The 288,358-nt window shown below is 41.3% G+C and overlaps 1 protein-coding gene across 2 annotated transcripts; it reads right to left on the bottom strand.

The window, feature by feature from the left end:
- Positions 1-13,139: 13,139 nt before the first annotated feature.
- On the bottom strand, positions 13,140-133,608 carry COL3A1 (collagen type III alpha 1 chain). Of its 2 annotated transcripts, XM_073633215.1 has the most exons (51): positions 133,369-133,608; positions 109,088-109,287; positions 105,167-105,226; positions 98,824-98,940; positions 93,687-93,767; positions 84,791-84,844; positions 81,263-81,316; positions 76,991-77,044; positions 66,658-66,711; positions 66,487-66,540; positions 64,311-64,364; positions 62,439-62,483; positions 61,661-61,714; positions 59,914-59,958; positions 59,753-59,806; positions 52,136-52,234; positions 52,005-52,049; positions 50,284-50,382; positions 47,093-47,146; positions 46,906-47,013; positions 44,404-44,457; positions 44,216-44,314; positions 40,656-40,709; positions 40,068-40,166; positions 39,613-39,666; positions 39,479-39,532; positions 39,299-39,352; positions 38,755-38,808; positions 38,567-38,611; positions 37,214-37,312; positions 36,582-36,689; positions 36,431-36,484; positions 32,872-32,925; positions 31,293-31,346; positions 27,269-27,322; positions 27,068-27,175; positions 26,905-26,958; positions 25,302-25,355; positions 23,654-23,815; positions 23,268-23,375; positions 23,021-23,128; positions 21,438-21,491; positions 21,229-21,336; positions 20,303-20,356; positions 20,058-20,165; positions 17,229-17,282; positions 17,014-17,121; positions 16,242-16,533; positions 15,486-15,673; positions 15,009-15,251; positions 13,140-13,479 (listed from the first exon to the last, which is right to left on the bottom strand). In XM_073633215.1, exons 1-51 carry the CDS (start codon positions 133,451-133,453, stop codon positions 13,333-13,335), a joined length of 4,410 nt encoding a protein of 1,469 aa, XP_073489316.1. In that variant the 5' UTR covers positions 133,454-133,608; the 3' UTR covers positions 13,140-13,332. The 2 variants fall into 2 exon arrangements, with proteins under 2 accessions (XP_073489316.1, XP_073489317.1); XM_073633216.1 differs by lacking the exon at positions 93,687-93,767.
- Between the last annotated feature and the right edge of the window lie 154,750 nt (positions 133,609-288,358).

Below are 288,358 nucleotides of genomic sequence, written 5' to 3' on the forward strand. Positions count from 1 at the left end.
TCTGAGTTGTATTAATTTGTCTCTAGCAGAGATAACCGTAGGTAAATATGAGGTTAGGACTACCTCCCATTGTTCCTCTGTAATTTCTGGTATAAGCTCCAACCATTTTTCCTTAAGTTTCCTTTCCTTTGGGTTCATCCTTTCAGCTAGTGTATTGTAGTATGTAGATATCATTTTTGTGTGATCTGGATCAGCAAGTAATTTTTACAGTTTAGAGTTCTCAAGGGACACTTCCCCCCTTCCAAACTGAGCATGGGCAGCATGTCTCAGTCTAGTAAACTGGTATTTCCATGTCTCTGGAACATTTAGTTCTCTTTTCAACTGTACAAAGGACTTTAGTTTCCCCTTATCATATAATTGGTGCAGGTATGTGAGACCAAATTTGGCCCATTTAAATTTATCCTACAGCTGAAAAAATTCATTCAAGCATGGGTTAAACCATAATGGTGAAGGTGAAGAGGGGTGTCCATTATATGTTTTATGCAGATCCCCAAAATCTTTTTGGCAGATTTAAGTATCTTACTAAACGCTTCAGTGGGCACTTCTTCTACAAAATAAAAGTTTAGTAGGGTTTCATAAAAGGTTACTGCTGCTTCAACTGCAACTGCGGCATTGTTTAGCTGTGGAAACATTCGCCAGTGGATAAGTACCAGTTGAGATGCTAGGTAATATAGGCGTAGGTCAGGTATTGCTAATCCCCCTCTCTGTATTGGTAGTTGTAAGATGTCTAGAGAGACCCTACCTGCCTTATTGCCCCAGAGAAAAGACGTCAATAAATAATTTATATGTTTAAAACATTTTTTGGGATGTAAGTCGGGGCATTAGAGAGTACATATAAAAATTTCGGGAGGAAAATCATTTAAAATAAATTGGCTCTACCATAAAGTGTGAGTGGGAGGTCCTTCCATTGTTGTATTCTGGCACTAAATGCTCTAATTACAGGCCAAAAATTGACCTCAATGAACGAATCTACCGGTAATTCGATCATTATTCCCAAGTACTTAAATTTATTTACAATAGCTAGAGGGCACTGAGGTGGGAGGCTCAAGTCTGGCTGCGGATCCAGTGTGAAAAGAACTAACTTGGAAACCAGAGAAATCCCCAAATTCCCGGATCAAGGATACTGCCTCTGATAAAGACACATCAGAATCTTTCAGGTATAGGAGCATGTCATCTGCATATAACGATACACGTTCCTCTAGTTCCTCAACCAAAAATCCCTGTAGGGTGTCATGTGTCCTGAGTTTGTCAGCCAGTGGCTCAATGGCCAGAGCAAATAGGAGAGGAGACATAGGACACCCCTGTCTCATTCCCCTATGGATTTGGAAGGAGTCAGAAATAAGCCCATTTACTCTAATGCTCACTTGGGGTTCCTTGTATAAAATTTTGACCCAGGATTTAGATTTTGGTTGGAATGGATACCAAAGGTGTAGCGCTTATATGTGAAGCATAATGCAACAATAAATATGAAACAAATTAGTAATATTATAATTATTACTCATTTGTTTCACATTTATTGTTGCATTTTGCTTCACATATAAGCGCTACACCTTTTGTATCCATTTCTATTGCATTTATCCAATTTGCTGTGTTAGCTGCTATGTCTCTTAGGCAGTGCAGAATTATTCATCACATTATAAATTTTGGTCCAAATCCCAATTTGCCTAGTAGGGAGAATAGATAGTTTCATTCTACGGAATCGACCGCCTTTTGGTGTTTAAAGACACTATCACTCAAGTGCCCTTATTCATATGTTGGATCTGCAGATTGACATACAATCTGCGTAAGTTCATTTGGGTAGAGCGGCCGGGTATGAATCCCGTCTGATCAGAATATATTAGTTTAAGGATCACCGACTTCAATCTACCGGCCAGTACTTTGGCCAGTATCTTGACGTCAGAGTTGATCAGAGAGATCGGCCTGTATGACTCGCATTCTAGCGGATCCTTCCCAGGTTTGGGGATCACTACAATTAAAGCCTCCCTCATAGATTCTGGTAGTATGCCTTCTTTTTATGCTGATATAATACTTTTAGGAGAGAAGGTGCCAGTCTCTCTGTATGCAACTGGTACCAGTCAGCCGGGAACCCATCCAGGCCTGGGGATTTACCAGGTTTGAAGGATGAGCTGGCTCCACTAATCTCCTCCAATGTTATTGGTTGCTCCAGAATATTGCTATCTTCTGGTTCTAGAGAAGGAAGGGTTACGCTGTCTATATAGTTTTCTAATTCCTGAATATTATGTTGTGTCTGTGTCTGGTATAGGGTTTCATAAAAATCCAGAAAGGTGTTTAGAATCTCACAAGATTCCCTTACCACGTCGCCCGTTGGTTTTCTGAGTTGCATTACCGAAATCTGAGCATTAAGCGGTCTTGCCAGGAAGGAGAGGAGGCGGCCACTCTTGTCATCGAACTCAAAAAAAGATCTGGACTGACGTAGTTGCTTTTTTACAGTATATTCAGTTAGAAGCAATTTGTATTGACATGTTTGGTCCTGCCAAGATTGGTATTTACCAGAAGACGAGTTATGTGTATATTCTCTTTGATCATCAGTGGCCCTGGTCTCAGCATCTCTCATGTCCGAGTTAAGGGCCTGGAAAAATTTCTCATCTCTGTGGCAAATACCCCTCTCATAGTTGCCTTGAAGGCGTCCCATTGATTAGCTATTGGTGTTTCCATCCCATTCTCTCTCCAATATTGGTCTATGCTTGTTTTACATTATATAGTAATGAATTCTTCCTGGAGCCAGTTTACATTCATTCGCCATTGTCTCCTTCCCCGTGAAGCATTCAGATCTAATGTAACCTCAAGAGGAGAGTGATCGGAGATAGCTCTAGGGAGATATCTGACATCCGATATATATGAGAGGCCATCTACTGATGATATATATATATGAATAGTAAATCTATTTGGGAGAGCGTTTTGTGGGTCTCGGAGTGACAGTAATATTCTATGATTCCAGGATTTCTCCGTCTCCATACATCTGTGAGCAGATAACTCTCCAACCAGGGAGATAGGATATGGCGAGAATCAGATATATTACCATGTCTATTCAGAGCAGCATCCGACACTGCATTAAAATCCCCTAGGAGCAATAGTGGGTCCTGTGCAATTAATACCGCTTCCTTAAGAATGTTATCTAGGATTTGGAAGGAGAAGGGGGGTGGAACATAAACACAAACCAACGTTAAAGATACATTGAACATTTGGCAGACCAATATAGCATATCTACCATTTGGGTCTAGTTTAACCTGTAAAATATTCTCTGCAGCCTTCTTGGTTACCAAAATAGCAACTCCTCTTGAGTAAGTGGAGTATTCAGCATGCAGTACTCTCATAATGTTAGCTTTTTTCAATGCCATAACTTTAGACCCCTGCAGATGCCTTTCTTGCAATAGTATGATATGTGGTTTATACCGCTTTATAAAGTAAAATATGAGAGATCTCTTCACCTTTGAATTCATACCATGTACATTCCATGATAACAATTTTATCTTAAACTGTATTTACGAGTAGATGAAATGCATGTAGTATATCTGGGGGAATTTCCTGTAAGCAAGGTCCTGAGTCGATATACTTCCTGTGGAGATTAGAACAAAGCGAACCAACAGCACACAGCACAAACCGGCACATAACATTAACTTTAACCCCTCCCAACCCTCCTTGCACACAACCCCAACCTGTTGTAAGCCTGAATCCCATAACCAAAAAAATTTTTTAAAGCAACCTTGGGGGGGGGGGGGGTCACAGGTCTCTAGCACTATCTGAGACACCACCCAGCTATGAGTGGTGCATCACCGAAAAGCTGGATAGTGTCCAACACTAAAAAAGTAAAAAAAGGAGAAAAAAACATGAAGTAGAGGAGAAAAAAAATGTCCAGCTGCAAGCCCTTACAGGTATAGCGAGTCACTATGAAGTTCAGCTATAACTGTGTCAGGTCAAACGCCCATTTGAGGGAACTTGCTTTGTATGCTTCACATTAAAGTGCTGCATGGTTTCCATTTCTAATGGGTCTGCAAACCGCCTTACAGGGAAAATAAAACAGTCTGTAAGTTAGTAGCTGTTTTGACCAGTACTCCTGATTTAGTAACTACAATCTTTAGCAGAGGGGCAAGTTATTATTAGTTTGCACGTGGTTCTGCTCTCATAAGTGAATGTTCCTCTCTGTCTAGCCAGGCAGAGGCAGTGGCTGGGTTTCAAAACAATGAGTCTCGTCTCTAGTTGCAACACAAAGTTTAGCTGGATAAAGCATAGCGTAGGTAACTGCTTATTTTCTAAGGCGCTTCTTCACCTCAATAAATTTGGCACGTCAGCGCTGCACGTCCACAGAAAAGTCGGGATAGAAGAATATTCTTGCATTGTCGATTTTCATAAGATCACCCTTGATTCTTGCTTGTTGTAATATCGCATCCCTGTCTTTAAAATTAAGAAACTTAAACAGGAATGGACGTGGGGGTTCCCCAGGTCTGGGAGGCTTTGCAGGGACTCTGTGAGCCCTCTCAATTGCAAACATTTTAGAGAATGATTTAGCACCAAATGTGCTGGTAAGCCAGTTTTCTATAAAGACCACTGGGTTCTTCCCTTCTGCTCTTTCCGGTATCCCCACTGCTCTCACATTGTTTCGTCTGAGTCTATTTTCCATGTCCTCCAAATGAGCAGTGTAGCCAGAGGAGTGAGACTGCAGGTGGTTTATTTCTCTCTGCAATGGCGCCACTTCATCTTGAGCATTGCTCAGCCTCCCTTCTAATGCAGTGGTGCGGTCATGCAGCTTCTGCATGTCATGTCTGACAAAGTTGATTTTTTGTTTAACCCCCTTAAGTTTGGCGGTCAAAGCTGTAATAGCTGTGTTACAGGAGGTGACTGCTGCCAGGATGTCTCTTAGGGTAGGTTACGTGGTATGCTCTGCTGAGCTATCAGTGTGCATGTTTGCAGGGAGAGGGGCCTGTGCAGTGGTTGTATTCATGGTCTCAGGGAGGGGAGCCTGTGTACTCACTGTGTCCCATATGTCTGTGTCTGTGGGATCCTCCTGGCATGCAGCCGCTGGATTGTCCATGTCCTCCTGCAGGGACCGGTCCAGAGTGGGGAGTCCATACTTAGAAGGGGTGTCTTTTACTCCAGGTTTAGAGAAAAGTTTTATTGCTGCCTCTTTTGCTAAGCACATGGTGCGGGCGCCATCTTGCCTAGCATGGTCCGCCGCCGATGTATTATCTTTTCCCCGCCGGGACATCTCTGCTGCTGGAGCCTCCGGTACCGGAGTGTAGAGCGGAGTGTAGGGAGCTTGTAGAGTCCAAGGATAGGCTTTGGAGCGGTCTCAGGAGCCTTAATCAGGATTTTTAAGGTGGATATTCAGCAGAGCTAGAGTTCTGTGCGTCCTACTCCATCAGCAGCTAGCCACACCCCAATAGCCATATGTTTAAACCTAGTTTTTCAGCAACATGTTGGTCGATAGGCATTGTATGCATCATGCAATGTGAATGTGAAGTGTTCTACATTGGTAAAACCAAACGACCCTTCTTCTGCCTTAACCCGGGACCATGTCTCCCTAATACATAAAAAAAGAATGGAAACCCCGATAAGTCGGCATATTGGCCTATATCACAATTTCGACAGCAGCAAAATGCACTTTTTTGCCTTAGAGCACATTCCCCCTGGAGACAGAGGAGGCGACTATGACAGATTGCTTCTACAGCGGGAAGCACGCTGGATGCATGATTTATCAGCTTTAAAGTATCCCAGCCTCAATGATGCCTTCAGTTTCAAATCTTTTCTTTAAGATATATTCCTTTCCTTTTTTCTCACTTATGTACATTCGTTCTTAGTTTCATTCATTTTATTTACTGATTTTCTCTATTTTCGATCAGTTTATCTATGACCTTAGTATTTGTTTACAATTATACTGACATTATATATATGTACATGTTCCCCCTAATTCATATATCAGGTAACTCATGATCTAGTCCCAGGTTGCCTACAAACCCATTCTTGATTCATCATTATGTTATTATTTATGTGCATCAATCTAATATTCTTTTTTCTATCCATGTGTTGCTCTGTCCCTATTGGCTCACACGGACGCCAGGGGCACCCAGTGAATCGAGCGAATAATCAATCGCTCTTTACCTGGGAGCCCTAGAGGTTTTAGCCCCATGGCAGGCTTTGCATGGATGTTATACCCTGTCTCACCCTACCAATCCATTGGCGGAATCAACTGTGTTGCCAATAAATTATATATTCCTTAACTAATGCCATTAGTATTTGCTTGCACATAGATTGTTCCCTTTTTCAAGATGGCGCTGCCGGTTTCTGCCATGACGGTTAGTACATTCTCGTACATCTCGTCAACTGGCACATGCGCACTCCAGGCTGTGATGCTCTCAGCGTCACTCCGTGGTGTTCTGCCTCTAATACTATCCACACAACTTCCCTTGGGCTTCTTCGCCGCACGTCTGCATCCCGGTTGTGACGTCAGATACCACCGGGATGGGAGGACTATAAGAATACGGTTTTACACCGCGATCCTCTGTTGCAGGCTTTTTATCAAACAGAGAGGGTACTTCTCTCCCACCCTCCACCATATGGACTGAAAAACCACTTTAGGTAGGTGTCGTTTATGTGCTTCCGCTTGATGTACTAAGTGGTCACATATACGGACCTAAATTAATGCTATATTATCCATTCATTAAATCTAGATGTATCTCTATGCATTTGCACCCCTTGGTGTTCATGTTTGATACCACATTAGACATCATCGGTTGATCTGATTCTAACTTCCCCATATTTCATTTTCCTATTAAGGACATGCAAATTCTCTGTCCTCCTGTGGCCATACTAGATGGGAACACATGGTTGAACAAGCTTGCTTGATGTCCTTCATTTCTGGTGTTTTCCATCAGTGATGTTACTATATCAATCCAATCTCTGTCTGATTTTTGGCAACCTGGGTAAGATCTATTTTTGACCCTTTCAATTCATGTATAATCTCATTCGATATGTTCATGTATATATACATATTAACTATCAATATTTTTACTTGTGGCTATCTCTGTATTCAAATATAAATTATCCATGTCTTTTTATCATTTATAGCACACCATACACTGTACCAAAACTCCTGAGGAAGCTCAAATGAGCAAAACATGTTGAGTGGTATCTATTGAATGGTGTTTTTTGCTCCAATTATTTGTTGTGTCATGTACAGAACTTAATGTGGATATTGATATCTTTTATATTGTTATGTTGTTTGCATCAATTGTAATAAGAACATTTTATGGATACCTTTAGAGTGTCTATTTACCTTATATTTTAACACCTTAATAGTCCTGGGGTTTGTTTACCCCACCTTCCCCTTCTTGTCCTTTAATATATGGGATGTGGTGTTTAGTTTGATTTTTCTGCTCTCATCATTGTTCTTGTTAATTGTTTGGGTGTTACTCACCTGTCACTGCTCGAGGGCAGTTACAAGTATCAAACTGTCTCAATTACTACTTTTTTTATGTCCCTTGATCGTTAGGGAAACATTTTCAATTGTATTTTCATTTTGTTACTTTGTGTGATCTAAAGTTTCCCAACCTATTTCCCAATTTTTTCAAATTCATTTTTACAACAACTCTATATGCACTCCCTAAGATCCACAAAAACTGCAAAAAAAACCCTGGTCGCCCCATAGTTTCTGGGAATGGGTGCCTCACCGAAACAGCGAGTTCGATGACTTTCTAAGACCCCATGTTGAAGGTCTTGTGTCTTATTTACAAGACACCAGTGACCTCTTCAGAATCCTTGATGGGATCTTCATCCCTAAGGGAGCCTGGCTGGTGGCCCTTGATGTTGAGGCCCTCTACAACTCTACTCCCCATGATTTGGGGGTGGATGTTGTGTAGGGCTTTATCTTTGAAAACCGTGAGGTGCCCAAGCAGTACAATAAATTTATTTTGGATCTGCTCAGATTCATTTTATCCAACATTTTTCTGTTTGGCGGCTCCCACTACCTCCAGATACAGGAGGTGGCTATGGGGACCAAATGTGCCCCCTCCTATGCCAACCTGTATCTGGGGGGTGGGAGCGTGATCTCTTTTTTAGGGACCATATGCAATCTTACTTTGAGCAGATCCCTGTTTGGAGACTCTTTATCGACAACATTTTCTTTGTCTGGCTGGGAACTAAGGATACCCTTCTCCTGTTCCTTGAGAGTCTAAAAATCAATCATTATAATATAAAATTTACATTTGTGCTAAGCCAACAGAAATTGACCTTTTTGGATGTCCAAATTTTGGGTAATGAGGATGGCAGCATCGGAACAACCCTCTATTGGAAACCCTCCGCGTGCAACTCTTTGCTCCACGCTGCCAGCTCTCACCCTTCATCCCTCATAGCAAGTGTGCCCTACGGGCAATACTTGGGATTAAAGCGAAACTGTAGTTCAGACTCAGACTTTGAAGGTGAAGCCAAGTTGCTGCAAACACGTTTGCAGCAATGTGGCTATAGTAACAAATGTCTTAAAAAAGCTTACATCAAGGCCAAAAACCAGAACAGAACTTCCCTCATACATGATCCAAAATCTAGTAAGGCAAACTCTGGTGTTCGCTTAATTACTAGATTTTCAGGTCAGCACCGACAGGTGTGGGACATCATGAAAAAGTATTGGTACCTGCTGATGGGGGATGAAAAGGTCTCCAAACCACTGAAACCATACCCTGAAATGACCTTTAAACTATCTTGATCCCTCAGGGATAGCTTGGTATACAGCAACCATATTTCTCAAACCGAGATCTCCAGGGAATCCAGTAAAGGCACTAGGCCTTGCCATAAGTGCAATTTCTGCAGGTTCATTCACGCTGCACGATGTATTTCTCTCACTAATGGCTGCATGTTTAAACCTAGTTTTTCAGCAACATGTCAATCGATAGGCATTGTATATATCATGCAATGTGAATGTGAAGCATTCTACATTGGTAAAACCAACCGACCCTTCTTCTGCCGTATCCGGGACCATGTCTCCCTGATAAATAAAAAAAGAATGGAAACCCCGATAAGTCAGCATATTAGCCTATATCACAATTTCGACAGCAGCAAAATGGACTTTTATGCCTTAGAGCACATTCCCCCTGGAGACAGAGGAGGCGACTATGACAGGTTGCTTCTACAGCGGGAGGCATGCTGGATACATGATTTATCAGCTTTTAAGTATCCCGGCCTCAATGATGCCTTCAGTTTCAAATCTTTTCTTTAAGATATATTCCTTTCCTTTTTTCTCACTTATGTACATTTGTTCTTAGTTTCATTCATTTTATTTACTAATTTTCTCTATTTTCGATCAGTTTATCTATGACCTTAGTACTTGTTTACAATTATACTGACATTATATATATGTACATGTTCCCCCTAATGTCAGGTACCTCATGATCTATTCCCAGGTTGCCTACACCTTCTTTAATCATCATTATGTTCTTATTTATATGCATCAATCTAATATTCTTTTTTCTATCCATGTGTTGCTCTGTCCCTATTGGCTCACACGGACGCCAGGGGCACCCAGTGAATCGAGTGAATAATCAATCGCTCTTTACCTGGGAGCCCTAGAGGTTTTAGTCCCATGGCAGGCTCTGTGTGGATGTTATACCCTGTCTCACCCTACCAATCTATTGGCGGAATCAACTGTGTTGCCAATAAATTATATATTCCTTAACTAATGCCATTAGTATTTACTTGCACATAGATTGTTCCCTTTTTCAAGATGGCACCAACGGCTTCTGCTGTGAGGGTTAGTACGTTCTCATACATCTCATCACCTGGCACATGCGCACTTCAGGCTGTGATGCTCTCAGCGTCACTCCGTGGTGTTCCGCCTCTAATACAATCCACACAGCTTCCCTTGGGCTTCTTCGCCACATGTCCACATCCCAGTTGTGACGTCAGACGCCACCAGGATGGGAGGACTATAAGAATGCGGTTTTACACCGCGATCCTCTGTTGTAGGCTTTTTATCAAAGGGAGAGGGTACTTCTCTCCCACCCTTCGCCATATGGTACTGAAAAACCACTTCAGGTTGGTGTTGTTTATGTGCTTCCACTTGATGTACTAAGTGGTCACATATATGGACCTCAATTAATGCTATATTATCCATCCATTAAATCTAGATGTATCTCTATGCATTTGCACTCCTTGAAATATCAAGATCTTCTTATCAAATCACTTGCTGGGTGTGATTTTTCTACCACTCAGATTCATGAATTGCCTTCAAAACCTGCAGTGAGGAATTTTCCTCTAGCATAAGATTTTTTGATTCTATCTTGAACCTACTTGAAGGTTACCTCTCATTCACTAAATGATAGCTTGGTGTTCACGTTTGATGCCACATTAGACATCATTGGTTGACACCTGATCTGATTCTAACTTCCCCATTTTTCATTTTCCTATTAAGGACATGCAAATTCTCTGTCCTCCTGTGGCCATACTAGATGGGAACACATGGTTGAAAAAGCTTGCTTGATGTCCTTCATTTCTGGTGTTTTCCATCAGTGATGTTACTATATCAATCCAATCTCTGTCCGATTTTTGGAAACCTGAGTAAGATCTATTTTTGACCCATTCTATTCATGTATAATCTCATTCGATATGTTCATGTATATATACATATTAACTATCAATATTTTCACTTGTGGCTATCTCTGTATTCAATATGAAATCTTATCCATGTCTTTTTATCGTTTCTAGCACACCATACACTGTACCAAAACTCCTGAGGAAGCTCAAATGAGTGAAACATGTTGAGTGATATCTATTGAATGGTGTTTTTTGCTCCAATTATTTGCTGTGTGGTGTACAGAACTTGATGTGGATATTGATACCTTTTATCTTGTTATGTTGTTTGCATCAATTGTAATAAAAACTTTTTTTATGGATACCTTTAGAGTGTTTATTTACCTTATATTTTAACACCTTAAAAGTCCCAGGGTTTGTTTACCCCACCTTCCCCCTTCTTGTCCTGTATGTTAAAGAACATTATCAAAAAAATCTTTATTTACAGTTTCAAAACTATATACAGTGCATATACTATTTGTACGGTAAATGGTCAAATCAATATTGGTAAACTCAAGAAAATCTCTTTCTAATACCTTTTTGTGGTGTATGAAACCTAGAGGCGTCAGCTCTTTTACATAGAATGGTACAGGTCTCACCATCACAAATAAAAACAACTTTATTTCTCTATTTAGGATAGTAGGTATAATCATACAAATTCTTCCTTTATACCACTGAGCCAGATATGCATCCAACTATTTTAGAGCTATTTATTCCAAACTGATAGGTCTTCAATCACAAAATAAAAAAAAATATCCTATAAGTTTTTGATTGAATTGAAACATGTAGATGCAGGCAGAGGGCAAAGGAATACTGCCCGCGTTTTCCATGCAGCTGTTCTTTCCCCCATTACTAACCTACTCTTGGTCTGCACTGTGTCTGTGTGTGGAGGAGGCTAAAGAGGTAGGGCTTGTTAGAGGCAGGGCTTTGCTTCCTTATGCCAAAGCCTCCACCAAGGAGATCAGTGAGCTGCACAATAATGACATCATCCATTTTCGCTCCAAATCTCCTGAGAAAAGTAGTCAAGGACAACAATGCCTTAGGTCTCACACTTCAGATGTACAGCTATGAGACTGTAGGCAAAAGAGTGCATTGGCACGCTCACATACAAGAAATTACAGTGATTTTTTTTTTTTGGGGGGGGGGGGGGGATCTGAAAACAAAAGGTCTGAAGGTTCTGTGAGTTTTTAGTGGGTGGGATTTCTGTTTTTTAGCCCACCTAAGCTGCTTGGCGATCTTAGGAAACAAATCTCTTTAAGACATCATATTCAACTTGGCAAATGGGTGGGAAATCATCTACTGCATCTGTTTACATAGGTGTGCTATGGCAATGAATGCCAGATTCATCAGCTGTGAGGATGTTACTAATTCAGAACGTATCAATGTTACTAAAATAATACATAGCTTTGTTAGAATATCCACTACTTGGATAACTGTGCAAATGCAGGAATGTAAGTTTGCCATTTTGTGGAAAACAACAAACATATTATAGGGTCCCCAGCTGAACACATGACAGCTAATTAATTTGCAATAATCTTGATATTGTTTAAGCAGCCAGACTCTAGTGCAGCAGGGATGTAATAGACTGTCTGCAAGAATATGCTCATTGATGCCCTGGAAACCAGTATTTTTACCTCTTCACAATTGCCCAGAAATAGCTGAAAGGTGGGTCCAGTGAAATGTATGGGTACATGCACCAATATAAACAAAGCATTCTTCAGAGAAAAGAAAAACGCACACAACAAACATCCATTTCATAGCAAATACAACAAAGCAGGCCCAGATTAATTTTGTACATCATTTTTTATTATGTGTCTCTTTACTCAACAGCCATATAAAAAAGTTTACAGAGGTGGATAATGTCTGCCATCTGTATCTTAGTTATTGCGGCTAAAGCTGCTGAATAATATTGAAATATGCCACCTCAGGTAAGGTGAATGCCAACAATAATTCTGAACAGAAGACAAACATGTTTCTGTTGTTGTGAAACTTTTTTATTACCATTTATTCAAAAAACCTTTTTGGTATAGTTTTAGAGTGGAACATGTTAGCATTTAGCACCATGATGTTTGATCTTTAAATTTCCTTTCTACTTTAGTGGTCTTGGCCAGCAATAACAGGAAAGTATGGAAAGCACCTTGAAAGACTGAATATTTTTAATCAATCTGTTCTGGACAAAGCAGTAAATAAAAACAGTATCAGTGGACTACATTCAGGAATCATGCCTTAGTTGTAATTTGTTGATTCATGGCTACCTTGTATTTCATTAGTTTGTTTGCCTTATCAAACCCTACCCATCCTCTGTCCATGATGAGGTAGTTGAATTAGGAAGTTCTTTATGCACGATGTGAACTTCATCTTGGTTAGAAAGATGGGTGGAGTCTGATGTATAGATTGATCAGTGCTTTTTAAATTGGCCACAAATGTAAAAAAAAAAGTACATCACACAGTGTTTTCAATAATGATTTTAACCTTTTTATAGCACCATTTAGATGTTTTCAAAATATGAAATTTGTACAAAAAATAGAGCAAAAGCATTTAGTTTGTGTTATTGCAAAAAAAAAAAAACAAAACAAAAAAAAAAAACAAAAAAAAAAAAACATTAAAAATTTTTTTTAGCCCTCTCTACCAAACTATCCCTTTTCATTAATGGTTGGAAAATAAATTATTGCAGTTTTTCTTTCGAGTGACAAAATTTCAAAGGGATGCAAACGGAGTGAAGATCATTTGATGTGGTTTAAATTTCAGAAATATCCTAGATTACAAAAAGCATACAGGGCCGACTTCAATTCCAAATTCTTGATCTGGTCCACCGATATCCATTGGTGCAATATCTACAATAGGTAGCCTCATTGTTTTGCGTGTTCTGTATTCAAATACTGTTCGACCCCATTCTCCTGTGTGTTTCTGTTGCCAAAACAATAGGAAAAGGTCAGCAGATCAATGTATCGATATTTGTTATATGTATTATATTAGTATAAAGCAGGTCATTAAAAGCTAGTAAATAGTCACACACTTCTACATAAAAAAATCCACTGGTGTCTGCAAGGGTTACTAAATGCAGGTGGATGAATTAATTTACTATTTGTAAGAAATACAGAATAGTTCATTCAATATTAGTTAATTAAAATAGTTAATTTGTGGGGGGAGGTAGAGACACAAGCTAGAATTGGGGATATTTCATCATTAAAATCCCTGAGAGATGAGTTACAATGTAAGCTCCTCCATATAGCATTCATCCCTTTCTTATCAACCAGGGTTTCACAGCAACTTGTTTCCTGTCCACTGTGTAATATCCATCCATCCAGCCAGCCACTAATCCATCGATTTTGGTCTTGCCCTCACATCTAAACATCCTGGACTAAGTGATAGCCTACATCCATGAGGTAACCAATTGTCAGCTCCCAAAAGATCCACTCCCTCTTTTGTTTGGGAGCCTACACATAGCCTGCAAAGCCATTCTCAAAAAATGGATCACCACATCCTCACAGGCATTAAAAAAGGATCTGAGACTTTTGTTATATTGAGAAAATCTGGATATGGAGCTACAAAACTATGCCTTCTCTAAACATTTCCACACCAGGTGGAATGTATTCATTGAAGCAACTCTCATGACTTCGGAAAAATCAATCTGTTGTCATCTTTTACTTATGTTGAAGGGCATGCTAACGCTTTCCAAACCACTATGTAGGACTACATTTTACTTCTCTCCTTAGAGGCTCCACCCAGCCTCTTAAGAGTGTAAACCTGCTGTAAACACAATCAATAGCTCTTACCTTTTGGCCACTCCTTTATGATATAATGAAGTATTGCTTTATATGCCTGGATAACAGGTTTTTCTATTTGATTGCAGATTCAACCTTCTTTATTATGTTTGACACTTCTATACTCTTTTGATTATCTAGCTCACTTAAACATTTGATCATTTCTATACCAGATTTGATTCAAAATCTTGGGGGACACCTTGAGCTTCTGCTCCCTTTTTTAATGAGTCTTGAAACAGTACCCCATTATGGTATTAGCCTTAGATGTAGTTACTGTTAGCTGTGTTTGAAAGATCTTATTTTCTTTACAGTGCTATTTTGAATTGGGCCATTGATCTATGGAAAGTGGATACTTTATTTGGCAGTGTCTACCTGCAATATGGCATAAACTTCTTTACCTCCTGGTTTTCTACTCTGTATTGTCAAAGAAAAAGATAATAAAATATATTTTAAAAATAAATCCCTGAGAGATGTAAGAAGCAAGTTGATGGTCTTTGAGGTACCATGACAACTTAGATGATTAAGTTTGTGTCTTTTCTATCTTTTGCTTTCTGCTCTCAACAAATGCATTAGCTCCTTTCAAAGTTCCTCTTGTAAGATTTTGTTTTTTGTAAATAGCAAGACTCTATAAATATTTTAGAAATACAAAGTAACAAGTTTAGAAAAACTTACAGTGCAACCATCTTCCAAAACAGTGTATGTAAATTTGCTGTTTCCTTCGGCTTTAAGCTCACTTTCGGTAGAGCTCATAAATTTCACAGCTTTCTTAACATTTCCACTTTGTGCATCCATGTATGCAATGCTGTTCTTGCAATGGTAAGTGATATTCTGGTAGCCTCTGCTGGACAGAATTCTAAGGAATGCCATTTGGACATCAGATATATCTTCTGGAAGATCTGGGTCTCCATAGCTGAACTGTAAAAACAGATATACCAATTGGTAAACTACAATTCTTTTAAGAGAAGCATTTTTATTTCTTCCTGTATTGCTGTTGGAGAATCTCCCTCATTTCCTGTGTAATAAAATGTCAGCAGGACAGGAAGTGAGGGGAAATTTCTCTATCAGAGCCATGGTTAGCAGTAAAAACTCAACTAATTTAATGTGAAAATAAGGGCAAGTGTAACGAGGAAAACAATATTTTTGCCTTACCTGGAAACCACCATTCATAGACTCTCCAAAATAAACATGCTTTTTATCAGTTCCAGAGCTGGTGTACCATTTCTTTTGTGGGGCGCTACTTGGATTGGCATTTATACACGTTTCACCAGTTTCCATGTCACAGAAAACCTTAATAGCATCCATTTTACAGCCCTGGTTGGGGTCGATCCAGTATTCTCCTACAAAACGTAAAAGTATTAAAAAATATGTATATTTATAGTGTTCACTGTTTTAAAGCTGTTTGGTTGCAGTATTTGATGAATCTAAGGTATGAATATGTAGAATGTGTGGTAAAAAACAAGGTCATTGCACACCATTGCTTCGTTTGCATAATCTGTTAAGAATATTATGCACTTGGACACATTGTTTATGAAACAATGAATAATGAGAACACGGAAACTGAACACAGGAGATCAACTACTACAACGTAGATGACATTTATGGACATTATAAAGGTCTTTGGTTTGGGAGCTTTAAAGCAAGCTGGTGGTGTAGTGGTTCCTCTATGCCTTTATTCTTACGTTTAGTAGAAACTACAGGTGTTAATTCAAGTTTACATAGTGTGAGCCTGCTACTTATTCAAACTTAAATGTGTATATCCTACAGGAACCTAGTAAGCATTTCTTAGATGGCTTTTGCAAGCACACCACGCTGGCGTTTGCTAAGAGTGCATCTTAATTAAAACAAGAAGAAATAGGGCTGTGTATAAAAATAATAGCTCAATGTGCATCTTTGTGTTTTACTTACCACTCTTATATTCTGGGTGACACAATTTAAGATCACGACAGTTACGGGCAGGGTTCTTTCTTGTGCCATCTGGACTAATAATGTTTTCTATTTGGCTGTTGATTGATTTAAGGGAAGTCATAATTTCAGTGGTGGTAGTTGCATCAAATGGTTGATCGCCATAGTATGGGGACCCAGCTGGTCCTTTCTCCCCACCAAATGATCCAAGATTAGCTCCGCCACCATCACAACAAGGTCCAGGTGGGCCAGGAGCACCAGGCTGTCCTGGAGGTCCAGGATGACCAGCTGAACCCTGGGAAAAGTATATTAAATTTTAACCTAATGTGTTATACATTATTTTGCATGTTGCAAAATATTATATTACTAACTTTGCATAAACAAAAAATACATAGTTGTTTAGAAATGAAAAGATATATGGGTAACAAATACATAAATTGAAAATCTTAAGAATTTTGGAGATTATGACATTGATCTGCTGACCTTTTCCTTTCTTCCCACCAAATGATCCAATCCTCACTTTTTTTTTCAATTTTCCTTGTGTATGACTGGGTATTTTTTTTTTTTAACCTAATTGTCATTTAGCTTTACTTTACTAACTAAGCTAAGTGAAATTTCATTTTACAAAGCGGACATGCTCTACTTCTTTAATCATTGTGTAAACAAAGGGGACTGTCTTCTGTTTACATATTTGTTTCAACACTACAAGGCATGACATGTGCCTTATTTATGTTAAATGATCACAAGCTAAACTATGAATTAAAAATAAAATCACCTCTGGGCCAGATTCTCCTCTGCTACCTCGAGGACCAGGAGGGCCAATAGGTCCTGGATATCCAGAAATGCCATCTTTGCCTGGAGATCCATTTGCTCCGGAAGGACCCTAAAACATGAATGTATAGGTTAAAATATAATTCATCATTCTATAACTGAATTAATTTCTATAGCTTCTCGCTTGCATGCAACGGCTATTATAAATAGGATACATACCCTAGGACCCAACGGGCCGGGAGATCCAGCAGCACCTGGTTCTCCAGAAGGTCCCTGCAATGAAAGGTTCAATTTGTAAGATTATTAATTAACAATAAAACATGAAGCCAGAACAGTACTTGTCGACTTTACCAAACAATAAGGAACCCCCTTTTATTCTCCCACTGCAGTATAATATTATTCTTTTAAGAGAATTTTATTGTCAGCAATATGACTTATTGTAATTGTTTACTTGTTAGGCTTCATACTAACTTCTTTTACCAAAAGAAAAATAACATCCCACCTAAAAATGTTGGAATTTTCATTCATATGGGCAATTAAAGACTTCTCCCCAGTAATAACAAAGTCAGCAATAAAAACTGGACAGAAGCTATAGCCCATCTCCATTCTATCTAAATCAAATTTAATAGTTTGGGCTGGAGTTGGTGTTTAACAATCTACCGACTTCCCCGTGCAGACGTACTGCAGCAGGGCAGCCGCTCCGTGCTGGATTACGTATCTGATACACGCTCAGTGCTTCTGGGTAGGGTTCAGGCGTAAGCATACCCGCTGCCCCAGCTGTGCTGTCATTAGTTACAGCACAAGCCAATCAGTGGGTGCCTGCCAATGACTGATCACAGGCACCTACTGATCGGCTCCATCATTCAGGGAAGGGAGGTCTGTGTTGTAAAAGCAGGGGAAAAAACAGCAAGATTGCTTAGTAAAAGCAGAACAAAATACACACAGTAAACATTGTTAGGCATACATTTAACCCCTGGATCACCCCTTTCCAGCCAGTGTCATTAGTATAGTGACAGTGTATAGTATTAGAACTGATCACTGTATTAATGTCACAATTGATGTCAGTTAGAGTACCTCCAAATTGCCCGCCATACTATCACAGTCTTACTACTAGTCTCTGGTCACCACCATTACTAGTATAAAAAAATAAAGAAAAAAATTAAAAAAATTCCAGTATCTATACCAGATGCTATAACTTTAATTCAAACCAAATAATATACACTTATTGGGATTTTTTCTTACCAAAGATGTGTAGCAGAATACATTTTGGCTTAAATTCACAAAGAAATTTGATTTTTTACATTTTTTATTGGATATGCTTTAAAGCAGAAAATAAAAAATATTGTTTATTTTTTTCCAAATTTTCCTTCTTTTTTCGTTTATATCACAAAAACAAAAAAATACAGTGGTGATCAAATACCACCAAAAGAAAGCTTTATTTGTGTGAAAAATATATTTGCTTACAGTGTTGTATTACAGCACAATTGCCAGTTAAAGTAACACAGTGCTGAATAGCAAAAAATGCTCTGGTTATGAACGGAGTAAAAGCTTCAGGAGGCCAAGTGGTTAAAGGCAAATGTCACCCCTTTTAAAAAATTCAATATTTACACCCAAAAAAAGTGTGCATTTGTTAAACGCTTGCAATGGAGCCTGTAGAGCACTGCAATTGTGATCAGAGGTTTATGGGTGCAATGCACAGGCTCCTGCAGATTCTTCCTCCATCCTCATGTCTGTACTAAGGTATGAATCTACAGTTATGGAGCTGAGGCAGGTAAACAATGGACTACAAGTGCAGTGACACCACAGCACTGATGCTCTATTTTGATCTATATCCCGCTGCTGCAGTGGCAAATGGGATTTATTGTCTCTCCATTCACAGTGTTAATGGATACCATGGTTATGTGAACAGAACAATGCACAGCCATGCTAAATTCAAACCCAAACAGAAAGGGGGGGGATTTGGGGCAGTTTAAATGAGGACTGGGGAATGTTATCATGTTGCATTCTAAATATGAATGTTACATGAAACAAGGTTCCAAAACATAGGTTTTCTTAAAAGATAAGGCTGGCATGTAGTCCACATAAAGTATAGTCTCTAGTGGGGATGGGTGAATGGTTCGGCTCAAGCTTGATTTTGGGCTGAACATTTGGCTGTTCGGCCTTTCCTGACCTGCCAGGCTGCATGCTCAGATAAGGGTCTTGTATGGATTTGGGGGGGACCCCACGCTGTTTTTTTAAAAATCTTGGCATTTTGGCATTTTTTTTCTTTATTATTTCAATAGCCGGGTGCCAGCAATTGTAACTGTGAGTCATTTTAAATGGGATTTGATGTTTTTTTTCCTTTAGAAGTTTTATTTTTGCTGTAGCATGTTTTATGCATGATATAGATGCACCACTTTACAGGCACATTAATGTGACCCCCAGACACTATATTTAAAGGAATTTCTAATTGTTATTGTTGCACTTTAAGCATTATTAAAATCACTGCTTTTTTTATTAATACATGTCCCCCAGGGCAGTTCTCCGAACCCCATAACCCTTTTATGGCCAATTACTTGCATATAAGCCTATAAAATGGGCAATTTTGATTTCTCCTCTTTGGCTCCCATAGACTTCAATGGGGTTCAACGTTCGTGTTAGAACATTTCTCCTGGGAGTTTTGCTGCGAACGGGGTGGGGTGTTTGGCCCATACCTAGTCTCCAGTGTATTTTTTTAAATGAAAATACATTTTTTTAATAATATATTTTAAATTTGTCTATACCAATCTATTTTGGAATTGTTAACATTTGTAATAAATAATAATGCAAATAGGTGCTCATTTTATTATACTTTGTAACAATCTGCCATATGTGATCAAATAATGTAGAAGCAAATTTAGTACATTTGTCTGTGGTTACCTTGTATGTCTTACACTACACTTAAGCAGGTTTTTAAGGAGCCATAACTATCACAGTGAACCAGTATGGTGTTTGCTTTCATCTAGTACAACGTAATGAAAGTGAAATTAAAATTGTGGTTACAAAGCAAATCTTTCCATTGAAACTTACAGGGGAGCCAGGGGGACCAGGGTTGCCAGGCATACCACGATGACCTTTAATTCCATTGGTACCACGTTCACCAGCTTCACCTTTATCACCACGTGCACCTTGTGGTCCCTAAAAAAAGACATATGTATTATTAAGAAAGCAACTCAATATAATATAGGTTTGATTAATGATAATTGGAGTAGTGGAAAATATTACATGATCCACGTTTAAGAAAAAGAATGGCCAGAATTCCACTGTCAACTTACAGGAGCTCCACGTGCACCAGCAGGACCAGATGGGCCAGCAGGGCCAGCAGGACCCTAAATAGAAAAATAGAATAGAAATGAAAAATAAACATGCACTTGATAAATGTTGGATTTAAGAAAACCAACAAAAAACGGGAAAAACATAACAGGAAGCTATGTTTCACCAATGTTTTGTGACAAGCCACCATTTAACAGAGCCAACAAATGCCACAAATCACATGTAATCACCTAGGAGAAAGGGGGTGAGTCACATGGTGTGGGAGTGAAGGTAATTGAGTTTAAGCTGCTGTGGGATCCAACAATAAACTGATCCTTTTTCACTGCACTGCATTGGCAAGGCACAGTTTAATGCAGGCCTACTTGGTGGATGCATGAAACAAATACACACAAGAAATTAGCTGTAATGTGGTTTATTGTGAATTAAAATGTTACTAAGCAATGACAAATGTATTGTATGTTGTCACTTTGTTATATTTTGTTTGATCATCCCATCCCCATGACTTTAGGCATTGAGTGGCAGACATTTCTAGATACCCGTTCTACGAAATCAATCGTAACTAGAAAAATATACATCACACAGTGGTGTTGATTTACTAATAACAAATAGACTGTGCACTTTGCAAAGTGCAGTTGCACTCTACAAGTGCAGTTGCTCCAGAGCTTAGGACATGAGCAGAAGCTCTGTTGACTTCCATTATCCAATAATGTGCAAGCAAAAATTATATTTTTGTTATTTTCCTTGCATATGATTGGGTACTCTTTGCAAAGTAAAGCTTTACGTCATTTACGAAGCCCTGGAACAACTGCACTTTGTAAATGCACAGTATATTTGCCTTTAGTAAATCAACCTCAGTGTGTCTATTACAAATATAAAGCATTCAAATGTAAAACAGAGTTGACTCATTTTAAAATCAGCTTCAGCTTACATTTTCTCCTCTGTCACCATTCTTTCCAGCTGGGCCAACAGGGCCAGGGGCGCCTGGGTGACCAGGAGATCCAGGAGCACCAGGAGAGCCATTTTCACCACGGTCACCCTGTAAAAAAAGGAAGAAAAACATAATTACCACAAACACAACAAACACATTTATAAATAAAGTTTAAATTATGTAAGGAGAACTACAGAAATGATATTTACCTTAGGTCCAGGTGATCCATCACGTCCAGGGGCACCATCGGAGCCAGAGTTACCCTAAATTGAAGAGAAAAAAATCAATACATTTTAAAATCATACTGTTTTGCAGAAAAAAATGCTTTTAAAATGTTGTAGGTCTGCATATGAAATGAGAACAATGTTAAATGGTCAAAGTGTACCCATGAGACAGTCTAGTAAAATTGCAGCTAGTATACATGGTGGTATAGTGATTAGCAAAGCTGCCATGTACACCAACACACTATAGGTATATTCTACATCTGTCATGACTTTATCTTCATATAGTTTAAACTTTTTTCCCCTAATGGTCAAACTTGCCAACATTTTGCTTGCAAGGGAAACATTTGTCTGCAAGCTCCACTGAAACATGGATGATATGAATTGTGATATATGCTCTATGAACTGTTTTTCAAAGCACAAGTGTACTTTTATTGAAAGTACACTAGCCCACTCTGCCTAGACCTCCAGAGCTTAAAGGTACAAAAAAAAAATCATGCCCAACTGCTTACTTGCCTTAGTAGTACAGCTGCAACCTGTACCAAGCCACAGTTCCACAGTTTTGTTTTGATATGGTTGAATCGAAATGTTTTCACTTCTGGCCATGACTGCAGAGTGGACCCTTATAGACTTGTATAGGGACATTCCCTAAGACTGAAGACACTAGGAAGACAGCCCTAGGTATGTCTATGAAGGAAAACTTTGCAGGTGCTGCCAGCAGCGAAGATGACTGCAGCAGAATAGAATCAAAACAAAGATGTGGTTCAGTGCCATTCTATTCCCTGAAAGCTTGCTTATAATGAAATATGTTGTCATTTATAAATATCAAAAATAAATAAAACTAGAAAATGTAATAAAGTAACAATAAACTCAGATACAGTATATCATAAGATAAAATCACCTAAAAAAAGTATAATAAAGGGGCAGACTAGACTGACTGCCTTTATCTGCTGTCAGGATACTAACATATTATATGATCTGAAAATACTTTACAATAATATGACTGAGAAAGCTGGTCAATCACCATCTTAATTGAACTTATACTGGTGTTATTGACATTCCTAAAGTCACCTGGAGTTATAGTATAAAAAGTTACAAAACTGTATGCACTAAGTGTTTTAGGCTTAACACAGAATAACAAGGAAACTAAAATGCTTGAGTGACTTATGTCACTTTTTAAAATGACCACTTTTAAAACTTATCATGCCAAATGAAAGCTCCCAAAACTTGTCTGGATTGTCTTGGCTTTGCAATAATGCTGTATAATACTATAGAAGAGTTTACTTCTTAGCTCTGGTGATTCATCTGCTTCTATGATACCCTGAGGAACAGGAGCCCAGGCATACTGCCATGTACCGTATAGTGATCCATATTTATAATGGAATAATAAGGGCAACTGAAAGCCTTACTATGTACAATAAATATATACAGAGACCTCTAGATTTCCTTCAATGGCAGTCCATATGCCTAAACTAGCTATGCCTCCTATAACTGCTACTGGTTAAACCATAAAATGAGTTCCTATGTTGTTAACTTTGGCAAAGCAATAGAGCATGCTGTAATATGCTTACATCTCTTCCAGCTTCTCCAGGGGCCCCATTATTTCCAGCTGGTCCTGGTGAACCAGGGGAACCACGTTCACCTGGAAACCCATTGGTACCTGGTTTTCCATCTTCACCCTATAAAAGGAGAACAATAAAGAATATTTAAATATATAGAATAACATAAGTATTTTCTGTGGAATGATTGGCTGTAAGTTTTTACTATTTTAACATTTTTTTTCCACATAGAGCTAAAGAAAGGCTTAAAAAGCTATACCTTAGAACCTGGAAGACCAGGATTTCCTGGTCTACCCTGCAATCCAGGTAATCCTACAATACCACGAGAGCCAGCTGGACCACTAATACCTGAAGGACCTGGAGCACCCTGTAAAAATAAATATATGTAAATAATTTGATTGAAATTCAGAATAACGTTTTACATTACTATGCATACAGGTTTCTTCACTTTATATTTTCTCCATACAGAACAGAGTGATATTGTGATTTATTTGTCAGTAAAATAGTTCCTTACTAGAGCAAACAAACAACTAAATAACACTAATAAAGAAGAGAGACTACTGATCTCTTTTTTAATTTTTTTTAGGTTTTTACACTAATTACGTTTCTTATATTTTTAAAATAAAATAACTTAAGAATGCTTACGGCTTCTCCTCGATTTCCCGGTGGTCCCCTTTCTCCTTGTGTACCTGGTTCACCCTTTGGACCTGCACTACCTGGACTACCAGGAGGACCAGTACTGCCAGATGGACCAGCTGGACCATCCTTTCCAGGGCCTCCGGGAGGACCAGGAGAACCAGAATTGCCCTGGTTAATAGAAAAACAATTATTTAATAGCGAAAAGTAATTAATCATTGTGAAAGACACTCTATACATTAATGCTGGTTTACATTATAAAAATAAATAAACACATACATACATACATACTGTACATTACTGGGAAAAATAAAATATACATAATAGGATAACACTGAGGTGAGTGCAACATTGGCTAACCACTAATTAAAAAATGACAATACATGCCCTAGTAGTATGTATTCCCAGAAGATTACTAAACAATGCTAGGGACCCTGTGAGCAGTCTGAATATAATACTGCTTAATATTTCAGATTATGTATATTTTTTTTTAGAAAAAGTGTACCCATTCCAGAATGGGTAAGGGGGTTTTAGAAATAATGTTTAAGAATGGTTCTATTGGGTACGAAATTAAGGACAGAAATGTAGAGGGTATCATGACAGGCAATATGTGCATGAAAGAAAGGTTAACTGTGTATGACAGGGGGCAGCATGTGGTGACAGAATGAACTGTGGTGTGGCGGATGGGGGGGGAGTTCAGGGCTGTGAGTTAGTGAGGTTGGGAGTTTTAGTTGATTGTGGATGGATGTCAGCAAACAAGGCAAGCAAACAAGGCAAGCAAAGGGAAACATGGGATTGTAAGTTAGATGGGAAGGGAGGGTTCTGGATGGCACCCAGGCTCCAGTACATTAGCAGCCAGAGGAGGGTGCAGCACCATGCGCAGCAGCAGCAAAAGCTATTAAAAGCTGATTACAGGGCTCAGGTGCCAGTAATGTTTAGGGCTAGAAGCTAAGGCCAATGGTGGGGCAATCTGTACCGCTGGATGCAAAGCTCCTAGGCTGACTAAATCTCTCCTGCTGGCTGCAGAGAATGGGGAGGAACCAATATTTAGTGCCCTGGAAGCATGGAACCAGATCGTAGGGCCAGGGCGATTTCTGTTGCTGGCTGCAAAGTCTGGTGTTTGGTGCTGACTGGGGAGAACAGGGTCAGTCAATTTTCACCGATGCTGCTCCCTGTCATGTCTGGGAAACTTCACTATGCCGCTTCGGAAGTAGTGCTGGGGGGGGCTACCTTCTGGTTAAAAGCCTATCAGCAGCAGTGGAAGTTGGGGGGGGGGTTAGCCGTGGGGCTGGAGATTTCAGTCCTTGTGAAGGATGTGCTTCATTTATCAGTGGGAGTGGACTTTACACCCCTACAAGAACTTTACACAAGAACTGTTGGTGGATCAATCCACCACGCATTTCTTGTGAACATTTGTAGATGAAAGTTTACCCTGCCATTGATACACAGCCTTTTCACCTGTGCATGCCTGATCTGAACACTTGTGGCTCTTGACTGTTATAGGGTGGCAAAGAGTTACAAGGCCCCCTGTGCATCTTTGTACAGGAGGTTTGAGGGAGGGCAGTGCTAGCTGTTTCACTCACTTCCTGAGTTCTTTTTTTACAATAAGTATAGGATATATACTTTTTTGGAAAGGGTATAATATTCAAATACTTACGTTAGTACCTGGAGGTCCAGGCAAACCACGAGCACCAGGGAAACCAGCTGCGCCCTGTAAAGCAACCACATTTAATGTCACTTCTGCAAATATTAAGGTTGATATCTTTTTATCTAAATTTTCAAGCTAACTATACATTTGCAACAAGAATAAGTTCGCGTTTTATTATATACCAAGTACAGTATGCATTTTACATTCTGTGCACTTGTGGGCTTTGGAAATTTAATATTATACTAGTACAAAATCTTTATTATGTTAGCGTAATATCTAGAAAGTTACAATACATCTTTTAGGATGATGTCTGTTATTGATTCTAGTCGTGTAAATTATGAAATTACCCAAGAGTATCCTTTCTACTACTGGAGGTCATTTGCTTATGATGCCAAGGGAAGATTGCTTTATTGTCTCCCTACTATTAATATGTACTTTAGTAAAGTCAACCCTGTGGCATTTCACATACTGATCAGAACTACCAGCCCTTTCCAAATGAGGCATATTTGATCAAACTGTACTGTTCACATGTAGGGATTATGGTTCAACAAAGTTCATATGCTTCAGTAATAGGTGAGTAATAAGCAGTCCACCTACTAACTACCCAGGGTGAAGGTGTTAGAACATCTCATCTGTAAGCCACAGAGAAGAAAAGGATCTGGAATCTGCTGCACTTTAACCTTTTCTTTAAACTCATCGCAGACAGTGTGGAGAATTTTTTAAAGAAAATGCAATAAAGGTTGAAGAAGTGCAACGGATGCTGGATCCTTTTCTTCTGTAAAGTTCATGTGCTGTTTTAAATAGCCAGTGGGTAAAGCAGTGGTTTACCAGCTTATCATTCAAAACAAGGCATTATCCAGAAGTCCATTTCCTTTTGCTAGTATATTACTGTGGATCCTAGAAACATATCTGTAACACTGTCTATCATTTCACTCATTTTCATATATGTGGTAATACTGGGCTGCTTCTGAAACAATACATGGTCTATCAAAAAATCAGTGGTATGGCAGTGCTGCGGGCATGTTGCTGCTTTGGAAAAAAAAAAAAAAGATAAAAACAAACCCTGAACCTTTAAAAGTACAGCAATGTGCTGTGTTGTGTTTGGCAATTTGAAGCCAGAGGAGTAAAAAAAAAATGAATAGGAGCGTAAAGAGAGAAAAGTTCAAAGTCACATGACCGCATCTCTTCTAATTAGGGAGCTCTATTTGCTGCATTTACCAGGAGAACTCCATCAGGCACCACAGGATCGGCAATGCGGCATACATGTAATTAATGGGCTGCTTTCATATGGACTTTCATTGTGGAGTATAATGGAGAGCAGATAGTAATATCTGTTATTCATTTTAAGTTTCCCCTTTGGATACATATTGCCCTAGGAGGTCAATTTATAAAACATGTCCTGTAATGAAGCAATACATTAAATGGCAACTTTCACATTTCAAGCAAATGTTCTCCAGGTCTTGATGTATAAGCTTTATTTGGCTCTCAGGTTGTTTTAATATGCTTTAGGGTACCCTCACCAACCGGTGTTCAGTATTTGCATAAATCCCTGCTGCATTATGCCCAAATCAGATACATATATTAAAAGTCACACTTATAATTGACTACTTACAGGTGATCCTGGAGCACCACGGTCTCCTTTTGATCCCTGGGGACCAGAATTACCCTGTAAAAAATGTAAGGAAAAAAATATCAGTTTTACAGTTTTTGGGCTTATTTGCATACCATTCTAACAGAGGGACTAATTATAAATAGTATAGTGCATCGATACGTACAGCAGGACCAGGTCCACCTGGAGGACCACCAGCACCTTGAGGACCAGGTTCACCTCGTTCACCAGGACCACCTTTTTCTCCTTTACCACCAGGTTCTCCATTTTGACCCTGTGTAGAATTCAAAATGTTAGCACAGAATTAAACCAAGCCAGAATGACATTGATTACATGACATGAAACAAATAACTCTCTATGTACTTACAGGAGCTCCAGGAAAGCCAGCAGGACCAGGAGGACCAGTCTCACCACGTTCCCCCTATAATTAGGTAGATAGAAAAACATCTACTAAAACAGGCAAAACATACCAACTCTTAAAAAGATATTCATTTAAACATGAACTTTAAAATTCTCACAAAAATCTTAGCAAATAGACTTATGTCGGTCCTAGGCCATCTAATCTCTCCAGACCAAACATGGTTTATGCCTGGCAAAGCTGCAGATAATAATCTTAGGTGGGTTTATACCCATTTACAACTTGGTCCTGAGATCTCAATGGGGAGAATCCTAGTATTCTTGGATTTAGAAAAGGTCTTTGATTTGGTGGATTGGCAAAAAATGCAGGGGGTCTTGCCTGGGTTTGGTTTTGGCCCAATTTTCCACAAATGGATTTAATTAATATATATAGTAAGCCAGTGGCTGAAGTCAAAATCAGTGGGATGATATCTGAATTCTTCCAAGTAGCTAGGGGTACCTAGCAGGGATGCCCGTTATCCTCAGGCCTATTTGCATGAATGATAGAACCATTGGCTGTGGCTCTGAGACCGTCTTCTGAGGTAAAGGGGATCCAAGTGGTTGTGTTGGAGAAAAAAACTGTTATATGCCGACAACCTGGTCCCCTTTCTATAAGATTCTGACTCGTCCCTGACCATATTAGATACATTTGCCAGGTTCTCTGGCCGTAAAGTTAATTGGGGTAAATCTCAAATTTTACCATTGAAGGTTCCCTGCCCAACTATGAGGTCCCCTGCTGCCTGTGTGCTTCAGAGAATTGATCGGGTGAAATATATGGTGGTTGATTATATCAAATGCTGTCTCAGACTTTATTACCCTAAATGTCATTAAAGTGATACAAACCCTTAAGCACCGCATTCAAGCTTGGTGGACTCTACCTCTTTGGGAAGGGATTGGGAAAATAATTTTGTTGAAAATTACATTACTCCCTTTTTGTTTATACATGTTTAGTAACTCGCCCATCTGGATTCTTAAATGTGTATTTCAGACTATAGGCAGATTAGTGTCTGATTTCCTGTGGCATGGGGGTGCCCCTCATATCGAACTACAAGTACTGCAAGGACCTTGGAAGGAAGGGGGGTTGGCGGTACCCAATTTCTCATGCTATTTTCTAGCAGGGCAGTTGGTTTTTGTACATAGGTGGCTGATGCAGCCAGAGGATGATGCAGTTGTTTCACTGGAGGAAGCAATTGTGGGATCCTATCAAGCATGATCTCATCTGGTGTTTTGTGGATACAGGGCTCCTTACCCCCTCATGGTGTCCATGCGGTCTGTTGTTAGGGCATGGGAAGTGTCCAGAAGGGCAGAAATGAATAATGATGGGGTGGGTTCTCCACGTGTGCCATTATAGAAAAATCCCCAGCTATCTCATTTTTATTTTTACCCTGACCCCATCCTTGGACAAAGTTTGGAATCAAAACAGTGGGTTTAGTGGTGGGGAATGGAGTGCTCCTATCATTCAACGCACTAAAAAGTAAAAATCAGCTCCGAACTCTTAATTTCTTTAGATTTCTTCAGCTTAAACATGCATTTGCTGCTCAATTTGGCTCCACTGGCCTATGTGTACGGGTTATCCACCTGGAATACTTACTCAGAGATGTGACCTCACTAAAGATACCTATAAGGTTCTTTCATCTTTTCGCACTGCATGGTTGACAGGTTTCCCCCAGTTAGATGAAGACGACTGGAACATATGGGGCCCTACTTTTTCTAGGCTGGTGTCGGTACAAGATCACCCTACAGTTTAAATTCCTTCATCTATTTCACCCCTGCTAAACTAGCAAGAATGTTTCCTTCACAATCGTCAAACTGCTGGAGATGTGCTGCTCCTAGGGCGGACTTCATGCATATATGTTGGCACTGTATGGCCAGTCAACAGTTTTGGTTTAAGGTTGTAGGATGTGTACAGTCGGTTACGACTATCAATATTAATCCTTCGGTGGAGATTTGTTTATTTGGCCTGATTGAATTACTAGCACCTACAAAGGTGATCTGTGCAATACTTACCCTATTCTTTTATTATGCCCAGAAAATAATTATTCTGTCATGGAAAAAAACCTGTGGCCCCTACTGTATTGGGGTAGAAGGCATTTGTTAATAAAGCATTACCCTTGTATAGGGCCACATACACCAATAGAGGGGTACCGACTAAGTTTGAAAAAGTGTGAGGTGGCTGGATAAATGATAAATCCACTGTATCTGACTGATTGTTTGTATGTTGCCTTGATTTAATAGTGGTGGGAGATTGGATTTTGAGTCCATGGGGGCATATGGTACACTCGCTTGCTGTTCCTTGGAGAATAGATTTTGTGGAATTTGTTTTGAAGCCACATTGCTTATTGGTGCTGATGTATTGTAGTGATGAATGTTGTTGACTGTTTCATGTTTTGTACTCACATATGAAAACTTTAATAAAAAGAAGTTAAAAAAAAAAAAGAAAAAAGATATTAATTTGTTGCATAACAAGCATATTTGAGGATATGTTTGTTGTATAGAGCAGTGCTAAACTAGTTTGCTATTTGGTTTATGCTATATATGGGAAAACATTTAAAGTGTTAGCAGTGGTTCTTAGGTTATTAGAGGTTAGCCCACCTATTTGTATTCATTTGGGTAGGTCGCAGCTCAGGAGTTCCTTTAAATATAACATATCTGAGGATTAATATTTATAGAATATTAAGCCTAAGGTATGCAAATTTCACAACTAAATGCAAGGAAATCACTCTTTTTTGTGGATGTATGGAAAAGTAAGAATTAGATCTTTAATGTACTGTAGAAAAGGTAATTTTGCCATTTATTTGTCTATTGATCTGGTGCCTGAACTAACCGGCCTTGGGCCATGTCATCTGGAGCTTGTAAAGTTGCTAAAAGTGTATGTCCATATGAAGATGAGGGTAGAAACAGGAGGTGAACACCAGCTTATGAGTGGGACACAATGGTTTCTAGGAAAGTGGGGCATCTCAAGTAACAGACTAATTATCAAAATATCAGAATTACCTAGAGACTCTGAATATTTTTTGGAGATTCCCCTTTCCAGGCAACAAATTTATACATATTAATATACCCTGCCTTGTTTATCACATTGATTTAAAAAAAGGCACAACTACATCCGAGTGTTTGTGTAAGATACAAACATGTGTGGAATATAAGACGTAGGTATGATATACAGAACTAAGACTTTTAATACTTCACTAATCACATACTTATTCCAGATCAGTAATAGGTAGGCTACATTTTAGGTGTAATAACCTACATTTAGTTATTCAGTCAATTCATATTAGATATTAACATATTAAAAATGTTACGTCATTATGAGCAACTTGCATTAATACAATTGTTCTGGAGTGAACAAGCCCCAAAGACTTATTGGGGAAGAGGGTGGAATAGTAACTTATTGGAACTAACTGTTGAAAGTATATCCAGGTTTTGTCTGGTTAAACTGAGGTATACAATAATTAAAGGATATCCTTCAAAGGGGATTCAAGGGAAAAGATTTTTTTGGTTGTGCTTAGGGCATCAGTTGCCCTTAACCTGGCCTTGCTTGCAATAGGTACAGAGGAGCCACCCCATATGCGCTGCCTGTACTGCCTTGCCAACAGACACCATCTGCTTACAATTGCATTTTCGCTTATGACGTGACAGGCAGGTGAACAGCTTTGGTTTACTACAGGAGCATGAAGGTTATAGCTGGGATCTCTGGACACTATTATTATTAATATATAACATTTATATAGCACCAACAGTTTTCCACAGCTCTTTACAATGTAGAGGGAGGACAGTACAAATACATTACAGTTCAATACCGACAAGACGGGAGGGCCCTGCTCATGGAGCTTGGACATTGAATTGTTCCTAGGCTCCTGCCTTGTGAATGATCTGTCTCAAGTTCAAGTACCATACTGTATTTTGTCTAGATATCAGTCATCTGCAATAAGTCATTATACTTTTCTGTTTCAATCACTAAGCTGTAGAGAAAAAAAAGGGTTTCAAGTACTTACAGGACCACCACGTGCACCAACAGGCCCAGGAGGTCCAGCTGAACCACCTTCACCCTGTAAAACAACATACATAAAAGAAGAACTTTAGTCAAGAGAAATATATTCAAATGTAAATGTACATAGGATGACATAAAATGTATGCAAACCTCAACAGTGAACTTCTTGCATTTGCTCACTTTTGCTCTTTTAACAATACCATTGAATTTGTTTTGTTATATCTGTTTGGTAAGTGTAAAAAGCACACTGTTGATCCTGTCAGAAATATTGTGAACTGTTATATTCCTGTGCTGCAGTCTTATCAGTTAACATTATTCCCAGCTCTCACTGTGGACTACAACATTCCTCCCCTCTATGTTTTGGAGAACAGGAGAGGGGCCATGCCTCTTCAGCAGAGTTGACCAGCTCTGATGAAGGGGCATGGCCCCAGAACATGTTGGTAGAATGCTTCATTTGCTGGGATACAATATTGGTATTTGCTAACTAGCAAATAATTTCAGTTTTTCCATTGATATTTCCAGAAGCTTGTTATCTGCACTCCCGCCCTCTGCTTATGCTGATTGCTTAGTGAGAGTAGACATAGCAATGTTTGCTATCATCTGGTAACCTGCAGGAGGAGGTTTATGCCTTGATCCAAGTTAACGTTTGTAAGTGCAATGTTTATAATTTTTTTTTTATAAAGAAGTTTTATTTTCACTAACCAGCAGGGCCACAGATGAGGCAGAATAGCCAGCCAGCAGTTCAAAAGGGGAACCTGGGCACCTGCTGAGCAGGAGGGCCAAGTGTACTGCCTTACTGCAGACACGGATACTCTTCTGCCTCCTCCTGCAGCGTTTCTGGCTTCTCCTCCACTCCCTCCCTGCAGGGGAACAGTTCTAGCATCCATGCCCCCATCCTCCTGCTTTCTGGGCTCCCCTTTGCACCCCTCATCCCTGCAGTGTTACCGGCTTCCCTCCTCTCCCGCCAGCAGCTGCTGCAGGCAAACAAGAGGATGTTTCAGGACAGAGAGCGGGAGAAGGGGCAGATATATACATAAAAACATCATATAATAATGGTTATAGTGTATATTTTTAGTGAAAATATAATATTTTTTTGTGGTAGTAGTGGTGAGGGGGCTGTTAAGTAAGCAGTATGGAGCCCAGTGATTTCTAACAGCAGCCCTCCTAACCAGTGTGTTTTGTTTTTGCTTTTATCTTAGATACACTTTAAGTCTACTCACAATGTATTTGTATTAATTTGAGCTTCAAAAGCCCATTTGCCAAATGTTTACATTTAAGCACCTATGGCAGAAAAAGGGCTTCTAGAACAATTTTAAAATGCTCAGAGAATATCAAGGAGGCCTTCTAACAGCGGAAAACTGTTGTGGACCATTTGTACTCTTCAGGACAGTACATGCAAAAATAAAATAGACACAAAAGTAGTCAGACATTGTTTGATACGTATCTCTTACTAAAGGATGTATTATTCCAAACGTTCCCTTTAAATAAAACATTTGCGTGTAAATGTATGGTTTACTAGATAATAGCACCCTTAAAATAAAACATGGTTAAATTTACACATCAAATTTGAACAGGCGCATTACCTTGTCTCCAGATGGACCAGCAGGACCAGGGGGGCCAATGGGACCAGTAGAACCCTAAATAAAAAAAATTAAAAAAAAAACATTAATACAAATATATTATGATGGATCTCAATAAATTGAAACTGAAGATAGCTGGATGTGGCTGTATTTTTTTTTCAGGCTATTATAATAATAAAAAAAGTTTAATAATATATTACCATTAATTAGCTATCTGTGTTACACAATTTTGTAAACATTGTATAGCAAATATTTTATAGATTATAATAATAAAGTGTTAATAATGCTTCTACGCTCCCTATCACCCCTACATCTATCAGTACTAAACTGCTACAGTAATCATTCATTTGCAGCACATAAAAAAACTGAGGCATGCACTTTCATGCACTCCCATTGTCTTCAATTGGCCCCCAATGCACATGACAGATGAATAAATGCATCTGAAGTATTTTTTATGATGCACCACATCTACAGGTGCATCTCATAAATTTTAAATATCATCAAAAAGTTACTGAAATAAATTAATTCTATTCAAAAAGTGAAACTCATATATTGTATGAAGATGCATTAGACACAGAGTGATATATTTCAAGCCTTTCTTTCTTTTAATTCTGTATTTTTATCACAGAAATGTTGGCTTACTGACAAGTATGTCCATGTACAGTATAGTATGCACTTAACACTTGGTCAGGGCTCCTTTTGCATGAATTACTGCATCGATACAGCGTGGCATGAAGGCGATCACCCTGTGGCACTGCTGAGGTGTTATGAAAGCCCAGGTTTCTTTGATAGTGGCTTTCAGCTCATCTGCATTGTTGGGTCTGGTGTCTCTAATCTTCCTCTTGACAATACCCCATAGATTCTCTATGGGGTTTAGGTTGGGCAAGTTTGATAACATGATCATTAAACCAGGTATTGGTACTTTCGGCAGTGTGGGCAGGTGCCAAGTCATGCTGAAAAATGAAATGAGCACCTCAAAGCTGGTCAGCAGAGGGAAGCATGAAGTGCTCTAGAATTTCCTGGTAGAGGGCTGTGCTGACTTTGGACTTGATAAAACACAGTGGGCCAACACCGGCAGATGACATGGCTCCCCAAATCATCACTAACTGTGGAAACTTCACACTAGACCTCATGCAATTTGGATTCTGTGCCTCTCCACTCTTCCTCCAGACTCTGGGACCTAGAATTCCAAATAAAATGCAGCATTTTCCACAGTCTGTGATGATTTGGGTAGCCATGTCATCTGCTGGTGTTGGTCCACTGTGCTTTATCGAGTCCAAAGTCAGCACAGCCCTCTACCAGGAAATTCCAGAGAACTTCATGCTTCCCTCTGCTGACCAGCTTTATGGAGATGCTGATTTCATTTTCTAGCAGGACTTGGCATCTGCCCACACTGCCAAAAGTACCAATATCTGGTTTAATGATCATGGTATTACTGTGCTTGACTGGCCAGCAAACTCGCCTGACCTAAACTCCACAGAGAGTCTGTGGGGCATTGCCAAGAGGAAGATGAGAAACACCAGACCCAACAATGCGAATGAGCTGGAGACCTCTATCAAAGAAACCTGAGCTTCCATAACACCTCAGCAGTGCCACAGGCTGATCGCCTACATGCCACACCAAATTGATGCAGTAATTCATGCAATAGGAGCCCTGACCAAGTATTGAGTGCATACTATACTGTACATAGACATACTTTTCAGTAAGTACATTTCTGTATTAAAAAAACTTTTTTTTTTTTTTTATTTATTTTTTTATATTGGTCTTATGTAATATTCTAATTTTCTGAGAAACTTAATTTTGGGTTTTCACTATCTGTAAGCCATAATCATCAAAATTAAAAGAAATAAATGCTTCAAATATATCACTCTGTGTGTAATGCATCTATATAAAATATATGAGTTTCACTATTTAAATTGAATTACTGTAATAAAAATAACTTTTTGATGATATTCTAATTTTATCAGATGCACCTGTCTGTGACCAAGTCCCATTGAAAAGAGTGGGATGCCACATAACATGCATTTTGATGCATCGTAACGCACTTTACTGAGAATTGGTGTGAACTGGGTTTGAAGCAGTGTTTTTTAACCTTTCTTTTTCAGTCAAGGCACCCTTTAAAATTGCTCACAATCCTGGTGCACACCACTCTGAGGGCTCATTCACACAAGGAAGTGTGTCTGAGAACGAGCGCCTTTTGCGATTTCCCACGTATTGCATTTTTAATAGGCAGCTCTATGCTTTTGAGACATGCAAAAAAGGTGCTGCCATGATTTTTTATTTTATATTCCAGGCAAATACTGGCATGATATTTAAATTGCGTCCCACCAAAATGCATGGTAGTGTAGTTGCGCTGTTTGTGTGAGAGTAGTAATATGAGTTTTGTGAATGGCACAGAGGGAAGAAGGGTGTGGGAGAGCAGCACAACCCATTTCAGTAGCAGAGTCTGCTGATAAACTTAACAGCCCCAGAAGATAGCCACTCTACACTCTATAGACAGTATCTGGTGGCTCTGAAAGGGGTAATAAATAGTTGTCTTTTGCCAGAAGAAGCTGCCTGCAAGTAATAGGATATACACCATTAGACACAACAAATGTGTTTGGTGCTGTATCAACAAAAAAGTTAAACTTTGACAAAAAAAAGGTTGTGTAATTGCAAAGAGTGGTCACAAATATTTAGAAGTAACATTTTAGAATGTTTTGGAGTATGTGATTGCCATGGGGGATCCCAAAGTAAATCTTTCCCTGTTGAAAGAAATTAAGGGTTTTTGGCTTCCCCTGGTTTAGGGTTTGAAAGATTGCTAATGTTTTTTCTTTGTTTGAACTCAATGGGCATGTGTTTTTTTTTTTTTCAACCTGGCTTCCAATATATGTATGTAAATACAGTAAGTATTTTTTTGCAATTCCCTGACAATCAGAATAATCTTTTCATTTGCACAATTACATCTGCAAAATGATAGTTAGTATCTGACAATTAGAGTACTTTCTTTGAAGACATTTTTTTCTTTATCAGACCTTTCATCTTTTAGGAAAAATAAAAGGAAGTATTAACAATTCAAGGGAAGGAGAGAATATTGGCCTGGTGCAATCAAATAATGATAATTATTAAACAGATAAAATCAGCTCTATGGTCATTCATAGTTTTATCCATTGATTAAATATTATTTTATGCACAAGGTTTGTATTGTCTTCTTCTCTCATAAGTAGTGATGTCTATCTCTGTCTGCTAAGAGAAGCTGCAAGACTGACTGTGTTCCTTCATACTTTTTAAGGAGTTTATTGCTTTGGGACTACCACCATTATCAAGTGGTCTTGTTCATACTTTCTTAAAAACTAAACACTTTGAAAATTTGTGAAAACTGATTTGAAAAACAGACGTTAGCTTTTTTAAATCTCAGAGCAAAAAAAAAAAGTTACTTACTTGCCATAATGCTATATTACTTATGTGCATATGTACATAATCATGTACATTAAACAAAATGTCCTTTACTTGTGCAGGACCCAAAACACACATTTGAGCAGATATGTTTTCTAATACATTATACTTGGCTACACAAACTCACTCTCAAACCATCTTTTCCAGGTAATCCATCTCCACCTCTGCCTCCAGGTTCTCCCTAAAAAACATAATATTTTAATTATTTAATTAGGACTAAACACATCTGTATATATTGTGTGAAAAAATCAATACATAAATTAAAGCTTGATACTGACCTTTTCACCTTTTGGCCCAGGATTTCCAAAGCCTCCTCTTTCTCCAGGCATGCCTTGAAGACCAGGTGGTCCCATTGCACCACCGGGCCCAGGTGGTCCAGCAGGTCCCTGTGTGTGTTCCACATCAGTTGAGTTTAAAATGCATTTTAAATAGCATAAGCTTTATTGTCTCTAGATAAATCATGTATGTGTTATATTTTTACTTCCTTTTTCAAAAGAATAAATAAAATGGGCTAAATGGGTGCAGCATTAAGTTCTACTGCATATAAAGCATATTGATCCTACAGATAAATGCACACATATGTATGCATTCGTTGGGAAGTGGTCTTCTTACATTTTTAAATGAAAGCCCTCACAGCTGAATCTCCCTACTAATATCAACAGGACTGTCTAACAAGACATTTTTTTCCATACTCTGTATATACCCTATACAGAAGTGAACTTGAATTGTTTAGAGAGGACTTAAAGTACCCATCCCTGATATTATAGCTAAAATAGGACTGCTACTATCAAGAGAAAGCATCAGTAAATAAACAAATTCAAAATGCCCATACCTAACATGATTTTACCCCACCTACTATATTTCTGAATGCTCAGTAACTCATCTTACATTTTTTTATTTCTGTTATTACCTTCCCACCATCTGGACCTGGAGGACCAGAAGCACCTCTATTACCAGTAGCTCCAGGAGGACCTTGCAGACCTCTTTCTCCGGGAATGCCATTTTCACCCTGAGATGGAGAACATTAATTGTACAATATTTATATCATATTAGTGCTCTGTAACATGTTACTTCTATACTTAATGCGTACTTTCTAGAGTATATGGCAAAAGTACTTGAGTAATCTACGATATCCCCACGTACAGTAAGAATAATTTTTAATTAACCAGCTAAAATGACAACAACTTCTGTTGTTTCTTACTGCCCTTGTGTTCTTTACCATTCTCATACCCATTTAGGGTATTTTGTACAAACAAGTAGCATTATTTCCTGAAATCTAGCTTTTAAAGCCAAAAAGCTTATATCAGCACCACACACCTTGCACCTGGCAGGTTATTTAAAAGAAAGAGCATTAACTGCATAGTACTGTTTCCATGGACATCACCTTGTTTAAAATTAAACACAATGTCAAGCAGTCATCATCTCTTCTCATCTGCAGCACTCTGAGACTATTATAAAGGGTTGGACAACACTCTTTTTAACCATATCAATGCTCAAGATGGGTTTTAACCACCAATCTAATGTGTTACTCAGATAAAAAATAAACCAATAAGAAAGATTGCATAAGAGACAATCTACTTTGTTATAATGGCCATACACCCATAGGTTGGGTACAGTAGTGGTATGTAAGCCGTAGATATGGAAGCCTTAAAAAATCATAATTACTTTTTGCATTAACAAGTATTCACTGTGGGTTGACTAGTGAATCGTGTCATGAATTTATTCCTTGAAAAAAATGGCCAGTTTTATGTAGTTTCTAATTTGTAAAGATATTCAAAAACTTGTCCATTTAGTCTTTTAGGCTTTGTGACATGAACACTGATTAGAGCTTATCATCTTCTATATGAAATACACTAGCAGCACTTAGAAGCATGGTTTCTTGGTTTATTTGTAAGCAGACTTAGTAGGACCCCTAATGTTCTGAACATCCAGTCAATGCAAAAAAAGAGTTCACATAAGATATTATTGATCTCACCTTAAAACTACACAATACTCTTGTTTCCGGAGCATGTACTTATTTTTCAATTGGCATCCTTTTATATGGAAAATCCCAAGGCTCATATTCTAAATCTATTCCCCTAGATATCTTTTAAATGCAATGACCGCTTTCATTGTAAATGTATCCTAAATTGATGACTGAGACAAATAAGCAATAGCCAAGTTCAGATGAATAAAGTATATATTTCCATAGAAAATGGCACCCACTACCAACTAAAAGGCCACAATAAACAGGTTAATTAGGATTCATGAATCAAGAACTCACTTTGCTACCTGGGGTTCCAGGACCACCAACTTCACCTTTAGGTCCCTGCAAGTAACATGGATTGGATATATGTATTATGGAGCAGTATACTCAGTTTATTCAAAACACATAAATACTTACTTTTAAAGAAATATTTTTTTAGGGTACACATATATCAGACTTTATAAGGGAGTGAAAGTGTAACTTACTGCTTCACCAGGTTTTCCATTCTCTCCGGCGGGTCCAGGAGATCCTGGCAGACCCTGTCAAAACAATACATAATTAATATTTTTCCCAAGGAATAGATTCATACCATCTTTTAAACCTTTGCCTCATGCAGTTTTTAGTACCCAAGTTGGAAATCAACATATATGACATACACACATTTTTTTTTTTACTAAATTCTGATATAATAGGAAAAAAATAAGAGTAACTGAAATATCTAGCGTAGTGATTCCACAAATGAGCCTCATCCCGATATCCAGTGTCTGGTTCAAATATCAATAATTGTTGAATGTCCTGGCTAAAAAATTGTTTTACAAACTAGTGTAGCTAGATGCAAAAATGTGGCTATACCAACTATAGAAGGTAAAATTCAAATTATGCCAATAATATTTTTAGGAATTTGAATAATAATTACATGCTCAATATTGAACTATATCACTCATTTGTGTTTTTTACTAAATATAAATATTATTAGGCTGGAGAATTAATTGTTTTTATAAACAGGTTAAATAAAAGGTCTGGCTATACCTGGAAGCCAGCTTGTCCAGGTGCTCCTGGTTCTCCTCGTTCACCTGGAGGTCCCTACAAAAGATAAACTGTATATTAGTAAATGCAAATAGGAACTATTAGTGTTTGAATATTGACTGGACTTCTGAAATGTGAGTATATGTATTCCTGCTCATTCTATATAGCGAAAACAGTACTTACTGCTGTACCCGGAGGACCCTGGGCTCCCGAGTCACCACTCTTTCCAGGAAGGCCCTGATAAAGAAAAAAGTCATATTATATTATAAGAATAAAAACACTGGAAATAGAATTAATATAAAAAGCACAACACTTACCTGTGGTCCAGGGGATCCAGGACCACCCCTTTCTCCATTTTTACCAGGTTGACCCTAAAATAAGGTACACATAGTTAAAATTGAAGTGATATCATATATTAAGGTCCAATAATCAAAAACTAAGGGTCACTAATGGGTTCAATAACCTCCTAACATTTTAAATCTCAAAGAACCCAGTTGTAAATTGTGCTTTTCCTCCATAAGGCCAGAAAGACAGTTCTTTAGAAATGCGTTTTCCAGCTGTACTGTTTATCTCAACTAAGTAATCACTATAGAGGCTAGACAATACTAGGAATTTTAGTCGGGATATCCTGCCACTTGGGGTGCCAAGACAAATTGTTGGCTACTGATTTAACTTGCCAAAAGCAATGCAAACTTTAAATATCAGTTTTGTTTTAAATGTTTATACGATTTACAATAAGCATGCCGTTTTGTAAGCATTAGGAAGCACTAACCTCATTACCCTTTGGACCAGGAAAACCCATAACTCCAGGTGAACCCCTTGGCCCTGGTGGACCGGGGTTGCCAGATCGTCCAGATTCTCCAGCAGGACCCTTACATAGAAGGTTGGACATTTTAAATGGTGAATATTCATAACAATTTTATTTCTAAACAGGTAAGTAAATATATTATGTAAGCTTTATCTTAATCTTTATTCTATAAACCTAATATTAATTAACAATAGTTATCAATGTATGATTAATTGTATTTACTATGACTGGTAACATTTTGTAACATATTATTTTATCTAAAAATAATAATAATTATCAGTTAAAGCAGAAGTAAACCCATTGATTTAACAGTTTCAAAAAACTGTTACATTTCCGGCAGGTGTCGGGAATGTAACTGTCACATTGTCACACTGTCACATTGATTGTGCTCTTAACCAAACTGTCATAACTGATCGAATGTACAGCATCATGGCAGTTAAAAATTAAACAGTGGCCAAGACTGCAGTTTCCTTGGCTGAAAACAATAGGAGGGTTAGTACCACTTTAAATGTTTTTTGGTTCTAACTTATGTTATACTGTTTAAACGCTTACTTGGGGCCCTGGTTTGCCATCAGATCCAGGACCACCAGGACTTCCAGTAGAACCCTACAATATAGAAGAAGGCAATGGTTAGCATTCAAAACAGGTAATGAAACAAAATAGATAGTTCCGCCGCCAGTTTCACAGTAATGTCCACCACATTCTAAGCAAAATTATTATCAACAAATCTCCATACCAAACAAAACTATAATTTATAAATTGGTTGGCATTCAGGCATGAAAGTTATTCTTGCTAAATGACAATATTTCTATGGCTACAGTTGTTTCATATCACAAGAGTTCTTTATAGATTATGTGCCTGCTGTCAATATTTTTACACTTAAAATCCTGATATGTGATCAAAATCAAATTGTTAAATTTAAATAATAACATGCGTTAATCATACTTTTAAAACAACACTTAACCTTCACCAAAGCATAGTCACAGGAACCAAAATTTGAAATGGTTCACATTTTATTACAATTTTAGTTACACTAGGAGTGTTTTGAAGATCTAGGTTGGAGGTCGGCAACCCATTGATTATGATCTACCTGTCAATCGTGGCCAGGTGACTGGTAGATCGGCAATCCTGCTTTGCCAACCCCTGGACTGCTTCACCCACATTGCAGAGCAGCGCAGGGAAGGAACTACTTTGTGTGCTGCACTGATCACGTTCAGCCCTTCTCTTACGTCTATCCCAGGTGCTTGTGCGTGACATCACATGGGATGGATGAGAGAGGAGAGCCGACCACAATCAGAAAGCCAGGAGAACGAGTTGTAGTATGTAGCCAGCACTTCCCTTGAGGAAGTTTCTGCTCTCTGCTCTGTTACTGACTGACCTTATACTCTTCCCAACTAACTGAAACCATCCTAAGCCCTACTAACTGACACAATCCACAGCCCTACTAACTGGCACAACCCACTGCTCTACTGTCACCATCCACTGCCCTAGTAACTAACACCATCCACTGCCGTACTGACACCATCCACTGCCCTACTAAATGTCACCCTCCAATGCCCTACTAATTGACACCATCCACTGCTTTAGGGTTGTGAACAAGCAAGCTATAGCTTGTGAAACGTCTACCATTGCCTGTATCTGTCTGACCCTTTTGATAATAAAGATGACATTGAGATAATTTGGAGTTCCAGTGTGCGACCAATTCCTTGTTTTGCTCGTTTTCCACGGTGGTGAGCCGAGGTCTGCCTGTGATCCATGATGTCTATTGAGAAAGGGGCGCGCCTTGCAATACATCCAAGTGCGCATGCCCAGGAAACGCGTCCACTATCGATGACGTCATCCCCCTGCAGCCAGCTGTCTCCTGTGTTTCAAGCCTCATTCTGAGGCCGCCTTCCGAAGACGGCTTTTCATCACACCCAGAAGAGTACTGATTACATCTACAGCATAGACCGCATATGGCACAGGTCCGGGAACGTCATCCATGACTTCTGATACCATGCTTGTTTTGCTTGCTAAAATGTGAGTTTATTTGTATTTTTATTAAAGTGTTATTTTATATATAAAAACGACTGCACCCTGAGGCGCCTCTTAACTCGTTGTTTTGCAGCCCCAGGAATATGTTTTCGCTCCTATTATGACGGCAGCCCTGCTTGCTTCCTTTGGACGTTTTTATTTTCACACCAGCATCACCACATAGACTCATCTGCCTGTGTTTGCTATATGGACTATTGATTTTCCCAGTTTTCCATTTATTTATCTAGATATTCATGTATTAGCAAACGTAGATTTTGATCTCATGTGAATCCTGCGTTGTTGCGCCTATACTTGTTACTAAATGCACCTGTGATCCATCCTGCACCTGATTTTGCCTAGAGCAGTGTGCTTCTCTTTGTCCTTTGCAACTGACACCATCCACTGCCATACTAACTGACACCATCCACTGCCATACTAAATGTCACCCTCCAATGCCCTACTAATTGACACCATCCACTGCCTTACTAAGTGTCACCATGCCTTACTAAGTGACAGCATACGCCTACTAACTGTCACCATCCTCTGCCTTTACCAAGTGTACACTATCCTCTGCCCTACTAACTGACACCATCCTCTGCCCTACTAACTGGCACCATTCACTTCTCTACTGACTGACACTGCCCACTGCTCTACTGAAACTTCTGTACACTGTTCTACTGATACTGATCCTGTCTTTGGATATAATGATCCCTGAAATCTGCATACATCATACAAACTGCTGACTCCTGTGCCCTATCTATTACTGACCTCTATACACTGCCCTACTTATTACTGACCTCTATACACCGCCCTACACACCTCCCTACCTATTACTGACCTCCATACACCACCCTATCTATTACTGACCTCTACATACAGTCCAACACACCTTTCTACATATTACTGACCTCTATACACTGCCCTACCTATTACTTACCTCTATACACCACCCTACCTATTACTGACCTCTATACACTGCCCTACCTGTTGCTGACCTCTATACACCACCCTACCTATTACTGACCTCTATACACTGCCTTAGCTTTTACTGACCCCAATATACCACCCTACCTATTACTGAACTCTATACACTGCCCCACCTATTACTGACCTCTACATACTGTCCTACACATCTCCCTACCTATTACTGACCTCTATACACTGCCCTACCTATTACTGACCTCTATATACCACCCTACCTATTACTGAGCTCTATACACTGACCTGCATGCAGGCCTGAAACTAGTCGAGGCAAGTCACCCTGCAGTACCAGAGGATCTGCTTTCATGAAATACATTTGCATCAGACTTTAATTACTCTCCATATATAAAAAATTGTGAATGAGAGTGAATAAGTTGTTCATTGAAGTTACCTTTTAAGGTAGGGTAAGTTTATATTTTTTCAGTGACATTAGTTTTATTATAAATTTTTCTAAGTTACCCCCGTAACATCCTTACTATGTAGTTAGGCCTTGCTGGTTCATTTCTTTTTTTAAAAAAAGTGCGGCAAACCTCAGTGATCTTTGATCTCTTTCTTGTTCTTCAGGTAGATCTACACCTCTTAAAGGTTACCTAACCTTGATCTCGGTGTCAAGAGTGCAGTGATTTGCTTACTTTTTACTCAGCTTTTATATTTTTTGTACAAATAAAATTTGATTTTTTACATAAATCATTCCCTGCTGTTATCTTTTTGGCTGTAACAAAGTCCCAGGGGAGACAGTTCTTCTTTTTGTTCACCCCTGATCTAGGTGGTAGGCAGCAAACCACCAGGAAGTTGAATGAATTGACTTCCAACTAACATAACATTTTCAAGGTAAATTTTACAGACTTTACATTGACAATCAATGACAAAAGTAACAATTTACATTCTAGTTAGGTACGTCCCTAGGCTTTTCAACCTAAGCAGTAAAAGTAGTTCTGTCTGCATAAAAATAAACCATCATTAGTGGTTATATTATTTCCTTACATCTGGGCTTTGTACACCAAAATCACAAATATATATATATACTTACACATATATGTAATTATGCAAATAAAAATGCTATTCTAATATATAATAGATGCAAATTATGATTATAAATACATAGAATACATATTTACCCTCATTCCTGGTGGTCCAGGGATTCCATCTCTTCCAGGTTCACCAGAACTTCCCCTTGGTCCAGCGCTGCCTGGAGCTCCACGTTCTCCAGGAGGTCCCTATTAACACACACATGGTTATAATGGCTTAAAAGCTAAATAAAATTTCATAATTAAAATAATAGCCCAAGCAGGTTCTATTTAAATACCTTTTCACCTGGACTTCCATTGCTGCCCGGGGGACCTCTGAAACCTGGTGTACCCTAAAATGTCACAAAAAAAAATTTGTATATTGAACATCAATTTCAAAGGTTTGCATAGAAGTAAAATGCGTTTTTGTTAGCATTTTTAAGTTGATCAGTTTAGTTCCTCCTTCAAGATTTTGTTTTTACTTTCCTGTAGTATATGTGCATAGGTGTATTGTTATGTGTATGAACGTCTTCAACAACAATGTTACAATATGTGAATTTATAACATTTATTTCACATTTTCTAAATTATTTCATTTTGAGCTTTGAATCAGGAGGCAGATTTCCAAACCGTTCAAACTATTTCTGTTTTTCAGCAATGTACTATTGAGGTATTTTTCTGACTACTAAAATCCTAAAAATTACAATACAAACCCTAGGAACTCTACTGAGTAACCTAATAGTCCTTTAAACCTGTAGTGCAGATTCCAGATTTTCTGCATCCAGCATTGGCAGACCCACAACACACCCTACAGTGCAATGTAGATGATCTATTGATATATGATTGCTGGTATTGTTGTAATTGCAATTTTTACTAGGAAAAAATGTAGGTGTTGCTAGTATATATCACTGTGATAGTATACATTTGACCTGCCTTTAAAGGTTAATGTTGGGGTATAGACTTAAACAAAGTTTAGAGATCAGGTTCAAGTATTGGTCAGGCTGATAGATTAGACTAAAGTTGAAGGTTAGGTTTAGAGCTTACATTATAGTTAAAGTGATTGCAAAGCTTCATGTTTTTTTTTAAATAACAAACATGTTATACTTACCTCCACTGTGCAGTTCGTTTTGCACAGAGTGGCCCCGATCATCCTCTTCTGGGGTCCTCTGGCAGCGCTGGTAGCTCCTCCCCGCATCGTATAACCCCTTGGCAGAAGCGTTCTCCTGGGGGGGTTACCTTGCGGTCGTGCTCCCGAGTCCAGCATTTGCGCCAATAGATGTAGAATGCCGGAATCGGCTCCACCCTGGCACCGCATCATTGGATTTGATTGACAGCAGCGGGAGCCAATGGCTGTGCTGCTATCAATCTATCCAAGCAAGAGCCGAGAACCCCAGGCAGAGGAAGAGAGCATCTCCGCCGTGGGAAATTCCAGGGTTTAGGTGAGTAAAATGGGATGCATAGGATGCATTAAGGTAAAAGAACACAAGGGTTTACAACCCCTTTAAGGATCAAAAATGACTTTTATTGTTTTCAGGTGCGATGAATTATTTTTGGTGGGGAGTGAAAAAATCCAATAAATTTTATCTGGGCCAAAACCGAGTGTGCTAACATTTCTGGCAACAAAACCTCCCACGCCTAAAACAGCCAAGTCAAATTTTAAAACCTAGAAAAATGTATCCCGTTTGGGGATCCGTGGGTCAAACCTAAAGTGTTTCTAAAGCCAAAAAAAATTTTTAATATTGCAGTTTACCAGTCCTTATATGTCGTGGCTGAAATAATTTCCTTTTTTTCCTTCTTCACCTAGGGTGACAACTCTGACTCACTTTACTGTACATATAAAGTAGCAGCATAGTAGGAGGGGCCTTATAGTTCATATACCATAACTTTTAAACCTGATAACATTGTTTCAGAATTACAGTTAAAGCAGAGTTCCACCCAAAAGTGGAACTACCACTTTAAGCACTCCTCATCCCCTTACATGCTACATTTGGCAATTTTTTTGGAGGGGGAGTGGGTACCTTGTTTTAAGAGGGACTTCCTGTCCCACTTCCTGCTTCCGTCTTTTGGCCGCCTAGGCGACTCCTCCTCTCCCCCTAGGCGGCCCTCCCTCTCTGCAATATTCTGGGACACATCACAGGTCCCAGAAGATTGCCAGGCCACTAACAGAGCGCAGAGCGACTCATGCATGTGCAGTGTGCATCCAGCCATGGAGCCGCAAGCTGTCATGGCCAGGTGCCCACAGACAGTTGCTATGACGGCGCCGCAGAGAGGAGAGGGAGAGGAGAAAGGCTCCGTGCAGCCTAGACTGTGGAATAGGTGAGTGTCTGTCTATTAAAGGTCAGCAGCTACACTTTTTGTAGCTGCTAACTTTTAATACACTAAAAACCAAGTGGAACTCCACTTTAAGTACACAGGCAAATACATGAATACTGAATATGTATCAGGATCAATAGGTATTCTTCTATACTTGCAGAACATATATTTAGTCTGGAACAGAAAACAAATGGAGCCACCATATATAAGCTAAGGGAAAATTCCCTTGCAAAGTGAACACACAATTTGCCTTTAGTTTTGTTCTTGGGATTATATATATTTCAACCGTGCACAGACAGTGTGGTGCCTGAGATCATCCTAATGTGCTAGGCTTTTAAGTTTAGGACCTGCAAAGAGTACTTTCTTTCTGCTTATGTTAGAAATCTATATGTTGCATTTGTAAATATGGCAAGTTATAAAGCTGCATACATTGTATGGTCTAATTATATAGTGCACATTAAAATATGAAATTTGTGTGTTACAACTTACTCTTTCTCCTGGTGTTCCTGGTAGACCATTAGTACCTGGTTCACCATTAGTTCCCTTTTTGCCTTCTTCTCCAGCAGGTCCAGGTGCACCCGGAGATCCAGATTCCCCCTAAAAAAAATTAAAAGGTTTAATTAGGAACACAAAAGTTATGGTAGTGAGATAGCAAGTGACACAGACTTATACTTACACGTTCGCCTCTTGGACCAGTCTCTCCTTTTCCGCCGTCTTTGCCATTTTCTCCCTAAAACAATAACAAGAAACACAAATGTTGCTCTAGAGAATATACAGTATATATATTGCTAATATATATATATATATATATATATATATATATATATATATATATATATATACACACACACACAGTACATATTAATTCTCTTTGACAGTTGTCAGGCAAGCAGGTGTCCTCATTGGAGGTTCCAATCACCTTCTGCTTTGTTGACAACTGTAAAACTTTGAATTTCCCATTCTCTACTGTCGCAGTGACAATGGTCACCGAAGAAACAGACGGTTAATCTATCCATCAAGGACATAGGCAGCAATAAAAACATAACAGAATGAAAAATATATATTAAATCACTTGCGCAAAGAATAAATTAATAAATGCAAAATAGAAAAACTTATGATAAATACTGCTGCTCTAAAAATGGTCTATGGGCTCATGCACCATACAGTAAGTTGATTATTGTAAATACGAGCTGCACTTACCCTTTCACTAAAAAAAGGGCAAACCTACTTAAAGTTTTTGTAGCCCAAACTTTTTTTCAAGTTTTGTATAAACTAGAGAAATGCTAGAATCTGTTATGCTTTTTATTGTAAACAAGACCTGCGCTCACCCTTTCACTATAAAAGTGCAAATGTGTCAATAAAGTACAATCAATACAAATAAAGAGCATATATACATTAAAGTACAAATAAACCATGAACGTGCATAAAATCCATCAAAGATGTAAAGTCCCAAAAAGTGACTGTGCAGCTTCTTAAATCCTGGTAAAAATGCCTTCAAAAGTGCATTTGTGCATCCACGACTGCTCTACAAAAATTCACCATCTGTGCCTCCACCAGAGTATGCATTCACCTGTCAATATAGAATGAGTATATACTGAGGTAGTGATTTGAAGCCCGGTTGACCTACCTTAGGCGGGAGTGCATACCATGGTGGGGTGCACAGATGGTGAATTGGTGTGGATTTAAGAAGCTGCACAATCACTTTTTGGGACTTTACATCTTTGATGGACTTTATGCACTTGCATGGTTTATTTGTACTTTAATTTATATATGCTCTTTATTTGTATTGATTGCACGTTATTGACACATTTAAGCTTTTATAGTGAAAGGGGAGCGCAGCTCTTGTTCACAATAAAAAGCATAACAGGTTCTAGCATTTCTCTAGTTTATACAAAACGTGAAAAAAAGTTTTGGCTACAAAAACTTTAAGTAGGTTGTCACTGATCTGTTACATGAAAACAACTATACCATGTTTTTAGTAACAATTGCAAACCACAATAGATGTTTATGTACACATTTTGCCAGCCTAACATTCTCTGGTGTCTAACATTTGTCAGTCTAAAGTTCTCAAGAAAATATTTGTTTAAAGCGGTTGTATAGTCTTTTTTTAACTTTTACCTACAGGTAAGCCTATAATAAGGCTTACCTGTAGGTAAAAAAAATATCTCCTAAACCTGTACGGTTTAGGAGATATTCCCCTTGCTATGAGCCGCTGACTGCAGCGGTGCATGCGCACAGGGGATTCTTGGCTGAAGGCCCGGAAACTGCATGCGCGGGAGTGATGACATCGCGGCTCCAGCCACTCACAGCGCTGGAGCCGTGATACCCGGAAGACATAAAAAAAACAACAGTGAGTCTCCAGCCCTACAAGGGTTAAATTGCCATTACCTCTAGGGTATTAGATAAAAGGTGCAATACTTACCTTATTTCTTACTCCAACAGGCTCCAGCCCTCTACTCTGCCCAGTTTGTGAGTGTTCACTTGCCATCCTCACATACAGTGCAGGGTTATTGGCCCTGCATTGTACCTGATGACATCATTGTGGGACCATGGCACGGAGCATCTTATAGAAGATGCTTCAGGGGAATGGTTGCAGAGATGGAAGTAGTCTGCCAGAGTGAAAAGTAAGGTAAGTAGTAGGTATAGCAGCTTTCTTTTTCCTGATCGTTTAGACCCAAGGAGCATTTAACTCTTATGCCGCGTACACACGAACGGACTTGCCAACAGGCTAAACTCCGTCGGCATTTCCGACGGAAAGATTTAGAACATGTTCTATATCTGAGTCCGTCGGTAATGCTGACAGAAAAGTCCGTTGGGGCATACACACGGTCAGAATGCCCGACCAAAAGCTCCCATCGGACTTTTTTTGTCGGGAAGTCCGGCCGTGTGTACACGACATTACACCGTGGAAGGGAGCGCTGCTGCAAAGGTTTTTGTTTTTTTAATTTCCAGAGTCGAGCTTTAAGTGTTATGGGGCGTACACACGGTCGGACTTTTTGGCTACAAAAGTCCGACAGCCTGTCCAACAGACTTTTGGGGAAGCCCACACACGATCGGATTGTCCACCGGATTTGGTCCGTCGGCGTCCGTCGGACTTTTGTAGCCTGAAAAGTCCGACCATGTATACGCCCCATTAGTTTTAATTAGTAAGTTGGAGTGCTATCTTTGAGATTTTTCCAAAAATTTCCAACATGCCCAATCACTCAAATCCAATGGCGCTTTGAAAATCGTCCATTGCTGCAGCCCACTAATGGTGCGAAGTTCTAAAGAAAATTCTTAGTTACAATTTTCGTAAGAAAATTCTTTTGAAATTTGACCCATGTATCGCCTGCTTTAGGGTCATATTTTTAAAGAAAGAATATGACATTCAACAAACATTCACAGCAGGTGGCTTCTCCAGGAGTGGGTGCTGCAAATTACAGTGATTAATTTACCACCAATAAATGTTTGATGAAAGATGCATTCACTGCTTTATAAATGTGCCCGATAGAGCAATCAGCTTCATTTGCTGGGATACTCTAATAAGTCTCCTTCTTATTATGATACATTCACACAGCATTATATGAATGGATGGAATACATTTAACACCACTTGTCCCATTTTATTAATAGTTTCTACAGAATTTCTTATCAAAACTTTATCAGATTTGGTAGATGATTACAATTTAATTATTCACCTTTAGCAAGTAAATATCTTTAGTAAGTGTGTAACTTTGGTGCAAAATAAAAATTGTATCATAAACAAATACATATTAGCTTTCTGAAAAGAGAACCTAAGAAAACAATGCACAAAAATATATTCTTAAACTTCTGTATAAAACAACAATGTTACTGATAATTTATAGTATTCACTATTAGCAGTACTTACTGCAGGACCTCTTAAACCGGGTGCTCCATTAGTACCAGGGGGACCTGGTTGACCACGAGCACCACTCAAACCAGGAGCACCAGGAAGACCAGCAGGACCCTTTAAATATAAAGTCAATAAGTCAATCAATTACATCTTTACAGGTCTGTCAATTTATATTGTTGGGTCCCATAATAATAATTCACTATGCTTCTTAAGTGCCCATTCATACTACTACACTGTTATAATGCGTACGGTGGCACACTGTCCCTTCATTAGGGCACCCTGGTGCCATTCATTTTAAATGGCATTACAGCATACCTCCATAACAATGCAGTATGCTACAATATCAGCACTGCTTTGCCTGTGCAGCAAGACCTATATTCTTTACGTGTTGGAGTGCATTACAGACCATTCATTTTGAACAGGCTGTCTAACGAAACGTGCCTCAATGCACTAAAATGTGGGCACTGTATTGCATGGAGCAAACGAGGGTGAACAGAAAACTCCGGACAGCCGCACTCCAAAGAAAAATTCTTGTGCCTTTATTGAAAAATTGGGATCACACTGTACAAGCCACAGCAAAGTGATACAAACAGAAGCTGACGCGTTTCACACTACAGGAAGTGCTTACCCATAGCCTTACTTTCGCTAACTGTATTGCATGGAGTTCAGGTGTGAATGGGCATCAGAGGTAACTATATGGCTTAGATCTATGACAAATGAGCTAACAATTAACACTATGCATACTATATATTATGTAAATAATAAATAAAGTTATTGCCTTGAAACCCAGTGAGGTTAAATTTATAATGAGAACACAATGAAGCTGTTGTTTACTTCACTTCTCTATTATCTTAATTTCCTTACACGTGATTAGAATATTGAAGAATAAATATCCTCATTTGGTGGAGTGAACATTGCAGTCCTTTAGTTTATCAACTTTAATGTATACATTGTGCACATGAATTTCTTCTTGTTTGACAAAATGCTAATCTCTTCTTTTTCTTGCTATTTTTGATATGGCAAACATAATATGCACGTTTTACAATTCTTTACAAAACTGGAATAAATAAACACACACAGGACTTTTTTTCTCCCCTGAATGTCTTTGCTCCAGGGGAGGAAAAAGAAACTTAAAAAATTCACCTAAAGCCACATTTTGCATGTGTGTTTATGCATGTTCACGCATTTGGCAATAATGCATTATATTGGCTAGATTATTAATTTATTCTGGCCAATAGAATGCATTAAATCCCAAATGCACCTAAACACAACTCATGTTCATGCGTGCTTATACACGTTTGCTGTATTTTCTGCCCAATCACTCTACTTCTAAAGGGACAAGGTTTTTCTTATGTCTCTAAACGCTCAGGCCTCTAAATGCCTGTCAATGCCTATGTTTAAAATCAAAATCAAATTATACTTTGTTTCAAATGCCTATGTATGCATGGACACATAAGCTAACATAGAGGGGCATTTAGAAGGCAGAAAAAAGTTAAACGCCTTTAAAAGTCCTGTTTGCATAAGGCCTTAAGGTAAGTATAACATTATACTAACAGCTTTTAAACATGTTGAAATTAATAACCTTACAGGTTTTAGTACAAAGATTAAAAATAAGTGATGTGATGTGAAGTTTAAGGAGTATAGACCCTTTTCTTCAATATAAAGACCAATGGGACTGACAGGCAGTCACCCCTTAAAATTGCATCGCTTTTTAATTAAGATATAATGACACTTACAATTTCACCTTTACCGCCAGGATTTCCATCCCTGCCAGGAGGACCCTAAAATATAGAATAAATACATTATTGTATAACTTTTATTATACCAAACTAAGTTACATGAATATTTTCATTTAAAAGTTGCTTACAGAAGGGCCTGTTAAACCAGATGGGCCTTGGGGTCCTATTTCACCTCTAGATCCTGGAGCACCATCAGAACCACGAGAACCAGGAGATCCAGCTTCACCCTGCAAGATGACAGAAAAGGGAGTTTCAAATCAGGGTCATTCTGAGGCTAAAAAATAGCCCTGGTATATAAAGCACATCAGACAACTGACTAAACATTTTTAACCCTAGTGTTCCAATAGTGAAAATGTACTGCAGCTACTGCAATGTTGAAATGGATTAAGTGACCCTGGGTATAGAAAAAGCATATGCTACTGGGGATGCATTTAAACTGGCGACCAGCAACGCACAGATGCTCACAACATCAGCCCATAAAGCCACAGACAAACCAATCCTTCTAGAAAAGGGGCAAATGACAGAATGGCAGACCACACCTCAGACAAAACACAGTTTTTAGTAAGTGAAGTATATGTAAGCATGGTTGGGATTTTCTTAAATTTCGTTTTTTCAAAATATTCCTATAATGATAAAAGGAAATCTGAATAATTTTTCCAATGTTAAGTTTAAAGGATAAGCTCACCTTCAGGAACATGTTACATGTTCCACCCATTTTTAGGGTTAAACATCTTCTCCCTGCACCCACTGTCACAATTTGAAAAGGGCGCAGCTCTCTGGGGCTCCACCCACATGGCCACGTCATTCATTCACAGAGTTCTGGTAATGAATAGACTACAAGAATCTGCAACCTTTGCGGCTGACGGCTTGTAGTACTCAATGAATTACAAGGACGTTGGTGAGCATCCTTGTAGTTCATTGATTCTTCCTGGACTGAAGTAATTGTCTGCCTGTATCGGAGGTATGCTACAGCTGCAGTGACAGCCTGCAGGAGCCTAATTGCGGGTACAATGCTTTACAGGCTCCTAAGAAAAAAAAATAGTAAATGCGCATTTTTTTACCACCAAAAAATGTGTATTTATTTATTTTTTTAAAAAAAGTGAACATATCCTTTAAAGAACAGGTCTGCAAAAATAATTTAAACCCATCTGAACGTTTAGTTAAAAAACAGCTAAATACATTCCGGGTGAATCAAAATGAAAGGTGTGCAAAGTCTTTTCCTTAGAAAAAAGCCACAGCCTGGGCAGAAAGGCCTTTCCTGTGCAATCATGTTTTAGAGAAGGGCCCTCGCTCTCTGTTTGAGGAAAGCATTTTCTCTGCAGAGGTCTGAGATGCCCCCATGCTGAGTCAAAGCTAGAGCTCTCCAATCAGCAGGAAGCATGATTTTCACTGATTGCAAAGGTCTGACACATCAGGGGGTTTATTGGACCCCTGCAGAAACACCACTACTTCCACACAGGAAACAATGCTCCCCACACAGCCTGTTAGCAGGGGACAGGCTTTTCAGACTGTAGCTGCCTTAAAATAAAAATAAACTGCAGGACTTTGCACACCTTTTGTTTTGATGCATTTATTCAGTTGGGCTTTAAAAAAAATATTATTTAATTATTGTAAACAATAATACTATAAACAGTAAATAACAACATAAAAAATGAATCTGCTGGTTTAGAGGGAAGCACTTCTGTCTTCCTAGAACTAGGGTCCCTGGTACCTGGCAAAGGTGGACACATGCAGAGGAGGTGGTGGACTGGCTTACTAAACCTTCCTCATCCTCCTCATCCTCTGTCAGGCAAGCAGAGACAAGTGTGTAGTCCCCTACAGTTGCCAGAGTGGATAAACCGGCGTCCTTGTCCACATCTATTCCTGCCATAGCCCCAACATCAGCCATTGAGGAGTCAGCTAAGTTATTTGACCACAGCATCAACCACTTGCTCCTTGATGATGCCCAGCCATTACTGGATTCAGATGTTGGTTCTGAGGTTGAAGATGACAGGAACATGAGCCTAGAGAGAGGGAGGAACACTGGTAGACAAATTGGCGTTCATGTTCCCAAGCTGCAGCGTATTGCCAAGTTGTCTCCAGTGGTAATGATGAAAATGGAGGAGATGGAGATGATAATGATGAGGTAACTGATGCAACTTGGGTGCCAGATAGAGCTGAGGAGGAAACTGAAGGTGAGGCGGCACAACCCCAGGGAGGCCGACATCAGGAAAGAGTAGAGAGCAGCCACCCTATTCCATCACATTCTGTAGCTGTAATCTGCCGGCCCACTCCCCAAAGCTGTCTGGGCCTTTTTCAGCACATCTGCAGCAGATCGCACTGTTGCTATCGGCAAACTGTGTCTCAGGCAAAAACACCAACCATTTGGGTACCACATGCTTAACAAGGCATTTAATGTCCAACCACTCAGCCCGTTGGCAAGAGCACCTAAATGCCACACAAAGGGGGCACAAATCTGTCCCTGCTCATCCTCCTCCTCCTTACCCACTTCAGTCTGCCCCTGCTATACCGAGTCATTACCTCTCAGCAGCCTCCACTGACAGGGATGATGGTATAGCACAGGGTGTCCCAGGTCTTAGCAGCACATCTGTCAGAAGCACACCACCAGCTGTAGACTGTAGCCGGCAAATTTGTCTGCCCCATCTGCTGCAGCGGGAAAAAAAATACAGCCATCCACATGCCCAGCATCTAAATGCAAGTTTGTCAAAGCTGTTGGCTCTCCAACTTCTGCCCTTCAACCTGGTGGATTCTGACCCCTTCTGTGAATTTGCACAATGTGCTGTACCACAATGGCAGGTTCCTACTACTTTTCACGTAAGGCCGTTCCATCACTCTACCATCACATGGAAGGGAATGTTCTGGCATCGTTGGGCAAGACAGTCAGCTGTAAAATCCACCTTACTGCTGACACGTGGTCCAGCAAGCATGGACAGGGATGATATATTTCGGTCACAGCACACTGGGTAACGCTGCTTGCAACTCAAAAGGATGCAGGACTGGGTTCGGTGCTGCAGCTTGTTGTGCCCCCACATCTCCATACAGCTGGTGGTGATGATGCCAGACCAGTGAGCTCTACCCCATCCTCATCCTCATCCGCCACCTCCATGCCCTCCTCTGCAGAATTGTCCTATGAACATCAGGCACCCCCTAAGCATTCAAAGGGCTATTCCCAGAGTCAGGCCAAAAGGTGCCATGCAGTACTTCAGCTGGTGTGTTTAGCGGACAGGAACCACACCGGAGCAGAGATTCTTGCAGCTCTGCAGGGACAGGCTCAGAGGTGGTTCACACCATGCCAGCTGGAGCCAGGAATGGTGGTGTGCGATAATGGCTCAAACCTCCTGTCCGCCCTTAGACAGGGAAAGTTGACAAATGTGCCATGCCTGGCATATGTCCTCAATTTGGTGGTGCAGCCTTTCCTAAATACGTACCCAGGGTTGCAAGATGTGCTAAAGCTGTCCAGAAGAGTCTGTAGCCATTTCAGGCGGTCATACACAGCCAGTGCTAGGTTGGCTGAAATTCAGTGGGAAATCCACCTGCTCGTGAACTGCCTGATTTGTGATATGCCCACCAGCTGGAGCTCCTGATGAAGAGAAGTGGTGTGTCCGAATGCATAGAAAGTGAACGGACACTGAAAGACCGAAAGTGATGTAATAGGCGTCTGTAACACCGCTAAATTTACAGTTCTGCCATATTATTATTTAATTGTTGTAAGTGCCCATTTGGCCTTTTAATTAATAAATCAGTGTATTCAAACGTGCTGCACTATGGGAGTCTCTCTTTCATCCCTTACATATGCCCGTTGTATGTGAATTTCCGTGCTGCGCTGACAAATCAGGAACGTTCATTTGGAACACAGCAATAGGAGAAACACCATCCACCATTAGTGGATCCCGGGAGGTTCCCTAACCATATTGATTTGAAAAAGCCAGATACCATCTACATTGAGGTAAGAGTCTAGAGAGCACTAAGTAATACACATGAAGATTTCACATCGCAGATTATTTATTGAAGATCCCATTTGAAGCACTTTCTGCACGTTATTCCTTCTTTAATCATTTTATATTCAATGAACTAGTTGATTAATGGTCCAATAATTTTGGTAGTCTATCTGGGACCGGATTGATTAATTTTACAGTGTGTTCAGAACTTGTCATCATACTGGATATTTGCACTATATTTGATATATGCACTACGTAGATATTTTTTGCACAGGATTGTTTGGTTTTTTTGCACAGAATCAGGATCATCCATTCATATATTTATATGAACAGCTTATATCTTTGCACAGGATTTTTTTTGCACAGGATTAGATTTGCATGTACAGCTTATATATATTTTAGCACATTACTACACAGTAAATTAATTTAGACATAATTGCACAGCAACTATTGTAGCATTATTTGCACAGAAGATCATTTCTCTGATGATTTTAGCTTATTTTATTTTACTTTCAGTTGCTCTGATCACTATTTATCTTCGCCCATTTTAAGTGCACTGTATACACTTTAGGTCCAGCTGCAACCGGTTAGATTTATTTTACAGATTCATTATTTATTTATTTATTTGTTTATTGTATTCACTGTGATAGCGCGAGGGACTTTATTATATATTTCACTGACCAGAACTTGCCCAGTATGGTATTGAGTTGTTGGGCTGCCCTGCATCCAGCATGCTTTCAGAACGGCATTCAGTGCTGCAGGAGGTTTCGTTACTGATCATAGAACGCGTCTGTCCACTGACTTTTATAAAAATGAATCAGTTCTGGATTACCAGCTATGAAGCCCCTGATAATGATGTCACTGATTAAGTCTTTTTGGGATGTGGAATCTCTGCAGGACTTCGAGGCTGCCTAGCTTTGAGGGTGTTCAATCATTTCATCTGGAAGAATGTTTTTGGTAAAGGTTTCATGGGCACAATTAACCAATTGACCAATTTTTCAGCACCTGTTTGACAGGTGCATATCATTGGAATTTTTTTTCCTTCAAGAGCACCTCTATAGGGTTACGGTGGGAAGGCGCCCACGACACCCAAAGAGTAATTTTTCTGCACCTGTTTGAGAGGTGCATATCATTGCAATTTTTTACAGCAAGGCCAATTCTTGCTTTTATCAAGATTACCTCTATAGAGTTACGGTGGGAAGGGGCCACCAACACCCAAAATCCAATTTTTCTGCACCTGTTTGACAGGTGCATATCATTGCAATTTTTTACAGCAAGGCCAATTCTTGCTTTCATCAAGATCACTTCTATAGGGTTATGGTGGGAAGGCACCACCTACACCCAAAGACCAATATTTACGCACCCGTTACTTCTATACAAAGTCAAAGTGACATCCGAATGTATCCAAAAAATCTCTAATCTTGTTCCCAGTGCACTACATTGTGGCCCCCTCATACATTATGGCTCCCCAGCTGTTGCTGAGCAAAATAAAGGCAGCTTGCAGGGAAAATGTCATTTTTTTGGTTTTATAAATGCAATTATTGCTGCAGCAGATTCTAGACATTTATACAGATCTGCCACTTTACAGGTAGACTAAGGGGACCCCCCAGGCACTATATTGGAAGGAATTTTTCATTTTTAGGCTTTCACTTTAAAAATCAAAAAAATCACTTCTCATTTTTTTATTGATACATGTCCCCAGGGCAGGACCTGGACCCCTATAACCATTGTATGCCAAATTACTTGCATATAAGCCTTCAAAATGTTCGGGTCCGAACTTTCACGGCGTTTGGAAGTTCTGGTGCGAACCAAACAGGGGTCTGTTCGTCCCATCCCTACTCGGAATAAACCATCCACACCACGTATACATTTTTCAATTCTAGGAAGGATAATCTTCACTAAATGTATTTGTGTTTTCATGCTGTCTTGTTATCTCCAATCTCTGTTTATCTACTGGCCATTTAAATCATGTAAGCTAAAATAAATCACTTTTGTAGTAGCAGCTGGGTCCCTGTCGTGTAGCGATTGTGTTAAAAAATACAGTGGGGTTGGTTTACTAAAACAGCAGAGCATGTTTACATTCAAAGTACATTTTCCCTTAACTGAGTAAATGAAGTGAAATTAAGAAAAAAAGTAATTTTGTAATGAATACCCAATTATTTCAAATTGGAAAAATTCTGTGAGCCACAATAATCTTATGCCTTGCTTGTGCTACCTCCAACTGCATGCGCCAGGGGGCCAGGACGGAGAGACTGACACAGACTTTACACCAGCGCTGTCCCAGCGCAGCATACCGCACCAAACATCCAGTGATTTTGCATAGAAAGCCGTTATAGTATGGTGCACTGACGCACCAGTGCCATGTGAGTACCCCGGTGTGGGGAACTTTTCTTTTAATAAAAATATTTTGACTATATTACACTATATAGTTTCCTTTGCATTTATATGTATGGAGCCACATTGTTTCCAGCTGGAGGAGTGCAGCAGACACTGAGACTGAGCCCAGGGGTGGCTCCAAAGCATATTTGGACTCAGGGTAGCAGCTGAGTCACACGCTCTGAGGTGAGCACATTAGCTTAAGGGGGTCACGAAGGTGCACCGGAGCATGTTTTGCAGCTCAGGATATCTTCGGCATGATGTTGGATTGTTGTCACAGCTGAACACCACCTGCACGCATTGTTTTATTATCACTGCTGGACATTATTTGCACCCACTATTTAGAGTGCTGAAGAGAACTTTTTTCATTATTTATTATTTATTAATTTATTCATTTAGACAAGCATGATACTTTATATTGAGTACTAAGCTATTTTTATGTTGATTAAGACACTATGTATGGTGTAACAAGCACTAATAAGCACTAATTTATGGTGTAACAAGCACTTGTTTTCTCACACCTTGTTCATTTATTCAACATTCATATTAAAATTATTTGTATTTAATATTATCGGACTAGTAAGCACAGAGTTGGTTATTATTAATTTTGTTTTTGGGGTCACCCAAGCGCAGCGCATAACTTGTAAAAATACCCAATTATTTGCAAGGGAAAAAAAAGATTTGAACAAGATATGATGATTGAAGTCAATACAACATCACCTCATTCACTAAGCAAAATAAATGTTCTATTTGCAAAATTAATTTTGACTAAGCTTTAAGACTAAGAATTAGGCATTGTTGTGCTGACTATAATCTTCCAAATCCTATTTTTTCTGAGTTTCCCTTGCATGTGATTGGATATTATTTTCACTTTGCTTTATCTTATTCACTAAAATTTGTGTAAATTCACATTGAAAGTAAAAATGCTCTACTAATTTAGTAAGTCAGGGTTAGTGCTTGATAGCAGTGGAACAAGGGAAAATATGATTGATAACTGAGTGCACTCAGTTACCTATCATCTTGTTTGTTGATTTACTGATATGGTTAGTCTTTGATGGAGGAGTGCCTACTGAATTGACTCTTTATCTGAGGAACATACATACAAGAGGAAAATAGATTGTTTCTTTTTTTTTTTTTTTTGTATTAGTGTTTGATATTACTCTCCATAATGATCATGTAAGATGATGCAAAAACAAACACTTGTAAGCACATTACTTGTACTTACTGTTTAGCAACTCTAAAACCACCGTCACTATAGTATGCCATCTTTACAATGATATGATTTTGTATCACACCTGTCTTCAAAAATACCGTATAGTTCTATGGTAGATCTTTTCTGGAGAGGCAGGTTATTTTTTTTATTTTAAAATAAATAACTACTAAGTCTCTGTTTTTCTCTTGTCCTTTAGATGAATTTTAGGTCACAATTACCTTGGGGCCTGGACCACCGGGGAATCCGGAATTACCAGGGGGGCCAGGAGGACCCTGTCAAGAAAAAAGGTTATCCTTTTAAATAACACACTACTAAGCAGTAAAATGACAATACAATAAATAATAAAACAATACAAACATAAAATATAAAATAATCTTACAGGTTGACCAGAAGCTCCAGGAGCTCCATCATTGCCACGTGCACCCTGGAATACACAAAAATGAAGAAATGTAAATGAATATGATTTTATGTCTTATCTGAACTTCTGTTGCAATACAAAACGACATTGTTTCAATTAATATTACTTTTAAAATCCCAAAAGTATTTTTATTAGCTTTACCTGCCTGTACACTCCATACTTAAAGTGGATGTAAACCCTCACATATACCCAGTAAAGTGAACAGCCTCGGATGATACAGATTAAATAAATCTCCCTACATAAGTTTGACATGTATATCTGCTGTCTTCAGCTTTATATATTCTTTAGAAAGGTCAGATCGCATTAAGAGGTTTTCTCTTCCTGTTCAGCACTGCAGTGAAGCCTGGGCAAACAGCCAAGACAGCTGATTGGAGGAAAGGCACACACCCCCTCTCCTCATTGGTAGAGACGTTTAGTTCTGTTCGTTGAATAGTTCAGCTCGCTGGTAATCTATTTATAGGATCCTCCCCAACACAAAACTTAATTTTTTGAAAAAGAGCTTAGAGAGTGTATCTCAATCGAGGATGTAACTGTAGGGTTATGTATCACAATAGAAACAGTTATGTATCACATGTAAACACGGAGATGTCAGTGTGAGGAGAGGGAGCCGATTAGCGGCATCTCCTCACAGAGGACATCTAGGGATGTAATCAGGGCACTGATCATCAGTGCTTTGATTACAATTAAGTGCCCACCAGTGCCAGCAATGTGTGCCCACCACTGCCAGCAATCAGTGCCCAACTTTGCCCACAAGTGCCAGCAATCAGTGCCCACAAGTGCCAGAAATCCGTGCCCACAAGTGCCAGCAATCAGTAGCCATTAGTGATGCCAGTCAGTGCTGGCTATCAGTGCTGCTCATCAATGCCCATCACTGCTGCCCATCAATGCCCATTACTGCTGCCTATCAACGCCACCCATCAATGCCCATCAGTGCCGCCTATCCATGCCACCTATCTGTGCCCACCAGTGCCACCTATCAGTGCCCATCAGTGCCCACCAGTGCCACCCATCAGACAGAAACAGATAAAAGAATCTAAGAAAAACTTTTTTTTTTTTTAGGAAGAAATAAAAACTCAGAAGTGATTAAATACCACCAAAAGAAAGCTCTATTTGTGTGAAGAAAATTATAAAAATTTCATATGGGTACAGTGAAGCATGACCGCACAATTGTCATTCAAAGTGTGACAGCGCTGAAAGCTGAAAAATGGCCTGGGCAGGAAGGGGGTGTAACTGCCCTGTATTGAGGTGGGTAATGAACAAAACACAGACAAAGATACAGACCTGATTTAGCACCTAACTTCTATTAAATAAATTATTTGAATGCTGTTTGTGTAGCCCCTTTGAAGGTGTTCTTGTCATATGTTACTGGTACATCGGACATTATGTAAGGGGTAATTATTCCTCTGGGTACAGAATAAGCAATAAGAGCCTGACATAAGTCCTAACCTTTCCCTGCTCTATGTAAAAATTACCTTGTGTTTTAATTTAAAACACCTACTAGCACTACTTCCTAACTTACGTCCTAGATTTCACCATGACTCACCATGACCATGACTGATAAATAAAAGGAAAGACATGCTCACTGCTTGCATTAAGATGCCCACATTCTTTAATTGCCATTGCCTTTGCACATTGCCATTATTTCAAATTAACAAATTATTTGATTTTAACTTATGATTAAAATTTATTTCAAGCAAAGGTAACTTACAGCTGATCCAGGAGATCCAGAACGACCTCTTTCACCAGGTTGACCTCTTGGACCCTAAAATGAAATGGAACATTATTTAGGTGCATAATGGTAGAAATATAACTGTTTCATTTCCTGTTTTATTAAACACACATGAACATGCAAAAATAATGTTATTATCATTATAATAAATATGACATTATTTTATTAACTAATATATTGTCATATTTATTCACTTAAATGTGATTGAATAATAATATCAAATTTGTGGTGTCATGTTTTTGTCTTTAGTTTTCTGTCTTGAAATATGTTTTTTGCATATTTCGACAATTTGTCACTAGTGCTGGTTCACACTAGTGCGACTTCTGCGGCGATTTGAGTCACACAGAACCACTTGACAAGAGTAATAACATTGTTTTCAATGGTGTCCGTTCTAATCAATGCAACTCAGAATGATGCTATTTTGGAAAAGGTTTCTGCACTACTCTGGTGTGATTTACAGTGCGACTTGGCCCCATAGAATATGCAGAATTAGGAAGAAGTAAGAAGAAGTGCATTAAAGTGGCACCACATAATAGCACTGTAAATCTCAATAAAGTCGCATCACAGTAGTGTGAACTGAGCCTCAATTGTTGTGTAGTCTTTATGTTGTATGGCAAGGCAGATTAAATGATGCACATTCTCACGTGCTATCAAAATACATGTAACAAAAAAAAGATCATGTAAAGTGCCAAGGCTAAATTGCTAATGAACCTGAGATGTGATAAATGTATTTATTACAAAAAACAAAATGACTTACTGCACTGCCAGGTAATCCATTGTCTCCAGGTGCACCAGGTTCTCCCTAAAAGAAAAACAAAAATACATTCAGTGATAGTCAAATACTATTTTTCTGATTTGGTTATTATGTATATGGAATTCTGTACAATATACATGTATTTATTTATTTACCTGCTAGAATGAGAACTTTATGAGAACTTTATCCTGCAGGCATTTGGATATCTTGCAGGTTATTGCGTGAAATAACATAAATTTATGTTTTAATAAAATGTATACTTAAGTACAGTACTTGAATAGAAGTAATGGACCTTTCACACTTGTGCAGGCATTGGGTAGGCCATTAATTTGGAATGTGCCGGCAGCACACCTAAACTCATGAAAAAATAAATAAATCACCACCACTTTCAGCTATCTACTGCACCATAATTCCTGCTATGTACTGTAGGTGCATTTGCAGATAATCTGTATGTGTGTTAGGTACCCCCAATGCCCATAGTAGCAAGATATATTATGTCTTGCTGTGAAACCAGCCTTAGGATTCACTTATGTGTTGACTATGGACATTAAAGAGTTTACATTACTAAAAATTTCTTGCTTTTTATACTGTGAAGTAGGGATGAGGTTCGAGTTTCCCACTACCATGGGTTTGAGATGTTTGGTCCTGGCAAATTTTTGGCCTGTATGGCTAGCAAGTTTAGAAGCTCCAATGAATGAGTCACTATAAAAGTGGGGACACAGAGCAGCCTTACAGTCAAGGAACTAGAATATGCTGAAGGGAAAGGAAATTGCACAGGGAGAGATTAGGATCAGTTTTATTTTAAATAACTGTATTTTGTGGTTGATTTTAGGTCAATGGTTACTTTTAGCCATTGTCCCATCTATAGCAAACTTTTTTATTTGCCTCAAGACTTCCCTTAAAAAGTGGCTTTTGCTTTAGGTGGGTGATATATTGGGGTTTTCATTTAATTTTAGGTGTACATTCTTTATTATTTTCTGTTGATAGGGCCTTTATTTCAGATTGACCTGTTTTTGTTCAGCACGGCTTCCCTTAATAAAAGTGCGATACTGTTTCAGAAAACACTGTTTTGGGTTTTTCATTTATGTTGGCAACATCTTGGTTTTTTATTGTATGTTGATAGGAATTTTTAAGTTAGGCTTTTGCGGGGGGTGGTATTTGAGGGTTTTCTCTTCTTTTTTCTGTTACATTGATATAGATTTTTTTAAAGTTTGGGTTTCTCAATCTGCATGGTTCACTTATTACTGACCATCTGTTCTTGGAGCTGCCTTTGTTTGCATCCTGCTGTCGAATTATTTGCAAAAAAAAAAAAGGGGGACTTACCTGTGTGCACCTAAACCACTCCACATTATTATCACTCACATTCACTGCCCCCCACCTCCATAGATCAAAAAAAAAGTTAGGCATACACCACTTAAGCTTAATATCCCTGACAAAAACGGTCTGTTATTTAAAAGCGTCCAGCTGTTTTTACAGCCTTTGCAGTCTTCTCTCTGATAGAAATTGCCTAGCAATGTTTGACATCAATGAGAGCAGGGAGAATCTCTGTGAATGACTGGTCAATTTCTATTTGCTGTTCAAAGCAGGCCTGTTACTGCTTGAAATAGCATGTGTCATTTGCGAAATCTACCTGATAAAAGCCAATAGGTGTGCTGCTGCAGTCAAGTGCTGCAGTGGTGCTTATGGCATGCTTTTATTTCTATAGGTAGAATATTTTTACACATATTCCTTTTAGAATTGGCAGTGGAAATCAATGGTAAAGGGAATGTGGGAACATCAAAATAAAGCCTTGTTCAGGAATACTACTGGTACCATCAGTCTCAGTTTAACTATGCGTATATTTTTTTATGAAATACATAATAAACAATGATTTACCCTAAGTCCAGGAGCACCGGTATCCCCCTTTGCACCATCCCTTCCATCAATGCCCTGTAGAATAGAAGAAAGTCAATGCAACCTGTAGTATATAAGCCTAGTCTACTAATATTACAGCATTTAGACAAAAGATTAACGCTTTCTGCCACATTTTCTGCAGATAGGCAGCACAGCCAGGCTGGGCAACATACCCATCAGTCACTTAGCACATGCACAATAGCGTTCTTCCTGGAGCACATTGTGGCGCTATCCCATGATTACTGTGTCCGCTGAACAAAGCAGATCATGGGGCTTGGTACAGGGCATCTGATCATATCGATCACATGATATTATGTAAGCAAACTGTCATAAATGGCTTTCATTCATAAACAGCTTGCATACTGTTGTGATGCTGTGATTGGCCCACAGCTATCACATGGTACCTGGACCAATCACAGCATCCTTTACCATGTGATTAACTGTAGCCAATCATGGTATGTGAACAGTACGCAAGCTGTCATGAATGGAAAGCCATTCATGACAGTTAACTATTGCTTATAGCAGTGATCATCACTGGAATAACAGTGTAAAAAAAATCCCTAATCACCCCCCTTAGTTGTACAGTGTCACTATGGTGATCGGATGAAAGTATGTAAAAAATAAAATTTAAAAAAAGTAAAAAAAAAGAAAAAATTAAAAAATAAAATAGTAATAAAAATAAATGTTTAACAAGTTGAATAAAAAAGTACCAGTATTTCTTTATTTAATGCGTGATTTGTTATTAATCATTATTACCATACTGTCACCAGTTAGTATTCATGATCACCGCCACACCAGTCATATGCACTGGTGACAAAATATAAAAAAATTTTTATTTAATTTCTTCATTTTCCAACAAGAAATGGGACGGGACAGGCTGCATACACTGATAGAGGCTTACGAGCTCGCCGCTCGTCGGATCAAACCGCTGTTCATTTATTTTTAATGTGAGTACCTGTATTTCTTTAATAAAAATTAATATTTTACTAAATGGAATTACACTATTGGGACCCTTCCTGCTTTATTATCTTACATACCTCCCTGCACCACATCTGAGGGAACTATACCCTAGGATCTAGGACGGTGAGGGATGTGCTGGAGCCCCCAGGTGGATGTCCTAAAAGCTTTTCTGGTCATATGCTTTTGCCCTATTACCCTAAGGTAAGGGACCATTACCCACTTGTGTGTATGCACACGAAGATGCACCTGATGTTATTCACTCTGAGCACTTTAATTGCAACGATTGTATGCTAGGACGTTGTTGTCACATATTTCATTCATACTTTTTTTGTGTGAAGCATTTTATTTCCTTACTTTGGGATATTTATATCGTATCTATTTGGATGGACTTTTGCACATTTGTCACTTTATGTGAAGCATGGTATACTGACCCTTCCATTACCCATATTGTATAGAGTTGTATACACTATTGCACATTGTGCACATTGTCTGCACATTGCACACTGTCACATTTTTTTGAGCTACATAGCTTAAATCACTATTTACATTTACCTGCACTGTATTAAGGATTGTTTTGTCACTGACTTTGAGTCAACCATATGCTACAGTGATATAATTTTTAAATATGTGTGTTTTTATGAAGATGTTTTCACGCCTATGATATTTATTTATATTTTGGTTAGTGTCACGCATCACTTGAATCAGTTTTTTCTCTGGTGATGCAAGATTTGATTATTATTTATGCCACACTGGTTTTAAATCGCACTTAGGATTAGCGCAGCACCACCCTTTATATATAAAATAATATATACTAGGTTATTTTTACCAAAAAAAATTAGCAGACTATATTTTGGCCTACTTTGTTTAGGAAACATTATTTGTTTGCAAAATGTTATAACAGAAACTAGGAAAAACTTGGTTTTCAGTATTTTTTTAATTCATATAGCAAAAAAAAAAAAAAACCCAGTTATGATCAAATACCAACGAAAAAAAAAATTCTCTGTGTTAAAAAAGTTATATAAATGTTATTTGCGTACAGTGTTGCATGACCACACAATTTCCAGTTAACGTAGCACAGTGCTGAATAGGAAAAAATGCTCTGGTCATGAAAGGGTAAAACCTTCCGGAGGTCAAGTGATTAACCAAAGGACATTATGTATAAATGTATTTGCATGATGTGATTAGTGTACACACTTACCCTGTGGCCTTTCATGCCAGGAAAACCAGACATGCCAGGTGGTCCTCTATTGCCCTGTAAACAACAATAAGAAAAAAAAAAGCTTTAGTTCTTCTACTTGCATATTGTGAGTGTGCTGGGTTCTGCTTCTGCCATAGAATGACTACAACCTATAAAAGCATAAGTACTTACAGGTGCTCCAGCCACTCCACGTTCTCCGGTTCTGCCTGGTCGGCCTGACTCACCCTAAAAATATAAATAAATCAGACCTATATTTAGTTCTAAAGTGAAAGATTGAGGGTTACATTAAGGAAATATAGTACAGATAGCATTTATATTGCTTGATGCTAACAATGATAAAAAAAAAACAAGAGGAACAACTAACATTTTAATTAGATGCCAAAAGTGATAGAGCAGTGGAGCATTTAGAGACGGCCAGCTCATCCCACACCACTCATTTAATTCTCATTAACAGGCATCTGCAGAACCTTGATAACAGAGGGAGGAGGCAGATCATCAGGGTTAAGGGGATCCCTGAAACGGTGGAGCCACCCCAGATTAAGCAAGCTCTCCAGGCTGTTTTTAATGAACTTTATCGATCGCTCTAAAGACACTGAGATTTTGTGCGGGCACACAGGGCTCTGAATCCCCATCCCACTGATACAGCCCCTCCAAGAGACATTGTGTGCTGCCAGCACAGCTTCCCACTTACGGAGGAGATTCTTAACAAGGCCAGACGGAATGACCAAATCCTCTTCAATGAACAAAATATCTCACTATTTCAGGATCTTTCACACATCACACTCCAGAACAGTCGAGCTTTACGCCCTTTGCTGGCCATTCTAAAAGAAAAAGGGATACCCTACTGCTGGTGCTTTCCATTTGCCCTCAACGCCACATTTCAAGGGAAACAATATTACCTGTGGATGCCTGAGGCCATCCCAGTCTTCTGCGATCAGCTAAATCTGCCACTGTTTGAATTACCAGACTGGTACAAAGAATTTCACCTTCCAATTCAGGGAACCTCTCCCCCCCCCCACACTCCACAGGCGCCCCCCTCAAAACTGTCCTCCACTAAAAAAATCGAAGTTCAAAAAATGCATGGGCCTCAACTATGGCAAATCCCCTTACTCTCAAGACAACACCTGAACTGTGATACTCATCTAACTCTGCTCACATTTTACTTAAGAGCTGAAGATGCAAGTTACAAATGATGACTTGTTTAACTGAATTTGTACGAGTCATCACTGCCCCATTGGCTCCAACCCTAACTGACCTATTTGTCCCCATGGGTTAACTGTATTGTGTATATTTCTTTCCTGGGTGGCTAATCCTACCTATTTGTGGCACTGTGCCTTTTACAGATCATAACTTTTCACCTTTCTTGCTGAGATTCTTCTCATATGCCCCGTACACACGGTCGGACTTTGTTCGGACATTCCGACAACAAAATCCATGGATTTTTTCCGACGGATGTTGGCTCAAACTTGTCTTGCATACACATGGTCACACAAAGTTGTCGGAAAATACGATCATTCTGAACGCGGTGACGTAAAACACGTACGTCGGGACTATAAACGGGGCAGTGGCCAATAGCTTTCATCTCTTTATTTATTCTGAGCATGCGTTGCACTTTGTCCGTCGGATTTGTGTACACACGATCAGAATTTCCGACAACGGATTTTGTTGTCGGAAAATTTTATATCCTGCTCTCAAACTTTGTGTGTTGGAAAATCCGATGGAAAATGTCCGATGGAGCCCACACACGGTCGGAATTTCCGACAACACGCTCCATCGGAAAATCTGACCGTGTGTACGGGGCATTACAGTAAACATTATCCTTGCCATCTATTGACATTAGTTGGAATTGCACTAAACAGATTTTTCTTACAGAAGAAAAGACAATGGAAGCTATCCGCTGCCTGAGACTGTACTTTTTTGCTGTATGCCCAACAATCCCTTGGAGTTGGTATGGTTGCGATAAATTAAGTCCTAACCACATGGGCAGATTACACACATATATATGTTTGTATGTACTCCTTCATCCTCTAACCACCTCTGCTCTATATATCTTATGGTCAAGTATGTTTATGATTTAAATATTGGACCTCTGGTTCAACCGATATCCAGAGACAGAACGTGTAAGACACGAGGAGGAACCTCTCTCAATCAACACAATACAAACCAAAAACTATATACCACTCACCTCCTGGCCTGGTTTGGTCAAACAGTATCACCTCCTTGGCTATCTTGGGATCAGGGCCAATTGGGTGATATTCAATAAGAATCAACAGCAAATGTCATTCATTTGTTTACATATTCCTATGTCTGACCCTTCATGCGCTAATTCTTCTTTTATATATAAATGGTTATACAGGTTTACGTATTAATCCATCAGATATATGGCTTGACCAAACAGGATGTAGGAGAACCTCTTTGACTATCATCCAATTCATAGAGCTCACAGACTTTAGTTAATGGACTGAAAGTCCATATCCCAAATAGTGCACCATGATACATTTATAAGGTTCCTTTATACCCTGTCCTACATTGGTCACGCAGTAGCCTCCTTATCAAACTCAAGAATGCAGCAGAATGGGTGTTACTTGTTGTCACCCTCAACAATACGTATTACCATATAGTACTCCCTATTCTACCACCCAAACTGTCACAAGAACATGTAGGTACAGTTAAGGTTTGATTATTTCTGAATGTTACCAGTTAGTTATCAGTTACTCAGTTACTTATGACGTACATTACAAACTAGTGAATATGTTTATTGCTATACTACCTCATGCTTTTCAATTGTTTGTTCATGTTACTACCCAAATGGCTGGGAGGGGTACATGAATATTAAAATATGAATGGCTTTCTAAAGCCGCCGGAGATTAGGTGAGGCATTTATACCCTATATTTTTGTTACCTACAGTCCTGTAGTAGTAACCTCCCACTGCTTCTACCAACGGATTCTATTCAGCCATATAGCTGAACAAGAATCCCGTGATTCTCTCCTTAAGGTTTATACCAGGAGACGTTATACTTCAACCTTTCTATTATTTGGACTCTCTCTCTCTATAGAGCGACTAATATCCTATCACTCCTTTCATCCCTTTTCTTCCTGCTATTACTTTCTCTTTCTACCAGGGGATCCATTAATGACAACCACTTAATCCAGATTAACTATTTGTTCGGTAGACCATCACTTACTCCACACTTCACAAACAACCTTTTTTGCTCTCTCATAACGTTAGAGGCCTAAATACTCCCAAGAACATACCTCCCAACATTTTGAGATGGGAATGAGGGACACCCACTAGCAAATGTATGTAGGACACGTCCCCTGCCACACCCTCTTAAAGGAGAATTAACCAAAACAAAAGGTTAATTAAATTCACAAGAGCTTTTTTTTTTTTTTACCACTACTATTCCTTTATATTGGCTTTTAAAACTTACAAAGGCACCAATTTAGAATTTGGATGAAATGTTTAGCACTGGGAAACACTTTTTTGAAAGATAAAAAGTGCATTTTATATACAACTGTATGGAATGAGGGACAAATGAGGGGGAATGAGGGACAAAGGGACATTGCTCCAAATCAGGGACAGTCCCTCCAAATCCAGGACAGTTGAGAGCTATGCCCAAGAAACGAGTCTCACTACTTAGAGAACTAAAATAAGGTAAAACCTAAGGCAGTTTTTATTCAAGAGTCACACTTTAAAACAGGAAATATACCACAACTACACAATAAACATTACCCTTACGTATACCATGCTACCAATAATATCTCTAAATCTTAGGGGGTATCAATATTGCCTCACAAAAACTCGGGCTTAGAAATATCACAGCAACACGCAGACACAGAAGGGATATTCCTGGGATGGGATACCGATCACTTTGGTAAACGTGAATCCTTGCTAGCTTCCCTTACACTGGTTGATACATGGTGCACGGTCAACCCTTCTGGCAAGGAATTCTCATATTTCTCCACTCCACATAATAAATTAATGCGTATTGATTAAATTTTTCTTTCTCAGAGGGATTTGCACCTACTCCAAAATAGGTATCAAATCTATTTCGGATCAAGCCCCAATTGCTCTATCTGATAAGGTCTCGATACGCAATGGAACGTGACAAGGATGTCCCCTTTCCCCATTGCTCTTCATTCTTACCCTAGAGCCCCTAATCCGTACAGTGAATAATTTACCATCCATATATGGTTTCCAAGTTGTAGAGAAAACTTACAAATTTGCAGCTTTACGCTTTACGCTGACGATCTTTTGTTTTTTATAACCCAACCACATATAACTATGCCCAATTTATGCAAAATATTTACGCAATACAGCTATATTTTAGCCTCCTTTCCCCATGGATGCCTAGTATGGAGAAATGCCGCATCGTGTGGAACTGTAAGGTCTGACGTCACCACGGATCAGCTGACTGGCTTGAGCCGCAGCTGTTAGATTCATTTGAAGTTTGTTTGCTATTGCTTGTTTAAATGTCAGTTGCCGATGATATGGAATAGAGGAAGCTCTGATTTTTAAAACCCACTGCACTATGAAGCTTGTTTTCTTCCTTTTATAAATTATTCCACGAATGAATCTATTCTGATGTGGGTCCCACGGAGAGTATCGTAGCATTGAAAGCACCAGTGGAGGAGAGGATCCAGATTGATGCGTGAATCTACCGCCCCTGCCTTTGTGATCTCTCCTGTATGTGCCTGTGAGATCTCCGTAATAGAGATCCTACAAATCTGGTAAGTGGCCCTTTGGTCTTTTTTTACTATTCCTTGGCTGGCTTGTTGGAACATACGGTGAATAGAATCATCTGCCTTCTTACAGAGGGACTCATTCTTCATGGAAACATATTGATTGTCATCTTCTATGGACGTTTTTCAATCGTTTATTTGATATATTAATATTTGAGGTGTGATACACATATTAATGTTTGTTGTGATACACATGTGTTGCACATTTTTGTTTGCACACTATTTTTTAGTTGCGAATCTATCTTTGTAATATACATTTTTGTGAGCTGAATATTCAGTTTTTTTTTAGTTGCAGCACCTGTCACATACATATATTTTTTCACCATTATACAAATACTTATTTATATGTTTTCATTCACCTTTTTTTGGGGTTAGCTCGGATTATCCACCTTACACAACTATATTTCCAACTTCAAAATAAATTATAAGAAATCAAAAGCATTGAAACTATCCTTAAAAGACAATACGAGAACACTCATTCAAAAACAATTGCACCTTTAAGTGAGAGGAAAGGACCCTTAACTACCTAGGTATATGGCTAACACCAAATCTTGACTCACTCTATGCAATGAACTTTAAACCCCTATTACAATCCATAAATAGGGACTTAGAGAAATGGTCTTTCAAATGTCAGCTGAATATTCTGAATATTTTTCATGGTTTGGTAGAGAAGCCTTAATCAAGATGACAGTCCTGCCCAGAATTCTGTACTTTTTCCAGACCATCCCAATCCTTTTACCAACGAGCTTCAGACCATATGCAACAAAATGAATGATGATTACATCAGTTTTTTTCTAAGTTTTAAAATCAGAATTTCACATAACTGACTATATTGTTTTTTCAACTCATCTTGTGTATTGCTTAGGAACAAATTGCTGAAGTTAAGTATATATTATGACAATCATACTATTCATGTGCAAGTATTTACAATGGTTATACTCTGATACAATTTGTACAAATGTTGTTCTCTTTACATCTGCAATAAAATATTATTGTGAAAAAAAGAAAATCTTTAACCATGTGTATTCTAGTGCCTATAAAGTCCATGTTTAATGGTTGCAAATACTATGTAATCATGGCTTTGTTCTCCAGTTTCTGTTTCTTTCTACAGTCTAAGCACGTACTGGTAGGTGAACTGGTGTCTTAAATATCTTTGACTAAAACTGGCTACTGTTGCTACTGCATGTGTATGGCTGTGGTGGGAATTATGGATTACAAGCCCCTTTTGGGTTAAGGACTGATGTGATCAGCCACATTTTCTGTAAAGCACTGTAGAATACATTGGAGCCTATACACATAACTTCAAAGCAATGCAGTGAGTGAAGAGTAACTAAATGTTATCATAATGACTAAGTGGGGTTGATTTATTAAAACTAGAGAGTGAAAAATATGGTGCAGATATGCATGGTATCCCATCAGCTTACAACTTCAGCTTGTTCAATTAAGCTTTGACACAAAAACTGGAAGCTGAATGGTTACTGTGCAGAACTGCACCAGATTTTGCACTCTCCAATTTTAGTAAATTAAGCCCAGTGGGACATTTGCTGGTATTAAAGCAGTTATAAGCCGCCGATGTTCAAAAAAACAAAAACAAAATCTGCAAGGCAATGGCATAATGGGTTAGTTTACAGCGCATGCTAGCACATTATGAAATAATAAAGCCCTCCAATGCTGTAAAGTCAATGCTGAGAGGGCTGACATGTTTCCCCTGTCTGTCTTCAGGGTTTGCGAGCTCTGTCTATGTGATTGACCGAAGCCACAATGACATCACTCCCGCGCATGCACGCAAGAGTTGCTGTTTTTGGCACAGGCCCTGAAGGTCCAGCAATGTAAGCCAGACCTTCAGAGTGCATGGAGATATTCACAGTACCTTTAAACTAGAAAAAATGGTACTCAAAAAGACTTCATATCTTCCCCAAAACAACAATTCCCCCATACACTTGTATAACATGTTCTAAGAAGTTGAACAAACTGGGGCTGATTTACTAAAACTGAAGATGCAAAAACTGGTGCAACTGTGCATAGTAGCCAATCAGCTTCTAACTTCAGCTTGTTCAATTAAGCTTTGACAAAATAACCTGGAAGCTGATTGGTTTCTATGCAGAGCTGCACCAGATTTTGCACTCTCCAGTTTTAGTAAATAAACTTCACAGTTCCAGAGCCTGAGGTTCTCAGTCAATGGTAGGTAATCTTTATTTCCTATTACTAGTAAATGAACCTGAACCATTTAGAGTTTTAATAAATAATAAAATATCTATAAAGCAAATACAGTAACCATTTTTTTAAGTATTTAAATACAAACTGGATTGTTTGTAGTGGGGTTGATTTATTAAAACTAGCAGTGGATAGCAGTAGATAGCTAGTGGTAAAAAGTGTATGTATTTAGAGCATACAAATTACTAAAACAGAAAGCAATGTTTCTGTCTGTAAAAGTTGAACACATTGATTTTTACTTTTTTTTTAATTTAATTTTTTAAGCCTGCTGGAATACATACAGTACCTTTTTATTTATTTATTTATTTATCTTTTAAAGCAGGCAAAATCATAAATAAATGGTTAGATCACATAAAATCAGCTAAACTAATAAATACAAAACGTGTCCATGTATTATATTACAGAAGAAAGCTACTGTAATGTGAAAGTCAACACTGCCATCTACTGGGCTTTTGGTTTATTGACAGTTACTCAAAAATGTGGGCTTTTTTATGTAGATTCTTTTCTTTCAAAATGATATCTTTGATGATATAACCACATATACTTGTATATATGTGTATTTGAAATACATGCTGCAAATTGTCATTTTCTTGCGACTTAAGGACAGTTACAGATGCAGATAGTTACATTTATTACTACTTAAAGAAACCAACAATGAGAAAATATACATATTACTGACTGTCTTGTGAAAATAGTCGACTGGTTGTCTTACTGATTCTCTGGCTTCAGTTCTAACTCAGCCACTGACCCAAAACAAGTATGCAAATGATGCGTTCTCATTTCACTTGCTGCAAACTAGTTTCAAAACTCAAAATACACCGAATCAGCATTACAGCCAGGCAACTAGCATTTTCATGGTAGGTCAGCAATGGCAGTCCCTGTATATTTTTTTATTACTATTGGTTTCTTTTAATTGTCATGAATAATTACTGTACTACAGTTATGACCAATCATTTAGTGGCACCGCACCAGCGAGACATGTTAAAATTCAAATACTTTAATATGGTTTGTATCTAGGGAAGTACCAGCAGCAAAAGCCTTTCAGTGAGAGTCAGGCTGCCAAGCTCTCATACAGCCTCCTGTGGGCTGACTATGGTACAAAATGGGACGGTGAGAGATTTGTGGCTTGTTGCAGATTGATATACTGTATGTAGCAGAGTGCTCCTTTCAGCACCATGCGTAAATGCCTGTGCAGGCTCCCCTAAATACTGTTCCCATAATCCCTTGGGCTCCTGGAAACGCCTAGGGAACAAAAACTTCCTGTTTCCTGCAGTCAGTAGTGCAAGGCCCTGTTCACATTGGCATTAAAAGCAGGTGTTTGAGGTGTGTTTTTAACACTCCTCAAATGCCTAGTAAAGCAATCTGCATTTGGTAATATGGACAGCACGCAGAGCTGTTCACTTTATCAAAACATTAAGACCCCTTTCACACTGGGGTCACAGGCACGCCAGCGCTAAAGCGCCACTCATTTTAGCGACGCTTTAGCGCTGTTTAAGCTACGCTTTTAACCCCAAAGAATGGGTTAAAAGCGCCAGTGTTGCAGCGCTTCTGAAGAGCTTTTTCAGGCGCTTTGGAAGTGCTGCCCATTCATTTCAATGGGCAGAGTGCCTTGCATTTTGGGAGCACTAAATACAGCTCTCCCAAACCGTCCCAGATGCTGCTTGCAGGACTTTTCATAACGCTCCACAAGCACACCGCTTCAGTGTGAAAAGTCACACTGAAATAAATGGGAGGCGGTTTTCAGGCGCTCTACAGGCGTTATTTCTAGCGCTAAAATGCCTAAAAACCGCCTCAGTGTGAAAGGGGTCTAAGCATTTGTGTCGTGTCGCATTGCTGTGCTTCAAAAATGAAGCTACATGTTGAGTTTGTAAGGAATTTATGCATCTCAATTCCTTTTATTCAAGAGTATGACAACGTATCATAAACGCACCGACATGCATTTGCAGCACATTTTGCAGCATGTTAGGCCTTGTTCATAAAAAAGGCATCTGGGTTGCGCTTTTAACACACCTTTAACATGTGTCAAACGGATGTCAAATACGTACAAAAGCCAAAGACACCACACCTGATAAAGAATTGGTATAATCTGCAGTGAGGTGCAGAGTCCTCCACTGTTAGTCTCAGGGTGCTGGCAGCTTGGCAGGAGCCTAATAACATGGATCTTCCATGGAAGACCCAGCCACTGGGGAGAACACTTTTCCAATTGTTAACAGAGTACTGCGCTTAAAGTGGAGTGACCCTGTGTCTCCAGCCATTCACCTGTGTTACCGGGCATAGTCTGGACTTTGCTATGAGGGATACTATTTGTGAGGTTAAGTGCAAGTAGATGTTTGAAAACTGTTCTGTTTACTGAAGTAGTAAATCTTCTCTTGTTGCTGTTACTATTGTGTCATATGAATTATTTACATGGCTGCAGAGGACCTTACACCATCACCACCTGAGTACAGATGTTTGAATACATTCACAGGCAGCAACCTGTACAAATCAATGTTAGGCTGCAGCTGTACACTGGTAACTACACATCCGAGCATTTAAATGCATACAGAGATAGATGAACAGCCCTGAATGCAAACTGTTTGCACCAGGGGGACATATACAGTACAATACCCCATAAGCATGTAAACACTCAGATGTGGAGTTATCCATGTACAGCCACAGCCTGTCATTGATTTGTACAGGCCACTGTACACAAACGCCTATCACTCCTAGGCACAGAAATATGCTTGTTTTTATGCTATACAGCTCTTTGCGCCAATGCATACGAGTCCTCATAGAGACTGCCATGTGCTGTGCGTATAGGTGCGTTTAATTATTTTGAGCTAGTGTGAACAAAGCCAAAGACACCACACCTGATAAAGAATTGGTATAATCTGCAGTGAGGTGCAGAGTCCTCCACTGTTAGTTTCAGGGTGCTGGCAGCTTGGCAGGAGCCTAATAACATGGATCTTCCATGGAAGACCCAGCCACTGGGGAGAACACTTTTCCAATTGCTAACAGAATACTGCGCTTAAAGTGGAGTGACCCTGTGCAACCTAGAGCCCTGACTGAGACACTAAAACATTGCTTTGAAGAACTCCTGTTTGCACAGCTTCAATATCTTTTCATCATTGTTCTGTACTTTATGTATATTATTTACCATTCTGACTCTGCTGTTGTTAATCCTACTCTGCAGTTATGTAGTACATTTCAAGTTACAATACAATCTGCCAAATTATTTAGCCAGTAATGCATTCAATGATATATATACAGAGTGTGCTAGGGGCAGCTTCTGTTACTATCCTATATATACAAACCAGAATAATGAATTGGGGAAGAGCAATAATAGAAACAATAGAGTCTGTAAATAGGTGAGTGGCCCAGCTGCAAGAAAGAACACATAAGCCAGAACGTGTGGCAGCAAAATTTCAATATTTTTTTTGTAATACATGATCAACTTTTGTTCCCATGGGAGGTTTAAACAATAAAGTATTATGATATTAATGTTTTATTTCATGAAAATAACAAAGATAAAGACTTGCTGTTGCAAGAGATGGAAAATATACTTACATCTTTTCCTGGTTGACCGGGAGGCCCTATATTTCCAGCTGGACCTGGAGGTCCCTACAATTACAGAAATACATCATATTGAATAAAACACATGCAAAAATCCAAACGTAAACATCAATCCCAGTTCTCTGGCTAGGGCACCAATATGTTAAATTGAAAAATAAGCCGTGAAATGCAAGCAGGAAGTCCAGTCTACCTGATCAATTCTTCACTCAGATATTGCTGGTCCACACCACTCCCTTAATCAGAAAGCTGGTGATCTGTGAACCCTGATTGGAATACAGATGAGCTACTCCCAACTGTAACCAGTGCAGGTTTCTTGGTGTCTTTTCCATACAGAAAACTTCATGTACAAAATGTTGTGGGATTCTCCCAGACCAATCAGATTCAAAGGCAAAGTGTGATTGCGATTGATGATACAGGAGGTACAGTGAGGTAGTTACACAAACCCAGGAATACAAACCTAGGGCACATCAAGTACACTTTCAATGAACTGATTAACAGCTCGCTGCAGGGCTTACAATGGGCATAAAATGAATTAACTTTCTGATTTTACAACAGTTGCAGTTCTGGGTAGCCTTAGCAGCTCTTTGATTTCTTACATTTGTTGCCAAGAATTGCACTGTAATGGCAAAATAGCTATAAGAAGCAGTTTTCAGTTCTAACTATGATCAGAATTTCAAGTGGATACTTATCAGATTTGTTGTTATTATTATTGCTGTTATTATTTTGTCCTGTACAATTTGAATAGGATCACATATAAAAGAAAAAAATCCTATCAGCAACTTGGTGTGACAGCTGGTTGCTCCTTTTAAACCTTAGCAGGTTGTCAAATTGTCAGCTTTATTTAATGAGGTAATGCACACTGCCATGAATATGTGCAAAATCCTTTAAACCGTGGCTAGCGATAATATCTGTTTTTACTGTAGTCACATGAAGAAACCAATGATTGAGGGCACACAGGGTCACTATTAGGAATGAGGTTTGGGTTCAGATTTACCATGGGTTTGAGGTGAAGCCTGTCTTTCCTCAATTCTAGTGAATTAATGCAGGATTTCACTAGGCCAAATGCTTTTAACCATAAGGTACTACAAGGGCATTTTAAATCAGCTGGCTTAAATAAACCAATAATGAGAGCTTTGTTATGTCCCCTCTCACTTTAAAAGGGTTGATACAGAGCAGCCACTGTCCTGTCCATAGCCATTTTTTTCTTTTTGTAGCAAGGCTTCCCTTAACGTGGGCTTTTATCTTAGGGGGAAATATTTTGGGGTTTTCAATTATTTTGAAAATACATTATCTCACAAAAGTGAGTACACCCCTCACATTTTTGTAAATATTTTATATCTTTTCATGTGACAACACTGAAGAAATTACACTTTGCTACAATGTATAGTAGTAAGTGTACTGCTTGTATAACAGTGTAAATTTACTGTCCCCTCAAAATAACTCAACACACAGCCATTAATGTCTAAACTGCTGGGAACAACAGTGAGTACACCCCTAAGTGAAAATGTCCAAATTGGGCCCAATTAGCAGCTTTTCCTCCCCAATGTCATGTGACTTGTTAGTGTTACAAGGTATCAGGTGTAAATGAGGAGCAGGTGTGTTAAATTTGGTGTTATCATTCTCACTCTCTATTGGTCACTGGAAGTTCCACATGGCACCTCATGGCAAAGAACTCTCGGAGGATCTGAAAAAAAGAATTGTTGCTCTACATAAAGATGGCCTAGACTATAAGAAGATTGTCAAGACCCTGAAACTGAGCTGCAATGCGGTGGCAAAGACCATACAGTGATTTAACAGGATAGGTGCCACTCAGAACAGACCTTGCCATGGTCAACCAAAGAAGTTGAGTGCACATGCTCAGTATCATATCCAGAGGTTGTCTTTAGGAAATAGACGTATGAGTGTTACCAGCATTGCTGCAGAGGTTGAAGGGGTGGGGGGGTCAGCCTCTCAGTGTTCAGACCATACGCTGCACACTTAATCAAATTGGTCTGCATGGCTGTCATCCCAGAAGAAGCCTCTTCTAAAGATGATGCAAAAGAAAGCCTGCAAACAGTTTGCTGAAGACAAGCAGACTAAGGACATGGATTACTGGACTCATGTCTTGTGGTCTGATGAGACCAAGATAAACTTATTTGGTTCAGATGATGTCAAGCGTGTGTGGCGTCAACCAGGTGAGGAGTACAAAGACAAGTCATGGTCTGGGTCTGCATGAGTGCTGTCGGCACTGGGGAGCTACATTTCATTGAGGAAAACTTGAATGCCAACATGTACTGTGACATACTGAAGCATAGCATGATCCCCTCCCTTCAGAGACTGTGCCGCAGGCAGTATTCCAACATGATAAAGATCCCAAACACACCTCCAAAATGACCACTGCCTTGCTAAAGAAGCTGAAGGTAAAGGTGATGGACTGGCCAAGCAGGTCTCCAGACCTAAGCCCTATTGAGCATCTGTGGGGCATCCTCAAACGGAAGGTGGAGAAGCGCAAGGTCTCTAACATCCACCAGCTCCAGATGTCATCATAGAAAAGTGGAAGAAGACTCCAGTGGCAACCTGTAAAGCTCTAGTGAACTCCATGCCCATGAGGGTTAAGGCAGTGCTGGAAAATAAAGGTGGCCACACAAAATATTGACACTTTGGGCCCAATTTGGACATTTTCACTTAGGGGTGTACTCACTTTTGTTGCCAGCAGTTTAGACAATAATGGCTGTGTTGAGTTTTTTTGAGGGGACAGCAAATTTACACTGATATACAAGCTGTACACTCACTACTTTACATTGTAGCAAAGTGCCATTTCTTCAGCATTGTCGCATGAAAAGATATAATAAAATATTTACAAAAATGTGAGGGGTGTACTCACTTTTGTCAGATATTGTATATTGGTTTTCATTGTATAGGCCATATTTGTAAGTTAAACTTTTTTTTTTTTTTTTGCTGCAGGGTTCCCTTAAAAAAGTAAGCTTCGTTTGTTCAAGTGTTGAATTTTGAGGGTTTTTGTTTCTTTGGGTTTCTTTTTTAGTGTACATTTATAGGGTCTTGTAGGTTTGGATGTATTGCCAATCTGTTCTGGTGGCTGCCTTTGTTAAAAGAAAAAAGGAAAAAACATACACAATATCACCCATATTCACTGTATCCTATAGTAAAAATAAAGGTTAGGCATACACTTGTTAGACCTATTTTCCCTGATTAAAACTGTCCCTTTACTGGCCAATTACACAATTATATATTCTCCTGCTTTTTGTCTTTTTTCCTGCTTTTTGTCTCTGACACATTTTGGCCAATTTTCTGCGATTAAAAATGTCTTGCTGTTGACCAGTTTTACACTGCTGCATCAACTACGATCTCTTAATTCTCAAAGGGAAATTTTATTTGGCTGTGAAAATCATACTGTTCTATAACATCACATACAGTTTTAAGGCATGTGATTTATTGAGGCACATGAAAAGAATCTCTCTCATCTGTACAGTATTTTTCTAAAATGTATTTTGCACTTTCCCAGTGGCAATACCCAGCTCCCATTTGTACATATTATATGAAAAAAGGTTTATTTATGAAAATTGCAACAAAATTAAATGTCATTAAATGTTTAAAAGTGTTTTCTCTTTTATTCACTAGTTGAAATAAACTATTCATTGTAATCGGCAGTAGTCATACATAAATCATATTTGATAGCTTACTAAATTTAAGACATTAATGTATCTGTATGTACTACATTGATATATAACGTAATGTACTACATTGATATATAACTTTTTTGCACTGACTGCAGAAAAGCATAGAAGAGTTTTGTTTATTAAACATCAACTATCACTAAAAACGTATTTTTTAGCCAGCGACAACATTTCCTCAGGAATTCAGGGAAGCTATTGCATAGGTGCTTGTCATTGGAGATGCAAGCTGGCTCCTCACACCGAGGGAATGGGATATGTGATAAGAATTGAACATCCTTCCAGATTCCATTTACTTTGTGGCCTTTAGGCAGATACCCCTCTCCCCTCTTCTGCTACATGCATGGTTTAGGTCCATAGGCAATGCCATCATTTTGTGTAATTAGCTCATGCAGTTAAACACACCTAAAAACAGCATAAAAAGCTTAAAAATAAATAAATCACATAGCTAACAATAACAATTATTTTGACAAATATAACATGCATTAGAGCTTAGTCTGTTGGGCCTTTGGTTTTAGGTTACTGACATACTGATTATTATTGGATAAGAAAATGTAAATGTTTGTTTTTGTAAGTCTTAAATACAGGCACTTACAGGTGGTCCAGGCTGTCCAGATTCACCAGCGGGTCCTTGATAGCCATGAGGTCCCTAAAGCAAATTGACATTTTAGTGCAAAGTTATGTCAACTTCCATTAACATTTGTTGTATTGTCAATTTTCTTATAAATGCAGCCATAACTAAGCATGCGCAGAATGCCAAACACAGTGACTGCTTTATATTCCAGTTCACCCATTGTGTTTTTATTGTGTAAAAGTACATAAGCACAGTAGATGTTCATTACATAATCAAGTATACTGTATTTCAGGGGGTGTTGACCCTCATGTGAATGGGTAGTGGCAGGTTGGCTGATCCTTTTAGGTGAAATTAGTGATTGGCAATCAGATTTTTTGATTATCTACAATTATTTCACTGGGATGTGGTTGACACAGAATTGTGTGTTCACCCCTTTCTACTTTGCATACACAATAATATGAATAATTGGCTAGTCTGCACTTGAGCATGTGAAGGATAAATAATGTCCATGTCTAGCCCCTAATGACAAATTTCACGATTTGACTTAAGTTCTTAAAACAAAGATATGTAGTTTATATTATTTAATAGATGCAGTTTCCCCACAAATGTAAAAAGCTTAATGGCCATGGCCTGCTTGCTATGGAGCATGGCTAGAGGAAAATGTTGGTATAGCAAATCATGATTTGGCATTCGTATTAATGTCTTGAAACCCAAGATTCACTAATCTCTAATAGGTGGATTTGTGATAATAATGAGTGGGCCTCGAGCATGGCCCATTTTTTATTACAAGAATATTTGAAGAACTTTTCCCAAACATTTTTATACTGTGTATTTTATTGGTGGGATGTTTACTCCTCTAATTTTGGGGCTAATACTTTGTAATAGCAATATTTTTATATAAGCCAAAGGAACCTCGCTTTTATAATTTTTAAATGTGCGCATCTGCTGGATATATTTGAATAGGTTTGCTGACTCTGTAAGGACTTGTTTAGACTTATGGCTGGGGGAGGTGGAAAAAACACACAGTTGAGCCACATCCCCCCCCCTTAAAATGTAAAGGCAGTGGACAGGGGTGTTCACATACTGTGGTCATGATGCTTTGCTTCACGCCCGCAACAAAATTTATCCCCTTTTGCTTCTGACCCAATCTTCTCCAAATTTCCCGTATTACCCTGTTTCCCCGAAAATAAGACAGTGTCTTATATTAATTTTTGCTCCCAAAGATGCGCTAGGTCTTATTTTCAGGGGATGTCTTATTTTTCCATGAAGAAGAATACGGTACACATTTATTGTGCCATTTTTATTGATTCCCCCCCTTCTGATCCTCATGTGCCATTTTGATTTCCCCCCCTCAAATCCACCCTGTGTCATTTTAAGTGCGTCCCCCTCCCCCCAACCCTGTGCCAGTGGACAGTGGATTATTTAGTCTCCCCCCCTTCACCGGACATTCCACCCCCCCTTTATCAGACATTCCCCCCCCTCCACCTCAGTCACCCCTGTGTATCTGTGCAGGCCAGATTCCATACAATGTGCCCGACTCCTGCCCCGCGCGGCTCACTCACTGTCTAATTGTGAGTCAGCCAGACTCCGTCAGGGTAGAGCGAGCAGAAGATGGCAGCTTGTCCTGGCGGCGGCGCGGGCTCTCTGATTTAAAGAGACCTCGCACTGCCTGAACAGCTCCGGCTGCGCTGTGGCCAATTAGTGAGCTGCGTGGCGGCGCCTGCCGCTACAGTCCAGAGGAGTCAGACGCTTTAGGGTAGCTTCGGGGGCCTTATTATCGGGGTGGCCTTATTATCGGGGAGACCTTATTATCGGGGGATGCCTTATATTACAGCGAGAAGCAAAACTGGAAGTAGGTCTTATTTTCGGGGGGTGTCTTACTTTTGGGGAAACACGGTATAAAGCCAAACGGAAAAAAGAGCTACAATGTACAGAGAGTTGAAACTTTCTCTCTTACCATAAAATGTCTACTGCTAGTCAGATACAGGAGAGGAATTTTAAACTTCTAGCTAGTAGCTAGCTGGTACCACTATCCTACTAGATTACATACTATTTTCTTTTGAATATTTCATGTTTGCTGGAGATGTCAAAGCCATCCAGGTTTGTTGCTTCATTTATAGTGGGCATGCCCCTGTATCTCACCTTTTTGGTCAGCTATATATTATATATAGTATATGATCACATACTAGGTGTACAGATATCTCGCTCTCCTTAAATTGCTTTACTGTCAAATGTTGGTTCTAAAATCAGTGCTAAAAAGGTCTTTTGAGTTTTTTTCTGATGGCTGCCAGATCTATTATACCTAGACACTGGAAATCTTCTTCTCCCGCATCTCTTTATGAACAGGAGGATAAAATGTAAAATATGCAAAGACTAGAGGAATTAACTGATAATTATTTACAATTTTTGGATATTTGGTCTCCTTGGATTAACTTTTGTACAACCTCCAGATTTAGAGCATGACTGGTGATTCTTGAGTATAAGATCTAGTGGGTTATGACATGGCATAGTGAGGTGTAGATGTGTTCCCTTTTTTTACATTTTTCCTTCTCTTTCCTTCTCAATTTTTCTTTCTTTCTCTTTTTTGTCTTATGGCTATACAGGAAGCATATGCATTTACCTATAGTTTACAAATTGAGGGCTATTCATTATGGATATACTGATACATCCCAATAAGGATCTGTATGTGTGTTTTTCTTTTTTTTTTATATTTAGAAGAAATATACCCTATGTGATTTGTTATGCAATAGCCCCTTTTAGTGAATTGGATTCATGACTGCGCTCTATATTGTATATTGTAATTTTTTTCTTCCTCAATAAAAAGATATAAAAAAAAGGTATCCCTCTTGTTAGAGCTGTATAATTAATCGTTAAAAAGTCATGATCTCGATTCAACCCCCCTGACAATCTCTATTGCAGAGTTTGCCGATTCTTTCATATAACAAGTGGAGAGACTTATCTGCTCACTCAGCTGTCAAAAGAAAACATCCGGGCAGTCTGCATGAAACATTGTAACTAACTCTTCCTTCTTAGATCAAAGGGATAAACGTGTGTGTAAAGAAAAAATACAGCCAAGTTTTCAACTGTAAATGCAGGAAGTTTAACCACTTAAAGTCTAAATCTTTTTCTGACACTTGTTTCTTAAGTTAAAATCAATATTTTTTGCTTGAAAATTACTTGGGACCCCCAAACATTATATATATTTTAGCAGAGACCCTAGGGAATAAAATGTCAATTGTTGCAATATTTTATGTCACACTGTATTTGCCCAGCGGTGTTTCAAACACAATTTTTTGGGAAAAAATACACTTCAATGAATAAAAAATAAGCAGTAAAGTTAGCCCAATTGTTTATTTATCATATTCACAAAGTTACTTAGCTTAGTTTTCCTACTGAATTCACGTATATATTTTTTATAACTCTTTGTACTGAAATGCAACCGCAAACTACTAAAAAAAAAAAAGCTCATTAAACTCGATGTCAACACTGTAAAAATAGCAAGCAAAGGTAAAGATGACATTCTAATGATAAAGCAGTCATTATACTTACAGGCTGTCCAGCAGGGCCAGATGGTCCAGGTGGGCCAGGAGGTCCAGGAAAACCCTATGTAGAAAAAGAAAATGGTATATTATGTTAATTCATAGTTTATGTCCATTAGACTTGAAATACATCTCTTTACCTGAGATCCTGCAATGCTTGACAATGCACAATAGGAACTGTTTATATTATGTATTTTATTTATCTTTGTTTATATGTTTGATGCTTGGAACATAAGGCTAAATAATCTTAAACCAATAAAACAGTTTGTAGTCTAACTAGATTTGATGGCTACAAAGTAGATACACAGTATATAAAAATGTAGATTTCATACAAGCCTAATATTGTAGTCTCTCTAGGCTCGTATATCTGTTTTTTTTAATATACTATATTCTAAAAATATGTACTATCATTTTCAGGCAATATTGATGATATCTGACCACCAGTAAACTGATTATCACTTCCCAATAGATCATGCTTTAGACGTAAAGCCTATCACTCTATAGAATCTCACCTAGAAGGGATAGCATGGTTAAGTCTTATACTAGGTGTAAGCTGCTGAGTTGTATGTTGGTATGCATTCAGTGGATATCCTAAAACATATTTACAGGCCTGCTATTGCTCAAATTTTCTTTAAATGTATCAAGTGTAGGAAGGATTACCTTCTATGAAGACTGTTTTAGCATGTCAACATAGACAGACTCAAATGTAGAGTCTATGAAATAGTGGAAATCAGGTGAAACTGTTCATGTGTTGTATATTAATACAGTTTCAATATGGAAGTTACTCCTGTGGGTGGCTGCAGCGCAGCACTCCTTATGTGAGCATAATCAAGAATCTCATCTTTTTATGAAATGGCTAGCTGAAAAAGTCTTGAGCTTGTCTTTACTGCAAGGAAGTACAGAAGGAGCAGACTGTATTGTTTAGGACAGACATTCAAAAGTTACCTTCCAGTGAACATTGCTTTGTTCAGTAAATAAGATATAGGGAAGCATATAAATACATAATATAAAAAATGTTCACAATGATCAAATATGTAAATTGGATTTGTCTGGATGAAAGCCTGGTTTAAGTTCCCTGAGGTACTTAATTCTAATGGTAACATTTATTTGCCTGTGTGTATAAAGAATGCTGGTCAGTTTTAGTTTTGATCTCCTGATTAGGGCCATTAGGGCCACAGTTAACCCAATCACAGCAGTACCTCTCAATTTGACAGAAATAGAGGCTCTGATACTACTGCCATCTGGGATGTGCATGTTACAACCTACCATTTAAAGTTTTTTAGTTGTTAATGGCAGGTCTGGAATGCGTTACTTGGGTAAAAGTGGCAAGCTTATAATTTGCTTATTAATAAAAAGCATTGGCAGATCCACTGCTTAGACACTGGGCATTCCAGTTGGAGCCACCCACAGAAGTCCTGCTATCTAAAACCCTTGCCCATGTGGACTACACAAAAGCTTGGTCTAGTTTAGTTAATAATAAGAGGATATTGCCCCTTGGGACCTATCAAATTATAAATACTCACAAAGTAGATGTCATCATTCATTTAAAACAGTAAGAATTAAACATGGAAATACTTTTCTTTTACTATTAAATCACCCTAGGTGGAATATTTTGTTGTGCAATGCCTGGATTTAGGAATCTGGTATGGCCAAGCCTCCAGGTATAGCAAGATGCAGAGATCCTAGGGCTGAAAATATTGCATGTGCGTCACAAATTCTAAAATACTTGTTATGCAATATTACAGTTTGAACATTTTATGTATTTTCCGTGGAATGAATTATCTTCCATCCATTCAATCAAATCAATAACGAAGGTGTTTGGAAATAAACTCAACTGTGACGATATTTGATGAGGAATGTAAATATTAATGCGTTTGGCATAGTATTTGTACTTTAATGAAAAGCTTTTTACAAACATCGTTTATAAACAGATGTCATTGGTAAATTAGCACAGTTAAAGCTCACCAGAAGGACACTTTATTTGGTCCAAAAGTCTTATGAAATGTTTTTGCTAGTCCTTAGCTTAATCCATTTACTGTCTGCAGATAAATCAGCTCCTTTAAAGCACATAGTCTAAGCAATAAATAATTCTGCTAACAAGAAAGTCATACTTCTCTATATCTTTTTATAGTACATAGATCAGTGTTTCCTAATGTAGCTATGTTTTTCATGGTAAGCAAGCAAATCTAATGTACGCCTGCCCATATTTAGTGGATCATGTCTGCCATTTAAAATAATAAAATAATTGAAATTATGACTCATTATTTCAGCCTTTGGGAGATCATTGTTTGATAAACCATATGTGGCAGACCATTATGTGTTAAAGGCTAAATTCACATCTTTATAAAAAAAATTTTTTTTCACAGGAGCTTGCAGAGCATTAAACCTGCGATTAGTGGATTGTGGGTGCAATGCCAGGCTCCTGCAGATACTGCCTACAGCTATATTCTCCTACCTCTGTATGGGCTGTCAGTTTCAGAGCTGTAGGAAGTGTCAATAGATGAGCAGCCTTGCAGTCCATTGAAAAATACAAGGCATCTGCCGCTCTTTCAGATAGAACTTGTAGTTTATTCATTCACAGAATGTGCATCTGTGCAGGCAGAGCCCTGCACAACCATGCTGATATTAACATTGACAGCTGCTGTGGAGGGGGGGCGGGGACTGTCCGCTGTCACAGGGGAATGGGGTGAGGGGAACATGTGCTGGAAAATGTTACACCCTACATATGTTTAAAAGGTGAAACTATCCTTTAAAAGATTTGATTTTGAATCTCTCAATGAAGATGAATTGCCAAAGATGAATAGGCTGTTCACTTTGCTAGCATTTTTCCCCTAGCTTATTTAATGTGTTAAAAAAAAAATCACTTTGCAAAGAATAATTAATCAGTGCACGTTAAAAAAAAGGATTTTTGCTTGCACATGATGATGATGATGATAGAAGTCCACAGAGCTTCATCTCATTCACTATGCTAAAGGGAAAATCTCTGCAAAGTGAACAGTCTATTTGCTTTTAGTGAATCAAGCTCAAAGACTCCAATGAAAGAATGTGCATTTGCGTTTTCAGTCTACAAACAGATTGTGGTCATTTAAAGAAGGTCACTCTCTCTGATGAATTTGTATTGTATTTATATAATGGAGAATACAACAATGTGAGTGGAAAACCTAATGCTATATGGTGAGAAGCAAAAGCCTGAGTTGGGTGGGAACAGAACAAATCATTATGCTAGGCTTCACCTATGAAAATGTCAGTTTTAGTTGAGATGTCTGTTTAAAGAACATCTTTCATTATATCTGTATTGAACTGGAAAATTATGGTCACATTCTGCATGATTAACCTAATGCCCCAACCTTTTGGAATGTCAAGCAATATTTATAAAAACATGTAGAATAGAGGCAATATTTCTTTAATAACTAAAATATATGCAGATCAATAATGGTAAAGGTAATTAACAGGAGTATGGAGTGTCACCAAATTCTTCAGTCAAGTCCAGCTAACGTAGTCTGCAGTCAAAAAATAAATGCTGTAATGGAATGTAGATCAGTAGCACATAATGAGACATATTATGTTATATGACATGTTAGGAAAAACACTTCCTGAAGACTGTGGATTAGATGAGTTTGATTTAGTAGGAATGAATGTCATCATTAGGTAAAATGAAATGTACTTGTTAAAAGCTTTCATGCAACACATACGTATTTCTAATAAAAAAGAGTTATTAGGAAAGTTAAACATTTAAGTAAACTGCCTGTAAATAAATTAGAATGAAATAACATAATGCATCTACCTATGTAGAGGTTTACAGTTCATGCAAGGTCATCTACTTTTTGTTTTATTTTTACCTAATGGTACCTATGACAGTATAACTTGTAACAATAATTGGTCTACATCAGGGGTCTCAAACTGACGGCCCTCCAGCCGTTGCGAAACTACAAGTCCCATGAGGCATTGCAAGGTTGACAGTAACAAGCATGACTCCCACAAGCAACACCTTGAGGGCCACCAGCTTGAGACCCCTGGTCTACATAGTAACTGCATTGCCTATTAGAAAGACCTGCTAGCAGGTTCCTGAGTAAATTGACCCTAGTATGGGTGTGTATGCATGCAGGGTAGGTATTTTACATTGTAAACTCCTTAGGGGCAAAGACTGAAGTGAATGTACAATAAGAAAGGCGCTGAGTAAATTTTAGTGCTACAAGGAAAATAAATGATAATAACACATGGCATTGTTGTTGCTTCTTGAAGGGGATGCTGCAATAAGTATGGCATTTCAGGGTGTGAACAATCAAGCTCTATTTAAAGTGAAAAGCATCAGAGGGAGAAATCTTGTGGGATGTGAGTGCCATGTTAATGAATAAAATGAATAATCTGTGGGAGCAGATGGTGTGCTGCCTTCATTTGTTGGATTGAGTCCACTGTATGTGTCTTGGGCAAAGCAAGGAAGACTTAGCAGCAAACATGCCACAAAAGTCTCTGGGAATCAGAGGAAACTACACATGTATGTTATTTTATTGATTTTATTTAAATATTGTGACCATATGTGTCAATTCAAAAAGGGTATCACCCCTTTAGAAAAAGGGTAACTTCATGCAGCTGATAATTGTGGGGTGTCAATTGAAAAGAACAGGAATAAAAGTGAAAAAAGTACATAAGAAAATATATCTTCTAACAGCTATAGTGGATATAAAAAGTCTACACACCCTTGTTAAAATGTCAGGTTTCTGTGATGTAAAAAAATGAGACAAAAGATAAATCATTTCAGAACTGTTTCCACCTTTTAATGTGACCTATAAAATGTACAACTCAATTGAAAAACAAACTGAAATCTTTTAGGGAGGGGAAGTCAAAATAAAAAACTAAAATAATGTGGTTGCAGAAGTGTGCACACCCTCTTATAACTGGGGACGTAGCTGTGTTCAGAATTAAGCAATCACATTCATACTGATGTTAAATAGGAGTCAGTATACACCTGCCATCATTTAAAGTGCCTCTGATTAACCCCATATAAAGTTTAGCTCTTTTAGTATGTCCTTCCTGACTTTTTCTAGGTCGCATCCTACAGAAAAAGCCATGGTCCGCAGAGAGCTTCCAAAGCATCAGAGGGATCTCATTGTTAAAAGGTATCAGTCAGGAGAAGGGTACAAAAAACTTTCCAAGGCATTAGATATATCATGGAACACAGAGAAGACAGTCATCTTCAGTTTGTTGTTCAACTGAATTGTACAGTTTATAGGCCACATTAAAGGTGGAAAAAATTCTGAAATTATTCATCTTTGTCTCATTTTTTTTTACATCACAGAAACCTGACATTTTAACAGGGGTGTTTAGACTTTTTATACCCACTGTAAGTGTGTATTTGTGAATTGTCAGTTTGTAGGAGAAGGTTATAGTATGCAATAAAAAAACAGACAGGGTTGAAATAACTCATCCATCTCAGCGAACTATTCCTTATGCAGCCTCATATAGTAGTACAATGAGTACATGTTCACAGGCCCTGAAAACCTTTCATAAATCACTCTGTTTGGCAAACTATCTGATAATTGGATTAAAGAAAAAGTTTATGAAATGTTAGTAGACATGCCATTTCTTGTTATTTTTTCATGCTTTGATTCACAACGAAATTATGTTTCGATGCAAGAATATATGTTAAAATGAGTCACTGCGGTTAAGCAATGTAACATACCTTGTCAACTTATTAGTAATGAATGATGTAAACAATTAATCAGTCATTTATACATGTGATGTGCCACTAGTTTTGCAAACTATAATTTATATTGTATGGAGTCAATAGCCTAAGCAAAAAGCATTTTTTTCTATACCCAGACATGTTAAGGGGTCAAATTCAGTTGTTTAGTTTTCCTGTAAAGTTGAACTCCAGGTAGATAGAAAATAAAAATAATTCAGATAACTTTACATTAAAAGAATCATTAAGGTAAAATTAAGAAAAGTCATTTGGGACTCTGTTGCTTCCAACAGTGATGTCAGTCTGTACACTGAAAATGGTTACAGCAAGGTAAAATGCCAATTAGTGTTGTCTGCAGAGAGGCAGAGGCAGTGGCGTAGCATGGGTTGTCAGCACCCGGGTTAAGGCAAGTAATTTGCACCCCCTAACCTGCGGACTTTTAGCACTCCCCGAATCCCTTCAACTACAATAGTACTGACCTACCTGATTCCTATACTGACCACTACACCAACCTACTTGATTTCAACACTGACCAACCTGATTCCTTTACTAACCATTACACACTACACTGACCACTATACTATACTGTCCACTACATTGAGAACTACACTGACCACTATACTGTCCACTACACTACACTGACCACTATACTGTCCACTACACTGACCACTATACTGTCCACTACACTATACTGTCCACTATACTGTCTACTACACTACACTGACCACTATACTGTCCACTACACTGAGCACTATACTGTCCACTACACTATACTGTCCACTACACTGATCATTATACTGTCAACTACACTATACTGTCCACTATACTGACCACTACACTGTCCACTATACTAACCACTATACTGTCCACTACACTGACCACCATAGTGTCCACTACACTACACTGACCACTATACTGACCACAATACTGACGACTATACTACACTGTACACTACACTACACTTACCACTATACTGTCCTGCCTACAGTCTTCCTATACTGACACTACATATACAGCGCCACTCTCTCTCTCCCCCCCAGTCCGTGTCCATCCATTTGAAAAAAGGAGGGGTGTGGAGGCGCCAACTGTGGTAGCTTGTTTATGCAAAAATGAAAGTTAGTGTAACAATTACACTTACTGGTTCGCAGGGTGGAGGTGTTTCTTTGAGATGGGAAGTGTCCTGGGATGTGCTGTTATCTTGTTTCCGGCTCGGATTTCATTCCTTCAGGCGTCTGAGTGTGGAGTCTGTACACAGGCTGAACCACTGCATCCAGTGTATGGAAAGCTCCACGCTGGTTCAGCCTGTTTACAGACTCCACACCCAGACGCTTGAAGGAATGAAATCCGAGCCGGAAACAAGATAACAGCACATCCCAGGACACTTTCCATCTCAAAGAAACACCTCCACCCTGCGAACCAGTAAGTGTAATTGTTACACTAACTTTTATTTTTGCATAAACAAGCTACCACAGTTGGCGCCTCCACACCCCTCCTTTTTTCAACATTGATTATCAACAGAGGTAATGGACACCCTCTGAGGATGGCTGCCTCCTCATTCTAGAATTTACCTGCCTTATGTTAATGTGCTATTATAGCTACCATTGCACTATTTACCTTAGACATCACATGCTGCGGAGCTCCGGAGACCCCCTCTTTTCGTGTCCATCCATTCCTTCTTGTCCTGCATCAGAGCAGACTCCGGAGGATAGGAGGAGGAGGAGGAGAAGACAGCGGCCCCGGCGGCTCACACTTTCCAGTGCTTGTCTCCCCCGCACTCCAGCCGCCATGTTCAGTGTTTCCCGGCGCACTGTGATTGGGCATATGGGGGTCATGTGTGGAGGCAGGACTTCAGGAGCAACTGCGTTCATGGAAGGCCAGCCCCATGCCGCACATGACCCCCATAAGCCCAATCACAGGGCGCCGGACACTGAACATGGAGGTTGGAGCGCGAGGGACACAGGAAATTAAAATTAGGAGGAGGCAGCTAGTAGTGACACTACTGGCATGAAATTTTGTCCCCCTAAATGTCGCACCCAGGGCCATAGCACCCCGCACACTATGCCGCTATTTCAAATACATTAGCAGGTCGGACAGTTCACATATACACTATATTACCAAAAGTATTGGGACACCTGCCTTTACATGCACATGCACTTTAATGGCATCCCAGTCTTAGTTCATAGAGTTCAATATTGAGTTGGCCCAACCTTTGCAGCTATAACAGCTTCAACTCTTCTGGGAAGGCTGTCCACAAGGTTTAGAAATTTTTATATATTGGAATGTTTGACCATTCCCCCAGAAGAGCCAGGCCAATCAAGTTCCTCCACCCCAAACTCACTCATCTATGTCTTTATGGACCTTGTTTGTGCACTGATGTGCAGTAATGTTGTTACAGGAAGGGGCCATCCCCAAACTGTTCCCACAAAGTTGGGAGCATGAAATTGTCCAAAATGTCTTGGTATGCTGATGCCTTAAGAGTACCCTTCACTGAAACTAAGGGGACAAGCCCAACCCCTGAAAAAACAACCCCCCTCCACCAAATGATTTGGACCAGTGCACAAAGCAAAATTCATAAAGGCATGGATGAGTGTGTTTGGGGTGGAGGAACGTGACTGGCCTGCACAGAGTCCTGACCTCAACCCGATAGAACACCTTTGGGATGAATTAGAGCGGCGACTGCAAGCCAGGCCTTCTCGTCCACATCCGTGCCTGACCTTACAAATGTGCTACTGGAAGAATGGGTCAACATTCCCATAGACACACTCCTAAACCTTGTGGACAACCGTTCTTGTTCCAAGAACCAAAAGCAATATCAGTATTCACTCCAATCTGCCATGTCGAATGACAATTTGTTAAGTCATTAAGTCATTAACTAACTGTGTCCATTTTTCATATCAAGCAACATAATACAGAACCATGTAATAAAATATCCATGTATAATATATATTCCTTAGCAAAAGGAATACATGTTGGCACAGTGAGCCTGTGTTCATTTCAAACACCCAAACAACCTCAGGGGAATTCTAGACAATCACCCTAAACATGATTGGGTATTTAAAGGGCATACAGGTTTGTTGCATCATTTCATTTACTTCTTTAGCAAATCAGTCCCATGAAGGATGTTTTAGGTATTTAGTTCCCTGGTCAAAAAACTGGTACAGTCCTCACTACCATACTTCTGAAAAAAGAAAAGTTAAGTGGGATGGAATGAAGATTAGAGTCTTACAGCCGTTGCTTGACCCCCCATGTAAGCTCCGCCAGATTTGAAATCATATCCAGATTTGGAGTCATATTGAGGTCTGTAATTCTGTAAAACAGACATTAATGTAAAATAGAGTTATTGATTAAAATACAGAAATATTTCCTTTACAGGCATCCCTGTATGTTTTGAAAAGTGATATGTTATGTTATTATAAGAGAAGATATCAAAATTTGCAATATGTAGCTGTACACTTTATTCGGTTTTTAAAGTGGCTAACAAGTTGTCTCCTGGAAATGCCTTTTTTTTACTCCTGGAATGTACATTTCAAAAATATATTTGATATTTATTATGATATTTTATGTCTACAGTGTGTAAAATATGGAAATCTATAGACAAAACAATCAGTGTCTATTGGCTATTTAATGTACTGCATATGCAATCAAACGCAATTTTAGGCTTGTCCGGGGTAGATTTACTTAAGGCGAATAAGCTGTTCACTTTGCGATGGATTTTTCCCCTAGCTTAGTAAATATGGTGAGAAATCACTTTGAAAAACATACCCAATCAAGTACAAGGAAAAAAATGTTTTTATTTTTTTTGGGACATGTTTGGATGATAGAAGTCAGCAGAATGACACTCCATTTACCCAGCTAAGTGAAAATTCCCTTGCAAAATGAGAATTCCTTTGGAAAGTGAACAACCTATTTGCCTTAAAGCAACCACTTTGTGTAAAATTATGTGTCCAGCGTCCATATTCCAATTAAACATAAGTACCCTTAATAAAAAAAAAAAAAATTGCAAGAAAGACAGAGCATCCAATCAACAATCACTTTGATGATGTCGGTTGAGTACAATATGGATAATAATTGTCTTCTATGAGACTGCAATATAAACTTAAAATTACTCAGACATAAAAAAAAGCTGTTAACAGGTATAAAGTGCAAAAACCTAGAGGTAGCATCACAGTACTACAGTAACTTTTATACCCATAGCTCCACCCAAATGTTAGTCAATTCTGGTAGGAGAAAACTGCAATTTTTTTTTCTGGTAGTATTGAAGCTTGCATCGCTCTTCCTGCCCCATCCTGCAACACACACACACATTTCTATTGGCCACTGAGGTTGATAAGCCAATAAGGAGGTATGGGCATGCAAGTAAGTTGTAGGATTTCACACTACCCAAATTGATCAGAACTTTGTCCCATCAGAATGGCCTGGCATTTGGGTTGAGTGAGGAGACTAAGCTTCTGCATGCATGTTGAGGAACCTCTAGGTTAAAGTATTCAGTTTAAGTCACTTTAATGTCTTTCTTTCTTTTTTTTATTGAATAAGCCAAATAGACACTTAAAAATGTTGGTTTATTTTACATTAGGTAAAAACAGTTTCAGTTACCAACAGACAATGTACAAAACAATGTACAAAATATATTCAGAGGTATATTTCAAGAGGAAGAGCTTAACACACGAGACCATACGAAAATTAGCAAAGACACATTGATGCAAACAAACTGCTGGTTTGACATAGGACTTAAAAATGTAAAAACAAAGTGTAATGTTGTGTAATGTTGTAATGTTCATTGGATAAATACACTTGTAAATTAAAATAAAAAGAGCTTTGTATTAAACGTAGATAAGATAGCTATGCAGGCTACAGAACATTTGGTTCTCAGGATCCTTTTATTTCTGGGATACAGTCTGCAAATGCTATAATTTGGGGAGTTCAGCAGCGCCCAAAGGCTAGCCCTATGAACATGTTTGCCTTCCAAAATGCAGTACCTCGCAGAATCACATCCCGAGCCATAGAATTTCTGCAGCCCTCCCTAGTAACCTATTACCTGTTGTTTGCAACCAATTCCTCTCTGTTATGGATAGACATAAATGCAGATGACTTGCTAAGAACAAGGAATACTAAGACAGCTACCCTGTCTGTCCTTATTGCACCTCTGAACTGGGAACACTGTGATGCTCTTCCAACAGGCACTAATGTTAATGTCATTATGCCCCCCCCCCCCATTCCTATCCTAATTAATGCAAGTTATTCTCAAGCTAAATGTAACACTTACAAAATTATGGCTCTGTATGGACATCTTTTAATGTAATCTCTTGTAATCTTAAACTAGAATGCCGCGTACAGACGATCAGAATTTCCGATGGGAAATGTTCGATGTGAGCATGTTGTCGGAAATTCCGACCGTGTGTATGCTTCATTGGACATTTTCTGTCATAATTTCCGCCAACAACTGTTTGAGAGCAGGTTGTCAAATTTTCCGACAACAAGACTTGCCGGAAATTCTGTGCGTGTGTACACAATTCCGACACACAAAATTCCACACATGCTGGGAATCAAGCAGAAGAGCCGCACTGGCTATTGAACTTCATTTTTCTCGGCTCGTCATACGTGTTGTACGTCACCGCATTCTTGATGTTCGGAATTTCCGACAACATTTGTGTGACTGTGTGTATGCAAGACAAGTTTGAGCCAACATCCGTCGGAAAAAAATCCATGTTTTTTTTGTTGGAATGTCAGATCATGTGTACATAGCAGAAGACTTGTGCCCCGTACACATGATCGAACTTTCCGACAACAAAACTGTGGATTTTTGTTCGAAGGATGTTGGCTTCAACTTGTCTTGCATACACACGGTCACACAAATGTTGGCCAACAATTACGAACGTAGTGACGTACAAGTCATACATGATATCTCCATTGGGAACGCTAGTTATATCTCCGGCTCATACTGGATTCCGAGCATGCATGGACTTTTGTCCGACGGACTTGTGTACACACGATCGGAAAGTCCGACAACAAACATTTGTTGGTGGAAAATTTGAGAACCTGCTAGCCAACATTTGTTGGCGGAAAGTCCGACAACAAACGTTCGATGGACCACACACATGGTCGGACTTTCCGCCAACAAGCTCACATCCAACATTTGTTGTCGGAAAATCGATCATGTACATTATCCTCTCCAAGTCCTGCAGTAATGGCTTCTTTTTTTTCCTTTGGAATGTACAAAAAGAGACAAAGACTCATTGCCCAAATTGTGATTCAGTGAGTTAACATGCTATTCTACTTACCATGAGAATGTGCTGGACTCCCCAGATAGCATGAAATTCAGACAGTAGTGTCAGGAATAAAGAATTCCTTGAGATGCTATCTCTCTAGCAGCAAAATCATATACAGAGTACTCAAAAACAAACAGAAATTTTTAGGTAAAGTGTATCTAAAGGCAAAACTTTAGTTTTGGGTAGATAGACAAAGGGTTAAAACCACTATCAGGTTTTTATTGCTGTTTGTGTCCCCATTAAGGAGAGTGACTTCCTTGATGTGTTCTGTGATCACTATCACTGGAACTGAAAGTTAGAGAAAATACAAAATTTTGAGTTATTATCAGAACAGGATTTTCTAAAGGAAATCTTCCAATGGGGACACTTGTTCTTGTTATAATTGTCTCAGGCTGAGTTCACACTATTGCGAACTGGATGCGGCAATCCGCATGACAGGAGATTGTGACTGCCTCTCTATGGAGCCAACTCACACATCTCCGGTGCGAATTGCACAGGAGTCCTCTGCATCTTCCAGTCCGTTTCAGGTCTGAATTCATCCAAAAATTCGGACTGAAATCGGACCTGAAATGGTGAATGGGGACGCACCGGACTCCTGCTGTGAGCCGCTCCGTGCTGCGGAGTGAACCCAGCCTAAGAAAAGATTTTTCTCGCTTTTGAGGTATTTTCCCTTATTTCCTGTTTTGTCTATAGGACAGGAAGTAATAGTAATTCTCCCCAATGACACACAAAAGGCAAAAAATACCCTGCAGGGATTTAATTTCCTACTCTGTTAAAAAAAAAAACTTTGGCTATAGATAAGTTTTAGTCTGGCATGCTGCTTTTTCACAACACAGCGACATTACAGTGGGGTTGATTTACTAAAGGCAAATAGGCTGTGCACTTTTGAAGCTCAGTTGCTCTCATTTTCTCCAGAGCTTAGTGAATGTGGTGAAGCTCTGAAGATTTCCATCATCCGATCACGTTTAACCTCCCTGACGGTATGATTATTTCGGATTTTAGGTGCTGAAAGCGGTACAATTATTTTGCATGGAAATTTGGCTTTTTATATTGTAGGCCTGTAATTCTTAACAATAACACACTTAAATCTGTCCAAACAAGAGTCTAGTAGATATCCCGGGTATGATGAAGTTTTAAAAAACAAAAACATAAATTATAATATAATAAATAAATATAAATAATTAAAAAAAAAAATAATATAATAATAATAATAAAATAAATTTCCTCACGATTCACTATCGCTCAGTTCTGCAAGTGTTCTAATTTACTATCGCTGTTTTCTAGCTGGTCTAAAGCCACTTTTGACGTAAAGGGACACTTTTTGGTTGCTATGGACAATCTCAAGTTTCCAGGCAGAAAGAACAGTATATATCATATAAAACTGCATGCAGGGCATTGGACAAAGCACTGGGGACAAAAGGGATGTGAAATAAGTTCATACAGTACTGTAATCTGTAAGATTACAGTACTGTATGTGTTATGGTTTGTACAGTTTTTTGAATTTGCCGTCAGGCTCCGCCCCCGTGCGTCTCGACGCTCGCAGGGAACGGAGCCTGGCACGGAGAGGCTTCGGAGGAGACAGAGCCCGCAGACACAGGGGGGGACATCGCAGGATCCTGGGGACAAGGTAAGTAACGCCGCACCAGGATCCTGCAATGTAATCCCGAGTGTGGCTCGGGGTTACCGCTAATGGGACTGAAATTTAACCCCAAGCCACACTCGGGAATACCGTCAGGGAGGCTACGCAAAAATGCTGTTTTTTTTCCTCAATTTTCCTTTCACCTGATTGGATATTCTTTGCTCTGGAAAAAATTAGTGCAACTGCACTTGCAAAGTGCACAATCTATTTGCTTTTAGTAAATCAACCACTGTATGTTGGTATCTTAGAAATACCGGAGAGGGTAGTAAGTAATTTGGTACTTTAATATTACTCTCAAATGTACAAATATTACCAGCAATCATCTAAGCCCATTCACCTTTGTTACTTCTACCAAAACTATGATTATAACTGTATGAAAACATAAATGGGTATGGTATTTTTTCATACATCCTGCTCATGAAGTGTGTAATGTGAAAATAAAAATAGAGGTTACATACCGGCTCTCCTCCACCATTTAGGGAACCACAGCCTTCACAAATCCCAGGAGGGCCAGGAGGACCTGGAGGACCAGGTACACCAGGACTGCCATTCTCACCATTTCTGCCGGGAATGCCCTGATAAGGAACGGAAATAAAGCGTTTCATATAGCAATGCTTCAAGAATTGCATCTGTGATAGGAATACTAGGTGTAAGCTATACAAAGTGTGTTTGTGCATCTGCAAAACTTCATTAAAGATCTATTTGTTGGTTTGGCTAAAGTGATTTTTGTTACCTTTTTATTTGAATTGAAGGAATGGTTTTGCCAGTGGCATAATCTTGCTGAAGCAGAAGTACCTAACTTTGTTGAGCTTCTTAGGTGAAATTTGCTTTACAAAAAAACAACTTTTTTATATTTAGGATGAATTAGGGTAGTTTTGTTTATTTTAGTCAATGTTGTTTCTATTTGTGTTTCTTCCTTTTTTGTGTATTTATTTGATTTTAATTTGTGTACTGTTTATTTTTACTGTCTCTTTTTAACTTTAATTAAAAAAAAAAAAAATTAAAAAATATAATTGGAGTTGATTTACTAAAACTAGAGAATGCAAAATCTTGTGCAGCTCTCCATAGAAACCAATCAGCCTCCAGTTCTGATTTTTTTTTTTTTTTTTGTCAAAGCTTAATAGAACAAGCTTAAAATTAGAAGCTGATTGGCTACCATGCACAGTTTCACCAGATTTTGCACTTTCCAGTTTTAGTAAATTGGCCCCATTGCTTTAATCAATGACAGGTCCAGGGTAAGTGTAAAGATCTTCTGTAACCCACAGGAGCAACTTAAAGCCTGCCGCACCCTAGAAACCACCAAAGAAACCACCAATGTCTTCCCCAATGCATTTCACCAAAATGGTAAATTTTTTACTGAAATCTTCTACATTGCACAGAAAATTCAGGGACATGAAAAAGCTTAATTTCATGAATACCTAGATTTTACTAGTGGAGTTAATCAATCTCTAGTTAAAAAAAATAGTATTAATGGAACATATGTACAGAACTGGATTTCTACTCCTGCCCGCACACAAGCCTAAAGATGTTTCTAATATGTCTGTGTAGATATCTTATTTGGTCCCTTTTAAATATGCCATTTAAGCATGGTGTTATATTTGTTCAAGAAGTGTAAAAAATGCTTGTCAGTGCCCTGTTCACTGTGCCTTTGCTATCTCAAAGAGTTAGACCAGCCCCCCCAGTTCTTACTGTGGTCTACAAAACATCTCTCTGTATGTTGTGGGGATGAGGGGAGGATGATGGATCCTGCAGTTTAACAAAAGTGCAATTGAACAGGGCTGACACAATTTTTTTCTGATTTAAAACTAGAGTGCTGGCAACCCACAACAGGAAATTTGAAACTGAGATATATTCTAGGTGGATCAACAGGCATTTCTTCAGTATTTGCAGGGTCTTTAAAGGGATAAACATGGGGGTGCATTGGATCAGCAATATTACCTTTTATTGCTCATACAATACCCTCCTTCCTCAAGAATTAATTCATAAATAATTCAGGTATGTTTACTGAAAAGCCTTCATAGACTTCTTATTTTTCAGCATGCCCTGGCAAATTCTAGGCTTTTTTGTGCATGGGGTTTAGGAGAGGCTTCCTTCGTGGACGAAACCCATGCATGCCTTTTTTGTACGGCGTATTGTGTCACGGGAAACAATCGCCCCAGTTTGGCTTTCTACTTCTTTAGCTAACTGCAGTGAACTTGCATGACAATTTTCTTCAACCCTTGTCATCAGAAGACACTCCTGTTGAGATGTTTACTTCCTTGGATGGCTTGGACATCTCTGTGAGATGGTTGCAGTTCCATCTTTGTTACTTTTTTTAGCACTTTTGCTACAGTATTCTGACTGATAAGTAAAGCTTTGATGATCTTCTTGTAGCCTTCACCTTTCTTGTGTAAAGAAATTATTTTCTTTCTCAGGCCTTGTGACATTTCTCTTTCATGTGGTGCCATTGTTGAGAGCATGAAACGAAAAGGGGTTTTCTTTGTTAGGTTCACACTGATGCCAATTGAATGCAGGGATGCTCACATCCAATTCACATGACAGGGGAGTATGACCGGCTCTCAATGGAGACAGTTCACACAGCTCTGGGTCAGCCATGGTCTGCATTGGAAAACAGTCCTGTGCATCTTTGGCACTGTTTCAGGTGCAAATTCAGGCAAAAATTACGACCTGAGTCACACCTGAATCGGTGAACAGGAACGCACCGGACCCCTGCTGTGACCTGCAGCTGCATCAGTGTAAACCCAGCCTTAAATAACACCCTTTTATAATCACCTGCCTGCTAAACACTTGTTTAATGAATAATTAGACTCATCTGTTGTTGAATTCTTGTTAATTAGGATTTTGTTGTCTAAAATTTAGCTTTGTTTCTGAAACCACAAAACAGTAATTCTCCCACTCTACAGGACACTGGTCCGGCCACATCTTGAGTATGCAATCCACTTCTGGGCACCAGTCCTCAAGAAGGATTTGCTGGAACTTGAGAGAGTCCAGAGAAGGGCAACACAGCTAATAAAGGGACTGGAGGATCTCGGGTATGGGGAAAGACTACAAGCATTGAACTTATTCTGTTTGGAGATGAGACACTTGAGAAGGGATGTGATAGCGATGTACGAATACCGTACTGGTAAAGAACTTTTCAGTGAAAGTGAATTTAAAAAGACACACCATTCACTGAAATTGGAAGAGAAGCGGTTTAAACTTAAACTGCGTAGAGGGTTCTTTACTGTCAGAGCAGTAAGGATGCGGATTTCTCTTTCACAAGCAGTGGTATCAGCAGGGTGCGTCGATAGTTTAAAAAGAACTATTAGATGGGCACCTTAACAATCGCAACATACAGGGTTATACAACATACTATTGTCATAAACACAAGCACACTCACACACCACAGGTTAAGCTGGATAGACTAGTGTCTTTTTTCAACCTTACCAACTATGTAACTATGTAAGACTTTCATTGGGGTGTATTCATTTTTGCAATATGGTCTTGAATGAATTAGTTAGGAAAAATACATTTTTGTGTGTGCAAATGAACACATTTTGGTTGCAATCAATGGCCCGCATTTGTGGGAGTATTTTGTAGTATACTGTCCCATAGAAAACGTTGATTCTGAAAGGAAAGTAAAGGTTTTCTGAAAAATCTGTTGAGATGTACTGATTTATGTTGAGCACTGTATATATATATATATATATATATATACACCCCTCACATTTTTGTAAATATTTTATTATATCTTTTCATGTGACAACACTGAAGAAATGACACTTTACTACAATGTAAAGTAGTGAGTGTACAGCTTGTATAACAGTGTAAATTTTCTGCCCCTCCAAAATAACTCAATGCACAGCCATTAATGTCTAAACTGCTGGCAACAAAAGTGAGTACACCCCTAAGTGAAAATGTCCAAATTGGGCCCAATTAGCCATTTTCACTCCCGGGTGCCATGCGACTCGTTAGTGTTACAAGGTCTCAGGTGTGAATAGGGAGCAGGTGTGTTAAATTTGGTGTTATCACTCTCACTCTTTCATACTAGTCACTGGAAGTTCAACATGGCACCTCATGGCAAAGAACACTCTGAGGATCTAAAAAAATAATTGTTGCTCTACATTAAGATGGACTAGGCTATAAGAAGATTGCCAAGACCCTGAAACTGAGCTGCAGCATGGTGCCCAAGACCATACAGCGGTTTAACAGGACAGGTTTCACTCCAGGCCTCACCATGATCGACCAAGGAAGTTGAGTGCACGTGCTCAGCGTCACATCCAGAGATTGTCTTTGGGAAATAGAGGTATGAGTGGTGCCAGCATTGCTGCAGAGGTTGAAGGGGTAGGGAGTCAGCCTGTCAGTGCACAGACCATACGCCGCACATTGCATCAAATTGGTCTGCATGGCTGTTGTTCCAGATGGAAGCCTCTTCTAAAGATGATGCACAAGAAAACCAGCAAAGTGCTGAAGACAAGCAGACAAAGGACATGGATTACTGGAACCATGCCCTGTGGTCTGATGAGACCAAGATAAACTTATTTGGTTCAGATGGTGTCAAGTGTGTGTGGCAGCCACCAGGTGAGGAGTACAAAGACAAGTGTGTCTTGCCTACAGTTAAGCATCGTGGTGGGTCTGGGGATGGGGATGCATGAGTGCTGCCGGCATTGGGGAGCTACAGTTCATTGAGGGAACCATGAATGCCAACATGTATTGTGACATACTGAAGCAGAGCATGATCCCCTCCCTTCGGAGACTGGGCTGCAGGGCAGTATTCCAACATGATAACGACCTCAAATACACCTCCAAGACAATCACTGCCTTGCTAAAGAAGCTGAGGGTAAAGGTGATGGACTGGCCAAGCATGTCTCCAAACCTAAACCCTATTGAGCATCTGTGGGGCATCCACAAACGAAAGGTGGAGGAGTGCAAGGTCTCTAACATCCACCAGCACCATGATGTCATCATGGATGAGTGAAAGAGGACTCCAGTGGCAACCTGTGAAGCTCTGGTGAACTCCATGCCCAAGAGGGTTAAGGCAGTGCTGGAAAATAATGGTGACCACACAAAATATTGACACTTTGGGCCCAGTTTGGACATTTTCACTTAGGGGTGTACTCACTTTTGTTGCCAGCGGTTTAGACAATAATGGCTGTGGTGAGTTATTTTGAAGGGACAGCAAATTTACACTGTTATACAAGCTGTACACTCACTACTTTACATTGTAGCAAAGTGTCATTTCTTCAGTGTAGTCACATGAAAAGATATAATAAAATATTTACAAAAATGTGAGGGGTGTACTCACTTTTGTGAGATACTGTATATATAAAACTGGTTTAGAGGCACTCACGGGTCTTGCAAAGGAGGAAGATCAAAAACAGCAGTGTTTTAATTGTCAACAATAATCTTGAGAAGGATGGACTGAGCTTCATCAAAACGTTGACAACAAAAACCCTACAGCTTTTGATCTTCCGCTTCTGCAAGACCACAACCGTCTGCAACTGCGCCTGCGCGAGCTGACGTACAGCTACGGTGATTTGTGCAGGAGAGCCAATCTGCCGCTGTGTAACAATGATGGCTGGTTGGCAAGCAGTTAATTTTTCTAGGCATTCATGGATTTTTTTGTTTTTATCATTTTGTTTGTCATTTTTTTTAGTTTAGCATTAGGAAATAGCGAACATTTAATAAGAAACCTTTATTTGATTTGTAAATAAATGTGCCATGCTTTGAAGCATAATTCAAGTGTCATTTTAAATAGGAAAATTATAGAATACATTTTTTAAAGCTAACACCGATCAAAATAGAAAAATACTGCTTTTTTGGAATGTTTTTTATCTATGGAGCAGAAGTCAGTAATTCAATCGCCGACGTACAGCTATGGCAATTCGCACAGGAGAGCCAACCTGCCACTGTGTAACGATGGTGGCTTGTTGGCAAGCAGTTAATTTTTCTAGGCATTCATATATTTTTTTTGTTTTTTATTTCATTTTTTTTGTAATTTTTTTAGTGTAGCATTAAGAAATAGCGAAAAATTTAATAAGAAACCTTTATTTGATTTGTAAATAAATTTGCCATACTTTGAAGCATAATTCAAGTGTCATTTTAAATAGGAAAATTATAAAATACATTTTTTTAAACTAACACCGATCAAAGTAGAAAAATAGTGCTTTTTTGGAATGTTTTTTTACCTATGGAGCAGAAGTCAGTAATTCAACTATGTAACAATTAAATTGTACAATGTTATTATTTGTATAGGGTTATGCACATATACTGTACCTCAACAGTAAATTACAATTATAATTTATATAGGGTCATATCTATATCTCAGTTAACACAGTTACTTAATTTGTATCTATGTTTATGTTTTATTACAGGCTTACTGTAGATCTAATTTCCTGTGGTCACCAGGAGACTGGGCTTACAAGATATGTAAACCTTATCTTTAAAACAACCCATTCAGTTTAAAATAAAAATGAAAGGCAAAACATTTATGTATAGACAAAACATAAATTGTGTCTCCCCCTTTCTTAATAAGTGATCACATAACCTTTTTTCTCAGCTGCATAGGGAGCGCAGAGAGCTGGGGGAGGAGAAACACGACACGTCTGATCATTAGAGGAGAGCAAACTGAGAACTAGCTAGAGAACTGACCACTTTGTGCTGTCATGCCTGGTGTGGTAACTTTTTAATAGGAAAGCAGAGGGACTGGCAGGAACACCAGGTATTTTACACAAAGGAAATGTTTACATTACAATACACCTAAAAAAAAATCAAATTTTCCGAGACATATTATTCCTCTAAGTTGTTGAAAAAATAACTTACGTTGTCGCCTTTGGATCCTTTTTGTCCTGGTTTTCCATTTGCACTTTCAGCTGGCGTAGGCTGTTCATAAATAAAATTTAGAAAAACATTACATTTTCTGTTATCTGTTACACTTTTTAACTATTTAAAATAGATTATAGAGCAGGTTTACATTAGTATAATGATTTACTTTGTTAAAGTTATGGTAACGATTTGTTTCTTTTTTGTTTTTTTTTTAAATAGCAAACATGTTATACTTACCTGCTCTGTGCAAGGGTTTGGCACAGAGCCCCCCCAATCCTCCTTTTCTGGGGTCCCCTGGCGGCACTCCTGGCTCCTCCTCCTCTTCGGCGAGTGCCCCCACGGAGAGCCGATTTCCATGAGGGCACCCATGCGAACGCGCTCCAAAGACAGCAGGACTCGGCCCTGCCCCCGGCTCCCGTGTGACTGGATTTCATTGACAGCAGCGGGAGCCAATGGCTCCTGCTGCTATTAATCTATCCAATGAGGACAGACACAGCGGCTGGAGCTGCTGGGCTTGTGATCGGGTTCAGGTAAGAAAAATGGGGGCTCTGGGGGCAGCTGCAGCACAGAAGGTTTTTCACCTTAATGCATAGAATGAGACTTTTGAACTCCTTTAGAGAGCAAATAGTATTGGTGGACTAGGAGACTGGGAGATGTAGCTGATGGCAAGAGCGATTTGTAACTATACCTAAATTAAGTCACAGCGTGATCCACTTCAGGAACCCTTTCTGCATTTTTCCAAATGTTGGCGCTGTGTTAGGCTATGGAAGATTTTTTGACACCAGCAGAGATGCAAAAGTTGGCTGCAGTTTCAGGAGGTAGATATTAAATATTGGGGTATTGTTTACATTCTCCACTCGCTTACCTTGATTCTCCAGTCTTCTTTTTGTTAAGAGAAGTGGAGCTGTCACTTAATAACAGTTTTTTATTGTCTTAATTATTTGGGATGTATTTGTTCACTTATTGGAATTGCCAGAATGCCCACACATATAAAGAGACTGATTCTCTAAATGAATTGAAAATCTTCATACAATAAATCATCTGAATATTCACATCAGTTATCCAGTCACATATAAAACAAATCCCTGTTAACTTATTATATATGCATGTGATTGGACAACTTACTGTGTAAAGATTCTCAACCTCTCTATTAAATTGGCCTTAATGTATCTCTGATTATACCGATTTAGTCTCAGAGTTAAGGAAAAATAAATAATAAAAGCTATTGGGTACCCTTCAGTCCTGTTTTGCTTGGCACAGTACTGTCAGGAATCAAGGCAGAAAGCAAGTCTTTACTTGTAGGAGTTAAAGTTAGAAGATAAGTTAGGAGATGGATTAGAGGTTGAAAATTACATTTAGGATTACTTTTTAGGCAACTGAGTGTTAGAGTACATTGTAGGGTAAAGGTTCGGATAAGGGTTACACTTTTGCTTAGGTTAAGGGATAACAGAACTTTTCCATTTATCAAGCATGCAAACATATTCATATCTTTATAGTCAACTCTATTAGCTGGTACAATTGCACTACTTCTTTTCTTTATGCAGAAAGTAGGGACAATGACTATTACAGGGTGGAAAAGGTATCTTTGGTGTGCTAGTTGTAATTGACAGCCCATGTTCATATTCACCAGGTTCTGGATGGGGGGAGGGGTCAAGTGTTGGGGTCAGTCTACGAGCTAACCATGTAATGCAAATGTGTTAGAGCCCTTGCACACTGGGGCGGGGGGCGGCGTCGGCGGTAAAACGCCGCTATTATTAGCGGCGTTTTACCGTCGGTATGCGGCCGCTAGCGGGGGCGGTTTTACCCCCCGCTAGCGGCCGAGAAAGGGTTAAATACCACCGCAAAGCGCCTCTGCAGAGGCGCATTGCCGGCGGTATAGCCGCGCCGTCCCATTGATTTCAATGGGCAGGAGCGGTAAAGGAGCGGTATACACACCGCTCCTTCACCGCTCCGAAGATGCTGCTGGCAGGACTTTTTTTACCGTCCTGCCAGCGCATCGCTCCAGTGTGCAAGCCCTCGGGGCTTTCACACTGGGATGACAGCAGCGGCACTTTCGGGGCGGTTTGCAGGCGCTATTATTAGCGCAATAGCGCCTGCAAACCGCCCCAGTGTGCAAGGGCTCTTAAGGGAAGAAGGGTAGGCTTTAATGCCCACCTACTGTACATATGCGCATATGACAACTGAGGTTTTTGTGCTGAGAGTGTGCTCATTGCATGCACCCAGCACAACTCCCAATCTGGTTATGATTGGGAGCCAGCAGGAGGGGCTCCTGATCATGTGACAGTCAATTATAGTAATCACATGATTGGGAAGTCTGTTCCACCTCTCTGGGTAAAGACTCAGTTAAAGGGCCAGTGGGAGGGAAAGGGGGCTTACAGGAAACCTTTTATATTTTTTTATTCTGAGGGAAACATGCAGTTTTCATTGCTTACACTTGGTTTGGATTATAGCCATGAATATGAGGGGTTTTCAAAATGTGTGTGTGAAATTTCTTTTCACCTAAGGAACACATTCCAAATGTTCTTACTGAGGGCTTGCACTTACATTTCAGACATGTGCTGAAAATTATTTAGATGGGCTATTAAAGGGAAAATCTGGCTGAGAAATTCTGCCAAAAAAATTAACAGAAAAATGAAAACGAATTGGTTCTTTTAAGAGCACATGTAACCTGGGTAAAAATAGTATAGTTAAATGAACCGTAACTCATTTTTTTTACTCATCTTAAAGAAGATAATTAATTTTGGGCATATATTTATATATAAATAGAAAGCAGCAAATCAGAATTAGGTGAACAGATGAAATATAATAGTACTACAATAATCTTTTATGTACAGATGTGCCATATAATCTACTAAATTGGCGTGTTGGTCTTTGTACCTATAAAGTCTTATGTTGTGTACTTTAAAAACTTCTATGTACTTTGATAGCTGACCTAGACAGCGATGACATAAACACTTACTAGGTACAAACTGTTTTCTTATTATTAGAATGCTACATTTTCCAGTGCTACCAACAGCTGTTTCAGCAAAATGGAATAATATACTGGGGAATCTTTGTATAGCTCAGTACACTATTTTTACATCTAGTAGTCTTCATATAGTTATGTATTGCAGGAATTGATTATTTAATCAAGTGATGGAAAAGGAGATATTGGAGAGATAATCAAACTGTGGCAATGATGACACTTTACTAGGTCAATCAGAAGCCTTTGCATATTTGCATAGGTAGTGCGAGAGCTGTTGACTGGAGCATTGAGCAGGGTGCGTGTCCGGATGCTGGAGACCCAAAGTACAATTGATACAGCTGATGGAGCAGGTTATTAAACTATAATTATGTTTACCTGTTTGGTTAATAGGAAGGTTTACTTTAAGTGAAACATGTGCCAGAAGAAATATGGAAGCCGCCATTGATGACCTGTTTCCTGGCTTACTCTGTTTTCAGTACTTTCTGAGTCAATGGCCTGGAACAAGTATCACGCAACTAAAGGTAGAGTTAAAGTGATGCTATACTCACTGATCGATCAATGGTCACTTTCATTGGCCGGGCCAAGATGCCGCTGTTCCAGCACATGCATGATAGTTCAGTCGTCTCGGCATTGCCAAACCTATACAATAATCTGTGCATGCGCAGCTCACTGTATATGGGCGGACAGGCAGGTAAATAACTTTAATGCAGAAGAGACATAGTATGTCTCTTCTGCATTAAAAATCCTGCCTGTTCACCTATGTTTTATATTTTTCATAAAGTTCCACTGTAAGTCAGAATTCCTGATCATTATTTTTTTTCTTTGTTAATGGCTTGGAAAAATATTGAAGCTCGCAGATCAGCATGATAGTCAGGCAATTAGCACTATCAGAAGGTCAGCAATGAAGGTTTGCCTGGCACTTTCAGTACAGATCTCCTTTGAATGATACTTACACTTGGAGGTGATGGACATATTGGGCAGCACTCTCCAAATGGAATTTCAGGGTTTTCACACTCTGGGTCGGTGTCATCACACATGATTTCATCACACAAAACGGATCCAGTGTCGCAAACACAGATTTGGCAAGGTTCTGGTTTCCAGACATCCCTGTCTGCGTAAGTTTGTCCTTGATGAGTACATGTTGCCGATTGCACTGTTGGAAAGAAAAATTGCAAACAAGTCAAGAAATCGGTGAGGTTTCTATCAGACAGCAGTAAACCATTCCCTTTTTCCAAAATAGAAAATACTTGATTGCTCTCAATAATGAACATTTTGTGCCACCAGAAAAAAAAAAAAGTTTGATCATTGCCTTTTATTTCACACCCTATTCCCATCTATAGTTACACAAGTCAGATAAATGTTTGATTTTGGCCTCCTTTGAGCTGACGACAACTTTGGAGACAATACGTGATACATAGTCATACTGAATTACCATCAGCCACATTACATTGCATTTTTCTCATCTCTCCAAGCTGGATATTCAGCGTGACAATCTGTGTGAGTGCTGTGTAACATTGTGCATAATATATACATGACAAACTTGAATAAACTTTAGTACACTGCAGCTTTCCTTTTAGTCTTTGGCATTTCTAATCTGTTGTTGAATCACAAGACTGGCTGAAGAGAATGACAGGTCTTTTGGGTGGGCTTCCAAATAGTGACAAAGTTGTAACATGCTTGTGCATTAAATCTCCATTATAGTTTCTGCTGGAAGCATATGTGACAAGATGACAATGACATTGAAAGCAATTGGGAGACAAACAGCACTTTGTCATCCTATAACAGGATGTACCTGCACAAGGACCTATGTGGCAGAGTTACTATGTTTTATTTTAATGATAGCTGAAGATCTATTTTTTTTAAGACATAAGCATGTTCAAGATTAAGCGTTTAGTGGTTGGGGCTTGATCTTCTTTGAGTTAAAGACCCAATAGCATCCCATCACAACTGACTCTCCTGAAGTCACATCAGGACAAGATGTTTTTTCTGAAGTGCTAATAACATACTGTAATTAAAAAAAAAACACTCTTCATTGAATTAAGGTGTTGCTAGTCAAAAAGCCAATTCTTAAATGTAATCACATTACATTATGCAAATAAATTGTTGTTATTAATTGAACAAAGGTATAAATAGTATTATTTCATTGTAATTATGTAAAATGTGAAGGACTGTTCTCATTTAATTCTTTAATTTAATACTGAGTCCAGCTTTGAAAATACAGAAATAACTAACCACTGCACTACCACAATTTCTCCAGCAGATAGCAGCAGTGCTTTTTTTTACACATCTGGAGCTAATATATAGAATACCCGATTTAAACTTAACTGAAACGAGATATCAGCTGGCTAAAAAAGGGAAAAAGTGCTGTTTTGGCAGATTTTTCACTGTGGAATAATTTTACTTTGGGGTTTATACATCTGCGCTGATTTAGTTTATTTAGTGTAAGATTATTATGTGCAGATGGGGATTATTTGTCAGAATGTTATGGCACAATGCAGCATACGTTGCACAGACACATTGAACAAAAGGCCCTAAACAGTTGTTAAATGTATTCATGAGAACATATTGGCATGGTGATATGTAATTATAGGGGAGGATGTGTAGCTAAAGCCAGCTGTCTTTGCAAATTGAGGGGCTGAGGATTAAATTGTATTAATGTATACTGCCATCAGAAAATTAAATTTGGATGTTATGAATGAAATGCCAAAAAAAAAAAAAAAAAAAAAAAATGTCTTCTCTTTGTGCTGAATCTGCTTAGATATTTGTATGTGAATGTATTTTCAATTTATGGCATTAGCATGAAAAATCCGAACAAAAAATAATTCCATGTTATATGGATTAAAAACTTTACCCAATTATACTGTAAGACCCCTTTCACACTGAGGCGCTTTACAGGCGCTATATATCACTAAAAATAGTGCCTGCAAAGCTCCTCTACTTTCACTCCAATGTGAAAGCCTAATGGCTTTCACACTGGAGCGGAGCACTGGCAGGACGCTCAAAAAAGTCCTGCAAGCAGCATCTTTGAGGCGCTGTAGGAGCGGCATATACACTGCTCCTAAAGTGCCCCTGCCCATTGAAATCAATGGGGAGCGCTGGCAAAGCATCGCTGCAGCGACGCTTTGTGTGCGCTTTTAGCCTTTTTTCGGCCATTAAAAGTGGTTAAAAAGGGGTTAAAGGGGTTAAAAGTGCCCTGCTAGCGACCGAAAAGTGCTGCAAAAAACTACAGTGAAGCGTCACTAAAAATAGCGGTGCTTTACCGCCAACGCCCGGCGCTGCTCAGTGTGAAAGTGCCCTAAAGCGTATATTTAAGTGTGACAATATTTCAAGAGGGGCACTTTAACCATAGCATTTTAGGAAACAGCAGTGGTATTCTCTAGTGTTTTGTGATATGATTGGTGGACCCCACCACAAAAATAGCCTATTGGGAATCTTTGTATTTTGAGGTAGCACTGAATTTGAAAACCATTTACTATTTCATTCCAACAGCCACTGAAGAATGTGCAAAAATCCATAAACCAGGAGGCCGGCACGCCCTTCCCTATCAGATGGCGGACCTCTGGTCAATTGACCCTGTATGACATTACTGTTCTTTGAAGAAAGTATTGTACTTCCTGTAGGATAGCACCTAATAAGGAAGCATGCCCCCATGTCATGGGGGATGGGGGTAGAGATTCTTACACTATTAACCTTTGTCACTTGTGGAGCAGATCCCCCCCCTCCATTTGTCACCCATCATGTGTACATACCCAATAGCAGTCTAAATTCAATAGAAAATCGCACAACAGTAACCTTAACATCAACCTATACTTAAAAATTTACATTAAAGATATTTTACAGCCATGTATTATTACATGAGTAAATACAATAAACACCTTTCCATAAAACATTAGAACTCTTTAGGCTTTTCCAGCAATCATGTTATTGTCACTGCTAAAGGGGCTTCAGGAACAGTTGCTCAGGCCCAATCGGTCAATCCATGGCTCTGAACAGTAATCTCCACCTTTAGTAGAGATGACATAACCATGTTTCCAGAAACCACAAAGGATCCTGGTCTCTCAAGGAGATATATTTTAGACTCAGTTAGTATTATCTATGATTATGGCATCTCTGTAATGTTGTTTCAAAGCCCAACCCCAACCAAAACTTATATTAGTTTTTATAGGAGTAGCTAAGGGTAAGAACCTCTGTCAGGTTTTTATTGGTGCCTGGAGCCTTACTAGAGGATCTCTTCTTACTTGTTATCCTGGTGATAACATTGTCAAGAAGTCATGAGCAGCAGAAGAATCTCTCCAATGAGGATGCAACAGATAATATGTAGAAAAAGCTGGCACTCCAGTGAATCGTCTATAATCAAATGGTCTTTATTGACATTTGTGTAATACAGTCATGTACAAAGCCAACGTGTTTCGGACATCAGGCCCTACTCATGGCTAACAAACAGATTAATTTGACTCTTATAAATAGTGTAAACATAATTGCCCTTCCCACCTCCGGGAACACATGCTTCCAGGAGGGAGGAATAATTTGTCCAATACAAAAACATGTAAATATATCCAATATATCTCTCGCTGCAGCAAAAGTCATTAGAACGATGCAGGGGGCCAGAGAACAAGAAAAAAATATTGCACAGAGCAGGCAAGTAATATTGCATGTTTGTTTAAAAAAAGTAAACCTTTACAATCATTTAATAATGCACGGTGGATTTCATATATATCTGTGCCTATTGCAGTTAGAAGGCTTGCCTTGCATTACAAGACCTGCTAGCAATACACCAGTACCCTCTCAATGAATAAATTACTTTTGGGATTTAGTAAAAACGCTTATGCCCCGTACACACAATAGGATTTTCCGACAACAAAACCTTGGATTTTTTTCCGAAAGTTGCTGGCTCAAACTTGTCTTGCATACACACGGTCACACAAATGTTGACCCAAAATTCCGAATGTGAGAACGTGGTGATGTACAACACGTACGACGAGCCGAGAAAAATGAAGTTCAATAACCAGTGCAGCTCCTTCTGCTTGATTCAGAGCATGCATGAACTTTTGTGCGATGGACTTGTCTACACACGCTTGGACTCAAACATTTGTGTGCGGAAATTCCGACAGCAAATGTTCGATGGAGCATACATACCGTCAGACTTTCCAACAGCAAGGAAAATCTGACCCTGTGTATGCGGCATTAGGGTACTTACTGAATCCCAGTACCCAATCCCAAGTTCTGTCCATAACAAATATTTGACTGATTTAGATGGGGTTACATTGTTTTATTGTGCAGTCAGTTCCCTCATCTCGTATTGCAATTTAGATTTAGAACATCTACTTTAATTTGGTTTTGCTCAAGACTCACATGTATGAATCTGAAACACTATTTTTAAAATAAAGTGCATATTTTAGATAGAACAAAGCATTCTGAGGTTTTTATCTGGAACATTGTTTTTGAAGAAAGTTGATTTATATCAGTGCTACATTGCCAACAGACACATGGGGCAGAGTTATATAAAACATGCCGAGTTATGATCAAACCTTTGCTTTTTATTGATGTTTGATATAGTTGGCACACATTCAGTAATAGAAAGCACTAAACAGATCAAAGCTACGCTGAACACAACAGACTGATTTAAAAGTGTTTTACAGGGTTTCCATTCTGCCATTTTTCACAGTTATCTAATAGTACTGTTCAATGTGTAATTTATAGCTACCAGCCTTGCTTGTCTAAATTAAATAGTACAAGGGACACAATATTTTACTTATACAGTTTGGAGGTGCATTACACCTAGGTATTACTTTATAGTCCCAACCAGGCTGATGATCAGTAACAATTTCTTCTTCTTGCATTTTTAGTGCTACCACCGCTAAATGATAGATCCCTGGCTGGTGTGTTTACAAAGAGCAACCAGGGATTCACATACACTATATTACCAAAAGTATTGGGATGCCTGCCTTTACACGCACATGAACTTTAATGGCATCCCAGTCTAAGTCCATAGGGTTCAATATTGAGTTGGCCCACCCTTTGCAGATATAACAGTTTCAACTCTTCTGGGAAGACTGTGCACAAGCTTTAGGAGTGTGTCTATGGGAATGTTTGACCATTCTTCCAGAAGCGCATTTGTGAGGTCAGGCACTGATGTGGACAAAAAGGCCTGGCTCACATTCTCCGCTTTAATTCCTCCCAAAGGTGTTCTATTGGGTAAAGGGTCAGGACTCTGTGCAGGCCAGTCAAGTTCCTCCACCCCAAACTCGCTCACCCATGTCTTAATGGACCTTGCAAATGTTGAGCCAATTCAATATTGAACCCTACGGACGAAGACTGGGATGCCATTAAAGTTCATGTGCGTGTAAAGGCAAACATCCCTATATATCTTACCTTTTGGTAATATAATGTAGGTAAACTGGCTAAATATGGCCAGTTTGTACAATAGTCCTCCAAACTGTAAACCCACTTGGTTCGACCTGAACCCAAAGCTCATTGATATTGTGTATAATGGCAAAAACCCTGGTCGCTGGCAGCGGATTTTAATTCCACTTCAACACCGTCCTTACCTTTCTTTCATTGGTGATTTATTTTTTCCCCTTTTGTATGTAAACCTTGTTAATTTTCATCCATCGTGTTTATTTTATCATTCATTTAAAGTTTTCTATTTCATTTCATAATAATGGCCTCAGTGCAGATAAGGCAGGCCTTACTGTAACTTTTATGGACAGTATTCGTTGGTAATTTACCCTTCTGGAAATACAGCTAAATATCTAAAGGCGACTGTGGTGGGTTCTCCACAAATTTTAAAATCCTTTTTAAAATTATCTTTACATTTTTAAAATCCTTAGTATATCAATGTCCCCATATCCCCCCCAGAAGTTACTTCACCATGAAAATTATGCTGAGGGTCTGGTCAGCAGTTATTAATTAGTTCTGAATTCCTAAAACCTGGTCCCCTCATACCTACTTGTGGAACAACTCCACACTTTAACATTTGAATATGAAACCCAACACTGTTGTATGGACCAGACTGGGTATTTGTGTTGTTGACCAAATTTTCCAGGCAGGTAAAAACGCTTTTTCCAATACCGTCAAGTCAGACACTCTGTTAGAGCTCAATTCCCACAAACTGATAATTTCTGCTAGAGACCAATTTTTTCAACTGAAATTTCTTCATTAAATATAATACACTCCCCAGAGGTTACATTGTGTTAGGCCAACCGGCTTCCCTATTTGCAATAAATGTTGGTGTGACATTGGCACCTTTTATCATGGTATGGAGTTGCCTCCTAGTCCTTGACTATTAATGTCAGGTGATGGCTAGGCTGGCGTCGGTTTTGGGCTTTCCCCCAACACTGAACCCCCTCATATTATTATTAGGCATCTAGGATAACCTTTCCACCCAAAAGCATGGTAAGCCTTTCCTATTCTCTGCATCCTATTATTTTAGACAGGCAATACTCAAGTGGAAACTTACTTCTCCTCTGTCCTGTGGTGACTGGTGTTCGACTGTTTAAAGTAAGCTCCAAAAGTGGACAATAGCACATGGCATTTGCACACTTGATGAAAAATATAAACTATGTTAGTTCCAAGATAAAAAAAATATATTTTGGTTACCATAATGTTGATGAAAACCTTGTTCTGTTTCACCATACTCATTGTGAAATTATCTCATTGAAGTTAAAAACCCTATTCCATTGAATTTTCCAAAAAAAGGTTGTCATACTAGGACAAGTGAACAGTGCTTGTCATTTCAACACCCTCCTAGTCACAGTACATGTAGATGTGAAAAATAATTTTAGCTCGGAGTGGATGGGAGCTATAAGGAAGGCCAATCGACAAGATGGCTCCCCTGGACAAATTTCTGTGCACAGGCTAATACATGTTCCCTTTCATGGTCGCAGAAATTGGGCACTTGTTAATGCGCATACCCACGCGTACACCTGTGTGAGCATGCATACCCGCGCATGAAAGTGCTTACGAGCACTTGTGACAGATATTGGTACCAAACAGGCTATTTAAACTGAGCCAGTGCTCAGGATCAGGGATGTTTTGTCCTCAGCCTCCTGTGTATCCTGTGTTCCTGTAATTCTGTATGCTGATTCCAGTTGCTGACCCGGCTTGTCTTGACCATTCTCTGAACTCTGCCTACACTGACCTCGACCTGTCTCCTTACCTCCGCTTCTATCTGCTCCATTGGCTTCTGCTTCACTGATCAGTTCCAGACCTAGCTTGTTTCCTGACCCCGCTCCTGCCTGTGTCCTGTACCCGATCCATCCTGTCTGTGTTTGACCCGACCTGCCTGACCCTGCTACTCTGCCTGCTGTTACCAGTACCCGCCTACCACCCTGCTGTTCCGGCTGTTATACAGTCTGCTAATAGCAATCATCTCAGCTGCCTGCTGTCGCCAGTGCCAGCCTGTCTCAGTCTGCTGCCTACCAGCTGGCCTGCTTACTGCTGTCTTCTGACAGCTTCAGCTGCCCAGCATGGACACCTGGCCTGCTGCTAGCAAGACTTACAGGCACTCATGCCACTCTGCACTCCTGTACCTCCTGTCTACTCTATTGGGGGTCCCGAGTCAGAGGTGTGATATTAGGCTCTGCTACAAGGTACATAATAGGAGCATATTTGGCATTTTCACTATTGGTGCCAGAGAGCTTTCTTCTTGCACTGCAAATAACCACGTCTAATTTGGTATCAATGCAGTAAGTGCACTTTTTCATATTTATATTCTTTTCTTTGTTACATACCTGTAAGTGTATGTCTGTTAGTATAAATTTATATTGGTACAGGAATTTTCTTTTTCATCAAACTATTCCTGTTCAGAAATAATCTTAGACTCTTCTTTCCACAGGGTTCTGAGATGAAAATCTTACCTGCTCATACTAAGTGTTCAGAAGATTTACGTGAACATGAACTTGTACTTTGCCCATACTAGATAAAAAAAAAGGTTTAATTTACTGTAAGTTTCCTTACCTTCCACTTTCTCTCCTGCTACCCCAATCTGCTGAAAGAGTGGTCCAAATTCTTTTATACGTTTTGACTTAGTCAGCTTTTTTTACAGGCTGTGCACACCCCTATTTTACAGCAGTCCAAATTGAAACTGTCAGCTCAGACATTGAGCACTCAAGGGAATGGGAGTGTTATATTTTCCTCCACACTCAGAAGTATCAAGTATCTCCAGGCACCAAAGACAGATGGGGGAACTACACCCACTTAAACATGTAAGGAAATCCTCTTAATGGGTCCCCGAAGTAAAATTAACTTGATACTTTGCCAAATTCGAACAAAATACAAGTGAACTGTAAAATTATATATTTTTTACACTTTTTCATTCTTAATGTGTCATATTTCAATTACAACTATGTTATAGATATTTGTTTTTCAATTCAAACAGCTTCCCTGATAAAGAAATGTTAAGACATGATTGGGTAGTTATGTGAAATCTCTCCATTAGGGTCAAGAACACAACAAAACACAGGATGTCTTCCTGTTTCTGTGACAAATGCTTCCTTAATTTTTTTTGCCCTGCTCTCAGAGGGTCAGAAAGAGAGGTGAAATGCGGTCATGGAAAGCAATAAAAACTTGAGAGGAATATTTGCTCCTTCCAAGTTTTTCCAAAGTATAAAAAACAAATATTTTGCTTTAGTGAGCTTTAAGCTTTCATAAAAAACATTATAGTTGACCTTGAAATTAACTTAGATGGAAAAACATATGACTCATGGTATAATCAAGTTTTATCACGGTATTTCTTTGTGTAGCCACTAATAAGGAGAGAACCATATGGGAAATGGGAGATGACAATACATAGTGTTTGTTCTTTATTGTAGTGGTTGTAAAACCACTATCCTACAATCATACAATCCCCTCTGTTAAATAAGGATATGTGCCCCACTGTGTGTGTCTTTTTTAAAAAAGATGTGGATTTCTACCTTCTTTCAGAGCATCTCCCACTGCTCACGTGACTCCTTGTTTCTCTCCTCTCCTGGGCTGACAACTCCAGCGGGTGGGGCTGCGAACTCCCACTGTAGACAGCCGGGGGAGAGGGGGAGAGGAGGAGAGAGCCGAGGAGTCACGTGAATGCCATGAGATGCTCTGAAAAGAAGGTAGAAATTGGCATATTTTTTATAAAACACATACTGTGAGGCACAGATCCTTATTCAACAGAGTGGAATGTATAATCGTATAATAGTTTTATAGCAGCAGGAGTGGTACTGTCATGAGCTGACAGGCAGGGAGGGGAGGGAGGAGAGGGCGGGGGAGAGGACAGAGGAGAGCTTCGGATGACAGAGACACGTAAACTGACCACGGTGTCAGGGCTCAGCAGCCATGATAAACTGTGGTCAGTTTAAAAAGGGGAGGGCAGAATGAGGCAGGATCAACCAGGTACTTCAGGTGATACAGGGGGCAAAATTACACAGCACAAGCACTGCATAACATGCTTTAAGGGAAAATGATCTACAATTTGTTTATTTTTTTAGGGTAACAAACACTTTAAGACTGTCTCAGCTTGCCTATAGGACAGAACACTCCTACTGACAACTAAGATCTTTGACTTTCAGGTTTTGTTTTTACAACCCACATCTTTGCAGTAAGAAAAAAATGAGCAGTTAAAAGGTCATTCTGAGACCAAAAAAATTGAGAAGCCTCCATCCATAAGTAAGACAGATAATTGGTTTCTGAAGCTAGATTTGTGTTTGCCAAGCAAAGCCAAAGGACTCCAACTTCTTTGGTAACTTTGGAGGACATATAGGACATTGTTGAATTGTGGAAAGGGTGAGTAGGGCGTTGAACCTTTTTTAAAGAACAGCCATTGGCACACAATTTTGTAACAAAATACAGTATAAGAAGTTGGGCTTCAAAGCAGATCTTAAACCCAATCACCAAAACCTTATACAAGCATTAAAGCATGAATGTTATTTCAAAAGTTTTTTCAATTTTTTGAAATTTGCAGCATTTATTAAAAAATCCTGGCAATCTTGCTGAGATGATCTTTGTTTAGGCACTTCCTATTATGTGGTGAGACTGTCTCCAAACTATGCTCCTGCATTGTCATCCTATCACATGCGCCAATGACGGCACACACTTTTCAGGCACAGTCATTATTATCACTATTAAGACCTGTGCGGCGGGTTCTGGGAGGAATGCATGTAGACAGGAAATGGCTAATACAAAGACTGTAGGTGATCGGCATCACTGAAAAAACATGGGGAAAAAAAGTTAAACAGTATTAATGAAAAAAAGACAATTATTATAGATATTTAGATTTTAGCAAATTAAATATCATCCAGTTAGAGCTTAAATCTACTTTAATAGTATTAATTAGCTATGTAGCATTATAGCAGTCTTTTTTTATTATTTTTAATGCTTGAACTCTGCTTAAATAACCGTGTGGGAAAGGGAGTGAGCTTCAGTGGAGTTAAGACATAACTTTCTGGTTTAATTCTAACACAAACATTGTTCAAGGGCATATATTATGGAAAATGGAAGCGGTTTCTTAGCTAATCTTTAAGGCATTCACTTTCAGTAAACATTGCCAAAATTTTATGTCCAAAGTCAATGCTCCATATTTCAGCTAACAAATGTCTACAGCCTGACTTATCTTCTGTTTTCCATTCTCAAGTTGACAAAAAACAGACCATGGGCCTATTTAACCAAGGTTTAAAGCTTGCTCGCTGGCTCTAAACCCCCAAGGATGTAGAGGGGATGTCTTGTCCAGATTTATTAACACTAAACATTATTTGCTCATGCATAGTCAGCTTGAGCTACATACACACACACCAATGCAGTGATTTAAAAATTAAATTAATGTTGTGTTTTAAAGTGGTTATAAAGCCTAAACATTTTTACTTTAATGTATTCCTTGCATAAAAAAATGTTTAAGCATCAGTATCACCCCTCACCCCCACCCCCTCTTTTACCTGCCTGAGCCCTCATTCGATTGGCTCCCACTGCTGTCACTCAAAGCCAGTGATGAGGGAGCGGGGTAGCGGGGGGGCAGGGATGAGTCTTGCTGTCTGTTTCAATAGATTCAGATAGTGATGTTCGGTAGGGAGAGCACATGAGTACCCCCATAGAAAGCTGCTTTGGAGGAGCCAAGAGCACCAGCGGGGAACACAAAAAGAAGAAGTTTGTGTCCATTTGTGCAATTCCATTGCACAGAGCATGTAAGTATAAACCCATATTTGTTTAAGCCTATTTGCATTTAGTAAACCACAATTTGACTCTTTCACAATTATAATAGGGCATTTTGACTCTTCCCACTAACTCCAGGTGCTAGGTAATTTTTTATTGTCACTGATTGAGCCTGGAATTGATGCCAGGCCTGTTCTACTCCTGCTGCTGGCTAAAGTCTGGCATCCCTTAAGTCTGAAGGACAATGAACTGGCCTTTTTTTAATAAAATTTTGAGAATCCTTGATTTATGATGTTCAGAGTCTGTAATTACCTCTTCTTTTGCATATCTGAATACTGCCATCTATATTGTGCCTCCTTGCAAATTAATATTATTATACATGATTGATTTGGAGTCAATAGTTTGCGCAGCCTTTACAACAGGCCAGGACAGTACAGTTACAAAACGCAAACAGAGGAATCAGAGGGCCCTGCTCATTAGAGCTTACAATCCAAGAAGGGGGGTGGTCAAGTGATACAAAAGGTAATAACTGTGAGAGGTGAGCTGGTGGAGAAAATAAAAGGACATAGTAGGAAATAGTCAGACAGATTTGGGTAGGGAGTTCCATAGGATGGGAAAGGCTCATAAGAAGTTCTGCAGGCAAGCATAGGTGGAGGTGACAAGGGAGCTAGAGAGCAGGAGGCTTTGGAATGAATAGAGAGAACGATTTGGTCGGTATTTTGAGACTAAGTTAGTGATGTAGCTGGAGGCCTAATTGTGGCTTTGTAAGTTGTTGTTAGCATTTTGAACTTAATTTGTTGGGTTAGCGGAAGCCACTGGAAGGATTAGCAGAGAGGATTAGCAGGCACTAAACAGTTGGTAAGGTGGATGAGTCTAGCAGCAGAATTCATGATAGACTGAAGAGGGAAAAGCCTATGTGAAGGTAAGCCAATGAGGAGGAAATAGCAGTAGTTGAGGAGAAGGATGACCAGGGAGTGAATAAGAAGCTTAGTGGTGTCATAGATTAGAAAGGGGCATATTTTGCAAATGTTGCATAGGTTCAAGTGGCAAATATTGGACAGTGATTAGATGTAGGACCGCAAGGAGAGTTCAGAGTGGAGGATAACACCTAGCACCTTGGTGTGCGGGGACGGGTTGATAGTTGTGCCATGATCTTGACAGAAAAGTCAGGGGAGGCCCGTGGTAAAATAAATATTATGAGCTCGGTTTTGGATAGATTGAGTGTGAGGAACTGGTGTGACACCCAGACTGATATGACTGTTAGTAAATTAGAGATGCGTATGGAGGTTTATTGAGTGAGCTGAGGGGTAAAGAAATAGATTTGGGTTGTCATCAGCGTAGAAATGATATTGAAAGCCATGGGAGGTTATCAACTGACCCAAGGATGAGGCTTAGATTGAGAATAAGAGAGGTCCAAGAACAGAACCTTGGGGGGGCCCTGACAGATAAAGAAAGAGGAGAGAAGTAAGTAAAATTGCAAGTGAAGCTGAAGGTGCGGAGGGATAGGTAGGATGAGAACCAGTGAAGAGTACAGTCATGGAGACCAAAAAAGTGGAGTCTTTTGAGGAGGAGGGGGTGGTCCACTAGTTTTCATTTCTGTGGAGTGTTGAGGGTGAAATTCAGACAGGTTATGGATATAGTCAGGGAGTATGGAGGAAAAGGAAGCAAGGGGATGGAGTGTAGGTTGTTAAAATTGGTGGGGTCCAGTGAGGGCTTTTTAAGTATGAGGATGACTAGTGCACGTTTTAGAGATTTGGGGAAGATGCCAGGGGGATATTGAAGATGTGAGTTAGAGAGTGTGGGATAAAGCCAGAGGGTGACCATAGCATTTGCAAGGGCACAGAATCCAGGGGGCAGGTAGTTAGGTGGGTGTTAGAAAAAAGTTTAGTAATCTCATCAATAGTAGCTAGGGATTGAATGATTGAATGAGGGAAGTAATGATTGTATCTGTGGACATGAAGCGTTAAGTGTTGGGGGGTATCTGTACAGTGGAGATCTCATAATATATAAAACTGCCAATGTTTGAAAATGTTTAAAAGGGACACCTATGTATAGGAAAAAATGCTCATTGGACACATAAGAGGTGTGGCCAATAAAGTGGGAGTGAGGAAATTTGGGTGTGCCTTCACATCATGGAATTTGTAGTGTTGCACCTCTTTTCCCCTAGTTTGCAGTGTTTGAAACATACTCAGTCCTACACTAAATAGATAGTGGAAATAAAAAGGTCCCATCATTGGTGTCACTACGAAAACAGGCAACATTGTTGGTGTCAGACAAAGTAAAATAAACTCCATGGTGACTCTCTAGAATATTTATGGCACTTACATCACTGCAGAATTATATATATATATATATATATATATATATATATATATATATATATATATATATATAGTGTATACAGTATATATTTTGTTTTGGGCAGATTAAGGGAATGGTTAAAAACCCTGTCCATTTTTTGCCCTCTGTATTCCAGTGTGTCAACAAGAACAGGAAATGACTTTTAGACAGTTGTTGCTGGAAGAGTATGCCAAATGAAGGACTTCCCCTCTATTCCTGTTAAACTGATAGCTCAAAAATGTTTGGTTTTTCCATCCCAATAACCAGGACAAATAGAGAGAGTGAATCTCTCTATTGGGGAAGCAGGCAGCAATAAAAACATGGCAGCTGTTCCAACCCCTCACTAATCTATTCAAAACTAAAACATAGATACAGTTTAAATGCATACACACCATTTCAGCTGACAAAGTCATATGACATTCCCTTTAAATGATTAGTAATCTTAACAAATTAAAATGGTTTTCACATTTTTTTTATTTGTGAAAATAATTTGGTTTTAATTACTTGATGTCATAGTGTTTCATGTTTGTAGAAATGCATAGAAATTCTTCCAAGTCATAATTGCTCCTATTTTGCAAAATTGTCTGTAACCAGATGGTGTAATGCGCGAACAGTTTCTTCATAGAGGCTGCATTCTCCAGAGTTGAATGTTTTATAAGAAATAATGTTAGAAAATGAGCATAATTCTGATCACTTTCATTGTCCTTTTTTTCCATAAATCATGTCAGTGTTTTATGTGGGAAAATCACATACCAATTAACAAAAACAATCCAACACACAATCACCCTATTAAGAGCACGATGGCAGTTCACTGCTGGCTGCTAATCATTTGCATGGCACTGAGCATCCTAAGACATTTGATTTCCAGTCATCAATCTTCCCTGCCTTTGCATATTAAAATAAGGATTAAACGTATGGCCAAAACTCTTTTGTTCATCCGTCTTGTGTGGGTCACAGGAGTGCACTTACTTTTGCACTCCTCTGACCCAGAATTGATTTGACCCACTATCATCTGACTTAGCAGAGCACGCCAGGCTCTGAAATATTGTCTGGATCCACCTGGATGCCCGATTGACAGCTGGCTCCACCTTTAAGCATGAGGTTGAGAGCCAAAGCCAACTGCGCTCACCCTCTCCACAGCTCGGCGCTCCAGTGAATGTCGGAGGAGCAGAGCGGAGAGCAGTTACTGACAGTCATTTCCCTTTGCTCTAAACAGACTAAGAGCTGAGCAATCAGCAGTCATTTGATCATTCAGTTCTCGGGCTTAGAGCCAAAGTGAAACAGCTGCAGCATCACACCAATGCTGCAGCAAAGAGGTGAGTATAGATTTTTTTTTATATACCTCAAACTTCTTCCTTAATTTACCTTTTTAAAATGTATTGAAAGACTGCAAAATTTAACAATGTATAAAAGACAAACTCAAATCTAATATAAAAGCTGGAGATGATTAAATTGAGATTATGCTGAAATCTTTAGATATGATCAATTACATCTTTTTGTTTACCTGAAAGCTGAATTCCAGAAAAACAGTTTAATAAATAGTAGAGTACAGTTTTAGGAGCTAAACCTCCCTGCTGACAGCAAAATCAGGCTGGTGACCTGACTTTTCTAAAATATAGTCAAGTAACACATCCTGGTCACCTTCCCACCCTCAGCCTGTGACTGTGAAGGAGCAGCAGTAAAATGATGACATAATCTCTTTGCCCATTGCTCCTGTCTACAAGTTCCTTGCCAGCATATATGTATGCAGCAGACCCAATTGGCTCCCAGTAATGCCCCATGCCCTTCTAGTCCCAAAGTACTAATGTGCAAGATAATTTATAAGATGGGAAAGCCCGTAGTAAGACGTAGGATAGGCGCAGGGCTATCATGACTGGGGCAGCAGGGAAAACCAGCAGTGAAAGGGGTTAACAATGAGGTAGTGTGATGGTCATGGTAGGGGTGGTACTAGGAGTTCTTTCCAGGGGGCAGGAGGGGACAGGAGGGGCCAAGGTCCGATGTTCAGTCTCTGATCACCGGATGAAGAAGCAGCTCCCACTCTCCCACCCTATTATTTGTGTTTTATGCATATTGTATGATGTGTTAGGGGATAAGTGGTAGTGGTTGGAGATCTTTGGAGGCATTAAAAGTAAGTACAAGATGGCATATGTGGGGAACCATCATTGTATGGGATCCTTGGGTGATGCCAGTTAACCGAGGTTTAACTGGCATTGGGAGATGGGTGTAAGCATTGTAAGGTGCAGAGCGGTTTTATCCTCGAGTCGGCGAGCTGCGACTGGGGATCTTGTGTGGACACGCTGACACTAAGAAAATTTGGTCTGGGCCTTTAACCACTTCCCGACCGGTGCACGCCGATGTATGTCGGCAGAATGGCACGGCTGGGCAAATGGACTTACAGGTACGTCCATATGAATTCCCCACCGTGCCATTGCGTGCGCGCCCCCGGCGGCGCGTGCACACCAGCCGGGAGCTCCGTGAGTCGGGTCGTGGGTCCCGCGGATACCTGCGATCGCCTCATGGAGAGGACGAACGGGGAGATGCTGATGTAAACAGCATCTCCCCGTTCTGCCTAGTGACAAGTGTCACTGATCACAGCTCCATGTCATCGGGAGCAGTGATCAGCGTAGTGACACACACAGCCCATCCCCCTACAGTTAGAATCACTCCCCTAGGACATACTTAACCCCTCCCCGCCCCCTAGTGGTTAACCCCTTCACTGCCAGTGTCATTTACACAGTAATCAGTGCATTTTTAATCGTACTGATTGCTGTATAAATGAGAATGGTCCCAAAAATGTGTCAAAAATGACCGACATGTCCGCCATAAAGTCGCAGTCACAATAAAAATCGCTGATCGCTGCCATTACTAGTAAAAAAAAAATATTAATAAAAATGCCATAAAACTATCCCCTATTTGGTAAACGCTACAACTTTTGCGCAAACCAATCAATAAACGCTTATTGCGATTTTTTTTTTACCAAAAATATGTAGAAGAATACAATCGGCCTAAACTGAGGAAAAAAAATGTTTTTTTATATATTTGGGGGGGGGGGATATTTATTATAGCAAAATGTAAAAAATAATGCGTTTTTTTAAAAATTGTCGCTCTTATTTTGTTTATAGCGCAAAAAATAAAAATCGCAGAGGTGAACAAATACCACCAAAAGAAAGCTATATTTGTGGGAAAAAAAGGACGTCAATTTTGTTTGAGAGCCACGTCGCACGACCGCACAATTGTCAGTTAAAGCAATTCAGTGCCAAATCGCAAAAAATGCTCTGGTCAGGAAGGGGGTAAAATCTTCCGGAGCTGAAGCGGTTAATGATCCTCAACATAGTTAATATTAACATGGGATAGTATGGTTAAATAAAGGTTATGTTGTTATGTTAATAAAATGGCCGTTGAGGCCAATTTACTCCAAAATGGGTGTTGTCTGGTTATTTAAGAGTTATGTAAGGATGTATGGTATTTTAGGTAATATGCAGTTTGCATTTGCTTTACCATAGTCATGGTACACTAGATGCATTTCATTATTTTTTAAGGCATACACATCTGCATTAATTAATTCTATTTCTAATAACTGATATCTTAAGAAATGTTGTGTCTGTACCCACCCCTACAATGAATCGTTTAAAAATATGAAGATCTTTAGTCCTGCTTAAACTTCCCCAAAACATTAAAGTGTATCTATAGCCAAACCATTTTTTGTTTGTTTTGGATACAGCAGTGAAGAGTAAAAACCCTTGATTTCTGTGTCTGTGCCTCATTCAGAAATGAAAAGGAAAGCCTCCCAAAGTGGGAGGAAATCCCCTCTTTAAAAAAATCTGTTCCCAAGAGAAGATTTCCTATCACCTCCTGTACCACTGATTTGTAAACTTTTAGATTTCCCCTCAGTTTTTGTCCATCTTGATACACATATATTTGTACTTTCTCACTTTCCCAGGTTTTTCATGTTTTGCTTCTCTTAAAGGATAAGTTTACCTTTTTCATAATAAATGCACGTTTTTGCAGAAAAAAAGTGCATTTATGATGTTTTCCTGCAGCAACCTGGAAAACATTGCACACGTGATCATTTAATCAGGGGTTTAATGTAGACAAGCCCTGCAGACTTCAGCCCGTCCCTCCATACAGACTGTCAGTGTGAAAGCTGCAGGGCTTGTGAATGAACTACAAGGGTACTCATCAGCTTCCTCGTAGTTCATTCAAACTGTGAATAAAAGAAGTAGCCGTGTGGGTGGGGCTCCATACGACCATGCTGTTTTTGAATTGTGACAGTGGGTGTGGGGAGAAGAACCCCCATCTCCCCGTCTGCTGTCACACTGAGGGGGGTTGGGGGGGGGAGAGGTGGCAGGAGCAGGAACATGTTACACGTTCCACTCCAAATACGGGTGGAACGTAATATGTTCCAAAAGGTGAACTTATTCTTTAAAGTGTATGTAAACCCTAACAAAAAATTTTCTTATTTGCCACTTTTTGGTCTGTTAAAGGAGAAACATGGGGTTATGAAAAAAAACAACATCATACCTGGGTGTGATGCTGCAGCCATCCCACGTTGGTTCTAAGACTGAGAACTAAGCAATCACATGACCACTGATTGCTCAATTCTTGGTCTACTCAGAGAAGAGAGCAGTGATTGTCAGTCACTGGTCTCCACTTTGCTCCTCCAGCATTCACTGGAGCACCTGTCTGGGGTAAGGACAGGAAACTAAGAGGTGAAGTCAGCTGTTAATTGGCAGTCAAGTGGATCATGATAATATTGTCGGAATCCATCCAGAGCCTGGAATGGCTCTGCCTTGTCAGCTGATAGATGGCAATTGGCCGCTATTAGCTGACTCTGGGTCACTGTAGAACAAATGTAAGTGTACTCCTAACTCACAAGAGAAGAATGGGCAAAAAAAGCTTTGACCATACTTCTTTTTTAAATATAGAGTTTAAAATGCTTTGTTATACCTATTCAATAAGTGCAAATTGATCAGACAGAAATTCAGAGCTGCCCTGTATCCCTTGCACACTTCACGTATTATCTCAAGAAGTGTAATTGGTCCTCCCAATACTTACCTTGGATTAAACAACAATAAGTCTCTACATTGTGGATTATAGGAAAGTGGGTGGGTTTAAGTAGCTCAGCAAAAGACAAGTGGGCAGGGAGAAATTAGGGAGAAGGTCTTTAAATCAAGCATGAGAAAATGTTCATGTATTGCAAAGAAGTATTGCATTTATTTTTTTGCCTTGACATACACTTTAAGACTTACATAAGTAACAAATGTAATCAGGCCCTTATTCTTTACACAATCCTTCTGTTATCTGCGAAGAGCTGATAAATCTAAAGTAATGGATGCGGTAGAGAGGCATTAATTCGTACTTGAAAGAAAAAGACAAACTTCCATTACATATCAGCATGACAGTACAGAATTCCTTTCCAGACTTCAGCTGATGGTTTTTTTTTTGAAAATTGCAGGTTGAGGAAAAGGGGAAATGAGACAATGTGAGTTAATGGAAAATAGACAATGTAATTAGTAATAACCATGGAATGTGAAAAAAAAAAAACACGTTTTAAACTGGAGAATGCTGAGAACATCTCCTAAAAGAGAAGTAAAGGATTTTTTTCCCCCCATCATACTTACCTAGGTGGATGCAGCATCGGTCCAATACTGTATCTGTCCCCTGGCGCCTCTACACTGAGATCGCTCAGTTTTTAGAGCTCTGTGAGCAGAGAGCTGTATACTGTCAGTCACAGCTCTCTGCTCTGCTCCCTCCTCACTCATTGGAGCACTGGGTTGTGGAGAGGGTGGGGGTGGCCAGCTCAGTCTGTCAGTTGCTCGCTGAGAGGCTGAGCTAGGTGTCAGTCCAGGCATCTGGCGGATCCAGACTCCGTGGTCGGGATGACGCGGTGCCTGGACTGACATCTGTGATGTCAGCAGAGAGCAGACTTCAGCCCGATCTCTGCTGAAAACGGGTCACGGGAGTGTAAAATCACCTTAGGCTGGACTTCTCCTTTAAGTCAATTCAAACTGTCTCACAACCTTACCAGAGTGACCCAAAACACACTTGGGGACATTACAAAGACTGACTGGCATAGTCTTTAGCCAGTTGCTCGTCAGGTTTCTTGTTCACAGACAGCCTCAGAGGTTCTTCTCAACTGCCTGTTGACATGTCCTCCAGTTCCTGTGTATAGGCTATTTGCATAACAAAAAGGCAACTGACTTAGACCTACATGGTACAGCATCAGCTCAATTTACCATTCTGAACTATGGACATGGTACAGGATGGTAAATTTAGATCTCAATCAATCTCTGAAAAAATTCAGGATGTATGCTCTCAGGTTGCTTTCAGGCAGCCATTGTTTTATGGAATATAATTACCTTTCCATATTCCAATGGAAGCAGCATCTTTGGTGCTCCCCCCATTCAGGTGGGCATCCATTAGGTATCCAGCAGTATAAGTAAATACGTGTTCATAACTACAGCAGAGAGGAGATCTATCCAAGGCACACAGTTCCAAGACGTAATGTTAACAACTTTTGCAACTGCAAAGCATTGTTTTTTTAGCTTTCCAGCTTACAGTAGACTAATCAACCACAAGCTGGGAAAAAAATTATACCTTGTAGATTTTCCTTCTTATACATACAACAGAGTGGAAAAACATCACTAACTTTCCAGAACTTGCTGGAAAACTGCAAAATCATGCTGTCATCCTTCATCCTTTTTTTTTTTTTTTAATTTTACCACCAAAGACATCTTAACATGGGTGCCATAAAAATCTTCACTCCAGTTAGCCAAATCACTGAGCCCAATCTGTCTGTATCTTGGTACTATCGATCTGGTATGCTAAAGGCAAATAGCCTTTAGAGCAGAGCTTAGTGACTGTGGTGAACTTTCACTTTGCAAAGGATACCCATTTTGTGCAAGGAAAATGCAACAGCGTTTTTCCTTGCACATGATTAAATGAAGCAGTTAGAAGAGCTTTACCTCATTCTCTAAGCTCTGAGGGAAACTCCCTTGCAAAGTACAACTTCCCTTGCAAAGTGAACAGTCTATTTGCCTTTAGTAAATCAACCATTATAGTTTATTTTTTCAGGGTTCATACCCACTTTTATATACACGAAGGGAAGTTTTACCGTGGCTAGAGAGTGCAGATATGTTTTAACATTCAGACATATGCAAAATACACAATATACTTCAAAAGAAGAAGAAACTCTAATCAGCATCTACCCTCCTCTTGGTCTTCCTATGCAACATATAGCACCAAATTTGTTTTTAAAGGTAATTTGTCATCCGACTATGGACATTAAAGTATGTAAATATTCTTAACAAGCAGTAAAAAAGGTTTAAAATACTTGAATCTCCATAGCCTGTCCACAAATTAACTTTAAGGTCTCGGGCACAGTGTGGTCAGTGTGCCTTCATTAGAACAATTTGTTTTCTTATACAAGCTAAAAAGACTGGTACAATGTCTGCTACCATCCATGGCAAGAAGGATGTGTCAAAACATTTAAGTGTAGAAATGGCGCCAGCACAGGGCAAATGAGATAAAAACTGTACATCCTGTTATACAGGTATTTTTTTCCTCAAAGCATACACACATAAGTGATGCTTTAGGGCATGGGTGCTCAACCTGTGGCCCTCCAGCTGTTGCGGAACTACAAGTTCCATCATGCCTTTGTCTTTGGGAGTCATTCTTTTAACTGTCAGCCTTGCAATGCCTCATGGGACTTGTTGTTCGGCAACTGCTGGAGGGCCGCAGGTTGAGCACCTATACTTTAGGGTATATGTAGGTTATATGAAGCGTATTTACTACCATTAACCAGTCTATGTAGCTGTGTTTCTAAAGAATTCATGTTAAACATCATGAACATTATTATAATGACTGCCATTGCTAAGGTTAATTCTTCTAAAGGTTATTTACTCATACATGTGTCATTAAACTTAATGTTTGCTTCTTTAACCTGTCTATTTTTTATACACTTATTAATGAGATGACAAAGATGAAAAGGTCTGTGCAATAATGTACATATGATCACATACCATAAAAAAAAAAATCTGCAAGAATTCTACATAGATAGTTCATCTTTACATTATATTTGTCTCTTTAGAAAAGATATTAAAACATAATGATTGCCAATATGTATTTCTTTTGAGAGCAATAAAAATAGGTGTGGCACATCTTTCAGAGACAGAAATTACAAAGAAGAGCCACCAGATGGCAGCAATAGATCGGTTTCAGAATCTTTCCCTTTCTCAGTCACTCCCTCCTAATCCTAACAAAGGTCAGCACATTCTGAAACTGGGAAATTTGGAATACAAATGATTGAATGAACACTAGCTGTGGGTTGTCTTGTAACAAAAGAACAATAATAGTACAGGATATAGGTCTCAGATTTATTTCATAAGCTTCTTGACATCCAAAGACAAAATGTAATTCCATTTGCAAATGGTTTTCTATACTGACATGCTGTATATTAGAACTCATGAGATCATATTTTGCTCATTGCCAGCTTTTTCAGACTACAGAGGGTATACTTTACACAGTGCCTTCCAGCTGTTACAACATAGGATGAATATTCATAGCCTAGAGCAAGTTATGACTACATGGAAACTGTTAGAGCCAGTCATGACACATTAATCCTGCGCTCTGATTTAACACAAAGAGCCAGTTGCTGGGATGATAACTTGGAGAAACATGTTCATGTAGGTAGCAGAGCTTTACAATAATAACATTCAAATACCCAAACACTTAGAGAATGCAGTAGAGTTGGTGGGCTTAACATTTTTTTTTTTGTATTCATCATTTTTATATTTTTATTTTATTTATTTATTTCAGGTACTTATATAGCACTGTCAAATTACACAGCGCTTTACATATACATTGTACATTCACATCAGTCCCTACCCTCAAGGAGCTTACAATCTAAGGTCCCTAGCTCACATTCATACATACTAGGGACAATTTAGACGGGATCCAATTAACCTAGAAGCATGTCTTTGGAGTGTGGGAGGAAACCGGAGTACCCGGAGGAAACCCACACAGGCACAGGGAGAACATGCAAACTCCAGGCAGGTAGCGTCGTGGTTGGGATTCGAACCAGCAACCCTTCTTACTGCTAGGCGAGAGTGCTACCCACTACACCACTGTACCGCCCTATATTAAGCTGCAACACTGTTTGAATAAAAACCGTAGACTTTAGATGATAACATTCATATGATGCACTTTTGTAGAAGTTTGTAACCCTGTGCACGCATCATTCTAGAATGTTGGCGACACTGTCCAACAAAGATGTCATTTGTAGCAATGTTTGATGTAAAAATTATTTAACAGATTTTTACTTTACTAAAAAAATTTACAAGAATTCTACATAGATAGTTCATCTTTACATTATATTTGTCTCTCTTAGAAAAGATACTAAAACATAACGATTTCCAGTGTAGAAGTTTGTAAAGCTGTGCACTCATTCTAGAAAGTTGGTGACACTGTCCAACAAAGATGTCACTTGTAGCAATGTTTGATTTAAAAATTCTTTAACAGATTTTTACTTTAAAAGTAAAAAATCTGTTAAAGAATTTTTAAATCAAACATTGCTACAAATGACATCTTTGTTGGACAATGTCACCAACTTTCTAGAATGAGTGCACAGCTTTACAAACTTCTACAAAAGACATATTGGTAATCATTATGTTTTGGTATCTTTTCTAAAGAGACAAATACAATGTAAAGAAGAACTATCTATGAGGAATTATTGTAGATTTTTTAGTAAAGTAAAAATTTGTTAAAGAAATTTTAAATCAAACATTGCTACAAATGACATCTTTGTTGGACAGTGTCACCAACTTTCTATAATGAGTGCACAGCTTTAAGACCATCTTTTAGAATTTTATATTTTCCTTCAAAATAACTTCTTAGATATTTGCAGCTGAAAAAAACATTGTAACACCTTATTTTCATAACTTTTACAATTTTGAATAACACTTTACAATATTTTAAATACGGTATAGTGATTAGAGTAAAATAAGGGTGCCGAGTATTTTGCATTCCATATTATATTTAAGTAAATAAATCCTGTACGCATGCAAACATCAAATAAATCAAGTCACAGCATGTATGCTGCACTGTAAAGGTTTTGTGTATCTGACAAATGTTTTGGTTAAAAGCAGTACTTTAAGACAAACTGCCTTTCTTTGTTAAGTGAGTAGTATACTAATACTGCAAGTAAGTTAATAATAGCAAGGTATATTACTTCAATAGAAAAAGTTTTCTTTAAAAAAGTTACTCTTATTACTGTTAATAAAGAATGCCATATGCCTTTGTGAAACAGTCATCATTCCAGCAGAGATTTATTAAGCACATGGCTGCACAGAGCACATTCCCAGATTGTTAAGGTTTGGTCCTTCTCTGCCTTGATGGTGTTGTTATAGCTGTCCTAGGCAAGGTCAGATTACACTGCAGTCAGGGATGGGAGAAGGATGTAGTATCTGCATCAGACAAGCACATCTAAGTCCTCTCTACAGCCTGTTGGTCTTTTAAGTTTAATGTACTTGTTTGCAAAAGAGTAGATAATAACAAAATAAAAAAAAAAAAAGTTGCATAATCTATTGTTATTTTCAAAGTACTACTAGGTAGTACAGCATTCCAAAAGCAAATGTAAAACCAGTTAAAAAAAAAAAAAACTAAGCAGAGTCTGCTTTTCCTTCTGAGTAAGCATGTAACTTTTAGACTCCTGATATATATCTAAGCAGTTAGGAACAGTAAGGTGAGCGAAGAATATAACATTTTGACAGTTACTCACCTTCCTGCTGCTGTGCCAAAATAAGGGACGGGTAAGCCACTGCAAGGATGCAGAGGAGGGCGGATATTTGCACAAAGCTCATCATGTCTAAATGTTAGACATGAGACTCTAAGTGCAGACTTGGGGATGAAATATGAAAAAAGAATCTTCTCAAATTATCACCATCAATTGTTCCCCTACCCCCTTCAACGATGGGCCCTTAAACAGTACTTAGCCACAGAGATTCCCTTGCAGTGTTCTTAAATAGGGAAATCTTTGGCATGTATGAAATCCCAGCCCCTTTCTGAAACTTGAGAGGTGTTTCCATCATTAAACCCATTCAACGCTGCAGCATCCCATATAGGGCTTCCACTGTACACTTCTGCCAAGTTAAGTTCTAGAAGAGTTAACATGCAGAGACCTGCCAATGACCTTACAGAGCAGGAAGAGATGTTAAAGAACACATCTGGAGAAATGCTCCTTATGTACTCTTGTGTGAATGAGTAGATTACAAATTTTCACTTCTCGCTAAATATAGAGACAGCAGATGTTCTTGTATCTGTCGCCACACACTGAGTACCAACAAGATTCATTTCATTGTCTAATTATTGAAAACATAGGTACATGCTATGGGACTTATTAAAGTGCAAGGGATAAAGTGCAAAGTGCCAAAAGAAATAATCATACCAAGCAGTCTGATCAGATGTTACTAAAGCCAGAGCTGGAATTTGGCTTTGTGTTTTACTTGCAATGTTTTATTGTAAACATTGTAAGCCAGGAAATGTCATTATTAATACCCTGTCTAATGTACAAACAACTCAATGCATTTGGTAACCTTTCTTTTTTATAACCTAATATATTTGTAAAGGGTTCATTCAGTCAGCTAAAAGTAACCTAAATCCACTTAAACTAGGATTCCTTAAGGTATTATGAAGTGCCAAATTTTTAGGGAAAAAGAGGGATTACAATTCTCACATGCCCTGTGTGAGCTGGTCATTTTAAGCAAATATAGGCGCTATACTGTTTTCTGGGCAGTGCAATTTAGATGCATCCCGCAGCTGACTGGCAATATTTTTATATACTGGTCTTGAATCTTTTGGCTACCCGCCATTATTAGTCACTGGGGTTGATTTAGTAGAGCTGTTGAGGGAACAATCTGGTGCAGTTCTGCATAGTAACCAATCAGCTTCCAGGTTGTTTTGTTTTGTCAAAGCTGAGTTGAACAAGCTGAAGTTAGAAGCTGAATGTCTACCATGCACAGCTGCACCGGATTTTTCACTCTCCAGTTTTAGTAAATCAACCCCACAGTGTGCTCCACAAGTTAGTTTTTATCCAAGATGTTCTCTTTGAAATGCACTAGAACAAAATATTGTGCTTATGAGATGGGGCTCAAACTGCTGCAGGTATAAAGTGCACATGCTGGGAGACCATAAGTTCCCATTCATACCTGTGAGACTTGTACAATAATACCTCATGTTTTCCATTAATAACCATTCATATCTGTGTGACTTAAAGTCATAGCAACTTCAAAGTAATTCATGCACTACTTTGGTCCAACTTTCATGTGACTTGAGTGCCATAAACTGCAATGTAAACCCTCAAAAGTTGCATGAAAGTCACACCTGAATATAATACATGCAACAGTTGTGCAACAGTTGTTCATTATCACTGGTCAAAGCCAAAGTCGCATCCAAGTCACACCTATCCAAGGTTGCGGCAATGATGGACACTGATAGGGGCACTGGTATGCGGCAATGATGGGCACTCATAGGCGGCACTGATGGGCACTCATAGGCGGCACTGATGGGCACTCATGGGCGGCACTGATGGGCACTTATGGGTGGCACTGATGGGTACTTATGGGTGGCACTGATAGGTGGCATGGATGGACACTGATGGACACTGATAAGTGGGCACTCATGGGCACGGATGGGCACTGATAGGTGGCCCAGATGGACACTGATGGGTGGCACTGTTGACACTGATTGGTGGCACTGATGACATTGATGGGTGGCATTGCTGGGCATCACTGAATTATAATGGTGCCAGTCAGTGCCCATTTGTGGGCACTGATTGGCACAGATTGGGCACAGACTGGGCACATTGGGCACATGTGGATGGCCATGGGGTACATACCTGGCCATCCACATGTTGCCCGCTTCCCTGGTGGTCCTGGTGGCTTCCCTGGTGATCTATTGCGGGCATCTGAGGGGGGCTGCACTGATAAACAATCAACGCAGACCCCCCTGTCAGGAGAGCCGACGATCGGCTCTTCTCTACTCGCGTCTGTCAGATGCGAGTGAGGAAAAGCCGACCAACGGTACAGTCATATGCTGAAGTGTGTCCTGAACCAGTTGTATTACTTACCATTACTTACCTGCAATGTACTCCGTAAAGCGATCCTAGACCTAAATGTGATGTCTGCTAGGAGTACCTGTAGCATAAGAGTGGCTGAACAGGATTAAAATCTTTTGACAGGTAAAACAGTTATTTATGTACAGCATTTAAACTATACATTAGGATGTTTGCTTTTGACATATGCGGTTCGTTTTGTTATGAATAAATATTCAGATGAAGTTTCCATTATTCAGAGATTCGGATATATCCGAATACACAAATTACAGTATAAATGAAGTTTACCAAATGCTCCGAATAACAAAATGAAATTTGTCTGAATTTCTGAAATTTGAATCGAATTTTACATCGAATTCCAGTCGAATTTGAACTGTAAACATGTTTCTGAAATCAAAAACTGTGTGTGTTATTAGTACCATTTTGAAATAATGCTGTTTTAGTTAAACCAAAGGTGTGTAGCCAGGGGTTTGCTACTATAGTCATTAGTTGAACAGTTTGTTGTTGTTTGCAAATGAGTTTGGCTTCCCCTAGTGTCTGCTGGACTCCGTTAGGATTTTTTACTTACTCTTTGAGAATAATGCAGCAAAGTATTATAGGAGATGTAGTCTGGAGGAGGAAGTGACTCTGTTAGCTAGATCAGCCCTGGACTACAGGACAGACAATGCAAAGCGCGCAGAACTGCCTGTTGGGAGGAGTGATAAAAGGAGAGGCCTGTTTTTCAGCCTCTCTTGACGCCATTCAACACCTGCCAGCAGGGGGTCTGTGTGTGACCAGGAGTGAGATACTGTGGCCTATACAGTGGAGAGCCGGATTGCCCGCCTCTGAGGGATCTTGGAGGACAGCCCTGCTATTCTAGCAAGCGGACTGGCCTGCGCTTCAGAGCAGCCGGAAGTCACCTGCACTTCAGTCCATCGGGAGTTGTAGCACAGCCTGGCGGTACCATTTTCACCAGACGGAGACACCAGGAGGGGATTCCGGACGGAGCCTCACAGCCATTGGAGTCTATTGTGGTGAGAGGGCACCTGCCCATTCTAGTAGAGATTACAGTATTGCTGAATGAGTTCTTTCTACAGACTGCTGGTGAGACTTGTAGTTCCACGGAGGTGAATCTACTTCTTCACAGGCATCATACAGCTGGACTTTGGGGCCTTGTATTTCTCCCCTGCACTGTAAGGTCAGTACTGTATTGCACTCACATGTAAAGAGGAATCTACAAGTGGTGATATTTCTTCAGTTAATCAGTCATCAGCACACCTTTTGTTCTAAAGTCATTTCTTTCCCTTTGTCTCTGTGGATTACAAATTACAACAATATACTGCAGTTTAACCATCAGGCTAGATGAAGATATCTGGAGTTAAAAGAACTTTCACCATCTTCTTCTTTTACTAAGCATTGCTGCTCTACTCACAAGTTGATCTCTGAATCATAGCCTAGGGAGAGCCATTTGTGTATATGCTTAATTTTTACACTGTGTTACTGAATGTAGAGATGATATACTTCATTTTGGTCTGTGTGTTGAGGCCTCAGTGGGAAGGTATTTAAAATATGTCTTGAAGATATTGAGTACCTATCTTTCTGTGCACCTGTTCATATATGCCCCCTTCAGGTGATTATAAGGTTATATGTTCTGTATATGTGCATTAAGTAATAATTGTTGTCAGTCATAACTTGTGTTCATTTCATGCTTTTTATTGTGTTCCATTACTTATCTCAGTAAACTTTTCTGAGTGGTTCAGTGATATTGTGTGAGTTTCTTATTGCTAACGCCACATTGCGGAATGGAACCCAAGGTGTCAGAGGTAAGAGAGCATCTGAAGAGTCAGAGTAGCCAATGGAGTATAGAGTCAATCAGCAGCCCCCATGGGGGTACCGCTACATTTGGAGGTCCCACCGAGAGACCCCATCTGGGGCACCCGAGCAGATCAGTTGACCTGTCCAGGATGGAAGAAGTTTTGGACTCAGCTACTGCCACTGAGTGGAGCCAGGAGTATGGGAGTTGGTTGGAGCAAACTACGGTTCTGAGGCTACCAGGAGTCCGGTGGTTTGACAGAGAGGTACGGCAGTTGATGAGAAAGGTCATCCCAGAACAGGGGTCCTACCTCTTGGACCTGAAACATGAATTTGAGGAAGATTGTACCTATGTCTTTTAGAATGGAAAGAGAGTATTCCGGCGGAGTTCCAGGAGACGGTTGTGAGCCTAGCAGAAGGCCTGGATGGCTATGTGATCCCAGTACAGTTACCGGAGGAGATTGGTGAGAAGTCCCCTGGGTTACCACCAGGGAGCCCTGTTGCAGGCACCCCAACTGCTGGTAGTCCATTTGCAACCGGCCCAGCAGTAAGAAGCCCAATGGTGGGGATGCCTCCCGCCTCATTTTAGACATGAGTCGCCTAGTTGACAGCCTGATTCAGAGTCACACCAAGTCTGCTAATCAGGGATATCGGAGGCTACCGACCTTCTCAGGCCGTGTCCCCAGAGCGACGGGGAAGAAGAATTTGATAGCTGGATGGATCAGGCCATGCAAACAATAGAGGCGTGGAATGTGTTGGGAACAGCGAAAAGACAGCGAATCAGCAAGAGTCTCTGCAGTCCAGCAGCAGATGTCATCAGGAGCTTAAACAGGGGCAAACCGGATTGTGAGGCCATGGACTTTATCGAGGCTCTGTGTGCAGTTTATGGAAGGGTAGAGAAGCTACCGGATCTGATGTACATGTTTGAGCATACCCACCTGTGGAGGGGAGAGAAGTTGTCTGAATATGTCATTTGGGTTGATCAGATCCTTCACCGGATCATTTTAAAGAAGGGGATCGACCCCCAGGAAGCGGACAGAGTCTGGTTGGATCAGACCCTACAAGGAGCCAGGCCAAACCATCCTATTGTGGTCTGATTACTCTTGAAGGGCACCTGTGAGGCCCCTTCTTACCCAGAGCTGATAGGGTTGGTGAGAGAAGAAGAGGCTATCCTGGATGAAAAGAATCAGGAGGCTTGACTTGCAGTAAAGACACCCCAGAGGAGTAAGAAGGTAGCCGCACAATCAGTTCAGGTGGATGCCAATGTGGTGGAGAGCGATGAAGAGTCTGAGCAGGGGGGAGTGCACCAAGACCCTTGTAGTGCAATCCACCCCAAAAGTTACTCCCTATAAGTCACCGGAAGGTGGAGTTCAAGTTCAAGAGCAGGTACAACAAGCTTTGTTACATGTGAGGGAAGCTCAGGCCAAAGCTCAGGCTGAGCAGATGGGCATTCGGAAGTGCTACAAGTTTGGTGATCCAAGGCACTTCAAGGCCCAGTGTTCACAGAAGGAAGTGAATGCTGAACTGTTGGTGGAGTTGGTGAAGATATTACAGAAATTGCTGAAAGACCAACCGGCGGAAAACTCCAGGGGGGTCTCAGTGGGGGAGCCAACTGAGAACCCGATGAGAAACAGAGCTCCAGAAAACAAAGGAAGAGAAGAGCCAGAACGAGGCCGCGGAAGAGAAGAGAAGAGTGACAAGATCACCCTGGTCATCCCCACAGTCAAGTAACCCAGCACCGGGGTCAGAGAGCCAGGCACAGAGGGTCAATGTTTTACCGTCACTTAGGGCCACAGTTAGGTCCCATCAGAACACCCCTAAGAAAATTTGTCAGCTTAGCCCAAACAAAAGTGGCCTGGTGACACCACCTAGTGTCACTGTTAGGTCCCCATAGAGTGCATTAAAGGAAAGGAACTGTGATCTTAACCACACTCAGGATAGTGCTGCCAGTTTCCCAGAAAAGTTAGTGGGGCTGTCCTCGATTGTGCCTGTGCAAATAGAAGGCATCTACACCAGAGCTTTACTAGACACTGGGGCCCAGGTCACGATACTATACCGGGATTTCTACGACAAACACCTGAGCCACATTCTCTACTCAAGCTGGAAGAAATCGAGATTTGGGGAATTGGAACTGCTAGATGCCCATATGATGGCTACATCCCTATCCGGATATCCTTTGGGCCAGCAGCTGTCGGGAAAGAAGAGGCTTTCGACACCTTGGCTGTCGTGTGTCCCAGACCACCGGGGGCGGGGCGACATTCCATACTAGTAGGAACTAATACCGACTTAATGAGAAGACTGTTATCATCAGTACTGTGCGAAGATGGATCCACCAAGAATAAAATTCACCCGCAGTTGCTGAAGGCTTGTCGGCGAGTGGCAAGAGAGAAGAAGGCCCTTGAAGGAGGAGTGGGGCGGTTGTGGAAGTTGGAGACCAAAAAGAGGGTACTACAGCCGGGGGAAGTTGCTCATGTGAAGGCCAACATCAAGTTGACTTGGGACCAACTAGGTCCCTTTGTGGTGCTAGAGACGGATGAGCAAGCCAGGGCGGCTGGACCGGAAATGGTCCCTGAGCTGGTTCCTACCCGAGACCTGTCCAGAACAGGAAGGAAAGTGCCCACCAGCTTGAAGAATGTGACTGATCAGCCAATTATGTTGGGAGCCCATATGCTGGTGGGGCAGTACCCCTGTACTCCCCGAAGAAGCCAAAGATTTAAAGAATGGCCAACGGTTACAGATAGAGCTTCAGCGATGTGCGGAGGTCTTGTCCCCTGCCTGACAGAAAAGGATGAAGTCTCAACTGATGAGATGGGAGAAGCTGTTTTTCAAAGAGGATTTCGATGTGGCATGTGCAAGAAGTGCCCAACGTAGAATTCAGCTTCAGGAAGACAAACCCTAACCTTTCCAAGAGCGGGCCAGGAGAATACCTCTCAGTGACCTGGAAGACTTAAGAGAGCAGCTAGCAGAGTTGAAAAAGTCAGGAGTCATTCAGGAGTCTCGGAGACCCTATGCATCCCCCATCAGGATAGTAAGGAAGAAAAATGAGTCGTTGCGCATGTGTATCGATTACCAGACCTTGAATCAGCGCACCATCCCGGACCAATACACCACACCCCGTATCGAAGATGCTTTGCAGTGCCCTACTAGAGCCAAGTGGTTTAGTGTGCTTGACTTGAAAAATGGGTATTATCAGATTCCCATGCACCCGGAAGATCAGGAGAAGACAGCATTCATTTGCCCGATAGGATTCTACGAGTTTAGTCGGATGCCTCAGGGCCTGTCGGGGGCTCTTGCAACCTTCCAACGTCTGATGGAAAGGACAGTAGGAGACATGAATCTCGTAGAGGTGCTGGTGTATTTGGATGACATCATCGTGTTTGTGAGGACTCTTGAATAACACGAAACGCGACTAGAAAGGGTATTCACCCGCCTCCATGAGGAAGGACTGAAGTTGTCAGTGGAAAAATGCTAGTTCTATAGAACCTCTGTCACCTATTTGGGCCATGTTGTCTCTGCAGGAGGAGTCGCCACAGATCCACAGAAGCTGGAGGCTGTCACCACCTGGCCCAGACCAAGAACTGTAACCGAGTTGAGATGTTTCCTGGGATTCTGCTCCTATTACCCATGATTTGTGGCCAACTTCGCCAAGATTGCTCGGCCCCTTAATGCCCTAATGAGCTGTTGCAAGTGCTCATGGGAGAAGGAGAAGATGGAGCCAGAGCCAAGAAGAGTGGTACTCGCAAGAGAGGAGAGTCCGTCCAAAGCCAATGGACCTCTCCATGTGAAAAAGCGTTTTGGCAGTTGAAGAAGAGTCTCACAGAGGCCCCGGTTTTGGCCTACACTGACCCTGGCCTGCCCTATGAGCTGCACGTTGATGCCAGTAGAGAAGGATTGGGAGGAGTACTGCATCAGGAACAAAATGGAGGGTTGAAACCCGTGGCCTATGTGAGTAGGAGTCTTACTCCATCGGAAAAGAATTACCCCGTCCATAAATTGGAATTTTTGGCACTCAAGTGGACTGTGGTGGATAAATTGAAGTATCAGCCAGGAGTTGGGAACTGAGATGCGAATGCTTTGTCCTGCAGGCCTCATAGGAAGAAGGAAGACCCAGAGGGTTGGACTTATGTAACTGAAGAAGGAGTGCGAGCCTTGTGTCAGGGCCTGGACCAGAAGATGAAAGGAGGAGCGGCTGCTGAATACATTGGGGTTCACCCTTCTGGAATACCAAGATGCTACTGCGGATTGACACAGGTGAGAGGAGAAGGCCTACCTCAACTGACAAAGAGAGATTTGAAGAGAGACCAAGAGCAGGACCCATTGGGTCATTTGGTGGTGCAGGCTTTGAACAAGCAGGATCCCGGACTGTTGAGGAAAAGCCTCATAAAGGGAGCAAAGACTGTGCACTGGGAATGGGACCGATTACAAATCGGAGACAGAATATTATACAAGCGTTGCCCATTGGAGACAAGGAGGAGAAGTGGCAGCTGTTCCTCCCATAAAAACATCGTCCTACTGTCCTAACCGTCCTTACATGATGACCATTGCCACTTAGGAACAGAAAGGACATTTCGCTTGATTAGAGACAGATTTTATTGGACCAGTATGAGAGATGAAAGGAGAGGTAGAGAGTTACTGTCATTTCTGTCTGACTTGTATCCAGCAGAAAACGTTGCCGATTAGGGCCGCCCCAATGGGTCACTTACAGAGTCAGGAGCCGTTAGATCTGGTCTGCACTGACTTTCTGTGCCTGGAACCCGATACAAGTGGAAGAAACAGCATCTTGGTTGTGACCGATCACTTCCTCCGCTATGCACAGGCATATCCTACTAAAGATCAGAAGGCCAGCACTGTGGCTAAGGTGCTCATGGAGACGTTTTTCATGCACTATGGGTAACCCGTACAAATCCATTCAGACCAAGGAAGAAACTTTGAGAGTCGACTAGTCCATCAGTTGTGTGCCCTATTGGGTATCAAGAAGTCTCGTACTACGCCGTATCACTCTCAAGGGGACCCTCAACCTGAACAATTCAATCGGACTTTGCTAAACATGTTGGGAACTCTGTCCCCAGAGAAGAAACAGAATTGGGGTAATCATATAGCAGCACTGGTGCATGCTTACAGTAGCACGGAGAGTGATGCTACTGGTTACTCCCCCTATCGCCTCATGTTTAGGAGAGAAGCTCGTCCTCTTGCTGACCTGACTTTTGGCACTTCTCTTGACAACACCCCTTTAACGTCACATAAGGGCTATGTGGACAGATTACGGAAGAACTTACGACAAGCCTATGAGAAAGCTATGGAACATGCTTCTACCAGAGAATCTCGAAATAAATGGAACTTTGATTTGAAAGTAAAGATACAGGACTTGCAACCAGGTGACCGAGTGTTACTGAAGAATCTAGGGGTACCAGGAAACATAAGCTGGATCGATGGAGGCCACAGCCTATGTTGTGTGTAAACAACTTCCTGGCCTACCCATGTATCAGATCGGACCTGAAGAGCTTATTCATACCATTCGCAGATCATCTCCTGATGCTACACCCCCACTGTTAATTGGGTAGGGGGCGACTCTGCTCTAACCTCTGACACCAATAGGTGGGACACGGCAATTGCCCTGGCCAGTTCAAAGACTGGTTTTAAACTAATTGATAGTGTGTATAGATGGTCCCAAAGAAACCCAGAAGTGTGCTAGTATTTGCTAGACTTGAATTGTGGTTAATAATAAAAAAATCCAATAATAATTCATTTCTCCCTTCTTAGCAAGCTGGAGTGGGTTCTCTTCATATCTTTGGGGACCAAAGAGTTAAAGTGGGGAGAGTGTGTAGCCAGGGGTTTGCTACTACAGTCATTAGTTGAACAGTTTGTTGTTGTTTGCAAATGAGTTTGGCTCCCCCTAGTGTCTGCTGGACTCTGTTAGGATTTTTTCCTTACTCTTTGAGAATAATACAGCAAAGTATTGTGGGAGATGTAGTCTGGAGGAGGAAGTGACTCTGTTAGCTGGATCAGCCCTGGACTACAGGACAGACAAAGCAAAGCACGCAGAACTGCCTGCTGGGAGAAGTGATAAAAGGAGAGGAGCAGCCTGTTTTTCAGTCTCTGGACACCATTCAAAACCTGCCAGCAGGAGGTCTGTGTGTGGCCAGGAGTGAGAGACTGTGGCCTATACAGCGGAGAGTTGGATCGCCTGCCTCTGAGGGATCTTGGAGGACAGCCCTGCTATTCTAGCAAGCGGACCGGCCTGCGCTTCAGAGCAACTGGAAGCCACCTGCACTTCAGTCCATCGGGATTTGCAGCATGATGACGCCATTTTCGCCAGACGGAGACACCAGGAGGGGATTCCGGACGTAGCCTCACAGCCATTGGAATCTATTGTGGTGAGAGGGCACCTGCCCATTCCAGTAGAGATTACAGTATTGCTGAGTCAGTTCTTTCTACAGACTGCTGGTGAGACTTGTAGTTCCACGGAGGTGAATCTACTTCTTCACAGGCATCATAAAGCTGGACTTTGGGGCCTTGTCTTTCTCCCCTGCGCTGTAAGGTCGGTACTATATTGCACTCACATGTAAAGAGGAATCTACAAGTGGTGATATTTCTTCAGTTAAGCATTCATCAGCACACCATTTGTTCTACAGTCATTTCTTTCCCTTTGTCTCTGTGGATTACAAATTACAACAATATACTGCAGTTTAGCCATCAGGCTAGCTGAAGATATCTGGAGTTAAAAGAACTTTCACCATCTTCTTCTTTTACTAAGCATTGCTGCTCTACTCACAAGTTGATCTCTGAATCATAGCCTAGGGGGAGCCATTTGTGTATATGCTTAATTTTTACACTGTGTTACAGAATGTAGAGATTATATACTGCATTTTGGTCTGTGTGTTGAGGCCTCAGTGGGAAGGTATTTAATATATGTCTTGAAGATATTGAGTACCTATCTTTCTGTGCACCTGTTCACATATACCCCCTTCAGGTGATTATAAGGTTATATGTTCTGTATATGTGCATTAAGTAATAATTGTCGTCAAACCTTGTGGTTCAGTGATATCATGTGAGTTTCTTATTGCTAACGTCACATTGCAGAATGGAACCCAATTCAGAGGTAAGAGAGGATCTGCAGAGTCGGGGCAGCCAGTGGGGTATAGAGTCAATCAGCAGCCCCCATGGGGGTACTGCTGCAGGTGATTTAAAGAGTGCTGAAGATTTTTCTTTTGTTTGTTCACTTTGCCACATTTGAATCAAAAAATCAAAAGTTTTTGATTCGGCCGATACAAAATTTATCAATTTGAACATTTTGAATGTAAAAAATCGGTAAATTTGAAGAAAATTCAAAAAAGAAATAAAACAAATTCACAATACGAATTTAGAATATGAAACCCGAATACGAATTCAACAAATCAAATAAATTTACAAAACTAAATAACTAGATTAACAAATATAAACAAACCAAAACACGTTTTTATTCGTCATGCACATGCTTAATTTGCTTGGGGTTCAACTTTAGTATTAGCATGTAGCAAATCTAAAAATTCAAGTTTGGATCAGTAATTCATGTTAAAAAACTATTCCTATGCATTGAAGATAAAACGAGGGGGGATTTGGAACTTTGAATGAGGCACATGGTATATGTGCCTCCATCCCTGGTTCAGGTAAATAAGAAAAGGGAAATTGGGACTTTAGATGAGGCTATTGACTTATGGAGGTTGGATTATAAAAACATGTTTATTGGCATAAATAGATGTTAGAATACATAACAAAGATGCAAAAGCAAGTAAAAAAGTAATTTTATATACAGTCGTGATCAAAAGTTTGTATACCCTGGCAGAAATTGTGAAATTTTGGCATTAATATTGAAAATATGACTGATCATGCCAAAAAACTTTTAATTAAGGATAGCAATCACATGATGCCATTTATTATCAGATAGTTTTTGGATCCTTTTTAAATAATAATAATAACATAAATCACCCAAGTGGCCCTGATAAAATGTTTACATACCCTGGAATGTTTGGTCTTGATACAGACACAGAAGGTGGCACATACAGGTTAAAATGCCAATTAAAGGTTAATTTCCTACATTTGTGGCTTTTTAAATCAACATTAGTGTCTGTGTATAAATAGTCAATGAGTTTGTTAGCTCTCACATGGATGCACTCAGCAGGCTAGACACTAAGCTATGAGGAGGTAGAAAAGAACAGTCAAAAGACCTGCATAACAAGGTAATGAAACTTTACAAAGATGGAAAAGGATATAAAATGATATCCAAAGCCTTGAATATGCCAGTCAGTACTGTTTAATCACTTATTAAGAAGTGGAAAATTAGGGGCTCTTTTGATACAAAGCCATGGTCAGGTAGACAGTTTGCAACCACAACTGGTGGAAGAATTGCTCAGGATACAAAGAAAAACCCACGGGTAACTGCAGGAGAAATGGCTTCATGTGATTGCTATCCTTAAATAAAAGACAGTTTTTTGGCATGATCAGTCATATTTTCAATATTAATGCCAAAATTTCACAATTTCTGCGAGAGTATGCAACTTTTGAGCACAACTGTATATACACATGCACACATGGCATGGACATCATGGATACATAATTATATACATATTAGCTTTGCAGCATATGATATGGAAAGAATAGATAAGTAAAGTTGTATGAATTCATATAAATACACACATATAATAATAATCTAAATTGTGTGAACGCGTTTTGTCTATGAACACTTCCTCAGGGGTGGATGCCCAAGGATATCTACAAAAAATAGGGAATAATTAGTGTAATATAGCACTGAACATAACAGGAAAACGCAAGATTGCCAATCCTGGGTACTTACATGGAATGAAGTACAATGGTGTGTAGTGAATGTGAGGCCAGGGTCAGAAAAGGTTTGTCTTCCCCTGGGAGCTTTTTTTATGCATTGAACATGTATTAAAACATTTACAATGTGTTTAGTTTCATTTTTTGCTTTGTGCATTGACATACCTTCCTAAACTCAGTCTGTTCGGACAGTATAGTCACCTGCTGACTAAGCACCATACACAGGTAGCGTAAGAATTTCAAAGCAAAGCAATTTTACTTCAAATATGTGTAGTACAGAGGATTTTTTTGCCTGTCTTTTAAAATGAAAGAAGACAATGAGTTTCCTAAACCTTGTCTTTGAGAAGGACTAACACTGACCAAGAACATGGAAGAAACAGAAAGAGTCTGTCTGGAACTGAACCAAGAAGCATTAAACGGGGGACGGGGGGTCAGAGGAAGATACCAAATTGCATAAGTAAGCATGTTGTAGTGGCTCTAAACCATAACTACAGCCGTGGCCAAATATTTTGAGAATGACACAAATATTCATTTTCACAAAGCCTCAGCTTTTATGATGGCAATTTGCATATACTCCAGAATGTTATGAAAAGTGATCAGGTGAATTACAATTAGTTGCAAAGTCCCTCTTTGCCATAAAAATTAACTAAATCCCATAAAAACATTTCCACTGCATTTGTGAAGAAGGCTTCAGGATGCCCAAGAAAGTCCAGCAAGCGTCAGAACCGTCTTCTACAATTGATTCAGCTGCAGGATTGGGGCACCACCAGTGCAGAGCTTTCTCAGAAATGTCAGCAGGCGAGAGGGAGTGTATCTGCACAGTGAGAATAAGACTTTTGGAGGATGGCCTGGTGTCAAAAAGGGCAGCAAAGAAGCCACTATTCTCCAGGAAAAACATCAGGGACAGACTGATACAGGGATTGGACTGCTGAGGACTGGGGTAAAGTCATTTTCTCTGATGAATACCCTTTCCGATTAATGGGGCATGCAGGAAAATCCTTGTTCAGAAAGGAAAAGGTGAGCGCTACCATTAGTCCTGTGTCATGCCAACAGTAAAACATGTTTGGGGTTGCTTCTCAGCCAAGGGAGTGGACTCACTCACAATTTTGCCTAAGAACACCGCAATAAATAAAGAATGGTACAAAAACATCCTCCGAGAGCAACTTCTTCAACCATCCAAGAACAGACAATGCATTTTCCAGCATGATGGAGCACCTTGCCATAAGGCGAAAGTGATAACTGAGTTGCTTGGGGAACAAAACATCAACATTTTGGGTCCATGGCCAAGAAAATTCCCCAGACCTTAATCCCATTGAGAATTTGTGGTCAATCCTGAAGAAGCGGGTAAACAAAAAAAGAAAAACACAAATTCTGACAAACTCCAAGCTTTGATTATGCAAGAATAAGCTGCCTTCAGTCAGGATGTGGCCCAGAAGTTGATTGACAGCATGTCTCGGCCCCGCCCCCCAGCTCCCTTGTCACTGGATTTGATTGATGGCAGAGTGAGCCAATGGCTCCTGATGCTATCAGTCTATTCAATGAGGACCTGAGACAGCGGCTGGAGCTACTGTGCTCGTCCCCGTCGCTGGAACGATCAGGCTCAGGTATGAATAAGGGCGGGGGGGTGCTGCAGCACAAAAAGTTTTTCACCTTAATGCATACAAAAGAGGTTTACAACCCCTTTAATGTAACTGTAAATAAAAGCCTTTGACACTTATGAAATTCTTTAAATTATACTTCGGTATACCAAAGTAACATCTGAGAAAAAGATCTAAAAACTCTGAAGCAGCAGACTAAAATTAATATTTGTGTCATTCTCAAAACTTTTGGCCACGGCTGTAGATGTCAGCAGACATCAGAACAAGTTACCTGATGCAGTTCAGTACAACAACAGAAAAAATACTCCCCACTTGAAATCCTTAGATTTCACAGTAACAAAATATAAATCCATGAGTGTGGATGTCTTGTCCTCTGAACCTGGAGGACACAAAAACAAAAAAAAATTATGCAAGCATATAGTCCAAGTCCAAAAATATTTGATAAAATCTGGCATTATCTTTGACAATGCAGTCTTGAGACCTGAAACAGCCCTTAAAGGCTTTAAATCACTTTTCCATGTGTTGCTAAGCATGCATAATCCCTTAGTGGTAGAAGTCTCTCTTGACCCAAAGATCAATTCCTTCAAATCCTTTTATGTCTAAAGTAATGAATTCTCCAGCAGGGGCATTTCTTCCTGTGGTTTCCTCTGTGCCAGCACATGTGTGTAGGGTATAGGACAGTATTTCTCCCCTTACCTTAGGCATGCCAAAGACTTTTGAAGTGGTAGATGAATGACTGCTTTGATCACATTACTTCCTGACTGCTTTTTCTGGCTGTACCCGAGTCAACACTTTCACCAGACATATTTTAGCACAAGTTTTCTCTAAAAGTCCTTTGTGACATAGATCACTATATTGTTATATGATCATTGGAGCTCTACCCTCCATCTGTTGTGGATGTAAGCTTTTTGATGGATGCTGAGTCTTGTTTAACCTTTTCAGACCCACACTATAGCAGAAAGACAGCTACAGTGTGGCTCTCTCTTTCTGGGAGGGTATCCATGGATGTCCTTCCAGAACCATGCCCCTCACAGACCCCCTGGGGCACGCATCCGGTGCCCACTTTGATCGCGGTAAAGGGACAATCACAGCAGCCCTTTACCATGTGATCAGCTGTGTCCAATCACAGCTGATTACATGTAAACAAACTTGCTGGTTATCGACATTTCTTTCATCACTCTCTGTCACAGCTTGAGGAGAGAAGAGCCCATAACCTGCAAGTGTGAAAGGGGACATTTACAAAGATAATCAGGGCACTGACCATCAGTGCCCTGATTATCAGTGCAGCCCCATCAGTGCCAATCAGTGTCCATCAGTGCTGCCTATTAGTGCCCACCAGTCCTGCTGATCAGTGCCCATCAGTATCACCTATCAGTGCCTCCTCATTAGGGATGGGCTTGATGTTCGAGTCGAACATAAGTGCATTGACGGCTGCTGATTGGCCAAAGCATGCACCTGACCTGCATGCTTTGGCCAATCACAGCGCAATGTGCTGTGAAAGCCATAATTGGCCAAAGGCAGGGTGTCTTTGGTCAACCATGACTCAGGGGCTAAGTCCACGCCCCGCACTATATAAGGCTGCTGCTTACACGGCGGCCGTATGTAGTGAATTAATAGAGATTAGGCAGGTAGTGTAGTGTGCAGTCAGTGTAGTATATATAATACAGTTCAGAGTATATAGTGCAGACCGTGTAGTATATATAATACAGTTCAGTTTATATAGTGCAGTCCGTGGAGTATATATAATACAGTTCCAAGTACATAGCTCAGTCGGTGTTGTATATATACTACAATACAGAGTATGTAGTGCAGTCAGTGTAGTATATATATAATACAGTTCAGAGTAGGGTTGCACCGATACCATCCCCAGCATGTTGAGGGCATGTGGCCTGGTATGGTTCAGGAGGGGGGCGCTTGCTCGTTCCCCCACCCCCCATCCTGACCTCCATGCTGCATGTGTGGAGTTCCCCTTAAAATCCATACCAGACCCGAAGGGCCTGGTATGGACTGGGGGGGGGGATGCCATTTTTTTCAGTGATTTTTCATCTATATTGCCGGGAGTCGGCAATACATTACATTAAATTACATTTATTCCTTCTGAAATTGAATTATTGCTGCGGCAAAGTTCTACACATCACACAGATGTGCCACTTTACGAGTAGACTAAGGGGACCCCTAGGCACGATATTGGAAGGAATATTTCATTTTTATTGTTTCACTTTAAGCATTATTAAAATCACTGCTCCTGAAAAAACGTTTGTTTTAAAAACTTTTTTTTGCATTGATACATGTCCCCTAGGGCAGTACCCGGGTCCCCATACACTTTTTATGGCAATAACTTGCATATAAAATGAGGGCTTTTGATTTTTCATGTTCGTGTCCCATAGACTTTAATAGGGTTTGCATGTTCGCTAGAACTTTTTGCCTGTTCGAGGTGTTTTGGTGCGAAGCGAACCGGGGGGTGTTCGGCCCATCACTACTCCTCATCATTGCCGCCTATCAGTGCCCATAAGTCCCATCTATCAGTGCCCATCAGTGCCGCCTATCAGTGCCCCATAAGTGCCACCAATTAGTGCCACCTTTCAGTACCCATCAGTGCTGCCTATCAGTGCCCATCAGTGCCACATATCATTGCAGCCTCATCAATCCCCCTCAATGCCACCCCATCAGTGCAGCCTAATCAGTGCACATCGGAAGGAGACAAGTTACTCATTTGCAAAATGTTATAACTAAGACTAAGAAAAAAGTTTATTTTTTTTAAATGTTCTTTATTTTTTCATTTGTTTAGCAAAACATAAAAAAAACGGGTGGTGATTAAATACCACCAAAAGACAACTCTTTCTATCTCAAAAAAATTATGAAAATGTCATATGGGTATAGTGTTGCATGACTGCACAATTGTCATTCAAAGTGCGACATCACTGAAAGCTGAAAATTGGTCTAGACAGGAAGAGGTGAAAGTGTAAGACTGATACATACCTGTCACATTCTCTACACTTAACCAAAACCTTGCAGTCTTGGTGAAGTGCTTCATGGATGCGTGGTAACTCTATACTCAAAAGGTCTTTCTGAGAGGATATAGTTTTTGTTGTGAATGAGACAGTAGGAGTCAGGGCCGGATCTTGCCTGACTGATCTGGGGGTGCAGTAAAAAAAGTAAAGGGACCTGCTTTCTTAACTAAAAAAAAGATACATAACGAACTGCTAATATAATTTGACAAAGACAATGCAATAGGTAACGCCAGCCAAATAAAGCACACGTGCACACATGCACACTGCACAACACAGACTTTGTTGCACTACACGCCAAGCATTAAACAGGTAGATCTATGAAGGTCGCCCCTCCTCATTTTTTGGACTCTTCAGCCCCTCCCCCCCCAACCCTCCTACTGCCTCTGCTCTGATGGCTGTCAGTGTTACTAGAAGAATCTGCTTACTTTACAGTGTAGATCTAAGCATTCATCATCCTGACCATACTGTTATGGGATTCCCACACTGCACACAGAGCTCTGCCAAGTAGTGGCATTCTTAGGATTATTAAAGACCTGGGGCACCCTGGGAACTCTAAGAACAAGAATAAAGTGGTGCCCCTGGGCATGCCATGGTGAATGGTAAGTGTGACCTTGCTGCAATGACAGTGAGATTGACTTAAAGTGATATATTTATTAAATAAAACGTGAACCTACTCGATAAATGTGCATCACACATACACCTTAGTCCTTACCTCTTTAAAATATAATTTAATTTATATGCCATTGTGAGTCTCACAGACAGGTATAAACCTCAGCACAATTATGTTTAAAAAACTAATATTTTTTAATTGCATATGTTTTCTGCACACAGAATATAAACAGGGAACTAACAGTTTGTCTGAGCCTACTTTAAAGAGCAACTTTATTAAAATAGTCAGGGACTGCTTAGCAACCAGCAACCTTTGAGAAAATGAACACTTTGGAAAGCAGTATGTAATTATAATATAGCATACAGAGTATAGGGTTTGTGGGTATATATTATAATGATTGCAGTGGTCAGAAATATGTCATGTACAGCCCAGCACATAGAGTGCAGTGGTCAGGGGTACGTGATGGAGAGTCAAAAGTACAGAGGGTAATGGTGATGAGTATACAAGATACAACAATAAAAGGTGTGAACCATATAGCACAGCATACAGAGTATGTTCAGGAGCTTGTAATGTGTGCTGTACATTACATAATCCTGCTGCAATCTGTATACGGTGTTGCCTGTTGCATTCTCCTAACCACTACCCTGCATGCATTATACAATGCATTATATAATATATAATTCTTACCCCTGCTATCTTTGCACTAGACCATGTGTTACATACTCCTGACAATTGCACTCAGTAAGCTGTACCCTACATTAAATACTTCTGACTATAGAACTCTGTATAACATAATGTACTTTGCACAAGCATTGCTGCACTTGATTCCTGCACCTTCTTTTACAGCTCTCCTCTATACCTCCTGTCCACACCTCATCTCATCCCTATGATCAGCACCCCCTTATCCACAGCTCTCCTTTCGGTGCCCAGCACCCTTATCCACAGTTTTCCCTCCTGTGCCCAGCACCCCTTACCCACAGTTCTCTCTTCTGTGCCCAGCACCCCTAATCTACAGCTCTCTATACTATGTCCAGCACCCGCCTATCCACAGCTCTCCCTTCTGTGCCCAGCACTTCCTATCCACAGCTCTCCCTTCTGTGTCCAGCACCCGCCTATACACAGCACCCCCTATCCACAGCTCTCTCTCCCCTATGCCCAGTACCCCTTATTCACATCTCTCCCTATTGTGCCCAGCACCCCTTATCTACACCTCTCCCTCTGTGCCCAGTACCCCCTATCCACACTTCTCTGTCCTGTTCCCAGCACCCCTTATCCACACCTCGTCCTCTGTTCCAAGCTATCCCCCATCTATACTTCTCCCTCTGTACCCAACACCCGCCTATAGACAGTTCTCCCTCTGTGCCCAGCACCCCCCTCCCCATCCACGGCTCTCCCTCTGTGCCCAACAACCTATACACAATTCTCCCTCTGTGCCCAGCACCATTTATCCACAGCTCTCCCTCTGTGCCCAGCACCCCTCATCCACAGCTTTTCCTCTATGCCCAGCACCTCTTACCAACAGCTCCCCCTCTGTGACCAATCCCCCCCCCCCCCATTCACAGCTCTCACCTTTCGGCACTGCATACTCCAAAAACCTTTTTCCTTCTCACTTCACTAGTAGCCAACAACATTTTGTTAAGCAGCGACCAGTGCAGGCTTTTTATTTCTTTTTGAGCACACAGCACACTCACTGCTCTCGGTCAGCAGTAGTGTGCAAGGAAACATTGCCAGTGGGCAGCATCGGCACACGGGGAACCAGTCAAGAAATGTGGGACATGTGTCCTGGATGCCGGTGCTAGCAATGTCCCTGCCCTGGTGTCCCAATGCAGCTATGCATTGTGGTGATTGGCAGGACAGAGATGAGTAGGAGCATTTAGACCAACACAGAAGCCAAAGCAGCCTTGGGGGGGGAGCACCACTGAAATCTTGGGGGGGGGCACACCCCAGCACCCCCCTAGGTCTGGCCTTGTTGGGAGTGATTTTCTCTTGTAGTTTAAGGGCTAGGGATGTTTAAGTCGATAATTGAGAATCTCAGATCGCTCCTAGCTCTGGCTTTGATGAACTTTGAAAAGAAGAGGAGACTTAATGTCACTGCTTATATCTTGAATCTGCTGTTTTTTTGGATGCTATAAGACAATTGTGCTACAAGTAAGTTCACAGCATGCACAATGTCTACTTGGGTGAGACCTGGTAGAGTTAGGTCATCCTTAGGTATCCATATTAATAACTATCCACTGACCAGCCATAACTTTATGACCACCCACCTAATATTGAGTAATTCCCCTTTTGCTGCCAAAACTGCCCTGACCTGTAAATGATCATGGACGCCACTCGACCTAAGAAGCTATGCTGTGGTGTTTAGCAGAGCCTTTAAATATGTTATTTTACAATGATAAATAATATATCTATGATATGATATTCAAACTATATAACATGAAGACCTTAATTAAAGATTTCTGAGACTTTATGTAAATGTATTTATCGTGCACCTATAGTTGGGTGATTGTTGGGATACAGTAAATTATAGTTTCTGTCCTCTCAGGCATCCATTTACAGATAAAAGGGTAAATTTCTCTGACAAATTAGTTATCTTTTTTAACCTTTAAATGATGAATATTACTGTTCTCCACCATCACGGCATAATGCTTCCCTATAATTTGCTTAGTAAATTGGTTCTTCTTTTCCTTCTCTCAGTAAAATGGTGAGATCAACATCTAGAGTTTGGAAACATTTCCACAATGCAACTTCTGCTGAGAGCAAAGCCGCAATTTGTAGATATTGTGAGAAGAAATATTATTTTCCAAATGCTACAAGAATGACAAAACACATCCTTGCATGCCAGAGGTGCCCTAAAGATATTCAAAAATACTGCTGCTTCTGGATCATCACAAAGTGTTTCTTCACCAGCAGCATCTTTAAGTAAAGAAGTGTTGCCTATCACTGCCTTCCAAAAATATACAACCCCCTCATTTATAGGTAAAATTATAGCTGAAAATCAGGAGAACATTCTTCAAGCTCTTCATGGAGAAATCTATGCTTCTGTATCAACATTGTCAATAACTGAAATGCATATTGGCATGAAGCTTTTAAATTATTATTAGGGAAATGGGGGTGGTTACCTGTTCTCATGTATAGTTTAATGGTTCTTCACATATACAGTCCTTGTTATTCCATTTTTAATAAAAAAATTAAATGTAAAAAGCAAGTTTAGTTTATTTACTGAATAAGCTGTACTTTTATTTCAAGCATAAAACATTTATATACATTTTACCTTCCCAGTGTAACAAAACATCTCTTCATTTGTAAAACTACCCCACACTGAATTTCCTTTAAAATTTTCCAAAATGTCCATTGTTTTCCAGAAAAAAAACAGGGGAAAAAACGTTTTTTCCCCCAATGGCTTCAAAATTTCTGGAAATTTTACATCTCTAGACTGGACCTGAAGCCTATTGAAGAATTGGATTGGGTGAGGATAGCACTGAATCCAGGGGCAGGTAAGAATAATTATATTAAAAGTCAGCAGCAGCTACAGTATTTGTAGCTGCTGACTTTTATTTATTTATTTTTTTTTGGGGGGGGGGGGGGGGACTGGAGCTCCTCTTTAAGTCTTGTAAGTTGTGAAGTGATGCCTCCATGGATTTGACTTGTTTTTCCAACACATGCCACAGATGCTCGATTGGACTGAGATCTTTAGAATTTGAACACCTCAAGATTATTGTTATGTTCCTCATTTTTGCAGTGTGGCAGGGAGCATTATCTTGCTGAAAGATGCCACTGTGTTCAGGTATTACTGTTTCTATGAAGGGGCATACTTGGTCAGCAACATTGTTTAGTTAAGTGGTACGTGTCAAATAACATCCACATGAATGGACCCAAGTTTTTCCAGCAAAACAGTGGCCAAAGCCTCATACTGCCACCACTGGCTTGCCCTTTTCCCATGCTGCATCCTAGTGCCATCTCTTCTTAAGCTAAGTGACATACCTGGTCATCCACAGGATATAAAAGAAAATGTGTTCCATCAAACCAGGCCCCTTCCTCCATTATTCTTTGGTCCAGTTATGATGCTAACATGCCCTTTTTAGATGTCTTTGGCTGTAGACAAGGGTCAGCATGGGCGGTCCCATACACAAAAAACTGCTATACCAATGTTTTCTGCTTACAGCAATCAGCTTCATGGACAGCATGCTTACTTGCTGCCTAATATATCCCACTGACTTTCAGAATTCAATGTAAAGAGATATTCAAAGTTATCCACTTAGCCAGTCAGTGGTCATAACGTTATAACCGATCAGTGTATATACCCGGGCATATGTGAAAACAATTCCACTAGGACTCTTGTTGGGCCCTTTGGTGATAATACTTTATTGTACATAGTACATATCATTCATCTTTTCTTTTATAAAGCTTTTATTATTTCTACACTGGTGTGCATATATCTATGGTTAATGTCATATGCTGGTTTCAAAAGTTTCTCTGATCCCAATTACTTTCATTAGATTCAGGGGCGGATCCAGGGGGGGGCAACAGGGCAATTGCCCCCCCCCGAGATAATAGCACACACACTCTTAATGTAACTGTCTCCTGCGCTCCGCTGCCGGCCCGAGTCTCTCTCTCACATGTGCCGATCAGTGGCGCCGAGAGAGAGACTCGCGTGTGGTATGTACGGGTGGCGGCGGCGGTCACTGACACTGAAGGAAGGATAGGTGGGTGGAGCCTCTTCCCTGCTCTGCACTCGTTGTTAGACGCCAGGCGGCCCTGGCATTAGCAACGAGTGACGTCACGGTCAGTCACACTCACACTGCAGTGAGTGAGTGAGTCACGGCGTCACGTCGGACTCGAGTCTCTCAGAGCCAACCGACGTGACAGTGTGACAGGGCCTGGAGCGGGCGGCTGGTGTGTGACTGAGGCTGAGCGAGGCAGCAAGCAGGCAGGTGTTGAAGCCGCTCCCCTTCTGATAATGTGACTGAAGGGACGTTGCGTCGCGGCCATCTTGGTACTCCCGCACTCGTCCACAGTAAGCCTAGTGTTTGTAAGTCGGCAAGCGGACATCTTTATACACCCACCAGAGTCTTGCTTATCACAGTTATTTTTAACAGTAAACTCAACTTATATTTCACTAAATAAGCTGAGTTTACTATTAAAAATAACTGTGAAAAGCAAGACTCCAGGGGGTGTATAAAGATGTCCGCTTGCCGACTTCTAACTCTAGTCTTACTGCTGACAAGTGAGGGTGTACCAAGATGGCTGCAATGCAACATGCTTTTGCATGCATATTCTGATGAGTTACAATATCTCTCACTGCCCGCCCTCACTCTAGGACACATCCACTGGCAACTTGGCAAGTGATAATCCGCATGTTGTGGCAGGCGACATTGGCAAGTGACAATCCGCATCTTGTGGCAAGCGACATTGGCAAGTGACAATCTGCATGTTGTGGCAGGCGACATTGGCAAGTGACAATCCGCATCTTGTGGCAGGCGACATTGGCAAGTGACAATCCGCATATTGTGGCAGGCGACATTGGCAAGTGACAATCTGCATGTTGTGGCAGGCGACATTGGCAAGTGACAATCCGCATCTTGTGGCAGGTGACATTGGCAAGTGACAATCCGCATGTTGTGGCAGGCAACATTGGCAAGTGACAATCCGCATCTTGTGGCAGGCGACATTGGCAAGTGACAATCCGCATATTGTGGCAGGCGACATTGGCAAGTGACAATCCGCATATTGTGGCAGGCGACATTGGCAAGTGACAATCCGCATATTGTGGCAGGCGACATTGGCAAGTGACAATCTGCATGTTGTGGCAGGCGACATTGGCAAGTGACAATCCGCATCTTGTGGCAGGCGACATTGGCAAGTGACAATCCGCATCTTGTGGCAGGTGACATTGGCAAGTGACAATCCGCATCTTGTGGCAGGTGACATTGGCAAGTGACAATCCGCATGTTGTGGCAGGCGACATTGGCAAGTGACAATCCGCATCTTGTGGCAGGCGACATTGGCAAGTGACAATCCGCATATTGTGGCAGGTGACATTGGCAAGTGACAATCCGCATCTTGTGGCAGGTGACATTGGCAAGTGACAATCCGCATCTTGTGGCAGGCGACATTGGCAAGTGACAATCCGCATCTTGTGGCAGGCGACATTGGCAAGTGACAATCCGCATGTTGTGGCAGGCGACATTGGCAAGTGACACGCTGCATCTGGTGGCAGGCGACGGTAGCAAGTGACACGCTCAGGGCTCCCAATGATTCTGCATTATGGTGAGTTGAACGATTTCATTTTACATTACAATGTAATAATATAAATAATGCGCCTCAATCATCCTGACACCGCATCAACCATGGTGCTGTTATGATTGAAGCGCCAAAACCAGCCATTGCCCGACAAATTGCCCGCAAAATTTTATGGCAGTGCCCCTCCCGAGACTAGGCTCTGGATCCGCCCCTGATTAGATTACTGGTTAATTTCCAAAATGGAATCCCCTCTCTTCACAAAGGCCCTGTCCTGGGTGGAAGCACTGCTGACTTCATTATCAAACCCACGCTTCCACTTAGGGAAGGTTCTCTTATTTACCTACAGGTTTAGTGAAATATCCTGTTTAAGAGAGCCATTTCTTATAACTCGTCCAAAGGAAGGCTATACAAACCTATAAAGTGAAATTCATTTCTAAATTGTTTCATTCTACTTTACAGTCTTGTGATCTTGCTTCGCTAAGACAGTTTCACTTTATGCTCCACTATTAGTATTCAGTAATGCATTCAGTTAATTACCATCCATGGTGTTTGCTTTATATGCAGAGCTACTTTTAAATCATGCATAGCACAAAGCTAGGGAAAAGGGAAATAGTTTACTAAACTCTAATGAATCTTTTGACTATTCTCTATATGCACTCTCTAACTTTACAGTTCTCACGCTGAATTTAGCCACAAATGTCCAGGGATGATCAGAAAATGGAAATGAGCTAAGGAAAACATCTTCACAATTTTTAAATGTTGAGGCTTGGTTCTCAACCCTGCCACATTTCATTATGGTAAATACAGTCCTAGCCATGTCAGTGATCTTCTGTCTATGGAGGCAGGCAAATGGCCATCAACTGAGAACTGTGATGAAAAACCTGACCTGATGTGTATCATTCTCCCCTGAGATAAGCAACACTGACAGTGTCTACCTATTCAACTCACTTCTGATTCTCAGCCCCCTCTGCATTGTCCCTCACTTACTAAAATGTCCTAGCAATTTTATGGAGCATTTGTGGGATGATCTTAAGGACAAATGGATTATGTCTGCATGCCCAACTGCCCTGTTACATACATAACACTCTCCAATATTGGGTCCTTCAGGTTCACTGTGGATAGGAATTAAACAGCAGAGTGAGAAGCCTGTGAGAGGGAGTCTTTTGACTAACCATTTTTTCAGGGGAAAGTTGCATATAGGGATAGAGAGCCTACTCCCTAATCCCTCAATGCTGCTATCTTGTTGTTAAAGTCCCATTTTCATTTGGACTGGAACAGACTTCAGTAGGGCATCTATGCAAAAGATTTTAGCTGTAACGGTTGACTTTAGGGAGAGAGGGCTGTGCTGATCGCTCTCATACCATGTGTTGAAGTTTAATACATTTCAGTCGTAGCGCCAGCAGCTACTTTGCATCTACAGAAGAAGAGCGAATTGACAGCACTTCCAAAAAATCTGAAGGACTTCAAGAGCTCAGGGTCTAAGGCAACTCTTCTTGCCTACTCCTCTACCCTGCATTAAATCTACGTAAGAGGAGACAAGCAATATACTAATATATTTAACAGGTTCCAAAGAATTTACAGACAGCCTTTGCCAACTTTAATGAGTGTAATTGTTTCTCCCTTTCGTATGTAGATAGCACAGTTAAAGTTATTTAGTCAAAAATGATTCCAGTATAAGGATTTACTTCTCTCTTTCAATATAAGGAGTACGCATAGAAACAAAACCTGAAAAACATAACGAACAAAAGACCACACAAACCTATAGCATTGCCAGAGTAATATTTTATTTTTTAAAAGCAATAATTGCACCCATAAAGAGCAGAATATATACAGACATATCAAAGGCCTTGCTGGCTGGGGAAACACCAAGGCTAGAATCTTAGTAGTTGTATAAATTCTCAGTTCACATCCTGATAGATTAGGGCAGATCTAACATCTCATTCCACATCCAGATCAAAGCAGTGTGTAGCATCGGGCTCTTGGATTCATCCCAATGCTACATACTGCTCTGATCTGGATGCAGATGAGAATGATTAAAGAACAACAAATTAATTTGATAATGTACCAGGTCACGTGTTCTCTTGTTTTTATGTCTTTCAATAAACCACTCACAAGACATAGATTGATCACAAGAACACTACTTTTCGGCAAGCGGGCTCTTTAAAAGTAACTACTGACACCAGTGAACTTTTTAGCCTCTACTGACCTCCAACATATGCATACTACACCAGTGAATACCAATGCCAATGTAAGGGAGCACTTTACCACTGAATACTAGTGTTAAGGGGCACTATACTGACCACCCTCTTCCTGGCAGATTTGCTATATTTCTCTAACTTTTGGATTTAACTATAGCCCATTTTTTGGCCAAGAGTTACCATATATGTGTTCAAACCTTGGAGACTCTTTTTCTTAACTGTTCCATGCTATGGGGCCACCCTGAAACGCAAGCCTTAATGTAGCAGGACCTCAATGTGTATTCTGTCATATCACAGTTGGTTATTTTGTAAGTACTACCAATTTTTCTAAAAATAAATGTCTGTCCTAATTTGATTCCCCCATGCTTCCCTCCCAACTATATGCCTATATACAATCTTTTGTGTACATAATACTGATTTTGGCTAACCCCTATTTTTCTCTGCATTATACTTCTAGATAATACAACTTGACTTAAATCAGCCCTTGAAGAAGGAATTTAACCCAAAAACATTCCAAAACATGTTGGGAGTTCTGAACTCATGTATATTGATTGGCCTCCTACCATGAGACCCATGTCATGACTCAGAATCTTGCTGTAGATTACTGTATTATAACCACTGGTTTCTTGATTTTAATATTTCTACATGTAAATTGTACGTCTTTTTAACTAATACATTTTGTACTACTTTTTTATACATGTCTCTTCTTCTGTATCTGGTTTCAACCCTCGCCCATAAAATCCCTGGGGCACCTCCTCTTGCTTTTTCTCTCGAATTGGGATGTGGCTTGGGCTCCAGACTTTAATCTAATAGGTAGCCTTCAATCACAAAAAAAAAAAACTGCCAAGAAGTGCTGCACTATTTTTTTTTTTTAAATTGTTTATTTAAAACATTTTTCAAAAATTATGCATTACAATACATAGAGATATAATTTCAACTTTCGATAGTACAGAGTGTTGTATATATAAAATGTGGAACTGAACATGGATACAGGTATGTTCACATCCAAGCGTCTTCCAGCAGTGGGTCATTCAAACATAGTTATCATACCGTATCATATGGTAAACAAAATGAGAAAAGAATGTATAGCTCTGAATCATAACAATACAAAAGAAAAGGGGAAGCAAAGTACAACATAACCAGGATATGGCACCAGGAGGTTTAGGGGGCTTGAAGGTTATCAGATTCAAGGGGGTACACAGAATCGTCCCATGTTTTCCATATTTTATCAAAGAAAGGTAGTGTGTCCTCGATTTTAGCAGTCAAGTGTTCCATCCTATGTATATCCGACATTATGGAAAGAAAGTGATGGAATGTGGGGGGAGAGGTAGAGAGCCAATGTCTAGGGATAGCTCGCTTCACGGTCAAAAGGATAAAGGACATTAGTTTCCTTAATGCGTTAGGTATTCCTGGGAGAGGGAGGCCTAGAAGAAGATGTATGGGGTTCAAAGGTATGGGTGTAGACAATAATGTTTGTAGAAGATCCTGAATCTTAGTCTAAAAAGGGCCAATAAGAGGGCATTCCCAAAATATATGAAAATGGGAACCTATGGACTCGCTGCATCTCCAGCAAACATTGGAGGTGGCTGGGTTGCGGGTATGCAACAAGTCCGGGGTCCTGTACCAGAACATCAAGATCTTAATGGCAGTTTCCCTCTGTACCACACAAGGTCAAGTTTTTGACGTAGATTCCCAAATTTTCCCCCAATCTAATATAGAGATTGGTTGTTGCAGTATGTGAGACTATTTTTTCATGTAATTATGTGTGAGTTCCGTTAAAGGTGGGGTTTCATGCAAAATTTTGTATATAGAAGAGATCTGTTTGGTTTCATAGGGACCATTGGCACATAGGATTTCAAAATCGGTAGGTTTCTCTAAGGAGAGTGAGGTGGAGTTAGAGTGGAAGAAATGTTTAAATTGTATGTAGGAGTACAGAAGGGAAGCAGGGAGTTTATATTTCGCTTGCAGGTCTGAAAAGGACATACGTTTTCGTGTGACCCAATGTACGAGATGTCGCAATTGAAAAATTCCTGCCTGAGTCCAAGGGAGCATCCTCATATAAGACAGTCCATCAGGTATGTCCGGGTTGAAAAGTACATTCAGGAATGAAGAGCATTTGGAAGATAGGGAGAACTGCTCCATACATCCCTTCCAAATAGTTCGGGTAAATAGCATCGGTGCCAAGCAGAAAAATCTCAGTTGAGGCATAAATTTATTGAGGAAGGCCATAGCATATAGCACGGATGTACTGGAACAGTAATCCCCATTTCAATCTCGGCCCACCTATGTGGAGCTTTCCTAGAAATCCAGGAGGGTATTACCGAAGGTGAGAAGCATAATAATATTTGACGATATCTGGTGCTGCCAGTCCTCTGTTTTTTAAAGCATAAACTACTGATCCTGCAATCCTATGAGATGCGTTTTTCCATATGAACTTGAGGCATTTTCTCTCGAGAAGCTTCAATTGCGACATTGGAACCGGGATTGGAAGTGTTTCAAATAAGTAGAGTAATTTAGGAAGTATCGACATCTTAAGGACATTAATTCTACCAAGGAGAGAGTTAGAAAGAGGAGTCCAGAGATTTAAGAGACAGGTTATTTCTGTAAACATAGGAGGAAAGTTGGCCTGATAGAGGGAGGAATACGAGGAAGTGAGATGACCGCCCAAATACTTAAATGAAGAAGGGCATCAACGGTATTTGAAGGTAAGTTGGAGATAGTTAAGCAGAGTTGGTGGAATGTTAATGGGTAGGGCCTCTGTTTTTGAATGATTAATTTTAAACCCTGATAGAGATCCAAAGGTGGATAGAGTATCATGTAAAGAAGGTAAAGATGTGAGGGGGTGGGTGAGCATCAACAAAATATCATCCGCGATGAGTGATAGCTTATAGTCTTGTTGTCGCAGCGAGATCCCCCGGATATCCGGATGGGACCTAATGGCCGACACCAGGGGTTCTAGACTCAGAATGAACAACAGGGGCGACAAAGGACACCCTTGCCTGGTGCCATTGCTTAGGGGGAATCGCTGCGACAAGTTAGAGGACAATTGAACCTGAGATGAGGGTTTAGAATATACAGCCTGTAAGACTTGTATAAAAGGGCCAGAAAATCCGTATCTGGAAAGAATCTCGAACATGAAGGGCCAACTTAGGCGGTCAAAAGATTTCTGTGCGTCCAAGCTTAAGGCGATGGCAGGTTGTTTGGTTTTCAGATCTATAGTCCTTCTCGTATTGTCTTATTGGTAGGAAACCTACTTGGTCTTTGTGAATCAACGTCGTTAGTAATGGAGAAAGTCTGTTGGCCAGTATTTTAGTAAAGATCTTATAATCCGAATTTAATAATGCGATAGGGCAGTAGTTTTCTGGTAGTGACAGGTCTTTAACTGGTTTAGGGATGACAGTTATATGGTCATGTAGAAACTGAGAATGTGGGATGGAACCCTTGAGCAATGAGAAATATAAAGTCTGCAGATGGGGTTTAGAATTGGAAAAAAGATTTTGTAATAAACATAAGGGAGCCCATCCAGGCCTGGGGATTTGTGAGCTGGTAGGGCTTTAATCACCGCCGTTATCTCTTCTACAGTGACAGGGGCATTGAGTGTAGAATTTTGTGCAATGGACAGTTTGGGTAGATCTAAGGAAGACATAAAATTGTCAAATTTCATCTGTGAAAATTGGGGTATCGAATCTGAGCTTAAGCAATTATAAAGTTTCCTGTAAAAAATCACCAAATACCTGGGACATAACCTTAAACCTTGATCTAGGGCCTGTCTATCCTTGGTCTGGGACATGCACACATTGAAATCTCCTCCTATGATCATAAAAGGTTGAGAGAATGATTGTAGTTTCTCTAAGACTTTCGTGATAAAGCTAATCTGTCCTATGTTTGGGGCATAAATATTAGCCAGAATGAGTTGAGTGTTCAGGTGACTACAGCTCAGCAGCACAAAACGACCACGGGGTCCTGATAGGAAGAGAAGACAAGTAGCGGGCAAGAGCGTTTAATGAGAATTGCCACACCGGCCTTCCCAGAGGGATCAGAAGCTATATAGGCCGTGGGAAAGTGTTTAGAAGCAAATTTAAAGGATCCACCCGGTCTGAAGTGGGTCTCCTGAACCATAATCACCTCCGCATTGGAGGACCTGAACTCCTTCAAAGCCTGCCACCTCTTCCTGATGGAATTCAGGCCCTTTACATTACAGGAGTATATTTTAAGAGCCATACTGAATCAAATGTGTATATAGCTAACATAACATAAACTTTAAACGCACAACAATATGACCATGGTGCAACATACATAGAAACATGTAAGCAATTAAGTTGAAATGGTGCCAAAAAAAGCACTAGTAACCAAAATAGGGTCAAAAAATTGACCTAGAAACGCACAACAATATGACCATGGTGCAACATACATAGAAACATGTAAGCAATTACGTTGAAATGGTGCCAAAAAAAGCACTAGTAACCAAAATAGGGTAAAAAAATTGACTCAGAAAATTAGAATGAGATACCAAAAAACAACAAAAAGAAAAGAAAAAGAAAACATAATTGAAAAAATTATTTGAAAATATTTTTAAGAGCCCTGAAGATAAAAAAAAACTTCAGGGAACCCAGGCAACAGCCAGGGTTTTTGTGAGGGGCATGGCAGACTGCAAGATCCGACGGTGGGTTCCCGTCTCTTCAAAGAAAGCAGTCAACACTGTTTAATGAAGGGCAGTCAATATTAGCAGAAAGGAAGTAATCAACTGTAAGATTGGCAAAGTTGGTAATTGCTCCAAAACAGGATTTAAAAGAGTAACTCTGTTTGAAAAAAGAGAGTGACCCAGTTCCATAGAGCCACTTGCACAACCAGATGAAACATCATGAGACATCATCCGGCCATGGCAAAGGAGAGGGAGAACATTGAAGAGGGGGCTGTTTCAGGTAGGAAATCTAGTGGGGTTAGCTCGTTGAGGAGTAGAGAAGGTCTTCTGCAATCTCCATTGAACGGGGGTCCAGATCTTGATTGGTGTTGTGAGAGGCTTGGGGTTCTGGGCAGGAAGCTGAAGATCCTCCTCAGGGATGGGTGGGAGACCTAGGTTGCTGATAAAGGCTTCACTTTCAGAAAGGTCTCTGAGCGAAAATTGGAAGCCATCCTTAGAGACAGACAGACGAAAGGGGAATCCACAGTGATAAGGCACTTGATGGTTCTGCAAGTGGGCGGGAACCGGGCGAAAGCTGCGTCTTTTCGCCAAAGTAATAGAGGAGAGATCACTGAAAATTTGGATCTTGGCTCGTTTAAAATCAATGCGAGATTTATTGCGAGTTGCTACGGTGAGGGCTTCTTTACTTTCATAATAATGAAAATGGACAATAATGTCTCTGGGGTTAGAGCCAGGGTGAGGTTTAGGAGCCAGAGATCTGTGGGCCCAGTCAAGTCTCCAATCAATATCCGGAATGTGGGGGCTAGAGTGACAAATAGGCCCAGGAGAATTGGGCGCAGCTCCTTGTCACTGATAGATTCAGGTACCCCTCGGACTCTTAGGTTCTGGTGTCTTTCCCTGTTCTCTAAATCTTCCTGTTGTAACTGGAGTTGAGAGACTGTGTGCCTCATAGCAGCATTATCTCCCTCCAGGACATGTACATATTGGGTCAACTCGTCAAATTTGTTCTCCAAGGTGTCCGTGCGTTCCCCAAGTTGATCTATTTCCCCTCGGAGTTCATGTGCGATTTTACCCACCTCTCTAGCAATGTTGTGGGTCAGGTCCTGCAGCAGCAATTGCAGTTTAAGGTCCAACACTGCTACTGTTACCACGTCTGTAGTATCGGATGCTTGGGATTGCTGGGATCCGTAGTCCGCGGGAGGCATTTTTTCGACCATCAGGCGAGGTTAGGTGGGGTCCGGAGGGCCGACCATAGCACTCGAGGCCGGGGATTCCTATACAGGTAGTGCTCCATGGCGTGGTTAGGCCGCGGTGGTGGCGGCGGGACAAATCCATGATAGATTGCTTTCTGGGAGCCAATCTTTTCCATAAGATGCCCTGGACTAGCTGGCAAACGGCGTTGTCGGCAAATGGTGTTGTAGCTCCTGGATCTGATGAAGCTGTGGGTGTCGTGCAGGAGCTGCGAATATGGAGACAGGGACCGGAGCTCTCTCACATTTCCTCCATCTTACATGCCATGCATGTACTCCCCAGTTTTAGTCTGGGGGGATCAGGGGGATCCAGGCCCAGGGGGATTAGGAAGACCCTAATAATCCTGCTACCGGGTGGAGCAAGATGGCTGCTGCATGTGGCTATGGGGACAAGGCCTCGACCTCCACCTGTGCTGCTAGAGGAGAAGGCACTACTGTAATCCCCTACTAGGGTCCTGCTTTATATGTCCTTATTGTGCAGTGCAGCGTGGATTGTGCCCAGGGGAGAGGAGGAGGCTGCTGGCATATGCCGGGGTGTAGCAAGATGGCCACTCACCTGTGTCTTTTGTGCCCTCTCCAGAGGGCTCAGGAGCGGGTCTTGCAGATTCTGCCAGCTGCGGATGCTGTGCTGAACAGCCCAGGTCCGCTTGTGGGGAGGGGAACAGGCTGAGAGAGTCCGGAGCTCCTGGATGCGGCAATGGTGTTGCCGCCGGGTGTAGCAAAATGGCCGCTCCCCGTGAATAGGCTGGATGCAAGGAAGCGCTCAGCACCGGCGGCACCCGGCGATCCCCTGACAGGCTGAGGAACACAGGGGACTGGGCAGAAAGATCCAGGCAGGGCTGCAGGGGGTTACAACCCTATCTCAGAGGCCTCTATGCAGCTGGAGCTCCTCTCATGCGCGCCTGATCAGCTCAGCGTTCGGCCACGCCCCCCAGTGCTGTACTATTTAATGAAGTTCTCACTTAAAAGATATATGATAAATTCCGCGCTTAGGATAAAAGTGGGTTGCAGCCCCCCCTCCCTATTGGGTTCCCATGGGAACTTACAAGGATAATAATGAAAAGTGGGGTAATCGGCGCTACCCTGTGAGCCACTAAAAAAGTATATTGTAGAGAGATAATGTAGAAGGTACTGAGCTAAAACTTTCTTATAGAGCAAAGAGTGTGTGTGCGTACCCCCAATATTAGAAATGTGATACACAAAAACAGGAGTGTGACAAGTACACCAAATCATATAAATAATTTGCCAAAATAAATAAGGAAAGAGTGAATGTGTCTCTCAGTAAGTTAAGTTAAGTTCTCACTTAAGGTCGACTAATGCAAAAAGTTACCACTAAATATATATATGTATTCCTGTGAGTAGAAAAACATATGTACAGTAAGAGGGTTTTTTTTTTTTTTTTTGATGATCCCTTGTCTTGAGGTTTATGTGTTTCCTGGAAACTCTCTCTTGGGCACAGTAATTATGGGATAATTTGTGGGTTCAAGGACTGTGGATAGCCCTTCTCTCATTTTGGTATATCATAATGGTTAAATAAACCTCAATTTAACCATTCTTACATGATTATATTGTGGATTGAGAATCTTCGGCATTGGCACATGTAAGACAATTTACATTTCCTGGTGGCACTCTTTTAGGCATCTAAACACTAGTCATATTTAGCCACATACACTAGTCTTGCAGTACTCTAAAGCTGCTTTCATGCTGTATGTGCACTTTTATAATTGCATGCATATTTATGACTGACTGAATGGAAAGGATATCTGGAGTGGATAGCTGTGCAAAAGTATGAAATTGAGAATTTCCTCTAAAATGATAAAGAAGAGAGAGACATACTGTCCGACCTTTAGCAATACTTGATACTACTTAGACCATTTACTGTAATAAACTGAAAACTCAGTGGTTGTACTGTGGTATGGGGTGACTGGAAAAAGGAGGGTTTGAGATAGCTCTCTTCCACAAGGTGTATTAGAAAGAGTGGTGACAATTAGAGGCATACTGTAAGTGTCAGCGCAGCATGGGATATACATCCAGTTGACTTGTCAGGAGTTGTTCACCCTCTTGCTTTGTGCTTTATTTTACATTTTCCAAATCTATATATATATATATATATATATATATATATATATATATATATATATATATATATATACTGTATCTCACAAAAGTGAGTACACCCCTCACATTTTTGTAAATATTTTATTATATCTTTTCATCTTTTTATGTGACAACACTGAAGAAATGACACTTTGCTACAATGTAAAGTAGTGAGTGTACAGCTTGTATAACAGTGTATATTTTCTGTCCCCCCAAAATAACTCAGCGCACAGCCATTAATGTCTAAACTGCTGGCAACAAAAGTGAGTACACCCATAAGTGAAAATGTCCAAATTGGGCCCAATTAGCCATTTTCACTCCCGGGTGTCATGTGACTCGTTAGTGTTACAAGGTCTCAGGTGTGAATGGGGAGCAGGTGTGTTAAATTTGGTGTTATCGCTCTCACTCTCTCATACTAGTCACTGGAAGTTCAACATAGCACCTCATGGCAAAGAACTCTCTGAGGATCTGAAAAAAAGAATAGTTGCTCTAGATAAAGATGGCCTAGGCTATAAGAAGATTGCCAAGACCCTGAAACTGAGTGGCCAAGACCATACAACGATTTAACAGGACAGGCTCCACTCAGAATAGACCTCGCCATGGTCGACCAAAGAAGTTAAGTGCACATGCTCAGCGTCATATCCAGAGGTTGTCTTTGGGAATAGATGTATGAGTGCTGCTAGCATTTTTAATACAACAAAACAAAACAAAAACTCTTGCGCATAAATGTATAAGCCCGACAGTTCAAAGTTCCCGATGGATGGTAGCTTTCAGCCTTGCTGCCCTCAAGGATAGGGAAATCCTAACATACAGACAAAAAACAGAAAAGGGAGGGCGCACCGGCCTAGTGCATTATCTTTAAAAAGGTTTATTAAAACAGAAAACGTAAAAGTACTACTCACAAGGTTAGATAAAAATCACGCATAATAGTCAAATGATGGTAGCAGTCTCCAGACCTATGAACATGACGTGCAGACCGCTGCTGGCTGATGCGTTTCGAACGTAGCACCTTCTTCTTCAGAGCCTCTGAGCCTTTTTAAAGATAATGCACTAGGCCGGTGCGCCCTCTCTTTTCTGTTTTTTGTCTGCTAGCATTGCTGCAGAGGTTGAAGGGGTGGGGGGGGGTCAGCCTGTCAGTGCTCAAACCATACGCCGCACACTGCATCAAATTGGTCTGCATTGATGCACACAACAGTTTGCTGAAGACAAGCAGACTAAGGACATAGATTACTGAAACCATGTCCTGTGGTCTGATGAGGCCAAAATAAAGTTATTTGGTTCAGATGGTGTCAAGCATGTGTGGCGGCAACCAGGTGAGGAGTACAAAGACACGTGTGTCTTGCCTACAGCAAGCATGGTGGTGGGGGCCGCATGAGTGCTGCTGGCACTGGGGAGATACCGTTCATTGAGGGAAACCATGAATGCCAACATGTACTGTGACATACTGAAGCAGAGCATGATCCTCTCCCTTCGGAGACTGGGCCGCAGGGCAGTATTCCAGCATGATAACAACCCCAAACACACCTCCAAGACAACCACTGCCTTACTAAAGACGCTGAGGGTAAAGGTGATGTACTGGCCAAGAATGTCTCCAGACCTAAACCCTATTGAGCATCTGTGGGGCATCCTCAAACGGATGGTAGAGGAATGCAAGGTCTATAACATTCACCAGCTCCGTGATGTCGTCATTAAGGAGTGGAAGAGGACTCCAGTGGCAACCTGTGAAGCTCTGGTGAACTCCATGCCCAAGAGGGTTAAGCCAGTGCTGGAAAATAATTGCGGCCACACAAAATATTGACACTTTGGGCCCAATTTGGACATTTTCACTTAGGGGTGTACTCACTTTTGTTGCCAGTAGTTTAGACATTAATGGCTGTGTGTTGAGCAAATTTACACTGTTTTACAAGCTGTACACTAACTACCTTACATTGTAGCAAAGTGTCATTTCTTCAATGTTGTGACATGAAAAGATGTAATAAAATATTTACAAAAATGGTGTACTCACTTTTATGAGATACTGTATATATGTATATGCACACATACACACACACACACTGATGATCACAGTTTCTCATAACCTTTTTGTGGATAATCAAAAATGTATATTCTTTACTTAAAGTGTTTGTAACCCTAAAAAAAAAAAAAAAAGCGATCATATTCCCTCATAGCAGGTTAAACAGCACAGTGCTTGTGCTGTCTAACTTGCCCCTCTCCAACCTATAAAAAACCTGGCTGATCTTGCTTGGTTCTGCCCTCCTCTTTGTAAACTGACTACGGTTTATCATGGCTGCTGAGCCCTGACACCGTGGTCAGTTTAGATGCCTCCATCTTCTGCAGCTCTCCTCTGTCCCCCTCCCCCCACCTGTCAGCTCCGTGGTTCTGTGTGAGCACCACCCTGCCCCCCTTCTGCCGCTATTGGTACTAAAGTAAACTTTGAAAAATGTCACTGCCAGCCATAATGCACTGTATAAGTGTTTTTTTTAAAACAAAGCCTCTGAATACCCTTTTCAGAGATCTTCAGGCCGGTCACGTGACTCCCTGCTCTCCTACTCCGATCCACAAGCTACAGAGGGCTGATGTCAGAGGGAGATCTTGGCCCCTCCCACTGTAGCCCTGGATCAGAGTAGGAGAGTGGCCAGGAGTCACGTGACTGGCCTGAAGATCTCTGAAAAAAGGTATTTAGAGCTTTTGTTTTAAAAAAAAACTTATACAGTGTGTTATTGCTAGATACAAGAGAGGGGCTGGCAGTAAATTAAATGTTTAAGGTAACACACACTTTAATAATACATACATTGTTGGAACTATGAATTCCATTGAGCTAATGGTATGCACATTTACTGTATTAAAACCCACAGCAAATCTCAACCAATCAACTACAACAAAAATGGAACATAATCCAGTTTCCACATGGATTTAACCTTTTATATTACCTACATATAAACATACAGTGAAAGCTATATATTTGTGCTCAAAACTTGCATTCCCTGGCAGAAATTGTGAAATTTTGGCATTAACATTGAAAATATGACTGACCATGCCAAAAAAAGTTCTTTTATTTAGGGATAGCAATCACATGAAGCAATTTATTATCACATAGTTTTTGGATCCTTTTTAAATTATAATGATAACAGAAATCACCCAAATGGCCCTGATCAAAAGTTTACATATCCTGGAATGTTTGGCCTTGATACAGACACAGAAGTTGGCACACACAGGTTAAAAGGCACTTAGAGGTTAATTTCCCACATGTGTGGCTTTATAAATCACAATTAGTGTCTGTGTATAAATAGTCAATGAGTTTGTTAGCTCTCACATGCATGCACTAAGCAGGCTAGACACTGAGCCATGAGGAGGTAGAAAATAACAGTCAAAAGACCTGCATAACAAGGTAATGAAACTTTACAAAGATGGAAAAGGATATAAAAAGATATCCAAAGCCTTGAATATGCCAGTCAGTACTGACATGGAAAATTTGGGGATCTCTTGATACCAAGACAAGGTCAGGTAGATCAAGAAAGATTTCAGCCACAATTGCCACAGGAACTGTTCGTGATACAAAGAAAAACCCACAGGTAACCTCATGAGAACATGAGGACATGTGACCATGTAATGGTGAAAAGATTCAAAACAACTGTGAACCAACTGTGTGAGATCTCTACACCTGTTGTTGAGTAACAAGTTGTTAAAAATGGGAACACCCATGATTAGTAGGTGTATAAGCAACGGATAAGAAGAAATGGGAAATAAATTATGAAAAATAAAAATAAAAATAAAAGTGAGAAATGAGATGTAAAAATGACCTAATTACCGTGAATAGATGTCATATTCATATAATAAAAGTGTACTATGAAACAAGTGGGGTAATAGGACAGAAAAGTGAAATATGTAGGCATAAAAGTAAAAATGAAAATAAAATTAGAAATATATAAAATAATAGTGCATAGATGATGCAAAAATAATGTTCTAAGGAACAATCAGTTCCAAACGTGGTCTTATGTGATGAAACATTAAAGGATGTTTATATATATATATATATATATATATATATATATATATATATATATATACTAAAACGTATTGAATAAAATAAAATATAGTAAAATAAAACACCTTGCCCTCGAAAAAACGAGGGCGGGGCAAGAAATACAAAAAGAGAACGATATTGCCACTACGAAAAAGTGTAAATAATGACAGAAAAATATAAAATGAAAGTATAAATATACATAATGGCATGTATATTAAAAATGTGAGTCCTATTTGTGTCGATAAGTGTTCATATGTAGAAAACGGGCACAAAGCTATTTATAGGATAACAGGTTCGTGTGAATCTGCATGTCTAAAAGCATCAGAAAAAAGAGGGGGGGGGGGGGAGAGAAGAGGTCCCGTGATAGTGTTGAAAGTGTGAACATAAACTGCCAAAATGTTAAAATAAACATAATTATTGGTGTGGTTATCAATAGACATATGTATAATGTGTTTAAGGAAGCAATGCAATAGATCTCCACAACAAATGTCATGATCTCAAACGGCAAGAAGGGAGAAAAAAGAAAAAAGAAAAAAGACATACAAATATTTATGTAAATAATTCATAATCATCTGGCCCATGATCAAAAAGAAAAAAATTTATCACAAACAATTACTCAAAGAAAGAAAATATTTTGTATAAATGAAAATCAATACCACGCTTATAGGACAATGGTGGGCTGTAAACTCCAACATCCCTATACAAGTATGTTATTATAAATTCAGCAATTTAAGATGTGTAAACAATCATTGTGCAAAACCTAAATAAGGAAAATGGGGTGTCCGGATAATGTATTTAATTGTAATACCCATCCAGGCCCCATGAAAAGAACTCTCATAGATAGCTCTCTATGTAGAAAAAAAACGGGAGGACAAGTCATCCCCGAGTTGTAAATGTGAACTATGCGGCCGTCTTGTATATGAACATATATATAAATAACAATATCTATATAAACAAGCTGCTAATGTGAAAACCTAGAGAGGAATCTAAGAACGGCACCTCGACATAAAACCAACAAAAAGGAACAGGAAAAAGGGAAAATGCCTTTGTTATATATTGGAACAATGAACGGGCCTGGCTGTGTCCATAGACACAGCGATGTCCAGATTGAATAAGATTGGTCTAATAAGATTGAAGCCAAAACTAAATTCAAATGAATAAGATTAAATTAATAAGATTGATGAAATTCTAGACCCATAGACTTATAAACTCAAACAGACATGATTGGATAAAAGAGCAAATGGATTCAACAATGGAAAAATGTGTGTGCAAGTAAAATACATATATGTACGGTACTGCAAGCTTATGTATATATGAATATAAACATTTACCCGTGCAAGGCTTGTGCACAGGAACAAGTATGCAAAACCAAGTGCTGGATATGAGGAAGGAAGAAAGATAGAAGAGAAAAAGGGGGGGGGGCGAAAAGGGAGAAAGAGAGGAAAAAAAGGGAAGAAGGTGGGGAGGAAATGGAGAAAGGGAGGAAAAGGAATGAAAGAAGGGGGAGGAAAGGAAAGGAAGGAAAAAGGAAAAAGAGGGGGGGAAAGGAGAAAGATAAATATGCCAGGTGAAATTTAATCATAATAATGGGAAACATCCCATTCATAATTCAAACCTGACGGGTTTCTGGTGTTTAAAGAAAAAATCCAATATACTTCACGCCTACACAGTATTTGAACCTGTCTGTCTCCTCCCCTAACGGAAGTCACAATCCTTTCAATGCCTTGAATAAAGAGACTTGATGTATCTTTATGATGTACAAACATCCAATGTTTAGCCACATTAGTTAACTTGTCCTTTTCAATGTCGTATAAGTGGTCATACAAACGGTCCCTAAGGCGACGTGTTGTGCGACCTACATATTGTATCCGGCAGGTTTCACAGGTGATGACATATATCAGATACTGAGTGTTGCAATTAATGAAAGAGGAAATGTTAAACCCTCTACCATCGCTGCAGGACTGGATCTGTTTACCTATTTTAATATGGCTGCAATAATTGCAGCTCTTAATGCCACATTTAAAGTTTCCCGTGAAACTTAACCAGTTAGACTTAGATTGGCTGGTAAGAAATAGGCTGGGTGAAAGGGAGCGACCCAAAGTGGGTGCTCTACGAGAGACCACCTGAATTCCTTCAGAGAGAATATTGCTATAAGTCGGGTCATTAAATAAAATGGGAAGGTACTTGGTAATGATACCCTTAATCTTAGTATATTCTAAACTGTATGGCATTGAAAAGACTGGAGTGTTAGTTAAGAATTTGTGTGATCAGTGTTTTGCCTTTTTATCAGATTTTTCTTTTAAGAGTGAATTTCTGGGAAAAGCACTAACAGTGTTAAGTGCTTTGTTAATTAATGTGTCAGGATAGCCCCGAATCTTAAATCTATGTGTCATGTTATTGGCTCCAATGTTGAAAGCCTCGGGTATGCTACATAGACGTTTCAATCTAATAAATTGTCCATATGGCACTCCTCTGATGGTATGGCCATATCTCCAGGATGTGCAGAATCAGCTCTAAGTAAAGGATTACCTGCAGTGGATTTTCTGTAAAGACTAGTGTGAACTGACCCCCCTGAGCCCACCAATCTCACATCCAAGAAATCTATGGTGTTAGCATGCAAAAATCCCGTAAATCTTAAATTTAAAGTGTTATCATTGAAATATGAGAGCCAGGTATCAAGATCTGCATTCTCATGGGATGTGATGAACAGAAGGTCATCAATGAAACGACAGAAAAAACTGTGTCTGAACGACGGGGGCTATCCGGTCCAAAGATGCGAGACCTCTCCCACCAACCCATGAATAGGTTGGCTAGTGAGGGCGAAAATTTCACCCCCATAGAGGCCCCGCATCTCTGGAGGTAATAGCCCCCGTCAAACATGAAAAAATGATGTGTTAACAGGTACTCCAGGGCTTGTAAAATAAAATCCTGGAGAACCAAAGAATATTTGCCTGACCTCTTTAGAAACCAAGAAACTGCTTGGAGGCCCAAATGATGTGAAATGCTGGAGTATAAACTAGTGACGTCACAACTTTTACATCTATAGTTATCTTGCCATTGAAAATCCTGATGTTTGCCAAGCAATTGTTTAGTATCCCTCAGGTAACCTGGCAGGCTAATAGTTAAAGGTTGAAGTTGGGAATCTACCCATTCACCCAGGCGTTCATTGAGTGAACCTATACTGGCCACAACTGGTCGTCCTGTAAGGGGGTTTAACACCTTATGAACCTTGGATAAATGGTGGAACACTGGCATAATAGGATACTTCGGAATAAATGATTCTCTATCCTTCTGAGAAAAAAGGCCTGCCTGTACAGCCCTATCAAGAAGAGCTGATAGTTCTTTCTTAAATGGAGTTTTAGGGTTGGATCTGAGTGGTTGGTATGTGTGTGTGTCAGATAATTGGCGTAATGCCTCTTTTTTATATGTTTCTGAATCTAATACCACTACCATCCTGCCCTTATCAGCATTCCTAATAACTATGCTGTCATCAGCTGTTAATTTTTTGAGCGCTTGTCTCTCATCTGGGGTTAAATTATCATTGGCAGGTCTCCTATGGCAACTGCGAGCCAGGCGTGTCAAATCGCTTTCCACCATTTTTTGAAAAAGATCTAGATCTTTCTCCCTGGCTGCCACTGGATAAAAATCTGATCTAGTTTTAAACGATATTTTGTTTTGTACATCAGTGGGATCCATGGGGGATGGATCTGATTCCTCAGCTAAATCAATCAAGTCATGCAATGCACAGACTTCAGTAAACAATTTAGGAGAAGGAAATTATTCACCTGGGTCACAGGTATCCAAGGAGACCTCTGTCCCTTCTGATGGAAAATCAAAATAATGTTTTCTAAGTGTTAGGATACGTGAAAATTTGTTAACGTCCAAAATGGTTTCAAGTGGATCAAAATGTCTGTTGGGACAAAAGTTCAGACCTTTCACTAGAAGATTTGATTCTTCCTCTTTCAAAGGTCTTTTGGAGAGGTTGATGACACTGATTTATTTCTTCATCTTGCCTCGCAGGGTGTAGTGTGCGTTGCCTGGGATTCTTGTGTCTCCCACTGCCTCTCCTTGTTTTTTTATGGAAGATTTTTTCTTCTTGGTTTGGCTGGAACCACAAGGGTTTCCAGGGCTCCGATCGTTACCTGATCTGGCCGGTTCCGAGGGGCCCCTGGTTCGATCAAATGAATATATTTATAAGAGTATCATCTGCTAGTTCACTCTCTTGATCGGAGAAACTAACTTGTTTATCCCGATTTCTGCATGATCGATTTGGGACAAATTGTGGTCTTTTCCATGTTTAAACCTTGTTACTTTCATAGTCGTTTTTGTCACGGGCCATCTTGCCCCTTTTGCTGTCAATAACAGACCTTTTTTTATCTTGTCCAGCTTTTTTTTAGTCGTCCATCCAGATCTGTGAAACCAGCGTGAGTTTGTAAAACAGTAAGGTCTTTCTGGATTAAAGACATTTCTAATTGCAACACTTCCACTTATTTCTTTTTTGAGGCAATCAGAATGTTCATGAGTTTGAAAGAGCATGTGTCAAGGGTGTCAGTCCATTCTTTTTTAAGTTGGTCATTGAACAGTTCTGAAGTAGGAAATTTCTTGATCCTCAGTCCTCGTGGAATGTGTGCTAAGGACAGGTATTCAGTTAGAAAACGAATGTCCCAATAGGCTCTAATTTCTTTAGCCATTACTTGTTCCAATTTCCTGAAGTGACGTATTAACCAGACTCCATCGTCATCGAAAAGTTGTAGCGTGTGTGCTTGTGACGATTGTCTTAGCGGATTGTTGGAAGGTGCTGTGAGGGTTCTGCTGTACACAGCTTCAACCACAGGTGTCGTGGTAACAGCATGATCCATAATGGTATAGAGGCAGGCTCTTAAGGTATATTTGTTTGAAGAACAAGCTGGAGCACTGATGAGAAGAAATAGGCAATCTGGAAAGTACCTCCGAGCTGATGGATGAAGAAGCAAAAATCCAGAAATTCAGATGAAGAAATGTAAGTTCCACCGCTCAGGTAGATCCAAACCAAGCCAAGGTGCATGCGTCCTTTACCTCCAGAAAGGAGAGAGCCCCAGGTGCTGGCTAATGCTGGTACAAGCAGGTATGAACGAAGAAATCTGGACAGCACACTGGAATAAGTTATATTCGCTTTTATTCATAGAACAGGATCATGGAGTACACAGGGCACCACAGTGGAGTGGTACAGAAAAGCAGCTGACACATTTCACACTTACACTAAGTTTTTACTCATAGCTGACAAACATGGAAATAAAAACCACATATATACTCAAAATAAAAGGACATGTGACCATGTAATGGTGAAAAGATTCAAAACAGCTGTGAACCAACCGTGTGAGATTTCTACACCTGTCGTTGAGTAACAAGTTGTTAAAAGTGGGAACACCCATGAAACTATCCCCTATTTTGTGGACGCTATAACTTTTGCGCAATATGTAGAAGAATACGTATTAGCCTAAACTGAGGAAAAAAATGTTTTTTTTATATATTTTTTGGGGGTATTTATTATAGCAAACACCATACAGAGATTTAACAGGACAGTATCCACTCAGAATAGGCCTCGTCAGCAAAAAGTAAAAAAAATGCGTTTTTTTCAAAATTGTCGCTATTTTTTTGTTTATAGCGTAAAAAATAAAAACCGCAGAGGTGATCAAATACCATCAAAAGAAAGCTCTATTTGTGGGGAAAAAAGGATGCCAATTTTGTTTGGGAGCCACGTTGCACGACCGCGCAATTGTCAGTTAAACGACGCAGTGCTGAATCACAAAAAGTGCACTGGTCTTTGGCCAGCCAAATGGTCTGGGGCTGAAGTGGTAAAGGAGCACAATACGATGATATTTGAACAAAAAGGAGCTGCATAGTCAAGTTGCCAGAAAGAAGCCTTTACTGTACAAGTTCCACAAAAAAGCCTGGTTACAATATGCCCAACAACTTCTTGAGATGCCTCATTGGTTTTTTTGTCGCCTTGGCGCAGTAAAGGCTTCCTTCTGGCAGCTCAACCATGCAGCTGTTTTTTTTTCCAGTATCGTTGAATTGTGCTCCTTAAAAACAACCACACATCGTTTTTTTGGAGAGCAGCCTGTATTTCTCCTGCGGTTACCTGTGGTCTTTTCTTTGTATCCTGAGCAATTCTTCCACCAGTTGTGGCTGCAATCTTTCTTGGTCCTTGTCTTGGTTATCAAAAGAGCCCCTAATTTTCCACTTCTTAATAAGTGATTAAACAGTACTGACTGGCATATTCAAGGATTTGGATATCATTTTATATACGTTTCCAACTTTGTAAATGTTCAATACCCTATTACACAGGTCTTTTGACTGTTCTTTTCTACCTCCTCATGGCTCAGTGTTTAGCCTGCTTAGTGCATCCATGTGAGAGCTAACAAACTCATAGACTATTTATACACAGACACTAATTGTGATTTAAAAAAATGTGGGAAATTAACCTTTAATTGCCACTTTAACCTGTGTGTGCCACCTTCTGTGTTTGTACAAAGGCCAACCAGCGTATAGCCTGTACCCGTGTACCCATGTAACTAATAAAGTACTTTTATTCAAGAGCATCTGAGTTGCCAGCCTTCCAATTTTAAGTAAAGTGTTCTCCAAACACAGTTCTCTACTGTATCGACACTTTAATATTAAATTAGTTGATGAGAACCCATCATTTCAAAGGAGTGGACTAAAATCACCATTATTTTCACACATTTCGACAATTGCAGTATCAATGCACAACCCTCAGTTCTATACTTTTTTCTGATGAAGTGGAGATTCAGGTTTTTTAATTACAGTCTATTTCCTCAGTAGGAAGATTTAATCTCTTGGTTTGTCATGATAACCAGTGTCACCAGGACTAAAAAAGTGGAAAAATCCAAACGTTGGTGCTGTCACCAGATTGGGAATAGATGAAAAATCTTCACTGCCCACATATATGGTGTACTAATAAGAAAAACAAAAAAGTGTAGCGATATTATGAGAAGTGAAATATCCGCATCATATGTACAATGAGGACCAGTGCATCATCAAACTTCCAATAAAAAAGACATCAAAACTGAGTAGTATGAGTCCCATATATATATGAACAACTTCATATGTAGATCATGACAATGTGCACGTAAAATCTTGAAGTGAAAAAAAACACCACCACCAACAGCGCTGTATGAATAAAATGGTGGCAGTGGAGTCCTAACCGACGCGTTTAGTCTCCTTGGACATCGTCTGGGGGGGTCCCCCCACTGCAGCCAGCAAGGTTTATATAGGCAATGTGACCTCCAAGTTAAGAGTCAAGACCCCAATGTGTTCGGCATGTAAACAGTGTTACTTCTGGTAACTTGGCAAGATGGCCGTTCCGCGTGCGTTCCACGCCTCACTATGGGGCCTGTAGAGTGTTAACCCGGAAATGCCTCTAGTGAAACATGCGTTCCATCAGCATATCGGTCATGTATGTTCCTGAATATCGTCACATTAAGTGTACGAACTGTAAAAAAAGTTACGAGCAAAAATAATAAATAAACAAGCAAGTAAAGTGAATAGTAAAAAAGAAATATGTCGATCACGGGCTTCTCATCAGCCTCAACGACGTGCGCTCCAAAGTGCCGTGATGACGTTGTACGGCGCAACGACGTATAGAGCTGGCGTTCACAAACCAGGAAGTTGCTGCTCATAGCAGAGAAGCACTAGATGGCAAAAACAAAAACACGTCTCCTGAACAAAAATGTTTAAAAAAATATTGTGTAAAAAAGAGATTAATTAGATGAGTGTATGATAGTCAATTATAAAAAATGGTATATAATCAAAAAATAAAACTAAATTTGAATTTAGTGAAAAATCAGTGTGTTGTCCTGCAAGAAGGGAGAATCATATAGAATACAAACATATTTATGTGTAATAAAACACATATGTGACATGTGTCATGTGTCTAAAAAAATGAATGTGTTACTAGAGGACAAAAAACAATGGATTATGGACCTTATTATCCACATGTGGAATGGACTCTTATGAGGAGGTCATATACAGACAACCATAATATATAAACAAAGAAAAATTACAAAAAATCAATAAAAGAAAAATAAAGGCTAGACTAATGCATGGAAATAGAAAGAAAGGGAACATATGTAGAAATGAAAAGTTGGCATGACTGAATGTAGACATTAGGCCTTATTAATGAAGGAATTAATGTCTAATTCCACATTCATGCCAAACGGAGAGTATGATTGGAGCTCATGTATCCAGAAGGTCTCTAAACAGGAGACACCTCTGGTCATGGCACCACCTCTCCAAGGGGGAACATATCTGTCAATAACCACAAACTGCGTTCCTTTAATCATGCGATTATGGTGCAGTTTGTAGTGTCTAGGGACAGTGTGTTTGGTATCACCACTTTAAATCAGGGCAATGTGTTCTGCGACTCTGACTGAGAAGGAACGGATGGTATGGTCCACATATTGTTTCCCGCAATGGCAGATGATAAGATAAACAATATGGCTGGTAGTGCAAGTGCAGAACTGTTTGATGGAATAATGTTTATGCGTAACAGAGGATGTCAAATCAACAGTTTTGTGTCCTATCCCAGAATTGTGCTGACATATAATGCATTTTCTACATGAGAAGAAACCCTCCATCTCATGAAAGAGAGACAGACGTGTAGGGGGATTGAAAATATTTGGAGCTATTTTACTTTGTAAGGTAGGAGCTCCTCTGAATATTACTCTGGCTTGATCAGGCAGAACAGTATTAAGAATCTGATCATTCTTGAGAATGCCCCAATGTTTTGAGAGGATGGCTTTAACCTGTTTGTGTTGAATAGAGAATGAGGTGAGCAATTACCACTTGAAAGTGTCCTCCTGCTCTACTTTAGGTTTCACTTCTAATAAAGACTCCCTATTAGTTTCAATGGTCACATGGTGGTCATAATCTTTATCCAAAAACCTGGTTCTTAGTATGTTGGACTGTGCTTTAAAGGTGGCGATATCAGAGCAATTTCTACGTAATCTGAGAAATTGGCTCAGCGGAACAGAGTCTAGCCATGATTGATGATGACAACTATCCATTGAGATGAAGTCATTATGATCTGTTGGTTTAAAATGTGTCTGAAACTCGAAATGTCCATTGCTGATTTTAATTTCTAAGTCCAAAAAATTGATCTTGTCATTACTAGCGACGTAAGACAAAGATATGCCTCTGTCATTGTTGTTCAGATGTTGAAAAAACAATTCCAATGATTCAGCACTGCCATTCCATAGGAGGAGGATGTCATCAATATATCATGCCCACAAGACAAAGGAAGGAGTCTCATGGGCATAGACGACATCCTCCTCACACTTGGCCATAAATAAACTGGTGAGACTAGGGGCAAATTTAGCGCCCATAGCCACACCTCGTAACTGAAGAAAATATTGTTGGTTAAACCAAAAATAACTATGCTTAGTAGCAAATTCTAACAATTCAATGATAAAGGAACGTTGGAAAGGAGCAATGCTAGGTACCCAACTGTTATGCATTTGGGGCATCACTTCTGAGGGATACACCAGTTTATGGATTATCACAGGTCTTCCTCGCAAGTCCCATAGAATTCCATTGGCTGTTTTACAACATAAGCTTGTTTGACCCATTGAACATACGTTCCTTTGGGTTCAAACGTTCCGGTAAGCCTCCCTATTGTTGGTGGTGGTGATTTTTTCACTTCAAGATTTTACGTGCACATTGTCATGATCTACATATGAAGTTGTTCATATATATGGGACTCATACTACTCGGTTTTGATGTCTTTTTTATTGGAAGTTTGATGATGCACTGGTCCTCATTGTACATATGATGTGGATATTTCACTTCTCATAATAGCGCTGCACTTTTTTGTTTTTCTTATTAGTGCACATATCCTACTAGCCGTGTTAGCTGCTCCCCTCTTTAGGCAGCGCAGAATTATTTGTTACACATATATGGTGTGCATGAGTCCTTACAGGTCAGGAAGTAAGTGGGAAATCTTTTCAAAAGGAAACCTGTAGCAGCAAAAATAAATAAGAGGTTTTATTCTTCCCTTTTTTATGCAAAATAAAAACTCTTGGCTTCAAATAAACTTTAATTTGCAATTTGCCTGTATTTTCAATTTGTTCAAGTTAAAAAGAAAGTAACGTCAATAGGGACTGATCTCGGGAACTGATGGGATTTAATCAATAAAGGCTAAATAAATTCTGATCCAGATGAATACTATCTAGTGGTTATATATACCAATAACCTCTACTGTATCTATTACCAGTAAAGTATAGAACAATAATACTGATCATTATTTTTCATAAGATACCTGACCACCCATTCCATATTTTTATGGAAAAAATTAAAAGAGAAATATGGGTTTACAAAAAACACCTTATACTTACATAGGTGGATGAAGCATCAATTAGATGCTGCATCTGTCCCCTGCTGCCTCTGCTGATCGCTCAGTTCTCCCCTCTGCTGTGAGCAGAGTGGTGACTCTCAGTGCTCACCGGTGCGCCGGGCTTGGGAAAGGAGGGAGTGGCTGGCTCAGTCTCCCAACAGCGCAGCTGAGAAGCTGAGCCAGCTGCCAGTCCAGGCATCTGGGTGGACCCTGACTGTAAAGCCTGAATTTTTCCCCAGTCTGGACCCGCTGAGTTCCATCAGCCGGCAGTGGGTTTTAGCGAACAAACTGCACTCCTGTGATCCATAGGAGAAGTATAGCTAAAAAAAGCTTTGGCCATACTTATTCTTTAAGCCTGATTTTCTGTTTTAAAATAAAATTCCAGGCCATTTTTTTCAAATTTTGGATAGAGTGGTGAATGGAAAGATCATCTGTCATGTTATTACAGCTGTAGGGTGGACATCGACTCCAATATGTCAAGTGAGGTTTTTAATTATCTTTAACAAAAATATATAATTTATTTTGAGATCAAAATATATATTTGACATTATTGAAACATTTTTTAATTATTTTTACATGATTATTTTGCTTTGTAAAATATGTTTGAGAGGGTAATAATGGCACTGTTAGTAGGATAACATGATATGATATGTAATATCTTGGAAGGCCAATAGGTGACATTTTCATTCTTATTAGTTTAAAAAAGTTATATATTGGTTATGTATATTATACATACATCTTTAAAACAAAATGGTGGAAGATATAATGATGACTGTATTGGTGTATTCTCCCTATTTCACTACTAGCACTACAGTATTTGTATATTTATTGCTACAAAGACTTTTAATATCAGTTATTCTGCTTGTGGATGGTTGTACTGTATGTTACTTGTTTTAGGTGATTATATTGAATTTCTTTGCATATTTTTGTAATTAGTGTGGATATTGTGGTTTAACTATGTTCTACTGCTGTCTGTGTACACTTTAGGGAGCTCCACTCTTTATATTTGTCATGGTGACCATTGTCACGGATACAGATGTCACAGGAGTATCAGGAATATATTACAATGGGGATACTTGTTTCAGGGACAACTGACAAAGGTGGGATGTTCCCTTGCTTTGGGGAAATACAGCATCCATTCACTTCTGGCCATTTTTCTGGCATAGGAAGAGAGTTTTTTTGCTATACTAAAAAAAAAAAAATGGTCTGGAGTTTAACTTTAGGATCATCTGTTATATCATATCAATTTGTTATGTCTATTGTTGTTCCCCTTTCCCCTTACTTTTGCATCCAGAATGTTAACTTTCCAACCCAATTAAATGGTATAAAAGGTAATGTATTTATTCTTATATTTACTTAGTACTTAGTCATTCACAGCCCAACATGAGCTTAAAACCTAATAGACCTAATACAAGTGCAAACTAGGTTTAGTTTGGCTAGTAATGCTGCCAAATTACATTTTAACATCTCTACCACAGTGATTGACAGAAACACCATCAGTCATGTAACTTGTTTGATTATCTCCTACCCCAGACCTCATCGGCTTGGATATGTAGTTAAAAAAATAAATAAGGGCTTGTTAAAAACTAAATGCATTGGGACTACACTGGCATCTATTTCCCACAGGCAATCAAAATGCCTTGTTTCCACTGATGTCAGTTAACACAACAGTATTGCTGTGGTGCGGGCTGTATAAAAGTACTGCAGTGGATTGCAATGCCAACAACCACATCGCAATGTTGCTATGGTGGATACAACTGTATTGAATTGTTAATTAGGACATTTCAATAAAGCTATCTGAAAAACAAGTAAACAGTGCAATGCGTCAAGATCAGTGCATTAGCACTGTGTCTAGAGTGCACAACAGTGGCCGTGTGACCGATGTGAATGAGCCCTTATACCTCCCATCCTGTTCCCGTGCCCATTGATGCCCATTGCATGGTGAGTGTATTAATGGGACTGACTTAATCATGTGGCTATAAATGCTTTGGTATAATTCTAACACTCCTTAGAACTATGGAATCTGTATGGGTAAGCAGCAAAATATCCCCTCCATATGTGAGAGAAATTAAGAAACAAGATTTTTGTCATCACATGATCGGGTATTCAAAGTGAAAACAGGTTTATTTTGTTATGTGAGCGACCTTTATTATTTTAGTAAAGCAACCTCTATTTTGCAAGGCAGTAGGGCTAGCCATTTAGACACTGTACTGCAACCTTCCTTTCAACTGAGTTAAAGTGAAAAGGCTGATCAAATTGTTGAACTTACTTTTAAAAGAACAACAATTCTGAAGACAAGTGAAGATGATGAAAGGAAGACAGCAGTGTCAATGGCCAAAATGATCACTGATTTTCATAGGAGCAATGATGAGTTGGAAGGGAAGCTATATGTAGGTATTTAGGTTTGAAAAGAAAACCATGTCTAGATATTTTAAATCAGCCCTCAAATTTTCCACTCGCCTACTCGCAGTGGAAAATGATGGCTGGCGAGCATGGACTGCCTCGGAGGAGGGGGGGCAAGCACCGCCGGCAGGCAGGGTTCAATGGGAGCCGATCTCCTAGCCATGGGAAAAGAGGAGAGGAAGAGTTAAGCTGGTCGATAATCAGAGAGCAGGGATGGCCCGCTGTAACAGCTTTCAATAGAATTGCTGGGTTCCCGGCGCCGCTCACCTCACCCGGCGCTGCTTACATCACACAGTCCTGCCTCCTCACCAGGCGCATTTGATAGACATAACACTAGTCCAATGCTGGGAGGTGCCAGGCGAGGAGGCGGGACTGTGTGACACTGCGTAGTGCTGGGAACCCAGCAATTCAAATGAAAGCTGTTAGACTCCATGTACAGGGGACGCTGAGGCAAAGTCCTCTGAACGATTTTTTTTGACACCTTGAAACCAGCGCTTAAAACGCCCATTTAGCCACGTTTACTTGCATTTAACCGCATTTGCGTTTAGAAGCGTTTAGTTAAGATAACATTATAAGATCCTCCCCAAGCTCAAAAAAAGTATTATTTAATTTATTCAGCCATTTTGTGAGACCAGAGTCAGTACCAGCAGCTGAGAGAGCAGCAGTGTACTTGTATTTAGCGTGTCACTTGCCACGTCACCTGCCACAAGTTATGGATTGTCACTTGCCATATGTTGCGGATTGTCCACGTGCCACATCACCTGCCACAAGTTGCGGACTGTAATTTGCCATGTCACCTGCCACAAGTTGTGGATTGTCTACTTGCCACATCACCTGCCACAAGTTGCGGATTGTCATTTGCCATGTCACCTGCCACAAGTTGCGGATTGTCCACTTGCCACGTCACCTGCCACAAGTTGTGGATTGTCCACTTGCCACGTCACCTGCCACAAGTTGCGGATTGTCATTTGCCATGTCATCTGCCACAAGTTGCGGATTGTCCACTTGCCAGGTCAGCTGCCACAAGTTGCAGATTGTCCACTTGCCACATCACCTGCCATAAGTTGCGGATTGTCATTTGCCACATCACCTGCCACAAGTTGTGGATTGTCCACATGCCACGTCACCTGCCACAAGTTGCGGATTGTCAATTGCCACGTCACCTGCCACAAGTTGCGGACTGTAATTTGCCATGTCACCTGCCACAAGTTGTGGATTGTCTACTTGCCACATCACCTGCCACAAGTTGCGGATTGTCATTTGCCATGTCACCTGCCACAAGTTGCGGATTGTCCACTTGCCATGTCACCTGCCACAAGTTGTGGATTGTCCACTTGCCACGTCACCTGCCACAAGTTGCGGATTGTCATTTGCCATGTCATCTGCCACAAGTTGAGGATTGTCCACTTGCCACGTCACCTGCCACATGTTGCAGATTGTCATTTGCCATGTCACCTGCCACAAGTTGCGGATTGTCATTTGCCACGTCACCTGCCACAAGTTGTGGATTGTCTACTTGCCATGTCACCTGCCACAAGTTGCGGATTGTCATTTGCCACATCACCTGCCACAAGTTGCGGATTGTCATTTGCCACGTCACCTGCCACAAGTTGTGGATTGTCTACTTGCCATGTCACCTGCCACAAATTGCGGATTGTCATTTGCTCTGTCACCTGCCACAAGTTGTGGATTGTCCACTTGCCAGGTCAGCTGCCACAAGTTGTGGATTGTCTACTTGCCACATCACCTGCCACAAGTTGCGGATTGTCATTTGCCATGTCACCTGCCACAAGTTGCGGATTGTCCACTTGCCACGTCACCTGCCACAAGTTGTGGATTGTCCACTTGCCACGTCACCTGCCACAAGTTGCGGATTGTCATTTGCCATGTCATCTGCCACAAGTTGCGGATTGTCCACTTGCCACGTCACCTGCCACATGTTGCAGATTGTCATTTGCCATGTCACCTGCCACAAGTTGCGGATTGTCATTTGCCACGTCACGTGCCACAAGTTGTGGATTGTCTACTTGCCATGTCACCTGCCACAAGTTGCGGATTGTCATTTGCCACGTCACCTGCCACAAGTTGCGGATTGTCATTTGCCACGTCACCTGCCACAAGTTGTGGATTGTCTACTTGCCATGTCACCTGCCACAAATTGCGGATTGTCATTTGCTCTGTCACCTGCCACAAGTTGTGGATTGTCCACTTGCCAGGTCAGCTGCCACAAGTTGTGGATTGTCAATTGCCACATCACCTGCCACAAGTTGCGGATTGTCATTTGACACGTCACCTGCCACAAGTTGCAGATTGTCCACTTGCCACATCACCTGCCATAAGTTGTGGATTGTCATTTGCCACATCACCTGCCACAAGTTGTGGATTGTCCACTTACCTCGTCACCTGCCACAAGTTGTGGATTGTCATTTGCCACATCACTTGCCACAAGTTGTGGATTGTCCACTTGACACCTCACCTGCAACAAGTTGTGGATTGTCATTTGCTACGTCACCTGCCACAAGTTGTGGATTGTCACTTGCCACAAGTTGCGGATTGTCATTTGCAAAGTCATCTGCCACAAGTTGTAGATTGTCCACTTGCCACGTCACCTGCCACATGTTGCAGATTGTCACTTGCCACGTCACCTGCCACAAGTTGCGGATTGTCATTTGCCACGTCACCTGCCACAAGTTGCAGATTTTCCACTTGCCACATCACCTGCCACCAAGTTGCGGATTGTCATTTGCCACATCTCCTGCCACAAGTTGTGGATTGTCAACTTGACAATTTTTCAACTGTTTGGCGTGTTTAGGGGTGGGGCATGATTGGGGTTGGGTGGGGAAACTGGTGGCGAGTAACCCTTAGGGCCTGGCTAGTAGCTCAGGACTTGAAATTTTGAGCCCTGTTTTAAATGTTAACGTAGTGTTTTATTTACACTAAAATGTAAATGCATGCTCCTTGTCACATGTACACTTTACCATCAATGTGCATATTCTGTGTGGTATGCACACAATGGGTGTTCAGGATGGCATTTTCACTAGTATTTCATGTTCAGTGTGTACATGGAAATATAAAAGGTCATTCGGTATGACACAACACACATTTACATAAATTGACATTCTATGTTACATCAAATTAGGCATCTCCTGTGATACTTGAATTGTGATACTAATACACTTTTTTTGTGCAACATATTTACTTTTACCTTATTTTTACAAGGAAAACACCAATTTGTGTGTTCATGCATGATCATTCTGCATCAATATTCTGTCACTTTTACCCCACGACATTAATAGTCTTCTGCCTGAAATGTATAATGAACTTACAAGCTGGCACATTATGAATATGTAGGCTACAGTCACTTCAATTGTAAAGTGCTTAAATACTTTTCCTAAACCACACGTGAAATTTTGATATTTACTGGAAGTACATATGATACAGGGGAAAGTGGAGCACAGTGAATTTAGAGGATGTTTCTGCTTTCCAGGGATCTGAAAGTCATTTTGGATGGAGAGGTTCCAAAAATAAATTGATCCTAAAGACTTCACAGTGATAGCATAGATATGACATTATCTATTAAGATTGCCAAATCTTCAGAATATAATCTGGGAATTTTACCAAGCCTCGCCCACTAACAGAACAAAAAGACATACCCGGAAAAAAAAAAGCAGCTGATGCAAATATAAGAACAATGAGCAGACATTTTGCACTGAGACGCTACACAAACAAGTGATTTATCCCATACTTTTTACATACAAATACTGTAATTAAAGTGGTTCTAAAGCCAAAACATTTTGTTTTAAAGTGTTACTAAACCCACAACAGTAAAATCAGTCTGTATATGCAGTAAAGCATTCCACAGTGGAACCTAAGGGGTTAATCATCTGCATTGTGTAAAAAGGCTGTTTGATCCTGTCTTCTCTGATCCTCCCCCTTTTCCACAGTGCCCAATTCATCTCCTGATAGAACAGAGACTAGGGGACAAGCTGCACATGCTCAGTTTGATGTGTATTGCTAAGGAGATATTTTTTTTTTTTTTTGGGAGGGTGCATGTAATCAGCACAGGGGCAATCATCACTGTCCAAACAGAGGGTCAGGGGTCCTGCAGCCTCATAGGACAATCAGAGCAGAATGAAAAATCCTCCTACAAGCTTTAACCAGACACTGATAGAAGTCACAAAACTGCTCTAACTGCTGATAAAAGAAAAAGTGTTTAGCAGTTTATATTTACTAAAACTGCTACATTTCCATGTTCTGTATACTGTGGGAGACCAGATATAGTGAGATATAGTGGGTCCTTGGTTTAGTAACGCTTTAATGCATGCCCTGCATTAAAGTAAAAAAAAAATTGTCCCTGTAGCTGTATCACCTACCTAAACACTAATCTGAGAGGATAGTGGGGGACCTCAGAAGATGAGTGTCTCACCAGTCAGGCTTACACAGGCAAGTTTCCTTCAGTGATATTTCCTTCAGGTCCTCAGCCCATAGTATTTGCTGATGCCTAGTGTCTACAACTTCTCTGGAACACACACAGATACCTCCTCCTGGGGTAAAAGCCCCAGAGCCAATCACCACCAGGTTTAGGGGAAACCTGAGCAGATCTAAACAATGAATTGCAGCTCAGCTGACTACAGCAGAGCTATATACTAAATGTAGCCAAAATATGCTTGCTAGCACTTCAATAACAGGCACTTTTACCCCCTTCCTGCCCAGGCCAATTTTCAGTGCTGTCTTACTTTGAGAACGACAATTGTGCGGTCATGTAACACTGTGCCCAAACTAAGTTTTTATCATTTTGTTCACACATATAGAGGTTTTTTGGGTGGTTAATCACCGCTGGGTTTGTTTCTGTTAATAATTTTTCAAATAAATAATCTTTCTTCATGAATTTAGGCCAAAATTTATTCTGCTACATTTCTTTGGTGAAAATAGCCCAAATCAGTGTTTATTGATTAGTCTGCAGGAAAGTTATTTAGTCTACAAACTATGGCATATGGCATAAATACAGTAGTATAAAGGTCTAGCAGTCAAACGCTGGATCATTAAATACTCAAAACAGTGCTGCAATAAAAAACAAAAAATGTGTCACAGCATGTGGCCAGAAACACAGTTGTAAGTCTCTATGTAGAAGGTGATAATGAAGACAGTTCAAAGGCTTTTACAGATGTAGAATCACTGATATCCAAGCGTGCACCTTTCACCAGAAAATAAATGTATTCCACCACGTGATGCACACTCCCCCAGGGGGTCAAACTCACCAGAAGCCACTAATAATAGAGCATTGAGTAAGGTATTCAACATCCACTTCAATAATGAGTTCTCATCATCAGCAAGATCCACTGGCAAAGGGGCTCCATATAGACCATAAAACACAAGAGTAACGCCACATAGTGTAATCCTGTTTATTAATGTTAAAATCCCCTATACAACAGCGGTCCCCTTAATCCTAACTACGTACATTGTAACAAAGTAAAACAAGCTGATAAAAAAGCCCAGAGGGCGCTGTCACCATATCCAGCTGTCCAGGATGGGGTGTGTGTTTCCCTGCAGACACCACACTATCTTCCTGGTAGGTGGTCGTGACCTACACGACAACCCGGAAGTGACGCTTGCGCTTCACCGTCCACTACCACCTACCAGGAAGCTAGTGTGGTGTCTGCAGAGAGACACACACCCCATCCTGGATGGCTGGAAATGGTGACAGCGCCCTCTGGGCTTTTTTATCAGCTTGTTTTACTTTGTTACAATGTACATAGTTAGGATTAAGGGGACCGCTGTTGTATAGGGGATTTTAACATTAATAAACAGGATTACGCTATGTGGTGTTACTCTTGTGTTTTATGGTATATATGGAGCCCCTTTGCCAGTGGATCTTGCTGATGATGAGGACTCAGTATTGAAGTGGATTTGAATACCTTACTCAATGCTCTTTTATTAGCGGCTTCTGGTGAGTTTGACCCCCTGGGGGAGTGTGCATCACGTGGTGGAATACCTGATGATGCACTTTACATTGCAAAATGCATAGAGGCTGCTGGGAACTTTCTCATCACTTCCGGTTGAACGAGAGTGAGGCCTGGAACGCATGCCGCTGTGAGGAGACACAGTAACAGAGGGGAAACAAACTGAGACACCGCTCTCCATATACACTGCTGGATTTGCTTGGTGCCGGCTTAAGGGCACTATAACATGTGAGTTTACCATGTTTTTAACTTTTTTAATAAAATGAAATTACATACTATACCATGATGGCTATCCAAATGTCTTTATGAGCACTGAACAGAGCAAGAGATACTAATACATTGCTTGAAAAGGCTGCTATTGGACCCATCACAAACGGATTGGTTATCCTTAATGAACCAAAGGTGTTTATTCTTATTACATCTGGTGAGTGGCCATTGCATGAGGTGGTGGTGAAGTCACGATAAGTGGTGAATTAGGAGCACAATATACTGAAAAGCAACATCATTGCACAGAAGTGATCACTCACTGAGGACATCCAGTGTACTGTGGTGTTTTTGCAAATGTCAAGAACATATATTTATTTTTTTTGCACTATGCAGTACATATGCATGTTGATATGTGATATTTTGTTAGTAATATTGGCACATTGTTTAGTAATAATAATTTTTTTAATAGCTTTTGGTAGCACCTAACGTTATTGCACAGAAGTAATTACCCACTGAGGACATCTAGTGGGCTGTAGTGTTTTTGCACATGCTGAGGACATTTTTTGCAGCATGTAGTATATAAGCATGTTGATATGTGATATTTGATGGTCACTAAGTAATTTTGGCACATTGCACATTTTTTAATATTTTTCATATTTTATATTTTTTAGCACTAGCACTTTAAACAGTTTTTTGGAATATTATTTTGTCACTAGTAAACACTAAGTGGACAGTATATTTTTGACACAGTATTAATACAGAAAAGCACACTACATAGGATAGATATCCTATTTTTGCATATTTCAGCAGTGGTATCATACTAAGAAGTTAGAGCAATCCAATTTTATATTACAGTGGGGACAGAAAGTATTCAGACCCCCTTAAATTTTTCACTCTTTGTTATATTGCAGCCATTTGCTAAAAATCATTTAAGTTCATTTTTTTCCTCATTAATGTACACACAGCACCCCATATTGACAGAAAAACACAGAATTGTTGACATTTTTGCTGATTTATTAAAAAAGAAAAACTGAAATATCACATGGTCCTAAGTATTCAGACCCTTTGCTCTGTATTTAGTAGAAGCACCCTTTTGATCTAATACAGCCATGAGTCTTTTTGGGAAAGATGCAACAAGTTTTTCACACCTGGATTTGGGGATCCTCTGCCATTCCTCTTTGCAGATCCTCTCCAGTCCTGTCAGGTTGGATGGTAAATGTTGGTGGACAGCCATTTTTAGGCCTCTCAATTGGGTTTAAGTCAGGGCTCTGGCTGGGCCATTCAAGAACAGTCACAGAGTTGTTGTGAAGCCACTCCTTCGCTATTTTAGCTGTGTGCTTAGGGTCATTGTCTTGTTGGAAGGTAAACCTTCGGCCCAGTCTGAGGTCCTGAGCACTCTGGAGAAGGTTTTCGACCAGGATATCCCTGTACTTGGCCACATTCATCTTTCCCTAGATTGCAACCAGTCGTCCTGTCCCTGCAGCTGAAAAACACCCCCACAGCATGATGCTGCCACCACCATGCTTCACTGTTGGGACTGTATTGGACAGGTGATGAGCAGTGCCTGGTTTTCTCCACACATACCACTTAGAATTAAGGCCAAAAAGTTCTATCTTGGTCTCATCAGACCAGAGAATCTTATTTCTCACCATCTTGGAGTCCTTCAGGTGTTTTTTTAGAAAAAACTCCATGCAGGCTTTCATGTGTCTTGCACTGAGGAGAGGCTTCCGTCGGGCCACTCTGCTATAAAGCCCCGACTGGTGGAGGGCTGCAGTGATGGTTGACTTTCTACAACTTTCTCCCATCTCCCGACTGCATCTCTGGTGCTCATCCACAGTGATCTTTGGGTTCTTCTTTACCTCTCTCACCAAGGCTCTTCTCCCCCCGACAACTCAGTTTGGCCGGACGGCCAGCTCTAGGAACGGTTCTGGTCGTCCCAAACGTCTTCCATTTAAGGATTATGGAGGCCACTGTGCTCTTAGGAACCTTAAGTGCAGCAGAAATTTTTTTGTAACCTTGGCCAGATCTGTGCCTTGCCACAATTCTGTCTCTGAGCTCTTCAGGCAGTTCCTTTGACCTCATGATTCTCATTTGCTCTGACATGCACTGTGAGCTGTAAGGTCTTATATAGACAGGTGTGTGGCTTTCCTAATCAAGTCCAATCAGTATAATCAAACACAGCTGGACTCAAATGAAGGTGTAGAACCATCTGAAGGATGATCAGAAGAAATGGACAGCACCTGAGTTAAATATATGAGTGTCACAGCAAAGGGTCTGAATACTTAGGACCATGTGATATTTCAGTTTTTCTTTTTTAATAAATCTGCAAAAATGTCAACAATTCTGTGCTTTTCTGTAAGTATGGGGTGCTGTGTGTACATTAATGAGGAAAAAAAAAAATGAACTTAAATGATTTTAGCAAATAGCTGCAATGTAACAAAGAGTGAAAAATGTAAGGGGGTCTGAATACTATCCGTCCCCACTGTATATTGATACTCTACCATTTTTGTGTAGGCTTACATGATTGCAGCAAACTAGTATATTTTTAGTTTTGTGCACATCTGGTCGCATTACAATACGTGGTGGAATACGTTTATTTTCTGGTGAAAGGTGCACGCTTGGACATCAGTGATTCTACACCTGTAAAAGCCTTTGAACTGTCTTCACTATCACCTTCTACATAGAGACTTACAACTGTGCTTCTGGCCACATGCTGTGACACATTTTTTATCCAGCGCTGTTTTGAGTATTTAATAATCCAGCATTTGACTGCTAGACTTTTATACTACTGTATCTAGCCATTTTCTTCCTTTTTAAACAGCTGCTTATTACTTTTGAATATTTTGAGTATTATATTTTAAAGTGTTATATTTATTTTCTTCAGTTTAAACACTGCACATAGAACTGTGGGATTGATCTGGCGCTGAGCAGGTGTGTTGCAGGCCATATTATACACCCTTTCTTCCGCATTAAACTATGGCATATATCTGAAAATGTATCAATCCTGATGTACAACCCATCTAATTTCTTGAGGCCCAACAATGTCAGGACAGTACAAATATCCTCCTAATGACCCCATTCTGAAATGTAGACAGTCCAAGGTAATTAGTAAGAGGCATGGCAAATTTTTTGAAGTTGTAATTTTTTTGGCATCATTTTTTGGAAAATTAAGAAATTATTATTATTTTTTTACATACTGTCACCAATGCAGTGCAGCACCATCTTATAATGGGTGTGGTGGTGATCAGGAGCACTAACTGGTGACAGTACGAAAAAAAATATATATCATTTTTCAAATGTTTTATGATTGTTTTTCAACACACTTTGACCAGAGCAATATAATGTTTCCATAGTAACATTGTACTACTCTGGGGAAGTGATCAGTATTTTTATTTTTTTTTTACACATGAATTTTATTGCTATATGAAAACATTTTACTGAATGAAATCAATTCATTCAGTTTGTTTTGTTGTGATTAGCTGTGATTGGCCACAGCTGATTACATAGCACAGATGGGTCATGATAGGCATGTAATCACTATGACCAATGACAGCTAGCAACACAATTGTACACAATAGTACATACTTGAAAGAAAGCCATCCATTGTTTACAACTGTCATGTGACCTGCTGTGATTGGTTACAGTGGTCACATGGTACTGTCAGTGGGCCGGGACAGTGATCAGTCATCGATGGATGCAGCCGGTAACAGATCGCGCCACTCCATTGCCCTGCAGCCGTGCACGGGGCGCGATTTAGGAGGACATCATATCATGTCCACCTAGATCGATGAGAGGCCAGCCCAGGTGTCATCAGTTAAGCGCTGCACTATCCCTTTGTAATAGCCTCCTTCTGCAATAATACAAAATACAGAAATAAACAGAAATAAATACAGAAATAAACAGCATTAATACACAAGCAGTATTAATACACAAAGTTTTAGCAGAATGTTAAGTAGGATAATCTCTGAGAAAAAAAGTTTAAAAAAAAGTAAAAAAGAAAACACAAACATACACAGCAATGGTAACTAAACTTGGATAGTTAGTAAGATAAGACAGGGAGAGGGTAAAGGGGAGTAATAGTCACAGAGGTAAGGGAGTTGAAAAACTGTTGGATAAAGATTTAGAAAACCCAAGTCCACCTTTAGTTCATTATCTTTTGTGTCAAATAGAATTATCATTCTTTGCGCAAATGTTTCCCTTTCCTGAGTAGTTTTGGAATTCCCTCTAACAACAAAAACATTCATGTCTTCCAAAGCGTGGTCTGGTTGTAAGAAATGATATCCCACAGGTATGCAACAATCATCTTCCTTATGTTCCTTGATGGTGTGTCTGTGTAGATTCATCCTGGTTTGTAATTTCTGTCCTGTTTTGCCAACATAAGATGCTTTGCTGCATATTTTGCACTAGATGAGGCACACAACATTACTGGAGATGCAGCGGTATGATCCTGTGATATTGAAGGTCTCTTTTATGTGTGACACTTTTGGATAAATTGATTTGGCTGCATGTTTGCAGCCGTTTTTTGTTGATGGACTTGGTTTCTTTATTTGTGACTTTATAATCAGAATGAAGTTTCCTGTTAATTTGTTTATGCCTGAGATTGGGTGGTTGTCTGAAAACCAGTATTGGGGGTTGTTGGAATATTTCTTCCTCTGTTATGATGGGCTGTAAATCTTTGATTAACTTTCTTATCCCTTCTACTGCTGGATTGTATGTGGTTAATAGAAGTACACGGTTATTTGTTTTTTCTCTTTGTATTGGAGGAGATTTTCTGCTCACGTTTTCAGGGCCATGTTTATACTTGCATTGATGGTTTTGTCCTTATAACCTTTTTATGGAAGGCATCTGCTAGTATTCTGAGATGTTTATTTCACTTTTTTTGTGTCTGAGCATATTCAGTAGAATCTGATGGCCTGGTTTTGTATTGTGGTGTGTTGGGTGTGGAAGCTGGAACTGTGAAGATAGTTACATCTGTCAGTGGGTTTCATGTATATTGAGGTGTGCAGCTTGTCATTCATGATGTATAATGTGGTGTCTAGGATATTGGCATGTGTGTTTGAATAGTCCATTTTTTGTTTGATCGATGAGTAGAATTTCTTAATTTTCTGTCCATTAGATGGTAAATATTATCAATATAGCAATATTATCTATGTGGATCTTTGTTGTATGCTGTTCAGGAATTTGTCCACCAGGTCATCCATGAATAAGTTTGTATACTGGGGTGCCATTTTGCTTCCCATAGCAGTATCCATACACTGAAGATAGATATCATTATTGAAAGTGAAGTAATTGTGTGTAAGAATGAATTCAATGAGCTGTGCAACATCCTCAGCACAGTATTTGTTGTTTGGTGAGGATGATAAGAATCTGTGACATGCAGCAATTCGAATTCTTGCGAGGGATGTTACTGAACAGAGATTCTACTTCCATAGTGACTAGAAGTGTATTTGGTGGTAATTGCTGTATATTGTTTATCTTGTTAAGAAATCATTTTCAGGATGAACCGAACACCCCCGCAGTTCGGTAAGCACCAGAACGTGCGAAAGGCAAAAAATTCGAACAAACATGCAAATACTGTTAAAGTCTATGGGACACTGATATGAAAAATGAAAAGTGCTAATTTTAAAGGCTTATATGCAAGTTATTGTCGTAAAAAGTGTTTGAGGACCCGGGTCCTGCCCCAGGGGACATGTATCAATGCAAAAAAAAGTTTTAAAAATTGACGTTTTTTTCGGGAGCAGTGATTTTAATGATGCTTAAAGTGAAACAATAAAAATGAAATATTCCATTAAATATTGTGCCTGGGGGGTATCTATAGTATGCCTGTAAAGTGGCGCATTTTCCCTGTGTTTAGAACAGTACCACAGCAAAATGACATTTCTAAAGGAAAAAAGTCATTTAAAACTGATCACGGCTGTAATGAATTGTCGGGTCCAGCAACATAGATAAAACTCATTGAAAAATACGGCATGGGTTCCCCCCCAGTCCATTACCAGGCCATTTGGGTCTGGTATGAATATTAAGGGAAACCCCGAACCAAAAATTAAAAAAAAATGGTGTGGGGGTCCCCCCAAAATCCATACGAGGCCCTTCAGGTCATGTTAAAGGGGGACAAGGGCCTCATCCCCACAACCTTTGCCTGGTGATTATGGGGGTATGAGGGCAGGGGGGCTTATCGGAATCTGGAAGCCCCCTTTAATAAGGGGACCCCCAGATCCCGGCCTCCCCGTCTATGTGAATTGGTAACGGGTACATTGTACTCCTACCATTTTATAAAAAAAGTGTAAAAAATAGTGGTTGCCAAAAATAGTAAAAAAGACAGGAGACACTTAGGGACAAATCCTTTATTAAAAGATAAAAAATAAAAATGTCCCACGATGTAGGTCCATCTCATGCTGCCCGATAAGCCGAAAAAAGAAAAAAAAAAGCTGCAACACCTCCGCCTCCTTGGGAGGCTTCCGCTGAGTGACACTTCTTATCAATGACAGCTGTTATATAGCCGAGGGCAGGGCCACTCAGTGAAGTAAACAGTTGACCCCGCCCCCTCTGACGCCACGCGACATCAGAGGAAGGTAGGGTCACCCATTTACATCACCGAGTGGCCCCGCCCTCAGCTATATAACAGCTGTCATCGAGAAGAAGCATCACTCGGTGGAAGCCTCCCATTTTCGGATCGTCGGCGGCGTGACATGGACCTACATCGTGGGACATTTTTATTTTTTTATCTTTTAATAAAGGACTTGTCCCTAAGTGTGTCCTGTCTTTTTTACTATTTTTGACAACCATACCAAAAATTTTAAAAAAATAATTGCGAAGGGCCTGGTATGGTTTTTGGGGGGACCCCCACGCAATTTTTTTTACATTTTTGGTTCGGGGTTCCCCTTAATATTCACACCAGAACCAAAGGGCCTGGTAATGGACTGGGGGGGACCCATGGCATTTTTTTTCAATGAGTTTTATCCATATTGCAGAGACCCGACAATTCATTACAGCCGCGATCAGATTTAAATTACTTATTTCATTTAGAAATGTCATTTTGCTGTGGTACTGTTCTAAACATAGGAAAACTGCGCCACTTTACAGACATACTAAGGACACCACCCCAGGCACGATAATTAAAGGAATATTTAATTTTTATTGTTTCACTTTAAGCATGATTAAAATCACTGCTCCTGAAAAAACGGCAGTTTTTAAAACTTTATTTTGCATTGATATATGTCCCCTGGGGCAGGACCTGGGTCCCCAAACACTTTTTATGACAATAACTTGCATATAAACCTTTAAAATGAGCACGTTTTGGTTTTTCATGTTAGTGTCCCATAGACTTTAACTGTGTTCCGCGGCTTTCGAATTTGCCGCGAACACCGCATATTGTTCGTTGTTCACTGAACGTCCGAACAACCAAAGTTCAGCCCGAACTTATGCTTGGGCCGAACCATTCGCCCATCCCTAAGTCAGTTGTATTGTACAGGAAACTGCCAGTATTTGTGACTAATGGCTTTAACACTTTCTTCTACAAGGCCTGAGATTTGTTCAGTGAGTGTGTTCATACCTGTTATTATGAGTCTGCCTGGATTTCCTGGCTTGTGGATCTCGGGCTCCATGTAGAAGTCCCCAAGTTCTGGATTATCTGAAAATGCACAGATAAGTTCTGAATGTGGGTGGGTTGGTAGTGTTTTAATGAGACTTTTTAATTGTTGAGTAAAAGCCTTGGTTGGATCAAAATCAGTTCCAGCTCCAATTAATGTTCTGAACTTACTGATTCCAGAGCACTTGAGGCTCCTTATCAGACGTCCAACTATCTGCCCAGTCACTCCTTGGAAGATCTTTCACTATCTTCTGTTCCAGAGACCATCAGAGCTCTACTGTTCTCTCTTTCCAGGCTCTCCAGCCACTGTAAGTGTGGCTCTATAAGGCTTGGTTCACATAAATGCAAATCGGCTGCATCCGATTCGCATAACATTTGAACCCAGACAGGTTTGCAATGGAGCCAGTTCACTCATGGGGTGGCCGCGGTCCATTTTTAAAAAGAGCCCTGTGCGATTTTAGGTCCAGTTCAGTTGTGAATTCAAGTAAATATTTGCACCTGAATCGCACCTGAGTCGATGAACAAAACTGCACTGGGCTCCTTTTAAAAATTGACTGCACTAATATATTGAAGAAACAATATTGTAGTTTGAGTGTAAGGTACTTGGGGGAGTTCCATGGACCCTGATTGGTGCTTCTTCAAATGCTGAGGACAGGAATTATAACACCTTAGTGCAAAATAATGAACTGTTCTGAAAAGCACATGAAACACCTGTTTGTGAGGAAACCTCTGGTGGAATTCTCTTTTATATCTAGGAGCATGAACATTCTCCTGAGGCTCACAAAAAATTCTTCTGCCACACATCCTTCACATTGAGCCAGATATTATTATTTTTTCCTAAAGATCCTGAAATCAAGAATTTTATGACCCACAATTTCTTCTTTCCCTTGCGTCTTAACAGGTGGAGCGGGTGGAAGAATTCTCCAAGAGAAGGGGTTTTCATGAAATGGCTTGAGCAAGGATACAAGGAACACTAGGTGAATCTTCATATTGTCAGGATGCATTAAACAAAAAGTATCTGGGTTAACTTGAGCTGAAATCTGGAAAGGTCCTGCAAACATTTGACTTAATTTAGCAGATGGAACGTGTAACTTAAAATTTTTGGTTGATAACCAAAGTTTGTCACCTACATAAAAGGTAGGACATGATCTGCAATGTCTGTTGGAAGCCTTCTTGTAACATTCCCGAGCCTCCCTCAAAGCCTCAATCTATTTCTCCTGAATCTCCTGCAATGTAGTTAATCTGTTGGTAACAGCAGGAATTGGAGTTGAGATAGGAAGATCAAGAATAAAAACTGGGTAATACATGCTATTTAGGTAAAAAGGGCTTTGGGAGTTGGAGCTCTGCTTAGAATTATAAGCAAACTCTTTGACCATTACACTGAGGATGAAAAGCAGAAGACAGATTAATTGTTACACCTAAAGCTGAGCAAAAGCTTTTCCAAAATCTCGAAGTAAACTGCACTCCTCTGTCAGACACTACATCATCAGAAATTCTATGTAGTCTAAAGACTAGGGATGAGCCCGATGTTCGAGTTGAACATCGGGTGTTCGCCTGTTCGCCGAATAGTGAACAATTTGGGTTATTCGCGGCAAATGCAAAAGCCGCGGAACACCCTTTAAAAGTCTATGGGAGAAATCAAAAGTGCTAATTTTAAAGGCTTATATGCATAGTATTGTCAAAAAGTGTTTGGGGACCTGGGTCCTGCCCTAGGGGACATGTATCAATGCAAAAAAAAAACGGCTGTTTTTTAGGGAGCAGTGATTTTAATAATGCTTAAAGTGAAACAATAAAAGTGAAATATTCCTTTAAATTTTGTACCTGGGGGGTGTCTATAGTATGCCTGTAACATTTCTAAAGGAAAAAAAGTCATTTAAAAGTACTCGCGGCTATAATGAATTGTCGGTCCCGGCAATACACATAAAAGTCATTGAAAAAAACGGCATTGGATTCCCCCACAGTCCATTACCAGGCCCTTTGGGTCTAGTATGAATATTAAGGGGAACCCCGAACCAGAATTAAAAAAAAAAATTGCATGGGGATCCCCCCAAATTCCATACCACACCCTTCAGGTCAGGTATGGGTATTAAGGGGAACCCCGCGCAATAACGGGTGGCTCCCACACGCATGGAACAGGCGGCTCCCGCGACTTGATGGAACAGGGGGTGGGAAAACCCCAAAGGAGAAACTTAAGGTGTCTTATTGCATGCACAGATTAGGCACATAGCTACATGGTTTTTGACATCCTTATAACCGGGCCACCAAAAGGAACATGATAAAAATTCTTCTGTCTTTGAAAACTGAAAATGCCCAACAAGTCCTGAACCAACCTGAGGGATTCAAACAGAGCAGATTGAGGCATATAGAGAAAATGGGGGAGTTTTTTGTTTTATTTCTATCACAAGGGGACTAACAAGCCCCTTATGTGATTACGTGGGAAGGTGACTTATCTTTATAGAGACATTGGGGGTCTATTATACCTATCCTCCAATGCAGTTATTCAAACATAGATCATGTTTAACCACGTCAGCCCCGGAAGGATTTACCCCCCTCCTGACCAGAGCACTTTTTGCGATACGGCACTCTGTCACTTTAACTGACAATTGCACGGCCATGCGACTTTGCACCCAAACAAAATTGACTCCCTTTTTTTCCCACAAATAGAGCTTTCTTTTGGTGGTATTTGATCACCTCTGTGGTTTTTTTTTATACCCTATAAACAAAAAAAGAGCAACAATTTAGAAAAAAAAAAAATTTTTTTTACATTTTTGCTATAAGAAATTTCCCCAACAAATAGTAAAAAAAATAATTTCTTCATCAGTTTAGGTATATATATTATCTTCTACATATTTCTGTTAAAAAAATTGCAATGGGCATATATTGATTGGTTTGCGCAAAGGTTATCGCGTCTACAAACTATGGGATAGATTCAGGATAGGTTTAGGGACTTTCTTAAATTGTTTTTACTAGTATTGGCGGTGATCTGTGATTTTTAGCGGGACTGCGACATTGCGACCGACAAATTTGACCCCAAATGACACATTTTGGGGACCAGTGACAATATTACATTGATCAGTGCTATAAAATGCACTGAACAATGCAAAAATGACACTGGCAAGGAAGGGGATAACACTAGGGGACAACCAAGGGGTTAACTGTGTTTCCTGGGTGTGTTCTAACTGTAAGAGGGATGGGCTGCCTGGGACATGACAGAGATTACTTTACCCGATTACTAGGAAAAGTATATTTCTGTCATGCCATCTGTCAGAATGGGGATCTGCCTTGTTTATAAAGGCAGATCCCAATTCTGCCTCTGTAGTAGGAGATCGAGGGTCGCCGGCAGAAATCAAGTCCGCCCAACCTGCGAGCACGCACCTCTGGTGGTGCGCACCCACCCGCAAGTGCGTCTGTGTGAGCCGACATACAATGATGCAGAATCACCCAAGAGAGCCAAACTGCTGCAGTACAACTGCAGCGGCTGGTCTTAAAGTAGTTAATGTGATTGTACAGGTTGTAATTTAAAAAAAAACAAAAAAACATGTTATACTTACCTGCTCTGTGCAATGGTTTTGCACAGAGCAGCCCCAATCCTCTTCTCTTTGGGTCCCCTGTCGGCGGTCCTGGCTCCTCCCCTCCACTGAGTGCCCCCAATAGCAAGCCTTTTGCACTCCTGTGAATGGACATTGTCATTCACACACAGAGTGTGGTTCGGCCCCGCCCCCACTCTATTCTCATTGGCTCACTGGCTGTGACTGGCAAGCAGCAGGCTCCCGCTGCTGTTTGAGCCAATAAGGAGAGAGAGACCTGGGAGAGATGCTCATGCACATTGATGGATCGAGATGGGGCTCCGGTAAGTATAAGGGGAAGCTGCACCCAGAAGGTTTTTTACCTTAATGCATAGAATGTATTAAGGCAAAATACCTTCTGCCTTTAGAACCACTTTAAGAGAAATGAATAACGGTTTTTAGTAATGATTTTATTCAAATCCCTGTAATCAATGCAAGGTGGGGGTGTTTTTTTTCAACACAGAAAGGGCTGCCCCTGCAGGAGATCAAGTCACACCCTGAGCACCTTTACCTCAGGTTCAGAGAGATTGAAAATGCAGCCAAAATGTATTTCTGCCACTGGAATCAGTTTAATAGAACAATCATATGGGCAATGAGGAGGTAATTGATCTGCATTCTTTTTATCACAGGCATCCTGCAACTCATGGTATTGTGGAAGCAGGTTGTCATACAGTATGACTGGGTAAGTTACTACATTAACTTGTGATTTCGTGGTCGGTGGGCTACTTTTTTGAACAATGTTTCTCGCACTGGGGGGCATAAAATATATGGTCCGTGCTCCCCATTTGATGGGTAGAAAACCAAGAAATGCTCAGGATGACAGGAAACTTTGGTGATGTAATCAGATGGAAGCTCACAATGGTCAGCCTCAAACTGGTGGAGTACCAGAGGAACTGTTTCATGGGTAACAAGTCCTGACATTAGAGGTGAACTATCAACCATCTCCATATCACTAGGGGTAGATCTATTTCTTGTTTGAATAGTATTTCTTTGGGTCGAACTAAATGTCCATAAAGTTCCCCCTGAACCTAGAATCCAACATAGCAGAGCAATGAATTTCACGACCCTTGGTGATAGGTTTAATAAGGATGACAAAACAGGAAAGTAGAGAATTTACTTTATTTTCTTCATAGATCAACAAGGAGATAGACTGGGTAATAGAGTATATTTGCTCAGGCACTATAACATCAGTGGCAGCAAATGCCCTTTTGACGTTGACAATAGAGCCATAAGTTCTCTGAATGACTTCTCTCCTTCTCCAGAGGAGAAATGGATCCCCTACTAGCATCAACCTGCATAGGTTTGGGAGTATTAGAATCCAGAGAAACTTTTGGATCCTCATGAACAAATTGACTAGCAGAGAACAGGCATGCCACCATTACCTCTAAGCATTCCTAGCCTCTCCTTTCTCCTCTCTGTAAGATTAATTTGGATACATTATTGGATGAACGCTTTGAGATAATTAGGCGTTTCTACTCATCTTTTATCTGTTCATAGAGCCTTTGGCAGAACTGACTCTTTTTGCTGCTGGGTTCCAAGTGCTATCTGAGATCCAACATTGGAATTCAGATGTGTACTCAGCAACAGAAGATTTACCATGCCACAAACTATGCAACTTTGCTTCAGTAGTGGCGCAGTGGTTCTGATCTTTTATCAGAATTATTCAGAGTAGCGCTGTCTTGTTCTACATAAGGGGAGGTCCAAGTTAGGGCTTCCTCAGTCAAAAGGTTGATAACAAATAGTACCTTCTTTTCCTCAGAAGTAAATACAGTTGGGTTGCATTTTGAAATATATGTAACACTGATTAATTAAACCTCTGTAATGGCAGTGGTCTCCATTGAATTTGAGAGGTGGAAGCATATGTGCATCAACATCATCTAAGGAACGTAAGTCCAGCAATTGTTTCTGCAGGGCATGGATTTCTTGCTGTTGCCCTTTCACCACACTTTCCAGTTTGGCAAAGTTGTGTTAGTAGGTAAGACCGAACTTTCAGCTCTGCAATTTTCTGCCTGCAAAAAGCCACAGCATTTGCCATAGCAGTTTCTATGTTTGGGCCATGTTATTCTGTCATGGTCCAGGGTCAGGCTAGGAGACTAGTATCTATAACATTTAGGAGGCTCCTACCATCCAACTGGGTAAGTGCTGCAGCAGGTTACCCTGGCAGATGACATGGACTCACCTGTAGCAGATATAGCAGGTAGGGATCAAGCAGAAGCATAGTCAGTTAACAAGCCAAAGGTCTGTAACACATGGTTGCAGGTTAGTATTAAGTAGCAACATAGTCGAGGAACAAGCAAAGGTCTGTAATGAGTGGTACTGGAGATATGAACGGCAGCAGGAGTGACAAGACAAGATATTGGCTTGAAAGAGAACAATAATCTGGCAAACAAGTGCAGAGACATGGCTAAAATCAGGAAGTTCATGGGAGGAGCAAATATTTCAAAGTTTACGAAAAACAAGATATAAGGCAATACTTGATTGGCAAAAAAAGGATGGACTTTATTGTCATTGCATACATTAGACTGTTAAAATTTAAATAGTTTATTTAACGTAATACATATAAGACAAAAAAAGATTAAAATTAATTCTCATTTGCATCATAGGCAAATAAAAAGCTGGTACAAATATCAGCCCTGATTAGAAATTAGACGCCTGTTCACACTCAGGGATGATAGGATCCAGTTCTCAGTCCTGCTCAACATGTTTTGCGGCAAGTGCGCTTCTTCAGGAGCTTATTAAAGTCTTTTATATAGATAAAGAGACAATCAACATACAAAAAAATAAATAAATACTGTACACAAGTAGTTACCGCATTTACATTTTCTACTTAAAACATATGTATGTTAAGAATAGCTAAGCAGATGGAAAGAGTGATGAAAAGACTCACTATGCATTCAGAAAATACCTTGGAATGTTTGCTTTCCAAAGTGGGGTCATTTTGTAAGTGTTTCCACTGTCCTGGTGCTCCAGGGCCTCCGAAAATGTGTAGAAAAAAAAAGTAGTAGATGCATAATTTATAAGTAATTTCTGCTCTTTGAAAGCCCAAAGGTGCTCCTTGGATTGTGGGTCCCTCTATGCATCTAGGCTGTGAAAAAGTCTCACACAAGTGGTATCCCCAAACTTGGGAGGCATAGCAAAATGTGTTGTGGGGTGTAATTATATGTATGCTTACGCTGTATGTGAGAAAAAAACTTGTTTAAATGAATAGAAAATTAATTTTCTGAAAAAAAGTGATTTCAAGTGGTTGTAAATCTCAGTCATGGAATCTGAGCAGAGCACTTTTATCCGTACTGTTTAATTATCTCTCTCCAGAGCTCTAAGTGTTGTTTCCCTTTGGTGCTTCATTCCTCTGTTATCAACATGAGTCAGTTCAGAGGCGTTTTCCCAATACGCAAGATAAAGTTGCTTGAGCGGGGAGCTCAGTAGACAGCTTGTTTATTCAGAACACAGTTCTTCTGCTGTGTGGAGGGGGGTGTGTGCCTATCCTCCAATCAGCTCTCTCACACTGTTACTTTAGCCTCTCCACCCCCTCCTCTGTGCTCCTGACAGATGAAGAGATGTTTAAACACTTTGCTGCCCTTTTGAAGGGGTGTAGGGAAGAGATGACTGCAGATAAACAAGTAAAACCTATGTAGGAGGATCTGTTTAGTCTCTGTGTATCATCTGAGGCTGTTCACTTCGCTGGGTATATGTGAGGGTTTACAACCACTTTAATTTCTTTATTTTCCAAAAAAAAGTGTGACACAAAAATTACAGCTTCCAAAAATTTACTATGCCTCTTGCTAAATACCTTGGACTGATTACCTCCCAAATAGGAGGGTGTATTTGTTCTGTTCGGCATTTTAGGAAAAAAATGATAACCTCAAGAAATGGCATAGGCAGTCAGTACATCAGGATTGATCCATTTTCAAAAAATAAAAAAAATAATATATACAGTATATATACAGTCAGGTCCATAAATATTGGGACAGCAACACAATTCTAATCTTTTTGGCTCTATACACCACCACAATGGATTTGAAATGAAACGAACAAGATGTGCTTTAACTGCAGACTTTCAGCTTTAATTTGAGGGTATTTACATCCAAATCAGGTGAACGGTGTAGGAATTACAACAGTTTGGATATGTGCCTCACACTTTTTAAGGGACTAAAAGTAATGGGACAATTGGCTGCTCAGCTGTTCCATGGCCAGGTGTGTGTTACTCCCTCATTATCCCATTTACAAGAAGCAAATAAAAGGTCCAGAGTTCATTTCAAGTGTGCTATTTGCATTTGGAATCTGTTGCTGTCAACTCTCAATATGAGATCCAAAGAGCTGTCACTATCAGTGAAGCAAGCCATCATTAGGCTGAAAAAACAAAACAAACTCATCAGAGAGATAGCAAAAACTTTAGGTGTGGCCAAATCAACTGTTTGGAACATCCTTAAAAAGAAAGAATGCACCGGTGAGCTCAGCAACACCAAAAGACCCGGAAGACCAAGGAAAACAACTGTGGTGGATGACCAAAGAATTCTTTCCCTGGTGAAGAAAACACCCTTCACAACAGTTGGCCAGATCAAGAACACTCTCCAGGAGGTAGGTGTATGTGTGTCAAAGTCAACAATCAAGAGAAGACTTCATCAGAGTGAATACAGATGGTTCACCACAAGATGTAAACCATTGGTGAGCCTCAAAAACAGGAAAGCCAGATTAGAGTTTGCCAAACAACATCTAAAAAAGCCTTCACAGTTCTGGAACAACATCCTATGGACAGATGAGACCAAGATCAACTTGTACCAGAGTGATAGGAAGAGAAGAGTATGGAGAAGGAAAGGAACTGCTCATGATCCAAAGCATACCACCTCATCAGTGAAGCATGGTGGTGGTAGTGTCATGGCGTGGGCATGTATGGCTGCCAATCGAACTGGTTCTCTTGTACTTATTGATGATGTGACTGCTGACAAAAGCAGCAGGATGAATTCGGAAGTGTTTCAGGCAATATTATCTGCTCATATTCAGCAAAATGCTTCAGAACTCATTGGACGGCACTTCACAGTGCAGATGGACAATGACATGAAGCATACTGCGAAAGCAACCAAAGAGTTTTTTAAGGGAAAGAAGTGGAATGTTATGCAATGGCCAAGTCAATCAATCACCTGACCTGAATCTGATTGAGCATGCATTTCACTTGCTGAAGACAAAACTGAAGGGAAAATGCCAAAAGAACAAGCAGGAACTGAATACAGTTGCAGTAGAGGCCTCGCAGAGTATCACCAGGGATGAAACCCAGCGCCTGGTGATGTCTATGTGTTCCAGACTTCAGGCTGTAATTGACTGCAAAGGATTTGCAACCAAGTATTAAAAAGTGAGAGTTTAATGGATGATTGTTAATCTGTCCCATTACTTTTGGTCCCTTAAAAAGTGGGAGGCACATGTACAAACTGTTGTAATTCCTAAACCGTTAACCTGATTTGAATGTAAATACCCTCAAATTAAAGCTGAAAGTCTGCAGTTAAAGTTTCATTTCAAATCCATTGTGGTGGTGTATGGAGCCAAAAAGATTAGAATTGTGTCGATGTCCCAGTATTTATGGACCTGACTGTATATATATATATATATATATATATATATATATATATATATATATATATATATATATATATATACACACAATATCTCACAAAAGTGAGTACACCCCCTCACATTTTTGTAAATATTTTACTATATCTTTTCATGTGACAACACTGAAGAAAATACACTTTGCTACAATGTAAAGTAGTGAGTTTACAGCTTGTATAACAGTGTAAGCTTGCTGTCCCCTCAAAATAACTCAAAACACAGCCATTAATGTCTTAACCACTGGCAACAAAAGTGAGTACACCCCTAAGTGAAAATGTCCAAATTGGGCCCAATTAGCCACTTTCCCTCTCGGGTGTCATGTGAATCGTTAGTGTTACACAGTCTCAGGTGTGAATGGGGAGCAGGTGTGTTAAATTTGGTGTTATCGCTTTCACTCTCTCATACTGGTCACTGGAAGTTCAACATGGCACCTCATGGCAAAGAACTCTCTGAGGAACTGAAAAAAAGAATTGTTGCTCTACATAAAGATGGCCTAGACTATAAGAAGATTGCCAAGACCCTGAAACTGAGTTGCAACATGGCGGCCAATACCATACAGCGGTTTAACAGGACAGGTTCCACTCAGAACAGGCCTTGCCATGGTTGACCAAACAAGTTGAGTGCAAGTGCTCAGCATCATATCCAGAGGTTGTCTTTGGGAAATAGACATATGAGTGCTGCCTGCATTGCTGCAGAGGTTGAAGGGGTGGGGAGTCAGCCTGTCAGTGCTTAGACCATACACCGCACACTGCATCAAATTGGTCTGCATGGCTGTCGTCCCAGAAGGATAATGCACAAGAAAGCTAGCAAACAGTTTGCTGAAGACAAGCAGACTAAGGACCATGTCCTGGGGTCTGATGAGACCAAGATAAAGTTATTTGGTTCAGATGGTGTCAAGCGTGTGTGGCGGCAACCAGGTGAGGAGTACAAAGACAAGTGTGTCTTGCCTACAGTGAAGCATGGTGGTGGGAGTGTCAAGGTCTGGGGCTGAATGAGTGCTGCCGACACTGAGGAGCTACAGTTCATTGAGGGAACCATGAATGCCAACATGTACTGTGACATACTGAAGCTAAGCACGATCCCCTCCCTTCGAAGACTGGGCCGCAGGGCAGTATTCAAACATGATAACAACCCCAAACACACCTCAAAGACGACCACTGCCTTGCTAAAGAAGCTGAGGTAAAGGTGATGGACTGGCCAAGCATGTCTCCAGACCTAAACCCTATTGAGCATCTGTGGGGCATCCTCAAACGGGAGGTGGAGGAGTGCAAGGTCTCTAACATCCACCAGCTCCGTGATGTCATCATGGAGGAGAGGAAGAGGACTCCAGTGGCAACCTGTGAAGCTCTGGTGAACTCCATGCCCAAGAGGGTTAAGACATTGCTGGAAAATAATGGTGGCCACACTAAATATTGACACTTTGGGCCCAATTAGGATATTTTCAAGTAGGGGTGTACTCACTTTTGTTGCCAGTGGTTTAGACATTAATGGCTGTGTGATTAGTTATTTTGAGGGGACAGCAAATTTACACTGTTATACAAGCTGTTCACTACTTTACATTGTAGCAAAGTGTCATTTCTTCAATGTTGTCACATGAAAAGATATAATAAAATTTTTACAAAAATGTGAGGGGTGTACTCACTTTTGTGAGATACTGTATATATATATATACACCATAACACCATAATTTATAGACACTGTAACTTTCACGCAGACTAAATAATACACACTGATTTGGGTTATTTTTTGACAAAGAAATTTAGCAGAATATATTTTGAGTTAATATTCACATAATGTGCAGCACCAAAAAAATTACATAAAAACAAAGAGTGATGTAAAGTAAAAAAAAGAATTCACATATGTAAAGGCTAAATGAAAAGAAATGTACTTTCAGCAGAACCAAGATAAAGGTTCATGTACAAAGTCCCATGAAAAGGTGTAACTTGTGACAGCAAGTCTAATGTGATGGTATGCAATAACATCAATAGGTAAATCCTAAAGTGCAGAAAAGTGATCCAATGGAGCGCTCCAAGATCTGCCACCACACCCCAGTGAAATGGACACTCACCAGAAAGCTTGGCTTCCATTACAGCTAAAACCCAATGTGAATGGTTTGTCTAGCGTCATCTTAATCAGGATACAGCTAAGATAGATGAAGCTCACCAGGAGACAGATAAAGTCCTCACAGTGTAATATCTTTATTGCGATTGTAACAATAATGCAATTAGTTTTGTGCCGAATTTAAAAAAAAAATTTAAACGAAATTTGACAAATTCGTTAATTCGGAAATATTCAAATGAACGCAAAACCGTTTAACAAATTTTTCCTGAAAAAGAAAATTCATAAATTCGTAAATTTGAAAATTCATAAATCTCGTAAATTCGAGAATTCGGAAATTCAAAAATTCGTAAATTCGAAAATTCAAAAATCAGAAAATTCGACAAATCAGAAAATTTGAAAATCCGAAAATAAGAATGAAAAACCAAAAATTCAAAAGAATGAAAATCCAAAAATAAGAATGATAACCTGAAAATTCAAAAACGCGAAAATTCAAAAATCTGAAATAATAACTAACTAATTAATAATGATAACTATTACTAACTATTAAATTATAGGTATTGGAATTTGCTTTAAAATTTGGCTGTTAGTGAATGTAACGAATTAGAATTTATCCGTAGGTTATAAATTATCCGAAATAACGAATGCCACATCTAAAAACTTTTTATTATTATTATTATTTATTATTATTAATTAGTTACTTTCCATTCATTTAGATGCAACATTCGTTATTTCTGATAATTCGATAACTTCAGATAAATTCATAATCGTTACTTTTATAAACAGCCAAATTTGAAAGGAAATTCCAAAATCTATAATTTAATTGTTAAGTATTATTAGTTAGTTAATATTTTGGATTTTTTAATTTTCGGATTTTCATATTATCGAATACCGTATCTAAATGAATGGAACATAATGAATTTAAATTTTTCAGAAGTTATGAATTTATTCGAAATAATAACGAATTTCAATCATAACGAATGACCCGAAAAAGGAAAAAAAAGAAATGAATGAAACGAAAACGAACAAATTTTCCAGCAGTGCACATGTCTAATTAAAAGCCAGAGTGTAAAAAAACAACATATTTTGACAAAAAAAAATTACCTAAATTTATGAAGCAAGGTTATTTGCAAAATTTTATAACAGAAATAAGAAAACATGGTTTTTTTTCAAAATTTTCGGTATTTTTTCAATTATATAGCAAAAAAAAAAAAAATAAAATAAACAGTGGAGATTAAATACCACCAAAAGAAAGTTCTATCTGTCTCAAAAACTGGCCTGGGCAGGAAGGAGGTGAAAGTGCCTGGCTTTGAGTTAGTTAATGTTTACATATTGCTTATATTGTTTAATCACTTGTCTACCTGTAGGTGGGGTACAGCATGGTGTGGAGACAATAATTCACACAGGCAGGTACTCTAGAACTTGTATTAAAGGAGTGCAACAACAGTTCACAACAAGCCCGGTGTGACAGCCATCCAGCCGGGCACACTCCAAGTTCAGTAGCATGACAGAGTCTTACAGCGTCTGTGAGGGGACCAAATGTGGCCTGGCAGTTTGGTCCCAATCAGGGGTCGGTCCAGAAGAGATGAGGCCCTATGTGTACACACCTTATCATGAACCTTTCCCTAGCACTGTTACTGTCCCTCACAGACAGGGTGCCTGTCCCTACTCTGTCCATTCGCCAAAGTGTACCAAAACCCAGGAGCCAGGGCCTTAAATAGGCTCTGCCGGCCCAAAATGGCTGCTAGAGTCACATGGGGCAGCAGCATCCAATATGATAGCTTTCCCAGTGACCTAGGAAACCATAGAGGAACCTTGTTCCTCCTGACATCTTCTCTGGTCACAGTGCCACTGCGGCCGAGCGCTACCTACTGTGGAGAAAATAGACTGCACCTGCCTGCATATCATTTGTTGCACACATGTCAAATCTTAATTTTTTTTCTGGAAATTACTTTAAATCCCCAAAAAGTATATATTTTCTAAAACCAGGGACCCTGAATATTTTTTTTTTATGTTGCACAATATTTGCAGTTATTTATCAAATGCATATTTTCAGGAAAAAATACACTAAAATGAATATTAGTGTAAACAAACACAATATTTAACCCATTTTTTTTGTAAAGTATAAACATAGAGCTGTATCAAATACATTTCTACCAAACATGTCAAATCTTTAAAATTGTGCTTCCCAATGGAAACAAAAAACTATGGTACCCACAATTCTCTATAGGTGATTCTTTAAAAGCTTAAGATCATCAGTTTAGAATTAGCCATGGCCATGGCCCTAAAACTATTGCTCTTACTCTGATGTTTGTGACATTAATATTATGTTTACATACAGTGCCGAAACAAGGCTTCAAGGCCCTTCCCTCGGAGCCCAGTGGCAGAACGCCAGGACCCAGTTGCAAGTGTAACCTTTGTGACCCTGATAGTTCTGCCACTGGTGTCAGTAGTTTTTTATTTTGGTTATTTTATTCTTTAGTATTTTTTTTTACACTTTAAAAATTTTCTTTTTACAATATTATTTTTTTTTATTATTTTCTACATTTTTTTTTAAGGGGGAGGGGACTTTGGTGAGATATCAGGGGTCTAAACAGACCTCTGATGTTCCAACCTTTGAGACAGAGAAAGGAGTTCAAGTTGAACTGAATGAGTAGACAGAAATAGCTCTGTACAGAGCTTCCCCTCCATTCTCAAACTGAAACATAGTAAACACAGTTTACTACGTTTCATTTATGAATGGACAGAGTCAGTAATCCGAACATATCCCTGACTCTCCATTCAGAAAAAGAAAAGGCCGGTAAATGACATGGCTCTCCATCCTGGACAGATCCCCTGCAGCAGCCAACAGAAGAGGGGAAGGGGGAATCTGGCAGAGATGCAGGGGACGAGGGAGGGGCCAGGAGAGAGTGGGGGGTGGACATAGAGGAACTGATCACTTTATTTTCCTTCTGCAGCTGCTGAAAGCCTGCTTCTCATCCTCTCCGTCCCGCAGGCATTCAGCAGCTGCAGCTGCCCCCACTGCTCCTCCTATCCAGGCATACAGGGGGGGCACATGGGCCCCTCTACGGCATGGGGACAGGTCACAATCGCAACCTCTGTAGTAACACTTTAAAGTTTCTGAGTCACAAGCTCCAATATCGCTAACAACTAGGGATGAGCTTTCTGTTCGAGTCGAACATGAGTTTGACTCGAACGTCAGCTGTTTGATCGTTCGATGAAGATCAAACATTATGGGGCGTTCGCTCCAAATTCGAGCGGCGCGTCACGCCCCATAATGCACTGCGTCATCGCTGATGATTGGCCAAGCATGCACTATGACCTGCATGCTTTGGCCAATCACAGCGCCGTCAGCAAAGAGAGCCATAATTGGCCAAAGGTGCCTTTGGCCAATTATGGCTCAAGGGGTTAAGTCCACGCCCCACACTATATAAGGTCGCCTGCACGTCGGCCCTGTGTAGTGTGTTGCTGGCGTTAGATTAAGCAGGCAGTCCTTCCTGGTGTACTGTTTCTAATCTACTTCAGGCAGGCAGGTGATTCAGTTAGCTGTAGTGTATTTAATTATATATATATATATATATATATATATATATACAGTCAGACTGGTATATACAGTATATACACTGTATCCTGTGTAGCTAGATCTGACTGCAGGCCATTCCTGGCGTACGTATTCAAATACACTTTCAGGCAGGTAGGCCAGGCAGATTATTCAGTGATCTGCAGTGCATAAAATATATATATTGTCTCCTACATATATATCCACTGCATTCTAGTCTAGCCAAGCCTATATCTGACTGCAGGCCATTGCTGGTGTGCATTTTCAAATACACTTTTAGGCAGGCAGGCAGGCAGGCAAGTGATTCAGTGATCTGCAGTGCATTAAATATATATACAGTCTCCAACATATATATATCCACTGCATTCCAGTCTAGCCAAGCCTATATCTGACTGCAGGCGATTGCTGGTGTATGTTTTCAAATATACTTTCAGGCAGGCAGGCAAGTGATTCAGTGATCTGCAGTGCATTAAGCCTGATATATACAGTCTCCAACATATATATATATCCACTGCATTCCAGTCTAGCCAAGCCTATATCTGACTGCAGGCCATTGCTGGTGTACATTTTCAAATACACTTTCAGGCAGGCAGGCAGGCAAGTGATTCAGTGATCTGCAGTGCATTAAATATATACACAGTCTCCACTCTCCAACATATATATATCCACTGCATTCCAGTCTAGCCAAGCCTATATCTGACTGCAGGCCATTGCTGGTGTACGTTTTCAAATACACTTTCAGGCAGACAGGCAGGCAGGCAGGCAAGTGATTCAGTGATCTGCAGTGCATTATATATATATATACACATATTTACACCCCTCCACTTTAAACCTTCCTTCGGATAGGCTGGAGATACAGGGACAGACCGGGTTCCCACCGGGGGAGGTGTGAACCAGCGCTGCCGGCAGGCTAATGCACCAGGCACACACGATCTCTATAATCTGAGATCCATTATATCCGCCCTGCTCCAAGAGAAAATGAAAGAGGCTGTTACCAGTCTGTCCCTGTATCTCCAGCCTATCCGAAGGAAGGTTTAAAGTGGAGGGGTGTAAACCCAGGTATCCATCTGTTTTTTTCCAAAGCGGATTTTGACTTGCTGTAAAAAGAGGTCAAACACCTATGTTCGGCTGTTTGCATCCAAGTAGCCTTAGTGCTAATCAAGACACCTGAGTTCTAGCATCCGAGTTCCAGCGTCTGCACTTAGCCGTGACCATGAGAAGCCCCGTTGGTTGTCTCCAAAGCGCGTTTGACTCCTGTCATGGGAGTCACCTCCATCTGGTGAGTAGGCTGTGTGGCTGGTGATGATGATTGAATACTATTTGATGCTTTGCTGAACCCAATGAAGATCTGCCCAGAAGCTTAATTTTCCAGAAGTTCTGTTTACATGATTGATTTTTATCAGTTTGGAATATTTGTGTACATATTGATATTTTGGACACTAATTTGGACTTTACATTTATCTTTATCTTTCATTTTTTCACTTTATATATTTTTTTCACTTTATATTTTGATTATTTCAGCAATTTATTTGCATTTTTCACTATGATGATTTAATGTTTCACTTAGCACTTATTATCACTGGTATTATTTCACTATTTCATTGTTTTCATAATAGAGTGATTTTTACACTTGCACATTTAAAGGAGCGCGGTTTATATTTAACGTGTTAATTAATTTTTGCTTTTTCACCATTTTATAACGTGCTGCTCCCTAAGTAACTTATCCATATGCGCGAGTAGGTAGTTACTACCATTTTTTTGATTAGGTGTTCACCAGAGTCTCTAGTGGTGAGGATAGACTGTGCTGCAGTCTGGCTCCAGGTCACGGCCCCCAGGGTCTCACAGCTCACGCTCACGGTAGACTACAGGAGAAGAGGAAGGAGGCAACTGGCTGGAACAACAAGGAGAGTAAGGGATAAGCCAAATGTCGGGGCGACTAGTAGACAAGGATAAACATAACACGCCAAAGGTCAGGGTCACAAGCAGACAGGGAAAGTCGAGAACAGGCCAAGGTCGGTAACTGGAATCAGATGTAGGAAACACAGCAAGTACACATGAAAGCTAACACACAATGGTTGATCAGCAAGGTTGGCATGCAATGCCCCGGTTAATCTTGTGTTCCTAATTAGAGATCGGGGTGGAGCTATGCTGAGAGAGGATTATTTAAACAGTCATGTGAGGGTGGCTGGCCTCTAAAGGTGAACACAGAAGGAAAGGTGAGCTGACAGACACACATTACTGCATAACCATGACAGCCACTAAAAGAGGGCAAGCAGGCTTTGTGTCTACAGCCAACAGTGCTGGTCATGGACATGGTGCATCCTCAGCACGTGGCTGTGGGGCGCGCTTGTCCTTTTTTTCAACAGCTGGCCATGTTGAGCCACAACATGCAGAAGAGTTGGTAGAGTGGATCACAAAGCTGTCCTCATCCTCCTCATCCTCTGTCACCCAGGCTAAGACAAGTTTGGCTGCCAATGCAGCTGCCAAAGCGGCCTATTCCATCGGCTCAATGGTATCAGTCACTCCTTCCCTAGCCCCACCATCATGTACTGAGGAGTCCCCGAACAGCTCGACCACAGTGTCGGGTACATGCGGCAGGAGGATGCGCAGCATTTTGAAGGCTCCGATGATTGTACCCAGGTTGAGGATGAAGGCAGTAAGGTGAGCCCAGAGAGAGGGGGTGCCTAAGAAGGACAAGAAATTAGCAGTCATGTTCCCCCAGCTGCAGCATATTGCCAGGTTTGCTCCAGTGATGAGGAGGGAGGGGATGATGAGGTCACTGACTCTATGTGGGTGCCTGATAGAAGAGAGGAGGAGGAGGAGGAGACACATCTCCAATGATGCAGTATGCTCTCCAGGGGCAAGCTTAAGGGCAGCCACCCGACTGCATCACACCGCAGAGCTGCGCATGTGCAGGGCGCTGCTGACTCCCCGCATATTTTGAAAAGTTCTTTGGTGTGGGCTTTTTTGATAGGTGTGCAGCAGATCGCACCGTTGCTGTTTGCAACATATGTCTGAAGCGTATCAGACGCGACCAAAACAGCAGTCGCTTGGGCACCACATGCTTGACCAGACAAATGTCGACCTCCCATGTAGTCCGTTGGCAACAGTACTTAAAAGACCCACACCAAACAGCAAGGTGGACCTCTCCTTGCTCCTCATCAGCTGGGATCTCCAACCCCACTATACCTTCAGTCCTCTCAGAAACCTGCACTGAGAGGAATGAAGGTGTAAAATTAGGTGTGCCAAGTATTTGTGGGCAATCTGCTATCGCTACACCAACATCCGATTGTAGCAGGCAAATTTCCCTACCCCAGTTGCTAAACCGTCAAAATAAATTTGGTCCCAGCCATCCACATGCTCAGCGGCTGAATGGTAGCTTGGCTAAATTCCTAGCACTCCAACTGCTGCCTTTTCAGCTGGTAGACTCTGCCCCCTTTCGTGAATTTGTGGAATGTGCGGTACCTCAGTGGCAGGTTCCCAAAGGCCATTTCTTTTCACGGAAGGCCATTCCAGCTCTCTACTGGCATGTGGAAGGCAATGTCTTGGCCTAGTTGGACAGGGAGGTCAGCGGTAAGGTGCATATTACTGCTGACTCGTGGTCCAGCAGGCATGGACAGGGATGTTACCTTTCTTTCACACCACACTGGGTAACCCTGGTGGCAGCTGGGAAGGATGCAGGACAGGGTGCAGTAATTTTGGAGCTTGTTCCGCCACCACGCCTCCAAAATGCTGGCAGTGGTGATTCTGCCACACCTCTCTTCTCCACCCACCTCCTCCTCTTCTTCCTCTATGGCCTCTTCCTGTGCATATTTGTCCTCAGAACCAGCGGTGCTCCGTAGGCGTTCTAGGGGCTACGCAAGCACAGGCAGGCAAAAAGATGACATGCGGTGCTTGAGTTGGTCTGCTTAGGGGACAGGAGCCACACTGGGGCAGAGATTCTGCCAGCTCTGCAGGGACAGGATCAGAGGTGGTTGATGCCACGCCAGCTTCAGGCAGGAATGGTGGTTTTCGACAATGGCACCAACCTCCTCTCCGCCCTCTAACAGGGACACTTGACCCATGTTCCCTGTTTGGCTCACATCCTTAATTTGGTGGTACAGTGGTTCTTGTGCAGGTACCTGGGCTTACAGGATCTCCTGAGGCAAGCCAGGAAAGTCTGTGGGTATTTCCGCCAGGCTCATATAATGCCAGTGCTCGGCTGGCTTACCTTCAAAAGGAATGCAACCTGCCCAAGAACCGCCTCATCTGTGACATGCCCACCAGGTGGAACTCAACGTTGGCCATGCTGCAGCGCCTGCACACGCAGCAGATCAATGAGTACCTGTGCGAGTATGGCACCAGGACAGGGTCAGGGGAGCTTGGCTTTTTTTTTCGCCACGCCTAATGATCAAGGATGCATGCACTGTCCTGTCACCATTTGAGGAGGCCACGAGGATGGTGAGCAGTGACAGTGCATGCATCAGTGATACTATCCCTCTTGTCTTCTTGTTGGAGCACACACTGCGTGAAATAATGGACAGGGCACTTAAGGCAGAACAGAGGGAGGAAGAGAAGGACTTCCTTACCTCTCAAGGCTCCCTTTATCCAGACAGTATTCCTGCAGGCCTGCCTATCACACAGGAAAGGGAGGAGGAGGATTGTGTCAGCATGGAGGTGGATCCTGGCACTCAGCATCAGCAGCAGTCTTCAAGGGATCATTTTCAGTCCCCAGAAACCCATGGACTTGTACGTGGCTGGGAGGAGGTGGCTGTGGATCATGTCGTCCTTCGTGACCCAGAGGACTCCAGACCGAATGCCTCAGCAAACCTATGCTGCATGGCCTCCCTGATCCTGCAAAGCCTGCGAAAGGACACTCGGATTCGTAGTATCAAGGAGAGGGATCAGTACTGGCTGGCAACCCTTCTTGATCCACGTGACATGGGTAAGGTTGTGGAACTTATCCAGCCTTCGCAGAGGGAGCAGAGGATGAAACATCTTCGGGAGGGCTTGCAGAAAGGTTTGTGCAATGCGTTTCCAGAGCCTGGGAGGTTGCAATTTCCTGGTCCTCCAGGACAACGTGTCTCTGAGGCTTCGGTCGGTCACAGAAGGAGCAGTGGAGAAGGTGGCCATCTGACCCATGTGTTCAGACAATTTTTTTGTCCGCAGCCCCAAGATCTGATCGGTTCCAGCAACCATCGCCAGTGTCTGATTTACATGGTGCAGGAATACCTTGGGTCAAGATCAGACAGGTCGGTCACAGAAGGAGCAGTAGAGAAGATGGCCATCTGACCCATGCGTTCAGACAATTTTTTAGTCCGCAGCCCCAAGGTCTGATCAGTTCCAGCAACCATCGCCAGCGATTTACATGGTGCAGGAATACCTTGGGAGACCTTTCCAACCGAAAATCCACTGGGTTACTAGGTCTTGAGGATGGATCTCTGGCCAGAGCTTGCACAGTATGCAATTGAGCTACTGGCCTGTCCTGCATCCAGCGTTCTATCTGAATGCACATTCATGTTGATAGCTTCTAAGAACATTTTTGGTTCTGGGCACCACCACCAGTGCCTAAAGCCCAATTTTTCTGCCCCTGTTTAACAGGGGCGTGTAATTACAATTTTTTCTGTAATATTTTGCAGCAGGGCTCGTTCCTGCGCTCAACTAGAGTATCTGTGAGGGGTTGCAGTGTTGTGGCACCACCACCACCACCGCCGCCTAAGGCCCAATTTTTCTGCCCCTCTTTAACAGGGGCACATTATTACAATTTTTGATCTAATATTTCACAGCAGGGCTCATTCCTGCCCTCAACAACAGAGTCTGTGAGGGGTTACAGTGTTGTGGCACCACCACCACTGCCTAAGTCCCATTTTTTCTGCCCCTGTTTAACAGGGGCCTGTAATTACAATTTTTGATCTAATATTTCACAGCAGGGCCAGTTCCTGCGCCCACCAAGAGTAACTGTGAGGGCTTACAGTGTTGTGGCAACACTCCCACACCACCACCAAAGGCCCAGTTTTTCTGACCCTGTTTAACAGGGGCATGTAATTACAATTTTTGATATAATATTTCACAGCAGGGCCTGTTCCAGCACCCACCAAGAGTAACTCTGAGGACTTACAGTGTTCTGGTACCACCAACACCTAAGCCCCAAATTTCTGCAGAGTATATAGGGCAGGCCATATAGTATATACAGGTGCTCCCCTACTTTCAAACATCTGACTTACAAATGACTCCTACTTACAAACGGAGGGAGACAACAGGAAGTGAGAGGAAATCTAACCCTAGGAAGGGAAATTCTCTCCTGTAAGTGTTAATATGGGAAAAAGGTGTCTCCACTGATGCTTTATTATCACCAATCCTTGTTTCCCTAAAAACCTTAAATTTTCAAAATCCAATTGTCATTGGGACAGAAAGTGAGGTGAAATCTTCTGAACAGGGGCACAGACAGCAAAACAAATGTTACAGGGGTGATGATAACCCTTCCCTATGTTATCCAAAAAGCTTAAAAATAGATTTTTTGGCTGGAGCTACACTTAAAAAATGTACCTGTTCCAAATTACAAACAGATTCAACTTAAGAACAAACCTACACTCCCTGTCTTGTTTGGACCGCCTGTATACTGCTGTTCAGAGTATATAGGGCCTGGGGGCCCCACGCCTTTTCTTTTCTTGGGTGCGGGGTTCCCCTTAATATCCATACAAGACCCAAAGGGCCTGGTAATGGGCTGGGCGGTTACCCATGCCGTTTTTCTCAATAATTTTCATCCATATTGCTGGGACCCAATATTACATTACAGCCGCAAGCAGTTTTCAATGACTTTTATTCCTTTAGAAATGTCATTTTGTGCAGGGACTGTTCTAAACACGGGAAACGCGCGCCACTTTACAGGCATACTATAGACACCCCACAGGTACGATATTTGAAGGAATATTTCACTTTTATTTTTTCACTTTAAGCATCATTAAAATCACTGCTCCCGAAAAAACGGCCGTTTTTAAAATTTTCTTTTGCATTGATACATGTCCCCTGGGACAGGACCCGGGTTCCCAAACCCTTTTTAGGACAAAAATTGCATATTAGCCTTGAAAATTTGCACTTTTGATTTCTCACGTTCGAGTCCCATAGACTTTAACGATGTTCGCGCGAACTTTCGGTCGGTTGGCATGTTCTGGATATGAACCGAACCAGGGGGGGTGTTCGGCTCATCCCTACTAACAACTCAACAAAATGGAATATGTCAGGTGTCCTGCAGTTGTTTATGCCTTTTATTATAATTGTTCTGTTATTTTATGATTCATATTATAATAAATGTATTGGAATGATGACATATTTTCTTCTTTCCTAATTTCCAAAACTAAAAGCATTAATAACATTAAAAAATCAATGGATGAGGTAAGATTTTGATCTTTGAGAAGAACATTTTACTCTGTACTGTAGCAATGATATCCTGGTATGTACACCATTGCGTAATTATCTTAAAAAAAGAGCCAAATTCCTATGGAGTTTAGCCAAATGATAAAAGATAACTGACTAAATAAATAGATAAAAACATATTGCAGAACCCTCAGGACCCTTAATGTTTAATTGATTCAGAGGAAGGCAAATAAATTCCAGAGCGTGATCATTCCTAATCCTTCAAGGGAATCAGATATCTCCCTAAACATTCTACCATGCTTTACATACAGATATAGTTAGACTTTCATATCTTGTGCCTAAAGAAATGCATTATTTTTTTTTTAATACAGCAAAAAAAAATTTGATATCTTTAGTCTATGTCTATAGTCTGTATCTTTATGCCATTGTCTTTACTTTACAAGGAGAAACCCATTCTGAAAGTTCACAAAAAAAACAGTGAAGTAATTCAAGTCAATGCTCTACTCTGCCCTCTCCCACTTTTCATTCAAGATTATAAACCTGGATGACTTCTAAGTCACTGCTGGGAGAGGGGAGCTGAGTAAGTTTAGTTGCTGAAAGTGAAAAGGTAAGTGATTTTGCTGTAAACTTTGAGAATTACTTATTCCTCATTGTCTGCATTATAAAGGCCAGTGAAAGCTTTTTTGTAAGGTGATTCACTGTTTGTAAAGAAAATGTAAGTATGTGAATGTCCATAGCCTGGCTATAGATACACTTTAAAGGTTAAGATTAAAGTGTAAGTATAAAGATGAAAGATTAATATTCCCCTTGGAATCTCCTCTGGGAGATATGCCGAGCATGTCCAACTGGTAGGAGCTAATGGGTCAGATCCAGAATATGCTGACAGAATTATATCTCACAGACAAATCTCCAGGATGCACTGAACTCTGTAGTAAAGTACTGAGAAGTCTGGACTGTCCTGCTCGACTTACTTCAACTACAATTTCAACCTCTCATATAATGTTGTTGATGAGGAGGATATCCTACAAGTGTGCAGTCCAATTGCTAAAACAACTTTAGGATCTGTTTGAAGTGGTGCATTAATGTCCATTCTGCGACTCCTCCCAAGTATGGTAATACCACATGTGACACTTTTTCACAGCCTAGCCACATAGAGAGGACCAAAATCCAAGGAGCACCATCAGGCTTTCAAGGTCCATGAATTAAGCATTTCACATATCACATTTTGGACACTAGGAGTGGTGTGGTCATGACTGGGGTCTCTGTGAGTGGTTGCACTATAAGGTCAGTGTGCTATTCAGAAAAAACTTTGGGGTGCTTGCTTTTCAGAATTGGATGATTTTGTCAATTTTTTTGTCCTGGCACTTCAGGGACTCAAGACATATGCTAGGTAGTGAGTAAATTAAATTTATGCTCCTTGACAGGGCATAGGCGTTCCTTGGATTTTGGGCCCCTCAATGCGTCTAGGTTGTGAAAAGTCTCATACATTTGAAACCCCTATACTCGGGAGGAGTAGCAGAGTGTGTTTGGGATGTAATTATAAGTACAGTATGTCTATGCTGTGTGTGTGAAATAACTTGGTAAAAAAATTACAACTTTGAAAAGTTCACCATTCCTCTTATTAAATGTGGACTGCCTAATTTCCAAAAGGGGGTATTTGTACTGAATCAAACACTGAGATTAAATGACTCTCAAGGTACTAACTTAGGTACTAACTTATAATAACAAAGCATTCCCTATAGGCTTATGTCAAAGTGAAAAAAGAGGGAAAGAAAATGGGATGGTAGCTATCGGTGAAGAATACATGACATTCTAAAATAAAAAAACCTGGTAGTTCCGTAAAAGAGGATGATATGAGCAGATCCCTCTCTCAGTGCCACCACAGTGATTCACAGCAATGCAGTGCACCGTCACCTTAAGAAAAACCTGCTTACCAGATAGCAAGCAAAACAGGCGTATGGCTATAGCCCAGCCAAGGCCTTTAACTTGCACAGATGCTTGTATGGAATGTTGGCCCCGGGATGGATCACTTCACAAAGCCTCACACGCTTAGCAAACACTGTGGAATCCATTAACTGAAACTTAACCACATTTGCTATTGCTATCCGGTAAGCAGGTTTTTCTTAAGGTGGCGGTGCACTGACTTGCTGTGAATCACTGTGGTGGCACTGAGAGAAGCATCTTCTCATACCATCCTCTTATACGGGACTACCTTATCTATACTGTCAATCAATGACTCATTTACATCAATTGGGACTATTTAGCACAGCTTTTCCAATTTTTATCTGTTTTGTTGTGTTATTGTCAGGGCTGGCTCAGCCCTTCCTTCTCTTAGCTGGCCGCTCAGCTGTCGGCTAATTGCCAGCTCTCATCTCTCTCCACAGTTAACCAGCTGTTGTGGATCTGCTCGTCAGTCCCGCCTACATAAAGCTCACTTCATTCCTGCCTTCGCCTTGGTCACATCACGAGAAACCATCTCCTGCGTTCCTGTTTAAAGACTGGCTTTGCTGACATCCCTTCTGGCTCCTTATCCTGCTTGCTGTTCCTCTACTTGGATCCCTGACTTCTGGCCTGGCTGATTACCCGATCTGGTTACTGAACTCTGGCTTGGCTGATTACCCGCACTGGTTACTGAACTCTGGCTTGGCTGACTGCCAGATCCGGTTACTGGACTCTGGCTATGCTTTGACTACGCTTACTCTATTTACCCAGAGAAACTTTCAGCAGTCCTACAGTGGCCCCGACCCGTGGGGTTATGTCCTCTGCAGCGTTTCCTGGCTTTTGCCAACTATTATCTGCAGTTTATTCGTAACTTCTCGTCTCTGGTCAAGCCCCTGACCGATATGACCACAAAGAAGTTGGTCTCCGGAGTCCATTAAGGCCTTTGAAAGTCTCAAGGCTGCCTTTGTTTCTGCTCCTGTGTTGGCACATCCTGATCCTACGTTACCTTTTATCCTTGAGGTTGATGCTTCTGAGACTGGTGTTGGCGCCCTTCTGTCTCAACGTCCTACTTCTGAGAGTGCTATGCATCCTTGTGGCTACTTTTCCAAGAAATTGTCACCTGCCGAGTGCAATTACGAGAATCTCACATTCTTGTCTGAGGCTAAACGCCTCTCTCCCAGAAGGGTGTGATGGGCTCTTTTCTTGTCAATTTTCAATTACATGGTCTCATTCTTACCCGGTACTAAGAATGTAAGGGCTGACGCCTTGTCACGACAATTTTCCTCCACTTCTAAGTTGGAGCCGGTTCCTATGATTCCTCCTGATTCCTCCTGTATTCTGGCTACGGTTCACACCAGTCTTACTTCTCCTTTGGGTGACAAAATTCTTGCTGCTCAGGTTCATGCTCCTCCTGAGAAACCTTGTGACCGCTGCTTTGTCCCAGAGTGTCTCCATCCTGCTGTTCTCCAGACTTACCATTCTCCCAAGGCAGCTGGCCACCCTGGTAAGAATCAACTCATTTGGGCCATTTCCCAACAATTCTGGTGGCCCAGTCTACGTGCTGATGTAACTGCCTTCGTAGCTGCCTGGTAAGGGGTAGGGGTACACTGTACCCCTACCATTTCACAAAAAGAAAGTGTCAAAATGTTAAAAAACCACAGGAGACGGCTTGGCCCCCCCCTTGGGACAAGCCCCCCCCGATAAGCCCCCCGCCTGCAGACCCCCACAACCACTGGGCAAGGGTTGTGGGGATGAGGCCCTTGTCCCCATCAACATGGGGACATCCTCCCCATGTTGAGGGCGTGTGGCCTGGTACAGTTCAGGAGGGGGGGCGCTCTCTCGTCCCCCCTCTGTCAGGTTGCGTGTTTGGATAAGGGTCTGGTGTGGATTTTTGGGGGAACCTCACGCCATTTTTTTAAAAATTTTGGTGCGGAGTTCCCCTTAAAATCCATACCAGACCTAGGGACTGGTATGGATTTTTGGGGGGGAACCCCAGGCCATTTTTTTTTTTTTTAATTTTGGCGCGGAGACCAGACCTGAAGGGCCTGATAATGGATTTTGGGGGGCCCCCATTTATTTTTTTTTATTTTTCAATGACTTTCAATGACTTTTATGTGTATTGTTGGGACCAACAATTCATTAATAGCCGGCACTAGCGCTAGCACTTTTAAATGACTTTTTTCCCTTAGAAATGTAATTTTGCTCTCGGACTGTTATTAACATGGGAAACATGCGCTACTTTAGGAATATTTAACTTTTATTGTTTCGCTTTAATTTCAATATTGTTTATTATTTTTGAAGAAGAGTTCACAAAATATATCACAATCAATGCTATAACTGCAGAGTACAGTAGTACAATAGGATTATGCAACAAAGTCGTTTAACAGTGTTAAGGCATGGAAAGTATCAGGAAAAGTTAATAAGAGAACATTAGCTGGGTACATCTCATAAAAGGGGGAAGAGAGGTATAGTAGGAGACATTAAGGAGGATGGTAAGGCTAGGAGGGTGATGTCCTAGGGAAACCAGAAGGAGAGTCATGTCACCATTATATGTGCACCGTACAGAGTGGATGTTGAAGCCATACTGACCACTGTGTGCAGAAGAGTTGACTGTTGCCATTTTTCATGGAGAACAGGAGTTTGAATTGGCTCTGAGTGTTGAGATTTATTAAGAAAGAGGAGAATTCTGGGGGGTCTTGTTGTTTCCAGCATGAAGCTATTGATTTCTTAGCGGCCGTCAGACAATGGAGCACTAAGGGGAGATAGTTCTTAGGCCAACGGTCACAGTTCAGTAATAGGAGAGCCATGGCTGGGTCCGGAAGGCATTTATTGCCAGTGATGAAAGAGATGAAGTGGAATACCTTCCTCCGAAAGGGAAGAATCTTGGGGCAATGCCACCAGATGTGAATTAGGGATCCTGCTTCTTCACAATTCCTCCAACATCGTGGGGAGGTATTTTTAGAGAATTTGGAAAGCTGAATTGGAATGTAGTACCAGCGGTGTATTAGTTTTAAGTGTGATTCCCAATGTGTTGCGCAATGGGAGAATTTTAGTATATTGTTAGTTGCTGCGTTCTATTGCATTTGATTAAAAGTGCAGTCGAGGTCGTTTTCCCACTTCTTCATGGACAGATTTTTTTCCTGTAGTGGGGAGAGTAAAAAGAGTCGGTAGAAGTATGAGATGCCCTTCTTCGTAGTTGCTGGAGATGCGCAGAAAGCAAGAGCTTCTTGTGGAACCCTTACCTCCGTTTTAAGGATGTGTCCTATTATGTTCCGAATACGCAGATATTTGTAAAAGTCGCTGTGCGGTAAACCAAAGCGTTTCTGCAGATCTTCAAAGGTTAGGAGGTTGGTTTTGTCAAGTAGATGTCCAATATTAACAGCTCCTGCCTCTGACCAGCTGTCCAGTGTTAGGTCTTCAGTGAAGTATTCCAAGGTACCTAAAGGTATGGAGTGTAAGTCCATAAGGATTTTATTGTGTATACGCCTTTGAGAGTAGCGCCATGAGGCCATAGCGGCTTGTATCGAGAAGTAGTGGAGAGATACGGGAGGGAGACCTAGGAGTGCGAATATGAGGCCTTTGAGTTGGTGGCCCACTATGGATTGTTCCATAGGGGCCCATTGTTTTCCTTCCGAGGGTGACCACCATACGGCAGCTTGATCCATAATCACGGCATGATAGTATAGTTTCAAATTGGGGACTCCCATGCCGGAGGTGCGTTTAGGTCTGTACAAAACGTTGTTGCTGAAGCGAGCTCTTTTTTTTTTCCAGATGAAGTTGTTAATGGAGGTTTGCAAGTTCTGCAAGTATGAGTTAGTTAGAGGGATCGGCAGAGTACGGAAGTAGTATAAAATCGTTGGAAGTATGGACATTTTGGTGACTGCTGCTCTACCTGCCCATGAAATGTGTAGTTTGGAAAGTTCCTGTGTTTGATTTCTTATATTCCTCAGTAATGAATCATAGTTTGTATGGACCATTAAGGAACTTGGCGAGGTCAATTGTATGCCCAGATATCTAATACCTGACTTGGGAGCCCAGGAGAATCCGGAGATTGCTGATATATGTGATTGTTTTGTTTTGGATAGTAAGATAGGGAGCATCTGTGATTTAGCAACATTGACCTTGTAGAGAGATAATGACCCGAAGTTTTGAATTATATCAGAGACTACTGGTAAGGAGATTTCAGGGTTTGAGAGGGATATGATCACGTCATCGGCATATAGTCCGATTTTGTGATCCACATGGCCGATTTTGATACCTGTGATGTGGGTATGGTTCCTGATAGTTTGTGCAAGGGGTTCCATAACCAAGGCAAATATTATAGGCGATAATGGGCAGCCTTGCCTGGTGCCATTTGTGATGTTAAATGAGCGTGAGAGGGTGTTAGAGGTGTATACTTTTGCGCAAGGATTAGAATAAAGAGCCCTTATAGCTGAATCCAGAAATCCTGTGAAGCCGAAGACGTGAAGTACTTCCCTCAGGTATGTCCAGTGAACCCGATCGAACGCCTTCTCTGCATCTAAAGAGAGAAGCAGAGAAGGCGTGCGATGTGACTCGGCCCATTGAAGGACGTTGAGGATGCGTCTGGTGCCGTCAGAGGCTTGATGATCTTTCACAAATCCTACTTCATCAGGATGAATTAATTTGGGTATGATGTTTTCTAATCTAGAGGCGATGACTTTAGCGTAAATATTTATATCAGAATTGAGGAGGGAGATGGGACGGTAATTAGCTGGTTGGTATGGGGGTTTTCCTGGTTTGGGCAGTGTTACTATTAGTGCTTCGAGTGCTTCCTTGGGAAAGCTTGCCGAGGTCGCTGCTGCATTATAGACTGCTTGTAGGTGGGGAATCAGGAAATTGCTAAATTTTTTGTAATATTCATTACCGAACCCGCCTGGACCTGGGGATTTGTGCAAAGGAAGTGTGGTAATTGCTTTTTGGATTTCCTGACTGGAGAACTTAGAGGATAATGTGGTAAGGTCTGCAGAGGATATCTGCGGTAGCGAGAGGGAAGCTAGAAACTCTTTAATTTGAGCCTGATCAGGGGGTGGGATCTCTTGGGCGGATTCTAAGTTATAAAGTTCAGTGTAGTATTCGGCGAAGCGATTAGCTATATGCATTGGATTGGTTAGCCTTTGGTTTTGTGTATCTAATAGGTGGTCTATTTTGCTCTTATTTGTTTTATGTTTTATTTGCCTTGACAGTAGAGGGCCTATTTTATTGCCCGCTACATAGTAGTTTAGTTTGAGTCTTTTAAGGAGAAGGTCATACTGTGACACAAAACATTGGGAGAGTTTGTGTCGAGTCTCATGAAGTTTATTTATTAATTCGATGGAGGATTTGATTTTATTTTGGGTCTCAAGGTCTGGTATGGTCTGGGTAAGGTCATTAATCTTTTGCGTTCTCTTACGCTTCTCCTGGGCACCCAGTTTGAGGAACACTCCACGCATGTAGGCTTTGTGAGCCACCCATAAGGAGTGTGCGTTCGTCACTGAGTTAGCATTTTGTGTAAAAAAAACATTGAATTCGGACGTGACCTGTTCCTTGTAGCCAGGGTTATTTAGGAGGTTGGTATTTAGTCTCCATAGTTTTGTGGGTTGCGTATGTTGGTGAAGAGTTAAGGTTAGGGAGATGGGCGCGTGATCGGACCATAGGATAGTGCCTAGCCGTGCTTCAGTGGCTTGGAAAAGGGTGGCCCTGTCCACGAGGAACATGTCAATCCTGGAATACACATGGAAAGCAGTAGAGAAGAAAGTGAAGTCCTTTTCAGAGCCGTGTGTACTTCTCCATACATCATATAAACCTTCGTCTCGTGTGAGAGAAGATAGGTTCTGTGAGTGTTTCCGGCTTGAGCTTGTGGAGTCCATTGAGGTGTCTGAAACAGCGTTGAAGTCTCCACAGATTATAAGTTGGCCTACTTGGATTGAGTGGACATGTTTTAGTAACTGACGTAAAAAAGATTTTTGGTTTGTATTTGGCGAGTATATCGACACTAGGGTGAATGGTTGGTGATTGAGCTCTGCTCCTAGGATTACATATCTACCATTGGGGTCACATTCTACAAATTTCTGTGAGAAGGTGATTGTGTCTCTAATAGCTATCAGCACACCTTTGGTTTTCTTATCCGAGTTGGCGAAGAAGCAGTGTGGGAATTTATGGTGAGAGACTTGTGGTGTGTTGGACTGAGTTAAGTGCGTCTCTTGTGCACATAGTATGTTGCATTTCTGGGAGAGAGCTTCTCTCCAGAGCAGTGATCGTTTGTAGGGGCTATTCAGGCCCTTTACATTTAGGGAAACGATTTTAAGTGACATTTCCTAAATGATGGGGCACTAAAGTAGGAGGTATGATGTGAGGAGCTGGGAGTGTCCCACTCTCACGTTGTGTGTTGCTATGGAGAAGTGCACACAGTTTAGAGAGATGTACCACAGCTGAACCAGATATATACTAAGTTAACAAGGCTATAGGAGCTTAGAAAGTAGTTCTATGTAATGCAAATAGTGTATTAAATCTTCTAAATAGTACGCAACAGATTATGAAATGCAAACAAGCAATAAAGGGATATTAAGCCCTGTGGTCAATAACCAAACCAATAGCAACTGATGCGTAGGGGTGCGAGGTAAAGAGTTCCAAACCAAGGGGAGGTGAATCGCTGAGTTTAAGCATTGTCATGCCTTTGATAGGTATTGTGTGTGGCCCATATGTGGCGTAACTGTGCTAGCCTAGTCCGGAAGGAGCGGACCGGGGTTGAGCTTGTGAACGAGGGATATTGGAGCGTTCCCCATCTTTAGCATGCGGAGTAGAGATACCCCATTGTCGGGGCAGTTTCCGTGCATCCGTTGGTGAATATCGGATATATTTTTGACCCTGATGCGTGATTTGTAAGGTGGCAGGGAAGAACCAGTTGTACAAGATCTTTTTCTCTCTTAGATCTGCTGTGATGGGTGCGAACTGTCTGCGACGGGCTAGAGTGGTAGCCAAGCGTAGATATTGATGTGGGCAAATGGATCAGGGAGCTTGCCTGCTTTACGAGCTGCAGCCATGGCTCTGTCTTTAATATGGAAAAAATGAATTCTGGCCAATACATCCCTTGGGACTGAATCCGGAAGGGAATTGGGTTTAGCTATATGATGAGCTCTGTCAATGACCAGGTCACGGGCATTTTCCATAGGAAGGAGGGTTTTTAGCAATTGAAGTAGGTATTGTGAGAGTTCAGGAGGAGTAATTGTTTCAGGGATACCTCTGAATTTCAGGTTGTTCCTCCTGGACCTATCTTCGAGGTCTGTGACCTTGTTTTTCAGCCATTGTATGTCAGCATCGCGTTCTTGATAACTGTCCACTAGGACATTATGGGCGGATACGCATTGCCTCACTTTTTGTTCTGTGGTATCCATTCTGCCCTCCAATTGTCCCACCTGCACCTGTAGTGCTGACACGGAGTTACATAATTCAGCCTGCAGATCGCTTTTTAGTGATAACAGCATCTCTATTAGAGTGGACTCTGAGGCAGGGCGGTCAGAGGTGGGGACTGCCGCGAGTGAATCTTGTGGGATCTGTGTAAGGACAGTGTTCTCTGGTGAAGAGAACTGCTTTTTACTCATGGGACCCTTGGATGCTGGTGAGGCAGTGGGAGAATCTGCTGGGCGCTTGTGAGACTGTTTTTCATCCAGTCTGTGGTCCTGCAAGTGAGGCTCCTGGCTGCCGGGATGTGTTAACAGCGCTGTGGAGGGTGAGGGAGAGAGGTCCATGCTTCCTCCATCGCCATCTTGGATCCCCTCACAGCCTGTGCCCGGGAAGAAGTCCGTAAGCTTTCTGGGCTGTCCCGATCTGGGATTGCGGTGAGCGGGAGTTCCCCGTGACATCCTGGAGGTCGGCGGCAGTCACCGGTTGTTTTTCCTGGGCTGGAGGTGCTGGATAGTAGCTGGCCTGTGTTTCTCCCCGTCGGAGCTCTCTGTTTAAGCGGCCATTAACTCGAGCGGCCAAACCACGCCCCCCTATTGTTTCACTTTAAGCATTATCTAAATCACTGCTCCCGAAAAAACCTCAATTTTCAAAACTTTTTTTTTTGCATTGATACATGTCCCCTGGGGCAGGACCCAGGTCCCCAAACACTTTTTATGACAATAACTTGCATATTAACCTTTAAAATTAGCTTTTCGAATTTGACGCGAACACCCCAAATTGTTCGCTATTCGGTGAACAGCCAATGTTCGAGTCAAATTCATGCTCGACTCAAACAGATAGCCCATCCCTAATAATAAGTGGTGGTCACATATTACTCGCCTCTCCTACTTGCGGCCACCTGGGCAAGACCGTGACTAGTCTACGTTTTGGGAAGACGCACACAAGGAGACTTGCGTGGCAGTCGAACACAGTAGACATTCCTTTCTCTCTGTCTGTCTCTCTCTATCCATTTTGTCCTCGTTAACTTGAGATTGTGATATAGTCTGAACTGGTACCAGGTGACGAATAGAGGAATTGCCAGACCCTTTCAGAATCCAAGGCAACCTCGTGACCCGTCTAAAATCCCGAGCAGACACATAAATATCCCAATCATCAAGACAGAAAGTGATAAGGCAGCCTTATATATTGGATTGTGGTCTGAAAGAGGGACAGGTGACGGTTAGAAGAATTGTCGGACCCTCGAGTTCAAGACAGCTTCATAAAACCATCATACAAATCCTGAACCTGGCATATAAATTCTCCAATAGCTAACGATGGGGCAGAAGTTAGAGAGACCCAAAGAGGGTAGTTTGGCTTGTGACTTAGTACTAGAGCGAGAAGCAGAAGATGCTGTCAAAAAAGGGAAGAAATTGGCAAAGGTGTGTGGTGTCAGTATGCATTTGGGTGGACGGCTAGAGCCAGATGAATGATGTACTCACTTGAATAGAAAAAGGGGTTTGTTGTCGGATCACGGGCTGCTGCGTACAGCAGACGCTTGGTTCAAAGTTGCGAAAGCCATTCATGAAGAAGGGTGGACAGAACAGGAAATGCATCAAAATGGTTGTATTGTATATGTGTTTAAAAAGCCAGAAAAGGGGTCAAAATCCAAGACAACCAGCCAGCCACCGCCCTATGATGGCGTCCGGTCCTCAGGAAGTGGATACTGCCCCTTTGGTACCGCCCCTTCCCCAGTGCACAGTGACACCTCCCCTCTGACACCTCCACATCATCCTCCCGCACCTCCACCATGCTTGGGTGTAGGCAAGGCACACTTGTCTTTGTACTCCTCATCTGGTTGCCACCACACACGCTTGGCACCATCTGAACTTCCCACACCAAAACCCACCAACATGTATCCTGTGATAGACCAATCCTCCTTAGCATATTATAAGGCCCAACCTACCACGTTAATGGTAGGCACTTTCTCTGACAAGGATAGCCAGGAAGGCGAGGCGACCTCACAGAGCCCTAATCAGGAAACACGTGAGACTCAGGCAACCTGACACGCATGCCGGGACAACTACAATCTCACCCCAATGGAAAGTCACATTCCAGCAGTATGACTCACAAGCTGGGGGAATAACGGATTCTTTTGCGTCAATGTTCGGCAACCCATTTGGTAGACCCCTCCTATGCCCCTCACAGTTCTAAACATGCACTCAACAGCCACCTTCCAGTACTCCGTATCACCCAGGATATGGACCGAGAGTCCATCAAAACCTCAGACACGCACCACCACAGAACCTGGGGGGGGAGCAATACAGGCACCTAGGGGAATAACTGCGGCACAAGGGGCTCCCCTGATGTACATAACTTTCATCCCCTCTCAGGCTGCATCTCTTGTCATGAGCCTACCGGACCCTGAAAAGCAACCCATGCCATTTTACAGAAGGATCGGCCAAATCCAAAAGACATACACAGCCGTGTGGCAGGATTTGGTGAGCCTGTGCGAGATAAAGGCAGGGGATGCGTACTGGCCGGTGATGGAGAAATGCTTTGATGAATATTATAGTGACAATAGCTATGACTCAGGATGTGACTTTGTGGCCCAATTAAGAAAATGGGCTCAAGAACGCTTGGCAGACCAAGCGACTAGCATACAAGAGATTACACAGGTTACAAAGGCGAATCTTTTGAGAAATTTCACACTAGAATAAAAAAATGTTTACTGATTTGGGTTTCAGCAAGCTGAACAAAGCACACACACACATGCTGGCTGTTGCATTTGTCTCAGGTCTCAGGGAACCAATCTGGAAGGGTCTGCTTCTTTTGCGCCCAGAGTACAGAGTATTGTCCCTTGAAACGTTGTTACTAGTGGCAAAAGGCCTAGAATCCGCACAAAGCAACAAAAAGGTAGCTCCTCTCATGATGGTCTCTGACACACCATATCTGCCCCCATCAACACACAAAGTCTGCAACAACAGCAGAAGACCCGGCCACTTCAGAAGGGAATGCCAAAGTCCTCGGAAGTTCAACCACACGCAACCAGGCCCCAACTGTGGTCAACACGAAAACGCCCAATATCGGAGACATGGCACTCCTCCTCCTCCTGCACCCCCTCCAGACCACATAGACCTTCTCCGCTAGGATTCTGGCAAGCCTGTGTCACCTGCCCCTACCATGGTGTCCTCTGGAGACTCAGGAGGCCCTCTTGCAAAAATAACCCTCCCCATCGAGGGCCATCCTACCAGTTTCCTATATGACACAGGTGCTGCCAGATCCGTGATCAGGGCAGAAGAACTATCCAATATTTCATTCCTATCAATCATTGATGTAACATGCGTGGGGGTTAATGGAAAACCCAGGAAGAACCCCCTAACCCGCCCCCTACAAGTTGGCAATTTTCCTGACCTACTAGCAAGATTTGTGGTCTCGTCCACATGCCCCTAAAATCTGTTAGGGGCTGATGTCTTGTCCAGACTCCAGGCTTCTAATTTCTTCTAACCCGCTGGTGGTGTTCTGGTCTCCTCACCGCTAACCATTGATGATGCCTCAGCACTGTGTTCCGTCCCTGTCAGGGGATGTTATACACAACATCCAATGCAGGTGATCAGATCGCTGGGCAGCACCAAGGAATCAGGGACAAACGAGTAAATGAATAAAAAAAGTATGTTTATTGTTAATGATAAAGACACACATGAAATCAAGACAGCAAACCAAAAACAAGTAAATGGTGAAAACACAGCAAACCCCCAAACCCACCTAACTATCTATCTAACTAATATAATACACGAGCAAGGAAACAAACATGAAATAAAAACTAAGGCATGGGCCAAGGCGACAAGGGAACAGAAACCAGGAATAATAAAGCAGACCAAGGAGCAGGGAACAGGAAACAGGACTCAAGGTCAGGATACACAAACGGGGTTCAGAAACAAACAGGAACAGGCTGGAAAAAGAGCAGGTACTGGCAGGGACAAGGACTTAGCAGAGGAATTCTGAAGCACTGAGGCTTAGTTCAGGGCAGGTTTATATAGTCCAGCAGACCCATGACAGGTGTGCTGATGGCAAGTCTGAAGTCCAGGCAGGGAGACACCCGCTGGTGGCCACTGGAATTACACCCTTTTGGTGCTGAATGTAATAGTGCCACCAGCAGGAGAAACCGGAGATGACACCGTTCCTGACAGTTCCGCTTTTATTATCCTTGGATGCACAAGGTGAGGCTGGAATCCCAAAAGAAGTCTTGGATCGTGTCCCTACATGCCTGTGGTCCACAGGGCCTGAAGATATAGGACATCTAAAGGTGCCACCAATCATGATGCAGCTGAAGCCTGGGGCCCCCTTGCCCAGAAGGCCACAATACCCCTTGAAGCCAGCTCAAGCTGCATCTATTTCAAAGCAAGTCGAGGCCCTTCTGTCAAATGGAGCTCTGGTACCCTACACGCCACTGTTCCCAGTGAAGAAACGAACCACAAAAGGAGAGCCAAAAAAATACAGAATGGTACAAGACCTCAGGGCCGTAAACTAAGCTACTGTACTGGAAACACCTATCGTGTCCAACCCACACACCTTGCTGGCAGGTATACAACCCACAGCAAAATACTTTACAGTAGTAGACCTAGCGAATGCTTTCTTCAGTGTTCCCCTTGACCCCCATTGTCAGTTCCTGCTCACTTTCACCCACGAGGAGCGGGGCTATTCCTGGACTGTTATGCCACAAGGGACCCAGAACCCCCCCTCTCAATTGGCCAGAGCAATGACCCTCATTCTGGACACCTGGTCAAAATTACACCCTGATATTGTACTCCTCCCGTATGTAGATGACCTCCTGCTCTGTGCAGATACCCTTGAAGATGCCTCAATCTTCTCCGAAAGTCTCCTCCACTACCTGTCCAAGCAAGGATGCAAGGCCTCAAAGCAAAAGGTCCAGTGGTGCAAAGAGAAGGTGGTTTTTCTAGGTCACTGCATCTCCCAAGGCACTCGACATCTCACTGAAGAAAGAGTTGCTGCAATCAAAGCCATCCCCTTGCCTCAAGGTCAAAAGCCCCTACATGCTTTTCTAGGGTTAATCTCCTATTGCCGCTCCTGGATCCGGGGAACCTCCCTCTTGATGCAACCTTTGTATGATGCCCTGAAATCTGATCCTTTCCTGCTTTCCCCAGAGGCAATGAACAATTTTGAAGTTCTGAAGGAGATCCTCTCCACGGCCCCAGACTATGGAAAGACTTTAAAACTTTTTGTCTCAGAGAGACAAGGACATGCTACAGGAGTTTTTGGCTCAGGCCCATGGCAACAGGCTCAGACCCATTGGTTATTACTCCTGCCAATTGGACTCCTGTCTCAGAGCCATCTTTGCAGCCCAAGCCCTTTTGGACAAGACTGCTGACCTCGTGTTGGGCCACACTCTGATCCTCCTTGCCCCTCACGACATAACTGCCATACTGAACCAAACACAGCCCAAGCACCTGTCTTCACCAAGACACCTCAGACTCCAGTGTGCCTTGCTTCTTTCCGATATCATCACTCTCCTCCGATGTGATACCCTCAACCCATCCACTTTACTTCCACTTCTCGAGGGGGAGCCTCTTTGGAGGATGAAGACCCTCATCTCATCACTCATGACTGCTTTGAAGTGATGAAAATGGAAACAACAAATCTACTGCCAGTCAGTGAAACAACCCTTGAGAATCCTGACTTGACTTTTTGTGGATGGTTCCAAGCGCTGGACAGTACCACACAGGATATGCAGTCACCACTGAAGATACAATTCTTCAGGCTTCAGCATTACCCTCCTCCATGTCTGCCCAGGAAGCAGAACTCCAGGCCCTAACTATGGCATGCAAATTGGCAGAAGGAAAAAAAAGCCAACATCCATACAGATTCAAGATACGCCCTCGGTGTTGCCTGCGATTTCGGGTTCATCTGGAAAACCAGGGGATTCCTAACAGCAGCAGGTACACCTGTAAAACATAGTTTAGCTATCAAGGACCTAATGGATGTCCTACTCCTCCCGGCATAGGTGGCTATACTTAAGGTGAAGACACATGGCAAACTGAAATTACCAAGAAGCACGAGGAAATCACCTGGCAGATACCGCTGCAAAACAAGCTGCAAATGGAACGCGAGAAGTGGTCAGCGGAGTGAATGCACCCATCCTGGATGATCCACTGGACACCCCTGAAGAAACTGTACAGACCGCTATGATTCTTCAAAACTCTCCTGTGAGCAGGACCCATCTCAAGGAGCAACAAGAAGCAGCTGGCAAAGAGGAGAAAGAAGTATGGATCAAGAAAGGAGCTACAGAAACTGAAGGGATCATGGGATTAAACAAGAGGCCGTGTCTACCACGATCAATGTTTCCTGCAGTGGTACAGTGGGCCCACGGTGCCTCTCACCTGTCAAAAACCTTGATGAACTCTCTCATCTTACCAACAACTTCTGCAAGTCATGCACCATCTGTGCTAAATGCAACCCGGGAAGAACAGAGAAGGTACCTCTGAAGCATCTAGCAAAGGCCCAGTACCCCTTCCAAAGGATACAGATCGACCACATCCAGATGCCAAAGAGTGGCCGACATGAATATGCATTGATTATCATTTGCATGTTCTCCGGATGGCCCGAAGGCTATCCCGTTACCAACATAACGGCAAAGACCACAGTAAAAAGACTTCTAAAAGAAATAGTGTGCAGATATGGCACCCCAGAGGTTATAGAGAGTGACCAGGGCCCGGCTTTCATGGCCTCAGTGACCAAAGAAATATGGACAGCTTTGGGAATCACACTAGCTTTCCACACCCCATACCATCCTCAGAGCAGTGGGAAAGTGGAAACATTAAAAGGCACAATAAAGTCTAGAATGCTAAAAAATGTCTCAGGAAACAGGAATGAGTTGGCCAGATAGTCTGCCCATTGGCTTATTCAGTGTTAGGTACACTCCAAGGGGAAACCATGGTCTGTCACCCTATAAGATATTGTTTGGCTCAGCCCCCAGATTGGGTTGTTATTTCTCACAACAGTTACAGCTCCAGTCTGATGTGTTGACCGATTATGTGACTGTTTTATCTCGAGAATTAACCTGTATCCATTCGCAGGTATTTTCTTCCATTCCAGATCCTGAGCTAGATACAGGAACACTCAAGCTGGTCCCCGGTGACTGGGTCCTGATAAAGAGGTTTGTGAGAGAACACACCCTTGAACCCAGATATGATGGTCCTTTCCAGGTTCTCCTAACAACCGCCACATCAGTCAAGGTGGCCGGGAAGAACTCATGGATACACGCCTCCCACTGCAAGAAGGTCCCTGTACCCAAGGAAGAGGCCAAGGGGACCAAACCATGATCCTGTATATCCTTTTCATTATGATTATTGTTCAGGCACAGGAGGTAGCCATCAGGCAGAAAGATGGTATAACACAATTCTGATATAACTCTTCTAACACACATGTAGCTGCCTTCATATTTGACTACTGCATTATAGTCTCCTGCCCTCAAGTTGCCTGGCACTGTTACATGTATAGGGACATCATCCACATAGGTCCTAGGTCCATGTCCACATACATATGTGTCACAGATGACTACTGGGGCGACAACTGTGACTACTGGGGATCGTGGGATGGAATACAGGGGGCTGGGGGTATAGGCCACAGAGTGCTCTGGACAGGAAAGATAAAAATGCGAATTCCCTACTTAATAGAACGACCTTAGCAAAGACAGGTACATTTTTGAATAGTGGGAGGACAGGACACAGACTGAAATTCACCCTGACCATAGAAAATCCCAGCCCTACAGATGCTGGTACATATGTCCTGGGAACATAGTTGGTGTGGATCACAGGAGGAACGACAGGGAAGTTCCAACTTAAAGACATGTATAATTCACCAGACTGGCAGCCCCCTCAGCCCATAGCTAATCCCCTGAGGCCCCATATACAGAAGTTAGGGGACATGGTGGCCATAGCAGACCCTACCTTTGAGGACACTATGGCCGCAGAGACCGGGTTCTCAGATGTCAACCTGTGGCTCGAGTGGATGAGGTACAGTGTAGGGAAACACAATAAAACCAATTGTTATGTGTGTGGGGGCTAGACCTCATTTGGGAACAATACCCCTAAACATACCCCCAGAACATGAGACATGTTTTCTCAGCCTATTTACCAACTCAGCCACTAACCACTCCCTGTGTGAACAATGGAAGAGGGAATATCCTATAGTCACCAAGACTCCAAGCCAGGAGAGGGTATCACCATATATCCTGGCAATTACACATGTTATGGACAGTATCAGGGAGTGGGGAAACCTCTTGGGAATTTTACGACAGGTTACTGTGGATCTTATAGTGAGGTGCCTGCAGATCTGGTGCAAAATAAAACCCAGTCTTTGGAAGAAGTGTACTGGATCTGCAGAGGCGTGAAAATAAGGAGTAGGATGACAGGACAGTCGACGGGGGAATGTGCACTGGCTAAGGCCATAATGCCTCTGCATATTTTCTCAGAGACCCCAGAACCAGAAACAAACAACACACCTAGGCCTAACAGGAGGTGTAGGAATGCCCCATGTGTACATAGATGTCATAGGAGTCCCAAGGGGGGTCCCAGATGAGTTCAAAGCAAGAGACCAAGTCGCAGCGGATTTGAGTCTCTAATCCCCATCATCGGTGTAAACAAGAATGTAGATTGGATAAATTACATCTACTATAACCAACAAAGGTTTGTAAACCACACCAGGGATGCACTCCAAGGTTTAGCCAAGCAACTAGAGGCTGCTTCACAGATGACCTTCCAAAACCGTATGGCCTTGGATATGGTCCTAGCTGAGAGGGTGGGTGTGTGTAAAATGATACCCGAGACAGGTACATGCTGTACCTATATCCCAGACAACACTGGCCCAAATGGTAAAGTGACCTTGGCCATCAGGAAACTTGAGGATTTGTCCGAGCAGTTAAAAAAGAATTCAGGGCTCACCAACCCCTGGGATCAATACTTTACCTGGATCAAGGGGGGATGGCAGGGATTATTAACACAGATAGGAATAACCATACTGATAATTTTGGTGACCTTGGCTGTCATAGTCTGCTGTATTCTCCCCTGTCTTAAAAAGTGTGTAGAAAAAGCTGTTGACCAATCTACTCCCAAATTAGTGAACCAGGAAATACCAGATGATGATTATGAAATGCACTCCATTACAGACACTCCCTCCCCGGGATGCAACACCATAGGGTTATAGGGACAGATAGCACCTGACTGCCCTTCTCCAGGCTGTATTGAGGGGGGTAGCGAGTTAGTTTCTGCCTTTCTCTATATGCAGTCAAAAAGAGTTGCTGAAGAGAATGGGCCAGGTGAGTAGGACTTTTTAGTGTAAGGGACAGATTGAAATATACATTTCAAGGGGGGACAGTAATGGATGTGATCAAGGTATCACAGGTAAAATGCTAAAATGCTAAAATGCCTATTTCAATATGTAATAAATACGTTAATGCTTAGCTTTTCAACCTTAACTTTACTCCATATAACTGCTAGCTCTTCCCCCTCCCTTATTGTAAAGCTGAACTGCGAAGAGTTAAAAAAACATTGTGCCTCCTTTCCGAGAATTGCACCCAAGACAGACATGACATCAACATCCAACATCTTGGAAGAAAGTTACCCAATATGCTAAATCAGCTAAACATGTATACATTGTCACAATAATAATATATTTTTGCATATGCCTTGTCTTGCTTGTCTGACATGAATGTCTGGCTGCTATTATATAAACTGCAAAAAGAGGAAATAATAAAACAGAAGTAACTTTTTTTTTTTTTTTCTCCCTTTTCCCTTTTTATTACCACGTCAGCGAAAACCACTTGAGGGCAGAATCAGGTTAACGTTCATTAGCTGCCGCCTTCACCAGTTCACATCATTGTGGTGTATGTTCTCCTCCTTTAATTCTGTGTTTTCCCCTTTTTCTCTTTTTCTTTTCTCCCTTTTTCCCTTTCATTAATTTTAATATAAGACACACATACCCAGAGCATAACCCTTTACGTGCAGTTTTTACCTTGTTAACTAGTAAGCACCCCCGTGGCTAGGTATAAGTCCCATTTACATTAATTTTCCGCCCTCCCTTTTCTATTTTCCTACCCCCTTTCCCCTTTCTTTCCCTTTTCCCTCCCACCCTCCCCAAGGCCCTTGTATCCACCCACCCCCCTCCCGCCTTTGGCCCACCAGGAGTCTCCCTCCCCCACCACCCCCATATAGTAAAAGTACCCGGAGTATCTTAAATCCAACTAGTTTTGTCTCTATTCTGTTCCCGCCCATCCCGATACCTCTATGTTCCCATGTTCACATCGAAGTAATTTACCATCTAACTTCCTCCAAATTTCAAGGGAGAATACCAATATAATCAAGCCATGGGCTCCATATCTTAACAAATTTACCGTAGCTACACCTTCTGACATAAGTTTTTTTTTCTGTCCACACTAGCTTGTTCATTACTTCAACCCAGTCTTCCGGGGTTGGGGGTATAGCAGATAGCCAGGACTGGGCTATCAACTTCCTTGCCTGGTAGAGGCACCTCTGCACAGCGATATTAATACTAGTAGACCCTATATTTTCGCTTATCAGGCCAAGAATACATACCCTGGCCTCTAGTGCTAGTTTGATCTTCCACCTGGTTTCTATGATTTTTATTATCTCTCTCCAGTACCTTGCTAATTTTGGGCATCTCCACATCATATGGATAAGGTCTCCTGTGTCCAGGCACCTAGGGCATTTATCGTCCAGCCTGTTACCAAATTTATGTAGTCTTTTTGGGGTGTAATAGACTCTATGCAATAGAAAAAGGTGTGAGGCCTGCTGCGATGGAGAGACGGACACCAACGGGCAATACTCCAGAATCCTCATCCATTGATGGTCCGTGATCTCCCCCACATCTATCTCCCACCTTGCCCTAGCTCCCATAGACGACTGTGGAGCAAGTAGCTTTTCGACCAGCTTCCCGTATATCTTTGCTATCAGGCCCTTGGTGCTATTTGCTTTTACAATGCTTTCAAGGAGAGAGACCTTGCACCACTCAGGCGGGCTATTCCTGAATTGGCTATTCAAGGCGTGCCTAACCTGTAGGTAATAGTAGAATGTTTTTTTGGGAATACCATATTCAGTCCTAAGCTCAATAAAAGATTTTAATATCTTATTGTTCCCATATAATTGGACTAACCTACTAATTCCTTTGAGTTCCCAAAACCTATTTTTTTCCAAGGTCATCAATTCCTGCAGAAACTTGTTTCGCCATATAGGTGAAAATTCGGTGAACCCTCTGTAATCCATAATCCGTTTGGTCGACTTTCTTTGCTAATCTATTTGTTGGAGGCCCATCCTGCAGTGACCCGGCCTCTAATGCCTCTATCAGAGACTTATGGGGGCTATTCTGTAGCATAATTTCCCCGCTAGTATTCTTCCACCCCTGGGTCTCGCATCCCCCTATATGCTGCAACTGGGCTGCCAGGAAGTAATTATATGGATGAGGCACTGCCAGTCCCCCCTCACTGGTAGGACGTTGTAATGTCTGCAGGCTAATCCTTGCCTGTCCTTTCCTCCAGATTAGTTCTCTAAACAAGATGTTTATTTTTGAGAACCATTTCTTCCCAATCCAGACTGGGGAATTGTGGAGTATATACAGAAGCTGTGGCAACCATATCATTTTGATTAAGTTGGTTCTGCCTGCCATTGATAGGGGGAGCTTTCCCCAGATATCGCTTTTTCTTTTAAATTTTTCCAGCAGGGGGGTTAGGTTATCTTCAATATAATGCTGGGGGTCACTGGATACCGTTACTCCCAAATATCTCATTTTCTCGGTCGTCTTTAGCCGGGGAATACCACTGATCGGGGGTCTAACAGTTAAATCTATGGGTAGGAGCGTGGATTTGCCCCAATTCACGACAAGTCCTGATAGGTTCCCAAACCTTTCCACCAGCTGGATCGCTTTTTCTAGTGATGGTCCGGTGTCGCCCAAAAATAATAGCACATCGTCTGCAAAAAGCGCTATCTTATCCTCCCCATTGCTTCTCTTAAATCCCTGCACTCCGGTTGTTCTGATTGCTTCCGCCAGCGGCTCCATAGCCAGGGCAAACAACAGGGGTGACAATGGGCACCCCTGCCTCGTCCCTCTCTCGAGAGGCATCCATTCAGAGAATTCGTTATTTATCTTTAATCTAGCTTTTGGGTGGGAGTACAGAATTTTCACCCATCTAATAAACGTGGGGCCAAACCCAAATCTTTCCAAGACCCACCACAGATAGTCCCACTCCATGCTGTCGAACGCCTTGGCGATGTCCAAGGACAATATTGCTCTAGAGGCGTTTTCCCCGATTGGAGATTGAAGACACAGGTAGGTCCGCCTGATGTTTACACTAACAGACCTATTCGGGATAAATCCCGACTGGTCCGGGTTTACCAAGCCCGATATGCATTTATTTAGTCTGGTTGCCATTATTTTAGCCAGAATTTTAATGTCTGTGCAGAGCAGTGAGATTGGCCTATATGAGGATACATCAAGGTGGTCTTTTCCCTCTTTCGGTATCAGTATTATATTGGCCTCTAGCATCGAGGAGGGCAGCTTTCCCTCTATTATTGCCCAGTTCAATGTTTTCAAAAGAAAAGGGAGTAGTACCGCCCCAAAGTATTTATAGACTTCTAAGGGCAATCCGTCCGGGCCTGGTGATTTTTGATTAGGCATATCTGCTACTGCTTGCTTTAATTCTTCCAGGGTTATTGGGGATTCCAGGCCGACCCTATCTGCGTCAGGAAGAATCGGCAGATTAGCATTCTCCAGGAAGCTTTCCGCCACCTTTTGTTCTAGCCTACCCTGTGATTTATATAAATCCTTGTAATAGTTAAAAAATGTTTCCTTTACTTTCTGAGGGTCAAATGAATTTTCTCCATTAGGAGTCCTGATCATGGGCAGTGATGAGGAGGAAGAGTTGGTGTTGACCAACATTGCCAACGTTCGTCCCACTCTCTCCCCCTCTCCAAAGTACTTCTGTCTCTGGAACAGTCTCCTATTCTCGGCCTTTCTAATTGTATCCATCCTGTACTCCTGTTGCTTTTTTAACCATAGTGCCTGATTTTCCGAGTTTGGGTCTTTAACATACTGCCTCTCTAATTTTGACGCCTCGTCCCTAATTCGCTCCCTATTTGCTTGTGATTTTTTCTTGGTCCACGCTATCTGCTGTATAAGCACTCCCCTAAGAAATGCTTTTAGGGAATCCCAGACCATCCCCTCCGACGCTGTACCCTGATTGTTTCCAATGAACTCTTCTATTTTCCCAGAGATATCTTCTGTTCCACCCATAATCTCCAACCAAGCCGGATTCAGTGCCCAAGCACTACGGGTGCGTCTATCATGTAGCTTTATCTTCAGCGTTAGGGGTGAATGGTCTGAGATCCCCCTCTGCTGGTATTCTATCCTGGCCACGAGTGACCGCGCCACCCCATTACCGATCGCTAAGTCGATCCTAGAAAGTGTGTGGTGCGACTCCGAGAGACAAGAATACTGTCGAGCCCCTGGGTTTCGGGCTCTCCAAAGGTCGCACCACCCAACCTCTTCCAGAAACTGGGCCAGCCGCCCCCCAGTCACTCCTGTCAGCCTAGCCCCAGGTGGAAACCTATCCAGGCGGCCGTCGAGGACCATATTGAAGTCACCCACTATTATGGTTGGAATGTCAGTTTTGTCCTCCACATACTCTAATAACTGATATAGAATTTCCAGCTTGGAAGGCGGAGGAATATACAGGTTGGCTATAACAAATGGGTGGCCCTCTATGAGACAATATAGAAACACATAGCAGCCCAATGTGTCAATCTTAACATCTCTGCAAAAAAACGTCACACCTTTTTTAACCCAAATACTAACCCCCCTTGAATAAGACGAATATACTGAATGGTACTGGGCCTGGAATTTCCTATTTCTGGTCAACGGTATGGTCTCGTTGGTCAGGTGGGTCTCCTGGAGGCACACCAGACCCGAGTCATGCGACTCCAACTCGGCAAATACCATTGCTCTCTTAACAGGATCTCCCATACCCCTAATGTTCCATGAGCTAATACCTACTACACTAACTGACATTTAAGAAAAGTACCATCTATACCATCAGAAAACCAGAAGAAACAAAAAAAAAAAAAAAAATAAAATAATTAAAAAAAGGCAAACGGCAAAGCTGATCCAAATACCTGAAGGTGTTCCTAACCCCTCTGCCATGTTCACCCTCTCTAATGTGTCTATATGTTTGTGCACTCGTTCCTATATCACTAATTCCCTCCTCTGACTCCATTACTTAGTGTTTCCAAGCAATATATGTGCATCTCGATATACTATAAGTTCTGTTAATCTTTTCACTCCACAACTTTTGGTCTTGTGCAATGTGAACTTTTTTTTTAGTTGTTTTAACTCCCTGTGCTCCCTTACCCTCGTATGCTCCCCCCCTTCTCCCCCCAAACCTATCTTGGTGCGCCCTGGGGGCTTGTTTTGTGACCATACTAACCCCAACTCTATATTCAAACCAACATTCCTTCCCCCTATCCAAACGTACTCCCCCCCCATCCCTCCCACAACCCCTATCCAAATTTCATTCCGCAGTGCTCTCAAGTAAGAAACATCCCCAACACGCCACTCTTTCCCAACTCTCATTTCCCACTTTCGACAATCCACCCCTCCCCCCTCAACCCTTGCTGCAAAAAAAAAAAAAAAAAAAAAAAAAAAAAAAAAAAAAAAACCACACCCCTTCCCCCCAACCACAAAAAGGAAAATAAAATTAGCACTTCTTTCATATAGTATGCTCAATCTCTAAAAAGTTCCTCTTGTTGTCATCAAGCCATTTAGTGGCCTTTTCTGCAGTGTCAAAAAATTGGATCGACCCAAGAGCTTCAATGCGCAATCTCGCCGGGTACAGTAGCGCATATGGTATTTTTAACGTCCGCAGGCTGCGCTTTATTTCTACAAAGCCCGCCCTCTTCTTCTGTAACTCGGGGGAGTAGTCTGGGTATAATGAGACTCGGGCTCCATTATAGAAGATGTCCCCCTTCTCCCTGGACTTCTGCATTAATATGACCTTGTCCCTATAGTTGAACAATTTCACAATCATCGGTCTAGGGCGGGTACTCGATGAAACTACCCCGGTAGGCACTCTGTGCGCCCTTTCTATGGCAAAAAAACGTGAAAAAGTCTCGGGTCCAAAGACCTCCCTCAACCATCCCTCCATAAATTCTTCAGGGCGGGAGCCCTCACTTTTCTCTGGGAGACCCAGAACCCTCACGTTCTGTCTCCGTGATCTATTCTCCATTTCGTCCATTTTAGACTTGTAAATGTCCAACTGAGCTTGCATAGCTTTAAATTCCTGTTGCATTGGATGTAGTACATCCTCAGCTTGGCTTAACCTCTCCTCCAATATTGAGGCCCTGTCTGCAGCTTTTTGTAATTCGTGGCTCATGGAGCGCAGCTCTTCTTTAAGGCCCCTTAGTTCATTATTTAAACTAGTTAATGAGCCCCTACAGGAGTTTACTGCTTTCAACACCTCTTTTAATGTGGGCTCAGGCTCGGCTGGTTCATTAGAGGCAAGAGTGTCCTTTGGTGTCTTATCCAGTGGGCCCTTCTCAGGGCTTTTTTTATTCGCCCCTTTAACAGGCATCGGTGGTGCGGATAAGGTTTTCCCTGTGCTTTTCCTGTCACTCATACCTCCCGTCTGCGTTTTTTCTTGGGGTACCAAGTTGCCTTTGGTTGGAGAACGCTGGGGGGTATGCGCGTACTTTTCTAATTTGGCTGTTGCCGTTGTTGCAGATGACACCTGGCTCCCCTTTTCTTTAAGTGAGCGGGTATCTTGGGCCACCGAGCTTTCCTGTGTATGTTGAGCCTGCTCCTCCCCCTTCTTCCTAGTCATATTACAACAGTAATATATTGCAGTAGTAGCTGCAACAGTAGCGGTAACACGAAAAGAATTCAGAGATGATATAAAAGGTACTGGGAGAGAAAAAAAAAAAAAAAAAAGAAAAAAAGGGGGGGGGAAGACAAGGAGCAAGAGTAATTTTCAGGAACAGTTCCAGGCACAGTTTTCCTTCCAGGGAAAGGTACAGCTCAGAGACTTTAACCAGCTCAGATTGTCTCTACTCCACGGTTACCCTCTCTCCTCGTATTTCACTAGGAATAACCAAGGCTTTCCTCTATACCCTATCTTACAGAATAGATCACCATACAATATAATGTAGGGAGGTGCGGAGAGAGGTATTCATAAGCCGACTCTCCACTATGTCTGCCCAGCAATACAGTATAGCTGTCCGGCGGTTTAAACCGGGCAGCCCACAGAGGTTTACTCACGGAACCGGCACTTGACATCCAGAGCCTTCACAGTGCATTCATCGCCCGGGACGCTTGGTTAGCCCAGCTGCTCGTCGAGCTCTCTCTCATCAACGTTCCCTCTCGCGAGAGTGCAGGGGCCGTTGCCAGGCAACCCGCCGACGCGTGGAGCCTGGAGTCCCGTCACTCAGGGTCAGGTGTACAGCCCCTCTCAGCGCCGGTCCGCTTCACACTCTCCTCAATACAATACCAGCTCGTTCACCTCCGAAACCCCCAGCGGACCACGAGCTGTGAGGGAGCCGTATAGTAAGCCGGAGGAAAGGAAAAGGAGGGTGGTGGCTACATGACACTGGGTCTCCTCGCTAGGTGTAGCTGGGGGTTGCAGCAAAGGGCTGGGTGGGGAGAGAGTTCACATCCCTCTGCTCACGGCCGCATCCACATCCGGTCACGCCCCCCATCATCGGTGTAAACAAGAATGTAGATTGGATAAATTACATCTACTATAACCAACAAAGGTTTGTAAACCACACCAGGGATGCACTCCAAGGTTTAGCCAAGCAACTAGAGGCTGCTTCACAGATGACCTTCCAAAACCGTATGGCCTTGGATATGGTCCTAGCTGAGAGGGTGGGTGTGTGTAAAATGATACCCGAGACAGGTACATGCTGTACCTATATCCCAGACAACACTGGCCCAAATGGTAAAGTGACCTTGGCCATCAGGAAACTTGAGGATTTGTCCGAGCAGTTAAAAAAGAATTCAGGGCTCACCAACCCCTGGGATCAATACTTTACCTGGATCAAGGGGGGATGGCAGGGATTATTAACACAGATAGGAATAACCATACTGATAATTTTGGTGACCTTGGCTGTCATAGTCTGCTGTATTCTCCCCTGTCTTAAAAAGTGTGTAGAAAAAGCTGTTGACCAATCTACTCCCAAATTAGTGAACCAGGAAATACCAGATGATGATTATGAAATGCACTCCATTACAGACACTCCCTCCCCGGGATGCAACACCATAGGGTTATAGGGACAGATAGCACCTGACTGCCCTTCTCCAGGCTGTATTGAGGGGGGTAGCGAGTTAGTTTCTGCCTTTCTCTATATGCAGTCAAAAAGAGTTGCTGAAGAGAATGGGCCAGGTGAGTAGGACTTTTTAGTGTAAGGGACAGATTGAAATATACATTTCAAGGGGGGACAGTAATGGATGTGATCAAGGTATCACAGGTAAAATGCTAAAATGCTAAAATGCCTATTTCAATATGTAATAAATACGTTAATGCTTAGCTTTTCAACCTTAACTTTACTCCATATAACTGCTAGCTCTTCCCCCTCCCTTATTGTAAAGCTGAACTGCGAAGAGTTAAAAAAACATTGTGCCTCCTTTCCGAGAATTGCACCCAAGACAGACATGACATCAACATCCAACATCTTGGAAGAAAGTTACCCAATATGCTAAATCAGCTAAACATGTATACATTGTCACAATAATAATATATTTTTGCATATGCCTTGTCTTGCTTGTCTGACATGAATGTCTGGCTGCTATTATATAAACTGCAAAAAGAGGAAATAATAAAACAGAAGTAACTTTACACTGAGCTGCGAGTCTGTTTCAGCGTGGATTATTTCAGAGTGTACACTCTATATATCAAAACCAATTTGGCTGGGTGGCAGATATAAATATCTCGGACGATTTTGGTCCGATCCAAAACATTTCCAGTGGGCCTCCTACAACCCATACCCAATGGAGAGAGGCCCTGGACCCACCTGTCTATGGATTTCATTGTGGAGTTGCCCAACTCCCAAGGCAACACAGTTATCCTTATGGTGGTTGACCGGTTCTCAAAGATGTGTCATTGTATTCCACTTAAGAAGTTGCCCACTTCTAAGGAACTGGCTTCCATTTTTGCTCAGGAGATCTTTCACTTACATGGGCTACCCAAGGTGATTGTCTCGGACAGGGGTAGTCAGTTTGTGTCCTGGTTCTGGCGAGCCTTTTGTGCACAGCTGGGAATTCAACTTATTTTCTCCTCTGTGTATCACCTGCAGTCTAATGGGGCTGCAGAATGAGCCAATCAGTCCTTGGAGAAATTCCTACGTTGCTATATTTCTGACCATCACAACAACTGGTCGGACCTATTACCATGGGCAGAGTTTGCTCACCACAGTGCCTTGAATCCTGCTTCCCAATTGTCTCCGTTTATGGCGAATTATGGTTTCCAACCTTCCATGTTGCCTGACTCGTTTGTTCTACAGAGTATTCCTGCGCTAGAGGAGCATCTCCGTGGTTCTACTTGGGCACAAGTCCAGGAGGCTTTGTGTCATGCTAATGATAGGTACAGACTCCATGCTGAGCGCAGACGCCTGCCTGCACCTTCCTACCAGGTTGGGGACAGGGTCTGGCTGTCGTCTCACAACCTCCGACTTCATGTTCCCTCACTGAAGTTCGCACCTCAGTTTATTGGGCCTTTCCGTATCCTTCGCAGGATTAACCCAGTGGCTTACGCGTTGGACCTTCCTCCTAGTATGCGCATCTCAAATATGTTTCATGTCTCCTTATTGAAACTGTTGGTCTGCAACCGCTTTACCACCTTGGTGCCATGTCCTCATCCTATATAGGTTGAGAACCACGAGGAGCATGAGGTACAATCCACTGCTGACTCCCGTAGGTTCCGTGGGTGCATACAGTGCCTGGTGCATTGAAAGGGGCACGGTCCAGAGGAACGCTCCTGGGTCTCATCCTCGGACGTACATACCCCTGTCCTCCTCCCTGATTTCCATAGATATTTTCCCCTCAAGCCCGGTGGACCTCCGAGGGGGAGGGGTCGTTAAGGAGGGGGGTACTGTCAGGGCTGGCTCAGCCCTTCCTTCTCTGAGCTGGCCACTCAGCTGTCGCCTAATTGCCAACTCTCATCTCTCTCCACAGTTAACCAGCTGTTGTGGATCTGCTTGTCAGTCCCGCCTACTTAAAGATCTCCAGCTCACGTCATTCCTGCCTTTGCCTTGGCCACATCACAAGAAACCATCTACTGCGTTCCTGTTTAAAGACTGGCTTTGCTGACATCCCTTCAGGCTCCTTATCCTGCTTGCTGTTCCTCTACTTGTATCCCTGACTTCTGGCCTGGCTGATTACCCGATCTGGTTACTGAACTCTGGCTTGGCTGACTACCCGATCCGGTTACTGGACTCTGGCTATGCTTTGACTACGCTTACTCCATTTACCTTTTTATTTTTATTAATAAACAAGTGTGATTTTACTGTACTTCTGTCTCGGTCTGGTTCATGGTTTCTGACAGTTATCCCACATTAAGCTGCTGATTTTTAATTTTTTTATTATATTCTATTCACGTAATATCATATTTTTTGGTAAATGAATGCGGTTTAAAATTAAAAACCTGATTTTGCTGAACCATCCCGTACAAAAAAAATATTTTAAAAAAGCAACTCACTGTATCCATTAGAAAAATATTTATTAGCATCAAAACATAGAAGAAAAACTAACATAAAAAATCGGTACCATTCATACAATGACATTCACACAAATAAAAGGCCATGTCCACCTCATGTAGACATCCAGTTATGAGCCCAAGAGAAAAATTAATGAGTTGGCCCCACCCCCGGCTCGTATTGTCACTATGGGTACGTATGCAGGGTCCAATGTGTTGAAATAATATTCCTGCAAAAAGATGTTCACATATAGTTTATTATCACTGAATAGCTCCTGTACTCTCTGGATGTACTTAAAGGAGATTCACCTAACTCATGTTGCAAGAAATACAGAAAGATGATAGTAAAGTAGCTGAGTATAGTAGAGATTGCTGCAGTGGTCCAGAGGAGGTTCAACATTCAGGGTTCTGGGTATGAGGTGATATGTAAATAGCCACCATTTGGGCAAAAAACTCCAAACCCAGAATTCCCTCCCACATTGTAAGGTTGTTCAGTATGACAGTCACGTAATAAACTCAAGCTACCAGTCCCAGTACTAGGTGGACTAATTGTAATCCAAAGTAGTTGTGCACATAGTAATGGAAAAGTCCCACATCCAGAGAGAAATTAGTATACTTAACAGGTCCTGTTGAGCACCAATATCCTTAGGGTGAAAGAGCCAGCCCTTGCAGGGTCTGCTGTATCATAGGTTCTTTAGGAATGAGATCCAGGTCATATTGAAGAGGTGAATATTGGCAACCCTGACCGGTTTCACTGGTATTTGTACTAACCTTACCCTTTAGGTCCTCAGAAAATAATATAGGCAGTCAGCACATCAGGATTGATCAATTTTTAAATATGCGTATATACATAAATATATATATATATATATATATAAATATATATATGTAAATACAGTATCTCATAATAGTGAGTACACCCCTGACATTTTTGTAAATATTTTAATATATCTTTTCATGTGACAACACTGAAGAGATGACACTTTGCTACAATGTAAAGTAGTGAGTGTACAGCTTGTATAAGAATGTAAATTTGCTGTCCCCTCAAAATAACGCAACACACAGCCATTAATGTCTAAACCGCTGGCAACAAAAGTGAGTACACCCCTGACTGAAAATGTCCAAATTGGGCCCAAAGTGTCAATATTTTGTGTGGCAACTGCCTTAATCCTCTTGGGCATGGAGTCCACCAGAGTTTCACAGGTTGCCACTGGAGTCCTCTTCCACTCCTCCATGATGACATCATGGAGCTGGTGGATGTTAGAGATCTTGCACTCTTCCACCTTCCGTTTGAGGATGCCCCACAGATGCTCAAGAGGGTTTAGGTCTGGAGACATGCTTGGCCAGTCCATCACCTTTACTCTAAACTTCTTTATCAAGGTAGTGGTTGTCTTGGAGGTGTGTTTGGGGTCAATATGTTGGAATACTGCCGTGCGGCCCAGTCTCCAAAGGGAGGGGATCATGCTCTGCTTCATTATGTCACAGTACATGTTGGCATTCATGGTTCCCTCAATGAACTGTAGCTCCCAGTGCCGGCAGCACTCATGTAGCCCCACACCATGACACTCCCACCACCATGCTTGACTGTAGGCAAGACACACTTGTCTTTGTACTCTTCACCTGTTTGCTGCCACACACACTTGACACCATCTGAACCAAATAAGTTTATCCTAGTCTCATCAAACCACAGGACATGGTTCCAGTAATCCATGTCCTTAGTCTGCTTGTCTTCAGCAAACTGTTTGAGGGCTTTCTTGTGCATCATCTTTAGAAGAAGCTTCCTTCTGGAACGACAGCCATGCAGACCAATTTGATGCAGTGTGCGGCATATGGTCTGAGCACTGACAGGCTGACCCCCCACCCCTTCAAACTCTGCAGCAATGCTGGCAGCACTCATACCTCTATTTCCCAGACAAGACAACCTCTGAATATGACGCTGAGCACGTGCACTCAACTTCTTTGGTTGACCATTGCGAGACCTGTTCTGAGTGGAACCTGTCCTGTTAAACCACTGTATAGTCTTGGCCACCATGCTGCAGCTCAGTTTCAGGGACTTGGCAATCTTCTTATAACCTAGGCCATCTTTATGTAGAGCAACAATTCTTTGTTTCAGATCCTCAGAGAGTTCTGTGCCATGAGGTGCAATGTTGAACTTCCACTGACCAGTATGAGAGGGTGAGAGTGATAACAACAAATTTAACACACCTGCTCCCCATTCACACCTCAGACCTTGTAACACTAATGAGTCACATGACACCAGGGAGGGAAAATGGCTAACTGGGCCCAATTTGGACATTTTCACTTAGGAGTGTACTCACTTTTGCTGCCAGCTGTTTTGGCTGTGTGTTGAGTTATTTTGAGGGAACAGCAAATTTACACTGTTATACAAGCTGTACACTCACTACTTTACATTGTAGTAAAGTGTCATTTCTTCAGTGTTGTCACATGAAAAGATATAATAAAATATTTACAAAAACGTGAGGGGTATACTCACTTATGTGAGATACTGTGTATATATATATATATATATATATATATATATATATATATATATATATATATAGTAATGTTTGGGGTATTTAGCTCAAGCGATAAATGCGTTTTTAGTGCAGTGAGTCCACCTCAGACAGGCATTATAGTTAAGGGCCTGGTAGCCCACGTTTATTAAACCGAAAAACAAAAGCAAAAAGGTCCATTCAGGATTCCCACGCAGGGGTTTAACTTCATTAAGCACTCCAAAAATAAGGAAAACATACCAAGCCACCTGGCTCTCTTGTCAGCAGTTCCTCTGCTTGCTCTCAACAGATTTGCCAATTCTTTACAGCCCCCTGGACTCACTGGCTTCCTCAGTCTCCCCGACTCTCAAGGCTGGCCAGCCTTTCCCAGTCCCTGGGCAAAGAATCCCCTTTACATAGGCTGCAGACTCCCACAGGGCAGACCACTCTCCAGACACAGGTCTGTCTTCACACAGCAGTAGCAACAAGCTACACACACTCCACCTTCCTCCACCCTCTGCTCTCACTAGCCCCTCGTTATATGGGCTGTGTGCACCTGGGCACACAACCTGCTGGCTCTCCATAAGACATGGACACAGGGTTAGAGATCCCATCCCTTTTCCCAGTGACAGGGACTATTACATATCCCCCCCCTTTGTTTCGATCCGGAGGGAGGAACACCAGCACCCGTCATGGTTGGGACACCTCTGTGCTGGCTGTCAGCCACGTAGGCCCAACCTTTTTTTCGGGTGCGCTTCCAGGTACGTCCCACCCTGGATCTTAACAGGGTCCTACATTTCCCTATACTCCCCCCTTGTTTCGCACCGGAGGGAGGAACACATAAACCAGTCACTAAGAATGGGACACCTCTGTGCCAGCCATTCGCTGCGTAGGCCCATTTCTTTTTCCGGGTATGTTTCCACCAGCACTTCACCTTGAACCATGGGCTCCCACTAATCTCTCTATCCCTTCCACCTTCTGGCCACGGGATCCTCCTTTTCCCTCCCACAGACCTACTCTCCTGGGACTGTTGGGGACCCATTTCCATGAAATCTGTCAGGGACTGACCCCTCTCACTACCTGACGCAACACTAACCAACAACATCTGTTTATCAGGTTCACTAACCCCTGTGTGGTTACCCTTGGCAACCAAATCATCTGAGATCAACACCACATACTTCTGTTTAACCTCGATAGCAATGTTCCACAAGGGGTTATTTAATTCAATATTATCATCATCATCAAGACCTCTTGTCACCTGGTTTGCTAGGACAGGGTCTAGGGAGGGACCATCTACAGGCAAGCAGTTACTCCCTATGGGACATTCCCGCAGTTTCACATCGCTCCCGGTTGTCCAACACTCCAATAGCGACTGTCCTACCAACACACATTTTGCGCCACATTTTTCCACACCAATCTCTTTAACCATTTCTGTGTCCATTGGTACCTCAACCAATACCTCTGAGTTGTCCGACAGTGCTCTACAGTGCTTCTCATACACTTTTTCATTACAGTTACCAACACTGCCATTTCCTGTCAAAGTGTCTCCGGGTACCTCAAACTGCACCTCCCTGCGAGTGATGGATTGAATTCCCACTACTGCTGCGTCTTTTCCGGGCCCTTCCCTTTCACGAGGTCTAGCGGGTGAGACAGCACACGCGCCATGTACCAACCACTGCTCAGCTGCACCTCGGATCGCACCAGCAGGAATGCACCTCATCACACCAGCATACGGAGAGACTTCTACTATGTCTATCATTTCTGATTCCTTTAGCAGTTCCCCTGAACGCCTTCCGCACATAACTGTCGCTGGAAGCATTCTCGCAGAGAACTGCGAGACCACTTTCTGCAAAAGTAACCAACATTGCAGTAACCAATTTTTATCAACATTGCTTAACATCGCCTGTACCACGTGTCTCCACTGATTGGTACTACGCAGTACCAGGTCGCCCATCTGCGGTGGATACATGCAGGTATACAGCGGAAAGATTTTCACCAATTCCAACAACATCTCAGTTATTTCTAGACATGCCACATCTAAACACAGAACTCTAGGGACTTTTCCCTTACTAACGACGTGGAGGGGCTCATTTGCTAAGGCTTGAGAGGCTGAGACACTCAAAGAGACCTCCACCTCAGAGGCCACTGACAAAACTTGCGGCTCCCAATGAGCACCGCTAAATGCATGTGTCACACTCATTGTCTCATTTTCAGCAACACTGAGCCCTTCCAAGTCCCTATCCATTATCCCATCATCCTGGCACTCAACATGACTCATCTCTTTTGCTGTGGACAAAACTTCTGCTATATATGCGCCCTTTTCCGATCCTTCCGCCTGGAGGGGGTTAAGTTCTGCAACAGCCAACGCACCTGTGTCTACTGGCTTTGCAGCCTCTCCATTTGTCACAGCAGCAATAGTGTCCAGCTTACTATTACCTTCAGAAATTTCTTTCCACCACGCTATCACCTTAATGGCGAGACTATCCCAGTCTATCCTGTCTGTGCTCCAGTCATCAGCACTCTGTAGTACTGCTCCCTCTGCCCATGGAGACACAGGTGGACAGAGTGGTTTAGCAGCAGACAATCTGCACCAGTCACTGTCAACCACATCAGATTGTGATAATACATACTCCCTCATTTGAGCTATTTTCCCATTGTTTTCCATCTGAGCAGTATCAGAGCTGTCCTGGAGCCCCGCCGGCTCCAACACTGGGAGTCCTCCTGCGATTTCCTGGGACAACTCTGCTGCACTACCTGTGGTTACCATGGGAGACACCAAACCATCAACATTGTCAGTAATACACTTTTCAACATCATCATTACTTTTGAATACATCACAATAAGTACATGTATCATCAGCCATAGACATAGCAGTGTTATAAGCTTTAACAGGCTGTTTTTGGTCAGAACACACAGCACCCCGTGTAACGCTCAGCACACCACCCTTCCTCTCCAAAGGCATTCTTTTGCCCACTAGGGCGGCTCCACAGTTGTCCTGGGAAACCATGTGCCTCACCACTGCGGGCTCCTGGGAGGTTTCCCTGGGCATCTCTGTAGCACCTGTCACTAGGGAACCTGGCACACAAACTGTATTGGTCACCCCTAGGTTACCACTTCCAGCACTCTGGTGGATTACACCAGGTACATACAGAGTCCAGTCTTTTTGAGTTCTTAACCTTGCTGCAGGTTGAGCTTCAACCTGTGTCTCCCCACTACTCGGGGTAGCAAACTGCAGCAAGTCCATTTTTACCACTTCTGCTGATCTCCCAGCCGGATATACTCCCACTTCACTGGGATCAGTCCCGCAAACTGCAACAGTCTTACCATAATCTGTAGCAGGTAACTCTGGCTTCATTTGAGTACGTTGTCTATCCTTTATCGCACTTTTACTGACTAACTCTCCCTGGTGGCCATGGGATGAAACTGCAGCAGCCACTTCTGACTCCTTAGCACCCCCTGCAGGCACAACAGGTACTTCCTCACTGTTGCCAGAGGTGACTGAAAATAGGTTTGCACAAAAATCTGGGCTTGCAGACAAAGACTTCTGCCCAGTAACCACATCTCCAGGCATGTTCCATAACCTGGGACAAGAAAAAATTTCATGCCCCAGTTGACCACATTCCAGGCATGGTACATTTTTACACATATCTTTAATGGGATGCCGCTCCACATCTCCACTGTATCTCCTCCTTCCGGTTAACACCCGATCCCTTGTTGCTAAGGGAGATGGCACTCTTCCAGCTGTACTTTGCTGACTCTCCCAAAAGCAGCGACTTTGCGCTCCTTGAAGCATTGTTGCTTTAAACATGCCACGATCCTCTGTCGGCAATACGTTTCTCGCGTAGTCCACAGACTTGACATCACTGCCGTTGCTACGGGCAACCACATACTTGTCAAACTTCTGATAAGCCTTTTGGACACTCCTGGGACTTAAATCAGGCTTTCTAAACATTGTTGCAGACCTCTGTCTGGCCGTGTCGCCTTGTATTGGAGACTGAGACAAAGGGCACTTGGAGATAACATGCCCCCACTCTCTGCACCGAAAACAGCGCTCTTGCTTCAGAGCCTTGACAGGGCTTCCCAAATTGCATCCTCTTGTAAGCTTGGGACTTTGCACCTTAATAGCTGGCCTGCTTGCACCAGCGTTGCCAGGGGCAACAGCATGCACTTCCCCTTTAAGTGTAGCAAAAAACAGTCTGCAATATTCTCCGGCAGGCTCAAACTCTTGCTTCATCTCTGCAGTCACTCCACCACACTTTTGCGCTTTCCAGCAAAAAATGAAGCACTGTTACTTTAAAGCAAGTTGCTTTTCACTTCATGCAAGCTTTCCTCACCTGCACAGTGCACACACAGATTGTGCTGTCTCATGCACACAAACACAGTTCATCAATTTAACTTCTGCGCAATGCAGTTTGCCTGGCTGCCACACACCGCTAGCAGCAATTCCTGAAATGACTCACTACTGGCGCAGAGACCCGGACTTCACCGTCTGTCTGCCCGCATTCGAACACCACTTGTAATGTTTGGGGTATTTAGCTCAAGCGATAAATGCGTTTTTAGTGCAGTGAGTCCACCTCAGACAGGCATTATAGTTAAGGGCCTGGTAGCCCACGTTTATTAAACCGAAAAACAAAAGCAAAAAGGTCCATTCAGGATTCCCACGCAGGGGTTTAACTTCATTAAGCACTCCAAAAATAAGGAAAACATACCAAGCCACCTGGCTCTCTTGTCAGCAGTTCCTCTGCTTGCTCTCAACAGATTTGCCAATTCTTTACAGCCCCCTGGACTCACTGGCTTCCTCAGTCTCCCCGACTCTCAAGGCTGGCCAGCCTTTCCCAGTCCCTGGGCAAAGAATCCCCTTTACATAGGCTGCAGACTCCCACAGGGCAGACCACTCTCCAGACACAGGTCTGTCTTCACACAGCAGTAGCAACAAGCTACACACACTCCACCTTCCTCCACCCTCTGCTCTCACTAGCCCCTCGTTATATGGGCTGTGTGCACCTGGGCACACAACCTGCTGGCTCTCCATAAGACATGGACACAGGGTTAGAGATCCCATCCCTTTTCCCAGTGACAGGGACTATTACAATATATATATATATATATTACAGTTTGACTAAATAGGATACACTGGTTTGTTTTGTATTTTTCACCACAGAAAAGCCAATGTAGCTCCAATATTTAAAATATTTAAAAAGGGCCCAAAATACATTCGTGGAAATTACAGACCAGTTAGCCTAACATCAATAGTATGGAAGCTCTTGGAGGGGATGATAAGGGACTATATACAAGACTTTAGTAATGAGAATGGTATCATTAGCAGTAATCAGCATGGATTCATGAAGAATCGTTCTTGCCAAACCAATCTATTAACCTTCTATGAGGAGGTGAGTTGCCAATCAAGGAAGGCCCGTAGACGTGGTGTATCTGAATTTTGCAAAAGCATTTGACACAGTTCCCTTATAAACATTTACTGTACAGAATACGATCCGTTGGCATGGACCATAGGGTGAGTACATGGATTGAAAACTGGCTACAAGGGCGAGTTTAGAGGGTGGTGATAAATGGGGAGTACTCAAAATGGTCAGGGGTTGGTAGAGGGGTCCGCCAGGGTTCTGTGCTGGGACCAATCCTATTTTATTTGTTCATAAACGACCTGGAGGATGGGGTAAATAGTTCAATCTCTGTATTTGCAGACAACACTAAGCTAAGCAGGGCAATAACTTCTCTGCAGGATGTGGAAACCTTGCAAAAAGATCTGAACAAATTAATGGGGTGGGCAACTACATGGCAAATGAGGTTTAATGTAGAAACATGTAAAATAATGCATTTGAGTGGCAAAAAGATGAATGCAATCTATACACTGGGGGAGAACCTCTGGGGGAATCTAGGATGGAAAAGGACCTGGGGGTCATAGTAGATGATAGGCTCAGCAATGGCATGCAATGCCAAGCTGCTGCTAACAAAGCAAACAGAATATTGGCATGCATTAAAAAGGGGATCAACTCCAGAGATAAAAAGGATAATTCTCCCGCTCTACAAGACTCTGGTCCAGCTACACCTAGAATATGCTGTCCAGTTTTTGGCACCAGGTCCTCAGGAAGGATGTACTGGAAATGGACACAGAAGTACAAAAAAGCTAAATAAAGGGTCTGGAGGATATTAGTGCCCACCACTGCCCACAAGTGCCACCAATCAGTGCCCTATAGTTATGCCAGTCAGTGCTGGCTGAAAGTCCCACCTATCAGTTCTGCCCATCACTGCTGTCCATCAATCCCCATCATTGTCGCCCATCAGTGCCACTCCAATCAAGTTATAGAAACATCTCAAGGATGATCATTGGAAACAGGATGCACCTGAGCACAATTTTGAATGTCATGGCAAAGGCTGTGAATACTTATGTAAATGTGATTTTTTAATTTTTTTTTTTTTTTTAATAAACTTGCAAAGATTTCAAACAAACTTCTTTCATGTTGTCATTATGGGGTATTGTTTGTAGAGTTGTGAGGAAAATAATTAATTTAATCAATTTTGGAATATGGCTGTAACATAAAATGTGGAAAAAGTGAAGAGCTGTGCATACTTTCCGGATGCACTGTAAACCTTGCTTCAAAGTTTGTCTTAACATCTATTGTGATTTCCTCATGGCCTGAAAATTTTAATATGGCAATGGTTTTCAAGAAATAGAGCAGGATAGAGATGCTTTTAGCATTGCGTTAAGCATGTCTCATTTCCCAGGAGGCATAGTCCTTCACTGATGAAGGAGGAGAGGGGGCACATCATTGGGAGTCCCTCTGGCTTAACCTGGAAGAGCTCACAGCCTCCCCGATGATGTCACACAAGATGATGGCAGCACAGGACTGAGAAGAGGTTCTCAGCAGGACAACGGTGGATCTGCTGGATTGGCGAGTATCTGAAATGAGCAGAACACAGCCATCAGGTAAACAAGGGTTCAAAAAAAACTCACCATAAAAAAAAAAATCACCACTTTTTTTTTTTTTTTTTTACTTTTTGCTATATAAAAAGTAAAATACTTACTTTGTTTTTTGTTTTAATACTGTTTTTCTTAGTTCTGTTTTAAAACTTTGCAAATAAATAATGTTTCTTCATAAAATTAAGCCAAAATGTATTCTGTTTCTTATGCCCTGTACACATGGTCGGATTTTCCGACGGAAAATGTGCGATCGGAGCTTGTTGTCGGAAATTCTGTGTGTGGGCTCCATCGGACTTTTTCCATCGGATTTTCCGACACACAAAGTTTGAGAGCAGGCTATAACATTTTCTGACAACAAAATCCGATCGGGTCAATTCCGACCGTGTGTGGACAATTCCAGCGCACAAAGTGCCACGCGTGCTCAGAATAAATTCCGAGACGGAACTGCTCGGTCTGGTAAAATTAGCATTCGCAATGGATATAGCACTTTCGTCACGGTGCAATGTTTGAAATAGTTTAATGCATCTCTTCTTCTTTATAATGCGAGAAGAATGAAGTAGTTTTGCTGCTCATATTCACACAGACTTCTCACAAACTTCTTTCTTTATTATTTATCGTGATTTCATCACTATATTTTGATTTGTCACATCTGACTAAAAAATTTAAATTTTTTTTTTGTTTTGTATTTTTTTCAAGCCTGATCTTGTGCTTTTTTTAAAAAAAATTTTTTTAACTCCAGAATAGTTTTGGGTGTGTTTTGTGTGTCAAGTTACCACAACACCATTATTATCTTGTATTATTTAATCTCAAGGAGGTTGGTTGGTGTTGGTGTCTCTTGTTAATTTCACATTGTATTTTTGAAATGTACCTGCCTCCTCACAAACAAACTGTCCTTTTTGAAGGAAAACACACATAGGTGAGTATAATTGTAACAAAAATTCCTTTATTAAGGGCTCATAACCAAACAAAGAGGGAGGCAACGCTGGAGAAAAAGCAGAAATTGGTGAAGCCTTTGGCCCCCAAGGCACACATCAATTATTTTACTGCAAAATTGGTGGCCTGAGGAATCCTTATCTAAGGGAGTTCAATCTGGTCCAGAAGTCCAAGAGATCATGAACAGCAGCAGATGACATGTATGTCCCTAGGCTGTGGTCATACAAGAGCCTGCATCTTTTGTCAGACCAGACTGAACACAGGCTATCACTCTCTGGTCTTCCTTCCATGCTTCCTTCCACGCTGTGTCTGTGGTGGTGGAGTTGTGGCAGGAGGAGGAGGAGGATGGTCCAACTCACACAGGTGGGTATTGGGTGTGATTTCGCCCCTCACCCCCTTAGTTGAGGTTTTATAAAGAATGTCCTCACACATGAGGCGTTGACCCTCCTGCATGTCCTTCAGTTTTGTGGCAGCCATGCAGGCAAAGGCCTCTTCGCTAATGGGGAAGGCTCTGAGGGACGCAGAAGCCTCCTGAATCAGCCTCAGTGCTAAATCCTGCACGTTACTCCCCTTCCTGGGTCTTTTTTTTGGAAGGCGGAGGGGAGGAACCTGCGATTCTGTCAGGCTCCTACTGGGCCCAGCCTTCTCCTGTCTGCCACTTAGCCCCGCCTCCTCCTGGCTGCCACTAACCCCAGCCTCCTCCTCGCTGCCACATTCCACAGCCTCCTCCTGTGTGCCACATTCCACAGCCTCCTCCTGGCTGAGGTCTTCCTGTGTAAGAAAAAGGGACATAGTTTTAGTTTTTTCTTCATTAATCACACACAATTTTCACCCCCTGACTGTTGCAAATTGAATGTTAACAAATATAACAGACTATCATTCTGAGCCCAGCATTTTTCATTCTTGTCCCAATTATTTTTGCCCACTACTGTCTGTTGATATGTAAACACCTTTATTAAATCAGCAATTAGTGATCAATAATAACATCTAGTAAACATCATTTATTTATTGGCCAGAAATATGTAGAAGAATTCTATACCTGGCTCCAGCTAGGCTCCTCCACTTCTTCCTGGTTGGAAGTCCCAGGTTGGACATCGGAAGCCTCAGCTGGGGTGGGAGATAGGGTGGAAGGAAGAGTGGAAGGAAGGGTTGAGAGGGATTCCCTAACTACAGTCTGGTCTGACAGAAAACGAAGTCTCTCATAGTACCACAGCCTGGGGACATAAATGTCATCTGCTGCAGCTCCTGATCTCTGGGAATCCGTGACCTTCTTGCGCTCCCGAAGATAAGTGCTCCTCAGGCCATCAATTTTGGCTTTTAAATAGGGGATGGTTGCCGTGGGGACCACTGGCTTCACCAACTCCAGCAGTTTCTCCAGCGCTGCCTGCCTCTTTTGTTTATTATTATATTGCGGGTGTTTGATCTGCCACAGACAGGGCAGCTCCCTGTACTTGTCTATGAACAGGGGGAGGAAGTTGTGGTCATTGAAGCCATCCATTTTATCTGCAAGACACAACACAAGACAAACCCTAATGTCAGGCTAAAGTCTCCTAATCTTGTCACAATATAGGCCTCAATCTAGAAGCAGTATAGGCCCAATTTTCTAGCTTACCTTCGTTATCACGATCGGCGCCTCCGATACTCCTTTCTCCGCTCACAGATCGTACGTACTACGCAAGCGTGTTACGCTTTATATTCACTGCGCATGCGTGAAACTCCGCCCGCCGCCCTCTTTCTAGTCTATTCCCCGCCTCTTCTCGTTCGGCGCAGTGGGGAAGAGCACATGGCGGAGACACAGCAGGGGCGTGCTAATTACAGCAACGAGGAGGAGGAGGAAAGCCCGGAGCCAGAAACGTCCCGATCCCAGAGGAGACGATTTAAGGCCTCAAATATGTCCTTTGGGGAGATGTTGGAGATGGTCGACATGCTGAAGAGGACCGACTATGACGGGAAGTATGGACCTTACCCCAACCCCAATATCAGAAAGGCCAAGATCATAGCAAAAGTTGTGAAGAGTCTGCACCGTAATTTTGGGGTACGTTGATCCAAGGATCAACTGAGGAAGCGGTGGTCAGACCTCAAATCAAGGGAGCACGAGCAGTACAGAAGGATCAGGAGAGTGCTGCAAAAAAGTAAGTATTTGTGCTGTGTTCCTATTCTTTATTTTTCTAACGTTCGTGCTGCTCCATGTGCTTTCTTAACTGTTGTACAGTTTAAAATGGCAACTTTCATGTTCATGGGCACACTATTCGTTCGTATGAAACATTGTTCATTCGGCATAGAAAACACCATGTTTTGGACATATGCATTTGAATACATTTTTGCTAGCCTACTTCTCTTCAAATAATTTTGGTGTCTAGATGGTTTGGTAACTAGAATGAAATGCAAACTAGATTCTGTGTAAGGAGAGGACACTCAGCAGCTGTTTACACATCTGGACGCTGGAGCACTAGTGTGGGACACCAGAACACCTTTTTTATTAGGGGGCCCACACAGGTGCTCCAATGTGTACTATAGGGGTGACTCCATCTGTGAAGCTTGTACAAAACAGGTAAGTAGTCAAGCTTGACAAAGGACAAAAATATTTCTTCATCTTCGAACTCTGCCAAAATAGACAATTGTACCCCACTTCCAAGCAATGTTTCATATTCCTATTTCTGTCATAAAATATCTGTGTGCTAAGTATACCTATTTTTTTTTCCATAGGGGAGAAAAGACTCGGAGGACACCACTCATCCGAGGAGGCCACAGACCCCCCCACCTCAGGAAGAAGGGGAAATCCCCGAAAGCCAACAGGAGAAGGAGGAAGGAGACGTGGTGGAAATTGTCACCACAACAGGTGAGTGTCTGCGACCACAGGCTCAGGTAAGAGATGGATGCTGGCATATTTATAATACATGGTGTAGGTTTTTTTAATTATTTTTAGGTGATCGTGATGTTGTGGATCCAAGTTATTTCACCAGTGAAAGTGCCCAGATCCTGATCGGGGAGATCATGGGGTGTAATAGGGACTTGGAAAACATCCAGAAAAACATCAATGATGTTAAAAACAAAATTAAGAACATCATTGATGTTCTAGGGAGAGTTTAAAACCCCTTCGAAATCCCTAATGTAGTTGGCATTTTTTTCAAAAAATTTCTTGCACCTTTTTTAACCTATTGTTGAAAAGCCAAATTTTGAAGATGCACACAGTGTGTGAACATGTGCTATCTGCCATCTCGGGAGATCGATGTAGGCGTTTTGTGGGTGCAACCCCTTCCTCAACAATAAAGTAGCTGAGAGGAAGGGGTTGCACCCGCAAAACACGTCCCTTGATCCCCCGTGATGGCAGCTAGCACATGTTGATATTCGGCAATTTGTGTGCATCTTCAAAATTTGGCTCTTCCAGGGGTGACATCACCCCATCTGCTGAACGCAATATCAAACACAGTTTATAAATACTCATGTCTGATATTGCCTTCAATTTCTAACAAAGTTGAACTTTGTAAGTTCCAGATTTGTGTATTTCTTGTTGGTTTTAAACATGCCTGTTTTACCTTAAATGGACATTTCTACTTTTATTAATGTGACCCAAAAAATTGTTATACAACAAACATGTCGGTTTGTTTTAAAAACCTTTGATAAATGCACATGTGATTGTGCTTGCATTAAAAAGATTGATAATCAAGAATGTGTGGATTCTTCTTTCAATGCTCCAAAAATTTTTTGTTGTTAAAATTGTTGGTTTCTGTGACAATGGGGGTTATTTCCTAAGGGCAAAACCACTTTGCACTACAAGCGCAGTTTTAGTGCAGTCTCAAGTGCACTTGTAGTGCAAAGTGTCTTTGCCTTTAGTAAATAACACCCAACAGTGCTTTCTAATGTTACACGATCACGCCATTTTCAGGACTCCCCAAATATATGTCAGGGTCAGCTAAAAGAAAGAGAAGCAGTAAATGTCAGCAAATATTTTAGTAGTTAAAATTTGTTTTTTATGAAAAAAATGCCTCAGACATTGTCTGGCATATCAATGGCCCCCCTACCCGCAAAGTATTCCATGTATCTTATACGGACCTCGTGGGCACTCAGGGGGGGCAAGCCAGGACGGCCAGCTTCAAGTGCCATCAGGGTTCTTTCATTTACATGAATTCCGGATTCAGGCCCAACTGAGCCAGCATAGTTCACAGAATTTCTCCTTAAAAAGTTGTGGAGAACACAGCAAGCCAGGATGATATGATTGAGTTTATACTCTGCCATATGTATGGGTGTAAGAAATAGGCAGAACCGGCTGGCCATTATTCCAAACGTGTTCTCCACCACTCTTCTGGCTCTGGCCAGCCGGTAATTAAAAACCCTCTGGTCCAGGGTGAGGGTCCTCATAGGGAATGGCCGCATAAGATGGTCCCCCAGTGCAAATGCTTCATCTGCAACAAAGACGAATGGGAGTCCTTCCGCATTGTCTTCAGGAGGTGGCAAGTCCAAGCTGCCATTCTGGAGATGCCTGTAGAACTCCGTCTGGGCAACGACTCCACCATCTGACATCCGGCCATTCTTCCCCACGTCCACATACAGGAACTCGTAAGTAGCCGACACCACCACAATATCACAATACTATTGAACCCCTTGTAGTTGTAATAGTATGACCCCAAGTTGGGTGGTGGGGACGATGTGGACGTGTTTCCCATCAATTGCCCCTCCGCAGTTACGAAAGTCCCACCGCTGGGCAAAGTGGGAGGCCACAGTCTGCCATTCCTGTGGGTTGGAAGGAAACTGTGGAGTCAAACAAGAAAATAAAATGAATCATTTTGCACATAAACATGGAAAGCAGATTAGACACAAACATTCTTGGCCAACATCAGTATAACATTTATTTTAGGGCCTATTTAAAGACAAAGGTATAAGGTCCACCTATCAGATTCCTCCTCCCCCCCTCTCATGGGCCATTTTGAGAATTTTACGGGGGGGGAGATGTTTTGGATAGATAACCCTCTCCACTTCATTGAGAGATGAATGCCTAAATAATGTGGACTACTTTGATCAGCCCCTCCTTACTTTACACTATTGGCAGCCCACTGGACAGGTAAGAAGTGCCATAATATAAAGATATAAATACACACTGTACACATTTGAGCACATTTTTACATTCTGCTATTACCTATCAAGATAATAATAGGATACAAAAACTTTAAAGAGTACCATTTGCAGGCCCTTGCACTACATGCTTTGGGGAATTCAACCATAAATCTGACCACAAAAGAGGTGGGTATAGTGTGTATGGGTTTGGCAAAGGCAGCAGATAGAGGATTGGTATCAGATGAGTTCACAATTGGGGGGAGGGAGGGTTCAAAAGGATTTTGTGAACCCAAAAAAAATCTCTGGCACTCTGCCAGAATTTAAAGCACAAATCACAATTTTACACATTTTAGGGGGTATTTAGGGTAAAGCACTACTACGGAGCTGACAAAATACATTGTTAATTGAGTAGACAAGGTGGATATAGGCCCAGGAGAGCATGCTGGGGAGGTAAGTGAAGGCAAGTATGTATGAAGGACAAAAATAAAAATTACATAAAAATCCAGCATGCATAAGGACAAAGGGGACATTCACAGCATATTACAATCATGGTAATTAGGGAATAATGAAAGAAATACAATATATTATCAAACATTAAATACAATAAAATGTGATGTTAAAGGATAAAAATCTTACCGTAAAATATACTCCTTCTGCAGGACCTGGATGATGGCAGAACAGGTCTCCGGGATAATGATCCCCAGAGCCTGGGGGGAGATGCCTGTTGAGAACTTAAGGTCCTGTAGGCTTCTCCCCGTCGCCAAGTACCGCAGGGTGGCGACTAACCTCTGCTCCGGAGTGATGGCTTGCCTCATGCAGGTATCCTGCCTGCTGATATAGGGGGTCAGCAAAGCCAACAAACAGTGAAATACGGGGTCCGTCATCCAGAGAAAGTTCCTGAAATCGTCAGGATTATTCTCACGGATCTCCCTGAGCAAAGGCATGTGACAGAACTGGTCACGCTGGAGCAACCAATTCTTGGTCCATGAACTCCTCCCCACCCTGTTCATGGACTGGGCTTGTGTCAAGGTAAGGACCCCAACACCAAGCTCCCGCACAGCACGAACTCTACGAGGAGTATGTATACGCAACATGGCTAGAAAACGGTCGGCTGCTCAGAACGAAGTAACAGAACGCAAGGCCTGTGAAAAGCGACCTGAAAATCAGTAACGAACGAACAAGAACACAATGACAAGTCAATTGTACTCGCTGCACACACTGAAGACCAGATACAAACCCACAAGCGCAAACTGAACAGCAGAAAATGATCTGAAAGCCACGATTCTGAAAATGCGCGAATCGTCTCTCACCAAACTTTTACTAACACGAGATTAGCAAAAGGAGCCCAAATGGTGCCGCGTTTGGTTCTGAACTGCCCTTTTATAGTCTAGTCCTACGTGGTGTACGTGACCGCGTTCTTGGTGATCGGAAATTCTGACAACTTTTTGCCACCGTGTGTAGACAAAACAAGTTTGAGCCAACATCCGTCAGAAAAAATCCATGGATTTTGTTGACGGAATGTCCGATCAATGTCCGATCGTGTGTACGGGGCATTATAGTTACATGGTTACATAGTAGGTGAGGTTGAAAAAAGACACAAGTCAATCAAGTCCAACCTATGTGTGTGATTATATGTCAGTATTGCATTGTATATCCCTGTATGTTGTGGTCGTGCAGGTGCTTATCTTATAGTTTTTTGAAACTATCGATGCTCCCCGCTGAGACCACTGCCTGTGGAAGAGAATTCCACATCCTTGCCGCTCTTACAGTAAAGAACCCTCTACGTAGTTTAAGGTTAAACCTCTTTTCTCTTAATTTTAATGAGTGGCTATGTGTCTTGTTAACCACTTGCCTACAGGGCCCTTCCTGCCCAGGCCATTTTTCAGCTTTCAGCGCTGTCGCACTTTGAATGACAATTGTTCGGTCATGCTACACTGTACCCAAATGACATTTTTATCATTTTCTTCACACACATAGAGCTTTCTTTTGGTGGTATTTAATCACTGCTGTTTTTTTTTTTTTTTTTTTTACTTAAAAAAAAAAAAGACAAAAAAATTTGAAAAAACAATTTTTTTACTTAGTTTCTGTCAGTAAATTTTGTAACTAAGTAATTTTTATCATTCACTGATGTGCGCTGATGAGGAGGCACTGATGGGCACTGGTAGGCTGAACTGGTGGGCATTGATGAGGTGGCACTTATAGGCACTGATGAGGCAGCACTTATGGACACTGATTAGGTGGCACTGATGAGAAGGCACTAATATGCCTCACTTATGGGCACTGATAGGTGGCACTGATATGTGGCACTGATGAGCACTGATAGGCAGCACAGGTGGGCACTAGGGATGAGCCGAACACCCCCCTGTTCGGTTCGCACCAGAACATGCGAACAGGCAAAAAATTTGTTCGAACAAGCGAACACCATTAAAGTCTATGGGACTCGAACATGAATAATCAAAAGTGCTAATTTTAAAGGCTTAAATGCAAGTTATTGTCATAAAAAGTGTTTGGGGACCTGGGTCCTGCCCCAGGGGACATGTATCAATGCAAAAAAAAGTTTTAAAAATGTCCGTTTTTTCGGGAGCAGTGATTTTAATAATGCTTAAAGTGAAACAATAAAAGTGTAATATTCCTTTAAATTACGTACCCGGGGGGTGTCTATAGTATGCCTGTAAAGGGGCGCATGTTTCCGGTGTTTAGAACAGTCTGACAGCAAAATGACATTTCAAAGGAAAAAAGTCATTTAAAACTACTCACGGCTAATAATGAATTGTCGGTCAGACAATACATATAAGAGTTCATTGATAAAAACGGCATGGGATTTCCCCACAGAGGAATCCCGAACCAAAATTTGGAAAAAATGGCATGCGGGTCCCCCTCAAAATCCATACCAGACCCTTCAGGTCTGGTATGGATTTTAAGGGGAACCCCGCGCCACAATGTAAAAAAAAAAATGGCGTGGGGTCCCCCAAAAATCCAAACCAGACCCTTATCTGAGCATGCAACCTGGCAGGCCGCAGGAAAAAAGGGGGGGATGAGAGAGTCCCCTCCTCCCCTCCTGAACCGTACCAGGCCACATGCCCTCAAAATTGGGAGGGTGCTTTGGGGTAGTGGCCCCCCAAAGCACCTTGTCCCCATGTTGATGAGGACAAGGGCCTCATCCCCACAACCCTTGGCCGGTGGTTGTGGGGGTCTGCGGGCGGGGGCTTATCGAAATCTGGAAGCCCCCTTTAACAAGGGGACCCCCAGATCCCGCCCGCCCCCTGTGTGAAATGGTAATGGGATACAAAAGTGCCCCTACCATTTCACAAAAAAAGTGTCAAAAATGTTAAAAATGACAAGAGACAGTTTTTGACAATTCCTTTATTTAAAGTCTTCTTCTTTCCATCTTCTTCAGGTCTTCTTCCTTCTATCTTCCATCGGTTTCTTCCTCCATCTTCTTCTTCCTCTGTTTCTTCCTCTGATCCTCTGCTTCTTGCTCCGGTGTTCTCGTCCGGCATCTTCCTCCGCGACGTCTTCTTCCCCGCTTCGTTCTTGCGCCACTTCGCATCCTTGGGAGGCTCCCGCTGTGTGATGCTTCTCTTCTTCTGACACTTCTTTAATAACGGAGGGCGGGGACACCCGGTGACCCTGTCCCCTCTGACGCACAGGGACTTGACGGGGACTTTCCTATTGGTTTCCCCCATGACGTTAGAGGGGGCGGGGTCACCCAGTTACGTAACGGGTGACACAGCGCACAGTATGCACAGTGCTTCACTTTTTCCGCATTTTGTTATGTTACAGCCTTATTCCAAAATTGATTACATTAATTATTTTCCTCACAACTCTACAAACAATACCCCATAATGAAAACATGAAAGAAGTTGGTTTGAAATCTTTGCAAATTTATTAAAAATAAAAAACAAAAAAAAAATCACATTTACATAAGTATTCACAGCCTTTGCCATGACACTCAAAATTGAGCTCAGGTGCATCCTGTTTCCACTGATTATCCTTGAGATGTTTCTATAACTTGATTGGAGTCCACCTGTAGTAAATTCAGTTAATTGGACATGATTTGGAAAGGCACACACCTGTCTATATAACGTCCCTCAGTTAACAGTGCATGTCAAAGCACACACTAAGCCATGAAGTCCAAGGAATTGTCTGTAGACCTCCGAGACAGGATTGTACAGATCTGGGGAATGGTACAGACAAATGTCTGCAGCATTGAAGGTCCCAATGAGCACAGTGGCCTCCATGAGCCGTAAATGGAAGAAGTTTGGAACCACCAGAACCACCAGGGCTGCCTGGTCATACTGAGGTGACCAAAAACTAGATGGTCACTCTGACAGAGCTCCAGCATTTCTCTGTGGAGAGAGGAGAACCTTCCAGAAGAACATCCATCTCTGCAGCACTCCACCAATCAGGCTTGTATGGTAGAGTGGCAAGACGGAAGCCACTCCTCAGTAAAAGACACATGAAAGCCCACCTGGAGTTTGCCAAAAGGCACCTGAAGGACTCTCAGACCATGAGAAACAAAATTCTCTAGTCTGATGAAACAAAGATTGAACTCTTTGGCCTGAATAGCATGCGTCATGTCTGAAGGAAACCAGGCACCGCTCATCACCTGGCCAATACCATCTATACAATGAAGCATGATGGTGACAGCATCATGCTGTGGGGATGTTTTTCAGAGGCAGGAACTGGGAGACTAGTCAGGATCAAGGGAAAGATGAATGCAGCAATGTACAGAGACATCCTTGATGAAAACCTGCTCCAGAGTGCTCTAGACCTAAGACTGTGGCGAAGGTTCATCTTCCAACAGGACCACGACCCTGTCATGGATTCACCCCCTTGGGCAGTGGTTACTGAGGGGTTAACAAGAGCACAGAGTAATTGCAGAAACTTCCTATTTAACCCCCAGCCGCACAGAGACTTTGCTGTCTGATCTGCAGCTTGTACCTGTGAAACCTGTTCCTGAGATCCTGATTCTGATTCCTGTATTGTCCCAGCTCACTCTGACTATGTTTGCTCTCTGTTACCCTGACCCCAGCTTGCCTTGTTGACTACGATTATCTCTCTACTGCTTGATATCCTGTTGCCAAACTCTGCTAGTATCTTTACCATTTTCTGCCTGTCGTCTGTATCTGCATCTGATCGTCTGTTACCAAACCCGGCTTGTCTGACCATGCATTCAGTGTCTGCTCAGCTTTGCACCTACCAGCCTGCTTCCTGTTCCTGTTTTTTGTTGCATCAGCTGAACTGACAACGCCTGCCATTCAACCTGCTGGTCCATCCTGGTGACACATCTGCTACACTGAAGACGATCCAGGCACCCATACTTCGCCAGGCTCTTGTGGCCACTGTTGCAACACCGATGGCCCTTGAGCCGGAGTTGTACATGAAGTCTTCCCACTGCATGTCAGGCTCATCTGGCAGGTACGTGACAGACCCTAAGCACACAGCCAAGATAACAAAGGAGTGGCTAAGGGAGCCAGGACTTGAACGTCAAAAACCCGATTGAACATCTCTGCAAAAATTTGAAAATGGCTGTGCAACAACGCTCCCTATCCAGCCTGATGGAGCTTAAGAGGTCCTGCAAAGAAGAATGGGAGAAACTGCCCAAAAATAGGTGTGCCAAGCTTGTAGCATCATACTCAATAGACTTGAGGCTGTAATTGGTGCCAAAGATGCGTCAACAAAGTATTGAGCAAAGGCTGTAAATACTTACGTACATGTGATTTATTTCATTTTTATTCTTAAAAATTTCAAAGATTTCAAACAAACTTCTTTCACGTTGTCATTATAGGGTATTGTTTGTAGACTTTTGAGGAAAATAATGAATTTAATACATTTTGGAAGAAAGGCTGTAACATAACAAAATGTGGAAAACATGAAGCGTTGTGAATACTTTCTGAATGCACTGTATATCATTCATTTCTGCATATTGGAGTACAATGGGTAGGCATGAAGTAGCTACCTAAATCCACAAACATTTGGCATTCAAAGGGATAAAAAAAATGTGAACAGTTTAGAAATATAGGGTAAAATCTTTAAGGACAAAATACAGTCAGGATAAACTCACCCAACAAACAATCATAAGTGAAGAATTTTTGCATTATGAGCATAGGAAGTACGTGCAAAAGGTGCTTTACTTCCCAACCAAGCATCGCTATATTATGCCTGCAACTCTCTTTTCAATTCTTGAATTTGCAGATGTGCAAATGTACGTTTGTGTGCTTAGTAGGATCAGAATTTGTACAAATTCCTACAGTCTGGAATTCAGTGGGAGTTAGAAGATAAGGTATTGGCGGGATATAAATGTGAGATCAAATGGGAGTGAGAATATAGTTAAAAAAAAGACAGATAAGGGGGTACTATACTATTTGCATTAGAGCTGAAATTCAGATACAGATCTCTTAAAAAATACCAACACATAAGAATATTATGGAATGCATACCTATAATAAGGATAAGAGTTGTTACAACATAGTAAATAAAGCAGAAAGCAAATGGGACATGGCTTTATATATATACAGTAGGTGCTTTTAACATATGCTTTATTTACTGTAATATAGCATATAGTTGATAATAGGTGGGCACTGCACTGTCATATTTTTTGCAACATTTTATTCCTGCATTTCTTTGTATATATTTGAGTTCTCATTCTGGTAAGCATTTAATCCAGGATTTCTCATTTTAATTGTGAGCACGGGATGGGTATTTTCTGTTTCCTGTTACAATGTGGTTATGACTAAGGCTCCATACAGCTGAAACACATCATCCAGGTTTTTATCTCTTTTTTTCTTTTGCACTGTATATTCCTGGATATTTAATAAAGATATTTTTCTATTTTGAACAACACAAATAAGTGCTGACATTTGCAGATGGTGAAACTGCACAAGGAGAGGTGTAGCTTGAACAACCAACCATGCTTGCCTGGACAAAGACATGGAGTGGTTGAACAGTACTAACTTTCAGCTGATGTGGGTAGGAATTTACCAAAGGACACAACTGAATTGGCAGCCTATTGAACAAGGTATAGCATAATGATTTTTTGCTGGTATTGACACTGATGAGGCTCTATTAAGGACTAAACTTTTCATAAGTAACCCTAATAAATATGATTATTAACTCATTGACACCAATGTAACACATATATGCATCATCACTGTAGTGGGCCCTCTTCTTCCTATGTGTCGCATATATGAGCACAGAGTCTGTAACGGACACCCGCACTCCCGGACCGAGTTGCCACTGATAGCTTATGATCACATGATAACTGTGATAGCATGTGATTAGTTATAACAGTAAAATTGACCCCTGTATTCTGTTTCTCCTTTTGAATGGAGAAAAAGATATATTGTAATTTTTTTTCTCCTGTCCAGAGGAGAAAGTCAACATAAAAAAAAGCATGTGAGTAAAAAAAATATAATAATAAAAAAAAAAACAAATACAAACTAGGTCAGGGCTTGACCTAGGTTAGTGTTAGGGTCAATGTTAAGGACAAATTTCAGGGGTCATTTGTTAAAAGTCAAAGACTAGTGGTTTTAGGCAGGATAAAAAACATTTTTGTTTACTATCAGGGTCTGTGCGTTTATGTAGGATGAAAAACCAAAAGAAAAAGCAAATTGCACGCTATTATTTCTTGACCCTGGTATAGGTACAGACAACAGATAATATATACATATGGGATATTGCCATGAACAGCAGGAAAAGGAGAATTTATCCTGTTTTTTTTTCCTAATTTTGGGTCATGGTAATGGCAAGAAAGACATTGTATACAGCTAAAGCTTTAAAAAAATATGTACGGATTTACTAACACATGCCAATTTTCTAAAACTGCATTTAGGTTTGTTTTACCTTCAGGAATCAAGGAGTTAATAAACCAAATCAGGGCTTTATAACAATAATGAAAATATAAATGGGAATTGGAAGGTATCAGCACTGCTTAAGGGAGTCTCCTTATACGCGAGGCCCAGGAGACAATAATGCACCAAATTTTACAACAAAGGTCAAATGGAGAGAGTGTCAAGTCTGTGAATCACCTCTGCTGGCTTGCTGCTGTCTAGGGAAAATGATTTGTCAGACAAGTAAAATAATCTGTCCCAATTACCATATTTTTATCCTTTGCTAAATCCGTGCTATTGCCTCCTAATTCCTTACTCTCCTCTCTGTGTGCAGAGACCTTGAGAGCTCAGCTGAGCTGTCAGCTGTCACCAGCCTTACAAGCCTGCATGGATAAATTCTATATACAGCAACTGTATCATTTTTACAAAAATGCTTTACCTTTTATTAATATTAATCTATTTTTGAGCTTCAGGCAGGGGACTTTGCGTAGTCTAGGATGATGTCTTTAGTATGCTACAAGCAAAAGGAAGAGTTTCCTCAGTCTCCTTTCCCCCAGTATCAGACTGCAACTTTGTAACTTTGTAGCAAGCCACAATGCAATAGACTCCAAGTGGATGGTCTGTCAGACATTTGTGAACACAGCTAAGAACTGTACAGGAACAAGGATTTACATTGTTGTGTCATCTCTGGGGTGGCATCTCAATACAGGGTGTAGATGTTGACTGTGGATAGTGCCTGAAAAAATATAATATCCTACCTCTGTTTTTTAAACAAAAAAAGGTCAGAAAAGGAATACTGGGTGAGTCCTATTCAAACCTTTTACTGTAAGAGCAAAACTGCGGGTTTGCGGTAAAGTACATCTAAAGCCAAAACTTTGGAGAGGTTTTACATATATTATGAGTTTTACTACAGTCTGTGACACCTGTTGGGAGATTCACAATGTCACTAGAACAGGTTGTCATGGAAACAGCATGGGAGATTTTCTCTCACATCCTATTGTGTCTACACAACAGGAAGAAAAAATAAACCTTCCCAATGGGACACTAAGCTAAACAAATAAAAAACACATGATAGCGGTTCTAACTATTCCCTGTTCTATCCTTACCAAAAAAAAAAACACACACACACACACTTAAATGCTTTGCAAAAGTTGGTTATAATCAAGCACTAGTTTATGTGTGAAACATGTTACCAACAGCTCCAGCAACTCTGTCTTTGTGCTGTCTTCATCTGACATATGGAATAAAGGATTTGGCATCTCTATATCATGGTATGCCACCAACTTTCTTTACATTACTGTATCGTGGTGTTGAGCCATGGTGAACACTTACCATGGGGATTATCCAGTCTCACCTGGAGCAGTACATTCTCTGTCTTTATGATTGCCCAAAATAATAACTGACCAGTTAGTATATTTTGCTGGAAGGATTTTTTCTATAATATTTCTTTGTGCAACTTGTATATAATGGCATGGTTCTTCATGCAAATGGTTTATATCCTCATGGCTGGATGCACTCAGCATACTGGTCCCTTTGTATACTGATAGCAGTCCATTTACCCTTCTACATAAAGCAGCAGCTTAAAAAATGCCTCCTCTCAACATACATACTGTCTCTATCTGGTTATTATTTTTATCATTGCATAGGAAGTACAGTTACACATTAATTGAAAGAAGGAAGTAAATAGAGATGGAGGTTTTTAAAGACCACATTTCCACATACAGGAGCTGCTACTGCTGCTTTATTTTTATCGAGACCTGAAGCTGAGACTATTTAGCAAGTATTCCTATGTTCTAATAGTTTAACTGCAGCTGACCATGCCTTTTGAATGTGTTTCTGAATCATTGTGACAGAGAATCTTTGTCCTATTGTTATTATCTCACATGCACAGTGCAAGATAGCTAGATCTGTGCTATTGTATATGTGTAGTGGCCCCTTCCAGTTTATAAGTAAGTGAAGTTGTTTATTGCAATAGAGATTATATGAAGCTCCAGTTTTTTTGGTAAACCCTATCCCTTCTGGTCTTGGATTCTATAACTAGTTTTAGCTTAGGGCTTGATAACCAGCACAGGCAAGAGCCAGGGTAGGCATCTGAAAGCTAGTTCTGGTAGTTAAAAGTCTGGTTGCATGTCAGATTAGAAACTGTTAGGGAGGGACAAAAGCGCAGAGTAAATAGGCTGACTAAGTTCTATTGTCACACCACAGTTTCAGAGACCCAGTAATCTCTTTGATCAGAGTATCTGACCAAAATCCAGAGAGTTATTGGGTACAATATGTTCACAATGCCTTTTTATACAAGCACCATCCCTTTTTCATTGTCAATAGGACTGAGCAAATTGGTCTGTATTCAGTTTGCAGGAGGATATGCAAACCCAGTGTGAATCCTACATATCTCAGTGCCCTGATTACAATTAAGTGCCCACCAGTGCCAGCATGATTGCCCACTACTGCCAGCAATCAGTGCCAACCAGCTGGCTATCACTGCTGCCCATCAATGCCCATCACTGCTGCCCATCAATGCCACCCATCAATGCCCATCAGTGCCCATCAGTGCTGCCCATCAGTGCCGCCTATCCATACTGCCTCTGTACACACCAGTGCTGCCTATCCGTGCCCACCAGTGCCACCTATCTGTGCCCAGCAGTGCCACCTATCTGTGCCCAGTGCACATCAGTGCCATTCATCAGTGCCGTTTATCAGTGCTCATCATTGCCACATATCAGTGCCACCTATCAGTGACCATAAGTGCGACATATTCGTGCCTCATCAGTGCCACCTAATCAGTGCCCATACGGTAAGTGCCGCTTCATCAGTGCCCATAAGTGCCACCTCATCAGTGCCCATAAGTGCAACCTATCAGTGCCCATCAGTGCAGCCTCATCAGCGCCCATCAGTGAAGGAGAAAAATTACTTATTTACAAAATTTACAGAAACTAAGAAAAACTTTTTTCAAAATTTTTGGTCTTTTGTTTTTTTAGGAAAAAATAAAAAACCCAGGAGTGATTAAATACCACCAAAAGAAAGTTCTATTTGTGTGAAGAAAATGATAACAATTTCACATGGTTACAGTGTAGAATGACCTCGCAATTGTCATTCAAAGTGTGACAGTGCTGAAAGCTGAAAAATGGCCTGGGCAGGAAGGGGGTGTAAGTACACTGTATTGAGGTGATTAAAAACTACATAGAGGGCAAGGGTATGGTCCTATGGAGAAGAAGGCAGACCACCACTACCTGGGTCTCTCTGCCAGCATGGACTGGTTCCTGGTAGCTGCACAGCCTGCCACCTCTACACTGGACCTAATCAAGATGGCACCGGCACCCACCACAAGCACTGGCACTTGGTCATCACCTCTATCTTTTTAGACTGGATCTGACCATCTGACCTGTTTATACACTGACCACTTCGGTCTTAAGGTGTTGGAAGCTATTGCAACTGTTTTACTTCCTACGCTCCCTCTCGGATCACATGTGCTTCAGTGGACAACTAAATCTATTTGAGGACCTGTGCACAGAGGGATGGGCCTATAAGGAAGTCTCTTTCCTCCTCTTACAGCATCCTGCTCACAGCCACATTTCAAAATGACTCCCCGTATTTGCGCAGGTGGGAAAGAGATTTATATACGACTTTCACTGAAGACCAAAAGAACAGAATTCTTTTATTTGCTCACAAGTCTTCACTTTGCAGCAAATACCAGGAAACTACTTACAAAATATTGACTCCATGGTACCGGACTCCATCAGTATTAGCATCGCTGTTCCCTGGACACAGCTTTCTTTGCTGGCAGTGTGGTACTCAGGTAGGCATGCTGCTCTACAAATTATGGAATTGCCCAACTCTCTGCCCTTTCTGGCAGCAAGTTCTGCAGATTATATGCAAACTTAAGTATTTCACCCTTTTTGACAACCCAACTGCAGTGTTTCTCAACCTGACCACTATGTGCAGAAAAAGATATTGCAAGTCATTACTAAAATACCTATTGAATGCCACCAGGGCTTGCATCCTCAGTATGTGGAAGCAACAATCTCTGCACATCGTGTCTCAATGGCTTGTCAGGGTGAACAAAATTCAACATATGGAACACTTGACTGCTTGCCTCAGGGACAAAATGGAGGAACATATTGCAAGCTGGCTTCATTGGGATATGTTTCAATTTTCAGACAGATATTTATCTTATTCCTAAATGGAAGTTGTTCCTTAATGTGGTTTGACTCCTGGTACCGTAACCTCCACTGCGGATGCCATCCCCGCCTTTGCCTCCTATTCTTCTCATTTTTTCATATTCCCCTCGCTCTCTTTCCTCTTGTTGAACACCTAGCGGTTTCCTCTTTCTCACCCCAAAATTATTGAAAAAATGCCACCTGGTATGCACTAACTGCAGGATGTGACTGGAAGGAGGCCTTGGGACAAGGTTCCCTATAACAACTAACTGCCCCCCTCCCTCCTTTAGTCATGTGCCTGCAGGCTGATTAACGTTACTGGCATGTACATAGTCTTCATGGTCTCCACCATGTCATCAATTATATGATAGATTGCTCCAACATCAGTATTTAGCCTCTCGGCTTCAATTGTTTATTATTGCTGATGTGCAGTATTGGACATTAACTTATTTTTCCCCATTCATTCCCCATATATCTAATGCAAACTGACACTGATGTAATTGACCATGAACGTGATGTCATGTCATGATATTGTTTCTGGTTGCATATCAACAAAACTACATAGAGAGAGGGTCTTTTCATGTGCTTCAAGGACAACATTGAAAATGCACAAATCATTTAAATAACATGCTTGGGCAATGCCATAAAGCATTTGTTACCCTAACATTTCATATTCCTGATAGCCACATGTGAGGAATATGAAATGTTAGGGTAACAAATGCTTTATGGCATTGCCCAAACATGTTATAATGTACAATGTATCAGGTTCTCTTTGTATTGCTACCTTTGTGTGAAATCCCTGGCATTCCTGCTAGTCTCTCTGCTTTCCTATTAAAAACTGACCACACTAAGCAGGATAGCTCACCATGGTCAGTTCTCTAGCTGTGCTGGGAACTCAGCCTGCTCTCCTCCAATGATCATACAACCCCCCGCACAGCCTATCACTGGCAAGCTCAGTGTACTGCTGCTTCTCCTCCTCAGCTCTTATGCAGCTGAGAACAGAGAGATTGTGATTACTTATAGAAAAAGGGAAAACAAGTATTTATATATTTTTTTATATCTATAGTATACAAAATGTTTTGTCTTTCATTTCTATTTTAAACTGAATGGGTTGTTTTGCAAGGTGATCGTTTACAATCACTTTAAAGGTGCAGTGCAATGTTATCCTTTAAAAGGACAGTATACATTAAGGCTCTGTTTCCACTAGTGCGACTTTTCATGCGACTTGGGACTGAAAAGTCGCATGACAAATTGTTTCCCATGATTTCCAATGAGTACCGTTCATATCTGTGCGACTTCAAGTCGCAGCGACTTCAAAGTAGTCCCTGCACTACTTTGGTCCCACTTTGATGCGACTTGAGGTCCATAGATACAGGCATTGCTTCAAATCGCGGTAAAAAGTCGCGGTAAAATCGCGGTAAAAAATCGCGGCAAAATCGCGCGACTTTGGGGACGCACTAGTGGAAACATAGCCTTAAAGAAAAACATGTAAAAATAGCATGGGGTTCACTTTAAAATTCCACCTAGACCCTCATCCAGACATGCAGCCTGGGTGGCCAGGCAAAAGAGCCCCCCTTCCTTCCTATACCATACCAGGCCACATGCCTTACAACATTGAGGAGTGAAAAACCCAAATTTCCCTAATGTGAAGAGGGACACAGCACCTTCCCCACATCCGGTCCCTCAAAAAGTATGTGGGGGATGTGAGGGGAAATACATAATTAAATTCTAAGAAAATTTGTAATCCCTCTTTTTAATAAGCGGGCCCCCAGATATGGCCCCCTTACAGGGGAATGAGTACAAGGGTATTGGCACTGCAACCCTGAAACAAAACCCTTCTACCAAAGATTTCTTGCTGAGTTTGGCCACTAGTGTCCACAGGTAACCAGGAAATGGGAATAAAATAAGGAAAAGGTTGTTACAACTTGTTTATTTTGAGATTTGTTGCTTTCATGTTTAAACCTGCTGCCCTGGGCACATAGGTGTGCACAGCCTATTGCATTAGGGTGTGCACCCCAAAGCTCATATGTATGCATATACTGTATTTATAGGGCAATAGGGCAATGGACAGTGTCGGTAGAGCAGTGGACTGTGTCAGAAAGGCAGAGATTGGTGTCAGTAGTTTATTTTTATATATTTGTTTATTATTACTTTTTTAATTTTATAATTTTTTACAAAATTTTTTTTACAATTTTGTTATTACTTTTTTTACAATGTTTTTAGGAGCTCCATTGGGGGGCTTTGGTGAAAAATAATGGGTCTAAACAGACCCCTGATGTCTCACTTTTGAGACAGAGAAAGAGACTAAGGACAGATATCCCCAGTCCCTTTCTCTGCAGCCAAGCAGCAGGGGAAATGTGCCCAGCACAGGGTGATTAGGGTGTGCCCAGGCACACCTGGCACACCCTGTGCGCACGCCTATGCCTGGGCATTGGGCACTGGGCACTTGCCCCTTAAAATAAATGGAAACATTTCTGTAGGCACTGCAATAACTATTTTATTTCATTATATGTAGGGATGCACCAATACCATTTTTTAAATTGTCAATTATGAGTACCGATACGTTCAGTCAAGTACTCACTGATACCGAGTACCGATAATTTGCAGTGCAATTTACGTCTATACAAAATTAACGGTCTCAATTCACACTGCAAAGAATTGCATGCGATTTGAACTGTAATGTGGTATGATTCCTGTCCGAATTGCATGCGGTTTCCCCACCACTCCCGTGTGAACCCAGGCTTGACATAGGGATTTCAGCCTGATTCACACAGGAGCCATGCATTCCTGTTTAACCGCTTGCCGACCAGCGCACGGCGATTTACGTCGGCAGAATGGCACTTGTAGGCAAAAGGGCGTACAGGTATGTCCCCTTTAAGAAGCAGTGTTGCGCGCCCGCCGTGGTCTCCGTGACTGTGGGTCCCGCGGACTCGATGTCCGCCGGGTGCCCGCGATCGTGTCACGGAGAGGAAGAACGGGAAGATGCTTTTGTAAACAAAGCATTTCCCCGTTCTGCCTAGTGAGAGGACAGAGATCACTGCTCTCTGCCATGGAGAGCAGTGATAACTGTCCTGTGTGTTGAAGCCCATCCCCCCCACAGTTAGAATCACTCCCTAGGACACACTTAACCCCTTCACCGCCCCCTAGTGGTTAACCCCTTCACTGCCAGTGTCATTTACACAGTAATCAATGCATTTTAATAGCACTGATTGCTGTATAAATGACAATGGTCCCAAAATAGTGTCAAAAATGTCCGATGTGTCCGCCATAATGTCGAAATTCCAATAAAAATCGCAGATCGCCGCCATTACTAATAAAAAAAAATTAAAATAAAAATGCCATAAAACTATCCTCTATTTTGTAGATGCTATAAATTTTGTGCAAACCAATCAATATACGCTTATTGCGATTTTTTTTACCAAAAATATGTCGAAAAATACATATCGGCCTAAACTGAGGAAAAAAAACTTTTTTTAATATATTTTTTGGGGATATTAATTATAGCAAAAAGTAAAAAATATTGCGTTTTTTTCAAAATTGTCGCTCTTTTTTTGTTTATAGCGCAAAAAATAAAAACTGCAGAGGTGATCAAATACCACCATATACCACCAAAAGAAAGCCAAAAAAAAGGACAACAATTTTGTTTGGGTGCAACGTCGCACGACCGCGCAATTGTCAGTTAAAGCGACGCAGTGCCAAATCTCAAAAAATGCTCTGGTCAGGAAAGGGGTAAAATCTTCCGGGGCTGAAGCGGTTAAATTGCATGCAATACTTTGCAGTGCGATTTGTGCCCATTTATTTTGTATGAAAGCAAATTAGCAGCTTTGGGTATCAGTGCATTCCTAATTATATGCATGATAACTAGGATTGTTCTATAAAAAAGTTAAAACTTCCAGGTCCATGTTAAAGCGGGGGTCCACCTATCTATCGTTTTTTTTTTTTTTTTAGTTCATTCACAAACTTTTCTTCTCAGCATTACATACTCACATATTGTGTGTAATATGTCCGCCTGTGTCAGATTTCATCGGAAAGAATAATTTATATTATTCACTGCAGGCGGTTTCCATCTTCATTGTGGGCATTTGAAGCCCACAAGCATTTATTTCCTGGATGTGGTGAATGCTGTGCTCCCAGCATTCACCGCTCGTTCCCGCACATGCTCAGTGGCATCCTGGGAAGCCTGAGACTAGCTCCCAGGAGTCTGGGAGAGGCTAGAAACACGCCTACTCCCACGGGAGGAGAACCAGGAAGTGCAAGGAAGAATAGAAAAATAAAAGGTAATTACGGCGATTTAAATTTTTTTAAACGGCATGTCAGCATCTAGGCAAGGAAGAGAATACATACAGATATTGTTCAAAATTTGGGTGGAACCCCGCTTTAAGTTGACTTTTCAAGCACTGAAAATTAAATGGTTGAAACAAAAATTTGAACTTTTATGATATCTGATACACACATTTTTTTCTTCAACTTGTCTGTTTCTAATCAACCAAATCAGTGTGCTTCTGAATCCTGGGATTCACATTAGGGTTATGGTAGTGTGGCGACTAATGAACAAGAGGAGAACAGCCAGTTGAGTTTTGCAGGAACAAGGAGGGGTGTGGGACCAAACTCACATTGTTGAGAGGTACAATGATATACAGCTGTGTTAAATCAACAATGAGTCAGAGAAAAGCTGCCTGGCTAAGACTGTCCGCTCCCTCCCCTCACTTTTCCCAGCCTCCATCTCAGCTATCTCACAGCTTACTAAAAGGAAAGATATTTTTGTATTTTTGGAAGTTTGTGTTAATGTAACCCATTGTTGAAGCAGTATAGCGCTTTTTTTTTCTCTCAAACTTTATATTATTTACAGCATTTTATATTTTCTCCATATTCTACGAACACTGAAAAGAGCTTTTCTTCTGGTCACTTATGAAGTGTATATACATCTATATATCTATATCTATATATATATATATATATATATATATATATATATATATACACATAGATAGATATATATCTATATCTATCTATGTATATATATATATATATATATACAGTATATAGATAGATATACCGGTATATCTATATATAGATATATAAATATCTATATATAGTGCCTTGAAAAAGTATTCGTACCCCTTGAAATTTTCCAAATTTTGTCATGTTACACCCAAAAACAGAAATGGATTTTATTGGGATTTTATGTGATAGACCAACACAAATTGGCACAAAAATTGTGAAGCATAAAGAAAATGACAAATGGTTTTCAAAATGTTTTACAAAAAAATATGTAAAAAGTGTGGCTTGCATTTGTATTCAGCCCCCCTGAGTCAATACTTCTGTGAACAGCAATTTTCAAGTCTTGCCACAGATTCTTAATTGGATTTATGTCTGGACTTTGACTGGGCCATTCTAACACATGAATATGCTTTGATCTGAACCATTCCATTGTAGCTCTGGCTGTATGTTTAGGGTCGTTGTCCTGATAGAAGGTGAACCCCCGTCCCAGTCTCAAGTCTTTTGCAGACTCTAACAGGTTTTCTTCTAAAATTGACCTGTATTTGGCTTCATCCATCTTGCCATCAACCCAGCTTCCTTGTCCCTGCTGAAGAAAAGCATCCCCACAATATGATGCTGCCATCACGATGTTTCATGGTGGGGATGGTGTGTTCAGGGTGATGTGCAGTGTTAGTTTTTCACTACAAATCGCGTTTTGCTTTTAGGCCAAAAAAACTATTTTGGTATTATCTTGACTAGGGCAGTCAGATCACTTACTACCCCAAAGCAAACATGCATGCAGCCTTACAGTTACTATTGAATAATGACACTGACACCTTATTGGATGTAAATGGTCTGTTCAGCCTTTTATTAACAAAAAACAAATAAACTAAAACCATTATTTAAAACATTCCAGCTCCAATCCAAATACTTTGTTGCCGGTCCCTGACGACCCCATCTTCACCTTTTGAGTCTGTGACACCTTTTAGTTAGCATCTGTCCCCAGCCGCCACAGACCCCCACCAACTTATTACCCGGTAGTCTAGACTGAAACCAGACCAACTGGGAGGACTCCATACCTGAGATGGGTCACATCGTTTTCTCAATACCTCATGTTTTTTATACTTATCGTCAAGGACCCAACCGCAACGACACTCTTTAGTAGTCCACTCCAAAACACAGGAAACACTTCTATTAGGGCGGGAGGGAGGGAACGTTCCACCATGCTTCTTCCCCCAGACTGCTAACCTCTGCTCCACCTCTGTCCTGGACTGTACATACAACTCCTCCCCATCTCATCCTGCCCTCCAATCTGGTAAGACAAGTTCTTTCCTTAAACATCCTCCTTTTTCTTAACCTATTCTTCTCTGTAAGCTACTTACACCCTGTCATGTATGTCCTGCGTCTCCTTTTCAATTCAGCTGCGTACATGTCTGACCAGAGCACCTACTTCCACATGTTTGCTGTGTCCCCCACATGGCTTCTCGCAAACTGCAAATGGGACTTCTTATGGGGTTCTTTCAACAATGGCTTTCTTCTTGCCACTCTTCCATAAAGGCCAGATTTGTGGACTGCACGACTAATAGTTGTCCTGTGGACAGATTCTCCCACCGAGCTGTGGATCTCTGCAGCTCCTCCAGAGTTACCGTGGGTCTCTTGGCTGCTTCTCTGTTTAATGCTCTCCTTGCCTAGCCTGTCAGTTTAGGTGGACAGCAATGTCTTGGTAGGTTTGCAGTTGTACCATACTCTTTCCATTTTAGGATGATGGATTGAACAGTGCTCCGTGAGATGTTTAAAGCTTGGGATTTTTTTTATAACCTAACCCTGCTTTAAACTTCTCTACAAATTTATCCCTGACCTGTCTGGTGTGTTCCTTGGCCTTCATGATGCTGTTTGTTCACTCAGGTCCTCTAACAAACCCCTGGAAACTTCACAAAACAGCTACTGTATGTTTATACCAAGATTAAATTACACACAGGTGGACTCTATTTACTACCTAGACGACTTCTGAAGGCAATTGGTTCCACTAGATTTCACTTAGGGGTATCAGAGTAAAGGGGGCTGAATACAAATGAATGCCACACTTTTCGGATATTTATTTGTAAAACTTTTTGAAAATCATTTATCATTCTCCTTCCACTTGACAATTTTGTGCCACTTTGTCTTGGTCTATCACATAAAATCCCAATAAAATACATTTGTATTCAGAGTCTTCACTTGGAAATGCGATACCCTAACTACCAAGGCCTGAGGTGTGCCGTCTGAAAAAGGGCATACCCTGAATGTATGAATATTAAAACATGTACGATGTGTATAAGTATATATGAAAGGTTTGGGGGAAACGGGTGGGTGGGTATCATGTGTGCGAGCTGACGCAGGATCAGACAGAGGAGGAGGGATATATACCCCTCAGACTCCTCCTACAAATACAGGCTAGTCTCCGGCCAGCCTTCTTACTTGTAGTCAGAGCCTTCACTTTGAAATGCGATACCCTAACTACCAAGGCCTGAGGTGTGCCTTGGCCTAGCTGGTCAGTATGCCTGAAAGAGGGCAAGTTATCAGCTATAACAGGAGGAAAACCAAAGTCCCATGAATTGATGATAAGAAGGGAACTCCTGTCTGGAACCTGCGAAACCCAGAACCCAAATAAATATTCCGTAAATTATTTGGATTAAACCTAATTTCCGAGAAAACCCAGACATGAGAAGGAACAGCTTGTAGTGAGATGATACAAGGGGGAAAGGGAGCAAGGGCTGACCCGAGGAGCCCCTGCAAAATAATTGCAGAGAAGATCGAACAGTTCAAAACATTCATTCTGTCTATTCTTGGTATGGGGAAGTTTGAGAGGGTGAGCCGCAAAAGTGGACGAACTGACAGGAGTTTGCAGGGGTCTGAAGTGCTGGATACGCTGTGGCAATATGCATCATTAAACATGGAGAAACCATAACAGACACACAGAAAACTAGTTCCATATGATTTAATTTGGGTCGTGCTTCTGCTTGTAACCTGACAACTGAGTGGAAGTCCTGAACAGGGGAAGGAGGGCCAGACTCCTTCCTGGGGAATGTCTCATGGCATGATTCAGCATACCCAAAGTGACTGTAAGCTCCCCTTTTGAACAGGCTGGTGATCGGACAAAAGTTGAATGGTCAGACGTACCTGACCAGTTCTCCAGGCAACCTCGCAATCAAGAGATTAGAGCCGAGAGTAGGACCCAGAATAATGATGATATTTGGCCCGGACCTACCACTTTATCAAGGGGACGTTGGCTCAGCACACACCCTGAGAGAGACTGCAGATCCCAGGGTGGTAACCAGGGTCTCCATGCAACAGGAAATCAACTAAATGAATTAACCCCTAACCCACTACAGGTACCCAAGATCCAATAGAGTGCTTGGCAAAGGTGTCAAAGCAAGGATCTGCTTTTGACCCAAAGGTAAGCCCAGTGGTGAAATAACATCTGCACCATTTATCTTGCCCTACCAATGGGCAGGTCTGATGGAAGTAGCTTCAAACATTGGTGATATCAGCTTGGATGGATAGATAATACCACCCCCCCCCCCCCCACTATAGAAAGTGTTGAATCGTCAAATCCACGGACGAGTACGTCAATGAAAATATTTCTGCAGGAAAGAGGGCAGCCAAAATGTAACAAACGATAACGGAAACTTTACACTGGACACCCCGGTGGGTCGACCCACCACGTTCAGAACGAAGGGGAAGAACCAGACCACGCACACCTTGGAAATTACTGCGTCCAGTAACTTGCTTGGCAACGAAAGCATGACTGTCTGCTGAAGCCAAGATACTACATACGAAAGACTCAGACGTGATAGTGATGAGGCCCGCGTGCAGGCCTGCAAATTTTCTCAGCAGGGGCTGTCTGAAGACTGGGGATGGGAGATTCCAACACAGCCACTGACATGGAACATTAATTGGCTCAGACATATTGAACCAGAAAGCTTGACAAAACCGATGGACTAAAGGGATGCTGACCTTGCCTGTAGGAAGAACAGTTGCTGGGGGTGCGCTGACACCCCACTTCTGAGCGAGCTTCGATCACCTCCATCCTGTCTTTCAACCGTAACAGGCCGTGGAGAGCAATTTTTTTCACACATGAATCTCTGTTAAAGAATAATGCCCAGAACATGTTCCATGCTGATGGGAGTAGCTGGGATGGAATTGGAAACAATCCGAAGCGTACCGCCTTCACAGCTGTGGCTGGGAAAGGAAACTCCCTGTGACAAAGCTCCACTGTGTGCTTAAGAATGAACCAACTCCTTGATGACGGAGTACTACCTCTGAACCCCCACGTGGGGTTCAAGGGATGAACGTGAATTAGTTGCTTCTGAAACGTGCGGCATGCCCAACCCAAGGAAACACAAACTAGAGAAAGTGACAACAGACAACCAGACATGAGAACACTACCCCTCTGTGCCTACCTGAGTATAAGGACGTAAACAGTAATGACAAGACCACAGCGCGTGAATGAACCTGATGACGGCCCCTACCCTAGTGTATGTAGTAAGTGAGCCCGAGTAACCTGCAGCACAAAGATGGGTAATTAAAACTGAACTCTCAGGGCTAGTGTACCCACAGACCATGATGGGTAGTCGTACATGTGTAATGAAATGAAACGTTCATCGTATGACGTGTGGTATATGGGCAAGAAGATTGTGGTCAACAATCATTTAAAAAAGAAGCCTCAACCCATAAGGATTTGTAGATATGACAGATTGTGAGATGTGAGCACTAGCTAACTCAGCCCAGGTATACAAAGAAACCTGAACAAAAGGTACGATAAGACATGGAAACAAACAAAGATGAAATGGCTATTGGTGTATGCTGTAAATGCATGGCATTGACATGCTACGACATAACTGATATGACAGAACCACGCTACGACAGAAACACGCTATGACAGAACACGCTCTGACCAAACACGCTCTGGCCAAACACGCCTTGACCAAACAGGCTATGACAGAACATGCTATGACAGAACATGCTATGACATCACCCGCTATGACAGCACCCGCTATGACTGGACACGCTATGACTGGAACATGCTGTGACTGGAACACGCTATGATTCAACATGCTATGGCTGAACATGCTATGGCTGAACACGCTATGGCTGAACATTTTATGACAGCCCCACTATGACTGAACGCGCTATGACAGCACCCGCTATGACAGAACACGCTATGACAGAACACACTATGAAAGAACGCGCTATAACAGAAGCACATTTTGATAAAAAGATCGTTACTCAAGTTTATATCTAAAATATTCTTAAAAAAAAAAAAAACTACCCCTTTAGCCTGTGGTAAGATGGAGATTTAAATAACAAAGCCTGTGTATGTTTTCATTTCCCAAGCACGCCATGTGCCACGAGTGACACCTCTCCAGAGATAAAAGTGGAACTTTGGCTGCGGGTGTCGCTTTCACATTTGCATATCCGTACATAAATGGCAACAGTTGACTCGCACATCCTATCCTCTGATTAATGATCTCTAGCTTAAGACAGCACTCTGAAGTGCCTTATTCCTTAACATGTTAATGCACGCATGAATTAATTTACCAATCTTCAATCTTGCCCATTCTAATTATCCTTTTCCTCATGGTTATGGTAATTAGCACACTTCAGTAAAATGTTGTGCGATAATATACAGTCTCTTGAGCGCTTTGATTCGGAGCAATGTATTATCATTACAGCGGGCACTTTCCCAATACCGTCTCAGACCAGGACTAATTATCAAACCAATGCGCCCCCCCCCCCGTTGATGTCCGGTGCGAGCATTGGGAGAAGTGAATGGGCGGGCACCCTGATGATACCAGCATGAGCAGCAGGAGAAGTGGGTGCCCCCCCGATGATGCCCGGCATTAATACCGGGAGAAGCAGGCGGCCACCCTCGATGATGCCGGCGTGAGCACCGGGAGAAGTGGGTGGGTGGGGCGGGCGGCCACCCCCACCCCACCCATGATTCCCGACATGAGCCCAGGAGAGGAACCGCCACAAGACTCCTGCAGCTGACTGCCACTCTGAAAAGTGACTCTGGAAGTGATGCGGCCATCCTGTGAACCCGGAAATGATGTGCGTCAGTTGTAACCCTGAATGCAAGCAGACGCAGGATCAGACAGAGGGATATATACCCCTCAGACTTCTCCTACAAATACAGGCTAGCCTCTGGCCAGCTTTCTTACTTACGTTTTTGATTGTAACATGACAAAA

This window comes from Aquarana catesbeiana, linkage group LG06 (assembly GCF_042186555.1).
Source record: "Aquarana catesbeiana isolate 2022-GZ linkage group LG06, ASM4218655v1, whole genome shotgun sequence".
NCBI classification, from domain to species: domain Eukaryota; kingdom Metazoa; phylum Chordata; class Amphibia; order Anura; family Ranidae; genus Aquarana; species Aquarana catesbeiana.

Coding starts and splice junctions, on each gene's coding strand:
- COL3A1 (XM_073633215.1), bottom strand. CDS start 133,453: ATGATGAGCTTTGTGCAAATATCCGCCCTCCTCTGCATCCTTGCAGTG. Junction 32,926..36,430: donor CTGGAAAAGATGGTTTGAGA/GTGAGTTTGTGT, acceptor TTTTTTATTTAG/GGTTCTACTGGTCCCATTGG. Junction 26,959..27,067: donor CAGGTGGACCTGGTCCTGCT/GTACGTATCGAT, acceptor CATTTTTTACAG/GGTAATTCTGGTCCCCAGGG.